Here is a 247,708-nt window from a genome sequence, read left to right on the forward strand (position 1 = left end):
GTGAACTGAGGCTGCACAGTAGTGGGAGGCTCATTTCAGAGTTTTGTAGGAGATCTGGTCACTGCACTGTCTGGAAGGCAGAGCAACCACACAAGTAAGAGTTGTCCGCAAAGCAGAACTCAGGGATGAGAGCCGGACACAGCTGCAATAAGCACCAGAACCAAGACACTAGTAAGTCTCTAGCAGCTGTAAGGGTCACATCAGAGATACTGATCTAGGCTTTGCAAATTGAACACTTTATCAAAGCGGACAGTTAAACAGCAGGGAACCAGGCCTACGTTCTTACACCACCACCATTCTCCTAACTTCCAAAGACAAAGGTCTTTCTTATTGTTTGCTTTGCAGGAAAGGTTAGAAAGCATTCCCTGCATGCCATCAGAATGATTCGGTGAGTAAGGTGAGATGAAGACTAGTTCAACTTCAAGAAGATAGGAATGAAAGATAGAAAAGAAAGGAATGATTTGAGGCCCTCTGCACTTCAAAAAAAGGAAAAAAAATATTCCACATATGTAGAGCAAAGCTTGCCTTTATTTTTTTCTTTTGTAAGGAATATCTTTTAACACTGTTTATATACAGGATAGAGCAATGACAAGCAATTCTTCTAAAATTAGTTCTCCACTGCCTAAAGATTGTAAGCAAGAAATACTTACCTGACAGATACCCATATTTCCCAAAATCAGGATTGTATATTGCCCTCAGCCCACATAATTCTGCCTCTGTTATATATTTAGACTCTGTATTCAAGAATACAAATCTAATAGCAGTAAATTGCTTAGTCAGACATACAACTTCTTATGCTATGGGCTGAGACAGTTGTTCAACGAACACTTTAAGCTAGAAAAAGCAGATAAACACAGCTAAATATCCTGTTTGATTTTCTGCATGGACTGCACAAACAGCCATTTCTGTGTCAACATAAGGTGGGGAAAGAAGGTGTAGAAAGGGGAATGAGCAACTGGGGAGGATGGCCTTTTTACTGACTCAAAAGGTTTGTCGTGCTATGACCTTAAGTAATAATGATGTAACACAAACACTTAATGGAATAATTTGTAACAAATTGCCATCAGTAATATGTTACCTGAAACAAGTACACTGTGTTGGGCAGGCAGAGGAAAAACAGTGCCAGCAGAATCTATTAAGATACAGAGAGAAAATCTATAAAACTAAAACGTGACAGTTATTTTCCAGATTTCTCCTTATCTATTAAGCTTTATAATTTGTGCTTGACCTAGGTTCTCAGCTAGATTAAAATTTTATTTATCTTGTAAGGCCTATCAAAATGCAATATGATCTCCAAGCAAAGCTGCAAATATTCTTTCTTCTTTGAGAACAGAGGTGATATATTTGGAAGACCTATTTATTTTGAAGCTGCCTGTCAACCTTGCATGAGGTGGGTAGCTCTCTAAAAATAAAGTAAGTACATTTATCTCAATGTAATTTAAGGTAAAATGGCTTTTAACCCTCGAAACACCTTCCTTTCCTCATTAACTTTCTATCCTTAAAACTGCAGAATAGTCAAACAAAAAAGAGCAGGACTGAGAAATCTAAGGTGAAAATGGACATAAATGAGAAATGTTTGAATAAAGGAGTGGAGACCTGACAAAATAAGCTCAGGTCAGAGATGGGAAAACAAGTTATGTGAAAAAAAGATAAGAAGGAATAGGGAATGGAGTAGAAGGGGAGGAAGTCTGAGTGGGAGGGAAGGTAAAACTTTTGTGCCTCTTAGCATTTCCTGGCCTTAACGTGCATTTCTCCTTTTTGGGGACTTTAAAGTTACTCAGCATTCACCGGAAATAAAACCCCAAAAACTAAAAGCCAAACCTAGCTCCTTCCCATTCTGTACACTTTCAAAAAAGTCAAAAGACTGTGGGACATGAAGAGCACTTTCTTAATTCTATTATTCAGTTGCATCTATGTTTGTTAAATTTAGGCAGAACCTCTTCCTCATGTCTGTCTTTAAGATGCTTTAGAAAGTGAAATGTCATATGAAAATATTAGTCTTCTTTCCTTTGAGGTAATCTACTCAGAGAGGCTGAGCTGTGCTACCTAATCCATATCCATAGTTAGGCTAAAGAAGTTACAGTTTTGCCAGTCCCATGCTCCCATAACAGTATATATGTAAAAGAAATTCCTACAAAATCAGCAGAATTTAGAATGACTCAACATGTTTTTCAAGACCTTAATATGTTCCAGTGCAATAACTACCTAATTATATAAAAATCAGATTCCTATCTTTTATACAGAATAAAATGAAAGGAAACTCTTATTTAATGATTTTAAATGTATCCTAAACCCCATGTTTTTTATGATAACCTATTCAATGAGAAAAATAGCATGTTAAATTGAAATCTTCCAAGCAGGTAATCAGGGTTGTTTTCAAAAATTTGCAAATAAAGCTAAATATTTTAAACTATTGTAGCTCTACCATATTTTCTAGTTGCCAGACGTTTCTGCTTTGTACAGGACCTCTTTGCAGTTGTAGATTAGCACTGACATATCTTATTATCTCTGGGTACTGAGTTTTGAAAGGAGCTTGGCAGGTTTTGAGAAATGCTTGGGTGTCAGACAAATAGAGAACTTCCTAGAAAAAGAGGAACAGGCATCCTAGCAATATCTAGAATAATTAAAATACATTAATAGATTAAGCTATAAGTGCAGTGACTCTGCATATAAGTAGTTTAGAACATGCAACTAGAGAATCTCAGAGCTTTACACTGCCCTTATATGAGTTGGTTTTGTTCATCTTAATGGATGTTTAATCCATGCTGTTTTTTTTCATTAGTATGTGTAAAGTCAAATGAAGCACTGAAGAAGAAAATGGACCAAGAAAACACTTCAATATACAGGAAAACTGGAAGAAAAAAAAAAAAAAGAGTGATCTCATTTTTTATTACTTTGTTCTCCATCCAAAATGTTTATTTTATCAATCTTCCTCTTCTTTTTTTTCCTGTAATGGAATTATAGGTACCAAACCATCTGCTTTCTGACATGCACTAGATAAACTTGATATTGACTTGGTCTTTTGGGGTGTTGACAGATCAAATCTTTCAAATCTTAGTGGTGGTTTAATAAACCCAGATGCTTGTTTCACCTGTCAGAGGAGCTCAGACTGCTGCCATAGCAAACCTGGCATAAGGGAACACATGCTCCTCTCTCAGCTGCTTACATACACAACCCAGAATCTGGGGGCCTTGACACTTATAATTCAGGCAAACAGTTGTTTGGCTTGACCTATTAGAACCCATAGCTGGCTGTCACTTCCCTTTGGCTGGTTGCTGTACAAGGTTCAGGGGAATTGAATATGCGCATGAGTACCTGTGACTTCAGTTCATTGATTGCACCTGGACTGTCATGGCTACGCCATGAGGATGTGCTCTTTTACAAAAGAGGCTACTATTCTGATTTCCCTGAGATTACCTTTCAGATTGCCTTTACTCCTAACCCACCTCATTAGCGATTTAAAATAAGATGCCAGACTCTGAACTCGAGCCACTAACATGCAAAAAGTAATTCAGTGTGCCAACACTTAAGCTAGGATGGGAGGACAGTATCATCAATCAGTACAACTAGATTGCCTGAACACAGGCAGTCTGAGTCTGCAGGTAAGGCATAAAAGAATATTTCTGTGTTCTTGGTAACATTAATGATCTGGTAGCACTTGTTTTAACAGTAGAATGGTTCTTTCTTGCTCTTTCTTCTCCATTGTCTGCAGTGTCTTTATTTAAAGGGTTGGCCATTTCTTACCTCAGAGGCAGCTTAAATTAATCAATACTCTATTCATAGGTAAAAGTTGGAATGGTACTAGTAGGCCTCTGCAATGTACTTCTGCAATGTATCTGAGGATTCTTCAAAATTAGTATGTGTTTATATTATATTTTGGCTGTTAACAGAGTTTGTATAAATTTGAATTGTTTAACTAGACTGCAGTTTAGTTCATGGTGGAGATGTATGTTAAAGTTTAGCTTGCAGGCTGCCAGTAAGACAATGACAATTCTATGTAAAACACAGAAGTACACACACAACCTCATAAAATGCTGTAGACTCACAGACCACAGCCTTCTACACTTTTGAAGAACTGTCAGCTTTATGAGAAAATCTACAGAAATTATAATTTGTCTGTATTTTTTATATTTCCCATTTAACCAATAAAGACTTTTATCTTTTCTGGTCAGATCATCAAAATGATCCTGAAGCGCTTACATTAAGTATGCACTTTTTACACCATTTTCATTTCTCTATTTCATTAAGTATTTAGACTCCAGTCACTTAAGTCCTCATTCAATTTTATAGACCTACTGCTTCCCCAATCCCTCAAAAGGTAGGCTGAATATTTTCAACCCAGTTCTCTGGATGCTTAAGGCAAGCACAAGCAAAACACTCCCTCACAGGACTCAAACAATAATGACATGAGGGTTTTCTCCACATCAGGAAATGCTGCCACTGGAAATGAAGATACTAATGCAAGCGGATTGGATTTATGCACGTTTTTTGGTTGGTTGGTTGCTTTTTTTTGGTTTTGTTTTGTTTCATTCTAGTTTAGTTTTATGTGATGGGAAACCAGCAGTGGAGTAAACGAAAAACCGACGTTTAAACAGAAAGGAGAACGCCAGGTAGCAGTTCACACCACTTCAGTTATGACAACCCAAAAGACAACTGAGGTGTTACAACTTTTCGTTTCATGTAGCCTCTAATTGAAGGAGCATTTCAGGAAGAGCTAGCACCATCAGGTCCCTTGCAAGGCATTTAGAAAAGGTGCAAAAGAAGTTTGCCACAGCTCCCTGTAATGAAAAGCTCAAAACTTTAACGAAAAGCTCAAAAGGGAATTGTCTGAATACACAGTTTATTCTAATACAGATTGAGGGGCACCATATTTGAGTGCTTCCAGGTTATTATTCAATAAGCCAAAATTGTCAGTAGAAATACACCTTTGACAAAAAAGTTTATTGCAGATGACTCAAAACCTCCTTACCAAGCCAACAGCTCATCTGCATGTTTTTGTTTGTTTTTTTTTTCCCCCTGGAGAAGCATGAGGGACAGGGAACATGATTTCGGCTACAGGCTGAGAGGAAAGGAGTGTTTGAAAACACTCATATTTCCCTCATTAAGATCCTCTTGGGCCTGACCTGCTCTAATACCTGATACGTTGTTTCCTTCACATCTGGGCGCTTCACAGACTTACTCCGAAGCTATTCAGCGCTGCTCCGGGACTAGGAGAGAGCAAAAGAGTTTTGTTGTGGCATGTATGACTGAAATGCGTGTTATTAGCTGAGTAGAAAACGGTGACAATAAGGATACAGCACAGTGCCTGCGGGACTGCCAGTTTTGGTCGAGAGCTCCCGCCGTGGAGGGCGAGGCGAACGACCGTTCCCCTCGCCCTCCACGGCGGGAGCCCTCGACCCCTCCACAGAGGCGGCATGGGTGAGGAAATGAGGGAGGCGGGCGGAACTACACTTCCCGGCAAGCCGCAGGGGCGGAGGGAGGCGAGGGCGATGCCTTGACGGCGAAGGCGGTGGAGCGGCAAAGCTCCCGCCTCACGGAGCCCGTCGCGGCCATTGGCGGGGCGCGGGTGGCGCTGTCATGGCGCTCTCGGCGGCGCCCCTGAAGGTCTGCATCGTGGGCTCGGGCAACTGGTGAGTGCGGCGGCGGCGGCACCCCCTGAGGGGGCTGATACCTCAGCGGTGGCCTCGGCGCGACCTTCCCTGCGGCTGTGCCCGCCCGGGCCTCGCTGTCGTCCCCCCGGCCCGCAGCCTGAGGGTTTCGCGCCGTGGCCGAGCTCCCCTCGGGTGGCGGTGGTGAGGGCGGCCGCGCCCCGGAGGCGACGGCCCCGGTGCTGGTGGTGGAGCACCAGCTGCCAGCGAGGCTTGGTCTGTGGTGAGCTTCGGGGCGCGCTTGTGCGGCGCGGGTGGTCTGCTCCAGCCCTCGGTCTCCCTCGGAGGCTGAGGTACTGCCCTGAGGGAAACGGAGGGGGAAGCGGCAGAAGCGAGCACCCTGTTTTGGCGTTGTGTGAAAAAGTTATTTTAGGATGTTTTTAACCTGCTGTCTGTTGTGTGGTTTGTCCGATGTCAGGTGACATAGACATTAAAAGCTACTGAACATGTTGTTTTGGTTTTTTTTTTTTCTTTTTTTTTTTCTTTTTTTTCCCTCCCAGCAGGTCATTGCTAACGAAGCATTGCCAGTGGGGCTCCTGTAACAAGTCCACTTCTTTCCGAAAGTGTTGTTCGGGGTTTCCTGTGTTAGCTGTAGCTCAAAGAAGAGTTGCGAGACGCTACGTTGTTTGAAATACCTTTTCTTTTTTAAATTGATTATGCTGAGGCGCACTGAAGGCTTCAGGCAAGGTTTTATTGCCACATCTACCACTAGCTTATAATTAGACTTAAATAAACTGACTGTTGTGTCCACTGAAAGTAATAGATTTATTGATCACTTATCCAAGAGGAGCATCGTGTTAATGATCTTTTGTCTTGCAGCTTCAGTTTCTCTGCCGTTCCTGATCACTGTTTTTATCCTGGATCCCTATTCACAATGAAAAAGTTAAGGGCACTGTGTTATATAAATGTATCTTCACAGTTTGTCACTTTAATTGTTAATGCTAAAAATACATTATTTCTGATAACATTCTGTTTTTTAAGACTAAATCTAAATTCAGAGGAGTTTGGTGTAGAGCAAAGTGCTGCAGTTTATTAAACAAAACTTAACAGCCTTTTGTGGAGGTGACCTGAGACTTGTTGCTCACCCCCTGCCCTGTCCATGCAATTGACTTTTGGTGCTGTTTTGCATAGTTAAAAATATCAACAACTGCCAAGTTTTATTTTCCTTTATGATAGCGTGTTGAGGGTGTGGCTGACATTTCCATGGAGGGTCTCTTGCTTTCCCTGCACTAGCTCATAAGATGAATGGAGAGATACTGTGCGTTGCAATGTATGTCAGAAGGAAATTATGCAGTTAGACCTATCCGTCTGTTAGCAGTATTGTTGCCATTCTTCCATACTTGAAATCTAGCAAAAAAGTTTTACAGGAAGTTTGACTGCATTCATATTTGATTCACTGTGAAACACACTTGCAGAAGCAAAAGAATTTGTAGATATTACCTTCTGGCAATAACCACGTGCATATATATTTTGTTTTCACTTCATTGGATCAGTTTAATAACAAGAAAAGCTTCTACCTCATGGGATGGATTTGTGGGTGGCAAAATGCCCGTATCTGCGATGCTGAGAGAAAGAGATAATGCTATTACTGGACATCAGCTTTTTTCTTTCTTTTGGGGATAAATGTATTCAAATAACTGATACCTTTTTTCATACGTGATAGCAGTGTGGCAGGAAAGCAGAAACCGAAGTAATCAAAAATTTTAATTTGCAAATGATTTTATGTGCAACAGCTCTCCCATCTGGCCCCCCCCTGCCCCAAATGTTTCTGAAAACAGTAATTCTTGGTGAGGTAGGTGATTCCTTCCTCAAAGTCCAAGGGATTACAGACACCAAACCCTGACTGCAAAGAGGACTGTGATTTAACAATATATGCAACCATTGAACTAAATAGGACTTAATTTGAATTGGGTGCCTGCGTGCATGTAGGTACTGTTTTGAGCTGGGGCCTGTGGTCCTAATGTGGAAGCATTTAATGCTCAAAAGGAGGTAAATAGAAATAAATTGAAGCATTTATATGCGTCTTATCATTGATATTTTGGAATTATATATTTTTGAAGCCTGGATTACAGGAGTATGTGACTGGGTTACCTGAATTGTAAGCATGTAAGTAGTTGAACTGAGTGGGGTTTGCCATCTTTAGCAGTTTGGAGACTGGGGGGGTTGGGGGTTCTGTGTGATATGATTCTGTCCCACAAATGCCGATAACTGTACAGACATTTTTACCTTATCGCAGCCCCTTAACCTATATCTGGGATGAAAAAAACACACTAAAGGATCTTGGCACGACAGTGGCCGTTTAGAAGGGTTGAACCAATTGCCTTGGATGATAAACTACTTCCAGTCAAACTTGTTTGGTCGGTTTGCTAGGGGGAAGGTCACCTTAACAATGAAGTTGACGTGGCAAGGGTCACTCAACACCTGATGGAAGATCATGGGACAGATGGCTCGCAAGGCACGGAGGAACAGAAGCTGTGGTTTTTGCTGGGCTTGCCTGTTTAGGGTTGCTCAGCTGGTGGATAAGTGATTGCATTAGCATCTTTAAGATAGGGGATAAAATAAGCTTTCTTGAATGCAAGGAGAGTACACCTTGGGAATATGCCTTGGAGCCTCAGAATTGAAGGACAGTGCCCAGATTCAGTTAAAACACTGCAAATGTTGCATCAGACATGTATTAGAGCCTGCTCTTCTGATAATGCTTCCAGGGCAGGTTAACAAGGTGTGCACAGCCAGAATTTATCGCTGTCTGTTTTGCTAGAACCAGTTGTTAATTAATCTGATTGCCCAACTTGAACAGAAATTGTAGAGTATGGGAAGTTATCGGGACAGAGGGGTTCATATAGCTAGGAACTTGCTGTAGACAAATGGGAGGTAAAACTTGTGGCTTAACTGAGGTGATTTTATAGGGACTAGTGTTAGAGCTAGAGTTAATGATATTATTTGCCCTTGCATATTGTGACTTCCACTGATGCTGGTATCTGGGGAAGTTTAGGAGTTTCTGGGTTTTGTGCTTTACTTTTAAAGTGGTGAGGGGAAAGCAGACCAACTGTGATACACTATAACGCTGAAGGGCAGGAGTCAAAGTGGGTGGTCAATACAGTACTTGAGAGATGGATTCAGTTCTTCAGAAGTGTTAAATAAGTGTATGGGATTGTATTTGGGTATACCTTTGATACTTATTGCAAGAAGGAGAACTGCTGTTTGTCATGCAACTACCTTGTATCACTTGAATAACATTAACCACCCCTCAGAGCATGTTGGGGTTAAGATTTATGAGGGAATCTTTCGCAATGTTTTCCCTTGTGTAACTGAGCTGGTGCAGGCACCAAGTCCTGCAACCTAGCTCACACTACAATTTATTGCTAGGAATAAATTGGCAAGAATTCCCATTCCTTTGCCTTGTGATGTGTCAGGAGTATACAAGATGAGCCAGACATTCCAGTATGTTATTTCAGAGTACACACTGCGGAGTATTCGGGCACAGAAGAAAATATAGGCTTGCTTGCTGGATTAACAGGTGTGGGGAGATGGTGTTTCACCTTGCATAGAGCAGTCTTAGACTCCATGTCAGTTGTTTGACCTTGCTTAATTCAGTCCTGCAACAGTTGTTGCAACATAACAGGAAATGAGGAACCGGAGGAGCCAGTCAGGAGAATTTTCTTGAGTTCATGAACTGAGATTAGGCAAATCTTCACTTTTTTTAATACTCCATTCAAACGCTGAAAAAAAAAAAAAAAGACAGCTAAGGCATTTAAGTGATAAATAGTAATGGAATTAATGTCTCGCTCAAGTAATACACACTGTCAAACATTATGCTGGCAAACTGAAAATCCCAGCCAGACAGTTACTGAACCCGTTATTTCTTTCTCTATCAACACTAAGCACACAGAACACGTAGTGAAGGTCAAAACTGAAGACAGTGATTTACCAGGATCCAGACTTTGCATATAAATCTGCAGCAGTAAATGTGCCTTTGTTCAAGGAACTCAAAGTATTTTCCGAGGAGCGCGTACATGTGTTGTGTGGAATGTGATTCAGTTTGCGTGGATCTGAAATTTGGGAGTTGAGCTGGTGAGTTGTCTACCATCGCAGTGGAAACCACTCTGTGTGCCTGCAGATCTAGAATATGAGCTCGTTAAGAGGTGGTTGACAATTGTGGCTTCTGTATCACTTCCTGAACCAAGGGGACTTTGTAGTGTATGAAGTGCAATTAAAGAAATAAATTCCAGTCTTTTAAGACATACAGTTTTATGGTTTAGCTGAAGAAGGTCTACTTAAGTTACTATAGTTTTTTCTGCCACTACTTCTACGACAAAGCTACAGCACTGGTTGACATGGGTAAAGCAACGGATGTTGTTTTCCTGGACTTGTGCAAGGCGTTTGACACTGTCCCACATGGCATCCTGGTCTCTAAAATGGAGAGACACGGATTTGACGGATGGACCACTTGGTGGATAAAGAACTGGCTGGATGGTCGCACTCAAAGAGTTGTGGTCAATGGTGTGATGTCTACATGGAGACCAGTGTCAAGCGGTGTCCCTCAAGGGTCTGTTCTGGGTCCGGTGCTGTTCAACATCTTTGTCAGCGACATGGATAACGGCATTGAGTGCACCATCAGTAAGTTTGCTGATGACACCAAGTTGTGTGGTGCCGTGGACTCACTTGAGGGAAGAGATGCCATCCAGAGGGACCTTGAGAGCCTTGAAAATTGGGCCAGTGCAAACCGCATGAGCTTCAACAAGTCAAAATGCAAGGTCCTTCACCTGGGTCGGGCCAGTCCTAGGCACAAATACAAACTGGGCACAGAGTGGGTTGAGAGTAGCCCTGAAGAGAAGGATTTGGGGGTGTTTATAGATGAGAAGCTCGACATGAGCCGGCAGCGCGCTCATGCGGCCCAGAAGGCCAACCGCATCCTGGGATGTATCAAGAGAAGCGTGATCAGCAGGTCAAGAGAGATGATTCTCCCCCTCTACTCTGCTCTTGTGAGACCCCACCTCGAATACTGTGTCCAGTTCTGGTGTCCCCATCATAAGAGAGACATAGATTTGTTGGAGTGTGTTCAGAGGAGGGCCACAAAGATGATCCAGGGGCTGGAGCACCTCTGCTACGAGGACAGGTTGCGGGAGCTGGGATTGTTCAGCCCTGAAAAGAGAAGACTTTGGGGGGACCTAATAGCTGCCTTCCAATACCTGAAAGGAACTTACAGGAAGGCTGGGGAGGGACTTTTTACAAGAGTGTCCACTGATAGGACAAGGGGAAATGGGTTTAAGTTGAAGGAGAACAGATTTAGATTAGATCGTAGGAAGAAATTCTTCAATACGAGGGTGGTAAGGCTTTGGAATAAATTGCCCAGAGAAGTTGTGGATGCCCCGTCCCTGGAGGTGTTCAAGGCCAGGTTGAATGGAGCCTTGAGTAGCCTGGTCTAGTTGAGAGGCGTCCCTGCCCATGACAGGGAGGTTGGATTAGATGATCTCTGAGGTCCCTTCCAGCCTATGCCATTCTATGATACTCAGAAAGTGACCTGAGGCCTGTGATAGCATGCATCATTAATACAGCACAATAAGTTGTGCCATATTAAAAGCTCTTGGAGCAGAATGAATCTATTTTGTTTAGTTGCCAGCTATGAGTTTATTACAAGCAATGTCCATAATAAATTTAGAGGAGTGTGTGAGTATAAATAGATTTGTAAACTTAAAGTGTTCTTACCTCCTAATAAAGCATGCAGTTTCCACACACACATATAAGCCTCAGATCAGTGACTGTATTTTTTTTTTCATCTGACTACTTTTTTTCTTTTTTTCTCTGCTTAGTAGGTTATCAGTAATTACAAAGCTGCCTTCTTCTCCCAGGAAAGGAAGTTAGGTTAACAGGCTTTATGAAATTGCACCTTTTTCTTCTGTGCAGTGTTCAGGCTAGGAATGGAAGGCAACATTGTATTTGTTCCTCTTCTTGTATATGCTTCTGTAATTCTGATTCATTTCATTGTTGCTTTCGAGATTTGACTAGTAAAATTGATCACCATCCTACAGGTTTCACTGTGTGCTGTTCTTGAGGAGAAAATGAGGCTAACAGTAATGGAATTGTCCGCCTGCAAATTCAGAGGATGCTGTTGCAATGGTTAAATTCTGTGAGGTTGGCAGCATAACCAGAAAGCTTACAACTTATGCAAGTTATAAATGCTTCTTGGTTTTAAATGCCTATCAGTATTGTACAGCAATTGATGGGTCAGTCATCTTAGCAAAGAAAGCTTCCTGTTCCTTAAAGGTGAAAATGATCCATTTTTAAAAATTGGGTATGTCACTTTTACCACTGCTTTGAAGATAGAATCCATTGGATTTGTGGAAATAGAATCCAAACACTCACTGGATAGCCAGTATGCAAACAAAATAAGTAAGGATGTTTTCAGTCAATGCTTCCATCCAAGGTACTCTAGATAGATTTGTTTGAGAGAAAGCAGCAGGTGTGAATGACTGGTGTATTTTTCCACTTGTTTTACTAGCTCAAAAATGCTGCATAGTAACTGGTCCAATAACCTTTGACTTTCTGTTTGTTCTAAAGATAATCTGTTTCTTCTAGAGCAAAATAATTTATTTTATTTTTTAGAATTTTTGTTTTCTTCCTTTCAGGGGTTCTGCAGTTGCCAAAATAGTAGGCAATAATGTGAAAAAATTGCAAAAGTTTGCTTCCACAGTGAAGATGTGGGTCTTCGAGGAGAATATTAATGGGAGAAAATTGTCAGATATCATAAATAATGAACATGAAAACATAAAATATCTCCCTGGATACAAGCTGCCAGAAAATGTGGTAAGGCTCAGAAGCTAAATTCTAGTTATGGCGCAGAGGGAATATTGCTCATGCTGTGAATGGAGGTAAAATTTGTTTTGCTAACAACTTTAGGGTTTATAATATTTCAAACTATATGCTGTTTTACTGATGAGACCAGAGATTCGAACAAGTAAGATTATGCAATTATGCAGGTAGATAAATCCAACATACTGTACTCTCTTTTTTTTTTCTTTTTTTGTTTCACTATTATCTTTATGTTACTTTAGCTTCTGTACATGGAAGCAGATGTGAAAACAAGGGCAAGATTAACAGCTCTGATTACACCCATTAAAAAAAAAAATCGTCCTCAACTTTGGAAGGGAGCTGGTTGGTCAGTGAGAATTGAAGGGATTTGGAGCACTCTGAAACTCTTAGAAAGTATTACAGGGTGAGAGCTTGAGTATTTCTCAAGCAAACTGCAAGCCGTTGGCAGTTTACGTGGTTCTCAGTTGCATTTCAACTATGTGCAGTCAGATCAGAATGTTAGGTGTAGCATTGCCAGGGCAGAACAATGGGACTCCGCATCTACTCTGTGTTGGTGTAACATCCTCATGGGTGGTCAGGTGGTGACTCTTGCCCGGAAAGCTTTAGAGACTGCAGCAGCTGACAATTCAGTAGAGATTTTGGGCAGGAAAAACATGGATTGCTGTGCATTGCAGTTTTCTCGTTAACAATAACGCTGAATCCCATTTCCCTAGCCTTCAGCATGTGTGATGTTTCTGCCATCCACTACCTGCTCATTCAAGTTTGTTCTCATCATTAATAGGTTGAGCTTAGTGCTATGTTTTAAACCTGAGTGTTATTTTAAGATGGTCATCAAGCGTTAGGAAAAGTGAACTCTGGCAAGTGACTTCAAAGTAGATCACCTTCTTAAAGGGTAAACAAAATCTAGGGGCACAGAGAAAGAGAATATAAACTAGTAGGGATAAGAGGCCTGAAGAAGAAATTTGAGTATATAAGAAACTAAGTAATTTATCAAAAATTGAGATTATTTTATCAAAGAGAAGGCAGCTTTTTATTTTACATTTTCTTACTCAAAGTACTTGTTAGAATGTTACAGAGCATTTTTGTTGCACTAACCATGCTGGTGGCTGTGAAAATGCTCCTTTTAAGACATAAAATAGCTTGTTTGAAAGCTTAAACTCTTTTGCTTTTCTGGTATTATGTTACTGCTTATTTTCAATGATGAAGCACAGTAGTTTGTAGCATTTAGTGTAAGACCAAAATGTGCTTTTACTTACCAGATAACTACTTGTGTGTAGTATCAATTTTAAGAAGTTATGTGGCCTTTCTCTCCCACGACTACACAGGTTGCTGTCCCAAACCTTAATGAAGCTGTACAGGATGCAGACTTGCTGGTTTTTGTCATTCCTCATCAGTTCATTCATAAAGTCTGCGATGAAATCACAGGACGAGTACCCAAGAAAGCGCTCGGTATAACTCTCATAAAGGTATGAAAAATACTGTACATTAATAACTGAGAATGTGTCATGGAATCTTCTAAAACAAGATGGCTTGATGTTTTCATATCAAAAGTCTTTTTGCATTATTCACTTGATTGTTTCATTAAACCTTTCAAGATGGAAGATTGAAATTTGTCTCAGTCATTAGTGGATTGTTATGCAGTGTTTTATTTTAGGCTAGGGCTTGCAGGACAAGTAAAACAAAGCTTTTCACAAGACTTGAAAGAAAAGAGTGAATATGTTTTGCAACACCAAGCTTTGCAATCTTATATTTGTTTCCAAACACATCATTATATGAAGAACAGAGCACAAACATAATGCTTTGATTGTTAACACACATCCCACACACTGAGTTGATCATTTTAAGAACTCCTGAGAGAATTTCACTGCCTGAGAGGACAGTGCACTTGTTCGTGTTAAATATTATGTTGCAACAAGAGAGTCTGTTCTTCATGGCCCCAAAAAACAGTTTGATCATAGGAAATAGGAGGAGGCAGAGGTGCAGGAAATGTTTCACTGGAATGTTTGTAGTTTTGATGGCAGGACAATTTTTAAATGGATGGGTTTCCCCCCTGCACCCCCCACCCTGTGTATTTAGCTGCAAAGAATAAGCTGTTCCCAGAAGATTTGGAAGATTCTGGTGTGTTGTTCCTTTGTACTTAGTTGAGAGTAGGCCATTTTTTCAGTGCACATTCTCTTGTTTACTGTCATTTCTGGAAAGTGGTACATTTATGGATCCATGCTTAAAAGAACAAAAATCCCCTATCACTACTTACTGCAAGCTTGTCTCTGTAGCTTGGCTAACTAAGCCCATCTGCATTGTTTTGTCAGTGCTGACCTGATATATTGCCGAGATGTATGAAAAAGTAGTGCTTCCCAAGTGCACTTGCTGCATTTTATAGAAAAACTTTTCATATTGTAGAAGGAAAAAACAAGGCAGTGTTAAGAGCTGAACGCATAGCGTCAAAACCACACAACTGACCTAGATGCCTTTGAGTTTAATGCTTTGTATTTATCCGTTTATACTTCTTTCTTCTGTAAGCTCAACGTAAACATTATTCTGCTTTAATTTGCTAAACGTGATTTATGTTCTCATGTCCTTAGTGATAGGAATAAGTGTGATGAAATCAGTGGAGTAAATGAGGATTTATGTCAGCATATCTGAAGTCAGAGTCTGGGCCTATGTTCCTTTGAGGTTATTGCTCTGAGTATTGCTTACCAGTGCTTCAATGGGGTATTGATTAGTGGCTATGTTTTAAAAAAAAGAAAAAGGGAGGTTGGTACTTAGCTTAAAAAAGAAAAATAATCCAAACCCCAAAAAAACAAACAAACAAAACCAAATAACAACAAAAAAGTCGGTACCTGGTGTAGTGTAAGTAAAATAGTGGCACCTGGCATGCAAAGCAGAGTTGACAACTAAGCAGCTTTCTGCTGTCACCTTGCAACACTGCATCAGTAGGTGGTCTTTGAAAGAAATGATGTGAGACCCCTTTGAATTTTTTTGCGGGAGAATGCAAAGTACAGGTTAGCTTTCAACGAAAAGGCCTAACTGTGCATCATTAAAAGCATCACTTAAGAAAGGGCAGAGATTTAATACAATAACGAAACTTAACTAGTAGAGGCAGGAATGCATTCTTTCCTCCACTTCTGCAGCTTCTCTATGCATGCTGTTTTCATCAGTCATGTTTTTGGTGGTCTCATTATGCTCAACACTAATGCTGTTTAAGTGGCTTGTTTTAACTTTGGCAGTTAAAGTGCCATTTAAATTTTCTGCTCTGAAAAATATCATTAGTAGAACGTCGTGTTTCTGTGCTTTCTAAACTGCTGGGCAAGTTAGCAGTGTGTCATCTTCTAGTCTTTTATTTCTTTTTTTTTCTTTTTTTGACAGTCTAATCTTCAAGCAGAGCCTAACGACTGATAATAAAGCTGAGTCTTTGGGAAATAAAGACGTTTGTCTGCTGGTTAATCTGTATTCCCATTGAAACATTTGCAGCTGTTGCTTTGCATAAGTTTGATCACTGGTGTCTATGAAAACCAACAAATCATTGTGTGGGTGCTGGGGGAGGAACCATATACAACTTACCATACGTACAGCAGTGAGCACATGGAAGCAGGATAGGTGGAGGTCACTCAAAATACTCTTCAGGCAGCATCAACATCAATCTCATTTTCATCTACCTATGTAATAGGCCACAGAGATTGCTCTGGCAGGCATGCTAGCACACAAGTGACAAGACCACAGAATTGAACTTCCATTGCCTGGAGATCATTGCTACCCAGTGGCAATTCCTATATTGGAGCCTTGGTTTTTGAGGGAGGGAGGAGTGTTTGTTTTTTCTCCTGTCACCTTGTCATTCAGTATTTGGTTTAACTCTACAAGAAACAGTGCTCCTTGACTTTGTCAGAAGTCGCATCTGTTTCATAGAAGGGCTTAATTTGGCGCTTAAGCCTCTCTGATCTCCTTTCACTTGGATGAATAATTGTTGTGTAAGTATTCACAGTTTTGGAGTTGTTCCCAATGTGTGCATGCTTTTCTGTTTATTAATTGCCTGCTTAGGAGCAGGGGCCTTACAGTTTTTTTGTGGGGATATTTTTGACACCGTGAGGGAAAATATAACGTGTATGTGTGCTTGCTTTCTGATTCTTTCTATGTGGCTCTTTAAAGATAAGAAAGCAGAGCTGTGCATTAAGTGATACAGTTTGAAAAACAATGCAGAAGTGCAAGCACTGTTGTCTGTAGTTTAACTGGCTGGTTTTACACAGGCATTTCTGCATGTCTCTTGATTGCACCATGGTATTTAAGGAATCTCACCTCTGATCTGTGGAAGTGCAAATTACTGCCTGCCTGAAATGTCACTACTAGCAACATACAAGTGTGTGTATATGTGTATCTGGAAGCAGTAGAGGATCACACTGTCTTTTTGCCTTTAAATCATAATTCAAAATTACCAATCCTCAAAAGTACCAAATCCCCAACACTGAAAAATAGTACTGTGTAAAAGGTGGTATACTGTGGGAAAGAAAGACCATTTCAGTACCTTGTCTGCCATGCCCCTGTTTTAAAAACTCAAAAGGAGTCTGTGTTGAGCAGGCTGGGAGAAAAGGGTTTTGTGAGAAGAAAGTGGTCTCTTTTGAAGTTCTTGATTAGGCAAGGTTAGTTCTGGGTACCAGACTCTCTTCTCCATTGCAGCATTCATCTCTGGGGTGTTCTTTTCTAAGGTCCTATTTCTGCCTCTACTTTAATGCTTTGTAAAGAGTGCATTATAAATACAAATTACAAATATCCTCAGAAGTTAAACTATTCTCAGTTGTTCAGCTTTCTACATATCCGTGAATGGCTTTTCCATTTTTAGTAGTATTCAGAATGATTAAACTGGATTTCTACTAGTAAACTGTTGTTGGTCTTGTACACAAGGGAATCTCTCTGATACTTCAGTTCAGATACCTCTTCACAAATCAAGTTAGTGGGATGCCATTTTGGGAGTTTTGGTGCAATTTCAAATCCAAGTGCAGGCCTGATCCACAAGTATCACTGGATTGGTGATGTTTCACTGATTTTAGTAAGGATACACTGATAATAAGCAGCTGAGATTCTGAACTCACACAGCTGAATATTCAGCACTTACTAGAATCAGGTCTTTGAGCATGGAATAAAGACTGTTACCATCATCTAGAGTTTAGTCCTAGTTCTTAAGGTGCTACCTCCTATGAAAAGAAGACAGCTAGGAGAGATCACAACATTAGAAGTTTCACAGGTAGCAAGTCTGTCATATTTAGTCTCTACCTGAATAGGCCGCCTTGGAGTTCTCACCCGTGGACAAGACTACTTGTGATGTGCTTTCTTCTCTACTGTGTCTAATGAATGACTTTTTAGTAATTCCGTTTAATGTTGGCTGCAGGGAATAGATGAAGGCCCGGAGGGACTCAAACTGATCTCTGACATTATTCGAGAGAAGATGGGAATAGACATCAGTGTGCTGATGGGAGCTAACATTGCTAATGAGGTGGCAGCAGAGAAATTCTGTGAAACCACAATAGGTACTGTTCCAAGTTATAAGAATGTTTAAAAAGTGCTCCTGTCCTCACAGTTGCACACCAAATAGCTCAAATTTTATCATTTTCAACGTTAGCTGGCTGTTATCAGAAACCGTTGTCGTCTTCTTATTTTAATTTTGAATTTCCTAGAATGTTTACAGTTCCAAAAGTACTAGGACAATACCGGGAATAGACAGAGAGAGGGAGGAGTGCGATTTTACTGAATCTCACTAGGGTTGTGACCTTAGGAGGTGAAATACTAAGCATGCTTTTTATTACCCTTCACATAACAAACTGCTGTATTGCATTACTATGCTAAAGATTTGTCTTGGGTCTGCATGGCTTTGTATGGATAAATGATTATATATTCTGTACTCTAGGTCAGGTGTAATGGTCACAGATGGTACCTTTATACGTGTTTGGGTTGGTTGTTTTTTGGTTTTTTTTTTTAAGGTATACTTCTTTTATTTTCTCAAAATAATTAGTTACCCCAAAAGCTAGACATGGTTTTAGTTCTATGTTGATGTCTTCACACCTTTGCAGCACAGAGATGTAAAGATGTGCCTAGTCTTGGTTTCCACAGTGTCTAGATGGGCATATGTGTGTGTGTATATATATACAGGTAGTCATACATAATATCACAGAGTTCACGTTATTTTTTTACAGTGTTAATTTTTACAGTTTTGTGCATTTTTAGCTTTGTAACCTCTCATTAACAGCTTTTTGCATTGAACTTATTTTTGAAGGGTTGAATTACCTCTTAGTGCTTAGAAACATTTGTCAGTGGCAGCATGCTCAATTAATAAAACATTCTTGACATGCCTTTATCGGTAGGTATTTTTCTGGAATGCAGGCCTTAAAAATAATTGGTAGAATTGCACCTGCTATATTTTTAATTCACCTTTGTTATATTATTAACTGTTCTTTTTAGAGAGAATGATCAAAAAAAGATAGTATAGAGAATTAATGGATATTTTATTTAGAATCTGTTGCTGAGAAGATAATTATTAAGAAGTCCAGAGTAACTCAGTGCAGAGCTTTCAAGTGCAATGTAGACATGTCCTTAGTCACTTAAAACAGGAGTCTGTTTAGGATGAAAATAGAACAACCTTATCTCTGCTTTTAAGTATTTTGGCTTGCACAGAAAAGGCTAAATGACAACCAAATAAATTACTCATTTTTTAGCCTTCCTTTCTCTCTGTCAACAGGCAGCAAAATCATGGAAAACGGTCTTCTCTTCAAAGAACTCCTGCAAACTCCAAACTTCCGAATAACTGTAGTAGATGATGCAGATACTGTTGAGCTCTGTGGTGCTCTGAAGGTAAGATTAACTGGCTACAGCTGGTACACAGATGGAACGGTGATCCTTGTAGAAAAAAGAGGGTATTTTCATTTAAATAATTAAGCTTATTGTGCTTTATATAACATATAAAACTGCTACATAACATTCCAGAAAAAACATGTAGGAACCTGGGGAGCAACATGTTCTAAGAGTTGCCTTTTAGGCGCTTGCCTCACCATCTCCCCAGTTCTCTTTCTACATCTTTCACTTGGCTTACACACAGCCATGAAACAAGCGTTGACTTCACCTAACTAACTGATCAACATATTTCTAAATCCATTTTAGTTCCTTTTTTCTTTTTGCAACAGTGTGTTCACAAAAAGAGAGAAGGAAGTTAGCATTAATCCTTTGTGTCTGTTGACAAAACTATTCCCCTCTCCATTGTCTTAGTGTGAGCACTCTCACATTTTGTGGACATACACTGCATGAGGTTTGTGTGGATGACCACATACAGAAGTCGCCTGAATAGGAAAAGTTATTTCAGACAGTTACCCATCTGGAATTTTTTTGGTAACAAAATTGATGCTGACAGGACGCAAAGGCTAGCTTAAACATATTCTTATTGCTATTTTTTTCATGTTAATTTACAGGCTGTTTGTGAAAGGAAGATGTTGGTCGCTTGGCACTCTGGCTAATAGTACTATAGTTCACATTATCTGATATCTATCATGGAAGCATTTCTGATGAGTGTAGTGGTTTAGTAGATAATTTGGCTTATCTTTTTATTTTTTATGTTTTGGATAATTGTTTTCTATTGCTTAGTTTTCCCTGTTGAATTTATGTGTAAGCTACACCATTCACTTAGAAAGCTACCAAGCCAATGAATGATGTCTTTAAGCTAAGGAGTTCTGATTGCTGCTCAGCAGGAAGTAGATGGATAGCTCTAACATCATAATTTTTGGCATATTGGTTTTCTTGATAATTTTGTCTTGAGAACTGTCCTGTGTCCGGAGGAGGATGTCATGGGTCTGTGCACTGGGCTAATGGGATACACTTTGGTGTAACATGCTTTGGAGTTACTGTATTTATAGCAATTTCTCAAGATTATGGAGTTCATAGTTTGGCTCCACAAAGCCATTGCTTTAAAATGTGTGGTGATGTGGGAGGTTAGCAAGAAAGCAATCCCTGTGTATAGACCCATGAAATTAGTCAAAATGGTTTACAGATTTATTTTTCTTTGAAATCTGTTCAGCCTGATGTTTTCTGGCTAGCTTAAATTCTTGCTTTATAGAGTTCTGTACCAGGTAATCTTTATTCCAGACAAATCTCGTGAAAGGGCGCTAGAGATGAGCGTGCCCATCAAACTGAGCAGCTAGTCAGCAGACACTCAAGCTCCACTGTAAAGGTCCAAGTCAGGCAAGATACCAGTATCTGTTTGGAAGTGCAGAAGAATTTAAGTAAGTTGTTGTTCTTGACCTGGAAATATACTGAGGTGAAACTTGTGTCTTTTCTTTGTAGCCTTATTTTGTTCTTCCCTCCTGCTTCATTATTCATCCTGCAGACTGAACTCTTTAGTTGCATTTCTAAAGAGCTGTATATGTTCTATGTACTCTGGTCATTTGGTTTTGATTGCGGTATGTTTTGTGAACTGAGTTGAGACTTCCAAAGAAATGCATGGTATGAGCTCTAAACAAAAACCCAATTAAGGGTAGATTAACTTGTTTAAAAATACTATGGATTTCTTGCCTGATACAAGGCATGAACTGGTGGTATAAAGTGGCATAGATAGTCATGCTGGTGTAAGTGATATGTCCTTCATCTCAAAGAAAATGTTATTGAAATAATATTTTTTAAAGTAATTTTTCATTTAAACTCCTTTCTAGTTTAATCCTAAATCTTGTGCTGACAGCATGTAAATAATTTCCTGAGCTGTTTTTAACTGAACGTTGCAAAATTTTATTAACGCATTGGGAAAATGTATGCCTGTGAAAGAAAATGGAGAAGCTAAAATTAAACAGATGGGTATGTTTTTATTGCCTGTGCAAAGCAAAATGCAAAGCTTGGATACGAATAATGAAATGTAAACTTGAGCTTGTTTTCTTATAAATTGTACATTCTTACTATTAGGAGAATTGTTTACTAAGGGTGACAACAAACACTTCGCTTTTTTATGATTCATCTGATAATCTTTGTAATAAAAATGTGAAAAATAAGCATCATTTCACGATTGTTTTTAGGGAAAAATCTAAAGTGTAGCTTCTGTCACCTGAAAGTTACTTTATTAAACTTGGAAAGTTACTTCATGAAAAATAGTAAAAATCAGCCTTATTTAACTTGCTGGAAGGAGGAAATTCCTATTACAGAAGATGACAGTGTCGTGTTGTGTGAAGAGCCAGGTTTAAAAAGAGAGGTCCTACTCCCTTCCTATAGCAGCGCCCATTCAAAATGTCAGCAGCGCCACTGTAAACTGCAGCTTAGAGGACAGAAGTAAGGAGGCACACATGCCTGTCCAGACTGTCTTTTGGGATGTGGAAATAGTAAAAGCAACTCCTGTATTGGTATTTAAAGGATGAGAAATAGTACACTGTGAGAAATAGTATATTCTCTCAGCTTCTGCATTTTTCTATAAATACCAGCTTGGGAAACGGAGACTTTCCTGGTATTTCTGGCAATATAGACTAGATCCTGTTACTTACCTCGCTCTTTATTTCTGCAAGCCTTTCTAAACAGAGATTTTCAATGTGGATGGTTGCCTTAAGGTTGGGAAAGAATGCAGAAGGGTAACAGAGAGTGCTCTGAGCTCAGCTTTCCCATACAGTAGTGCTAATTTTAGGTTTGAAATTTGTTTTTTGAAGCAATTTGAATTCAGCCTGTAATAATAGGTATTGCAGCTGGATGATCATGAAAGAATATGTGCTTGATTGCTATTTATATACATGTATATGCATATATATAGATTATCTTTTTCATTTACAGTATTTGTTTTCTGTGACAGTGGGGTGATGGAGATATACTGAATTATAGAAATCAGCGCAGTGAAAATGCAGTCTTGCATCACCTCGGAGACTGGCTGAATAGGCAATGGCAGTCACTTTACAAAATCTGATGATATTGAGGAGGAAAAGCTGTCTACAGTAACTTGGCTGTGGGAACAAAAAGTGCTTAGCACGTTCTTCTCTATCAGTTTTTTTTTCTTTTGAGGACTGGAGCTCATTTCACATTTATTTGTTGACCCTTTCTAAGGGTTGAGGTCAGAAATTAACAAACTTCAAATTTGGATAGTTCAGTTTCAAGGTGCCCAGTTAGCTTTACAGGCAGCCTGACTGAAGGCCTCCTACAAATTCCAGCAGCCATTTGCCAGACAATGAAGGGATCTTCCTAGGAAGTGCTTAAAGGTTATGACACCACTATAAGAGTAGTTTGTGCAGCTATGCATACATATGGATGTGCTCCTGGATGCTGATGGATGTGATACTGCAGAGTGGCACAGACCCAAGGTTATCACCTCTGAGGTGTCCTTGGAGTCCTTAGTGCCTGTGCCAGTGTGTGGTCTTACAATCAAACAGTGCAGATGTTTGAGGAAGATGAGGAAGGACTGAGCTGGTGTATAAACCTAGCAGCATACTTGAGAGGCAGTATAAACATTGGCAGCTGCATTCTTGGGCATAAACTGTACTGGAATCACTTACTCAGTACAGCGGTGACAGGGGCAAGTGTGAGGGAAGAAGTGAGAATCTGGATATGGCAAAATGCCCACGCACCAGCTGCCTGATATGTATTTGTTCAGGGATCCAGAGAGTTAAACTTCCTCAAGTGGCAGCAGCCAAGGACGAAGACAGAGGTGACAGTTACTGTAGGAAGGAGAAGGAGCAGCAGCTGTGGTTGCCTTTCAGGTTGCTTCAGGCCCATCTCTAAATCTTATGGCTCCAGCTTCGCCAAAGAAGTAACAAGTACAACAATGATTTATTGTTTGTCAGGTTATGTAACCCAGCATTATTACTGACCAGGGTGGTCCTGCAAAGTGTATTTATGGCAGTCACTGTTGGATGATCAATCTAGGTACTGTAGAAGTTGATTGTGGTAACTGCTCTTTCCTGAGATTCAGTGGAAATGAAATCCATTATTTACATTCAAGTTTGCCAGGAGCAAGCAAGCAGTTTATGCTTAACCTCTCTGAGAGCCCTGTTGATACTGTCTTTGATTTGTTGAGTCTTCGTTTGACTTCTCTCAGCCATGATGTGAAGCAAGGAGCTTCTCTGGGTTCATGTGTAAGCAGGTGGGAAAGCAGGCTGTGCTGAGCTGTGAGACTACCTCAAGTGAGGCTGTATGTCACAGGTAAATTAACATTTCTGCTTAGATCTCTAATGATCCATTTAACTATGGAGAGGTAATGGTTGCCTCAGAAATGGCCTCTGAAGCTGTCTTCATGAGCACTCCACAGACTTACTGTGAACAGAGTAGGGCTGTCAACTGGGTATTTCTGAGCACTGACTGTGTTAGAGAACAATCTGTCAGCAAAGTCTGCAAACTTGTTAGGCTTGGTTCCTTGGTCATCTATTGACCTTGCGTTTGTGACCTCGGGCATGTTTGCAGCAGGTCCTGTGCAAGTAAAAAACACTTTTTCGCATTTGCTGTGACACATACTGTGAGCACTGCCTGGCATCAACGTTTCTTTTCTGGAATGTAGCTTCAGTATCTTAGTGACAAAATAAGAGTCCAATCCTTGCTTGTGTTCCTGAATAACTAGGACTAGGACTAATGCCAGCTTCTGGATACCAGACCAGCTAAAGACTTCCCTGTTAGTGCAAAGTGTTTTGGTATCTTAAAACCATATGCAATATAAGACCACCCTGTGCATCGTGCTTAGAGGATGCATGCTTTAATGTAAAAAGCTGTTACTGCCAAGTTGGGGGAAATGTGTTTGTTCAAGCGTGCGGTGAGTTTTGAGAGCTCTGAATCCCTCAGGCCAAGAGGAACTCTGTGTTGCAGTCATTTTGGGGTTGTTGTGATGGTATTTTTGAGCCTTTGGAACAACAGGTTTGTCTGTAAGCTAAAGTCATCCTTACTTATTGGGTCCTCAGACCCCCATGTTGTGTAGGTAAATACAGTCAGACTTTGAGCTCATGGAAATGTGGGCTCTCCCCTCTCGCACAAATGTATACCCATTGCATTTGCAGGAACTCTTGTAACTTCAAGTGTAGGCTTTGGCGGTGGCAGCATTCGTATTAGATGTTTTGGCCAGATAGGTACACAATTCTCCTCCCACCCCAGTCTCCTTCTTGGAGGATCACTACAGTGCTAGTGCCATTAGGCTCTTTTGTGTTAATTTGTGTTTTGCTTACACATCTTCCAGAAACAAACTTGACTTAGTGCCTGCACCCAGAGATTTCAAGGACCAAGGTGCCTGTTTTGGTCTTGTTTTGGACAGAAAGATGACTCAGTCTCAAGTTTTGTGAGATTTTTTTGTTGTTTTGTTTTTAAAAGACTGGTTCATCTTTCAGTAAGGTGTGATTTTCAGTGTGGTATAATTCAGTTCTCTACAGTGTATTACACGAGAGAGAGAGAGAGAGAGATATCCTTCAAGGATTTAAATGAAACCAGATGGTGGAGCTTGTAGATTCATAGTTGTGCCTTAGGATTATGTCGACCAGGATATAACAGTCTTCTAGGTGTGGGTGAGTGTTCTAGACCATCATCAATTTTCTTGTTTCCTCGTTATTTGCAAGCTATGTGTAAGAACATACAATGGGGACATTGTACAAACAAGGAACTTAGTGTTTCAGAGTTAGATCACAACTTCCCTTCTTCCCTGCCTCCTTTCCTCAGAAGTAACCAGTCTTGGTATGACTTGCTTAAACCAATGTTTCTGTTGCTCCAAAGACAAACATTGCAAAAGGTAGAAGTAGACAACAGAATACCATAGCCCAAATCATACTCTAAATTGTGATCAGATAGGCTGCTTCAAAGTGGAAAGGAAGGTCAAAGCAGGCAAAGTTGGAGGGAAGGGGAAGCTTCAGGATTGAGGTGTTCAAGAAGTACATGGAAAAAGCCCAGAGGTTGTTCAAAAATGTTTTTGTTTTTAGCTGAGTGCTAAACGCTTGCAGACTTCACACAGGTGTAAATTCCAGTTAGATGGGTTATCTCATCTGAAAACTTCTTAAATACCTGTTTGACTTCCTCTTGTTTTGCCACCAAATGAAGAAATATTGGAGGATGCTCTGGGAGAGGCACCTGATGAAAACATACCTTGACTGAACGATCACAGCCAAGATTTAAGCCAAGATGATCTAAAGTAACAGCTTTGAAAGTCTGATCATCTTTTGTTGCTCCAGGTCTGATATTGAGATAGCTGTCTGCAATTTTTAAGGTCACCTTTAGACCTCAGCTAGCTGCTCAAAAAGCAATGACTCATCTTCTGACCTCATTTGATTGAGAGTAACCTAGCCACAATTGGCCACACAGTACTGCAACTGCCTGCAGTTTTTGGTTCTTACAGTCCAAAAAAACCAAACCAAAACTGGCATAAATGAAAGCTCGTTCCTTTCATTAGCAACTTCTGACTGTTGCTGTTCCTTCAGCAACAGTTAAAGTTGGTTTGGTTGGTTGGTTTTTTTTCCCCTGCACCAGATGCTACATTAGGTGCCATAATGTTGGTTCTCCTGTGATTTCTGTTGAGGTCACTGCTGCTATTGTTGCATGCAGAAAGGTATTACCACATCTGTTACTTCTTTTTTTATCAGTATGTCAGAGTGCCATCTCTTTTGGAGTGTTTTGGGTTTTGGTAGGTTTAGGGGTTTTTTTTTGGTAGGGGCAAACTAACCATGGTTAGTCTCTGACTCCCAGGCCAGAAAATAGCTTTTGTAGTCACTTCACTCAAAAGTGTCTCAACTAGTCTCTGTTTGTAAAGCAAAGACAGGACTGTATAGCTGACTGTTCACAAAGAAATAGTACATTCTTTGTAGAAGACTGTCACCAGGTCTAAGGGAAAAAAAAAACAAACACATTTTTTCCTTAGGAAAGGTCTTCCTGTGTCATGAACCGTCTAGGAACCCTTGACTAACTATTATTATTATAGGAACTCTGCATACTTAAAAGGGCTGAACACAATTAGCTTAGCTGAATTTGATCCCTTAACATATCAGCATTGAAGTCAATAAATGTTTCTTAGATTCAGTATTACTTTAATGATAAAGAAAACATGGATAAAAGGGCTGTGGGCTGTCAGTCTAGCTTTACGCCTACCTCAGGGCAGGAACAGCTCCATCTAGATAAAACCTTGTTTGGGTGTAGTGTAACCTGTTTGTGGTTGAAGATAGTCAATAATAATAGCTCCACAGCCTCCAGGGCAGCTTATTCTAGAGCTTTAACTACACTTTTATCCTTGGAAACACTTAGTAATGTAAGACTTGCCATCCTCTTTTTTTTTTTTTTAAGGTCATCCCATAAACTCCAAAATGAAAAACAAAACAAAAAAAAAGAAAAAAACCCAAACCAACTACCTAGTCTTACATTAATAAAGTATTTGCCGTTCTTAAGAACATCTGCACTTTGTCTTTTGATGTCTTCTAGGATGCTGTAAGCAATAATTGACTCATTTCCTTTTTTTTTTTTTCTCATTAGAATATCGTGGCAGTAGGAGCTGGGTTCTGTGATGGCCTTTGCTGCGGTGACAATACCAAAGCTGCCGTTATTCGCCTTGGCCTGATGGAGATGATTGCCTTTGCTAGAATTTTTTGCAAAGGCCAGGTGTCTACTGCCACTTTCCTGGAGAGCTGTGGAGTTGCTGATCTCATCACAACGTGTTACGGTGGCCGGAATCGACGTGTAGCAGAAGCGTTCGTTAAAACTGGAAAGGTACCGTATTCACTGGGTGAAATCCATCGTTGCAAGTCCTACACTCCTGGTTTGCTGGAGTAATAGTACGGTTATCTGAGACATGCTAGCTGTACTGAGAGAGTACCCTTCTCTTTCTTCTAATTTTTGAGTGTTAGGAGGCTATAATGAGTGTAAAGGTGTTAAAAAGAAGGGGTGATTAAAAAAAAAGCTGGAAGGATAATATGTTGGAAGATGGAGATTTAAGAAGGAGAATATTTACAAACAAGAATATAGGAGAATATTATATATGCTTACTCACGTACACTTTTGAGAAAGGGAAAACTCTCAGTAACATCTTTTTTTTTTCCTTTCAGATGATGTTGTCAGGCTTATGAAAACTTTATCATAGCTCTCCTTTTCTTCCCCCCCCACCCCCCCTCTGTTGTTTAGTCTATTGAACAATTGGAGCAAGAAATGTTGAATGGTCAGAAACTGCAAGGACCACAGACTTCTGCAGAAGTGTATCGCATTCTCAAACAGAAAGGAATGCTGGAAAAGTAAGTAAGAACAGATAAAGCAAGTTCTGCATACCCTTTTTTTATCTCCATAACTCTTTTTGCATTTTAATCTCAATACCTTCTTTAAGGTAATAGCCAAAAAGAATATCACTGTAATAAGAGTGCCTTAATCCCCAGTTAAAAATCACAGAGAGAAGTAAATAAAACCTGAAACTAGTATTACTGTAGATAGAGCTAATAGTGTGACGATAAATTTGTGGATGCCCTTCTGTTTACAGAATGTATTATTGCCTTCTGCTATCATAGAAAAGCATAGCAGAGTGTTATAACATGTGAAAAGAATAAAATACATGAAAATAGAAACTGAGCTTCCTAAAGAGACTTCTGAAGAGACTCTACAGCTCGTTTCATAGTAGTAAATTCATTGCTTATCTCGCAGGAGAGGATCTTTGTTATTAAGGATCTGTATAGCTGATCAGCTGAATAGAGCATCTGCTTCTGTCCACATGGATTCTTGCTTAGATACCACAGTTGCTTTTCCTAATGCGGCTTCCAGTTTGCTGTAGGATAAAACCTGCCACTTGCTTGTGTAGGTCAGGTTCTTTTTGTGGTACGAAATTAAGCAGGTCGTCCTGGCTTGTTCATTTGTATTCAAGTCAGAACATGTACGATTCCTAAAGCCACACACACAGTTGTCTCCTTATGAGATTAAGGGATGCATTATCTCTATCTGTTCCTGTTTTCAGAGGAGGCGAAATCAGAAAATAATTGACTGCCAGTCAGAAGAGCAAGGCTTGCTGTTTTTTTTCCCAAAGCAGTTTTTAAAGTCTAGTTTTAATAGATCAGCTGCATTAAGTTGCTTATTTTTTAACATTATCTTTGGGAGTATGGCACGTAAGTCTGTCTCTGCAGTGTACAATAATTAAGCTAACTGCAGAAAAAAAACTAATTAAAATGTTGGCTTCAGTCTTTCCTGTTTATGATTCCCTAAAGGAGACAGGATGCTGTGTTTGGGGTCTTTTTGGTTGGTTGATTTTTCCCCTGTTCTATCTTGCAACAACTAGAAGACTGGGTTGTGTTTTTAACGGGAGATATGAAAACGGAGAGTTGCTAATTTCTGTTTGGTATCCCAGCATATATGTTCTTCATAAAAGGTCTCATTCAACAAGACTTTTGAAAGTAACTTTGAAAGTGTTTTTGAAAACTCTCTTGCTACTGCTTTAAAACACAAAACATAGTAAACCAGCCATGGTTACAAAGTGAAGAGGTAAGAGTAAAATTTCCTACTCTTATCCGACAAAAAGAGTTCCAAGGCTACGTAGAATTATGCAAAAGTCAAAGTTCAGTAGAAGAGCCTTGATAGCAGGGTTGCTACCTATTGATACTTACAGTGCAACTCATTTTTTCAAGAGTTGTAGAACTAACAACCCTCTTAACGTGCTCAGGCGTAAGATGCATTTGGAGTTTGCTGGCTGTGAGCCTGCAGTCAGCAGCCTTGATTCTGCTTTCCCCATATGAAGTGTGGCAGACCTGGGCACAGCAGAGTAATGTTCTCTGTGATAAACAGCAAGACTCACATATCAAGATGTGGTTTGTAGTAGTGGTACTTCTTCACTGAGAAGTAACTACAAGTTTTGTATCTAAAGCTGTGTGAAACTTGCTTTTGCTTCGGAAGGTTCACGTGTTTTGTGGCCACCTCTAGCAAAATCTCACATGGGCATAACAGATTTTATTTTAGTGCCTACATTTAATTTTTACAGTAAAAACAAATTCAGCCCCCGCTCCAGCCCAATATATTATACAAAATGAGTGATAAGTGAGGCATGTTAAACATTTGCTTTTTTTTTTTCCCCTGCGTATTTCTGAGTAAGGGTTTTGCAACCTAAACAGCGTAGCATTGGATTTGAAAGAGCAGATATGTGGCTATGTGCTAATTTTGGTTCCATCAATGAAATAAAACCAAAAATCAAGTCAGTTGGATTGACCTGAAATAGTTTTTGCTATTGCTGCTATTTTTGTCTTACTCTCCAGAAAAATAAACCAAAAGAAATGGACATGCATTCCTAGCAGGACATTAAAACGTTTCAGGTAGTTCAAAATGTAGTGTTTCATTTTTGAGCGCTTGTAATAAAAGCCATAGAAACAACAGACTAAATTCACAACCGCGTCCATTGACCCACTTTTTTTGCCCCTAGTAACACAAAGTATTGCATCCAGCCAAGTGCAAATCTTGTATCTGCCCCTGAGAATGCAGTAGTTGCCATGCTGTAAGGGCACTCCCGAATGCCTCATGGCTTCTCTGGTCATGTGTGGTTCACTTTGAGGAGTCTCGTTCAGAGCTCTGTGGTGATACCAGAGTTACCTCAGTGTAATGCTTGCAGCAGAGTGTATGGGCAAGCATACATGGTGCTCAAGACTGGCTGGGAGTTCTGCTCAGTGCTGCATATGTGCATTACAGATAAAGCTTTAGTGACTGATGGGAATGCTTTCCTGAGGAGAAAGTCCTAGTCCAGATGTATTCTGAATCACTCAGAAATTAACTATTTCACCACCTCCAATGCTCCTTATTTTTTATTTCTGTCAAAATAACACAGTGTGTTTGGTCAAAATCTAAATAAAAAGGCCATACTGAAATGGCATATTTATTCTGGTGAACAGGTAATTAATCCCTAAAATTCCACCAGGCTCTGTATGGAAATGGGACTTGTCTGGCTGTCACTGTCCAGGACGGACAGAAAGCAAATATAAATTTCAGTAAAGCATCTTGGCCGTAACAAGCGTTCGGATTATCAGAGAAGCCTGAATAATTTGAGGGTTGCTGGAAATGTGGCCAATTTGAAAAAGAAAAAACAGAAGAGAGAGAATTCAGTGTTTCAAAATCCATGTTTTATTTTGGACTCTTAGTAAAACCTTGACCTTCAATTTCTCCTTGGGTCTGTGTCATATTCTGCAATTATATTATCAAATTGTTGCTCAGAGATAATGCATAACTGATGTGCCAGTTATCCTTTTTAACCGTAGATGAGTACTGCTGTAAGAATGTCAAGAAAAGATGCGAGTGTTTTTAGGCTTTTAATTATTTTAGATCACTTAATGGTTATGCCATACATAATGAATGTTGCAGGCTCCATTATAGCTAGCTAGGCTTCTGAGAGTGACTCATTTTAGAGGTGCATGTAGGTTCTGTGTTTACCCAGTGCTTTTCAGCCTGGCATTAGCGCTTGACAAATAGTAGAAGAAATTGATTTTTTCAGTCTCTCTCTTTCCTCTCTCTCTCTCTCCTCACCCCATTTTATTTCTTTCATTTAAGAAAATGTTGCAGAATAAACTTAGGCTGCGTTTGCTTTCCCCACTCTGTTTCCTCAGGTTTCCACTATTTACGGCTGTGTATCAAATCTGCTATGAAGGGAAGCCTGTCCGAGAGATGATATCCTGCCTTCAAAGTCATCCAGAGCACATATAAAATCAATCAGGCCTTTGTACTAATGCAGCTTTCTGCCTTTCAAATTTATATGTGGGTTCAAGTGGATGTACCGTTAAGCTCCGTTCAAAGCTGCTCACTAGGCAACAGTAACAACATGAATGTCTTTGGGTATTGTTTTTTTACAGCCCAGTTTGACATAGCATGCGGTGTTGGCTTGGTGATTGTCATTTTACTGTCTAAAATACAACTAGTTGTAAGATACGCAGTGCAAAAGGTGCACTACATATCTAGTGTGTATACACAAGTGTACTTTATGTGTTCTTACACCATAAAACACAATGTTTTGTTGTCTCTTATTAAGGTCTAGTCCAAAATCCACTGGACGCCGTGGGAGGAATCCCACTAGTTTCGATGGAGACTGAATCAAGCCTGTAACCTTGAAATATTAGGAGTCTTTCTATTAGAACTTGGTTTTATTCTGCATACACATTGAAATTTTAACATTTTGCATGGTTATGGTTATATTAATTTAAGCAATATTAATGCAAAACAAGAGGTAGCAGTTATTCAGGGGGCTACAGGGATATTTTAATGAACTCTAGTGAAGAATATTTTAATTTTTGAAAGTCTTTAAAACTGTCAGACTATTTTGAAACCAATTTCTAAGTGAATTTAAAGTTTTTAATTACACTATTTTAAAGGGAATATGCTAGAAGGGGATCATTACTTCCCCTTCTGTTTTTTAATCCTTGCATTTTTGTATTTCTCTGTTTCTCCCTTGCTATTCCCAGGAGTTAGGCTCTTCTAGAATCCCATTCCCCCAAACAAGCGGGAGATGTTGACCCCAGGGATTCTGAGCCCTGGAGCCTAGGGTTTGTTTTAGTGTTGTACCTGTGGTCATTCTTCACTGGTATTGTTTGGTGGATGGGGAAGGATACTCTTGGGTATCCACTGCTCAAAATTGTCATATTGTGTTTCTAGCTTAACCGTCAGCTACAAAGTGTGGCACTCCACACAACACTCCAAGGAATGTTAAGGGAATTCCCTGGTAGATCATGCTCGTGTTGTCAAAAAGGTTATGCACCACTACGCTGACTGCAGTCATTTCTGTGCCTGCCAGTGACTGACACGTCAACTGGACTGTAGACCTGAACCAGCCCCCACAGAGAAATGATGAATTCTGAAATTATCTTTCACTGGACAAAACTTTAATGGGTGCTGGATCAAGTCCTTTATGACCAATCTCCCAGAAAGCTTCTCAAAGGCATCTGTGTCTTTTATTTGCCAGGTATCTCAACGAGATTTTTTTCAGGCACCTTTGCTTTATCAGGGAGGTTAATTTTATTTATTATTGGAAAATTTATGATTTTGTGGAGTTTGGGGGTGGGGTTGACTTGGATGGGGTTTTTTGTAGTTTTTTTTAAGAAGGTTGATGCAAGAGAAGATACATAAATGAAATCTCTTGTTTTTCTTGTGTAGTAAACTAGTTTTTTTGGTAAAACATATGCTAGGTACACAAAGAGTGGACTCATTCTTGCAGCTGGGAGACAACAGTTAGCATTGAGATTTACAGGGCTCAAAAAGAATGTCCATCCGCTCTGAATATCCACTCCAACCCTCTGAGCAGTATCAGAACTGTTGTTCGCTGATCTCAGTGATGTTTTTAGACCAGAAATCATGAGCACAAACCCATCCTGAAGCTTTAAGTTGTCATTCGAAACTTGCTAAAACAAAGGGACTGCCTGGGAATAATTGTCCTACTCACTTAAGTAGCCTGGATTACTCTGAAATAGACGAGCATTGGGGCAGCTTTGTGTAGATGCTTCAGCTCAGGAGTACCATTTCTTGTGCTCCTATAATGTTTTGCATTAATTTTTGGAAGATCTTGTGAATGTTATCAGATATTCATTGTTTGAGAAAAGTTATTTTGCCTTATTTCTGATTTAGTGCTAAATATAACAGATGGCTAGAAGTTATGTAACACGAATGTTTGTGGCAACTGAGGAAGTAATTGGTAGAGCTGACTTGGAGTAAAGCGCTCTGCTTAAACAATTAGAAGGATGTGTTAAGACTGAAAGCACTGTTACATTAACGCACACGTGGAACGTACACTCCTCATTGCTGCATAACCTTCAGCGTCTCTGCTTATGCTTCGTGTTGTGGGTTTTTTCAATACCAAGCTGATTGGCTTTGCCTTTATATGTGTGTATATACATATATATATATAAACTTTTTTTTACATGCAGTACATAGAACAGTAGCATTTTGTAAGATACATAAAGGGCTATACGAGCTAAATGTGGTAAATTAATATATATTTTAAGATTATTTCTTTATTATTCCAGTACTACTTCTACCACTGACCCCAAAATCTTGATTGTTCCTGTTTTGTACAGAAGCCTATTCTAAGGCAAATCCAGAGAAAAGGTTTTTATGGAATTCTTTTCTCCAGTCTGCAATGATATTCTTGTTCTTTTCAGACAAAAAGTGAGGTTTCAGTAACTAAAATAATTTATTTAAATTTCTATAGTTACTTCACCATTTGTATTTGCTTTTCAGTGCTTGAGAACATTGAGCTTGGCTTTAGATATTTTCCCCCCACTAATATTTACTGCTCATTAAAAAACTGTGATACGATCCTGGAACTGTGATAGGATCCTGTTCTACAAACACTCTGTTTTGCCTAGTACCGGGATAGTCTTACCGAAATCGTTAACCCTTGTGTAGGTTTTTTGCGTACAAGGTCATAAATTTGTAACTAATTCTTGATTTATGAACATTAATTACTAAGGAAAGCATTATCTTCTAATGATGCATACTCACCTTGCCCTAGACATGTGTACTGATTTTTGTTTTAAGATTGTGAATGTATACCCATTTGAAGAGTTAGTACAAATAAACATTTTTGTCTTGGGAATCACTTTGGTTTCTTATGTCTCATTTTACAAGGCTCGTGATTAATATTTCATTCACTTGATGGAATGTGGGTTTCTATGGATATGCTGTGTCATGATAGCAGATATGAGATTGCCATGCAAGAACTGAAATTTTAAAAAGAGCTATTTGATATCCAGATGCCAGCAGTTTTATTTCTGTCCTTTAGTGAAACAATTTCAATGAAATGGTGTCTTTGACCTCTGAAACAGATTCTCGTCTACATTTCCTTGAGTTGCTGTGTGAGCCACTGGAGGGCACTGGTGGGTAAGTGACCAATTCTGCCCGCTCCGCGGTTACCTTCCTTCCCGTGTACTTCCGAATTTCCTTAGGTTCCTGTATGACTGCAGCGCCTTGTACTTGGAGATGGTTATAGTTCAGCACCAAATACGTGTGTTGTAGATCCACTGGAAGTGAGAGAAAGAGCTCGCTATAAACCACCCAGCACCTCATTACCTCCGCCCAAGGCCCTGTCTTGCCTGTTGTCTATGACCCTCCCAGTACAGGGCAGCAGCCACCACCTCAGCTCTTGGACAGTATGGTCTGTGAGATCTTTCAGCATCACTTGGCTTCCTGTAAGGTGCATCCAGCAACACTTGTTTCTGTTGCATCTTGAAGTTGCAAGAGCCTGGAAAATTATGAGAGCATGTTGTGCTCAGTTTGTGAGGATTTTACATCAGGAAAAGGAGTGGGAGATGTCACAAGTGTTTAACCAGGGAAAGGAAAGTCTACTACTTAGTTGCAGGGCACGGTACTGTAAAAGAAGTTGGTTGGGGTTTTTTTGCGAACAGTATAACGCACTGTCTACTTGAAAGCCTCAAAGTATTTCACAAAATGAGAGCAATGTCCTAATTCCTCACTTACAAATAGGGATACTGAGACAGGTAAAGGTGGTTGCCCAGCAAACCTATGACTAAATGCATTCTATTCCTAATTTTAAGCCAGAGTTTCAGACGTCAGGTCATTTCTTGTCATACTCCTTGCTCAAAATTCTATTTATTTTAAGGGTGCATGAAATCAACTAGTAGAATAAATAGGTAGGTATCTAAAACGTACCATCCAAAGGGCCTTTAATTCTAATAAGTCTGAATCAACAGGAAAGTAAAAACCATCACAAAAGAATTAGGATGGATATGTTTCTTTCATATGGGCATTATCTTCTGAAGAGGTGGTGCTTTCTCACTAAATCAGTGCTCACAGGCAGGGTGTCTTTGATCATCTGACTGTAACTAACACCCAGGCTGGCCCCCAGATGCAGGAATTTGGCAGACAAGAAGTCAGTTTCCAATGGCCTGTGCTGATGCTTCTTCGCAATGCCCCCACCCTGGACTTCACTGTAAGGCTGGAGGTGTATGAATGAAGTACGTATGCATCACAGGGGCTGGTCAATGCTGAAATAAAATGTCCCAGAACACATAGCACTTCATATTGTTAGAAAGTGTAAAACTGTTTTATCTTCTGCCTGTCTCCTGGTCGCATGGAGTTTTCTCCTGTGATTTGCCATGAACTGATAGAAATCTGAGCACTAAAGAACACTTATATTTTGAATAATGAATGAGAAGAGTATCTGCCTTCAATTCCAGCGTGTGCAAGGGAGATATCTGGCATTCAGATTAAATGAAACCTAGTTCTCCTACCAGTCTTTTCCAACTGGATTTCAGATTCCTGCCAATATGCTTTGGGTAGGGACTTTCAGACACTCTCGATCTATCAGTCAGTTCTGCTCTTACTGAAAGCAACTGCAGAACTGGATTGCAAGAGGAGAACAGCAGGGTGACGTCCAGCAGAATGGTATCTCTGTCGGAGCTCCCCATGTCTAAATTGAATTCACCTGTTTGTTGTATTTACCTATTACCTATGGTATCTGTTTTAGAGAGACATTGTGAGGGGTAATTGTTGGGAGCATTGGAAACCAGATGTTGATTAATTCAGTGAGTTACCAGAAACAGCATGAATTACTGCTTTTAAATGTATATCCTGCTTGTAACTCATGCTGAAGGAATTAGTGAATAATAAATTAAGCGCAGCTCTGGCCTGTGAGCAGTCTTGATTGTTCAGGCAGGGGTAACTGCCAAAGTCTGCTCAGTATAATCCATATTGCACTCCATGATGTTGGTGCTCCTTGTTGTCACTACACTGTATGTTTTGTTTTCTCAGCTGGATGGGAGTCATTTAGTGTCTTTCATCCTAGAGCTTTTCTTCATATCTGCTCCAGCTTCCCTCTTGTCTTTATGGAGCTGCACCTATATGTGCTATTTTATAGTGAACCTTAGGAAGGGTTCTTCATATGCAAAGGTGTAGGTGTGTACCTGCACAAGCATATGCTCACCTATACAGGTAAACCCCTACCTACCTTTTATTGAATGTTTATGTGTACAAGTAAGCCTTGTGAGGGGCTGGGAATTTTGCACAGGCTTTTAGCAAGACTACCAGGAGGACTGATGTCCAGCTGCTTTTCCATCCATTCATTTAAAGCTGCTTGGTTGTGAAGATACCACATAGATTTGCATAGATCTCTTCCAGACCATCCTTTGGTCTCTGGAATGGCAGTAAGTCAGCTTGGGTTAACTGAAAACATTGCTACTCTTTTAGGTGAACAGTATCACATCTATGCTACCAGTCATTGAAGCTCTGAAATGCCATGTTTGTAAAAAAAAAAAAAGTGCATATTCTGTGTTTAAGTGAAAATATAATATTAATTGAACCAGTTTGCCCTTTCTTACTCCAAATCCATGTTCTTTATAAACCCCATTTCAAAAATTGCAAACTACCACATCACATTCTTGTCACAGAGACATACTTCAGCTCTTGGTGTGATAAATTCTTTCTGAATTTGTTTCGAGGACTTAGCGAATATCCTTCAGTTTGATGACTACTGAGCACAGGGCATATGGAGGGCTCAGAAAGTACAGCCTTTGGGGATTTTAGTTTGCTTTTTTGCTTTTTGAAGGCTGGTGAGAACTGGAAAGCAAGCCAAATCTGTTAGCAAGCACTAGCTGGGTTCCCGATCTATGTAAATAGTAATATAGAGGTGTTTATGAAGCATTAGCTAGTATTTAAAATGCGAACTTCAAACACAAAACACTTGCATCGCAACGTAAGCCATTTTTTTAACATGCTGTTCTTTTTGTGGTATTATTCCCCATTTTGTTGCATCAAGGATAAACCAACATGTATTGTGACGCATGTTTTTGAAGGCTCAATATACTGACTTGAAAGCATTTTAGCAAAGTGAGCTCAAAGCAAGCTGCTCTGTATTGTGATAGCTGAGCACAGACAGCCTTGGCTGTGCCTGGGCTTTGGGATAAAGCCTGGGTTTTGTGTAAGTGTTTTTCGCGATGTATTTAAACCCAATGTAGGGATTTTTCTAATTGCCACTTACTGTGCAGAGTTGCATTTGAATGTGACAGAGAAACTTCAGTTTTGGTTTTGTTTTTTTTAATGTAGACTTCATCAGTATAATTTTCTCCAAGCTTCAAGTTAGGTGGTAATTGCAGTAGCACTCAGTAACGGCAGTCATCTCTTGTCCGTGTTTAGTCTTATCCTCTGGTTTTCTTCATCTGCATTTTTTTCAGGCTGTAGGCTACTACAGAGACAGAACTCCTACAGCTTTAGCCAGCACGGCAAAAAAAGCTCAGTGTGCGGTCATCTGCATTGAGTCTTGTCTCACGTTTGTTGCCCAGTAGAGAGGTTAAGTGTGGAATGCATCTTCCAAAGTTTTATGCTGTTGGGTTTGATTCTTCTGCCACTTGCATATTTATTCATACGTTCACTGTTTTAAAATAGCAGAAGCTGAAGTGTTTTCTTAGGGGTATTCCCTAAGCTATATTCCCTATTGCTCAGGCTGCTGGAAGTCTCTAGAATATGGGATCACACCAAAATCTTGGTAGCCAGAGGGCTTTAACTGTAACAAAAGTTGCTTAGTTTGATTCCAGTGTATTCCTACTTGAGAGCTGTAGTACCCTACACTTAATGTTTACTGAGTTACCGAACTCACTCAAGTAATTTATTTTTCTTTTTCCTAAGAGATTTTGTCTTCAACTTATCCCTGACTATACATTATTCACAGATACATCCTAAAACTTGCAATTCAGCTGCTTATAACCATTAGGCAGAGGAATATGCGGTTGTCTTGAAAGTGCTGGGCACTGTAGAGCAGCAGAGGTGTTTTCCAGCAGGGACAACTGGCTTTCTGAAAGCAGTCAGATCAGGATCTGAATTGAGAGAAGACAATGAAGTAGAGTTAGACTGCCTGCCCTACAGGTAAATTGTTTCAAGCGTAGCTTGTATGTACAGTGTGTGGAAAAGAGAGGGAACAGAATTCAGAATATTGAGAAATTCAGAAATGGAGAATTCAGAATTAGAGAATAAGGAATGAGACCAAATGAAAGTTTTAACCAGCACCTGAGCTGGTAATGCAACAACAAGTACTAATTAATATACAGGAGGAGAGAAGACAAAGCTGTTGAGAGTCGATTCAAGCCCCGTTTGACCTGTCGTTCTGTACCAGGCATGGCTTCAGGGTAACAGCTTAGTGCAGCAATGTTTTCTTCCAAACTAAAACCTGGGAAATGTCTCCTCAGAGAACTTAGCAGTTGCTCAAGGGCAAGAGAGATTTCACAAGCACACTTGGTATTATCAAAATGCATTGAGATATAACAACTGCTGTTGAAGTTCCTCCTCCCTTCCATGTGTCACTCTCCAAGAAAGATACGGGAAACTCGAGATGAGAAAAATATGCTGTTCATGCACTCCAGACAGGTTATACAGAGAAAATATGGACTCTAGTCACTTTGCATTGGGATCCTGAGGGTTCAGAAAAATGCAGTGATAGTCATGAGAAAGCCTGGCAAGAGGCGGTCTGAGAAATAATTGCAACCTCCTCGCTGTAAAGACCTCCATTCTTTCTTGCACACACTGCATTTAACAAATGAGAAATAATCCGAAGTGTTGGCTACCTTTTCATTAGTTCATGATTTTCCTCAGATCTAAACTAAGCAGTTTTTAGGTCCAACCAAGTAGTCAGAGATACGGCCTTAAAGCAAAGCTCCTCAAAATGTTCTTCCTGAAATTCTGAGGAAATTTTCTTCCTTCTTTCTTGCAATCGCAGACTCAGAGCAAGAAGTGGGAGCCCTAGTAATAGCAAGGTACCCATAACTCTGGCTATTAAGGTTTTTTATGTGATCTTAACAACCAAATAATAATAACGGTAATAGCAGCTGTAGCCTGGTGTTACCAGAGGTTGAGGTTAAATGATAGAAATTGAGCAAGAACACTCCAGGGACACTCCTGATGCATTTTTATCCATCTAAAATACCCCCAAGTGGGCTGGAAATCTTGCTGGTTCCTTCCACCTGAGAACTCGCGTGCTGTGTGCAAGCTCTCCCCTAGCACAAGGCCAGCTCACTGGTTTTCTCATTGCTACTGTAATCCATCCTGAAGTGAAGCGTAGGGGACGTGGTTACATGTTTGGTGAATTATCGGACATTATGGTGATGAGGGCACGAGAGGCACTCCTGTGAATGATTGCGTTTAGACAGAAGCTGTCATGTCAGCATGTGGGCTGAGTCAGGGGAGCGTCCAAGGAGTGATAAGCAGATACTGGGAGGTTTAAACATCTGTGCTTTTCTAATGTTGGGACAGTAATCAGGTCCAGATTGGATGGACAGATGTTTTTTAGGAAATAGAGTGGAAAGGCCTGGTATGGGAAAAATTGAGAAGCACAGCTCCACATACCTTGTTTTAATTGGTGAGTTGGAATTGACTGGTTTAAAACTCATTATGTTACAATGACTGAGAACTCTGCACCAGGCAATCAGGCCTTGGATGAGTCCCTCTTGAATGCATCGCTAAAAATGACAATGTGGTTTATTGGTGCAGAAGCTATAGGGTAAATAAGCAGGGAATGTAAACTATTCAAGGCAGCCTGCCTGAGTCAGGATGCAAGCATTTCAGCTGGGCTGTTATAAGGAAGTGCCTGGGATGGCTGATTGTGCTGAACTTGTCCCAAAGAACAGGTGACTTCGTTCCCCAGAACTGCTTGCTGTCTACCTGCCTCTGTGTTAAATTTGCTTTTTAAAAAAGGAATTGCATGCACAAAGACAACACGTAAACAGGGAAAATGCTTCATTTTCAAGTCTGCTTTCAGTTCTGAAGTATTACAGTGTTAACATACGGTTTATATCTATTCAATGCAGTTTTCTGGGGCTTACCCAGTCACGAGTCTTTGCACAGCTAGATAGAGTTTTGGAAATACTACTTTGCTTTCAAAAGCATTATCTGGCTTGAGATGATTCGTAAAATATATTGAAATCCAGTAGGCAGATCTGAAGAAACAGCTGATCTTCATACGCATTTTAGTACAGATTTGGAGTGTTGGGAGTTGGTGGTGTTTAGGGTTGGCATATTTTTTATTTTCTATACTGCCTTTGAGTAAACAAAGCCGAGTGCATGTGCTTTAGTCTAGTATTGTTGACTGATTATAATGCATCAGTGGCTTTTTTTAGCACAACTTATGTCAAGGGATTCACTACCACACATACAGGGTAAAGGCAGCTTCTCTGTGTAGTGCTACTGGAGGGACTATACCTCTCGTTGTCACTCATCTTATGGCTGATGCTTGCTAAAAGTTATTTTCAATCACGTTAATGAAATACTGTGAAATAATGGTTCCTTTTTCAAGGCAGGGATACATACAGAGCAAGGATGTGGGGGATGTAGTCCTTCAAGTCCTGCCTCTTCTTCACTTCCCCAGATTTGGAGGTGAGCTTCAACTATGTCACTCACACTCAGATAAGGTGGACCATGGATCTGGTATCCCTTCATTGCCCTCTGCTAGAGAGGCAGTTGCCATGCGTCCTTGCAGTTCCTGTTTTGTGCTCTTGTAAGAAGACAAGACTGAATATTTGTCTTTGCAGTGCAGGTGCCTTCCCCAGCATCTGTTTGTTTTTTTTTTTTTTCCCTTTTCTGTATGTGTTTTTTTTTTCTTGCAGCTGGTTGCCTTACATGCAGTTGCTTTACAGATAGGAGTACTTTTTCAGGTTGGAGGACTTCACCTATGACTCATCTTCCAATTAGACAGACACCTTGAAACATCCTTTAAAATATCACAGTGTTGTTCACTGCTATTTATGAAGATCACTTATTAAATTCTGCATTTTAGCACTGATGAACTTACGTAATCCCTTTACTCGTATTTCCTTACTTGTGGATTACATCAAGAAATCCTTCACTAGTGAATTCAGGCAGTCCATAAAAGTAGGCTTCTAGCATAGGAGGGACTCTTGTATGCAAGGAATAATCTCAGATTTCATCAAAGTAACACCTGGTTTGTATACATCCTTGCTAACTTTGACATTTTTCCTTGTACTGCCTGCTTGAACAATGAATTACGAAAATATGACCTCCCTGATTAGTACTTCACTGAAATAGTAATCATAACATCACTTAAGAAGACAGCACAGCAGCTTGGTGCATGACCTTCATTTGCACACACTTACAGCTTGTTTCCTTGGCCTCTGACTGAGTCTTTCTGCAGAAGGCAAGAAAGGAATTAATTGATTGGCGTATTCAGAGAACCACATTGCTTTTGTAAGATCATATATTTAGTGACTAATATTTTTTTTTAATAATTTTCTGGGTCTAAGGAGACATTCCTTTAATTATATGGATATGTCTGTGTATGTGTATGCGTGTATATATACAGACACACACACACACATATATCTATATATGTAAAACCAGTTTTCTGATGTGCTGAGAAGATGAAGGTTAAGCTGTCACACTACCTGTCCTCATCCTCCTTCTTAGTCTTTTAACCTATTGATCAATTCCAGCTGAACATAACAAATTCAAAGAGTACTAAAAGATGTCAAATTCTTATAAATGCCAAGAAAACATGGTAACTTTTTAGTAGAGAAAAAGGTACAAGGAGTAGATTGACCTTACATAAATACTGCCACTGCAGCAAGCACTTCCAATGGAGTCCGAACATTCTTGAACATTAAGGTGAGCCAATCTCAAAAGTTATAGGAAAGTAAGCTGCTTAATTTTGAGGCTCAAGGGGATGTCTATCTTATAATAAATCTAATGTCAGAATTGTCTCATAGTTAATAAGTTAATATTAAGCCAGACATTCACAAATATATGATGGACTTAACTCACCTCAATGTTAGTAATTAGAGCCACATCTATCTCAGAGCATCCTCTACATACTCAAAATCTAATACTGCAGTCCACAGGGCTGTGCCAATTCACATAATTTAAATACCTAGGTAATCAGGTTGCCCTCAAAAGAAAGGCTGTATTTTAGCTACACTATGAGCATTTAGTAAAATCCTTCTTGGTATGTTTTTCTCATGGTTCAAAGAGCTTAGATAGCCCAACTCCTATCAGCTCTTCTCCCAATCTCCTAAAATCCCCAAATGAAAACCTTCCTTTCTTCTGAAATTCTCTTTTCCCTCACTGATCTAGCAAAGAAGCATTATCCATGCTCAGTAGCTAGTTAGTAGGGTGATGAATGACTTGACAGGATAAGCTTTCTCAAGACATGTCATAAATGGGATAAGCCTTTGTTCTGAGGAAATCCCAGTCCCTCCAAAAGGCAGCCCATCATCCATCCCCTGACTGCTCTATAGTCTGATATCATGCATCATTCTCACACAGCCCAAAGCCTGCAATTTTCAAAGCAGATTGAGTGAATCGAGAAATTTAACAAAATTTGGCTTTCCGATTCATTTAAAAATCCCAGCAGGTTTTGCTAGACCAGCAACAGACAGCACACTCTGTTCCCCAAAAATACAGGCAGCCATAATAGAAAAATCATTCTCTCTTCGATTTATCTCCCGTTTCTCCAGGCTCCTATTTCTCTTGCAATAGCTGTTTTCAGGAGCCTTGAACCGAAGAACGCACCAAGTGCCTTGCATCACTGCAGCTATTTTTCACGCACTGACGCAAGACTTACCAGGTATCACTGCACCTTTGCATGCTGGTTTGTGCGAATCTATGCTATGAAAGCATCTAGTAATTATTTGTAGTCATGAGCAGTGTTCTGTATGTGCTAAAACACTGGTGCCTGCGCCTCTGTGTCCTGCTTTGAGTTGCACTTGCCTGTGTTTTGTGCTAGGGAGATTTGTTTCTTTGTTTTTGCTTTGTTTCAGGGCTAAGCCTGTTCTGTGAGTACAAATAATAGGGTCATTTTGTTCTTTGTGTTCATAGAAATCTTTTGGCACTGGTCTACTTGCAAAGATAAGTTGCTGATTTGAAAATACTGATATCGTATCGCTTGGTCGCTTGGGGATTTCAGACTATTACAGGGTCTAACGTGTTCCTCTGCTCACATTTTGCTCTCCTCCTGTTAACGGATAGATGTCAAATGTCTTTATCCCATACTAACAGAACACCTGTGCAAACCAGTATGAAGAGCAGTAACACATCTGCCTTCATTTCTCTGCCTTCTCCTTGCACTGTTGTGTTCTCCAAGACTTAGGTCAGTGCCCTGCCAGGCTCCCAGTTCCCCTCCCTTGCACTTCAGCCTCCTACGACAGGACATGCATGCTCTGCTACCTCACCCCAGCCAGCGGCCGCCTTTCTCAGCAGATCCTGCGGTCAGCCCACTCGCCTTTTTTCTTTCTCCGGATGAGGATTTTCCACCCCTAAGCCTTGCATACCACCGGCACAAAACTGATTCTCACCACACAGCACTTTCATTACCCAACTATTGGCCAGGCATAGTCCAGCCAGCAAAATTTGTGAAATTCTTTATTCTGCTGCTGCTTCAGGACAAGCAGGTGATGTGTCAGGCATTGGTGCTGCACGTGTATTATACAGCTGGCTGACTAGGGCATTAACAAGACTGTAGCTTTATGGAATTAATGGGAATTAATTTATGTGTTTTTTCAAATCACTCATCTCTTGTGCACGGTACAATACAGACCACAAAATTTGTCAATATAATCTTGGTAAAGAGTATATTTTAAATAAATCCATAGCTTTGAATTATAGATTTAAAATGATGGAGAGTCTACTGCCTTACTTAAAAAATTACTCAGATAGCTAATTATGCTGTATTAAAAAGATAAGTTAAAAAAAAAAAAGAACAAAACCAACAAAGATGCTTTATTTTCAGTCTGAATTTGTCTGACTTCAGCTCCTAGCCATGGTATCTGGTTAGGTTTTTGCCTGCCAGCTACTGGATGTCTTCTCTCTGTATATCTGCACACAGCAAGCTCACCACTTCCTGATAATTCAGCATAATATAAGGCGCACTTTAGGTCTCAGGCATGTTTCAGGGTGTTTTTCCAACCACAGCAGAGCAAGATAGCTGTCTGTTGATAAAGCCTGCAGGCAAGCTGATGCCAGGAGTTACGAGGTAGATATAAACTTTCTCCCTAAACATGGATGATGCTGTGATGAAAGTATGGTGGAAATGTTTGGTTTTTTCGTTAATTATCTAAAAACAAATATGGCATTGACAATTGTTAAAGGTGATCTTTTCCTCCAGCTGTTTTGCACTGGGCTTGGGTGCTGTATGACCACTACCTGCTGTGATTTACATAAACACTCAGGCAAGCACCATCCTCAGTGAGTAGAAATCATGCATGTCTTCAGTGGAAATGTTTATATTCTTGAGTAACGTAATCACTAGTACGTGTTTGTACTATAGTAATATTTAAAGGTCTATGGAGGGCTGGTGACCCCAATGAAAGTATTTATGAGTGTGCCTCAGGGACAGCCTGTCTGGACATGCTCAGGGGCAGACTAAGCTGCTTCCTCACATAACATGACACCGGACACTCTTCAGTATTCAGGTGACTCATGATTTGTAGGTGTGAGAAAGCATGGCCACCAGCTGCGCTTGGAGCGGTGCTTGCAGGCTCCCTGTAGAGAAAGACAGCTGAGGAGCAGGCTGTGAAATACAATATGGGCATACTTTTACAGGTGCCTTACAGGTTTGAGGTCTCTGACCCTGAAATCCAAAACCCACAACTCCCATTCTGAGAAGATTTGTACACAGCCTTCATGGTTCTCACTACGAACACTTAATTCGAGTAGATGTACTCTCTGACCTGAAGTTAAGCGTGTGTGTATAGCATCACAGGACAGTATTCTAAGTACAAATCTGCTCTGGAGGAAGTGAGCAATTTTTCCTCAGCACAGTATCTAAGACACATTTGCGTTTCAAGGCTGGATTTTTACATTCCCAGAGCAGACAAAACAGCTGGTGAAAGGCTAATGCACAGAAAATACACGGCTTATGTACTCTGTGCTTTCTTTTCGTAGCACAGTCTCTATCATCAAACAGTTTACTTAGTGTCACGATAATAGCTTTCAAAAATAAAAGAAATAATAAAAAAAAAATCTTAAAGTCAGTATGTTATTGTTCACAGCATGGAGTTAATTCTCTGTATGGCAGTGCAGATCTTCTAATGCAGCTTTTTGGCAGGTAAAATGTCTGTGTGTCTACAAACGGGCCTTTGTCCATATAATTCAAGTAAACTTCAAGTAAATAAATATTTGTAAGAAAAGGAGTATAGAACGTAAACAGCTAAAGTTACCAGCATTAGACTGGTAACTTACGTATCTGACAACCAAATCCCATGTGCTGTCATTACTCAGACTGCAGTTTCCATTGGTATTGACTTTACGTTTGTTAATTTTGGGGTGCCCAAGCTGCCAAACCAAACAAGCCTCATGTTCAGTAACCCCACATACAAACACAGATCTACAGATTTGCTGAATAATAGCCATTTTGAAAATACAGGCATCTCATCTATTGTCTCTCTGCTGCAGCAACATCAGAAGATCCAAGCATCTCAATCATGAAAACCATCTTTATTTTGCAAAATACCAGTTCATACACAGAGTAATTTGCCTTGATTGATCATTAGGTGTGCCTATAGCACATGTCACTACCAAACTACAAATCAAGTGTTTCTGGTTTGGGTTAGTATAAATCAGCTTTTCTATATGAAGAGTAGTATGTGTTATTCATTATTTACTTAAATACGTTTGTAGCTCAAAGCCTACACTTTGCTGATTCCGAAAAGCCATTAGGAAATATTCCAAGCATTTCTTGATTTAATGCTAACTGAAAATATCTCATCCTCAGATAAGCACAGCAGGATGTCAAGGGTGAGAATATTTGTCCTGGACATCCGACTTGAATCCATATCCCTTACATATGACCTGGGTTCCACACGAAGTACAATTCCTTTTGTGCCTTCTTCAGAATAAGTTCCCTTAGTTTTCTTAAATCGCTCCTAGGTGGTTTAAAAACAGTAAGTTTTGTTGTTGACTGAAATCTGCTGATGGCCAGTGAAAAATCTCCATCACTTTTCCTTTTGTATGTTTACTTGTTCTACATACCTAAAAAAAGTCTGAATAACTTTTACATTTGAAAATTCTAGGATTTGGGAGGGGGAAAGGGAAGCTGTATTTCAAAACAGAAAACCAGTTCAGGAAATTCCAGTCAGCTCCACTCCTTGGGCCTGTGAGTCTACTTTAATTAGCACTTCCAGTTGGCCAGATTGCTGCTAAGAAGGTAGTTCTAGAGAGCTCGATCAGTAATCTCAAAAATGTTGATACCTCAGGATTTGAGCACTAAACCAGCTTAAATGGAAGAATCTGTTAGTTAGATATCGAGACACTCAGAAGTAAGCCCTTTATTTAGAAACCCGATAATACTTGCATCAGCTATTTTGCTTTTACTAAAACATTTACATTGAAAGGCTTCACCAAATTACATATTTTTTTCTAAACCCAGTTTACTTCATGATAGTAGTTGAAAAACAGAGGTAACAATCTTGACTGGTGTTTAAAAGCCTCACCAATCCTTCCCTTGAAAGGTTAATTTAAAATACAGAAAATGGGCCACCTTCTTCTCCCTTGGTAGTTCTCTAATAAAAGGTTGATTGTTCAAGCAGAAGCATTCAATTATTTGCTTCTGATGCTATCTATATGTAAAAAAATCTGGCTAAGCTCAGATGGTCCCTGCAGGCTTTCTGGTTCTAGCCTTCAGTGCAAGGATGCAAAACAAAAAATTAGAGCTCTAGTTAACATTCAAAATGTAAAGTAGTATTCTGTCAAGTTAAACAACGGAATTTGCTTCCTGGAATATCAGTGGTATAGAAAAGCTTCTAGAGTGTTTGCCCTTCTTTCAGTGTGTTGTGGTTTAACACAGCAGGCAACTAAACTCACAGAGCTGCTCGCTCACTCTCCCCTGCTCCTGGGGGAATTGGGAGAATTAAAAGGAGTAAAGGGAAGGAGACTTGTGGGTTGAGATAAGAACAATTTAATAATAATAACAATAATAATAATAGAAAAGCAATAATGATAATAATAATATATGAAAGTATATACAATTATAATAATATACAGAAACAAGTGTTGCATAGTGTAATTGCTCACCATCTGGTGACCAACACCTCTCCTGTCCTGGCAAGTGATCCTGAAACAGATAAGTCCTGACACTGTAATCATGGACGAGAGAGGTGCCTGAAAAGAGAGAGAGAGAACTCTGGGTGTCTGGAAGAGAATCCCAAACTTCCCAGTCCACCCTCATCTGTATACTGGGCATGACGTTGCATGATATGGAATACTCCGTTGGCGAATTTGGCCCTCAATCCGAAATCTAAGTTCAAAACATAAGAGGAGCTGTGGGCCCTTTGTTCCCTAGCCTGTTGTGCTCCTGCACACTGGCAAAACACAAGAAGCTGAGACGTCCTTGAAGTCTCAGTACCAACTAAAAACATCAGCGTGCTATAAATATTCTTCTCGTAACAAATCGCATACTAAACCCAAAACACAGTGCTATTCTAGCTGCTAGGAATCAAAACTAACTCTGTCCTAGCTACAACCAGGACATACTGAAACTCATTCTCCAAATATGTTTGCTGGAGAAAAACATGCTAACTAAGGACATCAGAGCAGCAGCCAGTGTTCAGAGAAGTTGCCCAGAAATGTAGCCCTCCAGTTCTTGTTGAATTAGTTACAACACTAGACCTCTACAACAGACATTGAAAGCTTGTGCTATATTAACAGATTTAATATAGTTGAAACAGAAAACAAATCTTTCCCTATCTGTGTTTTTGGTTTACTTTTTTTGCCAGGGGACCTGAGATGCTCAAATGATAGACATGCAGACCAGAAGCAATGAAATTTATTGCTCTAATTGTGATGGTTGAAAGAGAAACAACACTGACCTCCAGAAGTTTAGGGACCAAAATAAAAACAGAGCTCTGGCATTATGCATCAAAGCTGAGCCCACTGAGTAACATCCTGGAAACATGGCGAGAATATACATCCAGCGTAACATAAATCAACTCTGAAAGGGAAAATGATGTGAATGACTCAAACCATTTTGAAATTTGTGTTGATTTTGCTATCGGCATGAATTTTAGCACCACGTTTACTCACTAATCTAATAGGTGCGAAACTCAGTAAGTCTTTCAGAGGAGAAAATCAATGCTGTTACAGTGGATCCTCACTAACAGCAACCAGGCATCTCAAAGCAGCTCTGGCATTGCAAGGAAGCTTGAACAATCAGATAAAGCACTTTTTATTTGCAAGCCAGTTGAAGCAGGTCTCTAAACAGACCAGTGCACAGATGTGTTCTTTTCTGTTAAAATCTGAGCTCTTGTTCAAGAGAAAGGGATAAAATAGGAATGCAACCAACACAGAAATGCTGATAACTCCACAAAAAATTATGGTTTTGCCAGAATGTGTAAAACTCCTTGCTCGCAATTGAGATGTTGTGTTTGAGTGTGTGGTTTGCTAACGGTCTCTTTTCTTTTCCTCACAAAGAAAGATATTTGTAAATCATATCATCCTCAGTGACTGGCATCTCACTCTGATGACCTGCAGCTCATGTTTGCAAAACTCTGCCACATTTCTTCTGCTGTCTTAAAAAAGTCACCAGTGCCTATGAGTATATGGGAGCTCCACAGAGCCCAAGCCAAGACACACATTCCAAGAAGCCCATGGAGCCTGTGCTGTGACACGCTTACACTGTGAGCAGAGGCACAATCATGCTCCAGAACCAATTCCTTTCGGTAATTCCCATTTCCCGTATTTTGGAGAGAAACTTTGCCATCCTCTCCTCCCTCCCCAGCAGATTGAATCTCTTGCTGAAAAGATTACCTTTCAGCAAAATCCATCCTTTGTTAGCCAGTAGAAGAGTGGCAGTAAACAATTCGAGGACAATAGCCACCAGACATATGGAAAACACTTCATTTTTACTGAGCTGCCATACACAAATGCTTTGCTAACGAGAATTCTTTAATGTTGAAAAAAACCCCTATGACCTGCTAGCTTGTTGTTGAAACACCATACTTACTGTGGAATGGAAAATCACTTTAGAAGCTCTTCAATGACCCGAAAATGATTGTTTTTAAAAGGCAACACTTTAGACAGGAAAAGTACTAAAAAACCTAAGTTAAGGAACAGTTCAACACTGTCAGGTAGTAGGCCAGTAAGGACCTCATACTTTCAATTTCCAGTGACTTTCATGGCTTTTAAAGTCTTTTGCATCATGGAGACTGATAGTGGTTTGGTAGATCCCCATTTCCAGCTCTGAGAGGGCTGTGGCATCTCCTAGCCTCTTGTTACTTGCCTGTGGCACTTCGTGGTGGTTCCTCTCCCAAGTGTGCCACTAATGAGTGATGGCAGCCAGCGGGGATGACAACCTGCAGTGCCAGGACGTCTCCTGTCAATGTTTGCTGCCCATGGAGCTGGAGGCAACACTCTAGGTGGACGCCAATGGCAGGCAGCTGGGGTTGGAACCCCCAAACCGTGCTCACCCAGGGGGCTATGGCACGGTTTCCGGCGAGGTGTTTTTCCAGAGAACGGCTGACTCTGCTTGGCTCCTCGGCTGCGCTGGACGCAGACGTGCTCCCAAGGCCTCTGCCTGTATAAAAGTCCGGGAAGTCAGGAGATGGTGCCGGAGGAGCCCCACGTTGCCCCCTTCCTAGCGCTGGTAATCCCCCCTACCACCAACCCCGGGCCGCGGTCCCCCCCACAGGCCCTGGCGGCCGCCCCCACCGCCCCACCTCAGCAGCCTTCCGCCCGCCCTGACGCCTCAGCCCCGCTCCCGCCCCGGGGGCCGCGGCGGGACTGGCCGGCCGGGCTCCTGGGCGGGCGGCACGCCGCCGGACCCGCCTCTCCGCCCGGGGCCGGCCGCCGAGCACCCTCCCCCCGCGCTGAGGCGAGGGGCTGCCGGCGGCCCCGGGGCCACACAAAGCGGCGCGCGGGGCGCCTTTCCCGCCGCCCATCAGGCGGCCGCCGCCCCTGCCCGCGCCCCGCCGCCGGGTCGGCGCTGGCCGGGAGGCGCGGGGCAGCCCCGCGGCGCCGACGATGGAGCCGCCGGTGCCGTCGCCTGAGGAGCAGCCGCCGCGCCCGCGTTCTCACACGGTCACCACCACCAGCAGCTCCTTCACCGCCAACCTGTCGGCCAGCTCCAGCACCCTCGCCTACGACAGGGAGTTCCTGCGGACCCTGCCCGGGCTCCTCATGGTGATCGAGATCGTGAGTGACCCCGGGCAGGCGGCGGCCGTGGAGTGGCCGGGCGCGGGGGGTGCGCGGAGGGGCGGGGGGGGGGCGTCGGCCCGGCACGGGGTGCTCCGCTGTGGTCTGGAGCTGCGGTTGGGCTGTTTCCCCTCAGTTCATCACCGGATGCGGCTTCCATGGGTGTCCGTGCCGGCAGGTGAAGCGGAGGGGAGGAACGGCGTGGAAACAAGGGCGGCTTTGCTGGGGGGCGCAACGCTCCCGCCTCGAAACTATCGACAAACCCAAAAGTAATACAGGGCATGTGCAGTCTTTTTAGTCTGCCACAGTCTTTGTGGTATCATCACCTCTCATAGCAGAAAAATGAGTTTTGGCAGATCGGGAGCTGAGTTTTGGAGGCTTTTCTTTAGCTCCATTAGTCGTATGCGCTTTCCACTTTGTAGTGCACAGATAACTGTGACGTGAGAGTTAATTAGGCAACTTATCTTCATTTTGTAGGTCAAAAAGACTATTTCCTTATGCTCTACTGATTAGATACACCTGTGCAGAGAGGTATACAAACTAACACCTTTTGGTTTTGGTAGCGATTTTACTTTTTGCAGGTACTTTGTAAGGTGTAAACGAACTTAGAGTCGGCCAGGCAGTGTGGGCTTTGGTCACTTGTCTTAGTGATGGTGAACAACACGACACGGGTCCCTCTGCAGGCCTTGCCTACTCTCGGTGTGTTAAGCAATAGATATGCAGCATCTCTGCTTAAAAATAGTACATTTCTTTTAAGTCTGCTCATCTACACTGTTAATAGTTAAAGAGCTACAAAAGCTGGTTGCCCCAACTAATTTTTTGAGTTTCCTTTGATGATGCTGAAAAGATTAACTTATTTGACCAGATTCATTTTCAAGGCTTGAAAACATTTTGCTTCACCAGAGCAGTGGAATGACTGTTGTTTTTGCTGACTTCCAAGTTAAAAAAAACAAGCAAATCTTTCGGCAAACATGCTGTGTAGGACCTCTAGCAGGAACAGTGCAGTCAGAGAGAGGATGGCTGCTGTGAAGGCAAGAAGTGGTGAAGGTATGAAGTCGGAGCCTGCTGCCAGCTGGGACCTTGTATGCTGGCATGGTTGGGTATTCTGGCAATTTTCAGGTGGCCGTAGCTTGTTTCAGTTGTTCAATACAGGAGATGCTTCACTGTCAGGTTTGTGGTAAATCTGTGAATAAAGTAGTCTTAGTTTTTGAAAGAAAAGATGGTTTTTTTTTTTCCATTATTTTCAGTTACTAATTATGACAGAATTATGAACTTTCTTGTACTTTATCTGAAGAGTGATCCTACTGAGGTTGTTAGGTGCCCAAGGCTTTTCCCAGCCCCTGCTGGAATGTAGTATATTCAGCATGGCTGTGAAATACTGCATCAGCTGTGCTTACCTTGAGCTACATGGCCACAGGGCATGGACAGGCTCTTGCTAACTCTTTGTTAGAAGTGTGCTTTCTGGTTTGTGTTGGCCCGTGGTAGTATTTTTGTAGCTTTCCTTTCTAAACAGAGTGTTTTAGGGGGACTTTGTTTCCTATCAGCCATTCCGGACTCCTGGAATAATTATAAGATGATTCTTCAGCCACCATTTTGAGATACTTGAGTCCCTTAATATTGACATTTAGAGCCATCTTTGATTTAAGTTTCCGAAGTACTTAAGTGAGAACACCTTTACCAGCTTCAGAAAGAATCTCAATGCTACCTCACTTTGTAGACTAGTGTAGAGTTGTGTCTGTGTTACAGGTTTCTACATACATATTTTTATTGATCAGCAGTGTGAAAACGTGCAGTTCCTGCCAACTCAGAGTTGCTGACAGAAGTTTCTAATGTAGATGAACTTATACTGACTTGTGATGATGTATTTGAGAGAATGGAGGACAGTTGTAATACAAAGTTGAAAGGTCCTACCGAAGTAGAATATTGCTAGACATTGCCTTTGAGGAAATACTTCTGGTTCTTAACTCCACTTATTTTAAAGCAGGTAGAGTAGCTGTTCTTCTGTGAAATTAAAAGATAAGAAAAACATATTAGTGAATATCTTGGTATGGAATTAACTGAAATATACACGCACATATATAAACTCGCTTATTTCACTTTAATAATTGGGTTTATGTTTGGCATTGATTTTTGGTCAAACCTTTTCCACCAGTTCTGTATGTTCTTTTTTTTCCTGAGAGAAAATGTGCTTTAAGAGAGCATGACTAGCTTTACACAAGATCTGTTTCAAAATTGGCTGTGCGTTTTCAGCGATAGTGGAGTTGTATACCTGAAATTGGTCAGTTCCTGCCTGTTCCGGTCATCCTATTATATACATAAAAGTTGTGGCTTGCCTGCACAGATTGACTCTTCAGGATGTTTCTGACCCTCAGTACTGATCCCCCAGCTCACAGAACGATCCTTCTGCTAAGAATTTGCAAACCTGTAAATGGAACAAACTTGAATGTGTGTCTGTATTTCAATCTCAGGAGTTTGCAGCCTGATGGATCATTCTCAGTCTAAGCACCAAGCTCTGAAATGCAGCTGCTGTGGTAAGAGCACGCCTTTGTTTCTGCTGCCCCTGCTCTGGAGACACCTGTGAGACGGGCAGGGAAGACAGCTGTTTTTAGTAATACCCACTATTGCTGCAGCTACTCATGTGCCAAACCTCGTGTTCGTTAGGATGCTATGTTAAAGCTAAGCTAGAGTGTTAAACAACAGTGCTAAATGCTCTGAGAGTTTGCTGCATAAATATTTGATTATTGCTGCTGTCAGTCAGCGGTGTGCATGCAGCAAGAGGAGTGCAGTCTGTGACTCCTGGCTCTGAAACTGGAGCTCTCTTTTTCTCTCTAGGTAAAGGGGCAAATCTGTGTTATTCTTCAACCAAAGAGAAAGGAAAAACACGAAGTTACCTCAAATTAAATCTTCTAGTCCCTTAAATGAAAGGATCTTGATCAGGTTTTGCTTCTACCTCCCTAATTTGGGTGCTGTGAAGATGAATTAACTGCTGTGTGGATTTCCACCTGCACTGGTAACCAGCCTACTTCTGCACTGAGGCTGTGGTTTAATGGCACAGTAAATTGAGCTTAACGGCTCCTACTGAGATTCTTTGCAGTGCTGCAAAAGACAGGTCTGCTATTAACTCAGTCTGCTGTTTCAAATTTGCTCAGAATGAATTAGCTTTATAAAGACAGGTTTTATGATGGATCAGGTATTATCTGTCCTTTACATAGCTTCTTTAAAGCCAGCGTAAATCTAGGGTGCAGTTGGCTGTGCATATTCAGCAGTAATAGTCATGTTCCCAAAACTAGTTCAGCTTAAGCTGGTAATGCCGTTTGGTCTGGCACTGCACACATCTAGTCTGAACGAGCACAGGACTGCAGCCTGAAGCGTAGGCTACATTACCTGATGCTGACAGATTTCTGTTCCCTTCTACATTTGCCTCCGTGACCAGGGAGCCTGCAAGGTTTCCTGCCTCTTGCTATGAAAGAACTGGGATCAGTTTATTTCAGTGCAAAGAGCAGTAGAAAATGCCACTGGATTTCTGAGAGACCTTTGGGAACTGGCATAAAACACAACTGTGGTGTGTGGGAGCTTATCCAAATTACTTATATACAGAAGTAGTAATGCTTTCTGAATGGGTCAGGGGCTTCTGACTCGGAGTCTTGAATTCCCTGGCTTTAGTTGGCCAGGTCACTACTGACAGTGAATTTATCTGCACTTTTCTAACTTCTCTCAGTGGCTTATCTGTTCATGAAATACAGATGCAAATGTTTGTAAGGCACACAGAGATGTATTGGTGAAAAGCAGTAAATAAGACATAAGCAATGTTACATCTTTAATTCAGATGTCGATTGCCTGAGCTAACACTGCAGTAAAAGATGCTATAGAAGATAATGGATACTTACTCCTATAGTGTGCATCCCCCTGCAGGATTTATATTTTCAAAAGAAGGAAGTATAGTTATGTCCAGAGATATCTTTTGAGTGTTTCTTTACTCTACAACGATGGCCCAGAAAGACTATATATTTGTCTTCCTGGGAATTTTATGGCCAAGATAAATGATGGCTAGTGATACCTCCTCAGAGCTTTAAATCAGCTTAGCAAGTCAAACGTTATGGATCACTTTGGAGAAGTGGAGAGTTTTGTGGTTGCTATGGATGTGGTTATAAAAATATTTACTTTCTAGCATGATGACATTGATTCCTTAAGATTGTTACCTCACACCAGTGAGTTACTAGATACAGTCTTTCATTAAAGTGCCCTGCTAATTTTACGGCTTGTTATGGCTATTTGTCCTTAACAAAAACAAATACGACAGAGCTTGGAAAAGTTTGGCAGGTGGTTATGCTAACACTGCAAGTGGGATCTTGTGATGGTGTAAACTTTAGTAAATTCTAATTATAGTTGCTTTTCTTTACGCTGTTCTACACAGACTATTCTTTGAGTGAAATGCCCAGAATAAGATATATATATATATATATATATATAGTTGAAATAGAAGCCTCATAGGAGGTCATTTGCATTATTGGCACCTCATAAAAATTATATTTTGAATTTATATTTCTAGACAATAAAAATAATTTTGGTCACTGTTTCTTTATTCTTCAAAGGTAATGCAGGCTTAATTCAGAATTCTTGTTGAATTTGTTTATTCCAGTAGAGTGGTGAGGCTCAGAATATTAAATAGATATTGAAAGTCATATCAGATTTAAAATATTGAGGTTACCAAAACTGCAACAACTGGACATGTCCAAATGTTTGTTCAATAGGCTTTTTCCCCCCATTTTTTCTAATAGGTGCATCAATATCTTCTACAGATATTCAGGTTTTGAATTAAGTTAGCAATAAAATAATATGAATCTTAAGAAAACCAGAAGTAATACCATGGGACTGTCTACTGTGAAAAGGCTACAAGACAAAAATTGTACTTAATTTTTTAAAGCTCTCCTTGTGTTTAGCTTTTTCTTCTTGGTCTTATGCCCTCTGACTGCAGTTCAGAGTTTTGTGTATAGGTCCTATGCTTCTCCTGCATCCCCAGTTCTTGGAATAGCCCTCAGAAACACAGATGGAGTTGTATAAAGCCCCTTTCCTCACCTGACTAGCAGCAAGACTTTCTCTTCTATCAGGAACTGTAGAGATTTTTTGGTGTTCTTTTTCCTTCATATAATGCAATTTTTACTCCAGTCATAGTGCGTCTGCTTGCATGTAGTTGGCAACACTGAAGCACCTTCTGATGCGTTGAACAAGTGCTTTGCCTAGAGGAGGTGTACATAAGCATAGCCTTAAAACGATTCACTCTGAATTACTGAGTGAAAAAAAAGTGTCCTATACTAGTCAGTCGCTTCATCTTCCTGTGCATGAGTAAGAAAACACACAATGTAAAGTCTAAGCACTCTCCTTTGCTCTTGGTCAGACAAAGCTCTCACTACAGTCAGATTTCAGTTCTTCCTTTTTAGATGCTGTTGTTCCATTGCTAACCCTTTAGTTAGTGTAACTCTCCTTAGTGGATATACACATCTATATGATTTCCATCTTCCTCTAGGATCGTATCGTTGTTCAAAGTTCTGTTTACTTAAAGGTCTTTGGTTTCCTGGACAAGATCAGGGTGTTTCCTTGGGAAGAGAGAACCGTTTGGGGGACGCAAGAAAACAGAAGCTTTGGAAAGTGGTGTCTGGGACGTGCTCCCAAGTGCAGATTGAAACAGTGTTAGGATTGACATGGTAAGAGGGTGAAAACATCTCTCAAACTGAATGCAGATATTTTACAAAAGGTCAAAAATGCAAAATATTCTCAATACCTCAAGGTTAAGGTGGAATATGTATGAAATGTCATTATCTCTACATGAGAAGAATGCTTTAAAGACATACTTAAACATCAGCTTTATTCTTGGATGGACAGTGAATAGAATATAATTGCTTCTCCCTACCCCTCCCAAACTCTAGAAAACTATTTCTTTCGTACCTACAAAAGTTCTTTATGCAACTTAAAGCTATTTTTAAATAATTTTTTTTTGCCTCCAGTAGCCTGTTTCTGTATGTAGGTCAAATGTGCACTCCTGTTATTCCTAATGGAATAGGTACAGCTTCCTAGGCACCTAGCTTTAGCATGGTGCTGCGGCTGGGTGTATGAGAATGAGTGCTGAGGCTAAGATCATTGTGGTCTGAAGACAAAGGTTGATGACATAGTTGGAAAGAGATTGGGACTGCATCCCTGAGAACTGCCTTTTTCCAGCTATGCCAACTTGTCCGATAAAAATTATTATGGAAGCTATGGAAGATATTTTTATTTTTTTTACCCCAGAAGACTCCCATCCCTGGATAATTGCACTATGGGAACTGAGTTACTTGTGAAGACAGTGGTATTGTCAGATACAGCAAATGATGGCAATACTTAATGCTGTGTTTTGTCCTAAAATGAATACAAATCTGGAACTCGTCAGTGCCCCTTTTCTCTCTGATTATTGTTTTGTTTGCGTTTTTTTTTTTTCCTCCCCTCCTGTTATATTCTTCCGAACTCTGGGATTTCAGCCTTCTCCTTGGAAGGGTTTATTACATACTGTTAAGACAACAAATTAGAGGATCTTAAAGTAATGTATGCCTATCTGAAAAAAAACCACAAACCCAAATCCAAACATTTTCCATGCCATTTATGATTAAGAGATATATTTGCTAGCAGTGTAGTAAGAATGTGAGAAGGGAAAGAACGAAGGCAAAAAGGTTAACTGAGTCACACAGGACGCTTGTAAAATCATAAATGGCGCCCAAATTTCTGACTTCTAGTCTTAACTGTTAACGAAGTGCTTCTACAGCAAGAGCAGATACCTTTCACTCCCTGCCCTAGGATGCTGGGAGCACTCCTGCGTGCCTGGGGAGCTTGTGGATGTGTCTGCTCTGCCCTATGTTCTGCACCGACTGTGTACAAGCAACAGGCAGGGTTAGAGCAGCAGTGGCTCAAGGATCCTTCTTAAAAAAATGTATTCTCATAACCAAAGAAAAATTCTCACAGGGACTCTTGAGCCCTTCTGAATAGGAAGCGTAGCAGGAATTACGATGTGCTGCCCTTGGTTGTTAAGTGCCTTCTCATTCAGCCTGCTGTTCTTTCCTGTTCTCTCCTGGGAATAATAGTGCCATATAGTCAAGTTTCTAATGGTCTTGCTTTTTAAAATATATATAGGTATGTATATATGTATTTTTGGCTTCATTTTTATTTTAGATAAAGCACATATTGTAACAGTGTGATATCTCTGCACTTGTTTCTGTTTCTATTCCAGAAAAGCAGTAGAAAGTTCATCCTTGCAGAGAGGACCAAGCCCTCTTCTCTAGGGTCAAACAGCAAATAGATTTTAGCGTCCATCAGACCTTTGGCAAGGTAGTTCTGCTCAGGTGGCCTGAGCCAGTTCCCATGAAAGCCCCTGGCACCGATTCACCTGCCTCGGAAAGGAGTGGCTCAGGTGTAGGACTCCAGTGAAGGAGGGACTGAGTAAGGAAAGAATCAAGTCACTGCTTTCAGTGGAAGCTGGGTCTGGTCCAAGGAAGGTTTGGTGTTAAGCTTATGTTAGTGAACTGAAAGAGGCTGGGGTCTTGGTTCCGCATTCATTAATACTGGATTCGGGCTTTGCTGAATCACTTCACTACACAGACTGGGATCAGTCCTGGGTGTGACTGCGTTTTTGCCGAGTTAGGACACAATATTGAGTGTTTACACAGTTTGTTTTTGCAAGCTATGGGCGTGCAGATGATTTTGATGCAACTAGAAGTTTGCTGAGACAGAAATCTTCAAAGCAAACCAAAACCAATTTCAACAAATTGATATCATTAGAGGGATGCTATCCCAGCAGTTTGTTCTGGGCAACCACAATGTTTCTGGTCTAATATGAGATGTGCTAAAACCAGATTTTATAGAACTGAGGTGAATTAAGTAAGCATGGTAATAATCAGCAAGATGTTGTCAGTCTTTGGATATATCATAATCTAGTTAAAAAGAATAAATATATTGAAAAATGCCAGGTAGGACTGGTAAGAGGCCATGTGGGGAAAGCAGCTTCTCTGATCATACTTGGGTAATTGCTGCCTGTGTTTAGTGATGGCCTGATGTGCACAACTTGAAAGGAAACTTGTCAAGAGCCTCTTCTTCATACCTGAAAACAAGACTGGTTTGTATCACCAGCTTTAAATGTAACTGCTACGTCCAGACCTGGATTTAAATATATTAAAGATGACACTATTTTGCACAGACTCAATTTATTTAGCCTGTGTCCTGGTTTTAGCTGGGACAGAGTTAGCCCTTCTTTTTAGCAGCTAGAAGAGCTCTCTGTTTTGGTTTTACTCAGAGGCTCGCTCTGAGAAGAATGTTGATAGCACACTGATGTTTGTAGTTGGCACTGAGGTCTCAAGGACTTTTCAGCTTGCCGTGTTCTTGCCAGTGTGCAGGAGCACAACAGGATAAGGGGGGAGCATAGCTGGGACAAGGGGTCCATGACTGTCCTTACGATTTGGACTTGGATTTAGGATTGAGGCCAAACTGGCCAATTAGTATTCCATATCATGCAGCGTCATGCCCAGTATAAGAGTGAGGGTCAGTCGGAAAGAAGGGCTTTTGCCCTTCCGGGACTCTCACTTTCGGACTCTCAGAGTGCTTTCTCTCTCTCTCTTGCTCTCTGTCTCGGGCCTCCCGTTCATCCGGGATTGCAGTATTGAGTTTTATCCGTTTTGGGATTGCAGCTTTGGAACGAGATGGGCCTCAGTCAAGGGGTGGTGAGAAATTACACGGTACATCACTTGTTTGTATATGTTTATCCTTGTACATATCTGTATATATATACATTGGTAGCAGTAGTAGTAAATTGTTCTTATCTCAACCCACGGGTCTCTTTTCTTTTTCCTCTTGGATTCTCTCCCTCGTCCCTGGGGGTGGGGGAGGGTGAGAGAGGGACTGTGTAGGATTTGGTTGCCAGAGCGGCCCAAGCACGACAGCCTGGAAGCTGTACAGCTGCTAACAGGGCCTCCTTTTTTTTTTTCCTTTGTATGTGTGTATAGTGATTATGTGAAAGTGTCTCTTTTAATATGTGTTTTAGCTGTGGTTCTCTTCATTCAACAGTAGTGCTATTCCCAAGGCTGCAGCTCCTGCAGCAGGTAATAACTGAATGTAGTAGCACAGTTTTGAGGAGAGTATGAGGAACTGAAGGAGAAATTTAAAAATGGAGGCATGGAGAGTGTTGCGGGCAGGAATTGAGCATTGAGGGGCAGGGGAACAGGCAAAAAAGCCTCCAACAAAAGGAAAACCTCTGCAATGTGTCTTTAAAATGACTCTTCAACTGATAAGATTAACTTTGGTTGTCTCCAACTGGAGACAGCTACTGCAGGGCAGACTCTGACAAGAATCAGGTGAGGGGAGGGTGGATCTGTGGTTGGATGCATGCTGCTACTGCTGTAGATTGGAAAGCATAAATAAATGCACAAGTGTCCTCTACAGGCTCAGAGCACAACTGTGATACGTGCTGGGGAGGGAAGTGCTTTTATTCAATCCTTACGGGGGGGGAACCACCCAAATATGACAGCATCTGCACTGATTTGAATTTGGTTTAATTTCTAAACTGTGATGTACCCTGCTGCCATTAATATCATACGCTGTTTCAAAGAGCTTGCAGGTGTACAGGCACATACAAAACCATTAAAGATGTAGTATAGCTGAAGGCCTTGGAAATTAAGAAGCACCAGAATTGATGTTCACGCTGGCGGTGTTGGCTTGGTGTTGGATTGTGTGCAACACTGCAATTCAGTCAAAACCTGCGTGATCACGTCATTTTTATCGAGAAACTTCTGTCATGGTCATTGCACAGGAGAGTCTTTCTGGGAGTTACTGGAATATTGTGCATACAGCATTGGAGGAAGGCATGTCATGAATAAGGAAAGGGATTATTTGAAGAGAAAGGATGGTCTCCTGGCTAATTGCTTCCTTGGAACATCTGATTTTTATCTTCTGCTTACACTACACTGTTCCAATGAGTTGCTAGATGGTCAAGTAAGGCTGGCATTTCAATGTGCTCTCTTTTCTCCCTGTTTTCTGGATCCCCGATTTTGGGTCCGAGATGCAAAGGAAGTGATTATTCACAGCTGAAGTTGGTAGGAGCTATGTTCTGAAGAGGCAGAATGCAGTGCCACGTTAAGTGCTATGGGGGGGAAAAAGAGTTTTCCAGTGAAATCTGGTAAGAAGTACTTTTGACCTTAATTTTAGTACACTGTCTGTAAAATTGGGATACCATACTTTATCTGAGAGTTGTGTTTAATAGGTTATTAATCACCTGTGAGGTAATGCAGATAACAATGTATTTTTAAAGAACCCATGTGGATACCAAGCTGCACACTGAGAACAAGTTTGCAGGCCACACAAGTAAACAAGAAGAAAGGGAGATATTGGAAGGCATTAGTCCTGAAGAAGGCTCTCCCTTCTGTTGCTGCACACAGGTGATGTTGTGGAGAAGGGGAAAGTATGGGGTCATGTAATTACAGGCTATACCATAATGTGTACTTAACTAATGATGGAATTAAGATGTGTGAAGAACTTTATTTCCAGCATCGTTGCATACTTAATGGAAAGTATTTCAACATATGTTTGTGCCTGTCTCTCTCTTGCACGCTCTTCTACCTGTTTTTTGTCCATTCATTCCTTCAAGCCTTCCTTGCCCAGCAGCTCACGGCAGCTTGCTGAAGACTTTTTGCATGGTCTTCATCCAGACTACTCTTCTTCAGGCTTGACACAGATAATCAACATAGAAGAGTGAGAATTTGACAAAATAGGGTCTTATGAGAACGAGGTATGAGGCACCTGAAAGAATGTGCACTGCTCAGTATGAGATATCCGTCTTTAATTGTGTCATAAAGCTGTAGGTAGACAAAACTATGGAAAAAAAAAGTAGTATTTTGGAAGAATATTAGAAATACTTATAGTGATACAGTGATTTCAGAGTTTATTGGTGAATATATTGTGACATGTTTGGTTCTTGCGTTGCAGCAGGTGCTTTCTTTTAAATAAACAAATGCTTTTGCCTAAGCCATAGGCATAGAGCAGGTTAGACGAACTTTTTTTTTGTCAGACCTACCACTATCTTGTGATGACCTCAATGAAAGGTTTTAGAAAAAGGCTGAAAAATTCTTCAATATCAGAAATTCAATATACATGGAAAAGCAGGATCTCTGTTGGGATTTCTGATTTATATTTTGAAGCCTCGCTGTGTGCATAAACCATGTTCATTGGACTGTGCAGTAGTGTTACAACAGTTACTTACTATTGTGGATTGCCAGTTGACCTCCAAGATGAAAATATTTCTTCTTCCCAGTGGTATCACCAAGATATAGCACAGTACAAATGAATACCAGTATTGGTGTTCTTTTTTCCTCTCCAAATGCATAGGAGTTTAGCTAATGTCAGTCTGGATGCCATATAAAATTCCTGCTGGACAGAAAGACAGTAGTTGTTGAGAAGCTACTATATTTAGTTTCAGAAAACCACAATCCTTGTTTTACTGGTTTCAGTATATTCTTGCATGAATGAGACTTGACTTTAAAAGGCAGTGTGCAAGAGGAAAGGTAATGATCTTGAAGAGATTGGTTCTCTTGTAGTGTTTTCTGTTTGAATTATGACCTCCATCTCAAGATGTATAAAACCAGTTTTGAACATATTACACAGGCCTATTGAAAGACGAGGCTTACCAAAAGTGGAATAATAATAAACAACTTTTTATGTTACTAATTACATTTGCGTTGTTCTGTTCAATATATTTAAAGAATTTTCCTTGTTTATCTTCTCAGCAAAAAGGGTAGGAATCTTAGCCAGGAGAATAAGGTTTCCAAATATTTTGTTCAAACTTTGGTATTTCTTTCTAGACCTTAGCAATCATGAAACATGACCAGACACTTGTACAAAGAACTTGACATTCTTTTTATGCAGTAACAGAGGACTATCTAGGAAATGTTTGCTTGAAGTAAGCAAGTCAAGATAATGTGTTAAAGGTGAGATGGGGTCTCTTAGAAACTGTTTTTACCAAGTCAAGTTAAAATTAAACAGAGTACACAGCAATAAATGAAATGGAATTCTCTAAGCTTGGTTACGTCTAATTTTTACTTTCTTACTAAGCTGTACAGTGGAATGCTAGCCTCAAAAAAAACCCCAAAACCCAAACCAACCCCATCCGAGGTAATTTTCACTTTAAAAACTGAGCTTTATTTCAAAATGCTTCTTCAATTTAGGTCTCAGTTTAAAAAAAAAAATGGTGGAGAAGTGCATTTTAAAAGAGCACATAATCTTGCCTTGTGGTGGTTGCTATTTCTGTAAGATTACATAGACAATGCGCACAAACAAGGTGATGATCCTTGAGAAGGGGTGCAAATAGAGTCCAGATGAGTTGATGAGAACGAATCAGACTAAGATCTAATGTACACAAATGGTATTGTTATGAAGAGAAGGTAATAACCCATCAGTTTTTGATGCTGTTAAAACCTGTTGCAAATTTCTGCGTTGACTTCAGTCATGCCGAAATATCCGCACATGAAATAGAACATAAAAGCCAACCTACCGCCAAGGCTATACACGCTAATCAGCACTTGTGTTGTTTGTTGAGCTCTTAAAGATCGGCAGCTCCTTTCCGATAGTCATTTCCTATCCGCTTGTTAGGACTTTGTAAAGAGATGGCTCTGTTATTCCAAAGTAAAGCGCATGCCCAGAAACTTTCCCCGCTTGTTTCTTTTGCCAACTTCATGGATTAGTCTAATAAGAGATCACCTCCCTTAAGGCCTTTCCTCTCCTGTAGCCCAGTGTGGAATACTTACTGTCAAATTGGATTGAGATTAGGAGGAGCCTAATTAACATTCTACCTTTTTTTGTGTTGACCTACTGTGCTAAAACTGCCTTTGGGAAAATGAAAGGCACAGTTAACCCGCTTGTTACCAAGATTCCTCCCAAAATTCCTACAAAACACTGTTAGTGCTACCAATTTATTTACTTGTTTTGTATGCGCAGTTTCTTTGGCTTGAACAGAGTAGCTGATAGATGATAAAAGAAGAAGCTTTTCTGATCCACTTCTCGGACACGCCCTTTTATAACCAAAATGTCTAATTTACGTAGTTCTTTAAAGATCCTTATAGTCATGTATCCCACAGTACAAGTAGAAATCTTATTTTGTGGTGAAGCATTAGTCATTTTGTTACATCCATATCATTGTAACCTCATGATACTATTAAATCCTAGACGTCAAAACAGCTCAACATCAGAAATGTCAATCTAAACATGTTCAGTCCAACAGATGGTTGTGTCCCATGGCTTTCCTGCCTTATCACTGGATTATCAAATGTCATACGCCTTCTCGTGTATCAAAGGCAAATCACTATGCATGCTGTGTGCTTCCTTTTCCCTTTGTGTGAACTAGCAAAGCTCCCAGCTAGTGATGTCTTTCAGTGGCCTAATTCCTTTCCGCTTTCTTGGTTTATATTTGCTAAGACTTGTAATATTATCAACAGTAAGGGCTTGCATTACATGCCTCTAGCTTTGTGCACAGTTCATGATAGTGGACCAAGTTTTCAATGTGTGTGGATTTGAGCATCTTGATATAGCAGTACTTGGTAGCTTGAAGAAAGGTCCCTGCAAAATACTGATTTTGTAGTCAGATTGGTTTTTTTTTTTTTTGAGTTATCTTAAGAGTTTTCCCTCTTTGATTTTAATTTTACCTCTTTGATTTGAACCTAAAAATATCATGGCGGGGGGGGGGGGGGGGGGCGGAACGTGCTAAATATCTCTGACTGGACACAGCTTTTTAAACAAAAAGCCACCATATCATTCTACAGGCTTACAGCCTTCCCCTCCCCCCTCAGTGGGAAAACAGGAACCTCTGAGCAGGAGGTAAATAGCTGAAATACTCAACAAAGAGTATTTGAACAAAGACTGGTAACACCTCTTTATTGTATCTGCACTATTGTCGTTCTAGGGAAGAAAATACTGGGCAGAAGAAAGCTGTGATCCAAATCTGAGGAAAGAGAAAGGGAAAAGGTGTGGAAGTTAGCTAAGTAAATATAATTTAGTTGGTTGTGTATATTGAGGATGGTGTAATATAAACAGAACTGCAGGAAAAGGCTTGGGTATTTCAGAAGAACCACTGGGGCGGGAAGGGAGCCTGCTGCTAGAGCAGAGCATACCCTCAGCCTGTAAGCCCTTGGCTCCTTGGCTTTTATTACCTTACCTAGAGCTCTCCTCCTTGTAACTTTGGTGTGCGTGTGCTGCACCACTGGCTACTAACAAATTGCGGGTCAGATGCAGATAGCCTTTGACAGAGTCAGTTGCTATATTTTTGGATATCAGTTCTGCCAGCTGCCTGATGGGTCAGGTCGTGGCCACCTCCACTGAACCAGCAGCTGACCCAGTCACAGTTCCATCACCTTAAACCATGATGAACTGTGACCTGAGTGCTGCAGAGGTGGTTGACTGGTAAGCAGTTGCAAATTTAGCGCTGAAGGCTGACAAGTGACTGCCCTCTGGTTATCTGCCTTACTCATCTGCCCCTGGTTGATGGTGGAGTAGCCTTGTCCTCTCTTTTCACGGTTTAGTCTGTGCCTATGCATGAGACTGTGCCCTGAGATGGAGCCAGTGTCCTGATCTGCTGACTCAGCTTCTGTAATGCAGGGAATGGAGGGAGGTTGGATGGGATGAAGAGCAGGCAGTACTTGTATTTTTAGACCACCAGTTTGATCTCATGCTGAAGACATTTGTCTGAATTTTGGGACAAAATTCTAGCCTGTGCTAGGACTGTGGGCACACTTTGCTAGATAAGGGGCCTATTGCAATAGGAAAAGGGGCAATGGTTTTAAACTAGAAGAAGGTAGATTTAGACTAGATACAAGGAAGAATTTTTTTACAATGAGAGTGGTGAAACACTGGAACAAGTTGCACAGAGAGGTAGTAGATGCCCCATCCCTGGAAACATTGAAGGTCAGGTTGGGCGAGGCTCTGAGCAACCTGATCTTGTTGAAGATGTGCCTGCTTATTGCAAGGGGAGGTTGGACTAGATGACCTTTCAAGGTCTCTTCCGACCCAAACGATTCCATGATATGTTTTGGGGTTGTACCAGTTTTCAGGCTTACAACATGCTCATCTCCAAGAGGAAAGTGCTACACCTGCAGAGGAGCTAGAAAGAGAATGTATGGGGAATACCTTTCTACTGTGAAGTGTAATTGCTGTAGACGCTTCTCTTTCAGGCATGGGAGATCCACTAATCTATAGTAATCCCTGTAGTTTGTGAATGTTCTGACATCTGTGGACTGTATTGGAAAAATCAGATTTAGAGAGAAATGGAATTGAGTATGCTTGAAAACCCAAAATCTATTAGCTGTATTGTGGGGACAGTGAGGCGTAAGGAGAAGCACGCGGCGAGAGCAGCAGTTGAAAAGGACTTGTTCCTGCTTGTTTCTTTTCTGTGTTCATGTATTATAGGAGGCAAATACAGAATTTCTGATTTCAGGCTGGCAGCTTTTAAATGCAGACATCTGAACAGGTCTCCGTGCCTTGCTGTTCACTGCAGTTCACAGTTCAGCATATGGCGATAACCCAAACTGGTGATTTGTTCACCGCGGATACGCTGGGCGGTAGAGTGTGGTAATTCAGGAGCAGCTTTGCATGCAGTCACTCTCACAGGACAGCAACCTCTGGCAGAAAAGCAGAGGGACATTGAATCATTTCTGCTCACTTATTTAAATCTGAGTAAGCCAATGTCTTCAGGCCCTAAAATATTTTTTCTTGAGTGGAGACTTTTTTTCCTTGCACTAGAAAGCTAATAGTTGTAGCCAGTTGTTCTGTTCTTTGTTTGCACAAGGCCCATTGAGACAGCTGGAGAACATAATACTCTGCTTCACACACAAGCATGTATACTTAATTTATGACTTTCGTAGTTTGAATTTGAAGTGTCAGGTATCCCACGGAGCTTTTTACTTTGTTCTCTTACCCTGCATGCACCACCTGAGTACTTACTATGGAGAGCAGATGGGCTGTGGGAAGTCTTTCAGGCTTATGGACTTTTTTTGTTTTTTCAGAACCTTGAAAATAAAGTTATGGAGCACAGTAACAAGGATTTGTTTAAAAGCATGACTGATCCACAGTGTCTTTTTACATGTTTATCCAATTAATTTTCTTCTGTTGGCATTAATATTTTCATTTGCATATAACTCTCAATCTTAAAGTTGCTTTTGTACCCTAAACTTCTCTGCAAATGTTAATTGTGGGACAGTGGTAACAACTCTTAAATAGATCTCTATTGAAAATGTAATTCTGGTTTTACCCTGTGCCTGATTCCTTTAAAGTAAACTCTTTCTACTACTATTGTGAAAAGAAAAGAGAGAAAGAAAAAAAAAAAGGGGGGGAGGGCATGGGGGATGGGAAGCATAGCTTGTTATCAGAAGCAATGTTAGTATTTGTGATTATCTCTTGTTCAGTTGAGTCTTGTCAACAATTTAACTTTATACCAAGAGCTATATTTATCTTTGATATATTGGTGACAGATGGAAATTTCAGAAAAGGACATACCTAGAAACTGACTTCAGACAAATTCACATGAGAAGCAGGGCTGAGGTTTTTCAATAATGAGGGTAAATAGGCATTGTGGCAGCTTATTTAGAGACAAGATGAATCTTACCACTGCAATGCCTGTGCCAAGACATCATCTCTTTCCAAAACTCATGTTGTAGGTTGAAATCTCTATACCATTGCACGCGTGGCCAAAATGGGCCTTTCTGACAGTGAAGTCTGTGAACACAAATGCCTCCAGAAAAGCATATGCGAATGTTAAATGTTTCTAGGTATGCTGCTCTTCTATGTTGTTAATGTAAAACGTATTCACGAAAGAAAACAACTTTGCTATAGAAGGAAAAAGACTTTTCGAGGAGGCACTTCTACAACATGTGGATCAGTCTTTGTAATATCTATAATCTTTGCCCAAAAACATGGATAATGGCTCCTGGGGTTGGACCTTTGTATTTGGGATTCAATACAGAAATAGTCAAGAGGTACAATAAGCTTCTAAATAGGCAGACAACAACTGATCTGGATGCAGACTTGTTTTCTCATGTCTTCTGTTTGTCAGGCAAGGGAAACTATTACAAGTTCCAGTGACTAGAGGATTTTGTCTCACAGTAAGCAAAAATTCTGTATTCTACAACACCAGTTTCTGTGGTGTTCAGCTGGAATTTAAAAGATACTTTCATTCTAAAAATTAAAAAAAAATTTGAATGAGCAGTTAATATTTTCCTCGTGTTTAAATGGATATAGAATGCATCAATAGCCTTTCTTAGCAGATACTCTTTGATTTTTTTTTTCTTCCTTTTTTTTTTTTTTTTCCCATTGCATCATATCTGGCTTTATGACTGTGTATCCTAACTATAGGGCAAAATAAAAGTTATTCCCAAAGAAGTAATAAGCTTTCTATTTTAATATAGCAGCTAAGATTTGTGAACAATGCTGTGCGTCCGCTAATTATAGGCATCTCTATTTACATGGCCTAACAGGAAGATGGAGATGTAAAAATAGCAACAAAGAGCCAGTGACATTATTAATAAAGCAGCTGTATACGGCATTGTTCTCTTGAAGAATGTAGGCATCATTTAGACAAAGTGGACTACATAAATAATCAGTCATAATTCATAAGTAACCATTGTTAGGAATTCTCTTTTAAAAATAGTTCACCGTACTAACATACAAACGATGGCAGAATGACTTTCTTTGTGAGTGCATGTATTTTACATGTACACATGAACAAAATATTAAAAGTAACTTACAGAATCATTGCTGTTATTGAGGAGCTGGTATTTTTCTACCCTCAGGAACTGTATCCCTTCAGGGAAGGTGGGAGAAAGGAAGACAGAGTGCTATAAGACTTCTTCCAAAGGAAAAGTTTTTATGTAGATAGAAGAGGCAAGATCAAGGTAGAACAACACATAGGTAACTGAAACCTCTTTTCGTTTATATTAATTTATTAGAACAAAAGAGCAAACCCTTCCTACCATCATGTTCCATTAAGAAACAATGGTAGTTGTAGTAATAAAATTAAGTAGTCACATTGGGGAAGACACATTCAGCTAGACCCATATCACCCTGTATCTTTTGAGGTCAGAATCCACAATCTGTGCGCTCACAGTTTGTATGTGAGCTTTATAAAGGACAAATTGTATTTGGAGCACAAGGGCTGTGCTGTGATCTTTACCTCCAGAAAAAGGTCTCTATTCCTTGAGTTGAAAGCCTGTGGCCCTTCTCAGAAAAACATCCGTATATTTGTGAACCAGTCCCTACGTTTGCACAAAAGGTTGTATCTTAAGCTTGTCATCTGCCTCACCCAAGAAATGCCCCCAAAAATCCTAACCCAAAAACTAGGAGGGGGCAGACCCTACCACACAGTTAAATTGCAGCTGCGCTCCTGAAACCTATTCTGTCTTGAGAAGAAATACAACATTCATCATCCACTGAAATTCTTGTTAAATATGAGGAAAGGAAATTTCTTCCTTTGTCCAAATCTCAGCTTCAGATCTCAAAATAAGAATTCAAAAAGCCTGTCAGTATGTTTTTTCTTTGGTGTCTTTTTTTTAGATTTAAATTGCGGCAAAGAAGCACTGCGAGTCCTTGCAAGTCTTTTCACCGAGTAGCTGATGCTCCCTATTAACATGAGCTCTCAAATCTGCACGTAATTTTGTAGTATGAAAATCTCTTGAAGTGAAAATCAATGAAATAGTGCAACATCGTATGAATTTGATCATAGGACTTACTACAAACCGACTCAAGGAATTACTACTGCATCTCATGTGAGTCATATAGGATGCATTTTTGCTTCTGTACTGCCTGTACAAGGACAGGAGTGTTCAAAGGACCAATTTGTGAGTATTACTTCTCAAAGAAATCAGCTCCAACTTTTACTCAGAGTTCCAAAATACATCGATATTTGAATGTTAAGTACAGAAACATTTGACCTTGTAGTTTTGCTTATCTTGATGATTTATAACCAGGGCTTTAAAAAGGAAAAAATTATCATCGTATGAAATTTATATGCTACTTTTTAAACTGAAGGTGTTTGTACCAAACCTTCAAGTTTTTCTGAAACAGCCCTGCCTGTAGAGGCTGTGCAAAAGCAACCACTAGGAATCAGAGAAATATGTATCCTGTGCCATGTCTGTCTCTGTGTGACTATTTTGCTTTGTAATTGTCTCCTTTATAGTTCATATTCGAAAAGAGCATTAAGTGAAAATTTCCTCAGAAACTAAATGAAAAGATGGATTATTTTGTGTTTGGATCTAATATGCTATTAGTTTACGTTTTCCTTTCTCTGCTGCTGAAGAGCAAAGCATAGCAGGAGTTCCAGTGAGTAATTCCCAACTCCATGATACCACTGTGTTTGCCATAGCACTACCACTTCTCCCAACTCTGTCAGGAGATTGTGAATTTGTCAGGAGACAGTGAATTTGGCATCAACAGCATTGCTGCACAATAGCAAAGTGTTACTTTTGGGGAAATGCTAGGTGATGGGAGCAATCCCTGCCACAGCCAGGCCTTGCTGAAGTGGAAGGAAAGGGAGCAGCAGCATTCCTTTTATTTGCATCCGTCGTGATTGCTAGATAAGAGGCCAGGCAGTCTCCTTGCATTGAGGTCACCTTTAGAGATTAAGCACTGTGGAGGTCATTGCCTTCCAGCTGTTTCACCAGGTGCCCTTTTAGAGAGGTAAGTAAGTGCTTTTTAGGACAGGCTGTTTGTCTTTGGTGGCATTTTGCACCACCCCTCTTTATTTTCACATTAAACTGTGGCCCCGATGGAGCCACTGATAGCAGTAACCAGTGTGTCCTGGTCAGCTGCAGCAGCTCTGGGCTGGTTGCAGGTCTCTTTCCTGACTGATCTGGGACTGACCCGTTGCACTGTATTCTGCATAAAGGCACTTTCGTCAGACAGTAGAACATTATGGGCAAAGATGAGGCTGTCTCTTCTGCTGCGGCTATGTAGATAAACGATGAGTGGCACTGTGTTAGCACGGGTGCAAAAGCTGACACATGCTCAATGCACAGTAACCTGTAAAAATGTCTGTGTGTGTGCAGATCCTCAGGCAAAACACAAGCATTAAGTTAGAATTTACAGGCATCAGTAAACAGTAGTGTGCTCCTGAATGCAGCCCTCAAACCTTAAAGCATTTAATGTGGAAAGTGCCCTGGGAGGAGGACCAATCTTTATGCTTTGTACATATTTAATGACCTGTTAATGATCAACTACTGCTCTGCTGAGAAGATAGATTTTATGATGATATAATTCAAGCCAGTTTCTTCACCATTGCTTGAGATTATTTCTTGTAATTCTACTTCAGAAACAAACGGTATGTCGATGTGGCATATAGTCATCCCATCCTATTCTGTTGTTAACGCTTTTGCAGCTTCCAGTACTCAGTTGCCAGGATCTCCTGCAGGAAAGTAAGGCAAATTAACACCTGAAGTTAGTAACGGTGGTTGTAATGGATCTGGTCGGTGGTCTGTTTAGTCCAGTATTCAGTCTCATATGGCAGAATATGGCAAGATCCTTCTCTGCTGTAGTTTTCTAGCTTCTAGCAAATGGCATGTTAGGAATTTCCAGAGCTGAAGGCTGCATCTTGACTATCATCTATGTCAGCAATGTATAGAGATAGGACTGAGCTGTCTTCCAGAAGTGTGTATGATGTTTCCTATGGCAATGAATTCTGTAATCTGGTTAGGTATTGGGGTTTTTTTTATTATTTTTTGGTGAGTTTTTTTTTAAACATCAGTTCCTTCTATTTGTTTTTCAGCTTTCTGCCTGATAATGTAGCTGGATGCTTCTTGTGCTGCAAGTCCTAATCCAGTCCTTGTTCCCTTCTTTATGCCACTGCCATTCTGCAGCTTTCTGTTATATCGTCCTTCAGCCTTCCACAGAAAATTGAACTCATCTTTTTTTCCAACCTTAACTGTCTTTTCTTGCAGGAGCCGTTCTCTGTGCCTTGAACAATCCAACTGAATCATTTTAGAAATGTGAGAGAGGAGTGAACAGAACATACTCAATGCGTGGGTACGCCATTGATTTATAAAGCACTGTGATATTTTCTGTTTGGTGGAGTTTCTTATTCTTTTATTCCTTTCCAAACAGTTTCTAATCTTCTGTTATGTTTTTTGATCACATGGAACAAAATTTACAACCCAAGTACAGTCTTATTTCTTGTTTACCTTCTGAATATCCACTATCCTACCTTTAGTTATTTTTCCAGACAAAACTTCCTGAGAAACTGTAAGAAACAAACTCTTTTGTAGTGATTTCACTGTTTTAATAGGAAATGGGGTAGTCTGTGTTTTCCAGAAAACATCTCTTGCTTTTTTTAATTTAAGCTACCTCATTTTGGTCTGTTATTGATGTTAGCTCTATTCTCATACATTCCATGCATATTTCTCAGGTGAAGCAACATTTGAGCATTGTAATACGCTGTTGAGATAGACAATACAGTCTCGTTACTCTCTCCCACCCAAGTTATTTTTTCTCAGCTGTCACTTGCAGTGAGCCAGAGCACCATATTGCAGAAAACTCCTCACGTGTGAGTTGCAGTGCAGTCAGTGGAGTCAACAGTGGAGCCCAGAGAAAGGGTACCTTTGATTTATTCATTTTTGTAGGCAGTAGACTCATTAAGGTGACATGGAATTGGGGTGTGCCACTGCGTTTTGCTCAGGTACTGTTGTCTTTATGCCTAGGCAGCACTGCAGTATTGCGATACCCATTCTGATCAGAAAAACAAAATTTCCTGCTTGCGTGCCACCCACTAACTGCCTCCCTCTCTCTGCTCTCCCCAAGGAGACTTAGAGTTTCTCGGGCGCTTCTGCTAGCTGGCTCTGCCTCTCAGTGTGAATCATTCTGCATGAGTGCAAGCTGATACCCTTATTTACACGTGCCATGGCCAGTTCCGTACATACTCACTGCATGGCTGATCCGGATAATGAGCATCACAGTCTGAACATCAAGATTAGCCCTTCTTCACTGGCTCAGGTGTGGAGAGGTCTGGTCCCCAATTTGCTTGACGAAAGCACTCTTGGACTCCTTCTTGGGAAAGTGGGTAGGTGTGGGAGGACTTCACTGCTCTGTGGAGCTGTGGGAAAGGTGCAGGAGGTCCATCAGCTGTTGAAGGGCTTGATCTGAATTCTCACTCTGGAATAGGCGTGCTCCCTATTGAATGAAACGTCTGCCAGTGAGCCTTGACCCATATCAAGCCTGGGTCAGGAGGTTTTTCTGTGTGGCTTGTAATATGATTTGGACTAAACTCTTGAGTAAGAGAGTTCAGTCTTTAGTAAAGACATACTTCTGGAGCATATTTTGGCATGTGCTGCTTCCAGTAGTTTTCTTTCTTAGGAGATCTATCCTAAAAAACAACCCTGTGGAGGAGTTCTCTCAAGTGATGGTAACTGTTGTACCAGTATTTCAAGCTGTTGATCTGTAGTGAGGGGTGCTCGCTGGTGCTGCCACGGAGCCAAGAGCATGACAGAAAGTTTGAAGACTTGTGGGAAGAGTCAACGCTGAAACTAGTTGCCTGGAAATAATTTAAAAGGTATTCAGACAATTTTTAGAAATTCTGCGAAAGTACAAGAGACTGTATTTTGCACAGTTTTATTACAAATAGAAATGTTTTCAAAATTAGGAGAGACTTGAGACTTGTAGCTGCTACTCAGTTTGACACTGAGAGTTGTGCTGTATAAACGATAAAATACTTCATTGGTATGTCCATTATGACCACTGGCATGTTTCTGCGAGCACTATGGATTTTTTAAAATTTTGCTAGACAGGCAGAGTCCTGAAAAGTCTCAGCAAAAACTCTAGCCTTTTCTTTATTTGGTGTACAGCCTGCAAAAACATGCAGAATTCAAATAAATTTTTTTTTTCTTCCTTGCTTGTATGTAGAACCTGAGTTCCCTTCTGTGGGACTGTCCCACCAGAAGGCAGTCTGGGTGAATCACAAAGCTTTCCTCCAACTGCTGTTAACACTGAATGGTTATGGAAGAAAAGTGGTACACAGCGTGGTTGGTAGTGAGGAGTGGGATGGTAGTGATGGGCTGATGAAAACTCATTGCAATGTTTTGTGTTAAAAAAGATGTTTGAGGCTGGGAAAGAGAAGCAGTAGGTAAAACAATGTATTGGTTAGATTATTACACAGTAAATTAACATGGTCCTTGAAATTTTGGACAAGCAAGGATTTTATGTCTAAAAAATGTAGCTGAAAGATGTTTTTGAATTTCCTTGTCTTTGCATCTTTACTCAGTGTTAATAGAAATCTTATTTGAATCCTTTCAGTTTTAAGAGCTAAGTTAAAAAAAAAGGTGTATCACCTTTTCTCTGGCTGCAGCACAAACAAGATTTTTATATTTTGTATTTTAGCCTGGATTGATATTTGATTGATTTATTAAGTACTTGAAGGCTTGCACCGTATTTTTTCTTAGACATTTTTCCCTCCATGGACATTAAAATAGTTTTCTAAATATTGGGGAAGAGTTTTGTGGGTTTGGGTTTTTTATTGTGAGTTTGGGATTTAGTTTGTTTTTTGAGCAAACAAACAAATTATCCTTATTTTGAGTAGTTTGTGGGTAAACCAGCATATTTGGTGATAATGTTGTGCCCGGTATGGAAGTGAACCCATCAAAGTTGCTTTGTGCAGATGCTCTAACCCCAAGGCATAACCCTTGTGAAAGATTTCAGTATATACATCGCTTGTTTCGAGCGTTCCCTTTCCATCTGCAGGGATTTGGCACTGTGCGAAAATTGCCCCTTTGATGTTTCTGCTGGGCATCTGAAGCCTGCCTAGTGTCCCCTTCCAAAGCGTTTTTCTAAAAAAAAAAAAAGTGATGATTGTGCTCCCTTCAGTGGCAGAAGGTGGAATTGTTGATTGTTGTATGTCACCTCATAGGTCGTGTATGAGAGCACAAAACCTCCGATTTAAAGACATTTTTTAAGTGTAATGCAAACTCTTAGTCCGTTTAGCCTTAGCTGGAAGGAAAAAAAAAATCATTCTGTATCTGTCAAATATAAGACAATTAAATCTGGCTGTTCTTATGACAGACTGTCCTGGGCATGTTGTATAGGAACAATTGAGGAGGAGTGCCCTTTTTTTCCTTCTGTTTTTATCTTCAAATACAGCGCCCCCCCGCCCCGGGTCCCCACTCCCCCCATCCCACCCTGGATATTTTGATTCGCAATCTAAGATCCTGTGTTTTGGTGTGTGTTCCATGTCATGACAGGTTTGGAAGAATGTCTCTTAATCTTACCAAATTCTTATGAACACCCTAAGGCTGGTTAACTAGTCAACATCAAACAAGGGGAGCCCCTATAGTGCTGAACTGCTGCTGGTCTGGCTGCCCTTAGGGATCCTTGCTTTACCCTCTAGTGCCTGATGAACCGACCTTGTCTTTCCAAGGGCCAGGAAAGGTGGAATAAGAAACCAGGGAGCAGGCAGGAGAAATGTTCGTGTTCTCTCTGCCTACAGGAGATTCCCTGGGGCTTTTTTGCCTGGAGAGAGTAGCCAAGGGAAGAAAAGGATGGAGATTGAGACATTCATAGACTACTTGTGCTGCTGCTGAGGTAGCTCCTAACTTCTGATTTAGTAGTGAAATAATGATGTGCAATAATTTAGAATGGTCTCTCTTTCCTCTAGTCGTAAATCTCCTTTCTTGGGAAGGAGAGGAAAGATGTCTTGCTTTCTGCTTGCTGAATTCTGTCCATGTTTAGGTGGCTTGAATGCAGGAGACAACTGTTGCTGCAAAGGCACAACTCTTCTAGTCTCCTTCTACCATAATTTCCATCTATACCAGTAGCAACTCTGCATAAATCTTATGATACTTATGCATACAGAGAACTAAAATGGTCCTGGGAAGCATCTCTAGGATAAAGAATAGGAAAAGCTTCAGGCAAACATTCTAAATAGTTTTGTTGTGTTTTTTTTTTTCATGAAACTAGATGAGCCTTGGGTTTTTCTCCCTGTCAGTTCTGCCACAATGAGACGACTACTTCCTTTGAAAAGGATGCATAAACATTTTTAACTGTGTTGCTGAGTTAACCAGTCGAGATGAATGCTGCAGAATTTGTAATGCTAGCATCACTGGAGAGGAGTCACTACATCACAGGCTTTTTAAATACAGTTTGTAAGTATGAAGTTCTGCAGTTTCTAAGCTGCTTCAAAAAGCAAAACTGGATACACAGATTCAAGCTCGCACCTGCTTTCATACCTGCTGATTTGTACCAGCAACATGAGACAAGATATGTCTCATCTACTAGGTAACAAAGCCTTTTTTTTTTTTTAAAGTGACTAAATAACCTAATACTTTTGAATTTCTCAGCACTGTGGAAGAATTGTGGCACTTATTTAAGGCTTTGAATATGCAATTAAGTATCTAATTTTAAACCTGCACACTCAATAATATTGGACTTTGCTACAGAGTTGTTTCCTTTTTATGGTATCTGCCAACTGCTGAAGTATGCATTAGTACATTTGACATATTTAATGCATTCTGGTAATGGAGGTACCTGATCACGCAGCAGCCAAATGATCACAAAATAGATGTCTAAGGTGAAATCAGAGACTGCAATAAACATGGGAAAACTGCTTGCCTTTATCACGTGCTGAAAAGCGAAATCCAAATCTCCCATCTGACTTGAAAAACTGGACCCAGTTGGTGGAGCCCTTGATAGTCTTAGGACACAGCAGCCGCTCTTGTCAACTACCACATGCATTATTTGCTTTGGTCTTCTTGATGCTTTTTACTCCCTTTATCGGAGTCATTTTCGACAGGATTGTAGTATGTTTCTGTGATTCTAAATAAGCATATTCTGACTTGCTCATAAATGAAAATAAAATACTTAGCTATTACTGATATGTTCTAGCACACCTTGTTACAGTGGGATAGAGGCCTTTCCCAGTTACTGAGTGCAGCTTTCTCCCTTGTCTTTCAGCTGATCTGAAGCAGTGAAGGTAGCCGTGTACTGTCTGTGCACACTGAATTACTGTGGGCGCTCCCCAGGTATTGCAGTTGCTGGTCTTTGCTTTACGGTATCGCCTACCTATCACTCACTTGCCAGATTCTGTACACTAGATGCTCATTGAGACAGCATTTGAATATAGTCCAGTTATTCCCAGTGGGGAGATATGGTATCAAATCAGCAGGAAAAGTGGCATTCTCAGCTCCAGCAGATGCACAAGTGTCATCCAGTTTGTACTGATCTGTTGAACAGCAAATGCGTAATGTAAGGGGCAGTCAGAATATTACGAGACAGGCTTTTAACACCGCAGAAGCCATTTCAGTATTTAACATGCTGAGAAGACAAGCTAATCACGAAAGGCTTGTCTAAATGTCTGTGTTCCTTTGACTCCTTAAGTATTTTGTAGATGCTGACAGCCAGTGTGAACTTTAAATCAATTTATTGCGTATGTTTACATATGCAATAAAACCATTTGCTATATCATCTAACGACACACAGAGTGAATTGTTGACCATGAGCTGATCTGACCTTTTCAGGTCTAATCAAGAAATCTGAAATATTATTTCAGCCTGTCAGCTCCAGTAATATTCAGTAAGAGTATCTGTATCTAACTGAAAATGTCAGACGCGCTCTTAATATGCAACTCATCAAAGTTACGATGCGGATGAACCAAGAACTGGTTAAGAATATAAATCTTTTAACATCTGTGGTGCATCTCAATTGCTTAGGTAAGTTGTTCTGCCATTGATACAGGCTAGCTAAAAACATGCATTAAAATAAGCAATTCTTTAGAATACATGTGAGATGTACAGCGCTTAAATATTGAAATGATTGTGAAAGAGAGGCGATAACACCAGTTTATAATATTACTGAAAAAAACAGTGACCAGTGAGAATACCAGTGCACTAGTTAATGTCCTGCTAGCTTCATTGAGTGGTAATGTAAGATTAGTGGTCTCACATTAACCTCAATATTTTCCTTTTTAATAATTTGCGACTTGTAAGGTTTTTACTCTTTCCAGAGGTAATCGATTATATAAGCTGAGGTGTCCTTATCAATCTGACTTGTGTTGAATTTAGTATTAAACATTTTCCATCGTCTGGTGCTTTTTATGAAAAAGTCTATTTCAATTTTTAAAAGCTTTCTAAAAACCAACACTTATCAGTAGGTTATGTGGTTTAATGTTATTTAATTTCTTTGTTTTCTTTGTCTCATCTTCGAAGTTTCTGTTCTTGGTATTTTACTAGTCAGATCTAGGGTAATTCTGTCTTTTAATAATTATTTATCAAGCATGAGAACAATTATTTGTTAGTGTAATTTCTGGATGATGAATTTAAATTTGGATTAAAGTCGATGGGCCCAATGAAAAGCAACTTTGTATCCTAAGAAAATGGTATTTTATTAGCTAAACAGTCTATCAAGATTGTTTTATCTTAAAGCAATTGTTAATGAAATTGAGTTGGTTTTTAAACTAATCATGGGTAGTTGGTGCAATTTAAGGCGTTATTAACTGAATTGCTGCTATTAGTAAAACGTTGCTGGAACTAGAATTAAAATGAACTATGGGAAGCATTACTGAACTGATAACCTTGCATTAAAGAAGAGCGTGTATTTTAAGCTACCCAGTTAATGCTGTTTGAACTGTTCTTGTGAGGCAATGCTGCCCTCCCCTGGTGTGCTGTGGAAAGTAGAAATTTTTATCCCAGTCCAAGCAAGTTCCAGGGCTTCCTATTAAAAAAGAAACGCTGAATTCGTGAAAACGGTGAAAAAAATGCTCTTAAAAAGACAATTATGTACCTTCTCTTATTACAAGACCAAAAAAAAAGGGGAACAGACGTTTATAGGATGCTTTTATGTATGATGGTGCAGATGTAGATGAACGCGCAAATAACATATAGGAGTATACACAGGACAACAAACTGAGGGTTGAATTAAGTTTGGGTGGCAATTTGGAAGATGAATTGAAGACAAAATAAGCAGATACCAGGTAGCTGCTGAAAGTTAGTGGGACTGATTACAATAAACTCTTGTTTAACAGTATAGTTTTGTCTTTTGTGTAACGTTTAAAGATTTATCATTATAGATTACGTGTTTAGTTCTGCAATAGAAAAGTAAATGGGACCATAACCAACAACTTACATGGGAATAGGATTAGGTCTTGTGCAAATGAAGCTATAGCAAAACTGTCATCTTCTGTCAAAGGCAATTGATAACAAACATACCACCGTAGGCTCAGGAAGTCCCTCCACTGCGCATTCCTGAGAGCTGAGGCAGGTAGTCCAAGGAAATATTATTGTTGCATGGTCTATTCTTAATATATTTCTTCAGACATCTGTTATTAACCACTGCTGGATACAGGATATTGGGATAGAAGGTTCTTTAGATTGTCCATCTGTGGCTGTTGTCTGTTAAGTAAGTGTGTTGCTATTTGCTTTCATTTTGTCTTCCATTTCTCACTGCTGGGCAGTTTCAGCATAGTCCAGACAGCAGAAAGAGATGAGCCTTGTTTCAAATATAAGAATTTTAGTTCCTACTACTGACTCCAGTAAAATGTATGTTGTGGGGTTTGTTTGTTTTTAAGGTATAAAATATCCCTTTCTTTTTATAATTAAGATTTTTCTAATTGCTGGACAACTTCCAAAGCACACAACTTTTCTTTCTGTGACGTGTGACTTGACTTCTGTTTTGTTTGCTCCTCATCCTCCTTAATGCATCGGAGATCATCTAACACTAGAGAAAACTGGAGAGAGCATGTTAAAATCTGTGATTCGTGTATTTCTTCCTGTCTTAAATGGAACAGATTACCAGATTCAGGATCAGGAGAGAGTTTTTTTCCCCAGACTGGTTTGTCTGGGGAGTTTGCTTGAGTGAGAGTTCTTGTCTACTACTTGGGGTCAGGTCATTTGAGGGATATTCTAAGAACTGTGGAATATAATGACATTCCCAACCTGACCTGCTCTGGTCCAGCAGCACGTTATAGTGGTGGTGGCTGTTGATATTTCACTACCTTTTATAATAAGGTCCTAGGAGTTATTTTGTGTCTGTAGTGCCTACAGGTCCACAGAGCAGATGTGGACCATTTTGAACTAGACCCCAACTACTCTGTTACCTGTGACTGTGGCAGATGGGACCTGTAGATCCCAGTGGTCCTTCACAGGCTTCTGTTTCTGAAGTGACTTCTCAGACTGCAAAATGATAGTATTTACCTTCATGTGCATAAGCTAGTAGTCTATAATAAGCAATCCTTTTGAGAGCTAGATGTAAAACCACTGCAGGTATGGCTCCATAATAGTTAAAAGGTGAGCTAAATCAACACCGAGGCTCCTCATTCTGCCTTTCCCTTTGTGACGTCCTGCAACAGCAAAACCAGTTTTATGTTCTTCCCTTTTGTTAGGTTAGTATTCTGTCAGTGTAGCATCCCTCAGCTCATCAAATGGTTATGTGAATGGCAGTGGTGTCGTTCCTTGACCTAGAACAAATGTATGAGGTCTAAGATTGTGTAACAGTTTTCTTTCTTCTCCATAACTTTTGCAGGTATTAGGGCTGCTGGTGTGGACCCTGATTGCTGGAACGGAATACTTTCTATATCCGGCCTTTGGCTGGGTGATGTTTGTAGCTGTGTTTTACTGGGTTCTCACCGTCTTCTTTCTGATCATCTACATGACAATGACCTACACCAGGATCCCCCAGGTGCCATGGACCACGGTGGTAAATACATCCTTTCTTTCTTGTTTTAAGCTTGCTGAGTTAGGAAAAGAATAAAATATTGATGTGTTCTACGGGTATAGTTAAACAACTGTATTTAGGCTTTTTGCGGATTTTTCCCTAATTAGTGTGTGGCTGTGTACCTGCAGTGTTGAACCTTCATACTACCCAGACGCTTTTAAAACGCTTTTCCTATGATGTTTCACCATTTTGTTCAGCAGTTGATGTAGTGACTTGATTTTTAATAATGTGCGTGTGACTGATATTTATGCACAGTAGCCTCTTTCTCCCTGTAGTGGTTACATCCCATGAAGAATGAGTCAGTTGCTGCCTCTGAGCTAACAGACCTGGCCATATGGCTTAAACAGCAGAAATCCCTGCTGGAATCAACACCATGAATTGGAAGTGAGACCTTGGCTCTTAAAACATGAGTCTTCCTCTGTTAAAGTAAAAGCAAAGGTGGTTCAGAGGTAGCAACAGTCTGACAATCCACATATGGCCTGCTGTGAAAATGATGCTGAAAATTAGTGTAATATATATGTAAAATACATGCCGTATAATCCTTTGCTTTTAGCTCAAGACTTCATGAAAATCAGATAAATAGCTAATGCAATTACAGAAAAAATTTACAGGCGCTTAAAATTCAGATCCAGTTTTTGTGGTTTGAACAAACCTGACTAGCTGCACCTCTCAACAATGTATCTTTACATGATTTTCATAACAGGCTGGTGTTCAGGGTAATAGATCCTAAAAGTCATTGTCACTTCAGCCAACTGTATATGACTCATCCAAGAATTTAGCTTTGCATTTGTCTGATTGTCATGGTTTGATGATACAGTGAGATACTGTTCGTTCTTCTTTTATTCTCCTAGCTAAAGGTTATTGACTATAATCCTGTTATTTTTATGATTAAAAAAAAATTGACTTCTGTGTTGCAAACAGCTTATTATCAGCTATATTGTGTACATGACTAAAATTGGATACTCTTCACCTTCCCATTTGCTGCTGTAATCAATAGCCAGCTATAGCAATTACTAACGAGAACAACAAGGATGATGTTCAGATAGCTTCTCTGTTTTCAAGTTTCCTGACCAGCAATTACCATTAAGGCTATAACACTGCTATAGAAATATTGGATTATTTCAATTACAGCAGTAATGTGTCTGGGTACATTTAAAGGTGTGAAGTTTGTTGGGTTTTTTTTTTGCCATTGCATTAGATGTCAGTAAAGTACGTTCAAAGAGAAGGTGTATCCAAACGGATACAAAGATGCCTTTAGTCATTACCCCTCTTTCATCAGTTTAACGCTACTGTCAGACAACAGCTGCACATGAATGAGTTGTCCCTTATCTATGTGATAGACAAGATGGAGTATTTGATTTGTTTCTACTTCATATTGAGTGTATTTCTTGCTCTGAGTTCCAAACGTATTGTAGATAAGATCACATAAATGTAGGTTCAAAAGGTAATCTCCTTGTATAGGAAAGGGTAATATGAAGAGAAAATAAATGCAAAATAAATAAAAGATGCTTGCATTCCAGCTTGTTTTGCCCTAAGGTATTAAAAGAGCTGTTAAATTGCCAGCCTTTGAATTGGACCTCTGCCACTCCTGGCTGGCTGAGAGCAATGTTGGGTCTCTTTTCAGAGAGGTGTTGTTAATGTCTTCATTCAAGAGAGCATGACACACCTTTTTGAGTGAGTGAGGTTATGCCTGTCTTCCCCTAGTCTCTGAAATATCCTGAATTTTATTCTTTGCTAGTTACTCCTCTGCCTTCTTGGGCAACATTTAGCTCAAACTGTGCCTATTGTATGCAGTATCCAAAATTACATCTGGACTTCTCTGTCATAAATCCACTTTTTGCAGGTTAAGCACATTACCAAATTGCTTAAGATGCAGTTACTTTTACTGCAAATTAACCCAAAGGACGTGCTTCAAAACTGACTCTCCTTAATAGTGCAAGTTCTTTGCTAAAACAATCAATGGAAGCTTTTAAAATCTGGTAAATTTGAATTTAAGAAGCAGATGGTAATTTAGCATGAACCATTTGGTTTGAGTAATATATTGGCAGTAAAGGCCCAGTCAGCTTGCATTGCATTCCATCTTCCCCAACAGTGTTATTTCCCAGAGCAGCACTTCTCAAAAATTATGTGCTTTTTTCTTTTCTGCATGACAAGATATTGCAGGGATTTGTAGCTTTCCAGGGTAATTGAGTCTTTTTGGAACGGGAAATCTAAAAATAACAACAACAAATACTCTAGGCAATCAAGTGTGGAGTTTGAAAATCAGTGCTTTACAGAAGTTCACCTGAACCTGCCAATTGTTGCCATCTTATCCTGAAATTGACAGTTTGATATTTTATTACTGTAATGCCCAGATAAAACAAGAGAGGTGAGATCTGTGGACAGAGATAATATCTTTATTAGACAGTGAGATAAACCCCACTCATTTATAAGTGTTTGAATCAAACCTCAAGTGCCAGACCTTGGACTCCTGCTGAGTGCTGCAGCGCTGTCCATGGTTCCCTGGGGAAAGGTGGATAAGTGACTCTTTTCCAGATGCCCTGAAGTTGCAAGGACTTAGGAACCACAGGAGGATGTACATGCCTGTCTGCCTGCTCTGAAAACTGTAAGAAGGCTTTTTGCATGGGCATAGCACATCATATAGGCAGTAGTGACCTGAAGACTGGCACGTTGACATATGACAGCAGACTATGCTGCTCTCCGGAGGGGCCTGCAGTTGAGAGAACGCGTTTTTGGGGAATGGCTTCCTTTCAGAAAGTTTTGAATTCTGTGTGTCATGGGAGCATGCAGCAGTGGGCCAGACTCCACTGAATCTGAAGTAAACTCTGCCAGAACCAAATGTCCTGGAGATGGATGTGAGGAGCTTCCGTATCAACAACTTCCAGCTGTTGATCTACGCTTTGGTTCACTAAGGGAATTGCTGATGTGGGTACAGCTGTTGTTGCTGCCTTCCAAATTTCTTCTCTTGGGCTGCAGCAGTCAATAATGTGCATATATATTCCTAGCATCCACTGGCTCACACCGTGGAAATTAGTAAGTTGGAGCTGCACCAGTATGGCGACATTTAGAGGCAACTGGGGCAACAGAGTTAAGGGTTATGATATTTGTGTAACACTCGAGCGTAAACATGGAGCCTGAAGCTGAAGGGAGCGGATTGTGTACAACATTAGGACCTGGTCTAAACTGAGTTACTAATTCCTGCAGTTGTAAATAGGTGCAAAGCATGTCACGGGTATTCACTTAAACATGGCACAAGTGAGCTAGAAGTGTATTTTGTGGCCAAATTAATATTTCATATGCCTTAAACAAGTAGCAGGGTGGAGTTTGGGTGTTTGGGGTTTTTTTTTCAAATAAGAATGAGCTTCCTATAGCCATGATCAATTAGTATGTAAGTAAAGGAAAAAGCATTAAAATTACATACTTTAAAAAAAACTCTCACAGCTTTTTCTCTCTTTCATCTTCTTACATCTGTTCTCCCTTCCCTTCCTGTTTTTTCTCACATGCAAAGCCTGAAGAAACTGTTCTTGTTTATTCTCTATAGTGTTATATGAGATCAATGTTATCGGCTTTGTGGCTTTCTTAGTAATGAACATGGGTACCCTGAGACACAAACTCTGCTTGGAAGAGAAAATGCAGCATCTGCCATGGATTAATCTTGATGACCCATGTAGTCCATTCAGGCTGTTTTTCTCCTTGTTATCTGTTGCTTTCTCTTCTCAAAACAGGCAGAAGGAAAAGGTACTGAAGGGTGTAAGAATGCAACTGAAAAAATTACACCCTCTTTATCTCCTTCAGAAGTGGAGAAAACAAAGTTTTGGAATTCTATAAATATTCTTCATATGCCATGAGTTATTGATTCCTGCAGTGTATCTTTGTGTAGATTAGAAATGCAATCAGATCACAGTTTTGTTTTGTTTTTCATGTAGTGTCATATTCTTAACGTCTAACACTTAGATTGTGATAAGCAAACTGCATCCTTATTTTCACTTTTGGAAACTTGCAGTACATCAGCTTTAAGGCTCTTCTGGATTTAGTGCAATGGAGAGAACAGTTTGTCCAAAATGTGCTTTAATGTTTATGAATCTTCAAAATAAGCAGTTAAATTTTAATTTTACGGGTAGAAACTTGGTGGACAGTAAAAATAGTTAAGAACCGCATTTCTTGTGTACGTTGCATGTGTACATTATGTTTTAGAGGAGAGTTTTGTAATGTTGGAATAGAAAATGGTAACAAATGCATGTGTATATTAATTACATTGTTTGGTTTTTCAACAGGGTCTGTGTTTTAATGGAAGTGCCTTCATTTTGTACCTCATTGCTGCCATTGTAGATGCATCTTCAGTTACCAAAGAACTGGACAGTCACAATTACAACAGCTGGGCAGCTTCTTCAGTGAGTTCACTTTCTGTTTAAACCAATTTTATGTCCAATGAAGTTCACGCATTCTGGATTTTGAAACGCTGCAGATGTATATAGAAGCTCACACACAAAACCTATAGGTAGCTGTGATTTAGCTCATAGTTTTTGGAGGTGACTAGAAATTCCACCAGGAGATGACAGTCACATAGAAAAGGCTGTAATCTTTTTAAGATAATACTGCTTTTCCCCTCTCCTGCCCCCATTTATTACTAGCTGTCTGGCAGAGGTTATAGCCTGCGCATCACAGTGGACAAAACAGATTGGGTGAGCAGCAAATCACCTCAATGCACTTGGAAAACTTCAAAAGCAGTTTAAACTAACAGCTAACTTTGCATGCATGTGGATAAGGTGCATTCAGCTTTTTGTGGGCTGAGGCATATACACAGCACCTTTGGGAAGGTCCTGAAGTGGCAGTATTGCTGTTTCTACTGTGATCTTCTGTTACAGCCTCAACTTTTGATAAACTTTCTTCTGAATTCGGTGGGCAATACCTGAAAAATCATGCAACGTACCAGTGTTTTAAAGTGGATGCAACTCATTAATTAGTCTGACATAACTGTCTTGCTACTTAGATTTGGAAGATCCAAAGCAGTGAGTCAATGTGGGTGAAAAACAACTTTTTTTTTTAAAGAGCCTTGTCATTTTCTGAGTAGGTGAACATATTGTCTAGCTGAGTTGAGGGAGTTGTAAGAGGACATTTTGCATGTTGTGGCAACAGTAGTCAAATTCAATTGTATAGAGTAATTCCAAATTACAGCTACTTTGCTGACTGTTCATGCTTCTGCAGTTGTCCTCTCTGGACTATTCACAAATCCTGTCTTCTGACTGAAGCTTATTTTATACGGCCATGAACACAGAGACTTGAACACCTGCTCTGTTTTTTGTCTTGGGAATTGGATAACTACGTGCCTGTCACTTCAGTGGTGTTCGGGGTCTTGTCCTCTTGGCAGTTCATAACTATTGATCTGTTACTCAGCCACTGCTGTTAACAGGAATTTGCATGCTGCTATATAAGCTTCCGTACTGGTTCAGGTTTTATGCAAAATACATGAATCCTCAGTGTCTCATGGGATGTTTGGAATCTCTTCTAATACCTCCTAATAGTGTTTATCTAATGCTCTGTCTAAATAAACTATTAAATGTAGATTCTTGTTTTCTGAACCCATTAAGGGTTTCACGGATGGATGTTTGTGAGAATTTAGCAAATCATCTATCCCCAACAGTCATTCTCTGTTAGAAAGATTTTACATAGAGCTTTTATTTCATAAGAAACAAAATTATTGGAAAAGAACAATGCTACAGTTTTCTACTGTAATAATATTTTACATCATCGTCTACAGTTTTTGGTGCACAGATTAAGTTTACATTAGACACGGCTCACCAAGAGCCCTCTGTTGGAGGCCTTGAAGTTACTGCCTGTATGCACGCTTAGTAGTGCCCTGCTCTCAGAGATGAAGTGCTTACCCGGGCCAACGGTGGTATATAAGCAAGAAACATTGGTAGAATCATAAAATGGTTTTAGGCTGGAAGGGACTTCTGGAGATCATCTAGTCCAGCTCTCTCCCTGCTTAAAGCAGGGCTAACTCATATCAAGCTATGAGGGCCTTGTCGACTTGAGTTTTGAGTGTTTCCAAGGGTGGCTGTTTCACAGTGCCTCTGGGCCTCTGCTGCCGTATTTGATTACTCTCATTGTGATATTTTTTTTAACCCCTAATATCTGATTGAAATTTCCCTTCTTGTAACTTGCTTTTGTTCTCTCTGTCCTATCAGTGCTCACCTCCAAGAAAAGTAGTGTTAATCCTATTTGCAGTGTCAGCTTTATTTGGTTCAGTTACCAGCACAAAACATTCTGGTCATATCATGAGACTGTTTTGAACGTTGTCTATTTTGAACAGCATGCAGTGATTAACAGGAAGTTAACCACTGGCACTGAATTGGACTTTATCAGTACAACTGAAATAGTTCACAGCTGTTCTTTGGCTTCTGTGTGCCTGTGCTGCAAGGACTGCAGAAGCAGCACCACTGATACTGTGTCGTTTTAATCTTTTGAACATAAAATAAATCTAGCATGCTACAGAAGGCTTTCTCTGTAACCAGTTTCCGACAAAGTAGTAATATCTCAGCGTGGTTGCTGTCACTGTTATTTACACTGAGGAAAACCTTTATTCATCAGTAGAGGACCTCTGAATTCGGTAACCTACTGCTGTTTGAGAACGTGTCTGGGCCTGCGTTTGAATCCAAGTTTTCTCTGTAAATGAACCTGTTTTGATGCACAGCATGCCATAGTGAGGTACAGGTGGACTGTAGGCAATTCCTGGAACACAGCAGCAATGCTGGCGTGTTAGCTTGAGCTCACACTTCCCATGGACTATCTCTCAGCCTTTATCAGCAATTGGTGTTAGAAGCAGCAAGTATGGGATTGGTGGGAGTCCAGTCTCCAAGATCCTTACTGAGGCAGTGTAATGGGGAAATATGAGTTGAAATATGCCGTGGTTTGTCTGCTTCTAGGCCCATATTTCTACACATAATACAAGCTTACTTACACAGTGTTGACAGGGATGGCCACACAAGTACAAGGAGATGAAAGAATGCCATTTTTGTCAGCCTGCTGTTTCTCCCATTTCTAAACCCAGTAACTATTTTTTTTTTTGTAAAAATGACAGTGCTCTCAAATATTTTTTTTTTCCTAATATGGTTTTTTTTCTCTCCTCTCTCTACAGTTCTTTGCCTTCGTGGTTACCTCCTGCTATGCTGGAAATACATATTTTAGCTTTATATCTTGGCGATCACAAACTTTGCAGTAAATATTTTGTTAAAATTAATTCTGTAGTATAAAATACCTTGAGGATTATACTCTGACAAAAGCTAGGAAGAGGGATGAGGTATTTTTTAACACTTCTGTTAGAATTGACACAATATATCTTAAGATGAGATTAAAATTATTATTTATAATGCAATATCATCTGTAGAGACATCTAACACCAACTTTGTACTGTATAATAAAATTTCATACTGCTTCTTTAAAATTAACTTTTTTCTAGACGTTGTATAGATGTTGTTACTAAACTTTTAATAAATCTTACTCGGATGATGTGCCAATTTTGTAAATGTAAGTTTAAATGTTACAAGTGTACTTTTGATACTGAATGCTACAAATGAAAAGTAAGATTGATACTGTCTCATTACTATGTATAAAAAGTGACATTGTGGGGGGAAAAAAAAAACGACAAAAAAAACAAACACACCCAAAACTTTATAAATAAATAAATAAATGACCCAACTGTGCATGTTTTATAAACTGGGAGTAGAAGGTTGCTTTTTAAAATCTTTTTCAGAGTTTCAGATGATCCTGTCAGTTTGCATATTCTAACAGCTTGTCACAATCATGAGATTGCTTTTGGAACCTGTTACTGTAGGTTGGAAGCTCACAGAAGGAATGTTGCACCCGACACGTTATCTTAACAGGTCTCTCAAATCCAGCAGGCTCCAAGGCATAAGTCTAGACAACAGTCCCTTAGTGCTCAGTGTTTAGCCTACTGAGAATATCACAAAACACACCTAAGGTAATACGTTTTGTTTCTCAGGGGACTGGTTTTGTCTTTTCTTCTTCGATTAGGCTATTAATCTGTCCTAATTAAAATCTAGGCTTCTAAATCCTATTAAATTATAGAAAGATTAAATCCATAGAGGAATTATCAAGATGCCAGTGCTAGAAACAGTTTCTTCCCTCCTTTCCTGTCTGCTGGCATCATCTATGAGTTGTTAGTTTAACAAATGAAGTTTTTTATTTGACACTCATTTAAATGTTTTCGAGTCAAGCAGAAGTATGACACATTATGACTTTCAAAACAGATAAGTTTGAAAATGACTTTCAAGTACAACTTACCTAAGGAATTTTTTCCAGGAATTATGTGGAGAATGTAAGGTCGTGATTATTTTGTGATATTAACGTTTTCCTCATTTAAAACTACTGGTAAATCTTCTTTTCCTGGATTAAGAAGAATTGGACTCTTCCAGTCTTCTAAAACTTAGGTGGGCGATTACATATGGTAGTAGAGAAGTCTTACTGCTCCAAAAACTTCTTTATTTCTCCCTATAACTAAATGTTGTGTACTTACTTAACGTGCGTGCCCTGCAGCAAAGAAGATTTATCAGCAGCCAGCTAATTCTGTTCTTGATCACATTGGTTTGTTGTTAATTATCTGTTGGAGTCACAGGATGTCAGTGTAAGGGAAGGCAAGATGAAATTTGCAGACAAATATAGGTTTTTGAATTACATCTGGCCTGTACAACAAAGGTCAGGCTGTCTGCTGCTTGCTAAAATTATCCAGTTGTGAGAAGGAAGAAGGGCTACCAACTATGCATTTTATCTACACAGATAAAATGGGTCATTAAAATGCCGTATGCTCTTCCATTGCTGGAAAAAAATCAAAGGCATAAAAGTGATCCAAATGTCAACTGATAAAATGTATAAGTGTAGCCAGAATTAAAATCTCATCACTAAAAATGCTTTTGCAGTAATAGAAATTCTTTCTTAAATGATATTTGATGTACCTATCTTAAGTCCAAAGAACGTGACTATGTTTGCACAAATGTTTCATTATTTTTGTGGTAACTGTGATGGTCTGATCTAAAGTTGTAATCCAGACGTTTGTGGATAAAGGAAGTAAAGCTAAGAGAGAGTAATGTGTCTCATCCAGTTCACCAAAAACCGTCATGGAAACTGTGTGTTACGTGTCAGAATAAACCCATTACTGAAGGACAAAACCATGCTATTACCAGATAAGGAATGATTATGGCAAAGTATCTACTACCTCTCTGAGTCTTCAGTGCTGATCCTCAAGGGAAGATGTGTAGAATGTCTTCCAAAGGCAAATCTGTGAGTTGAATCCTTAATTCTTAATTTTAAGCAAATTTCTGCCTAGTACATATTTTTTTTATGCTTGGCCTTGCTTTTTCTTCCCAAACCGTAACTTATCTGCCTTGCTCTTTCCTTTTAGAAAGATAATTATTTTACTTCTCATGCTCGCTCTTATCTGTCTGATTTCTCCCAGGGTACCAACTGTCTATTCTTCAAGTGTTCTGTATAGCTAGTTAAAATGGGAGGAATCAGTACAAGCTGAGAATTACTTATGAAGTTTGCTCCTCCTATGTCAGGCCTGAAGGAAAGGCATAAGCACCCAAAAGGTTATCTGTTTCTTCCAGTGCATTAGTCTTAAATACCAATTTGCAAACTGACTTATATTCTTTTGTATATACTAATATTGATAAAGAAGATAAGCTAACTGTGGTTTATCATGTAACAATTAAAACAAGATTTGTCGCTGCAGGCATTGCTTAGTGTGCATAAGATTGAAAGAAATGTTATTTAAAAGAACAACTGGTAAGTGATGAAGTCATTAGTGAAATTCTTAATACAGATCTTTAGAAGAATAAACAAAATGCTAATCAACTTGCAAAATGACGGTACTTGACGACATAGATTTTTTCCGAGAGACTGTTTGTCTGAAACAAGTCACCCACATACATAAAGGGTACTTGATGTCAACTTATGGCCATCAAATTTCATTTATTAAGGAGTTGTCAGTACCTCTTATCGTCATCATACATGATGCACTTAACAAGATGCAGGTAAATATCATGAGAACTGTAACAACACCTTCAAATTCAGCAGTGTTTTAGACTGAGTGTGTGCCAGGGCTTTATGGAAGATGCCTGTATTTCTGAATAGAAAATATGACTGTTACTCTAATTGTATTAATTTGAAGGGATTTCTGTTTCACTGGGCTGAACTCGGATCAGCAGGGCCCCAGTCATATACATACTTTCAAAAGAAATTAAGAACTAAAGAAGCTGAATCAGCAGGTAAGAAAAATATTTATTAATAGGAAGTACAGAAGTTACTAGAACCTTCTTCCACAGGGCTTACAAGAAACCCATGAATGTGCATGCTTCTGAACTTGAACTGTAAGGAGAAGAGGGGGGGAAAAACCAATCTGTTTACAAACAAACAACACAAGCAGCTCTTTCTCAGCAGGTAGCATTTTACTCTTGTATAGACTGGCAATGTTGCAGCTTTGATATCTAATGACATGAGAGAAAATTTGTAGGGACGGGTAATACCTCTTGCTGCAACTATTAGCTGGCTTAATAGAAGCCCAAAACTACGTACTGCTTGGTATTACAGATCGTTGCCCACACTGGCAAACCCTGCCTTGCTCATGTAAATTACTTATGCCAAGCCCCTTATTTGTGTTGGAGATCATCTGAACTTACCTGTCTTCCCTCCTAAGACAATTTTTGTTGCTGAAGGAGCTATTAAATGCTAAATAGGAACAGAACAGCAGAAGATGGCATTGCTGCTCTCATAAGAGCTCAGAGGCCTGCTATTACCTCACTTGTCAGAAATCAAAACAAGTTATTTTTAAATTTAAGGAAATACATAGCTTCCTTTGCTGAGTTTTGCTAGTATCTCTGCATAATTTAATTCAGACAAGGGGGTCGGGACATTTAGACAGTCATTACGCTTTCACCTAACGCTGCCCATTTAATGCAAATGTTTTATCTTTTACGAGATCATGAATCAGAAGGTTTGGGGATTTTTTTGGCGATGATAAATGTCCTGTAGGAAGACGCTGTTTGCAGTTGTACCTCTTCTGCGAAGCACCAGAGCGGCTCCCCTCCAAGAACAACTTTTGACAGGCCGGGCATCTTTTATTGTTCGAGTAAAGCTGCCAGCCGCTGTGGTGGCCGGTTCAGGGCGGAGCTCCTCTCCTGGGACCCCACAGCGTACAGCGAGGCGTCCCCTCTCCCTGCTCGGGAATGTTCGCTTCGGCGTCTATTTTCCTGCAACCCAGCTGCGAAACTCACCCGGCCGGGCGTCCCGCCGCGGCTGCCGCCCCGGGAGGGTGCTGCGGGGAGCGGCGGGTGGGAGCCGCGGCACGGCCACCCTGCGGCTGCCCGAGCGGTCCTGCCGCGCCTTGTCCCGGTCCTGCCGCGCCCCGTCCCGGGCCCTGCCGCGCGCCCCGCTCGGCGCCCCGCGCGGGCGCGGCGGCAGCGGGGAAACCCCCGCGGCTTCTCCGCCGCCCCCGCCCCGCGGCCGCGCCAGCCGCCGAGGGACGGAGCGGGTGAGGGCGGGCGGGGCGGCGCCGCGCTCCGCCCGGCCGCGGGCAGCCCCGGGGCGCCGCCGCCCTCCCCTCGCCGCCCCGCCCCGTCCCGTCCCGTCCCGTAAGCCTGTCCCGGGCCGGGAGGCGAGGGGAGCGCAGTAAGGAGCCATGTCTCACGGGGCGCGAGTGATCCGCACCGGGGTGAGCAGCGGGGGGCCCGCGGCCCCGCCGGCCGCCGCCTCCTCTTCCTCGGCGGGCTCGGACGCGGAGCTCATGGACGGCGCCTATTTCCGCTCCTGCGCCGGCATGCTGAAGGTGGCCCAGATGGTAAGGGGAGAGCGGGCGGGGGGCGGCCGCTGGGGCCCGCCCTGGCGCCTCGGCAGTGCCTGCTGGGCGCTTCTGTTGGCGGCGGGTCTGGAGAGTGCCGTCGGGGGGTGCCGGGCTCGCAGCTCGTTGCCGTTTTGGCCGCTGCGGTTTTACTCCTCGGCTCTCCGGAGGAAGAAGAGCCCCGGTCCCGCTGGCAGAGCGAAGCGTTGAGGTCTGGCAGAAGCTGCCTCTGCGTTTTCCGAAGGCAGCGACGCGCGCTTCTGCTCAGGCGGAGGTGCCGGAGCCCGGAGTAGCGCTACTTGCTGGAAGTGCTGCATGGTGGTGTCTTGGTAGCGGTAGCTGATGGTAGTGATTAGTATTCACAACTTTTTGCCATTAATAATAACGGTGACACCGTGATGCGAATGCGGATCGTGCTCCAGTGGAACACCTCGTTACTTGGCATGGGTAAGTTTCTGGGAGAAAGCAGGGCCAGGTGCCAGCGGCAAGAGTGGACTGGTATGGGTGGGCACCATGGCCGAGACTGCAAGTCCAGCTGGCTCCATGCCCTGGCTGTCCGAGACCTCCAGGCAGTGACCTAGTGACTGGGGGAGGCATCTGGAAGATGTATGGCTGAAAATCAGAAATTCAAAATTAATCGACAGTGGAGCGCTGCCAGGATTTGAGCTGGAGTCTCAGTGCAGGAAATTTTGCTCCGTCTAGATGCAGAGAGGGGTAACAAATAGATAAGCTCTTTCTCATTTCTGTGGCACATAGTTTTTTGTGGAGTCATTTGTCAGCTTAATACCAGAACTGGCAATGATAATGATGGATGGCTAGGAAAGAGCACAGAAGGCAACATGTAGCGATACCTCCTCACATACAGTCTCATCCCACAAAAACTTGTACCTTGACAACCGTTTATGGTGGAATTGTTGCCTTCATTTTTGATAGCCTCCAATGCCTTTTTTTTCCTCTCTGCATTTATTTGTCTAGTCATTTTTTTTAACCTGTGTAAGTTATTAGCATCTACAAAGTCCTAAGTTGACATTAGAAGTTAGAAATCGTTTTGTTCTAGGTTACAGTAGAGTCATATCAGGTCCTAAAGCTTCTATTTGAAAGGCACCAAATTTCTTCTAGTTCATTAATAGCCATCAGCTGTCTTTAGAAATGAGCCTCGATACCAAGAGATGTAGTTGAATGTGACTGGGCATAGCTACCTGCACCTACTGAGCATTCGTACCACACTCGTGAAACCACAGAGTTGTCCCTCACTAGGAATTCAGTTTGGTAGGAATACAAACAGTTGTCTGCTGCCTTCTCTTGGCTTGGGTTGTTCCAAACCGTTGCGTGGATCTAGAGTATCTTTTCAAGAGACAAACGATGTTCTTTTGAGCGTGTCTACGTTGCAAATGAACTTGTAGTCCTAAAAAAGTAGACTTGTGCTTTGCTGATTAGCTAAAAGTCTGTCTATGCTTTTGCTTTCACCAGTGGTGGAAAGAACAGTTCCTTTTATGGACTAGAAATACCTAGTCTTCTCTGCCCTCTATCCTGCTGTGGTGTCACTGCAGCTATGATGTGTGACTTACAGCTAGCACAGGCATGCTTATTTGTGCTGAAGTTTCAGGTTTTGGTGCTCCTATAAAGTGTGCGTGCATGCTTTACATAATTTTATGTAGTATTATGTAACTATGTAATTTTATATAATGCTTCACATACTTTACATAGAGTAATATTTTATCAATGCTGTTCAATATCAAATTTATCAGAATTTAAGCTAGTGGTTTTCTGTGGTGACTTTAACAGAAGTTAAAGTAACGTAAATTAGTTCTCCTCAATACTCTTTCAGCTTCACCTTCTCACATTTTTTCTGCTTTCCAGCTTCCCTGTAAATAACATCAGTAGGAGTTACCTCAGGTATCCAAGGAACTTTGAGCAAATGAACTTCCTTTAATGTGGTATCATGATAGTGTCATCCTCTCAAATAATTCCTTCAGAAAACTAAATGTTTGTGCTGCAGTGTGTAGGTAACCAGGATAGGTTAGTTCTAGATCAACTCCTGCACTCAATAAAACACGGAAAGTTAAATATTTTTGCAGCTCTCCTTTATCTCTTCTCAGACAGTATTTTCCGCTTTATCTATGAATCCATTTGTATTAGCATTCGATTCTTCTAGTTAGAAGTGTTTGCAGTATCCTTCTTTGGAAATAATTCTTTGTGTTAAATCTATGAACGTTCCTGGATTAGTGTTAATGTGGCTGGTGGGACTGCAGTCTTGCTAAGAAGGAGAACCATTATGCTGGCAGAGGACAAAAGTAAGGTCTTTTGGGTTAGATGTATATCATTGCATACTGGGCCTCTGAACGGTTGTGGTTGTGAAGAGGGAACATTACTGTTTCTTTTTTCTCTTTCTTCCTCAATTCCTTTTTCCAAGAAGTAATCGATATGAGAGAGAACGAGGAAGAAACGTTTTGTCATTTACTGTAATGTTAAGGGCTGTTTGCAATGCTTGCAAGCTAAAAAAAAAATTGTGTGTGCATGAAAGAATTCTAATAGATGACAACAATATGCTATAGAAATTATACAAAGGAAATAGAAAATAATGTTACAACTGTTCTTCTGTAAGAGAGATCATAACGCGAGGACTAAAACTCAGCAGTCTTGGACAAGATTAGGAGATTGTGCAGCAATCTGATAATTACTGAATTGTCGCAAATGTCTAAATGTTACCAGTGCTTTCTCTTCAAATCCTGGGTGCTGTGGTGTCTAGCATAGAATGAAATTAGGAAGTAAAAAGCATGTTTCTTTCCTGTAAGCCTACATTAATTCCTTTACTTTTTTTGCTAGAGAATTTCTTTAACCTTGCAGAATGATTATAGCTTTGAAAAGATAACGTGTTTTATGCATTGAGTTCCTGGCTTTCTAATGTTTAGGGAACGGTATGTAAATATTTTGAAAATAAAATGGAGGAGAAAACATAGTTCTATGATTTGTGTATTTTACATGGCAGTAACACAGTTTGAAAGCAGTTTTTCATGCATATTACTAACGTTAGTAGGGGCTCCATTTTCAAAATCCAGTCTGAATTGACATTCTGATTTCAACAGGACGTTGCAAAGTATCTTCAACGTCTAACCCACTTCAACTGGTTTAACTTGACAGTGGTTAATATAGATTTTTCTCTTTCTTTTAGTGTTTCCCCCCCCCTTTTTTTTTTTTTGTATTTGCAGTTTTGCCAAGATCTCTTCTGTTCACAGGGATGCATGCAGGATCCCATTGTGGCCACCTTGGTTCTACGGCTGCAGTGTACTATATAAGTGTGCGAGTGGGTGTGTATAAATGTGCACAATACACTTTTACCAGAGAAGCTAAATAACTTGAATTTTAGCAAGCTTGGCAAAATCAACACACATGGCAGTCTTCAGTATGCCACGCTAACTGTGCTGATTTGTTTGAAACACGTTTGCTCTGCGTCTGTGCTGCCGCTGGCTTGTTTTATTGTAAGACTTTCTAGGAACCTATGTTACTTAGCTTGGCCCGTTCTCAATAGATGGGTTCTTGGAAGCCTTTTGAGGCATCTTGTGCCTTTATAGGCAGCAGTATGAATTTGCATCCGTATTGTCACTGGAGTGGCTCAAGTGGCAGTGTTCATAGATTGAAACAAGTCTGATTCAGCTGAATGTCTTGTGGAGCCCTTATGTGCCTTTTAGTATTTTTACATACTGAAGTCTGTAGGATGCCACAGACACTGCTTTCAGCACAGCTCATGTTTGACAGTCGAGCCTATGTAGGTGTCCCACCATCCTGGGCAGCTGGCTGGCAGGAATGGCTGTGATTGTACCACCTGTCCAAAGTGTCCGATGCAGAGATTTGCAAGAGTGTGCCCAGTACAGACCCAAGAGAGAAAAGAAGTGTTGAGACCTCACATGCAGAAGGAGAGCCGTCATGGCACAGCACGTGTTTGTGTAGGTCTCTCAAGCTTCTCAAACAGTTCTTGGACTGTTCCTTCTTTCAGGCCTCTCAGCAGTACAGAGGCCCCTGGCCTTTTTCGCTTCTCTTTCCTCACCTTCAGGTTGGGCCAAGCTAATGTTGACCACAGTTCAGACTGAAGGCGATTGTTCCCATGATAATGCTGTTGTTACTGAGTGGACAATGGTTCTGGCACAAAACAGTGCTGATTCTTTCAGCTCAGTCTGAACCAGGAAAAAGCAGAAAATCAGAATTATCTTCTCAAGGCTGGGGAAAAAATTTGCAAACAATTGCAAGGTAAAAATGGATAAAATCAATAAAAGTTGACTTAACAACATCATTTTAACTTGTTAAAAATGCTAAGGGAGTAGTTAAAGCTTTTCTACTGAGCATCTATTGAATTCCAAAGTGTGTCTTGACAAAACCAGATACATGCTTGATATGGGAATGGCCAACAAGACAGTCAGTAATTCTGAGTAACTTTGAAGTGTGCTGAAACCTCTCTGGGTTATTTGTGCACTAGCATACGGCTGAGTATTAGTATTCAAGAGAATATTCATACATCAAGAGAATATTAATACGTCTAACACCGAAAGCTAAAAAATGCTGGTAGTTAGGTTGCTGGAGCCGAGATCAATTTCTGAATGTGTTGAATGATATCAGACAAATTTACTTGGAAGCTAAATTCAGAAGAAGTTGAAATATGAAAAGAAAGCAAAATCTGTTAGTGGAAGAAAACAATTCTTAATCAAAACCATTGATACAGGAGAAGGAAATTCACAAAAGCAAATGATTCTTGGTGTGATTTGAAAGCTACTCAATCTTCTAACTTGATCTTGAGCCTGAAATGTCTTTGTGTCTATGGAGGTGATTGAAATAAAACATCTAATTCTTTGGAGCAGCTTGTCAATGCTCTATGATTTTGCCTGTATGATAATAATGCTGGTCAGTCAGAAGAGAGGGGTTCTGGTGATATGCAGAGATGCTGAAGTTTTAAACCCGTCTCTGGGTGCTCTGTAGACTGCACTTTCAACTTTCCTCTAACATCACTCTGTCTATAGTTCTTCCAAAGGAAAATAACAGCCAGAAGTAACAAGTTTGGTGAAAGTTGCTGGATGCTAACCTACAAAGCTTAGGTTCAAACAGTTCCATGTTCTGCTTGAGTTTTTATCCGGCTGATAACAGAAAACGTGAAAAATAATGCTGTAATAGCTATCACTGATGTCATGACCTATTATACAAAAGGCTTATTTTGAGGCAAGCAGGAGGCATTTTATGTTTGTGAAGAAAATAATAATTGAGGAAAACCACCCCAAGAATCTGCAGGTGTCTTCAGTCTGCAACTATGTGATGAACTACTGGCTAAGCAATAAGAAATAGGACATGTTTTTTAGCAGCAAAGTTTTTCTCTTCAGGCCAATGTCAGAGGTATGTGTTGTAGCTGCTAATTATTTTTGTTGTTCTACTAGAAGCTGCAGTAAAAGGACATTGCCTGGCATGCTGGGTAAAGAGGGGAAAAAATTATCTATGTCTTAGATGGTTCCAAAGTAAGCAGGAGCACTTGAGTGAGGAATGTCCAAGCCTAGTAATTAAAACCAATAGGTCTGGGAAGTCCTGTTAATTCCTCTCTGTGATCACTGAAACAGGCAGGCTCAGCCAGTTGTATTTTTCCGTACCTCTGCTCTGGGTGGCTATTTTACAATTTCTGCCCAGGTATTTGCATAAGAGCTGGGAGCAAACAGTGTGTTCCCTATGTGTTAACCAAGGAGTGCTTGGTGGTAAGCTGACATGGTTTAATTTGATGAGAAAAAAATAACAGGCAACACCAGTTTAAGGAATTTTCCATTTCTGTCTCCCTTCCATGCAGCCATTCTCAGCTGTAGTGATGCAACTGTTCAAAAAGTTTACGCAGTAAACCTAGCCAGGGAACTGATGTAGCTTTACTTCAGCTCTCCTTACAGAATCATGGAATGGTTAGAGTTGGAAGGGACCTCAAAGATCATCTAGGTCCAATCCCCCTGCCTTGGGCAGGGAAACCCTCCACTACACCAGGTTGCTCAAAGCCTCATCCAACCTGGCCTTGAACACTTCCAGGGATGGGGCATCTACAACTCCTCTGGGCAACCTGGTCCAGTGTTTCACCACCCTCATTGTAAAAAAACTCTCCCTCATATCTAATCTAAATCTCCCCTCTTTCAGTTTAAAGGCATTGCCCCTTGTCCCATCACTACACGTCCTTGTAAAAAGTCCCTCACCAGCTTTCTTGTAGGTGCCCTTCAGGTACCAGAAAGCTGCTATAAGATCACCCCAGAGCTTTCTCTTCTCCAGGCTGAACAGCCCCAACTCTGTCAGTCTGTCTTCACAGGAGAGGTGCTCCAGCCCTCGGGTCATCTTCGTGGTCCTCCTCTGGACTCACTCCAGCAGCTCCATGTCCTTCTTGTGTTGGGGACCCCAGCGCTGAGCACAGTACTCCAGATGGGGTCTCATGAGAGCAGAGTAGAGGGGCAGAATTGCCTCCTTCATTTTTCTTTTGTCGGTAAGAGTTTTTAGGCAACAGTGCAGCCATAGAGTCTACTGGCAGCAAGAGCAAGTGTCTGACTTATAAGGGCAGGAACTATGTAAGCCTGAAGTGATTCCATGTGCTTCAAACCACAAGCTGAGAATTTAGTCCTTTTTCTCTTGGGCAGGGGAAGGTTTTGCACCATCTGTTTTAATTTCTGTTTCTCTTATTTAATTTAATTTCTCTTATTTAATTTAGTTTCTCTTTAGCAAAAAAGAAACTAGAAATTTTTCTGATGTTGAAACTGCTCTAGAAGACTAAAAAATCCACTCCAGTACATTTTGTAAAAAGACAATTGTAGTCATTGTTAAACACGAGGGAATCTGTTCTGAATGTGTCAGTGAATGTTTGATTTGTATCTTAGAAGAGGCTTCCAAAAAGCACAAAGTTGGAGCTACCTTTCATTGCTCATTTGATCCATCCAGTAGGATTCGTTGCAATACATTCATTAGCGACCTTAATGCATGCAGTGCTTTTAGTACAGAAGTGGTTGAACACGGGTTAGCAAATTCATTTTCTGAAACGAAAAGAAAAGGAAGTGAAGCCTAGAAATTTGCCACATCACCTGAGATGTGTTTAGTATGCTTGAAAGAGCGGAGTGAGGTATTGGCAGTGGTTTCCTGACACATTTGTTTTACAGGAAGCTACATTTGCAAATGCCATTTAAAAATCTTAATCAGGTGTACACAGAGTCCATGGATAAGAAGGTGTGGTGAAAAGCATGGATTCTTACTGCTCTGTCACCTTCCTTTAAGACATGCAAGGGTGATGTATTCCCTCTCTTCCCTCTCTTTGGAGATCGTGTCCCTTTGAACATCCTCCTTTCCTGCTACACAGAAGCAGAAGCCAGGGGATCAGTTCTTTCCAAGCGCAGACTCCATCAGCTCGGAGTCTATAAATGATAAAGAGCATCTTGCCAAGCATCCTTCACTGCATTCCAGGGATGTAGGTGCTGGAACAATTTGTTGTGTCTTGTTGTGACCCAGCAGAGCCGTGGCCGTACCGCAGTGAGGGCAGCGTTCCTGACCGTGACGCTCTGTTAGGTACCTGCTCTGCATTGCTGGGGTAATGGAGTATCGTTCCCCAAAGCCAGACAGTCTGTGCTTACTATGAGTAAGTATTTCCTCCGCTCCCCTCCCTGGAGGGGAGTCCTTGTGAGGTACTCACTCAGTGCTGCGGCTGAGTTGTCTCCTCTGGCTGTTGTCACATTGGGCGCACTGTGGCCTCGTCCTCCCATTTTGTGGTGAGATGTAAAGTATACAGCAGCCAGAAATTGCTACTTTCTGTACACAGAGATCAAACTCTAAAATTGCTGTGATTTCTTTTCACCCACCTGTGAGCTTCCTCTTTTTTGCGTAGCTCAGATTCTTAAGGGATCATCACGGCTGAAACAACTGCCGGCACTGCGCTGCGGGTGATGCGATGAACGTAATGGCGAGTACAGGTGCGTCTGGCTGGTCGGAGCTAGGTGACTGCGGCTTTCAAAGCCAAAGCACGCTTGGCTGCTGTTCTTGCAACAGTAGCAACAGCTGCAAGGCTCACGGCTTCCTCTCCTGCTCACAGCTTCCCTGAAGGGAAATGGAAATGCGGTGGTGACGAGATGGAGAAGCTGCTTCAAGGGGGAGTTTTCTTAGAGTGTTTTTGGTGTGTGTTTTTAAAAAAAATGCCATTAGTGAGTTCAAGAAAGAAGTACTGACTGCTGGGAGAGAAGTATGCTGTTAACCTGAAATGACCAGCAGCAGCTACAGAAGTACAGACGGACTTAGCATACTTTCCTGCAAGTCTGTAATTATGCCCTGGAAAGGCCACTTTAAGAGCTCTTTCATCTGTTTGGGAAGAACACAGTCCCCAGTTGCTGCTTGTCACCTGTTAGCTAACTGAGCCTTTTGTAGATTGCTCGAGTGAACCTTCCTAGTAGACACAGGAGTGCTGTCCCAGTGTGTTTGAGAGCCCTGCCAGGCTCCAGGTGGTCACTGAAAGCTGTCAGCTGCGGCAGTGCCACTGGAGAATCTCATCTTGTCTCTTCTCGTTTTTCCCCCTCAGTCATTGCCCTTCAGTTCTGTAGCATCTTAGAATCATAGCATGGTTTGGGTTGGAAGGGACCTCAAAGATCATCTAGTTCCAACCCCCCTGCCTTGGGCAGGGACACCTTCCACTAGATCAGGTTGCTCAAAGCCCCATCCAGCTTGGCCTTGAACGCTTCCAGGGATGGGGCATCCACAACTTCTCTGGGCAACCTGGTCCAGTGTTTCACCACCCTCATTGTAAAAAAATCTCTCCCTCATATCTAATCTAAATCTCCCCTCTTTCAGTTTAAAGGCATTGCCCCTTGTCCTATCACTACACACCCTTGTCAAAAATCCCTCTCCATTTTTCTTGTAGGTGCCCTTCAGGTACTGGAAGGCTGCTGTAAGATCTCCCCAGAGCCTTCTCTTCTCCAGGCTGAACAACCCCAACTCTGACAGTCTGTCTTCATAGGAGAGGTGCTCCAGCCCTCAAACCATCTTCATGGCCCTCCTTGCCAAGCATCAAGTGTTTGCACTTGGAGAAGGTTCTTCTTTTGTGTGCTAAGGCCTGGTTTGATCTAGCAGCCAGGCTGTGATGATGCCAGTTGGTCTGGAAATTGTCACGATGTTAGCATTTTCGGGAACTCTCACCTGTTTTTTTCCTAATAAGAATTATAATGCACCAGCACGGCTAACAACATGGACTTCAGTGATGTAAACAAGTCTTCCTCTTATTCGAGGAGGCCTTGCTCAAGGCTTCGTTGCCATGGCTAACAAAGCCTTTGCTAGAGATGGCAGATACGAACTTTTAAACTGCTGTTTGTGCAACTGCCAGCTGTCAGCACGGTGTTCTCTGGGGCAGGGAGAGATATGGCAGGTGTTAACTGAAGATTTGAATCAGTCAAGCAGTAAATGCCTCAGACAATGACAACGGGCCGTGTTGTGAGCGGCATCTGTAAGGGCAAGTGATGAACAGATTGCATGCTGAGGCTTAGCAGGCACAGGCACTGAGACTTCACTGAGCGGTTCGCAAGGTATCCCTTATCTCAGTAACCAATTCCAGGAAGATGAGATTGGATAGCGTATGCTTTCTATTTTTTGTGCATCTCGTTTCATAGGTTATTAGAATGATCGTTGCCATGAGGTACTGGTTTCGTGTTATATGTTCCTATTTGAGTTTTAAGTAGCTATATGCTGTTAGATATGTATTGGATATCCAGGTCCAGGGGGGAAACTTCGCAGCTTGCTGTGCAGAGCTTGTGGATGTTTGTTAAACACTGTGTACCCTGAGCTTCAAGCAGCCAGCCAGTCTGAGCCAGGCTTGGCTGGTCAGCAAACGTGGGCTCCTTCTCTGTAGGTGGTATTGCCATGCATGGTTGGTGAATCCATTTTTAGACAGCCGTGAACTTTACGTACAAGAGCTCTATAGCTCACGAGTAAGGATTAAGCTCTGTGTTGTATATTGCTGACAATATGGGACTTTATTGACTAGTTAAAGGGCAAACAACACAAACATATGTGCTGAGAATGGTTCAGAGTAGTGGCTTCAAAGGTGCCTTACTCCTACAAGGAGCTCTTCTTCCCAGCCAACTGAAAGGAAGTATGGCAGGTGAGGTGGACAATCTCCTGCCCCAAAGGAGGGCTCCTTCTCCGGACTCAGGTGCTTTTGCAGCAACAGCCTCAAAGGACAAAGTTCTCCAGCAATGTTTGTATACCTTAGGTGTCTTTATGCCTCCATGAACATGTATATTCCTGTACATCATCATTGGATTCCGTTCTCTGCCATCGAAAGCCACGTTTCTGCCATTCCTTAAGACAGCTCAAACCTCTTAATTTCTAGTTTCTACCAAACCCACTTTTGTTGGCCTGCGGTTCGCAGGCAGTAAGCAGGCCAGGCTTAATTGTAACTAGTCATTACAAAGAATTGTCTCTTTAATGATCATGGCTAACACCCTGTAAGAAGGGCTCTTTAATAGTGTCATTCATATGCTGGTTCTGTGATTGCCCCACATCCTTTTCTACCACTGAGGTCTGTGCCTAAGCAGGTAGATAACTTCTTATTAATAAGTAAAGAATACCACTTGCTTGTATTTAGGATTGTCCTCTTATCTGAGTCATAGAGGGTCTGAATAAGATTATTTTGCCTTTTCTCACCTTCCCACGATTTTTATCTTCAGTAAATAGCCTGTGGATGGTGGTACATGAGAGAAGTCACTTATCAGAGGCCAGGCAGCCTCCTTATTTTAGCAAAGCAGCCAGACAAGAAGGAAATCTGCCCAGACACAGGGGCTGAGAGGTTATTGTGCAACTGAAGACTGAGTGCTTCACAGAACCATGCACTTGAAGGCAGCTGATTTCATCTGTCATTAGTGAAGTTTTAAATGGTCAGGGTTTTTAATCTTCTCTTTCTAATAGAGGTTTGACTGTTACAGCTCACATTTCCAACACCTCCCTGGAAGAAGGAAATCTTGATTACAGCAGTAGTCAACTTGTTGCTTAAATTAGCTGAACCAGTCTTGCATGAACTACAATTGTAACCTTGGCCTGCACTGCGCTTATGTTTCTGTTTTGGGAAGCTGTTCAAAATACGTGTTTTATTCTGTCCAGAAATATGTACTTAATAATATATGGGTGTTGCTTCACTATATTGAGGTGTAACATCGGAAATGTACAGCTGCAGTCAGGGGCATTTCTCCAGGGCATAGTTATCCTGATTGGCTCGCTTTGGGATGGAAAATTCCCCTTACTGTCTTGGCTGGTGTTGCAAGCTGGAAACTGACTTTTTTTCTTTCAAATGCAAAAAATATGTAGATCTTATTATATTGTTTTTTAAAAGAGGCTGTGATAAAACTGGATATGAGTCAGTGCTGCCCCTTGCTCCAAATCTTTAGACAGACAGTTTCTGTACTATTGCTTCCGCTAGAACTTGGTTAAGTCTTAAGAGAGTGGAAATCAAACAGTTTTTATCAATTTCATGGATAGTTCTCAGGGTATTTATCTTTTCAGATTCAGGAGGAGGGACTTTAAGCAGTATAAAGGTTCATCAGTGCCTGAGCAAGTGCAGTGGAGAAGCTCTTTTCTTAATGCTGTTTTCCAGCATTCCGGGTGCGGGGGTGGGGGGGAGGTGTATGGAAGCTGGTTCTGTCTTCTTGAGGGTTAAATTGTCAGAGAAGGATGGAAAGGAAAAGCACTTTCAGGTGTTGCCAACTACCGACTGGAGACTGGTGAACCAGAGCAGCTGCTTACAGTCTTTTTGCAGGTGTAGTATATGCTGAATCCTGTCCCCTGACCTTTTTCCCCTCAATGGTGCTAATTTTTACTTAGCCAATTGCAATGCATGTCCTGATGCAAGGGAGTGGGGAAGATAGCTAGGAACCATTAAAGGGGAAGTTATGGTGTGTTCGTATGTATAGAGGGAAATTTGGATGGGAGAGAATGAGAGCTATAAAGGAGAAGAAATATGGAGTGTAATGTAGGGAAAGAAGAGGAAGGGAGAATAAAGAGCAGAAGAGAAGGAAAGAAAACACTGGAGACAACAAGTCATAGTACAACTTCATATGGGAAAGTGTAGCAGAGGGGAGTATAGTCAAGAAAGAAAAAATGTTCTGAAAAAAGCAAGAAAGTGGTTGTACATTGCAAGGCAAAATAATTCAATGAAAAGATAATGCAGTGTTGTGTGGCTTGTAGATGACAACGTGTGTGTCACAGTATTATGGTAAATCTTTGAGATAAGAGTTACAGTTATGGCCAACTTGAGCCAATTTTGCTTCCTATCAACACTATCTTCTTGCCCTGCAGTTTAGCTGGCATTTCACATCTTATTTCTATATAGAAAAAGAAAATTATTATCCATAGTTAAAAGTTACACACTAAGACAGCAGTTTCAGCAGTCAGTTCAGGATATTATCTTAGGATTTGCAAAAACCAATATTCAGTTCCTTTCTACAATGAAGATTTTTAATATCATTTTTTGTACTACTGCAGCATCTAGAAGTCCCAGGCAAGGAGTAGGCCACCTGCTGAGGGTTAACCCCAGCAGCCACACACCCATCCAGCCTCTCACTCCTTTCTCCTGCAGGGTGAGGAGAAAACAGAAGGAAGGCAAAAAGACCCATAGATTGAGATAATGACAGTTTTATAAGGAAAGCAAAAAGTACACATGCAAGCAAAGCAAAAAAGAGGAATTCATTCACTACTTCCCATCGGAGGGCAGGTGTTTAGCCAATTCCTGAAAAGCAGGACCTCAGCATGTGTAATGGTTGCTTGGAAAGACAAATGCTATAACCTTGAACTTTTCCCCTTATACCTCCTTTTCTTGAGCTTTCATCGCTGAACACGACATCATATGGTCTGCAGTATCCCTTTGGTCAGTTGGAGCCAGCTGTCCTGGCTGTGTCCCTTCCCAACGTCTTGCCCACTCGTAAGCCTACTTGCTTTGGGGTGAGGGGAAGGAGATAAGAGTATGAAAGCCTTGCTGCTCTGAAAGCACTGTTCAGCAGCAGCCAAAAGACTGGTATGTTTTCAAGACTGCTCTAACCACAAATGGAAAGCACAGGGCCTTACGAGCGAAGGCAGATAAGTTTATCCCATCATCATTGTATGGGGTGTTGTACAGGCACAGTGGGAAAGGGTAACCCTTACTTCACAGTCCTTAGTAGAATTGTGAAAGAGCAGCCGGATACAGGCAAATGATAGCGTGCAATAGGGAACAGTCAGGAATGGTCAAGAGGATGAACAGTAAAGTAGCCGTAGCGTTAAAGATTACACTTCCAGTTAGAAAGCAGTTTATTTGCAGGTCATTTTTTTGCGACACATAATAACAGAGTTTATTGTAAGTAAATAAGTGACAGTCAGGGAATAAACACCAATTCCTATTTCACAGTGAGCTAGAACTCTCATTTTTGTTATTTTGTGTGGTGTAACAGCAACAAATCAACCAAAACGCAACTCCCAAAAGACCAGCCTTTTCCTGCTGCTTTACTTATTCTGTCGCTTCCTCCTTGGATATTTTAGAGTCATTCCCACACGTATTTTCACCCATGCATGTCTGTTACGTCTGTCATCTGTTGATTGTTGATTTGGGCTTTTTTTGGAGGATGAGTTGTGAGTTTCGTCTTTTTTTAGTGGGCGTGCATTCTCACTCACGCTCTAGAGGAAAACCAGTCATCTTGACCTGGAGGTTTATTAGCGGTGCTCAACGTTTGTTGCTCACCAGCCTGGCTGCAGCACCAAGGACGCTGTTGCATCTTCCGCAGCCAGGAGGAAATGGCCTGCCTCTTGTAGGCAGGATCGGTACCTTGAGTTAGTTAATTAGTTCATTATCTTTAACTCAGTCCAGCTGGCTAATAATGCGGTACCTTGAGTTGATTAGTAATTAGTTCATTATCTCAACTCAGTCCAGCTGGGTAATAATGATTGGTTGCCATAAACGTTTTTGCCTTATTTTACACATCTGAAGTGTTTTGAAGGTGAAAAACTAGCACAATGCATGTGAAGTCTTTATTAGCCCTCATCTGGCGAATGAGGGAGCTGAAGTAGCAAAATACATGGTTTGTTAAAGTTCAGACAGTAAGATGGTTACAGTACTGGGGTCAGAATTCAAGAGCTAGTGACATTCAATTCCTCCCTTGTTATGTCAGTGTTTGTCTTTGAAAGTGTGTCTCTGCTCAGAACATTGGGCTGTCCTTTAGAGTAGGTTGTTGTCAGTATCGGAGATCATACTGGATTTACGTTTGTGCAGGTAGCTGTGTCTGAGACAAATTTAGTTCTCTCTGAATGTTACAAAAGAATTAAGTATTGGCAGTAAAGCCAGAGCTTTATTTATTACATCCATTCAGCAGAAATGGATCAGCAGAAATGGACAGCAGGAAAAGATCATAGAAAGCACTTGCACAGATTGATTCTTGGGTTATAAAACTGTTCTGTGGTCAGACAAACTACAGTCTTCTACCACCCGGTCAGAAAATGCTTAGTGGTGCCAGCTGCCCTATGGGTACATGGAGGGCAAAACAAGTCCTTTCTTATGTTATTGTTTCTTCATTACCCTCAGGGCACTATTGAGGAAAATTGTATCTGTAACCTCTTCTGCCTGCCTGTTCCTCGGAGCAGCTGATTCTCTAGTGAGGTGCTTTGAACTTGCCATCTGGGTTGAGGTTCTTCCATCTTTGCTGGTACACTCCAGCAGGATTGCGTTAGTGAAGGGGAGTCCAGCCTGTTAGTCCCGAGATGCAGGCAGCTCTTAGGCAGTTTCACGGTGGCCCATGTGATTGATTCCGGGATTCCAGTCCTGTCACTGGAAAACGCAGAAGGATCTAACCACCAGAGAGGCTGAGGATTGTGTTGCTGGCTTGGTCTTGGTCCGAGCATCATGCCCGGTGTGCTCCTGCGAAGCTAGGAAGTTTGGAGCCGAGCTTTCTCTGTAAACAGATTGCATCTGCAGGACTACAGCCAGCCAAGAGCAAGTGCAGGGAGTTAGGTGGAATTCAAACCATCTGAAATTAGGAGTACAATGACATCTGGGCCTGATGCCAGGGGCCTTTTTTCCAGTGTGCATTTGCCTTAGGAGTAATTGGAAGTTGGATCTTCCTCCTGTATACAATCTCTTCATAGTACAAAGGCATGATTCCTCTCCTTTCCTTAGGAAGGTGTTGAATTTTCCTGCAGTGGAAGATTGACTTCCTTGAAGTCTTTGTACACATTTTCCTTGTTTTACTAAGTGTAATCAGTGTCCAATGGGCTTCAGATGCTTTGACAAGGACAAGAAGAAGCAGGGAGGAAAACAGCTGATTTTCAAAAAGGAACAGCATTTCTAGGGAACACTTAAAGTAGTATTTTATAGCACAGGGAAAGAATTTATCACTCTTGTCCAGTCCTTCCCTATCCTCTCTAGCTTGAACAGATTGATGTCATCTCTATGGCCTGGAAGGAAGATCCAGGGAACTACAGGCTGGTCAGCCTCACCTCATTTCCAAAGTGACGAAGAAAATCATCCTGGAAAACATCTCCAAACACATGAAGGACAAGAAGGTGATCAGAAGTAGTTAGCATGGATTTACAAAGGGGAAGTCAGGCTTCACCAGCCTTACTGTCTTCTGTAATGAAGTGACTAACTTGGTGGACAAGGAGAGAGCAGCGGATGTTGTTTACCTTGACCTTAATAAGGTTATGGTCTCCTATAATAACTTTATAGACAAACTGACAGGGTATGGCTTAGCTAAGTGGGCAGTGAGGTGGGTTAAAAACTGTCCAAATGGCCAGGCCCAGAGGATTGCGGTCAGTGGTACAAGGCTCAGTTGGAGGCCAGTCACTAGTGGCGTACCCCAGGGGTCAATACTGGGGCCAGTGCTATTCAGCATCATTAATGACCTGGGTGATGGGGCAAAGTGCACTTTCAGCAAGTTTGTAGATGATAAAAAATCTGGGAGGAGTGGCTGATGAGCCAGAGAGTTGTGCTGCCATTGAGAGGGACCTTGACAGTCTGGGCGGAGAGGAATCTCATCAAGTTCAGCACAGGCAAATGCAGAGTCCCACATCCAGAGATATCTAGGTTATAAACCTCTCTGCATCAGTGCAGGTTGGGGGCCTATTGCCTGGAAAGCAGTTCTGCAGAGAAGACCTTGGGGTCCTGGTGGACAACAAGCTGGCCATGAGCCAGCAAGGCACTCTTGTGGCAAAGAAGGCCAAGGACATCCTGGGCTGTTTTAGGAAGAGTGTTGCCCATGGGTCAGGACCCTTCCCCTCTACTTGACACAAGTGAGGCCACATCTGCAGTGCTGTGTGCAGCTCTGGGGTCCCCAGTGCAAGAGCACCATGAACTTAACTGGAGTTAAGCACAGGTCCACAAAGATTATGAAGGTTCTGGAGCATCCTTCATAAGAGGAGAAACTGAGAGAGCTGGGATTGTTCAGCCTGGAGGAGGGAAGGTTCAGGGAAGCTCACCAACATGTATAAATACCTTATGGGAGGGAGCGAAGAACAAGGAGCCAGCTTCTTTTCGGTAGTGCCCAGTGACAGGACAAGAGGTGATGGGCACATGAAAGTCAATCTGAACATCAGAAAATGCTTTTCTCACTGTGAAGATGATCAAACACTGGTACAGGTTTCCCAGAGAGGTCGTGGAGTCTCCATCCTTGGAGATATTCAAAACCTAGCTGGACTCGGTCCTTGCCAACAGGTTCTAGGTGTCCCTGCTTGAGCAGGGGGTTTGGGGAAGATGACCTCCAGAGGCCCTTTCCAACCTCAACCATTCTCTGATTCAGTGATCCTTGCTGTGAGCATGAGAGACATAACTGAATCACATTTTACATTTCCTTCACAGCTGGGACATACATGCTGCTGCAGTCTTTCTCTCACACCCGAGCCCTGAGTGTGGCTGGTTGGCCTGGCCCATGCCTGACACGTTGAGCGAGTGGTGTCATAGTGCAGGGGAAAAAGGGTCTTGAGCCTTGCCCTCATCACTTGAAGTCAACAGCAGCGTAACCCTTGGCTCTTCTTTGCTGTGAAGATCAGATCATGATCCCACCAGCCCATGTCCCATCTTCCATTAACATCCTTGAAAGATCTGTGCTTGTTCACCCTTTTTTAGGGGCCATGGATATGCTTTTGAAGGAAGACCATATCAGGAAGGAGAAAATTGTTTCATTTTTGATAGAGCTGTGCTCGCTTCAAATCAGAACGGAGTTTAGGCGTGGCAGCTTATGTCAGTGCTATTCAAGAACCAACATTTTCTGCGGGCACATTGCAGAGGATGTGGTTGCCTCATCTCTAGCTCAAAATAGAGATGAGAATGCAGACTCTTACCATCTTTTTTTATGATGTCTGTTCTGTCTAGTAAGGTGTTGAGTGCCTCCTGGCAATTACTGGCTGCCTTTAGTTCTTGTTGACTTCACTGCCAGATAGTTCCTGATACATACCAGGGTTCCTAAACATGCTTCATGACTCACTGCAAATATCTGGTCCTATGGAAAGTCAAGAAGTGGATTAGTTTAAGCTGATCAACTTCTGTGAAACAGAGTAAATATGGAACTTCATTTAAATCAAAAAATCCCTCCTTGGAGTTGATTGATGCATATGTTCTTTGTTTTGCTTTTCAGAAACCAGAAAGCACTTAAATTGTAGTGTCCTGCCATGTGTCCCCCACCCTTTTTGTAATGCAGGTCTGAAGCCTGGATATGTTTTGTGGAGCATATTGAAATCTTCTAATGAGACTGACCATCATTTGACCCATTCTTCTGGTCTGACTGGCTTGCTGGCTATGGGTTACATGTCTGCTGCTCTCACAATCTGTGAAATCCTATATTGAAATGGAAGTGCTTTAATTTTTTTGTGCCTCTACTTTTTCTCTTCAAGATGTATTAACCTACTGCCCTGCGCAGAGATGCATAAAGAACACTTATAACATTTGATCATTTTATTGCTTTGCTGTTCATTTCTCTCTCTCTCTGTGCCACAGAGAGACTTCTAAGATATATGTTGAACTGTATCCTGGACTGTTACTTATTAATCATTTTATCGCTCATTTTCAAGTTCTCTGGAAACAGGAATTACAGAGGGGGGAAAAAGATGCAGTCATCACCTGGTATATCATGATAAACTTGCTATCTCCTGAAGGAACTTTGGTATTTGTCACTTTTAAAGGAAAAATAGTATTACGTGGCTCTATTTCCTACATTTGTTAGCGTTCTTTTTCAACAGGTGAGTTTTAAACTCTGACTGTACCTGCTATCCATGCAGACAATACCGTGTGGCAAACATGGTATGGCTCTATATAAAGCTGTTGATATCGTCCCCTTTGCACCTGTCCTGTGAAATAGCATGATGTCCCTCCAATTAGAGAACCCTCTTTAGAAGCTGCATGTAAATCTCATGTTGTGAAATTCATGCTAAGAAAGGAAATCTTTGAAAGAAATACCTCTTGTCACACAGTGATTTCTTCCTACCCATATGCCGAGGCACATCTAAAATCAAAGAAGGGAGAATCTTTACTAATTGTTTTTGGAATTGTTTTAATGGTAAAGTACATTTGAAATGAAAAGCATGTTTGTTCAGTTTCATATTTCTACCCTGTTCTTAGGAGCTGAGCAGATTCTTCACTGACTGGTTGGTACCTTCTGTCTTCTTATTTCTGAGAAATATAACACCTCAGATGAATTTCCTCACCTTGTCCTTGCATGGCTCATATTCTTATTTATGCTTCTCAAATTTTTATGCCTCCTAACTGAAAAAAAAAAAAATTATGCTCCCATGAAGTTGAAAGAACTAGTTCTGGTTTAAACTAAGTTTTTTTTTACCAGTGTCTTATTGTCTGGATGATGATACTTCAAGAATGCAGTCTCTTTGGGGCCACCTTTCTGAGGTGGTTCACTGCCATAACATTGATCTGGCTATTTGGATGAAGTTTGGCTAAGGTGCAAGTTCTTGTGAACTTCTTGTGAAGTTCTTATGTGTGTATAGAGCTTTGATTCACTTGAGAATGTATGTGTTTAGCCTGTCTGCCTAGAACTGAGCAGGTGAAACTCAGTTAACACTAGAGCAGGAAGAATCTAAGCTATGTTGTTTGGGTGTTGTTTGTTTGGTTTTTTTTTCCTTTTAACCTTAAGGAAATTATTTGGATAATGGATGCAGTTGGTTAGGAGTTTGGAAGATGAGTGTGCAGGAAAGGATGTTGCAGTCCTGAAGTGGTGGCTTCCTGTGATAGTTTTAGTGTTTTGGAGAGACACTTAAAATGTGAATCACTACTGCTCCTGGCTGACTTTGGATGAACCAAAAATCACAGTGTCTGAAAGCATGCATTGGCAAAGTCTGTAATAAGAAAATATTCGAGTATATCCTGGGTAGATTTATTTTTCTCACCCAGGCTAGTCAGACTGGTAGAAGCAGCAAGATTAGTAAAATAAACAAGTAGCTTTAAATTAAAAAAATACAATAGCTTTTGTCCTTTGCAAGCCTACAACTAAAACAAGTTGTACAATAGTGCTTCATAGTTTTATGTGACAATGTTAACTTATTAAAGCTTTATAACTATTGTATTGAGAGTGAGGTGAATTAATCAGTTCCTCCAAATGTTTATATTATTTGCTGTGATACCACCATATAGTCTGCTAATACTCCTGCTCTGTAGGTGGCAGAAAAGGAAGAGTAAAACTGTTAGTTCAGTTGCAGCCAAGTCCTCCGATTTTGCGTGTGAGAACTCTCGCTAAATGGAAGTAAAGGCACACGTGTTCATGGGCACCTTTATTTTTACAGCTTTCCGTAATTTCCTTCTGAAAGTCGGTGGAGTTTAGTTGCTTCAGTTGCTGGTGCAACTCCAGGCGTTCAGTGTCTCTTCTCTATTTGAGACCTCTTGTATTGTACATAAACACTTCTTTAAGTTGAATTCTTCATGCTGAAACTGCTGCTTTCCTTCTAGCAGTTGGCTCTTTTCCCACTCTTCATTGGTTTTTTTAGCTCATTTAAGAGCAAATTTTAAAACGTTTTTACCATGCTCGTTACTTTGCTCTCCATTTTGTTGAGACCATCCAATTTACATCAGATATTTGTCTTCTGTTTGTAAGTGCCATTTTGTTGTGTTTAAAATCATCTCCACAGCCCTCTGAACACCATTGTAAAAATCTTTAACGTTCCTTTTGTCTTTCAGATCTCACTGCTGATTGGATTCATCAGTGTAAATAGTTCTCCGTGGACAAGTTACAGTGCATACAGCTACTTTCAGATTGTCACCATGTGCGACTTGGTTATGATTTTGTTCTTCTACATTATCCACATTTTCAGAATCTACAGGAAGCTCACTTGTGTTAGCTGGCCGCTTGCGGTAAGTCTGGGTTCCTTGCTGTCGTGGTGCCTCTCTTGTGGGATGATGTCTCGATTACTTAGTCCATTTTCTTGTGCTATCACGCAATGATAGGCTGTCTTTCACATAATTCTTTTTTTGCCTTGCATACAAATCCTTTTGTTGCTTTTGTTATTAGTATTCAGTTCAGCAGATGCTGTTATTTGTAAGTTTTTTAGATGATTCAGATCTGATCCTGCCCTCCTTTACACAGATAAAGATCCAGATTTACTCCAGGGAAGGCAATAGAGTCGTTCTGAAACAATTCAAAAGAAGCTACTGATTATCAACCCTTCAGCAGATGGGTCCTAGCTCAGGTCATTCATAGCAACTAAGGGATTGCTAGAGTACCAAATCATAGCATTAGGAATCATGTACTACATCCTGTCCCAAAATAACATCTGTGAGTACTATTGAAGTCAAACGTGTCTCTTTTTAGTATGGTTTTAGGTAACTTAAACAATAGCAAGAAATAGGAGCCTCAACCTGATTGCCATAGCCTGGCCTTTCCTGGGATATCCTGCAGGATGTTCCTGCCTCATTCCCACATTTCCCCTTCACATCCATCTCTCATATCCTATCAGAGAACTAACAAGTGGCACAGAAAATGCGGGACCTGAACTTCCTTAGTAGCTTTGGGTCAGGTCAGCTAGCAGAAGAGTCCGCGTCCTAGTGCAGGATGATGGATTTTAATAACTGCTTAGAATGTGTCTCACTTACACATAGTGACATGTTAGTTCCATGGAGGAAGGACCAAAGGGGTGGGGAAAACCAACTGGAGAGATGAAGAGGGATTTTGAAATCCAAGAAGTGGTCGGATGGTTTTTAATGGAAGCTATGTAAGTAGTTTACAGATCGAAAATAACCATTTGTCCATACATGCACTTCTCACTAGAGAGAAAAATTTAATTTTCTTTTTAAGTGAAGAATACGGTTAGGCTTGCACCTCTTTTTATTTTTTTAAACGTGTACCACCACTACCGGTCTCTAAAAAGTAATTATTTATCTAGAGATAATACAGATGCAGGGATTGAAATAAGCTAGTAAATGACAGTTTTGCAAAGCAGCATCTAATGTGTGCATTGCTGTAACAGGACTATGCCATTTTGATCTCTGCATGGGCTGCTTTGGGTTTTTATTGTGTGTGCTTAATCATTCCTAAATGTTCCAGAGTCACTAGTGAGTTTAAGGCACTACAGTTTGTGGCTGTTCAGCTTCAGGTATCTTTATGGGATGTAATGCTTGAACATTGCTGCTCTTTTACAACCAACCTTCTTTTCAGTCACATATTTAAGTATCTTTAGAACAGAACAGGAAGGTCTGTAAGGGACTTTGAGAAACCACAGCTAGTGTCTGGCTGAGTTTCCTGGCAGGATCTCTGCATTGCAATCAGGGGTGTGATTTGCAGTTAGTAAAGTTGCAGTGGTTCAAGAGGCTGTTCAGCACTACTTTTAAAGCTGGGAAGTATTTCCCCAGAGGGGCACTCTCCCAGCCCTGCTGGGGCTTGGTTCTCCACCTAATTTTGCCTTTGATGATTCTTTTGCACCTTTGCCCATCCCTCACATTCCTCTAAAGTAGTGGCCTGTGTATGCTGCTTGATTTGGTGTCTCTAAGGAGGCAATGGCATGCATAATTCACCTGCTGCATCATGGACTAGCCAGAGAAGCCTCCTTATGAAAATAATTTATTGTAGCAAAAGCAAGGGTGGAGAGCTTGATTACCTGGAACAAGGTTACAAATGAGGAAAGTAAGTCGTAGTCTCTGAGCCTACTTTATGGTAACGATCCTCCTCAGCCGTTGTTTATAAACACCTGAGCAGAAGGAAACCGTGGTGTGGTATGACAGGCTATTTTTCCTCTGGGATTTCCTGGAACAATTTCCTTTTGGGGACTATATTCTCTCTCCTTTGGTTTGAGATGGAATACCTCCTCTCCCTTTTGGAAGACATTTGCTTGGCTCATGCTGGTAGTGCAATGCAAATAAAGTAAGCAGATACCCTCCTGCCCACCCCACCATGCAAAAGAAACAACCCATGTTCAGCTTGCAAACACCCGTGTTGATTGCGCTAACCTTTGGGAAGATTCGAAATCTAAATCCACAGATAACCCCTGCTTGTGCAAGATAAAATCAACTCCTGGACTGATACTTGTCACACTAGAAAAGAACTTAAATGTGGTGCCTCAGTGATCTCTCAGAAAAACACGTGATGTCATGTTTTACCACAGGACAGCTGCAGCCCCCCTTGCAGATGTAGGAGCCTGGTCCTTGCTTATGAGTGTCTGCGTAGTTTTGCTCTTTGTGACTTCCCTCCTGTTTCCAGTCTTAGAATCATAGAGCAGTTGGAGTTGAAAGAGACCTTTAAAGGTCATCTCGTCCAACACCTCCTGCAATGAGCAGGGACATCTTCAAATAGATCAGGTTGCTCAGAGCTATGCCCAACCTGACCGTCAATGTTTACAGAAATGGGACATCTACCATCTCTCTGGGAAACTTGTTCCAGTGCCTCATGACCCTCATTGTAAGAAATTTCTTGTATCTAGTCTAAATCTACCTTATTTTAGTTTAAAACCATTACCCCTTGTCCTATCACAACAGGCCCCTTATCAAGCAAAAGTTTGTCCCCATCTTTCTTACAGGCCCCCTTTAAGTACTGAAAGGCCACAATAAGGTCTCCCCAGAGCCTTCTCTTCTCCAGGCTGAACAGCCCCATCTCTCTCAGCCTGTCTTCATAGCAGAGGTGCTCCAGCCCTCAGATCATTTTTGTGGTCCTGCTCTGGACTTGCACCAACAGTTCCATGTCCTTCTTGTGTTGGGGACTCCAGAGCTGAACGCAGTATTCCAGGTGGGGTCTCACACGAGCAGAGTAGAGGGTCAGAATCACCTCCCTTGACCTGCTGGCCACACTGCTTTGGATGCAGCCCAGGGGACAGTTGGCTTTCTGGGCTGCGAGTGCACATTGTGGGCTCATGCCCAGCTTTTCATCCACCCGTACCCCCAAGTCCTTCTCCTCAGGGCTGTTCTCAATCCCTTCATCCCCCGGCTTATATTGATACCAGGGGTTGCTCTGACCCAGGTGCAGGACCTTGCACTTGGCCTTGTTGAACCTCATGAGGTTCACACAGGCCCACTTCTCGAACTTGTCTAGGTCCCTCTGGATGACATCCTATCCCTCAGGCCCATCAACAGCAGCACTCAGTTTGGTGTCATCTGCAAACTTGCAGAGGATGTACTCAATGCCAATGTCTACTTCATTGATGAAGATGTTAAACAGTACTGCTCTGAGTACAGATCCCTGAGGGACACCACTTGTCACTGATCTCCATCTGGACATGGAGCTGTTGATCACTACCCTCTGGATGTGACCATCCAACCAATTCATCTTCCTCTGAACAGTCTACATGTCAAATCCACATCTCTCCAATTTATAGAGAAGGATGTTGTGGGGAACTGTGTGTCAAAGGCCTTACAGAAGTCCAGATAGATGACATCCGTATCTCTTCCCTTGCCCACTGATGTAGTCACTCCATCATAGAAGGCCACTTGGTTGGTCAGGCAGGATTTGCCCTTGGTGAAGCCATGTTGGCTGTCTTGAATCACCTCCCTGTCCTCCGTGTGCCTTAGCATAGCTTCTAGGAGGATCTGTTCCATGATCTTCCCAGGCGCAGAGGTGAGGCTAACAAGTCAGTAGTTCCCAGGATCCTCCTTTCTACCCTTTTAAAAATGAGTGCAATGTTTCCCTTTTTCCAGTCACCAGGGGCTTCACCTGACTGCCATGACTTTTCAATGTTATGGAGAGTGGCTTGGCAACTACATCAGCCAATTCCCTCAGGACTCTGGGATGCATCTCGTCAGGTCCCATAGACTTGTGTATGTTCAGGTTCCTCAGGTGGTCCACAACCTGATCTTCTCTTACAGTGGCAGGGACTTTGCTCCCGCAGTCCCTGCCTTGAGAGGTGTGGGAAGAGAGCTTGTCAGTGAATACTGAGGCAAAAAAGTTGTTGAGTACCTCAGCCTTCTCCTTGCCATTGTTAAATTTGCCAGTCTTGCTCATCAGAAGGGGTGCACTTTCTTTGACCTTCCTTTTCTGGCTGACATAGCTGTAGAAGCCCTTCTTATTATTCTTTGCATCCCTTGACAAGTTCAGCTCCATCTGTGCCTTGGCCTTCCTGATCTGATCCCCACACAACTGGGTAGCATCCCTGTACTCTTCCCAGGGTACTTGTCCCTGCTTCCACTGCCTGTGTCTTGGTTGATGTAAGTTGTTAGTAAATCCAGCAGTAGATCCACTGCTTACTTTCTAAGATTATCAGAAGTAGGAACATTTGGTTTTCCATTTATGCCATTTACTTCCATTTCATATAGGCTAGAGAAATATGCCCTTAAGGCTTCCTCCTTCCTCCAGAACTGTCTCTTGAAGTAAGGTGCATACTTGATGCAGGAAAGATATATGTTTCACCCTCAGTAATGTCCCAGTAATTGAAAGGGTTGTGTCTGTAGCCAGTAAGTAGGTCTTCTTCCAGTGACACTAGTAGACCTGGAGATTTGCCCTCTCTCCCTTTTTGAACAGAAGGTCAGGTATGGTACAAAACCCACTCACTAGGTGGGTTTTTATCTTTTTTTTTCCGTTTTTTTAAGCTTTTTTTTCTTTTTCTTTTCACTGGTGTTTTGTCCTCTGGATTTGAGTAGCCTCTGCCAACTTGTTTTTGTTCTGAGGCACATCGAAATGCTTTCCTGATAAGTTTCCCTTCTGACGCAGGCTGTGCTTGTCTTTACAGGAGTTTCTTCATTATTTAATCGGTACAATTCTGCTTCTCATTGCATCGATTGTAGCAGCATCCAAGAGTTACAATTTGACGGGACTTGTGGCTGGAGCGGTAAGACTATGTTTATTAGTCTTGACACTTTTTAAATTGCAATATATATAAAGTAGGGCATTGGAAATCAGTTAGTTGTAATTTTATTTTCTTTCCTTTCTGACTTGTCTTGGTTGGGTGAACTACCTTCTAGCTCATGTCAGTGAATGTGCTGTAACACAATGCCAACAAAAATATTTTGTCGTGAGACTCCAGACTCACCACTGCAGTGGGTATTTGTCCTGTCAGAGAGTTGAAACCCAAGGCTCCTGCTTTAACTCATAGGAAGTAACACGTTTAGGGGAAGAATTAAGACAATTCGGTTTCGACAAATGGCTGTTGTAGCAGCTCGAAGTTACCTAAAGGATTTCACCTCAGTCTTTGACTTTTGACGCCTCCTGCCCCTGAACAGAGGCCTGTTGAAGAGAATTTCTCCTGAGCTAAACCCCGCTGGGTTCCTGGGCTGACTCACTGGAAGATACTCTCTGCCTCTGTTGGCTGGAGGGCTTTATAGAGAGAGGCATGATTTCTGAATGTGGGCAACAGTGTTTTCACAGCAGCAGGACCTGAAATACAACTCCTCCAAAATAAAGAATCGCTTTCAGAAACTTAGTCCTGATGATGCAAACAGACTAGAAGACCTACCTGACGTGTTTATTTGGCAGATGGCAGGGAAAGACTTGTTCGAATCAGGCAGTAAAAGAGCAGTAATCAGAGGCGTTAGAAAAAGTCTTCTCTTTGTTGCAGAATCCTAGTGAACAGTCTAGAAGATGAGACTCTATGCTGCTCTTCAGCTTTTTCTCCCTCCTTGCATATGACTCTCAGTCTTATCTTTCAGCCACTGTTTTGACAAGACATAAGCTGCTATTATACTATGGAAACTTTTTTTTTTTTGTCTATTGGCAGAATGGAGTAAAAACTCACTTTTTGGTTCTGTTAATGTCATAAAATATGTAGCTGGATATACAAAAGCGTCCATATGTTCATGGAATATGTGTCACCTAATATTCTGTAAGTTTTTGTGGTTTATTTGTTTTCTCATCCAGACTTTCGGGTTCCTAGCTACGATCCTTTGTGTTTTAAGCATATGGTCATCCTACAAGGTTTCATGCATCACGCAGTCCACAAGTAAGTATCATGCTTAGTAACTGCCAGAACGTTTCCCAAAATGAATATTTATATTTTCTGCCACAGGGCAGTGTCTACCTGGGAGGATTTATTAACCTCCTGTTCCTTGTTACTCAAAATTACTCACAAAGCAATAATTCCCTATTTTCTGACAGCACAGACGTATCACAGCTACTGACAACTGTTAACAACCGACTACTAGAGCAAAATAACTTGCTTCTAGCAAGTAGTGAATGTATCAGTGCTTTCTCTTCTACCTCCCCCAACCCCTACTAAAAGAAGGTTTCCTGCATGTTCCTTAATCAAGTAGATGAATTTGTTTGTGGCATCACAAGTGACACTGTCTTCCTTTTCAAAGATGCATCTGTATGACTCCTTCACCTCCACAAGACGTCTGCCTTCCTTACAAAATCGGATACCAAAGAGGAACATCCACTACTGAGTAGAGAGCATGGGTATTTTGTTACTAGCCTGGACAGCCGGCAGCTTTTGAACATCTACTTGAATGTCTGTGCAAAACAATGTTATGAACCAAAGTTTTTTTCTCCCCCTACTTCTTCTTCCCTCAAAGAAGTTTATAATGGAGAACCTGCTTTTTTGAGCTTTACAGAGAAAGACAACTTCTGTCTCACAAGCTGGGCTGTGGTCATTTCCAGCTATTTGAAATAAGTGCATTTAAAACTTATTTGGAGAGTCATTTGGTTCTCCTCTCAGAAGGATGGAAAAAATCCTTCTGATTTCCTCCATCTGTTTACAGAAGGGAAATCCTGCAAATTCCTACCTGATTCTTAATTTCCAAGGATTATTTGTTTAATGAAGGAACTGTTACAAACTGGTTCGTGCCTGGATAAGCTGACTCAAGTCTTTGTCACCTCTTTCTATCAGAACCGTGGACTTTTTCTAACATCAGCTCAGCCAGCGTCAAAAATTATGAAATGCAACTTGAATGCATCACTGCAAACACTCCCTCCTAGCCCTAACAGTACCTGATGAAATCAAGCTTTTTCTCCATGAATTTTTACAGGTTATTAACAATCAAAGATTATTCTTAAAAGCTTCCCTCTGCCAAGTGCAGGAAAACATATACCCAAGAATGTGTTTAATGTTTCGTTGGCTTTCTTTTTTTTTTGTTTTCACTAATACTCATTTGTGACATGGGTATTTGTAAGACTCGTTCTGTAGAAAATTTCTATGCATTTCCTATAAATTATTCTCTTTGGAATCTAACAGTGTTTATGGAAAGCCCATTGTGAATGGAGCGATGTGCTGCTTTCTCTCTCTTACATGCAGTTTGTCTCTTGCTCTGCTGGGATCCATGCAATGTGCACTTGCAGCCCAGAAAGCCCCATATCCTGGGCTGCATCAAAAGCAGCGTGGCCAGCAGGTCGAGGGAGGTGATTCTGCCCCTCTACTCCGCTCTCATGAGACCCCACCTGGAATACTGCATTCAGCTCTGGAGTCCCCAACACAAGAAAGACATGGAGCAGGTCCAGAGGAGGGCCACGAAGATGATCCAAGGGCTGGAGCACCTCTGCTATGAAGACAGGATGAGAGAGTTGGGGTTGTTCAGCCTGGAGAAGAAAAGGCTCTGGGGAGACCTTCTAGCAGCCTTCCAATACTTAAACGGGGCCTATAAGAAAGCTGCAGGGGGACTTTTTACAAGGGTGTGTAGTGATAGAACAAGGGGAAATGGCTTTAAACTGAAAGAGAGTAGGTTTAGATTAGATACAAGGTAGAAATTCTTCACTCTGGGGGTGGTCAGGCACTGGAACAGGTTGCCCAGAGAAGTTGTAGATGCCCCATCCCTGGAAGCATTCAAGGCCAGGTTGGATGAGACTTTGAGCAACCTAGTGTAGTGGAAGGTGTCCCTGCCCATGACAGGGGATTTGGAACTAGATGATCTTTAAGGTTACTTCCAACCCAAACCATTCTGTGATCCTATGATTCTGTGCTTTTGCAGACTCTGCCCAGAGCCTGGACAGGTAGAACAGTTCAGTTTGTCCAACCTGGTCTTGTCATGAAGTTCTCTGTAACTTTGAGGCTGAGACAATGCCTTCTTGGCACCTCTGTCTTTCTGCCCTTTTGCTGTCCATCTCTGGTGAGCTGGAAATTCTTTGCAGGAAAAAGAGAAGCACAGGCCCCTCCTCTTTGGTGCTGTCCTCTTTTGTGTCTAGCTGTGAAGTAGAACTTGTTGGTCTCTTCTGTCAAGACAATTGAATGATGGTGTATCAGGTTTCTGCAAAAAGTAGGATTTAATACAGTTTACCAGGTCCAATGTGGGGGTAAAAAAGCATTTTCTGGCCTGCTATGCATTTTTCTATTTGTCTGAAATTCTGCATCAAGACTGCTAAATAATTTAATAGTCCTCTCAGAAAATTATTTTTGTTCCTCATAGCAGGTCATCATACATTGCCATTTGATGCCACCTTGTTTTTTTCTCTCACCCTATATGTGTCTTTATTTTGTGGGGGTTTTTTTCCTCCACTCTTTGACAAGAGAAATTAGCCAACTGCTAAAGTCAAAAATTTTGAGTAAGTAAATGAAAATAACTGAGCAGCTAACCTGGAAAGGTAGATATTCCCCTCCTCACGGTGCACAGTTTCTGTGATTCTTTTTGCTGTTCCTTTTCATAAATGCCATATTTCCTAGAGTCATAGAGCAGGAAACAATTTGAAAGCACAAAAGTCTACTGTTTGTCGATGAAAATACATATATTCACTCCCAGAGAAACTGCTTTGACATTAATATAGAGGATTATTCAAATAAAACTGTATAACAGACAGTTACAATGTTATTAATTTCATATTGACTATTTTTTTTTACTTTACAATGTCCAACTTTGGCCTCATTTTCTGCCCCGTACCTTCAGATGACATTTTTTGCATTTGGTCAGAAATGGGTCACTTTTTTCTTTTTAACAACCTGAACTGAGCATGCCTCAAAGGGCTCTCTGGCTTAGGAGAACAGACATCCTTCTCAGCTAGAAATCCACTGTCAGCAGAGTTAGTGATGGTTCAGGCTTCTTTGCCCTGCTAGCACAGGAACAGTCCAAAGGACATACACCAGAAGGGACTTCATTCTGGGCAGCGGAAGGTATGTGTGTGTGTACACACGTACATATATACATACACTCACTTTTTTGCAACAAGGGTGCTTCATCATCAGTTCTCCTGCCAAGACTGAGCTAACCACAGTTTTTGGAAACCAGCATTCTGACTTTAATTTGGGCTGACATGGTAGATATTTAAGGATACGATCTCTTCTGTTCCCCTGGAGGAAAGTGAAGTGCTCTGTTTCTGTTGGTGTTTCCTTCACCTCCTGAGGTATCACTTCAGATAGAGAGAAGGCACCTTCCTACAAGCTTTAACTCCTCTTGACAATCCTGTGGGAAACGGATGTTCTGCTGCACGTAGCATGAGCACAGCTGAGCCCTCAGCACTGCGGTAGAGGTGGGAGAAGCATCTGCTAAGGATTGGGGCTGGGGCTGGGGCCTGAGCTGAAGAAAAGGCTGTTTCTACTCTCTGCTGGAACGGTATCCCATCTCCTGGTACTATACTGGCATCTTTTTTTTAGCCTCCCACATCACTTGTCACCATGTGGAGGGAAAAAAAAAAACCTTAGGGGGAATTTCAAGCAGTCTGACAACCAAAGAGCTGTGCCCTGTGATAGTCCAAAGAATATGTTTTGTTGCAAGTGCACTTGTTTATACTGGATTGAGTATAATTGAGAGAAGTAAATTACAAGTTCCCTTTTGGGTTTTGTGCCTGTTGACAGGTCTAAGGTATGCCTGCAAGCTTTTGCTCTTATGACAGTGCTGGGTCCATAGACCCACCAGATGCTCTCAATGCAGGATGCTTTCAGGCTGGAAAACTGACATCTCTGCTGCCAAAGCTTCTTTGCTTCCTCCAAATCCTCGTGAAACATGTCTACCAAGAAAAGCACAGGTTTCGCAGGTGTCACCAGCTCTACCAGGGGTCTTTGAATGATGGCTTTGTCTGGCAGGGACTTTGGCACCTCACTACTGTAGCTCTGCCAGCAAAAATGTTTTAAATTTCCTTCAGTGTCAACCTGGTTCTGAAAGCTCCATCTGTCTGCAACTTTGTCAAATATGGGATTCCAGCTGTTTTAAAAATAAACTATATTCACTATTTGGGTGATGTAACGGCTTTGAGAATCAGATTGTTGTCTTGCTCATTTTTTTCCTTCCTCTACTAGAGCAGTGACTTTCTCTCTGAGGAGTGCCAGAATACATCCTGCAACTGAGGGATAAGAAGTAGGAGCTGCAGAAAAAACTGTTCCCCTGCCCTAGTGTTTGGATGTGCTGGTCTCTGACTATCCCACCCAAAAGTTGTACATCCTCTTCAGCTCCAAGATGAGTGTAGTATATCCTTTGAGCCAACATAGGTAGAGTTTGGAGTTCAGTTTTACTGCAAATTAAAATCTAAATGTTGGTAGAAGAGATTAGGTAGTACAAACTGTTTCGTGCTCAAAAAAAAAAACAACCACACCCTCATGTTTGAGCTATGGAGGCTTGAAATAAGTTAGAGACTGAATAGTGCTTTTGTTGGGTAGAAACTGGGAAGATGAGAAGGGGAAACGAAACTTTTTAAAAAAGAGGAAGGGTGGCTTTGAAAAGCTCGAGGACCGCAGTGCTTGGTGAAGACACTGTAGGTTGTGACAGCTTGCACACTGTTTCTGTTGCTCTGAAATGGTTGTGTTTTGCATTGTGTGAACTATGAAGGAATGGGTTCTTTGCTCCTAATAGGCTTTGGGAGCAAATCACTATGTGGCATATGGAGGGGATGGCAGGACATTAGGATAATAACAACTTAGTTTTACGGTTTTAATGAAGTGCGGGGGGTGGGGGTGTTGAATGGTGCTTCAGGGAAGAGGACTAGGAGCTTATTAGGAGAAAAAGGAGCAGGGCACAAGGAAGAGCAGGTGCAAACATCAGTAGAAAGCTGATGAGGGAAGGAACTGATATGAATACATTATGTACTAATAGAAATGCAGAAATGCTGGCAGATATCAACAGTTTCTGGCTGTATTAGTACTTAAAGGGCAGATGTGATAAAAGGCCTGGAGTGATAAAAAAGTCTCTCTTTTCTGCTTGTCTGCTGTGTAGACTTCATACCCTGCACCTGGGATTTTTATGTTCGGCTACAGCTGTGGGAGGATGCACTAAACCTGACCCAGAGGCTGTGGAATGTGGCATCGAGTTGCCACATGTTCTGCCCTGTTTAACTTAAAATTGCACAGGGCTCCGCTCTTCTGAGAGACAGCACGGAGCAAAACGCTGCTGCTGAGCGTGAGAGGCCGTGTGCTGGCCAGTGGCCTTGGCCATCCCTCTGGCTAGGAGCTAAGTACAGAGCTGCTTTTAGGCTGAGTGTCACCTGAAAGCCAGGGAAAGCTGGAGCTGTGTCTGGCTGGGCGCTATGGATGAGCTTGACACTGGGCTGGCATCCAGGGGTGCTGCTGGTTCTGTGAGATGGGGAGAAGCAGGTACCAGAGAAAGGGGCTGTGGGAGACCCATGTCCCGTTCTTTCTGCCTGCAGCTGGCAGGACCCCTCACCACAAAGCTCTAGGGGATTGTTAAGCACCTCTCCAGTTCAGTCCATTTCAGTTCTCGGACTGGCGCACAGGTGCGGGCGCCGTGCCCTCAGCTCACCTTTCGCTCCTCTGCAGATGCACGCAGCCGCGCGCTCGCAAGGCCATCCCGTTGGGAACGGGCAGCTCCTGAGTTCAGTCTCTGGCCCCAGGGCTCGTTTAACCCTGCTACGTGGAAGCGGGTCGGAAAGTCTCACTGGTGCTTGTCATCTTCCTCTCCTGGAGAAGGACGAACCTTTTTTTCCAGCACAACGGCAGCTGGAAAACAGGAAAAGCAGTAAGTGCTGTTGGCTACTCCTTCCTATGCCTGTCCCTTCTAGAGGTCACTGATTACCCACTACTGGCTTCTCCAGAGTTGTTTCTATACTGCCTGTCCCTGAGCCCAGAGTCATAGCCTTGGCTATTCCCCTGGGCCAGTACTCTGGTTTCTCACGGCCAGTATGGTAGGTGTGTGCTGTTGTTTATTACTAGGACACAGTGGGTTCCTACCATCCAGGAGCTTGCATCAAAAAAAAAAAACAAACCCATATTTATAAGCAACTGGTGAAGTGTCTTATTCTCTTATTATCTCATATCTGCACTGGTTTACTGGATTAATGGCTTGCCAATTTATTAAGTATCAAACAAGCTCTCAGCACCTGCCCGGACCAGCCCTTCTGCCTTGGGGCAGTTGGCAAAAAAAATCTGCTTTTTGCCCTCTGCCAAACTTCTGTCTGAGCTGCTCTTACAGTGAAATTGAAGCTGTCTGGCCATGCCCAGAAGCAGCACTTCACACAGGTAGGAAGCTTGAAAGTAAAAAAAAAAAAAAAGAAAAGAAAAAAAAAAAAGAACTAAAAAGAAAAAAAGAGTTGCAAAACCACAGGAGTTTCCTGCCGCAAGGGTGAGGTGGCTGCCAAGGCAAGCTTTCAGTTTTATGTGGAGGCTGAAGTTAAGATACCAAAATCTTTGGCATTGTTTGGGCTTAGTGCTGTGAAAGCTTGGCTTTGAGAAACCAGTGCTGGGTAGCCAAAGGCATGGTATTGTGACTGCCTGTAGGGGACAGTAGTATGATGGGGAGGGCTCATAACAAGGAGGCTGAGAGGAACCTTGCCTTTTGGGGTAATGGTAGTGGGGAACACGGAGGGCAGAGCTAGAAAAGAAAGTGCAGATGAAGAAGTTAAAATCAAGAGGCCACTGCAGAGTAGCAGCACTGCCTGACATTTCCTGAGCGAGCAGCTCAGAACGGTGCTGTTACTCCGGTTAATGTTTTCATAGCGCTTCCTGAACATGACATCACCTCCAGCAGCATCTGTTTTTTGCATCTTGCTGAACTACAGCTTTAAAGAAAGGCAAGTAAGATAAATATTTTCAAAAGCATTGTCACTGGGTAGGTACAAACCGGCTCTCAGGTGAGAGCTGTGTTTGAGCAGAGTGTGTCCTTTAGAGCACTAGCCAGCCATGAAGGCCAGAGCTTTTGAAGCAGAAGAAAGGATTAGGTTGTAGATAAAATGACTTCAATTAAAATGCATTTTTTTCGATCCTGGCTTGAAAGGAGTTAAATTCAAAATGCCCAAGGTGGTGTAGGTTTCATATATTGCTCTTTAGATGCTTACAGACCCAGAATAACAGCAATACACAGAGCAACCGTTTGAAAGGAATAAACTGCAACCTCTAAAGCCTTATCAAAAGAGCAGCAATCCTGCCCTCCTCACTGGGACAGGAAATACAGCTAGCAGCATGGAGTAAAAAAGCCATGTGAAGTGGTGAAGGAAACTCTTATGGGTTTCTGTAGCTGATGAAGGGACTACCAGAAAGACAAGAAGAGTATGCCAGTGTTTGAAGCGGAGCTGGGGGGCGTGTGTGTGGTGCAGTAGGCCAAGCAGAATGGTGGGACATTTCTCCCCACAGAATATCCCCAAGCCACTAACATAGAGTCATTGCTAAATTAAGTATGTCGAACCGCTTGTTCTTTTCTTATATGTTTGCACTTGTGCAGGAAGAGCAACAGCAGACAAGCAGCTTTCTTGGCCTAGGAGGAATTTTAGCAAGGCTCTAGAAACCTTCGGGAAAAAAAACATAACCCACAAGTGTAGACTTAGAGGCCCCTAACCTTTAGGCATATAAGGACAGACTAGGAAATTAGAGACAGCGCTCATCCAGCACGTATTTTTGCAGCCCAAAGAGTGTAAATGCCATGCTCCCAGGGAAAAGCAGTGTTTCTTGGAGGCTGTTTGCATGGGACTAGTCTTAACATCCAGCCATTCCCCTTTGCGTATTCAATGAAGAAAGAGAAGGGCAAGAGTGAATCATGGCAGCAGTGGCTCAGAGTGCCAGAGTTACCCTTCCCCTCTGATTCACCCTGTAGATGTGCCTCTTTCTTCATCAGCTACCAGGAGAGCTTGGCCTCACAGCTGGAGCAGCGCAGGGTAGGGCTGAGTGGATAGTCCTTTTACTTTCCCATGTGGAACTGGGGCAACACCCACCCAAGTCCATCTTAATTGCATCTCAGCACTTAACAGAGCTAATGCGATAGCTGGGTAGATGGGAAGAGACCAGGCTAGGCATTGTGTATCACCTCATAGCCCATAGCTAGCCAAAAGCATCCATTTACAGCTTCATTTTATTACATCTGCTAGCCAGCTGTGATGATAGAGTGTGATTTCCTCCCTCCCCCAGTACAGCCTTGCCAGCACACACAATTCCTCTAACACAACTTTCTTTTATTGCGATTATTGGGGGTTGTATGAGGTGGACCAGCGCTGGTGGCTTCGTACCACCAGGAGTATGTATCACAGCTCTGCTTGTATAATAGCTCCTTTTAAACCAGAAGTGCTTTGTCCATCTAGCACAGTCTACTGTTATTTCTAGATCTGTAAATCACTCCTAACATAAAACTTAATGATCTGCATCCCCCCTTTTTCATGAACCCCAGCCAAACAAGAGCACAATGCTGCAGCTGGAGCTATTAAGCTATGGTGGCAGCAAAGCACTCCATTAATACCTCATGCTCAGCAGTTTGTGATGCATGAGAGCTGAATAATTATGCCCTTGTTACCCTCAAATGAGAGGCACAGTTGCCAGAAACAAGCATTTACAATTAAAAGACTGTATCGAGTCAAGAACAACATTTGTTCATTCATAAAACAAGCCTTTCGTAGCAAGAGGACTATGAGGCAGCAAACAGACAGGCTTATGTTAACGAGACAGTTGTTTCTAGGCCTGTATTGTACCCCCTCAGATAGATCTCCATAGCCACTTTATCCCAGCTGGTTTGAGAAACTAGCGGGCAGAGCTTTAGCCAAAGCTCTTGTTGCCACGAATTGCACTGATAGCAAGGTTTAGTTTAGATTTGAGGGACAGGAACGGGAAGCCAGGCTTTAACAACGTGAGTATCAATAGCCAATGATCTGCAGCCTTTGAAACAGAGCAGAGAGGCACAGGAGAGTGAAAACAGGCATTGTGTTAATAGCAAAAATAGAAGGGGTGAGAGTCTGTCCTCCCTTCTGAGGATACCTTGTTGCTTACACCAGGGTAGCACCTCCATGTCTTTGGTTAGTGGCATGCAGAGACTGCAGAACAATTAACTCTTCCTTCCTCACCTACAGCCCAACACAAAGAGAGATTTCAAAACAGTGTCTGCACTTACATTTTTGGAAGAGTGACAGCTGGTGAAAAGGAGGGCTGTAGTGCAGACAGACTTGCATTATTTTGAGCAACATTCCACCACTCTCTAAGCAAGGGTAGGGTATGTGGTAATAACTTGTCATGGTTTTGTCTTACAACATTGAGCTTTCCGTAAGTTCAAGTGAGGACTGAAAATAGAGTTCTGAAGTACACCCCAGACTTGGCACTACAGAGCACTACAGGCTTTCACACAGCACATCTGGCAACAGATACCTGACTGGCTATTTGCTGTCCTCATCTGGCCACACATGAGTCATGCTACAGAAGAATGTGCTTATGCTGTCACCTCCTTGTGAAGCCCTGAGTCTCACCTCAGGACTTGCCAACTTCAAAGCAGGCAAGTCTGCTTTATTTTCCCAGTCCTGTTCTGATACTCAACCAAGAGATAATAGGTCATAAGAAACAAACTGAATGAGTGATTAGGACACACGGGCTGGGCAAAGCAAGTTTCGCTGGGGTGCCTGGAGAGGACCGGAATTGCAAGAAGCCCTGTCTGGCATACATTACAGTTATGTTTGCCAACATTTCTGTTTGTGGACCACAGAATTTTTCTAGCATGCATAATTTGCATTTTTTTTTAATAATAAGCTTCTCTTATTTAACTTCCTGAGAATCCAGGAAATGCTCAGGTACTCGCTATTCCTTTCTTCTCCCACCTATGATCCACAGGCCTTTCATTGAAAACCACAGCATAGTACAGTCCACAACGATCTTCCAAGCCGCAGTGCACTGTTATAGGTGCAGGTATAGTCATGCAGCCAAAGCTCGACTTTGTAATAAAAAGGAATTTTCAAAAACATCTCGACATGTTACGAACCAAAAGGAATAAAAGTAAAACTCAAACTGTTCAGGGAAAGTATCTTCTTGAGACGATATTGATCTGGTTATATTATCTAAAAACCTTCAGGTTACTTTTTAAAAAATAAGCAAACGATTTGAAACAGTATCACTAAAACACACAGTTCAATTTATAGCCACACTGACAAAAGAAGAGGGCAAGGGGGCTTCAACTCCACTGAAAATACAGGTGGAAAGAGGGCGAAGTCCTCCGGAATAAATAATTTCAATAACAGGATCATCTTTGCCCTCTTGTGGGCAAACTTCTCTCCTGCAGCTTCTCAGCAGATTCCTGTTGCAGACGGTGGGAACACAACGCAAAAACCATCTCTGACCTTCCTTGTGCTTCCTTTAGCAGGCAAAGAACAGCTGTTCTGAATACAAAGAGAAGTCAAACCCAAAACCCCGCCAAGCAGTTAACCTCACTTGGTTCCTGCACAACAGCACCAAGGAGGCTGTGTGATAAAGCAGGTGGCTGGTCGTGCTTCTCACTGGAAGGAGAAGGCTCACCCAAAAGCAAGGACAGACATACATGCCTGGAACAATGGATGCACGGACAGCAATGACCAGGCAGTACCTGTGCACTCACAAAGGAAAGCTGCAGATTACCAGCCTGTACTCTGCCCTGCTGTGCTATTTTGAGAATTTACAGTAAACTAACTTGGATTACGCTCCTGAGAAAGAAGTTGTCTCAATTCTAGCAGTAACAGAACTTAAACTCTGTGGTCATGCTCCAAATTATTAAATATTTATTAGTCTTTCTTAGGACTTCAGAGTTATTTTCCTCATGCTGCGTAAATCCACCACTGACGTAACCTTTTAATATAACGTTTTGCTTCAATTGTTTTCTTGCTTCTAGTTTTCAAATGTAATTAAAAGCATTAGAGACTTTTTTCCCTTATGAATCCTTAGGGTTACACTCATCTCTGGCACCTTCATCAAAAAGACAATTTCACCTTTAATGTTACAATATAAAGAAAAACATACTGTGGCGTTCCAATTTCAGCGCCAACAATGCAAAGAGTGCCAATCCGCTCCTGTTTACGAGATCACCACCAGGTAATAAGCAATCTATAGGACTATAAAACAAAACAGGTACCCTGCCAGAAAGCATGCAGGTTTATTTCCTTTTCGCCCTCCCTCTACCACTCACAACGAGACAAACTTTTTTAAAGGATCCAGCTGCTCCCCCTCAAACAAGTAACTTGGTCACCCACATTTTTCTACACCAGAAAAGATTATTTATTCTTAACACCTTTTGCTAGTTTGTGCTCCTTCCTTTAACAAGTCTGCCACTTCATTATTTTCAGCTCCAACTGATCAAGACAATAGGAAAACAGCTCTTGAATTACACTTGTCACAGTAACGTATACACCATGGTAGGTGTAAAGGCTACTGCAAACTTGTTTGGTTGGACTCTGTGGTAGGAGGCAATACTGACCTTATGAGAGACATTTCCTCCTGGCAACTTGCAGTGAGAATATCCAGCTTTGCAAGTCGGACCCTCCTCCCCAGTAACAGGCAAACACAATGCAAACTTTTTCCTCCAAATGAGGAAAAAAGGATGATGTTATTTCCTATGATTTGGTCTGGGAGAACTACATAGCAACACCAAATCATAGCAGCAGAAACAAGAAACACAAGTTATTTACTAAAGTTTTATTTAAAAAATTATTACAAAATATTTTAGAAAGTTTTAAAGACATTATACATTAAAGACGACCACAGGTTTAGAATAGAAAAAATATTTAAGCCTTTCAAAATTATTTGAATGGAAATTCAAGGCAACACTGGCAACAAAACTATTTTTTTTATTATTTTATATATATAAACTACTGTATTTTCATCCTGATTTAATATTTATTAGAAGTCACTTAAATTCTCAAAGGTGTTAAAAGTTATAGATAGTTCTGAACAGCATAAATTTTAATATCTAGAAAACTGCTTATGTTTACAGCAATAGACTAAAACAAAGATGAATTTCCATCTTAAAGGCACTACCAGCATCTTGATTCGCTACAATTTTATATAACTTTTCACAAATTTCACAAGGTATTTCCCTTCAGTGTAGAAACCTTGGTATTTTTATTGCACAAATTTGAACAAGGATCACCCTGATGGCCATTATGCAAAAACATCTTGTGCAGAGCTCTGAGATTTGTGTGTGATAGCTCACTGCTTTTCCAAGTTGGAGGGTGCAAAGGTAGAACTTAATTGTAACAGACCACAACCCTTCCCTGCTCTTTTTAAGCACAGAGTGCAAGCAGTAAGGAACAATTCACATGTGTAGAACCTGAAGGGCAGTGGTAGCATTGTGATTTTAATGTGGACTATACGGAAAACAAAAATGAACATTCACAATCTATGCAATGCCTGTGCAGATTTTCAGAGCAGAAACTCGCAGTCCAGCCACTTAACACCAAGTCCTCACATGTCCTGGAGAATCCTCTCCACTGATTGTCAATGCGCTGTACACAAAGCCTGAAAGTGGATGCAGAGTCTTTAAATATTTTTGGACAGGCTCAGCTGGAAAAGACAAAAGCTTTTAATGTGTCTGAGCAGGCTCGCAACACCACTGCCAAGCACGGTGGTGAAGAAGGGAGAAGACAATCCCCAGCTAGATGTATTGGCCAGGTTCTTCTACCGGTTAAGATTGTACAGAGATGGTTACTTTGCAAACAGAAGAAGAAACGTAGTACAGTTGCTTGTAACACCACTTCTGCCAGTGCTCCCACCACTCTCCTGAACAATCCCTAGTCCACTTCAGTCAAAATCAGCCACCTTAACATAAGCAATTTCAATAGCTGGTTTAAATAAATTAGGCTGACTTAATCAGAAGCAAGCAGTAAAACAAGCAGACCGCTTTGCTGACAGAGCATGGGAGGGGTAAGAGACATCCAGCCACATGCACAGAGCTCCTGCAAAACCAGATGTTTAATCCAGCTCCAATGCCATTCTCTGGGATCAGTCTAATTAAAAGACAGACACTCAAAGCCTGGATCTGACACCAGAAGCATCAAAAGGGGCATGTCAAGACTGCAGGAGACCAGTCTGCTCAGCCACCACAGCAAGGAAGTCTCTCCCCCACCTAGCCTGTGAGAGGAAAAGAGCTCTCGGAGGGACACACACCTGCACTGTTATCTTAGGAAGCTGATAAAGCAGTTAAGCAAATGACCTCGCAGAAGCAGAGAACAGCATACACACTAGCAAACCTGCTTCTCAACTATTTCAGAACAGAACAAAAAAATGACCTCATACTTACAAGCCTAGGATTAATAGTACCACCATGGAGAAACTGCTTTGTTAGCCAACAACTGGTTTGGAAGCAACAATTTAGCAAGTACCTTAAACCTATAACCAATAGGTGACTTGATTGTAGTATTTAACTGCTATGTGACAGATTAATGCCAGCTAAACACTATCTAGATTGGAGCACTATATATTGTAAAGAATAGCAGGACTCTTCCCATGAGTAAGCTCCTGTGATGTACAGGAAAACAACTAACCAGTTTCCCAAAAACTACTGTTTGTTATTGTTATTAGCTGATGGCAACGCTTGCATCTGTTTTAGTAAGAGAAGGACTCTGATCCTCAAATCTATACATGGATCAGTCAGTTGGTGAGAGAACAGGTGTAAACTGCCTACTTGGAACAGCTAAAATGAAAACAAAAAACATGCCAAAACCCCCTCACTCTAACAACCCAAAACATGCCAGGGACACCAGCAGGTATGCAGCAGGAGGATCCATCAAACCATTCTGCTAAGGTTGGCATTATTTGTTTCAAAAGGCCTAATGGTCAAATCACGGGAGTCAGGAGATCTCAGAGTCACTTCTTCTAACACCAGCTCTTTGTGGCACCTTTTCATAACAATATCTTATTCTGTATTTCAGCTTCTCTGTGAAGTATCACCAGTAAGTATCATAGATAGGGAGGCCAAGTCAGAGAGATGATTTTACAGATTCCTTTCGGTACCACTATCTCCAAATTCAGGAACAGGCACCAATAACAAAGCACTTAGGTGGGAAAAAGTCTATAGAAAAAGCAACCAAAATCCAGAACTCTATTCACATGTTTTTAAGCTGAGAAAAGTTACATGAAAAAATATCTGAAGATAAAAGTCCTGTTACAGTGCTGCATTGCTCAATAAATATAAGCAGCACAGTGTTATTCTTACACTATATTTACAGCTTTTAATTGTAGATCAAGGTTTAGAGACTATAGACATTCTGATGTAAAACCAAATTCAGTAGAATTCTGGGCAATAATAAAAAAAAACAACCTTAGAGTGTTAATCATAGATATGGATACAATCCTCAAAGTAAGACATTGTAAATCATAGCAATTTCTCATTATGGCAAGTTTTGTATCACCAGTAACATTGCTTGTAAGCAAAACATCTCTAATCTACCCAGTTTTCAGCAACAGCTACAGCAAGCTCTGTACACCTAGAATGAGATCAGGTTTTAGTGCAAATGGACACTAATAAATACAAGGGGGAAACATTCAGTCCAAAGAGCATTTCTTCTTCACAAAGCAGGAAATTCTGTGAAAGAAATTATGTCCTTTAAATGTCTGAAACCAAGCTACAGCTTAAACGTGATGCTTCACACAACCTGTCAAAATTTTACATCCTCCAAGCAAAGTGTAGTGTTAGGCTTAGGTCTCAGAGCTTATAGAGAGAACATCACAAACTCACATTCATCAGAAAGTGGCAGAACTGGAAGAAAAAAAAAAAACAAACCAAAAAACACCAACTTTGACCTTCTTTTACAGTCCTTTGTCTTAAAACAGCTTCCTCATCCTTTTACAAATACAGCTTGCTCAGCCAATTTCTGGAGGCCTTGGTCTCAGTGCTGCCACAACAGGTTACAGGACTATAAAATTGTCATTGTAGGGTATTGATGAAACGGACTTAATGCCTGGAAGGCACAGCAAATGTCACGAGCACTCCAACAAGAATTGTTTTTGCATAATCAGCTTTTTCTCATTTGCTTTGGTATTTTGGAACATCTCCTGGCTTAGAGCAATTTGCTGTACTTTTGAAGGCTTTCCTCTTAAGTGAAGTCTTGCAGTCTTGCTTCTACCTCAGACATCTGAAAAACGCCTTTTCACCACTTCACTTTTTACAGCCATACATACCACTGGTCTGGTATGTCCACCACTTGTCTGATATGTGTTGCATCAGTAGTGTTTCTTGGCAGTCCTACAGCCTGTCACTTTTAAGACAAATCAAGGGTACAAGTGCTTATTTACCTGTTTACCAACTGACCTAGTCAGTAGCAAGAAGTGTCAAGCTAGTGCCTTATTTATAAACAAAGAAAACCATGGGGTCCATAACCATCCTGGCAAAACTTGCCATTGACTACGCATAAACAGGCTGTGTATGGTATTAACTTTGAAAGTTATATTCACCAGGATAGTACCAATGTGCTGTAACATTTTTCCCATTGATGTTCACATTGCTACTTTTGGAGTTACTTTGTGAAAGTACTAGTGCTTCATCTTTTTCTCCTCACAGCTGGCTTTTCAAGTTTCTTCCTGCAACTTTTAGAGCTTTTGACACAATCTGAAGGAAGATTCTGGCATTTAATTCCAAACTGAAATCATGGGGTGCAAAATTGTCTCCTTAATATACCATTATGTTACCCTCCCCGTAAAACTCCTACACTCGCTATTCCGTAAGCTGATTTCCACAGACAGAACTTGAGATGTATGAATAGTAAAACCAAAACCAAATCCCTTACGTAAGGATAAGGATTTCTGTAAGGCTTCAATTAGGTATCCCTTTTACATTCATAGTTTGACCAGTAAGTACAAGAATGAATTCTGCTGTACTAATTTATAACTGGTAACAGGAATATCTGGTCCATTTATGCAGAAAATATCTTTAAGGTATAGCTCAGAATTTATACATCGCACATTAATCTTTACTAGTCACCTCTGCCAAAATCAAATCAGCACACTGTTGTCCTTAAGTTATTCTACGTAGACACAAGATTTTTTCAGTGTATGTCACCTGGACAGGTGGCAGGACCAGTTGTTAAGCAGGACCCATTACCTAAGAACATGACACTCAAAATGCCATTACTTGACCCAAGGATCTATAAAAATTTGTGATGAGCAATGCGTATGAAATCAATTAGAGGGAAGAAACAGGAGTTGTTACCTAGACTGCACTAAAAGTTCATTTTAGTTTGCTCCATTCAAAAAAAAAAAAAAAAAGGAAAGAATTCCAGAAAGTTAGCTTTGTTTATTCAGTGGCTGATTTTCTGTGGCAGTGAGAGTGTTGCCAGGATTTTCAGAGCATCTGTTGATGTTTTGTTTCTGACAGGCAAACTTCTCTGTAAGAACTTCACCTAAAAACACACCACTTGCAAGAAGTCCAAGTACCTGTGAAAGTGAAAGAAACATATGATTTTAAAACATACAAACATTAACAATATTCTGACATTGTTTGGAGAGATTTGCTGGACTATTTATATATATTAATAATGCTTCCATATTAATATTACAGTCCTCTGTAAACTGGTAGTTCCATTGAAATTCACAACAGATCAGACATCATCATTCTACCACATTTAATGCAGAAGTTTTACAGTTCTCGTTCTCTTAATCAAGTGTGAACCTTAGAACACATTCTAAACAGCCCTTCATAGCAAAAGTGTATTAATTTTATTGCAAAAGTTAGTTATTAAAGAAGCATGGCATTGGTGGTATAGAGGTTATCTAAGCGATGGCTTCTGATTAAAGGGAGTAAGTGAAGAAGAGTAACACATGGAAGGTGAAGGAAGATAAGATCCGGGGAGCCTAAGCAAGTCCTTACTGGGTCAGCAAGGGGAGATGAAATGACGTTTTTTTAATGACATTTCATTGTTAGTCATGGCAAGATAGTGCTAAGGAGAAGGCTGGTTTTAGCAGTTTCTTTCAAACAAGGAAACACACATATGCATTATCCTAACTTCTACCTAAATTTTACATAACTGACTTGCTCCAAAGCAATTTGACACTAGTAAGTCTTAAATCACGACAGTTTTTGTTTTTCCAGCTCCAGAAAAAAACTTGAAAGACTTTATACTGAAACCATTAGATCTGAATATATCAACATCACAGAAGATGACTATACAAAAGCATGTACCTCTAATAGCTCATGCTGCCTGTCGGACAGAATTATTATTTTTCTTTCTTTTCTAACTCATTTTTTCTTATTCAAGAGTAAAACCAAAATTTGATCTTTTTAACTCACATATTCACAATTCCAAGGTTATTCAAAAGAAGTGTCAAATGAGTAATTATGACATCCACAGCATCCCAAAGCATCTTCAGTGCCTTGCCCTGAGCCTCTTCAGCGTTCCTCGGGAGATGCATGCCCTGTTGCTCTTCTAACTATTTCTGTCACTGAGGAAACTGCTGCTCTTTTTGCAGCCTTTGCTAGTCAGCATTCTCCACATATGCTTTATAATGCCTGGCAAAAGACATGGTTTCATGCTGACTTTGTGAGGGAGTGGCATTATGGAAAATTGAGGGAAAAAGCAGCCATTTCAGAGATGAGGATATCAGAGAACTGGGGAAGCTGAGAGAAATGGCAATGTAGAAACAGTGACAGATGACAGGGAATAATACGGAGACGTGAAGTCTGAGGAATCCAGAAGCAAGCTGCAAACACTAGGGAGCTGCAAGTGCACAAAGAAGCTTTCCAGCCATGCTGAGGAATGGCTGCTCTTTGGATTTCCTACGGTAAGTTTCTGGAAGGTCTGAAATAGCTAATTCCTCTCAAAACATTGTGCTGCACTGAGTTCTGTTCCCTGCCCAGTTTCTTCCCTGCAAATTGAGTGAAGTTTAGAGGGCAGAGAAATGAACGTATGTCCTGGGTTTGACTGGGATAGAGTTAACTTTTCACAGGAAGCTGGGAGGGGACACAGCTAAGGCATCTGACCCAAACTAGACGGGGCCATTCCCTACTATATGATGTCATGCTCAGAATATATACTGGGGGAGCTAGCCAGGGGAGGGGCATCACGGGCTGGGATCCAGGGTCTGGGTTCCACATGGTGAGCAATCGTTTTGTAGTGTTCTTTTATTAGTATTATTGTGGTTATTATCCCTTCTTGTGTGTTTTTTTTTTGTGCGTGTGTGTTTGTTTTTTTTTTTTGTACTGTCCTATTTAAATTGTCCTTATTCCAACCCACGAGTTTTACCCTTTTCTTCCAATTTTCTCTTCCCCACCTCACTGAGGGGGAGGAGTGAGTGAGTGGCGGTGTGGTAGCTTAGCTGCTGGCTGGGCTAAACCATGGCAACACACAAGATAAATACAAAGTAAATCATGCAATTTTAAGACTTACATATGCAGCAGTTTCAACAGGAGACCCAGAGCTGGTCGCAGCAAACACTATTGACGCTAACAGAAAACAGACACCTATGGCCAGCATGGCCCAGAAATTCTGCAAATGTAAAAACATGAATGTTATAGAATTGTAGATATACTACCTGAAAAAGAACAAGCACTGTAACAGAAGCTGAGTTACTCTGCTAGTGAATTTATGCTTTGAAACTTTGACGCTAATGGGAGCTTCAGAAAATATATTTTACAGCTATATTCCAAACAACATTCAACATTATCAACTATTTAAAAGAGTCTGCAGTACATACTCCCCTGTTTTTGTCTTAAGTGTTTCATTCATTTCATCTAACTTCTTTCACAATCCAATTCAGGCTCAGGTGAACCATGCTAGCATTATTCCCTACGTAAAACATCTAAGAAACCAGAAACCTGTAAGTAAATGTGCTCATTCAAATCTCTTACTACACTCCCTTATCTGTACCTTCACAGGAAAAAAAAAAAAAAAAAAAAGTCGTTTCCTCTGAAGACAAATAGGAAGGGATGCTCATAAGACACTGAAATATTCTTACTGACTTTACACAGGAACTTTGTACCACTGCTTTATCTTCTGAAATATAAAAGCATAAACTGTAACAAATACTATTATTACCAAAAACGAGGCAGGCTACACCCAGAAGGAAAATAGATAGGGTAAACAGGCAAGTTACAAGTATCATGCTGGCAGTAAACTGTGTTCTGAGTATTTGCGTGTATGCGAGGACTACACAGCAGCATTAGTCTGCGTGAAAGAGTTTCACACAAATCCTAAAATCCCGCAGAAAACCAACATGATCGTTTTGGAACAGTTGTCAATATACAAAGGAGACTCTCAAAGTTGACTCATTTTTTAACTATAAACTACTTTAATCTACCCTTTAAATAAAGACCAAAAGGAGATTCATTCTGCATAGCCTTTTTACTCCACAGTAGTCTTTAAGCACTTACACGAAATGGTTTTATTTAAAAAAAAAAAAATCCTTACCACTCTCCGTACTTTATCTTCACCAAATGTCGGATATAAATCAGTGCAATACACACACAGGATCAGGAGGCTCCAAAGACAGGCACTGCAGCTTGTGAATTCAAAGAAATAAAGTCCACCACACTTCATACAATTCTTCACAATTTCTTCACAAATAACAGCCACAAGAGAGAGAATCTGCAAACAAATAACGTACTTGAGTTGGATCAACTCTCTACTATCTTCGAACAGATGTCTCTGTTATGAACGTTATAATAAAGACAGCTGTAAGGAAAATCCTCAATCTACAAAGAATTCCATAAAATTCTGCACTATTTTGTTACAGGCAGAAATAATTATATATTGACACGGTTTACACTTGCTGATAAAGTCAGCCAATAAACTACACTCAGGTAAGCTGAGCACACCCTGCCAAACAGAGGCTTCTTGATTAGACAGACAAGATTCCCGATTTGTGGTTTTGTACAATTGGCAGTTGGAAGCAGACAAGGCAGGCGGCGTGGAGAGCATGCATCCTGCTCAGAACAAACAAAAATGCTATTGCTTACTGCTTACAACTGCACTTCATTTTAAATGCGTTTGGGTTCAGGGCGGAGGGGGAAATTGGACAGCATTGGCACAGTCAGCTACCTCCCTGAGGACTTAGAGCCAACATTACCTCCCTTGACAAACTTCAGAGAAAGTACATGTAGCTAATAGCTCACGTGCTTATGATCCAGTAACGACAGAAGCTCAGCTGTACTTGTAGGAACCAAAACTTAAAACTATGTTTAAGCTATGTTGGACAGTGTTTAATCTATGCAGAAGCTTATGTTCACCTTCCTGCCACAGTATGTTTTGAGGAAAGAACTCGTGTTAATTGCTGTACGGTCACCACACATCTACTGCTGGATTTTCTACTATTTAATTGATCAAGAAAGCATATTGCTTTATTTAAATGTTCTCTCATTTTGGCCATTTCTTGCCAGTTTCCTTCATCCCATAAAGTTGATGCAGGATTATATATCCTTGTAGTAAGGAGTTCACTAAATTAAAACAAAACCATTACTAGTAATCAGACTCGGTCATAAAATTGAGACTGACGATCCCATTTTTAATAAGAGTATATGGGCAATAATGTGGTTGACAGTTCTTCTTAAAAAAAAAATAAATCGGATTCTAAAATTCAGAATTGTTCTTGGAAAATAACCACCAGACTTTGGTTTCAGTTTTCTGACAGTAAAACCAAGAACAGCAATTTAGCACATGGGAACTGTAAATTCCCTCTGCTAAGCCAGACCTCAGAAGGGCACTTCAAAGCATCGTGTTTTGAAAACACTGGAATCACATAGAGTAAACAGGATCTCAGAAAGAACCCGAGCTGGGAAACTAATATTACTATCAGACCTCCACATATTTCCTTTCTCTCTCCCCAGTGGCTGGCAAGGCAAACTTCTCAGCAGCCCTCACACCTAAAACGGTGACTACACAGGTGTCCAAGGCATGTTTTGAACTCCAAGTTTTCAATTTTTATGTTTGGGTTTGGTTTTTTTTTCATTTCAAAAGATTTGCTTACAGCTGTGTCCAATGACTCAATTTTGCATTTTTCACAAGGTCAGCTAAAGTGCGAGATATGTTTTCATGCATAGTTCTAGGTCTATCAGCACTGAAAACTGAATGCCATCACTTTCACCTGGGATGAAACAGAACAGAAAGGAAATAATTCTGCCCTTAAAAAGAATTTATAAGCCCAGATAACCATAATTATGATGTAAATAACTGAAAAAAAACCACTCTCCACTGAGTGTACAAACAAGTGGAAGAAAATCCCACCTAAAGAGTACCTATAAAGGATTCAGTGTCAAACAAATTATATTTACCAAGTGGAGTCCTATGTGGGACTTGTCCAAGTCAATATTCATTTTTTTATTAATAAGCTGAATAACAAAATAGAGTACATCATTAAAAAAGCTTTGGCTTGAATAACTTTGGTTAAAGCAGTGTATCAACAGCACATTTATAAGCTGCCAGAGAGCTCTGCTTGGGTTTCTTAACTTGCTTCTTGATACCACTATGAGAAAACAAAAGAGATTAAAACTATTTTTTTTTTTTGTAGTAGGAAAACAGAGTAAACACCACTAAAAGAGTAGTTCCTAACTTTGATTTATACAGTTACAGCTATATAACATAGAAAGAAGCTTTTTCTAGTATTAGCCAGAAGATTATATCCTCTATTGTTCATCTGCCTTTTAGTAACATCCCACTATTAGATACAGTATAAATATGTGAGCTGCTTTAAACAAGCCAGGAGATTCTACATTTCATTTAGTTTCCCAAGAACTGTTCTGCCAGAGATCCACCTTCGTCCTTCAGCATTAGTCCTGAGACAAGCACAGACCTCTACAGGCTTATGTGAAGCAGCCAAAGCTCTGTTTTGGTTTTGTATCTGCTTCTCCACACCGATCCCATGGAGAATCCCTAGCAGCCGATGCCTAGAATATCACTACTGCTTTTCTTTGAGCCGTCAATAACGAGTGAAGAAGGGCAGCTCAGTAGTTCTTCATTTTCTTGAGACCTAAACCTTCCAGGTAGATTTTCTTCCACCCTGAAGCCCAGCGCAACACCTGAAGACAAAAGCAGGCAGCCACCGTGGGCCACCTTCCTTCCCTCTCTCCCAGAGCCCTGCACTGCTGCAGATGCAGTGCCAGCGTTGGTGGGGAGGCAGAAGTTACCCAGCAGATAGGTCAGGGCACAGCTGAGAGCGTGCATGGGCTGCAGAGGTGCATGGGGACACAGACAGGCTAGCACCAGGCTCCCTGGTTCCTGCAGGAAATCCACACCTTGCCATGTGCATGCACTGCTTGCCTTCCTGGTCACTGTAAAGGGAAAAGCATCATTGGAGATGCGATTTCTAAATTTTGCTTTTTTTTTTTTTCTAATTATCAGTCCTCTCTGTCTGTATGTACGCCAGAATTTAAACATCTTTGCCTGTCCCTTACCAGCCAGAAGTTATTAATTGATACTGACATTACTGTTGGAAGTTTCTACACAAGTGTCAATTTTCTACATTTAGTAAGCGAAAAGCCACAAAAGAATGCTATGAAAATAAAGGAGATGAATGAACTTTCCAACAGGGTTGTGAAAATGCTCGGCAGTGGTATTGCCAGCACAAAATCTTCTAGTTCAGGTGGGTGCATATATTAATTCCGTAAGTCTCCACAATCAGGGCTGCTATAGGAAGTGAATAGCTCAGAAAAAGAACAGAAATTATTTAAGACTGAATTACTATTTTCCTTTCCAGTTAGGGCATTTTTGTTAACCAATAGTTGATGACAAGTATTTCTGCTTTAGATAAGAATTTGTTTCTGCCTCAATATCTTGGCACAATACGCGCTGTACCACCTACCTTTATGCAGAATTTGAACCAGTCATGGAGTAACACAAACATTCCACCTATATAAAAAAATAACAAATAATCTAGAAAACCTTGCAATAAGCACGCCTCCCAGCATCCTTTTGGCAGTTACACTTTCCTTATTTCATCTGCCCAAAATGCTTTAATAAGGCAGGCTAAGATGACAACGTTCTTTTTCTTCTTATTGAAGGTCAGGTACAGGCCATAAACTGCTAATTCTTTAGAACTATATCAAACAATCCCCCATCCTGTTAAGGGTAATAACAATTTTCCTTTTTCCTATCTAGAAAGCTTTTAAAATAATTCCTCTGTTCCGGTAAACAGTTTAAGACTTTGGTACACCAGTAAATTTGTGTATGTAATAGTTTATTTTAGTTGGTGAAACTACTTATATGTGATCTGCTTATCTGGGAGCAACAGTCAGCAGATCTTACTTTATTCATCTCCAGTAGATGAATTATAAGTTTATGTTCTATTATATTTATTTAAAGTATTCTTGGGTGTGATTTTTTTAAATACAAACATTATTTTTGGCAGCATTACTGTTACCTTTACCAGCACTCAAGAATCTTACATTTCTGGTTGAGAGTTTTGACTGTGTGCAAGACAAGGTTTAAAACGCAAATGTCCTCTTTTCTGCAATGGTGAAACAACGAGAAAGGGTTGGAAATCACCTACAATTCCCATAAGCATGAGACATCTGACTAAAAAGCCACTTTGTTGGCTGGAAAACATACCCTGACACATATTTACAGTCAGCTGCCCTTTCCCACTGTTGGTTTCACTACTTCCCTGCCTTCTTAAGAATGATGCTCCTCGCATCTTATCAGCAGTCACACTGGCACGTTTTGGAAGAGCCCATCGCAGAGCCCAGAACAAACATGAGTCTGAATCACGCACCCAACTGCTGAATGCATTCAGGAATAAGGTTACATGTATCAAAAAGCAAGCAGAACATAAGCCTTTTATTTCCTGCTAGGCACAGGACTGCCCAACACGAAGTGATGCGTTGTGATGTTTCGTACAATAGGCCATCATCAACACTGCACGTTTGTGATGCAATTTGCTACCATGAATCATGGGAGAAACAAGCACAGACAGTGCAGCGCGATAAGCTTACAAATGGGCTGCAGCAACTGCAGGAAAGGGGGATCTGGATCTGATGACCCAGCCAGCCCTTCCCAGTTCTACTGCCCTACCCTGAGGTTCAACCGAAGGCTTCTACCTCCTGTTTTCATCCAGCGTGGCCCTCAGAAGAAAACACTAAGTTTCCCGTGAGGGTTCCCTCCCATTTTAAACCACAACGACAGCAGCCCACCGACCCACGCCGGCTGCAGCACCGAAGCCTGGCTGCACCACGCACGCAGCCGTCAGATGTCAGCACCTGCTCCTGTAGCCAGAACACGAAAAGGGAACAAGCCTGTTACTTCCCCACCACAAAATAACCTGGAACCATAGAGACGGTGGCGTTATAAGACACCATTCCCGCTTTCCATCTGCGTTACCAGCCTGCACAGCCTTAGTGGCCAACCAACGGCAAAGGCAGTTGGTTGCAAAGCCCGGCTTTCCGGCGGAGCGAGCCCTTCCTGACCCGCAGGAGCAGCTCCCCCGAAGCCCGCGTACGGCCACCACCCCCCGCACGTGCGCTGCGCCACTGAAGTTGAATTTTCCAGATCCAAGGGGCTGCCCTAAAGCCGGAGGTCACCGCAGCACGCTCGCTTCTGCCCCGAAGGGGCACGTGCCCCGAGCAGGGCCGCGTGCCCCGAGCAGGGCCGCCTGCACCGCGCGCGGGCGGCGGCGCGGCGGGAGCGGGACCGGCCAGCGGCGCGGCTCACCCCCGCCCGCCCGCGGCCACCTCGGTGAGGCTTTGGGCCTCTCCCTCGACTCCAGGCAGCCATTCTGCCACGAGGGGCTCGCTCCGCGCAAGGCCCGGCACGACCCCGGCCACGGGGGTGCGGGGAGACACGACCGCCGCCGGTGGAGGCGGGGGCCCCGCTCCCCGCCGCGCTGAGGAGAGGAGAAGAGGAGACTCACCGCTTGGAGAACTTTGACCGGCAGCCGCCATCCCCGCAGGTGCCGCAGCGTACAGCCGAAGGGGCGGTGGGGCGCCTTGGCCTGCGGCTCGGTGGTCTCGTTGTAGACGGCGCCGTTGTCCATGGCCGCGCCGCCAGCAGGGGCAAAGCGAAAGCAAAAGGGAAGAGGGCGGTGGCAGGAAGGGCGGGGAAGGAGAAGAGGAAGGAGAAGAGGAAGGAGAAGGCGGCAGCGCGGCGGCACAAAGGCGCCTCCTGCAGCGCGGGGCTGCGGGCGGAGGGGTCTGCGTGGGGGCGGGGGCCGTCTCAGGCCTGGGCCTGTTCGCAGTTTCGAAGGGGCGCTAATTAAGAAGAGTTTACAAGGTAATTTACTTCCCGTTGTCGCACAAGGTTACGACACGAGAAGGATTTTTTGAGGCAAAGCTGTCCCTGCTTACCTGCCTTGTTGTCAATGAGAGAAAACATTGGTGGGCAAATGGGCAGGGCAAGTCCCGTAACTCCCAAGGCATGGGAGTTCCCACTAAAATAAGCACGGAACCGCCACGGGCGTGCCCTTCGCTTCTGCCTGGCGTGGGGGTGAGCCCACGGTGGCTCTGCTGGCACCATCCCAGTGCAGGGCTGGGCAGGCAGGTGCGGTCAGTAACATTTACTGTTGCCGCTTGTGAGCCCCTCAGTGCCTTCGTTACTTTGTGGGTTTTTTTTTTTACATTAGTACGTTATAAATAAGATTACGTTACAGAGTCTGGCATCTCTCTTCTGAAGGAAATTCCCTTTTTGTTTTGTTTCCTTCCTTGAAAATATCTCAAAACTGGCTGAGTAATTGCAAAGCCACCAAGCGTGTGTCTAGGCTACGTGTGGTCTGAGGGAGACACGACTTAAGGGAGACAGAAGCAATTGTCCGTTCTCCTTTTAAGGTGCTCGGTAGCATCTAAGGCCATTTCGCAGTTAATCTCTTTTGAATCTTTACCAATGTCTTAAGGCAGCATTGCTCGATCATGAACACAGGTGTTAGCATTAAAAGACAACCATCTTGAGAAGAGACTGCTTTTCAAGGAGTCACAGGACTCCTGCACAAGACAAGCCTACAAAAGATAAAATACGTGGCAACGTCCTTCTAGTTACTGCTGTCTTTGAGAGTTGTTTTTCCTGTTCAGGCCTTCTCCAGGAAATACATATCAGTGAAGCATGAATTATAAAGGCTAGCTTACCATTTATATTTTAAGTGGCAAGCTAGCCTTTATGATTCTATGATAAAGACTAGCTTGCCATTTAAAACCTAACTTATTTAGGCCACTTAATATATCTATTTATAATAGAGGAGGTGCAGGAAAAGCAAAACATCAGCAAAGCTACAGGTACAGTAAGATTATGTGACAGAGAAGGAATGAAAACTGGACAACAGCATAGGACCTGATAGCTTAAAAATACTTCAAGCATTATGTTAAAACATACCAATGCTACTATTCACACAAACTGCAGGTGCTCTTTACCCTTTTCATCAGAACTGTCTTTCAAGTACAGTATCTTTTCTTTAAAGAGGGAATGTAAAGCAAAACAACAGTTATGATAAATAACAAGCCTGTTTAATGCAAATAACTGTAATTAGCTGGCTGTGATGTAATGGAAATCCCATTCCAGATGTATGCCTGTTCGTTTCCTTCTGCTTAATGTGCTACACCTGATGGAGTTTTCCAAAAAGAAAAGTCTTTCTTACCCCCACCACGGCCTCTGCTGGAACAGCAGGACCAGAGCTGAAGGCAGAGAAGCAGCCCTGGAGTTAGATCCTGAGCTATGGTAACATCTCCAGCCAGGCAGAGAGTGGGAGATGGGTGGCAGTAGATTAGTGATGAGTGACCTAGTTTTCTCCCTCATTACACCTTCTCCAAAGATACCCACCATAGTGACCAAAAAGCAGTACCAATCCAGTTGGGAAAGCCACCTCATTAGAGGGGATGAGAGTGTGCGCAGTATAGCTGTACGGCACAATTACCCCTCCTTGCCACTGATGTCGAAATAATTTACAAAAAAGCGTGACTGGAGCTCCTTGCAGCCGTTGAGTAAATGCCAGCCACTGCAATAAGGTGGATACAGGCCAGGGCTGCATCACGGTTTTCATCAGGCGATGCTACGGTGGCTCTTCGGCACTGGCTTTGTGCTGTGTTATGGTACAACGCGAAAGGCGAAATCCCTCAAGCTCGGAGTCAGTGGCAGAGCACCACGGATCTGACTTGTCCCGAATAAACATTCTCCTTTTCCCACGTTCATAAATGCAGTTGTGGGGTTTTTTGCTTTTCTTCTCAGAGGGCGCAGGAGAAGGAAGTAAAGGAATAGGAAAGCAGCTGAAGATCTCAAACCTCTGAAGGAGGCAGACTCGTTTTCATTTAAAGGGTGGTGAGGTTTATTGCTGCGGCATAATTTGGGGACCTCCACTGGTCAGCTGGTTGGAGGCATGGCTCTCCCTGTTCTCAGTTCTGGTGTTCCCACATGGGCATCTCAACAGCTTCTCTTCATGACTCTAGCCCTGTGTATTACATGGAGTAAATACAGGATGACTAGCTAACAAATGGAATACACCAAGTACTGTGACAAAGAGCTCAGAAAAGACTTAAACATGTCACATCTGCTGAAGCTTCTTCAGCTGCTGAGGCTCTATTTTTGGGCTCAGTATGGCAACTGAACTTCACAAAGCCCAATCACCATACTAACATGCTAGAATGTGTGATTTCTAAACAGCTGAAGATGAAGAATTAGCAGTTTTAACAGCTATTTCTGAGTATCCCGTATGGCACAAGAAAAAAACCACTCTCAACTCTCCTCCCCATTTCCCAAACGCAGGGTTAGGCCAGCTCTTGCCAGTGGTTTTCTGCACGTTTCTGCATGGCGCAGAGAAGCATACAGCTGTGAGGTACTTGATAGGCAATGGTTCTGCAGCTGCAGGTATCCTACTGCAAATTAAGTTTGCTCCCCAAAAAGAGACTGCAGCCCAACAGGCTGGTACTTTTATTTCAGGTGCATCACTAGAACTTTAAGGGTAGTATAGTATGGTGGCTAGTCCACAGAACCTGAAAGTCACATGCACATTTCAGAGACTGCCATTTTCAGCTGAAAAATATGAACTGTCTGGAAATAAAGTGGCCATTTACTCAAAAACTTTCAAGCTTAAAATCTGCAGAACAGCTTTATTACAACCAGTATACTCAAAGAACCAACGTAGGAACATGGTATAGAGAAGAGGAAGAGGAGATTTGTAAAATTCCCCTGAAATAGTTTAGCTTGAAGCTAATCAGCTCTTTGTCTACACAGAACTAGCCCTGAAAGTCTAAAGGAATTTATCTGGTTTATTTTGTCATGGTTTTGCAGTATTCATACTGCAAAGCGTTTAAAAAGTATTAATTGTTCTTCATCAAAAATGATTTCCTGCAGTTCTTGTAGTACCTCTTCAATCTCTGCCTCTTGTGCCCTACGCTGAAACTTTGTACCAAATGACACTGAAGTATTAAAGGCACACAAGAGTGATTAGAAGCAAATTTAAAGTTATTTATGCTGTTATTCTTTTTAAAATTGGGGTTATCACAAACCTAACCCATCTACAGCTTAGGGCATGAAAGCACAATAACAGATTATGCAGAAGTATCGTTGCCAAATTACCTTCATTGTTTTACCCAATTTATTTCTTTCTTAGTTTTGGTGCCTGACGTGATGGTGAAGGAAGGAGGAACAGGGAGATGATTCACTGGCACTGCCATTTGTGAAAAGGGCCTTCTGTCACCGAGACTCGTTTTGCATGATAGTTCTGGTAAATCCCACCTTGTCTCCTCTCATCAAAGCAGTAGTCAGGGGAATTGCAACTCGGGAGGACAAAGCAACCAGCCCAGTAGCCTTGGTCTCATCAGAGGGAAACAAGAAGCCAAAGCCATCAGGTTACACAGAAACACGTTGTTCTCAGCTGTTTTCCTTTTGTGGTAAAAATACCTTAAAGTCTTCCCCCCCCCCCCCCCCCCCCAAACAGCATGAGCAGGCTGTAGATAGACAGTGACAGCAGCATTAAGAGAATCTGAACCTTAAGGAGGGAAGCAGGCTACTTCAGTCTTACAGAAGGAAATAGCATTGTAGGGAGACAGCCTTTTTGTAAATAATAATAATTGAAACAAAACAAAGCAAAACCAAAGAGCTATCACTTTAGGGAAGAAATACATTTAGAAGCTTTAAATATACAGAGTGGTATTTTGCCAACTTTGCTTTAAGAAGTGAAATTATAATGAGTCATTAGTAAGGTTTTCCCCTGTCCCAGCCTCCACAAAAAAGGGCATCTAGTGCAACAGCTCTTAATGTATCACACACCTATTTTCCAGCTTCAGAAAGGGTGTTGTGCTTTGACAGATGCTCAAATGAACTAAATTAAAGATTGCAGGAGCTAAAGTTTTCTTTCAAAGACCTGGACAGTACCAACTAGTTTAAGATGTTGCCCTAAAATCCAAAGTTTCACCCTACCAACACATACCACTGCAGTTGTACGAGGAGGCGTACTGGTGATGATAGAAGCAGAATCCATTCTCTCAAGCACATTTCAAATTCTGTTTCAAGAAGCATACATACAGAACCTAGAGAACTGTTCTGATACTGATGCATTCCATGCATCCATGATTGGAAGCTTAATTTGATTTCAAGACGTAATTTATTCTATACAGTTGTTCATCAGCAGGTCATGCATTTCCCCATGTGCCACCTTTTCTGAATCACTGCCATCAGCAAAATTTTAAGGACTCCAGTTTGAAAAACCGATCCACAGTTAAGAACCTCTACTGAAACTTGTCAGTCCACAATTCAATATTTCGAATCAATTTTAACAAGTATGCTTAACTTCAGGGAGTTCAACATGCAACAAAACGTATGTTGTTCTTCAGTAAATTTAGGTATTTTGAAAATACAGAGGTAATTCAGTAGAATGACTACAGAATGCAGGAAATGGAGAAGTGTACCAACATGTTCAAAATAAAGAGGATTTACCTTCTCCTCTTCAGTGTTTCAGAAGTTTTCTAAGTAACTAGAGAAATCAATGTAAGACTTGTTGATATAAAAAAAACCTAGAAAACCTGAGCTCATTGAAGAAGTCTCTTGGCAATCATTTGATCAGGATATACTTTTTATGCTTCTTATTCTGAGCCTATCAGTAGAAAGCAACCACAAACTTCACACAGACAGTAAAGCGACAGTCAATGTCTGTGTACTGAAAGCTTACATCAAGCCCTAACCGTGGTCAGCTACTTCTTATACAATACACTGGAGTCATCAGCAGGATCCCTGGTGTAACTTGTGTGCTTTTGAAACACGTTACAGCAGAAACCACCCAAGTCCAGTACGGTAGTTTTACTCGGAGGAACAAACACCACTTCCTTCCAGAAACAATGTTTCAAGGTAGTTTAAATATCTACCAGCCATATTATTCACTGAGAGGTAAAATATAAAAGTGTGTTTTAAGACATTTTACACCACATCCGTAGATTTAACTGTACATAAACAAGAACACCATGGCTTCGATGAAAGTTATTTAGATTTGAATGCAGAGAATACTTTATTAACTGATTACAGTTTTGATGACCAATTTTAAACAGTAACTAATGTGGGAAACATAGTGGGGGACGTTAAGGCTGAGCCATATACATATAGACAAATCTGGATACTGATAATCTGTACATTTAACCTCTGCTTTTGCTTTATACATCTTTTATTCAGTGTCTGAAATTAATCAAAGAGAAAAAAAACCAAAAAAAAACCCCTAGCCACTAATTTAGTCTTATATTTGGAATGAATTTTTGCATGTTTTTTTGAATGCAGTGTAAATCTCAGTGGAGATCAAACAGATTTTTTTAACCATACTCCAAATGAAGTGTTCAAGTATAATTGGAGTTTGTTGGTTTTGTTACAGCTTTGTGCAATTCATTTTCTCTTTCAAAAACTAGTATTTGTTCTCTCCTGTAGAAGTTAATCTATTTAAGATAGTATTAAACTTGCCTAACAGGTTGGGAAATCAATATAAATTAAGTGCCTGTGGTGTGTATCAGTTTTCCTGTTCTAAGCAACCCCTATCACTTAAGTGGACATACTTGCAATTTTACAGCATTACACTGACTTTTCAACAAAACCCAGAAAAAAAAAATTACTTTACTATTCTTGCACTGTGAACAGTACTCCTACATGATGTGATAACTGTTTTCCATCTGTACAGCTCCCTTTTGTAAAGCTGGGCAACACATACGAAAGAAAGACAGACATCAATTGTGTTCTGAAAGATATTTCAGTTCTTTAGTTCCAGTCACTGAAGGAAGAGGCAGAGGCAAGTTTGAATTATCCCAGAAAACTCAACAATTGGTTTTATTTGGTGTCTTCAAGATGCTTCACCTTCTGTGGGAGATGTAGGTGTTGTAGGAGAGACCATTTCAGGTTTTCGTGAAATTCTGTCCAATTCTGCCTGAACGTCTGTTAAAACTGGCTTCTGACCTACAAAATAAATGCATATCATTGAATCATGTCTATGGGAAAGCCTACAGTCTCTTTAATTCTCAAATCAGGTAAATGCTAAAAATTGTTACTGCACACTGAGTGCAGAATAAAGGCATAAGGCCAAAATCCAAAAGAAATAGAAAGGAAACAGTAGAGAGAAAGTCACATCCTTCTATATTTCTGATTTCTCAAAGAAACTTCTATAATTTTATATTAACTGTCAGTAAACGAAGAGTTAAGGTGAAGTATAAAATACAGAAAAGTCTATTAAGGCTAGCAGTGTGAATACTTCTACACAATTTTCTGCATCATATGTATTTTAAATAATTCTGAAAGTAAATCAGGAGTTTCACCACAGACCAGTGAAGTCAGTTCTACATAGTTGGTCAGCATAAACCTGACACCACTGCTCATGGGTGCATGCAGACCTACAGATGGCAAATCCCTTTCTCTCCTCACCCGCTTGTCTCCTCCCTAACTTGGAATGGCACAAATGTTTGTGCAGTCACACTTAGACCTGATCCAAGCTTAAAACGTACCATTTTCCTCACCATTTTACTTTTACTCCCCTGTTTAGGCTTCTATCCTGCCACATTCTATCACAAGAACGGAGACGACATTATGGGAAAAGGCGGTGCAGAACATGAGAGTCTAACGCCATGACAAGTGTGCAGAGTATCTCAGGCTGTAAAGGAAAATTCTGACACACGTGTAGTTCTAGCAATGTCCCAGCATCCTTTCTAAAGATGCAAACTAATAGGAGCTATCCACAAAGCTAATTTTTGCAAGATGTGCTGCTGCTCTTTGAATCATTTAAAGCAAGCTTCTACCACACCCGAATCAAAGCAGCTAATATTGCAACTAATAAGCAAAAGAATTTCTCATAGGCACTGTGGGGAAAACTAATTCTCAAATCCCAAAGTACTATCTTAACAGCTGCTTTTTAGATTTGAAAAGTGAGTTTTATAGATAACACTAAACAGAAGGCAGGAAATACTGAGGAAGGTGAAGAGGCCACATCTAAGCCAAACATTTTTATTTATAGCAATTCCTTGAAAACCTAGTCCTTTGCCGTGTTAAACTGGCTACACTCTAACCCTTCATTTGTTGCACAGTAGGAAATTTCTGAGAACGTTCTTCTCTCCTTAGTAGCCATATTCTGTTCTTGAAGTTTCTGCCACAGCCTCGGACACACCACTTTTCTGGTGCCCTGCCTCTGTCTGCCTGGCATCAGTCAAACCCGCTGGCAGCCACTCCCCACAAGATTTTTCAGGGCTGGTCTCTGCATCTCATACTGCATCAGCTGCATTTGAACAATCTCCAGGTGCTGTTCAGACTAGCACTGCTGACTTTGCCTGCGGCAGATTAGGAAGTACTCATAAACTTTGCTCAGCCAACTGAGCTTTGCATTTAAAAAAGGGAAGTGCGCACATGTAAAAAAAATTTCCAGGTCAGTCTACACAAAACGTTACTGGGAAGGGAGGTGTTTTTTCTCCTACTTTGATCCTCTGAAAGACATAAAAAGGTAGTACTAAACTACTGTGAAAACAGAAGCAAAAACCATATCCAATAAAACATTCAGCTAAATATAGTAGTGTTCATACTTCTGATAAACTATACCAATAGGAATGATCACCCACTCACAACTTAGATTGAGTTGATCTTTTATCATTAATCATACCTGACTTTTTTGCTGATGGTGGTAAGTTGCTGCCAGCACCTCCAGTGCCACCTCCTCCTGGACTGCCACCAACACCACCAGGGCCACCAGGGGAACCAGTTTTCTTGCTCAGGAGACTATTGAAGAAGTTAGCCAGGACTCCTTCGCTAGTAGCTCCAGCTACAAGGGGAGGGAGAAGAAAAAAAAAAAAAAAACAACACAAAATGAAAACAAACATTTGCTAAATAAATACTGATTTTATGTGCTAGTGATCTAAATAAGCATATTAAAGAAAGCAGGCATAAAGAAAGCAGCTATTTTACATCCCAAACTGTGTTTGTGCCCTCATAAGAAAAGGTACCTTTCATATTGGGATCAATTTTTTTTGACCCAGTAGGGATAGGTGTAACACTGGCAACGTTTGATGTTACAGATCTATTTGGTGTTCTAGGAGAACCTCCAGGAACTCTTGGAGAGGCATCCTATGCAAAAAAAGAAAAAAAAAAAGATTTCCAAAGCTGAAATAGTCAATCTTCTACAGAACTAAATCATGCAGTGTAAGAATATGTGAAATGAAGCATTTTGTGCTTGCAGCTCCTAATATTATTTTTTTTTTAAATAATGAAATAACCCATACAATTGAAATGATACAGGATTAGATTTTGATGATTGTGTGCAAGTTTTTTGGGGCTTTTTTTTTTTACACTTCAACATTCTTAGAAATATTAACTTCAGTGCAACTAAAGCAGTAGTGAAGCTTTTAATTTTATGTCAATGAGAAACTCGAAAATCCATCTGTTACTCAGTAGTGCCTCTGATCACAAGGAAAACTGCACTGATTAGATCACAGAGGAACACCACCAAATTTCTTGGAAAGACACCACATAGCACCAATACTGTGGAAAGGACTAAATACAGCCCAGCAGAAAAAGCATTACTCATTACTTCAAGGATAACAAGTCATGTTTCCACAAAATCGCAGTTCATCCAAAAAGGTAAAACTACCTTTACAAGATCACATGCTATCCACTGAATTCGTGTTAACTTTTAGTTATATTATTTGTATTTTAAATGTAGATGATGTCACAGTTTTCATTTGACCTTAATTTTAGGCCAGAGTCTTAACATTCCTAGAGAGAGAGTGTCAAATTTAGGATATAAAACTCACCAAGGCAATTTGGCCAACATAGTTTGCTCCCTGGCACACTCTTGGGACAGAAAGAGGAGTCGACTAACTGCTTAGATGCATTCTAACATATGGACAGCAAAGCCATGACATTTAGTCTTTGCTATCAAGATAGGTTGTCATGACTAGCTGTGAAGAAGTGTCATAATTTTAGAGCAGTATATGATGTAGACTTTAAAACTATGTAGTTTAAAAAAAGTTAGATCAAGGAATATTTGATAGTGCAATTAAAACAAGCAACTCTCTAAATACATCAAAGTGAATAATTTTCATGTGATGACATTTAAAATTTTTATTACTAACCACTGGCCTTCCTGCAGCAGTAGGTAGTTGTTTCGCCAGCTGTGACTGCAAAAAACAAACAAACCCATGTAGTGTTAGATATTACAGTAACTAAGAATACAAACCCAAGTTTGTATTGAGAATGTTGTTAAATGAAACACTGGCTGCTTGTTTTATAGACAGAAAATTACCTGCTGCTTCATAAGAAATACTTGATCATCTTCTGCTACAATTTCTTTTTCGTGAACAAACTGCAATACAAAAATATTAACAGGATTTTGACTAAGAGAGAAATGTATTTCCTTTTATACTTAACTCATGAATATGACCAAGGCATTCAACAGTGAAGTAAATGTGTAAAGTCCTATGTTGACTGCAGACCACATTTTCTATGTTTAAGACTGCTACCTCCTGATTCCATTTAAGCTAATTTAATCAGAAGTGAAATAGATCTCAGGATCTGTAAGAAATGTTCACAGATGTACAAACTAAGCAGCATGCTCACATCTCTGTTAACTTATCAAGGCCCAACCTTGGTATTATTTTATACATAACTATGGCAGAATGATTCTCTGCCTGCATTGCATCAGACTTGCATATGAACTGGACAGAGGCATCTTAGATCCCAGGCCTATGGATGAAATTGCAAGCACTCTCCCTCCAAATAAGCTCACCACAAAAACTTTGCCAAAACAAGCATGGCAAATATCAAAGTTTATAATCCAGGCCTGAAGTTTATAAGCACACAGAAAAAATTGTCAGTTATATTTTACTTGGACACTTAGAATTTAACATACTACTATATATATCTCTCTTGATTTTTTCCCTAAAGGGACATAGTATTAGTTTTCTCAGCTAAAATAATTCACACTTGGAAATATAATCAGTCCCAAATTCTTAGCTTTGTTAGAAAAAGCCATAGGAATATTTGCCTTCAATAACTTCTGCGTGCATGGGGCTCGCTGCTGTTGGCATTTTGTTCAGCAGTCCCACATGTGTTTTTAGATAGTTCTGGAAAAGCCTTTTGTTAAATAGTATATAGAGAAAATATACTGAATAAATGTAGAACCCGTTTTCACATGCTTATTTTACACCATCTCAAGTTTTCTTATTTTAAATATTCCAATAGAAACAGAAAGCATTATGAAGTTATGAGCAATCTGGAGCAAAATGGAGTGTTCTTAAAAAAAATACTAACTCAACCTGACCAACAGTTCAGTGACACTTAGATTTTTCACTATCAAATAGGTATTAAAAGCAAAACAAGTATATTTGTAGTCTTGAGCAATGTAACAGCAGCAGGAAGAAAAACAGTGTAAGCTGGAGAAGAGCTACACAGAACAGAAACATAATGATTTTTTGGTAACTAAAGAACTTTAAGAACAAAATAAAAAGACAAAATAAGAAAAAACCTCACACGGTTTATCACACACTTATGATAAAACTGGAAGCAACGTCTCAAAGAATGAGAAAGTTGAATGCCAAAACATCTCAATTTACCTTTCTGACTGGTGGTTTTGTGATGATATCTTCAAAGCTGTCTTCTGCTTTTAGTGTCTGAAAGTTCTCGTGCAATATTCCTATCTTCTTGTCATTATCCCAACCTGCAGGACTAGATAAAGGGTTATTTGGCTTTAAATTCTATTGTTACTTCAGGTTATTCTCGTATGCGATCCTGAACTGTGCAGAACTGAAAGCCAGGAAAGTTGTCAGCGCTTCTGTTCTCCTGTGCAAGCTAGTTATTGATTGGTACAACTAGTTAGATTGGTTCACCATAACAGAGAAGAGCAAAATCTCTGGGTTTAACATTTCTCTTTGGGGCAGCGAGTATTTGTAATCTCAGTCCACTGGCACTCGCCAACTCTAACTTGTGAGAATGTTCAACGGAACTTTAAAAATCATAAGCAAAAAAGGCTCTAAATGCTGTTTAGGGTCTTACACAAATACATTTTGTAGCCATATACACATAATAATGCAGATAACTTACATAAATACTGCATCTTTTTCCACGACAACAGCTGGAACATTGAAAGGAAACCCATACAACTTCTGGACTATATATTTATACACTAAATCAATGTTTTTGTTCTCCTTTACTGAGGTGTAAATAAGTGCTGCCCCATCTGAATAAACTTGTTAAAGAAAACTCAGTTTAGTGGCTAGTAAGAGATATTAAAGTGACCCTCTTCTGTTAAAGATTATCTACTTTGTAGAATTTAGAGGGGAAATACAAAATCAAATAGGCCAAACAATTTCCAACATTTAATTTCTGAAATAAGCTACTTAGTAATTTAAATCTTTCTTTCTGCACTTGTTCTGGGCCAACTCAGCTATTGCTTTTAGAGTAAAGTACAGGCTCTTCTCCCTTTCAAAGCCCACAATCCCAACAGTTTCATTATGATGCCTTCAAAACTGTCTTCAGCTTTTAGTGAACAAAGATTTTCAAGCCATATCCTTATATCTTGTCATTATCCCATCCTGTATCACAGACACTACAGCATTAACACTAGTAGCTTCAAAAACACCAAAGATCTTCCACTTCCCCACTCGGGTTTTTAAATTAGGGGAGCAAGTTCTTACATTACACAGTGATCTGCTTTTGAAAAAAAATGAAGGCAAATGAGTCGTGCTCATTACAAAAAGACCAAGACAGTGCTTAGTTTATCAGCATGGTCTGTTATCAAATTGACACAGCCAAATGCCCTAATCAAATTGACAATGCCAAATGCCCTGATTTATTTCTACATGCATGCAATTCAAATTCTAGAAGTTATATAATGGGATCCAATTCCCATTCAGTGAAGTTTAGAATAGAGTTCCAAGTTGTACATGGCATATGCAATCACAGACTAATTCCTACTAATATTTTGTATTCTTCCTCTATCCACAAGACTTATTACAATTACCCATAATTCAATTTTGAAAAATTAGGTCTTGAAAGCCCTTGGAAGGAAGTGCCTTCTTGGTACTCAGCTGAAGTCTCAGGTTCTTGAGCTATTTTTTCCATCTGTTAACTGCTGTCTCTCCAATAACATTTCAGTTTCCCTTTACCACAGCACAAATGATGATGACACAATGTAGGCATGTTACAGACATCTAAAAACTAGATCTTAGCACGTCTAGCTGACTAAACAACACTAAAGAGTATTTTATACGCTTCTTTTAGGAAAAAAAAGAAGCTAAAAAATAATAATAGCATAGCAACAGCTTATGTGTGTTGTCTCTGTACCAACACAAAAGCCAGTGGATCTTTCCTACAGCAATTCACACTTTCCTTCCCTCATCACCTCATCCTGTGGAATTACTGAACAAAGAGACTGCATATTTGGGTCAAAAAGAATAACATGCGCTATGTGCTCTGAAGCAAAATCATACTTAAGTGCATTATCTTGTTATTTTAGGGAGCTTGTCAGCTAAGATGTGCTGATTTATGAACTGACTCCTAAATATGGAAATGAAGGCAAGTAAGGAAATCCATGGTAAGGGGACATGCTAGACTCTTGCAGCTCTGTGAAAAAAAAAGAAAGAAAGTAAAACAGAAAAGTTTAATTCAACATTGCCTGTAGAGGTAGCTGAAGCAGACTGCCAGCTACAGTAAAGGAGTTGCATCCTACTTTGGTACAGATGCAAGTATTCTCTTAAGCTTGTCATAATTCATGGGCAATGGCTTTAAACTGAAAGAGGGGAGATTTAGATTAGATATAAGGAAGAAATTTTTCACTGTGAGGGTAGTGAGGCAGTGGAACAGGTTGCCCAGAGAAGTTGTACATGCCCCATCCCTAGAAGTGTTCAAGGCCAGGCTGAATGAGGCTTAAGGCAACCTGGTGTAGTGGATGGTTTCTCTGCCCATGACAGGGGGGTTGGAACTAGATGATCTTTGAGGTCCCTTCCAACCCTAACCATTCTATGATTTAATTAAGTCATTATCATCTTTACAATGTGTTAAAGGATACACTGTAAGCAAAACCGTCTGATATGTGACTGAATGAAGTCGAAGTGTTCATCTCTGTAGTCATGCTCTTTTTCCAGGACACTGATGGCATCACACTGTCAAAATAAACACAAAATTAATATACCACTTCTAGTTATCTACTGAAATAGCAGTGCTGCTACACATCCAGTTCACAACTGGGCAAGGGAGAAGGGAGTGGGGTGGGTGGTGCAGAGAGAAACAAAAACCTGCTAAGATAGTTCTAAGCATAATCGAGCCTTTTTTTAAATGGTATCTAATTTGATGCACATGTACTGTGGTCAGCACTAACTTGGGCATTAACGTGATTGCTATTTTTCATTTACCTCCCCTCGCCCCCAATGCAGTAACTCAAAGTCTCTGTTGAAGACTGACTCATTGAATGACCACCATTTTCTGCCCAATGTGTTTTTTATCCAGTTACTGACTCACCCTTTGCAAAGGAAGGCAAAAGCAAGAAATGTGGAAGCAAAAAAAAAAACCAAAAAACGAGGAGAGGAAGAAGGGGGAGAGAATAACAGGGAGCTAGCAGATGAGGGAAAAGATGCGTTTGAAATGAGAGGGTTAGCCTTCCAGCAAAGGAACAGCATATGCATCAAAAGTTTATTCTTTTCCTGTGGGCCAACAGAAGCTACAGATACAGTATGCTTAATGCCAATGAGAACTGAAGAGCTGTGGGGGGTGGTGGGGAGCAAAACAAAAAAAAACAGCTGCAAGAGAACCACACCATTTTTTCTTTAGACTCAGAATATGGTTACGTATGTAACAGAAACCAAAACAGATCACAGAAACACCCTAAGAACTGAGGAAAGTTAATAGAGCAGCACTTTACTAACTAGAACGCTCAGATATATTCATCTTCAGAAAAAGATCAGAAACAAAAAATACCCACCCTACCAAAACACTAATTGTGGAATAAGGAGGACCGTGGAGATCAAGGGGAATTCTAGTGAAATCAGACTAGCTCTGTGAGACTTCTGTGAGCAAAACCAGGTCTGAGGTATTCCTCAATTCCTTGAAAACTGGTAGAACTAAAGGAAAAACTAATCCCAAAATAACATGCAATGAGAGCTTCCAGAATATAACCAATCTTCAGCATTAAAGATTTTAAAAGAATTCTTACGCAAGCTATTCAAAATGACCACATGCTTCCCACCCCAATTCCAGAATTGACAAAGTTGCTTAAATAAAATATGCAAAAAACCTAAATGTGAAACAAACCTTTGTACAAACTACTACTACTGGAATGCCTAAGTTACATGTTAGTGTATCTGCACCCAGGGGTAAAATCACACTGTCATCTTTGTCTTCCTGTAATGAAGTATTTCTTCTCTGTGGAGAAGCTGGAAAATCCTCGCCTGGTTCTATATATTCCTGGAAGTCTCTTACCACTGAAAATAAAAGAAGTTGTATTAAAAGATCAGCTACTTTTTTATTTCAACAATGATTTCCACTGCCATTGATCTCTAGCCCTGTTGATTGTATAATATTTCTGTTTCTTTATGTTGAAAAAATTGAACATGCACCAAGTGCTGACTATTTGTTTGCTCTATGCAGCACAAGAGAGAACTAGTTAAGTCTGAGACCTGCTTGACTGGCAGCCAGAAGAACATGACCAGATAAAGCCATCCGTAAGGACAACATTAAACCATTTTTATTTTATCATTGTGGAACCATCAGGCAGTTGCTATTAACTATTATTGCTTGATATGTTTCCTAAAGGACATAAGTTTCCTTGCATTATTCTTCGCAAAATTAATGAAACAGTTTGTTAGAATAAACAGAATTAAGCCTTACACATATTGCTTAGCTGCTACCATATACTATGTTTTACCTAAAAACCCTTTGTCCACACTTCTGTCTCTCTCTGTACCATGAATCTACAGTAGTAACGAGCAAAAATAATAGAATACACAAACATTAGTTATTAACTAGCTTTTTGATTAGTTGATACCATATTAAATATTTGGTATGCTTTTACAATAGATCAGATACTACTTTAAAATTTAGCAAGGAGGGTAAGACAGAATATAAGAATTAGAAAAAAGATAAAGTTACGAACATAACTCTTGTCAGTTTCTGATACATACACCCAAGCCTCTAATTACAGTCACTTCCTATCCTACAGTCAGGGATGCAACATTAGGCATAAAATATCTGTACCTTTCACATCACATGTCCTGTTCCACACAGCAGAAACAGGATTCTACCAAATCCCCCACCACTAATTACTTTCCCCATGAGCAGCACATCCTGATTCAGCTAAAAAAAAAAAATAAATCAGACAGCAAGACAATTCAGCTGCATAATGCACACAAGCAGCTAACTAAAGTACATTCTCACTGCTTTGCCCTTATTTATGTTAATCCACCACAACCTTCACTAAACTGATTGAAGCTCTCCAAGTTCAGTTCTAGAGAAGCATTAGTTCAATTAACAGAGCAAGACTTGTTTCAACACCCTAGAGAAAAACATGTATTAGGCCAAGATTATTCAATTTTTCTACAGATCTTCGAGGTCACAATAACAAAAAGCATATGCTCAGACTATCATCTCTACTTAAGCAGTCAACTCCGGCTTTTATTCAGGGAATGCTGCTACTTCAGTCTGGTCTGAAAGTTTCCGAGAGCTTCCCAAATTGACTGAGTTTTAAACCCAGAGTTCCCAAGATATGCCAGCCACTCAAGGGAGTATTTCCTACACAGCATCCTGTCTGTTCTGGGATAATTGCATGCTAAAATAAAAATCGCACTACTCCAGTGCTAGAAGTCCTCCAGTGGCTTCCTAAAATTCCCATTGTACAATCACAACATAATAATCTTTATACAAGTACAGAGAACAGTAAGAAGGAGAACTGATGTAGTGTATCACAGCTCAAAGACTGTGGAATACAATCTCAGGTCTCCCTTAGAGACACAATTAAAGTGACCAGGCCACAAGGCTTCATGAGACACAGCTGAATCCAGTAACAGGAAGAGGTATTCCAACCCTTCACACACAGCTGCTGTGTATCCCCTAATGCCTTCCCATACCAGTTTTAGTCCTCACAGGGTCTGTCTTTGAGTGGAGTTCAGTTGCTAGAACTGGAAGACAAACACAGCAGCACACCTGCAGAAAACTACACATGCAAGCCCTCAGTAGATTCCAGTCCTGTTAGCAAGTTAAATCAGCTGGCAGGAGCCTCTCAGGAGCAAAGCCTGACACAAAAAATGAAGACCATGTAGCCAAAAGTCAGGCTAGGTTCCTCCCTCCTCCTTTTGGCAGTGTCACGCCGCTGCCCGCCTAGCAACGCATGAAGCCACATCACAAGAGCTTCAAAACAAAAACAGCTTCCAGTCACATCCAGTCATATCTGGACTGCGTCCAGGGCTTCTATTATATCCAACATGGAGACCATCAATATCTATAAGAATTAGACCAGCTGATAAAAGACAAGGAGAGCAGATAAAATTTTTAATGAGTAGTCATTTTTAAATGACTCATTTAATCATTAAAATTTACTGGATTTTGTAGAGTTTCGCTAACCAAACCAAAAAGCCACACCCAAAAGAGCTCAGCTCCTGCCTCCTAAACAAGTTCTTGTGGAAGATATGATTCTCAAGGATGATACTTCCCTTAGAAGAATCAATCTCTTAAAAGAATAAACAAAACAACCAACTTCCCCCTCCCTCCATTCCAGAGTATCTACAACTCTCACCTAATGGGCTATGTTATCACAGCATGGCTACAGCTTGCATTTCTGAAAAAGCTATTCAGCAATCTGGCAGTCAGTTGCTTAAGAACATACCAGTTCCAGAGAGCAATTTCACACTTATAAACAAAGTTTAATCATGCTATTTTATCTTAACATACAGCTTCCTCACATGCTCTTCCTTGTAGTAATTCACTGAGAGATGAACTGGAAAGACTCATGTTTTAGTACTGCAAGGGAAATACAGTGGCTACCCAAAAGTAATAGAGAGCTATGATGTTAGTGAGTTCAGTCAGTTTGATGAAGCCTGCAAAAATCTTTATGTTCTGCATGTTTAAAACTAAAAAGACAAGACACTGATAGAGCTATAGCTATATCATATGCGTGCCAAAACAAACATATAACTGCATTAGCATCAATAATAATTATGATAAAACTCTTCAAGTCAAGTAGAAAGGGCCCAGAATTCACGAATTCTTTCAGCATTTACACCTTTGGTAGGCAGGAAACAGGTCGCAGATTCTCTAGACTGACTAATTACAGGAACAGTTAAGAAGCTGATGCAGTGATTTGCCTTTAAAATAAATAAGTAAAATAAAAAATTGGAAGCTAAGAAGTTTTTTCACTTGGAGAATCTTATCTAGAAAAATGTGTAAAAATCAAGATTGTAAATTCAACTAGCTGTGTTCATTCTGAAAGCTTCCCTGCCCCCCAGATTAAGGTACTTTTGTTAGAAAGAAATATTGGTATTTTTCATATAGCTACTTGAGACTTATCTGAAGCTTGACTTGCTTGATAGCTCCTAATTTTAAGTAACATTTCCAAAAAATGAAAAAGACTGCAATGGAGAGATTAAATGGTGCAGAAAGCATTAAGCATATATGATTTAAATGGATTCCTGTGTATTGACAGAATACTCACACTTTTGTTCCATGTCTTTCATTTCTTCAGGAGGAATTTTTAACTTGTCAATATGTTCTCTTACAACACTTGCCCATTTTTGTAAAGAATCCAGTGCAGTCCAAGGTCTAGACATGTCTACTACCAACATAATTAGAGTGTCCTTTAGAGTGCTTGCCTCCATCGCAAATTTAAGAAGACCTTTGTGATACAAGTCACCATCCAAAATCCATACATTACATCTTGTTTGGTCTACAAAACGAGGAAAAGCATTTTATGAGACTTACTTGAAACAGTCTGCTACATAATGGCTATTAAATCTTCTTTAGTCATGTAAAATTCAAGGAAGAAAGCAGATGACAGGTTTTATCAGTCAATTGAACATATGTAACAACACAGCAAACTGCTGCTTGTGGAGATGCCCCCTCCTTTTCCAAACCCTGACGTTTAATGGCTGATAATTGATGGTCTTAAATACGTTATCTGAAAGTGAGAATCTAGAGATAGTACTCAATTTCCAAAATTAATGTTCACCATTTTAGAGAGGGAAAATATTTTCTTCAAGATGCAACTTATAAGGGAGGAATTGGGTGAATTCAGCCATCCCTTCTCAGCCCTTGGTCTGCTCAGCTCTTAAGGACTGCCATCTCCCCTTCAAAACTCCAATGTGATATTCCTATATAACTCTTAAAGAACAGAATGTATCTTGGCCCTTCAGAAAACTGGAGCAGAACTGCAAGTTTTTAATTATTTAGATGGACTTAGCAGGGAAGAAAGTTATTCTTCACATTTCCAAAAGGACAATCACCATACAAATAGATCATCCCACTGTTTTTTTTCTCCCCAAAACATTATACTCTAATATTCAGAGACACTTCTGCAGTAAATGAAGAGCTGAATGATTCAAAATTAGATAGCTTAATATAATTGCACTTTGCCTTCAGTTAAGATTTTATTACTTGGTACAGAAGTTCTGAGGAAGACATATAGATCAAACTCCCAATCCTCTTAACTCTGGTCAAGTTATCTTTGAGACCAATAGCCAGACACTGAAGTCAGAAAAGCAGGTGATTTCAGAATAAAAGAGGCCAGCTTCTTCTGGTTCTCCTTCTACCTATATTAGCCCTTATAGTATAGACATGAGTTCCTGTTTTTCCCCACAGCTCCCAGTATGTCCTTACTCACAGTCCACTACCCCCAAGTATTGCCTCCAGATAATCCATCGCACCTCTGCAGTGCCTGGTCATACTCCTTCCCTTGTTCCTCCATGTACAAGCATCAATTATTCATTTCATAACTGCAGGTATTTGGGGTCTAGATCTTAAACATCTTTTTTACCTTCTAGCCATAAGCCAACTCAAGCCAGTTGAACCACAGGTTCTACTTTATTTCTCTTTCCTTCAAATTTTTTGGGTTAGTGGTTTTGTTCTTTTTGTTATTCTTCATTCATTTTTAAAATCTTTTAGCATCGTGCACACCAATACATGATGTGTAGTCTTGCAGATTCTGATACCACCAAGGCAAAGGTTTCTCTGTGTGTTCAAAGAGATAAACACTTGCTACAGGAATGGAGATGCAAGATAAGAGCCTAGGCACCTTTTCCTCTAGGCTTGAGGAATGCACTTTTGCCTACCATCCATTCAAAATGTTGCAGCTAAGACTGCTTTCCTGGGCTTTTATTTTCGGCCTTTTCTTTTGACTGGTTCCTCTCCTCCTCCACCACCTAAGTGGTCACTAATGGTATCTACTAAAGGAATTACACTGAGAAACTTCCTCATGATACAAATCACTCATGGCCTAAGCTGGACTCCTGCAAATTATAAAGACAGGAAAACATCCCATTGTCATTCCAAATATCACACTACTGAACCATTGTTTTCAAATTGATTTAAGATATTACAATACAAACTTACCATCTCGATCTTCATCATGCACATTTAAATACAAATACTCCATTCCTCTTCCTTTTTTGTATTCCTCTATTCCTTGAATTTTTCCTATTAAGCTAGTTTTACCTGCTCCATCTTCACCTGGAGAGACAGAAGTTAGATACCATTCAATCTTTTATCACAGTTACTTATTAAAAACCACCTGAGACAAGAAGGAAACCATATATGAACAGGGTGATTTAGCTCACTGAAGTTTTGAAGTATAGCAGGCATTGACCAACTCATCCATCTGTTCAAAGTGCATGCCTAAGCTTCACATCTTATTTCTAATTATTGATAAATGCAATTATGCCACTAACTATCCTATCTGAAATAGGCTCTTACATGCATCTTTAAAAAGATATCTTTAGGAGGAGTTAAACCTTCAAACAATCTCAGTGTTTCAACTGCAATCGAAGTGTTAAAGTGGAATTCAAGTCACAGCAAGCTCATCTTACAATCAGAAGAATACAATTTAGAATTCTCTCATATCAAGCAGCACACACCACCAAGCTCAGTAAGGCAAAACTGTTTCCTTAGCTTTTGCGGGTTGGTTTCATCGAATCTCTTCTGTTACAGGTCTAAAGAAACCTTAAAAAGAGGTGACAAACAGTACATCTGTATTTGGGTACACGCACAGTGACGAGCCTGCAGTCCAGATCCACTCACTCTTGTTCTCTCCCCTCCAAAGGGAGCTAGGATATAACCAGTGAACCTTCACAGCATATGCACTGTGTAAACCTCAACTATTGCCAGACTCTGGTTGAAAACTTTCAATTTCTAACCATATGTCTCACGTGCAGTTTTTTGAGTTCAAAAGAGCAGGCAAGCTGAGTTTGGACATGAAGCAGGGTTTTGCCACTCTAATTTGGCAGTATGATGGGCACGTAACAGCCAGACATTAGAAAATTCTTGGAATTCACTCTCAGGTCATAAAATTAAGATTAAAATCGGGTTCCTAAGAAGTATCTTATCAGTTTTATGCCAAACAGAACTTGTTTTGGTTTTTGTTTTGTTTTGTTCCATGCCGCCGCCGCCCCCCTCCCCCAAGTCTCTCCTATACAGGGAGAGTATAAATGCTTGCTTTTAACTACATAACAAAGAGAAGAGTTCAAGGACAGTAATTTTCACTGCTAAACATAACAAAGTTTTCCCTTTAAAGGGAACTGACCATGATCTTATAGACAATATTATGGCTACATTAAAAAGACTACAGTTATAACCACAGATAAGAGCAGAAAAATTATATTCTGATAGACTGATTTTGAATTTACTCAACATATCATTCCCAAGATTACTGCATGAAGTCTTCAATTTAGAGTCAGCTTTATTTTCAGATTTCACCAATAGTCTAGAAGCTACCAGAAAGCATAAGACTATTTACTCTAAGTAGCCAGGGGATTTAACTCAATGGAATGAAAAGGCATTAAAAAAAAAAAAAAAAAAAAAAAGAAAAAAATAGAGAGGAAAGAAAAAATAATACCAGAACTGAAATTTAAGATCTGATTAAGTATAGAGAAGTTAAACTGATACAACTTAATTTTTCACTTAGCTTTTTCAACATTTTTGCCAGTTCCTTAACTATATTAAACCAAGATGCACCTCAGAAAACAATTATAGCTAATTTTAAATAAACATTGAAAAGCACAGCTATTTTCTATTCATACACCAAGCTTTTCCTCCTCTTCTCATGAGAATATTCTTTTAAATAAAAATTCTGCCCAAGAAGTGAAGAGTTCAAGGTTTGTCACCAGAGATGAATTACAATTCCTTCTCTGCCCTCACAACAGTACTTACCTGAGCTTCTTAAATTTGTCATCTAGAAGTAACTGAGGAGACTTTATTAAGAGCTGCTGTGCTGACATGTTACTCTGCTGAAGTTGCTATTACTTTTGTGAATGATTTCTGTATGATTCATTCTGTTATTTTACCTTTTTGAACAGGCAGCTTCAATTAATTTGTGCCAAGAGAAGGCTCAAAAGGTAAGACAAAACAAAACTTTTTATTCCTTTTAAAGAGGGGTTGCACTTAACAGCTTTCCTAGTTTCTCAGAACAGTTGACCTCTAGCTAAGTTCTCTTGCATACTGGTTTGTTTCACATAGGTGGCAATAAAGACTACAGTTTGTTTGCACTGGGAAAGTTTAGCATCTTCTGCAAAGCACATCTAGCAGTTCTTAATGAAAGTGACTGCAACTTGAGTCTAAGAAACAGGTGTGGTTATGAAAAGCTCTAAATATGACAAAAGATACACTTAAGCAGTCTAAGCTAAAACATACTTACATAAACACTATTATCTACACAACTTTATTGTTTAAGTGCTCAAGCTAAACAATATAGGCAAACTTGAAATATACATCCCACAAGCCCCTTACTTATCACAGCTGTGTTGTGCGATTTCCTCCCCATCCCCATATTTTCAAATGCCTGAAGTAAACTCAAGTGCAATACTGTTAAGTTAGTATTTTATGGCAAAATAAGAGCTGGAACTTTATTTTCCCTCCTCAAGTTTTCCAGTAATTATCTTCAGATCCTATTACAGAAAGCAATTTTATCAGTACAGCATAAGACAAGTTGATTTGAGGTAAAATTAGTACCTTTGGACATATATGCACATACAGCAGTCATTCCAGCCTTCTATCGTAGAATTACTGAAATTTAATCTGTGCTGTGAAGAAGGTTCTTTACTCTCTTCTCCTTTGCAAATATCCACCCATTTCAAAACACCAATATCAGGTAGGTGGATCACTGACATACAAAACTGTGTCACACAAGTTACTGCATGCAGAAAGCAGTGCTCATCATTCACCAGGAAGCCAGAATGATGCATCAGTGAAGTTTGAAAGGACTGGTACTACTTTCATTAATTACTCAGGTAAACGAAGAGAATAGTACAGTTTGCAGATGACATAAGAGAAACCAAAAGATCTGTGGATTTTTAGTATGTTACATATACCTTTTAAAATTGTGACAGCTGCAAATGTATTTATATCCTTGTTATTAATTTATTTTTTCCAACCTAAAGTCTTCAGTATAAACACCTGAAAAGTCAACACACTGAATACATCAAGTTATGCTGGGAAAGAGCAGCAGTATAATTTTGCTTTGTAGTTAACTCTTCAGCAAGAATATCAAAATACAAATCCATCTTAAACCAGTGCTTATCTAAAACTCCTGAATAGTTATTACAAATCTCGTTAGCAAATTAATCCTAAGTGCATGCAATGCAGAAGTGATGCCTCTATACACCAAAGACGAACACAAGTTAGAAGGACAACAGATTTAACTTTGCAGAAAAGTCAGGCTAGGAAGCAGTTGAAATGAAGCCAAACCAATCTGCTTACACACAGTATTTCACCATCTTGTTAACAAAATGGGAAGTCTTACACTTAACTAAACAAAAGCCGTTTCATTTTTATCCCCACACTGCTACGCTTCACTCCTCTGATGAGCTCAAGTTTGGGGTTGTGCTCACCAAAGCTTCTCTGTCCAAGGTGCTTCTCCATCTACAAAACAGAGTTGGACGACATCCTTCGTGTTGCTGTTCTCAAAGAGGTAAGAAGTCATAATATAAACCCTGCCCAGCCTCCTTCCTTGCTCACCACTCCAGGCAAAAAGTATGTTTACTGAGCAGAAAATGGAGTATCACTGACTGTTCTGCTACAATGGAGAACCTGGCAGAACGGTCACCTGCACAGGGGCAGGACGGGCAATGAGGTGAGCGAATCGCCTCTGTGAATGCGGGCAAGCGGGCTCTTACCTATGAACTGCTACTTCAACTGTTCAACCGTAAACTATCACACCAGAGAGAACTTAGGCTCACCTTTACAGGCCTTCTCTAAACTTTCAATTACAAATTTAATTTTAAGAATATTTACTACTCATGCTATTTCCACATTTCTTTCAGTTTAGAAAATGAAAATGGAAGTAGATTTCCACTTGTCTTAAAACAAGACATTTCTTACTTCTCGCAGAAGTCTGCAATCAATGTGTTATCTCCAGGACAGACATGAGTTTTGACTTTCTATTTAAATTGTTTCTCCACTGTAAAGCCTCAAGTGCATTTAAAATACAGCAAGGCAAAGAAGCAAGAGGTGAATATTTCTTCTGTGTCACCAGTACTGTTGGTGTGCTCCTCTTCCATCCGGGGCTCTGATTTTTTTTCACCAGCCCTTTGAAAAGCCCTGGATACACTTAAACACGTGTAGTCTATAATCCTACTGGTTCCTTGATTGAGTTTTTTGTTTGCTTTTTAAAACCATCGATTAAAATTTGGCTTGATATGGGAATTATACAACTCATCTCTAAGAAATATGTTCAAGCAAGGCCAAGCAAAACTAGAGATAATGGTCCTAATTAACTCCTCCTGGGTCTTGCAAAAGGCATATTTTTGTGAACTAGCTTTATCCTTTTTACAAAACAAAAGACAGCTTCTGGGTAGAACAATTCACAACATCCAATATTTCTAACATAAAATATTGAATATTTTTATTAATAGGAAAAAAAAACCACTTAAGTATGATAGAACAAAGTCATCGAACCCAAACCTGAGTTCTCAAACAGGGCAAAGATGCCTTCCCAGAATCACAGAGTGATCTCTAATCCACATCATGTGGAATGTCTGAATCCTAAAACAGCGGAGTGGAAACATAACAGTCGTCTTCCCACTAGAACCAAGTACATGTGTACTATAGCTATTTTCAAGATAAAGTACTTCTCACAAGCTAATAACTGCCTTTTCACATAATAGTGAAAGACTCGTTTACACACACTATACTAATTGAAGAATGCCTTTTGCAGAACAAGATCAAAATAATCAGAGTAAGCCAAATTTAGTTTGCTTTCAGAGAAGTGAAGAACAAAATTAATTATGCTGATGAGATCCTTCTCTAGAATCCGTCAAAACAACACGGAAGTTCACAGTAAGTAGGTCATATGAACTCTTCAAATAACTTGCCACTAAATTATGATTTACTCATCGGACAAAAAATAACTTCTCCTCTAAGTTTGTTGTACTCCACTAGATAAGTCTTTCCCCTCATATATGATTCATTTGGTGTCTTTGTGACACTGAAAAATTAAATACCTTTTCTGGAAGCGCCTTAGTTGCACTTTTGCGTTACAACGTGATAGAAAGCACACTGCAGACAACTGTGCCAGTGTGCCTTTTTTCAGGTCCTGTAGCACAAGAACACAGCCTGACTGTGGAAACAGGTACAGCAGTAACAGTGTTACTTACGCTTGGAGAAACTCACCCTCAGAGGAAGCCAAATACTGCAGAGAATTCTACAGTGAATATGAACAGCATACATCTCTAATGCAAGCCTTGTCCTTTAACACAGCAATAAGTCATCTAATGTATTTTACCCAGGTTCACTACCACATTAGAATAATCCTGTGTTACTATCAAAGGGACATCTTTATTGGTACTCCTGCCACTAACCTGCCTGGAGAATACAGAAGCACAATTCCTTTCACTGTTCCTCATCTTCGGAGCTATTTCAGAGATAGATCCAGTAATCAGCAACACCTCTGGCAAAGCTAAGACGAATTAAAAAAAATGCAATTCATGAATTTCAGAACTTCCTGTGCTGTTTGTAAGTAAGTTCTACTACACAGCAGCCAGGTAATTCTGGCTTTTTGGAAAGGTATTATAGCAGGAAGGACACTATGAAGTACTACTTAGTTCTAAAAAAATAAAAAAAAATGTAGATGCAAAACAAGCAATTAGAATTTTATCTAGGTCAATGCCCCATCAAAACAATTGACACTTTAGAAGCATAACTCTGCTGAATTAAACAAAACTTGGCCACATTTGGAAGGCTTTCATAGCCTGTAGAAGGTGAAGTTGCAAGAAGAGGAGGAAAAGAAGCTATCTGACTTAACTTCTGCAGTACTAGAAGATTAATAAACATTTGAGATGAACAATAAGGACAGTATCAACATCAGTATTTAATCACCTGTAATGATAAAATAATCACAGCAAAACTTTCAGCTATTTGAATAGGAAAAAATAAAATGGAAAAAGTAATTCTTGTAGTGTTGAGTACAAATTTAAGTAAGCAGATTTTATATTAATTTTATATACTCTCATGACAATTTGCTGTATCAGAACTTAATTCTGAAGTTCACTATATTCCACGGGTCCATTAAAAGAAATTCACAAGTTAAAACTGCTCTTCAAGATGTACCATTTTCTACAATACCAGCCATTCCCAATACATGTACACACAGAAAAGTGTACCTGTAAGTTAACTGTAGACTGTGGAAACTTCTTCTCAAGCATCCTGACAGCCACTGGACAGGTGCAGAGCTCAAAAATTCTAACAAACAGGCCTGGCCCTGAAAAGTGAGATGTCTGGGGTAGAAAGAAAATGTGGACACAAGGCAGTTGAACACTCACTGCCTGCTAAGCTCAAAGCCTTTATCGCCAAGTGGGATAAAACACATTAAAAAAACCCAAAAGCAAAACGCTAGTGATTTAGTAGAAGCTTTAAGTGTGCAATACAGACATCTGGAGTCAGGTGTACTTGTGTCACTAGATGGTTTGACATCATTAGCATTGCAGGCAAAGAATCTACTGTGCTTCAGGGACAGAGGAATATATGAAATACAAAGCCAGATAAAAAGCAGCACTGGTGGAGACCAGTAACAAGTGGTGTTCCTCAGGGGTCAGTACTGGGGCTGTGCTGTTTAACATCTTTGTTGGAGACATGGACAGTAGGATCAAGTGCGCCCTCAGCAAGTTTGTTGATGACACCAACCTGTGTGGTGTTGTGGACACGCTGGAGGGAAGGGATGCCATCTAGAGGGACCTTGACAGGCTGGAGAGGTGGGTCTGTGTGAATCTCATGAAGTTTAACAAGGCCAAGTGCAAGGTTCTGCCCATGGGTGGAGGCAATCCCAAAGCACAAGTACGGGCTGGGCGGAGAATGGATTGAGAGTAGCCCTGAGGAAAAGGACTTGGGAGTGCTGGTGGATGAGAAGCTCAACATGAGCCAGCAATGTGCGCTGGCAGCCCAGAAAGCCAACCGTGTCCTGGGCTGTATCAAAAGAAACATGGCCAGCAGGTTGAGGGAGGTGATTCTGCCCCTCTACTCTGCTCTTGTGAGACCCCACCTGGAATACCACATTCAGCTCTGAGGATCTCAACATAAGAAGGACATAGAACTGTTAGAGCAGGTCCAGAGGAGGGCCACAAAGGTGATGAGCAGTCTGGAGCACCTCTCCTATGAAGACAGGCTGAGAGAGTGGGGGTTGTTCGGCCTGGAGAAAAGAAGGCTCTGGGGAGACGTTCTAGCAGCGTTCCAGTACCTGAAGGGGACCTACAAGAAAGCTGGAGAGGGACTTTTTACAAGGGCATGTAGTGACAGAACAAGGGGCAATAGCTTTAAACTGAAAGAGGGTAGATTTAGATTAGATCTAAAGAAAAAAATTTTTACAGTGAGGGTGGTGAAGCAATGGAACAGGTTGCCCAGAGAAGTTGTGGATGCCCCATCCCTGGAAATGTTCAAGGCCAGGTTGGATGAGGCTTTGGGCAACTCGATCTAATAGAAGGTGTCCCTATTCATGGCAGGGGGGTTGGAACTAGATGATCTTTAAAGTCCCTTCCCAACCCAAACCATTTTATGATTCTATGATCCAGTTCACTTGCAAGCTGGGAGCCTGTTTTCTCACACATCCTGGAATGACTTTGCCTGAATGCATGCTGCAATTTACTGGATAACTGCTTAATTTGAGTTTCTGAATCCAAGCCTTCAAACATTCTATAGCACTATGGATTCCATCCGTAACCTGCAATGGTGACTTTTTAGCTGCTCCGTCTATTGCCCTTGCTGGTTCATTTATGATTCTAGAAGGAATGGAATGAACAAGAGAGCTCCCAGTTATAAGCATGTTTTTTCATCACACTCAACAAAAAGCATCAATCTCCTCTGATCAGCTACTTTTATTCTACAAGTAAGCAGAAGAGACAGTTCAGGAAGGAACGAGAAAAGAAAAAAAAAAAAAAGAAAAAAATCAGCACCACCACACTGCTCTGGCTACCTGTAAAAAATTGCTAGAAATGTCACTAAAAGCACCCAATTTCCTCAAGAAAGCAGGGACATCTCAAGTTTTCTGCTGGTATAGTTTGCTAAATGAGGTAGCTGTAGTCACTATGACAGAACTGCCTAGGAATCACAGAATACGTGCCTTACAGAAATGTTTAGAAGAGCTTGTATCTTTATTATCTGTTCGTATAGGAACAGAAAAATGCTTTTATACTACATGCAGTGCCAATCAAAGTTTAAAAGTCTTCACAGAAAAACAGTTATTGAAAAAATGTCTATAAGTGAAACAATTTTGAAGAAGTAAACCTATGAGTTAATCTATTTTTTTTGCCAATTTTGAGCAGAGAATTACCAGTATTATATGTTAACCTTCACTTCCCAAAACCATGTGCCACATCCAGAGATTAACATTTGGCGTTCCAGGTTCCTTTAGTTATTTCTGCGATGTCTTGAACTTCTTTCCAGGTTCTTAAAAATGAGATGTTAACATAGCTAAAAATAAATATCGAAATAGCAGAATTAGTATGCCAAACACTGCCAGGTTCCCAGAACAACTAGGCACACAAGTACATACAGTGTTTGAAAAGTATAAATGCTGCAGGGAAATTAGAATACTTGTTTTAGCAAACAAAAGAACACCACATTCTTTTTTTTTTTCTGGTGGTGTTTTCTTCGAGGGCAAGGGCGGGTGGGTTGGAGGCTAAGGGGATGGTTTTTTGTTTTTTAAATGCAGTTTGTATTGAAAATAAGCATTCGTTTGTCACCACATATCATGTGTCAGGTAGGAAGTTTTGAGCAGTATACTGTTTGTTCTGCAAGCATCTGCCTACCACAAAATGAGTGAAACCCGTCAAGACCCTGATTGGCTTTACAACTCCTGTCTGTAAAAGCATTCAAAGAGTGATGAAACTAAAATAGTCATGGCAAGAAGTGATCTGTATTAACAACCAAAGCTAGTTCAAAACCATTTAAAGAAAAAAGCTTAAAAAGAGGGGAAATGTGAGATAACAGAAAAATTGCAAACACATAGCTCAAGAACCTGAAGAGAGAGAACTTCACATACAGAACCTGCCCAATACAGCATACGTAAGACCTCTCCTTTTCCTGTGCCAGTGTGCTTCAGGAGTAGCATCATGACTTGCAAGTGAACTGCAAAGCGTAATAAATGGACTACGTATTCTCACAAAGAACATGGCCATGGTCCTCATTGGCCACTCCTCAGATCGGATGCTCTTTTTCCTAAATACATGCCAAACTTTTTTCCCTTGGACCATGGCCTTCTAGAACACACAATTCCTAAGAAAGAACTAGAATTTATTCTACAAATCTGCACATCTTTTTAAAAAAATGCATCAGTTAAAAAGAAAAGTGTTACATTAAGTCATCCTATAAGATCTACATAAACAGGAAAAAAGAAAATTTCTATATAACAGATTAAACATCACAATCTAAATCAGCATTTGGAAAAATTTTCTGGTGCCCTCTCTAGTTTTGAAGGAAGCACAGTCTCCAGCTATTGAGTACTAAGGATTGCCTTGCTACAAAGTAAGAGAAAAACCAAGAGTGTAATCTTCTTGGCAAGGATCACAGCTGGAAGAAAAATCTTCCAACTTCAACAAGGACGGTCAACCAATTTAGCTTTTTATCACATAAAAAGCCTCAACCATTATCAAATCTTTCCTTTCTTTAATGTCAATAGAAATTCCAATCTCAATATCCTACTTAACTACATAGCATAAAAAGCAACAAATTAACAGGTACTAAGTCCTGTAACAGGTTTGCTAGACCATTCCATCATCCTTGCACAATTTTCTCCTTCGTGGTCAGTTATAAACCACCATTCAGCTTATCAAAACAGGAAGAAAAGAGTCACAGTGATTGCTTTACAATTACGGAAAAAAAAAACTAACTTGAAAAAACATCATTAGTAGGCATGGAGTCCACATGAATATCTTTACTGGGTTTTAACCATGTTTCCAAATACTAACGCACAGCTCTTTCTAGGGGCAGGGAGGTTGGCAAAGGAAGGCAGGGAGGTTGGAAGAAACAGTTAGTTAACAGATCTATCCACTGAGATTCATTAAATTGTCTACTGGTAATAGTATTTAATAGTCTTTCTGCAAAAAAAACCCCAAACTATTAATAGTAAGAATAATATATATACACACACACATTTGAAAGCATCCATTTCTCCCCCATGAAGCTTTCAGTTTTGCTTGACATAGCATTTTTCTTCTTTCCCTCAACACTGAGTAATAGCTGGGTCCCTCGTTATCACCCTGTCAAAATCCCATTCCGTAACTCCTAATCCTGAGCAAAGCGCCAGGCTGTACGAACACGCTGGGTGGAGGTGACCGAACACAATGAAAGCCGGCAGCAGCGAACGGTGCCGCTCTCGCTGCCCAACTTGCCGATGGCATCGCTGCTGCCGACAAGCTGGGCGCGTGTGGGCAGGACACGACCAACACGCCCATACAACCTACCCCGCCCTCCGGCCCGCAGGGAGCAGCCGTCATCGATACCGCACGGGCCGCGGAAGCAATTTTTCGGGCTCGTGTGACACACCGAGAGGACCAGCAAGCAGCACTGGCTGCCTGAGCGAGGGAGGTTTCAGAAAAGGCTGAAGGACCCGCACGCGTCCTGAAGCCAACGCTCGTCGGGGTAGAAAGACAATAAAAACCGCCCTCCCAAGCCATCTCCACCTAAGGAACTAGGCTGGGGGAAGGGTATTATGGCGAGGCACCTACGAGGAGGAGGATATCTAAAGCATCTCTGGATACTGGATATCCAAAATGAAGCAAAAACGTGCAAAGGAAGAAGCGAGAGGGTTAAGCCAGCACCTTGCCACCACCAACACCCCCCACCGCCCACCTTCCTCCCTTGGGCACTAAACAAGAGAAGGTTCAGACGCCCAGGAGAGGGTTAAGGCAGGGAAGGGAAAGGGATCGGGATGCTCTTCTCACCCAGCAGGAGGACGTTCTTCCCCGAAGGCAGCTTAGAGCGGGAGCGCGTGGACACCTCGCTGAGGATGCAGGACCTGGCGCGGAGAGACGACACAGCTTAGGAGGGAGGTCGCGCTTCCTGCCGGCCCCCTACCCTCGCCACCGCCTGGGGGGGGGAAGGCGTGGGGGACGGGGGGCAGGGCAGGAGCTGCCACCACCACGGGGAGGATCCCCGCTTCCCTCCTCCCTTAGCTGGCTGACTGAGAGGGAGCGAAGGCCAGGAGGGGGGATTAGCCAGCCCTCCCCCCCGTCTCGCCCCCCCCACCGGGCTGGAGTCGCTGCGAGGGCGGTAACGGTCAGTGCGCGCCCAGGTCCCCGGCCGCGGGGCGGGGCAGGCGATTACCAGAGGTTCTGCCCGTCGTCCTCATCGCCGCCTGCCCGCAGCTCCGCATTGTTGTTGGTCGTGGCCGTAGCGGCGGAAGAAGGAGAAGAAAAACCGGCAGCCGAACCGAGCCCGGACGAAGAGGAACCGAAGGAACCACCTCTCCCCACCGCTGCCGCCGCCATCTTCACTGCCTCCTCCCCGCCCCGCCGCCTCCCCGAGACACGGAGCGGGCGGCGGCGCCGCGGCGGCTGACAGGAACCCGGATGTTGGGAGGTCGGGGGGCGGGGCTCGGGGCGGCGGCGTGAGGCGGCGGCGGCGGCGGTCGGGGTCCCGTGCGCGAGCGCTTCCCCTCAGCCGCTGGGTGTGAGGGCGTCGCGCCTGCCTCCTCGCAGCGGAGGCCTGGCGGTACCGAGTCTCCCGCCGTCCTCCCAGGCCTTCATCCGCCGCCCCGGGAGAGGAGAGGGACACCGTGAGTTGGGGGGCAGACGCCTTTCGTTCGGACTGCCCCCATTGCGGGTGCCGGCCCTGCAAGCAGGGCCACCCCGGTGAAGGTGAGGCGAAGCGGCCGGCCATGGCGTGCCTTTAGGCCGGTTGCTGCTGCGAGGTGTTGCGGTGGGGCGGGGAGCTCGCCGCTGAGTGCCGTGTGCTCCCCGGGCAGCCCTCGCCCTGAAGGAAGCACCTCGCACCCAAGGAAAGCGAGTGTGGTTAGGGATGAGATGTGCCTTTTTGGGAGGACTCGGTGGTCTTATCCTCTCCAAGAGGCCTACCCGTTACTTGTTCTGCTCTCATAAGTGTTGCTTTAGAGTTGGAAAAAAATGGGTCAAATCGCCATCATTTTCACAACTCAACTCTTGCTAAAAGTCCCAGAAGAAGAAAGCAAGCGTGTCAGCTCTTCCCTCGCTTTACAGAGGTAATGTGTTTGCTAGGGTAATGTATGAACGACTTTAAATTCCATAAAAATTTAATGGATGGATGTTATGTATCTGATTCAGGAAAAACTTAACACAGGATGTTTCTCTTTCAAACAAAGGATGCATGTTTGAGCCTCTGGATGTACAGAAAGGTAGTGGCAGTATTAGTGACTTTTGTATGCCGGCAGTTTGTACTGAAGTTTTTTCTTGCTACTGTGTGTTTTTCCCAGAAAAAGTAGTAGTAAGTAGTATTTTAAAATATTTTAATTTAATTTAAGTAGTATTTTAAAATAGGAAAGAAATGATCCTTTTCTTTTTAATCCATGTGTTTCTCTCAGAGGCTTTCTGTTGCTTTGCAAGCCAAACTGTGGACATTTCTTTCATATTTTGTTTTAGTAGCGATCAGGTGTTGGAACTTGTAGCTCACCATTCATGAAAGTGAATTTCAGTAAGGTCCTTTAGGTATAAAATAGCTGAAACAACGGTAGCTGTGTTCTACATTACAGGTACATAACAGATGCATAGTTAATGGTCAGAAGTATTTTGTTGTGGACAGAATGCAGATGCAGAAAACTGGCAAAGTTTTAGTGGAGATGTGTCATCCGGTAAACAATGACCACCAAATACAGAAATGCTGCTCAAAAGCCCCCCAGAAAAACAACTTGCTGCATGACTGAGTTTTCCCAAGACAGCAGACAAAATTCACTTCCCACAATTGAAGGAAGGAGTTTCTGCCCCCATCTCTTCCTCTCTCTCCGTGTGACCTGCTATGAATTTCTTTCTGTTATCTCTGGTTTTCATCACTGTTGGGTCAATGGATTTTAATCACTAAAATAGCAGAAAATTGATTACTAGAATGGCAGAAGAATTCTTCCAGTTTAGTGAGTTGAATCAGCTTGTGGAAAGGGTTTGAGGAGTGGCAGAGCTAGAGCAAAGGGTAGGGAACAGAACTGACCAGAAAGTTAAGGAGAGGAGGAAGAAGGAACTTGAATTTGGAAAGCGGTGAGATGAGAATGCCTTTTCAGTGACAGTGAACAGTTAGGTCAGCCTAGCTGCAGGTCAAGTTGCGGTTCTAAGAGAAAGGGAAAAAGCAAATGAAAAACCTCAACAGATTCTATAGTACATTTCCTAACTGAAACAACTTCTAAGAGTCCAAACTTTAGCTAACTACTTCAATCAAAAGTGATAACGTTGGTTTTAACATAATTGGACAGATTGCTATTTAGCCAAGAGTGTGGTCTTGAGATTTTTGTGAAGCTTTACTAAAAAATGGAAAATCACTAAAATTCAATGGGTTAGCTTTTAACACCTCACTCACAAAGGCACTGAAAATAACTAGTGTTTTAAGCTACTTCCTGTTACATTGTTATTTTATCGTTTGCGTGTGAACTATATTAGAGGTATGTAAATTATATTCCCCTAGGACTTTTTTGAAACCAAAATGTGTATGACAGCAAGTAATATTTAAATATGTGAAAGTAGTAGAAAATAAAAGGCTATGTGGAAGAATGATAATAAGAGCTTATTGCTTTGTGCTGAGTAGGGAACATACTGATGTTGAGAAAAGACAGTACAATTTTCCTGTGCTTCTGCTTTTATAGAGGCTAATGTTGCTAGCTGAAAAAAAAAATAAAAATCTGGTGATTGTAAGTCTACCAAAGATTATTCACAGAGAAAGAGAGGCCACCTCTTTTCTTTCTCCCCTCCTCCTTCCCCTGACATCCATTCACTCTGGAGTCTTTTTAAGGTGGCTTTCACTGTCTCATCCTCTTGCAATGGAGGATTTTGCTGCGTGCCTTTGAAAGAGATCTGTGTGTACAATCAAAATGCTCTGAGGATTCATTTACCAGGTTGCATACCCGACAGTTCTGATGGTGGTTGTGTGGTGTATTTGCTGCCTTTACCAGAAGCAAGCTCTCCCTCCTGTTCTACCTCCTCTCCATTTTATTTCTCTCTCGGGCGCTGCAGAGGAGAAGGTGAAAATGGAAATGCTTGGTCATCATACTCTCAGGTTGGGTTAAAAAAAAAATCAAGATGGAAACAAAATTGTTGAGAGAATCAAGTCTTCATCAACGGTGCAGTATGCTAATGCAGTATCACAATTAAATTATTCATAGAGTTTAGCTGTGCAGCATGATAGGAAGATGAAATTTAGGAAAAGCCTGTAATGAAGATGAAGTAATTGTACAAAAGGGGAAAAAAAAAATCAAAAAGACATTATTTCCTTTCCTCCCCTGTAAAAAACGTTTCTGTCTGGCAAAATGATCTTGTGAATGTATGGGAACAACCATTCCATGCAGCGTTTTCTGAAAGGTAACTGTGAACAGGAACTGATGTTAATGATGCCCAGCAAACAGAAAAGCCTCATTTTCCCCCACCTCACCCAACCTATAGCTATTTTCCAGGCACATTAAATATAAGGTCTTCTCTGACTATCAAATTTTAAGTTTTAAAGTTGAAGTTTTATTGTTTTCTTACTTAAAACTACCATTCTTATTTGATAATATCTTATATCCAGTCACTCTTACACTTGCAGAGGTAGGTATGACTGTACAAGGTGAACTCATTGAAGAATCAGGTCCATCAACTTATGATGAGAAATAACATTGTTTCAGCTGTTGATTGTTAGCAACAGTTTTAACTTGAAAAAGCCTTGCCAATGTCTTAACTACATGGGTACCTAAGAGTAAAGTACAACAACATCTCATTGGCAAAATAACATCATTTCCTAACACGCGTGATCTGCATCCCTCTGTGAGCTGCCCTGGGGCGATGCCAAAGTTGAGACCCTGAGAGGGAGTTGTGTAGCTGTAAGCTAGCTGTGCCGTGCTGACCAAGGAGGGACCAACGGGGGAAGACACCTCCTGTGCACAGCTGGTTAGCGATTGCAGGAATGGAGTCTTGGTTTCTCTCGTATTCTGTGCCTTTTCGGTTTCTGATGTGCTTTCATTATTCTGTACCCCTCTGCTTGTTCTTAATATAGGGCTCTCTGTTGGCTGTCTCCTTTCATGTAAAAACTTTCGTCTGAGTGTGCTGGTTTTGGCTGGGACAGAGTTAATTTTGTTCATAGTAGCTGGTATGGGGCTGTGTTTTGAATTTGTGCTGAAAACAGTGTTGGTAATGCAGAGATGTTTTCGTTACTGCCGAGTAGAGCTTTCACGGAGTCAAGGCCTTTGCTGCTTCTCATCCCACCCCACCGGCGAGTAGTCTGGGGGTGCACAAGAAGTTGGGAGGGGACACAGCCAGGACATACCGTATGACGTTATGCTCTGCATATAAAGCTGGGGGAAGAAGAAGGAAGGGGGGAATGTTTGGAGTGATGGCGTTTGTCTTCCCAAGTAACCACTACATGTGATGGAGCCCTGCTTTCCTGGAGATGGTTGAACATCTGCCTGTCCATGGGAAGCAGTGAATGAATTCCTTGATTACATGTGTGGTTTTTGCTTTACCTATTGAACTGTCTTTATCTCAACCCACGAGTTTTCTCACTTTTACTCTTCTGATTCTCTCCCCATCCCACTGGGGTGGAGTGAGTGAGCGGCTGTGTGGGGCTTAGTTGCTGGCTGGGGTTAAACCACGATGCTGAGTTAGCATCATATGAAATCCCAAAAGTAATGGGCCAGCTTCTCTGTCTGTGTATTGTCAGTGGCCAAATGCTATAAAATTGGTTGTGAATTTAGAAGGCATATTTTTCATAAGCCTATGGAATTGAATTGTTATAGTTCAATTACATTTAAAAGATCTGTTTTGGGTTGTTAAAGAAATTTTGCCTTTAAGGCAAAACTGGCTTCTTAGCAATGTTGACCTCGTTGTTTAAACCAAAATCATAAAGGTCATAGTGCTCAATACATGCTGCTAGTTCGCTGTGCAGAAAGCATCTCTTTGAAAAGGCAGCAATGAAGAAGCAGAATACGTAGAGTTCCCAACAAGATGTTTTGTTGCCTTTGGCTGTAGTTTGTTAAAAAGTACAAAACTAAACCTTAAAAAGAGAAAGGCAAGTGTTATTGCCATTATTTGTTGATCTGAATTTGCGTGCAGTTAATATTCAGAAAGCATTCACGAAGATGGTGATGATTTTTGAAAGTGCCTTTTTTGTAGTATTAACAGCTAGTCATCTGAAACTTAATCTTGAAAGTGAATTTCTGATTATTTTCTGGTTTACAATGCTCAAGTTATTATGTCAGGAAAAAATTCAATGACAGCTGAATAGTTGACAATAGCACAAATTGCAAATGGATAACATCGACACAACTAATATTTCAATCTGCATGTTGAAATTTGTTAATATAAACTGTACAGTTAATACTTGGGAATAACAAACATGTCTCAGGAGATTTAATGAGATGAATCCATAAGAAAAGTTAGACTATGGCCAGTTTTATACATCACATTTCTGGTTTTCATTTGACCAAGTATAGGTCTTGTTATTCATCCAATGTTTTTTGCTGGTTGACAATACAAGCTCTTCAGACCATGCAGCAACGTGCCACCTACTTCTAAATTTATTTTTTGCGTACTGCACTGTAAATTTTCAAGAATGTGCAGGGCTAACTAATTTTCTGAAGCAGAGTGTTATGGCCTACTGCAAAGGAGACAGACTGTTTTATTTCACAGAGAGAATATTTTGTTTCTTTAATCTAAATTTCTTACCATTCTGCAGCAGATACAGCAATGCACCTTAAACATATGTTTAAGTACACCCTTAAATTTGCTTGGAATCAATGGGATTTAAAATGTGCTTTACATGTCTGGCTGATGATTAAAAATATATGCTTGCTATGCATTTTTAGAAGATAACTATGTAGGATCTGATCATCCAAGAGCTGCATGCCCTTACTTTCCATTGGGAGACCGGGGCCACACGATATAAGTATCATTGTTCCTTTGATCTGAGCAGGATCATCTCTTCAAAGAGAGAAATGTCTGTCTTTTTTTTTTTTTAAATGCAATACTGTTTATTCAGAAAAAAATATATGCAAATGAATAATTTCTCTAATTACTGTAGAGACAGTCAGCAGCAGGCACTTCCTTGTGCATTATTTACAATTCTGCTCTTTTAGTCAGTTCTTTACCTCAGGGGGATGAGTGACTGGTTCTCAAGTTGCTGGGTTGCTTTATACTGGCTTTTTGGTTGTCAGATGGCGTGGCTACTTGGACAGGTTACTATAAAACAAGGAAGGATGCGTGTTCGTGGTGTGGTGGTAGCTACTTCATGCATGTTCTTTCGAGGCATCTGTGAAGAAATTTGTATTTGTTCTGACTTCAGTAGAAATAGGTAAGATATCTTCTGTTTACTGCAAAATAAGAGTGTTCATAGAGACAATTACTGTAGAGTAGCTAAAAAAGTGTAAACCTGTACTCAGGCTACCTTCCAATAATTTATGTAAACAGGCTCTTCTAAGCAGAGATTGCCAAATGGTCACCTGGTGGCTCTGTTGTGTGGTCTGCGAATCTTTCATCTACAGGACTTAGTTTCTAATTGATAGTTTCTCTCTAGCCCAGTCGTTGGGTGGCATTTCCAAAAATATTTATAAAAACCTTAAAATAGGCTAATATTTTAAAATTTGGAGTCCTCCTTTGAAGACACAGAGCACTTTTAACTGCCACCTAAGTGAGCATTCTAGAGTGCTTAGCTTAGAAGGGAATATTGTAGTTATCTAAGTATTGTATTAAATATATTTGGGTTAGATTTTCATCATCTCAGGGGTTTAATGATCTTGAGACCTGCTCCCATTTTATCCTGCCTCTGCACGGGAGAGATTATTTGTTTTGTTACAGATTGCATTACTTGCCAAAGGACATCTCTATTTTCAGTTTGCTATCCGTTAAAAAGGGAAAACTTTGGAAAATGTTTTATTTATTTACACAAACTGACGTGATTCCCTCTTTAAAAGTTTAGTCATTGAAGGTCTACAGAGTTCAGAAATATATCTATATATACTTCCTTAAACTACTGAGTTAGAAATTGCTGTTTTAACGAAGTGATGTGTTGTTTCATATGTTGGAGGGAGATAATCTTTTCCATATTTCTCTTTCTGTGAATTGTGAATAATATGTCTGGTAAGGATGATGTCCTTTTCAATAAAACTGCCTGTGAAAATCATCCTCAGAACTGTGTAAATGGATGACTTTGGTTAGTACAATCAAGTTATGAATTAAAGACCAACCTGTACTCTACTCTCTGTGAATTGATAGAAAAATGTAGCCCAAATAGAAAATAACAAAAAATTTGCAATATGGAGTTGCCTTAGAATAGCCTCACAGTGTCTTAAGATGTTTAATTTTTTTGTTATTGTTTAGAAAAGTTATTAATGTGATGAAAGGGAGAATAGTGGCAGTAAGAGTTCTCACTTGAAAGCAAACCTTAAAACATAATATATTCAATGAACAGAGTGATAAAGGTTCTTTAGAGTGGTATGAGGCCTGGTTGTTTTGGGTGTTTTTTTTGGCTTTTATTTAAGTCCTGAAGAAACCTATCCTCATGTTGGTTTTGTGCATAACATCACTTAATACAGTCAGCAGAACTGCACGCAGAGTGCCAAAAAGATGTATTGTCCAGGTACCTTTTTAAGATATAAGACAACATGTAAAAAGTAAGGAGGGAGGGAAAGGGAGATCAGGTAGTGAGTGGAGAAAATCAAATCTCAGCACCAGGCATTTGTAGCTGTCGTGACATAAACAGAGTAATGGGACAGGGCCATGTGACGGCCCTTTTCTTGACCTGCTGAAAATTAACACTGTGCATGTTATGTATGTGTCTGTCCCTTTCATGTGTGGGAGGACAAAAAAAACCTGCACAGGAACAGATGCTCTGCTCTTGTCCCTTTTGCAGCATCATTCCATGTTCTTATCCCTGCCCTTCACTCAGTGAAGCTATACTCAAGTGAACGGCCTCGATCGGAGTGGGTCTATGGATGTAGGTGAGGATTAACTGGTCTTTTAAATTAATGTTAATTTTATCTGCATTTAAAAGTATGTGATTCATGCTTTTATATAAAAATAAAATAAATTAAAAAAACAAACCAGAATATTTTATATATTTATTTACTCACAATAAAAGAATAAATCTTGCACGTCATGGCTAATAAAAATTTCTCATTACTTTGGTAAGAATCTTGCCAGTGTAAAGAAAAAGGATCAAATCTTACTTCAGGCAAGTACTGTGCTATGAAACTGATTCACAGCAAGAATACCTGATTGAGAAGGAGTATCAAAGAAAATAAAGGAGGGAAAGATTCTTGTTTTATTCAACATGGCATATTTTATAAGAAATACAGATTTCTCTGTCAAAGTGTTTATCGATAGTTGTCCAGCATTCTGTTTCTCATTGGGGGCTGCTGGGCTTGGTTGAATTGTTTTATCCAAATTCTTTGCAAACTGCCAATGTAGCATCTGTCTTTAAGATGATGATTTATAGCGGAAACTTGCTGACCCTTGCCTGTTGGAATACAGTAGAAGTACTTTAGCTAGGTGCTCTGAAGGCTTTGAAATGAGTATTGATGTTTATTAGTGCAGTGTTCTGTGTTTGGAAAGAGATTAACAGTGGCACTTCAGATGGCATCTGAAATCTCTGATTGCTTTGTTTCGCCGTTGGAACAACATTCAAAATGCTGGTCAGGAAGGTTAAGGGCTTGTTGCACGGCTATATGGGCTCAGTGGTGGTGAGGCACATCGTGGGGATAATTCTTCTCTTGACTCGAACTAAATCAAGTGAAATCTCTCTTAAGCCAGAGGTACTGCAGCAACGCAAAATGAGCGTGAAAGGATAGTCAAGCACAGGGAATTTCTCCAGGCTGTTTCCTCTCATTCATTCATTGTTTCAACATATGAGGAACACAGAAGCCAGGTGCAGTGCCAATAGGACATCTGTCACGATGACAGAAAGGGAATGAAAGTACCACTGCCCTGCTTCCTCTGCTAAGCAAATATAGATCTCTCTGTAATTACATAGTCTGATTTCAGATATGTATTATAGATTTCCTAATATATGTTAAAGACTGCAAGTTGTAACCATTATAAATTACTTTCAAATAAACATTGTGGTAAATACATGTAGTCTGCATGTTCAACTTTAGTAATATTTTGCCTTGCTTTCATAAGAAATATGCATATACAGTTGTTACTGTTATGTGGTTATATTCAATAACTAAATTTAAATTTGTGCAGAAGGTCACACGTTTTTTAAAAATCTCCATTTTGAATGTTTTTCAGCATGTCCATTCTCCTAATCCACTGTCTTTCACAGCCCTTTTCCTCTCACCATTTCTAATTCATCTGTAAAACATGAATACCCTTCATCCTCTCATCCACTAGATCACTCTGGGCCGTTGAGGTCCTGGAGCTTCTCATGGTTTCTTTCCTTTGTGACAAAGCTCTTCTATGTCCTTGTGTTTTGGAGCCCCTTTCTGCCCTCAAATAGTTTTTGAAGATTTATGTTGGTCTTTGTGCTGGTCTTCCCTTCATGCGTGTATCAAGGTAGAGTCCACTGTCCAAGCAGTTGCTCTCATTCCTACGCCGAGACCGCTGCCCTTCCTCAGTTCACAAGAAGTGCTAACCCATACGGCAGTGAAGCGTTCAGTCAGATAAGTGGTAGACTTCCCGAAACCGCGCTCTCTGCGCAGTGTCTCTTAGTAAGAGTGACTCGCAGGAACAAATCTGCAGCGTGGAACAGGGCCAGAGAAACCGTGAAGAATGAAAGATGTCCAGGCTAGCTAAGCGAATTGGATTGTACATGGGAATGATTGGAATGTGTGAGAAATTAAGATAGACTGTTCTCAAAAAGAAAAACAAAAATGCAGAACCATTGTCAAGTGTTCTGTCAATCTTCATTTCCTACTGTTTTACTTGTATTTCTTCCCTTCTGAGGCATCTCTTAGGAACTTGGTGATGATGATACCAGTTATCTGCCACTGCTATATTAAGGAGATGTTTCTTCCAAAATGATAAGAAATGATGTCATTCACATAATAGTCGTCACTAAGCTTCAGAGTTATTGTGGTGACTCAAAGGGCTAAACATTCCAGCAAAGCTGTCAGTGCAGCCAGCCTCTGAAAATCTTTTCAGTTTGCATGTCAAAGACTGTCGTAGACTGTGATATTTATGAAAGAATTAAGAGTCTGTTCCATGGAAATTCTGCATTCCAGAATGGCAAATCAGTAGAGAGTCAGTGAGGAAAAAGGGTATGGTGATCCATGGGATTAGAAGTGTACAATGTGAGATTAGAAGCATAATTACACTACACAGTGAAGTATGGTATAGAAATAGTTGATCTAACCACCACTAAACTATTTCCAGAAGTCAGTTAGTACAGCCACAGTAGTTTGGCATTGAATACGTGTGGAGGAAGGCTGACTGTCTTGACAGGACACATCGGCTTGAAAGGAATGTGCTAACATGTCTATACAGCTCTTAGAACCAGGGTTGTGTGGTACCGAGTGTCTGCAGTGCCGTGCAGTGCACTGACTGGCATGGTGTCCCAGTCAGCTTGAACCCCTTCACATTGCGTACCATTTTGTAAGATAAATGTGCTGTAAAAGAGCTTGACTTGATTAGCCAGGCAAAATGAGTATTAACAGAAGAAATGATTTTTCTTTTTCTCTGAATGTACCACCAGAGAGGTAAAGCTCTGTTTCAACTAAGGGACAGTCTTAGTAGAAAAGGAGAAGTCATTGACTGACTAGGAATACACTGAGTCTAAAAATCAAAAAGAATTTTCTGCCAGAGCAGAGATGCTTTGAGACTGCCATCTGATCGAGCAGTTCTAAAAGGGAATTTGGTCAGTTTCTGAAAGGGATTGAGTGATACGACTGCAAGTGTAAGAGTGGATCATTTACAGTAATCCAGGAGTTCCGTTCTAGTCCTGTGTCCCTGTGTGTCACAATTCTGTTCAAGTGGCAGTCAATAATAAATTCCACTATCAAATAATCTGGGAAGGGCAGGTTCCTAACTATAACCTTGTGGAGTAATAATCTGCTCTTATCTTTGTGTGTATGTTTCAACTATTGTATGTATATATTTCAGTTAACAGAGTTGAGGGGGGAAAGGAGTGGGCTGTCTGGTAGCCAGAGTATAACCTTAAAAATGTCTAGGGAACTAGGCTTCTTCAGTTGTACAGATAATGAAACAATTTTGTTTGATCTTGATTCTTTTTGAATCAGAGTGATAGAACAAGGGAGGTTTACAATTTCTTGTAAAAATATGCCAAACAATATACATCATGATTTCAGTCGTTCTAGTCATGAGGACTTGAGAACTGCTGGACTCAGCCAGATGAGAAGTCCACCGAGCCCAGTATCTTTTCTTAGTAAGTAGATACTTATGGAAAAACTGTACGGAGGCAGTCATGCTTACAGTGGTTTTTCCATCATACTCTTCTAGCCTTCAGTGGCTAGGAGACTCTTTTGTTTAACAGTTACTGGTGACCTACTGAATGAAACTGCTGAATTCATGAAGTCATGATTTTTTTGATCCATGTACAGTTTGGGCCTCACAATATCTAATGAAAATTAGTTCAGTTGATTATTACCAAAAAATGTGCATGCCTTCTGATATTATATTATGAAAAATAGTGAATAACTGTTCCCAGCTCTTCTTTTTCATAAAATTCATGACTTAATACATCTCTATCATATCCTTATTCAGCTATTTTTCTAACTCTTCCATAACCTTTTTGATAATGGAATGATTAAAACTGCATATAGTGTTCATAATGTGTCTGTGGCCTGAATGCACGCCGGGCAGACTTTTCGTGTTTGTTCTCTGTTAATATTTAAATAATTCCTGAGGTTCTGTTTGCTTTTTTAAGCACCGGATGTTTATAGATTTCTTTCCTGGTGATACTGACTTACACTCCATGTATATATGTATATGCATATTTTCCTTTCCTCTCTTGATGTGCATTACGCTTAGTGACACCAAATAGCCTCTGGCATTTTATCACCCGTTCAGTATTGAACCATCCTCTGAAGCTTTTCATAGTCAGTTTTAGATTTCCTCAGCCTAATAATTTTGTGTCATCTGATTATTTTTTTTGATTGTCTTATTAGGTGTGCACTTTCCCACATCATTTATGAATATACTGAGGGGCCCAGATCTCTCAGTTGAGCCTATGTCAGTGACCCCTGATAGTTTCTTAGTGTGAATATTTCTTTATGAAGAAAAGAATACAAACAATATAAAATCTGACCTATAAAAATCACTCATCCTTTTTTTTCTTCTTCCTAAAATGAACTTTTACAACTTTAGTTTTGTTGTTTATTTATTGCATAAGTAGATGCATTTTTGATTCATTTTCATGATGTAGTTCTGCTTTTCAAAGGATTCATACAGTAATGGGAAAACAAGATAACAGAAATCCACTGCTATTTGATGATTTAATTATCACACATGTAGAGTTTAATGGCTCTAATTAACATTTTTATTTCATCAAAGTATGGGATTCTGGCACATAACAACAATTGAGAGAGATTGTCAGGAAAAAGTATATAAAAGAGACTGTTCTTTTTATTTTTTGAATGTTAGCAAGTAAAGGTTGTCTTTGACTGTCTACAATCTTCTGTTGGCTTAATCCATATGCTTACTTATTAAGCTATGAATACCTGCAAATCCTTTAAAGGATTAACTGTATCTGTCTGCTAAGCTTTCCAAGGCAGTTAAAAATAACTACAGGCTGATTCTACTGACACACTAAAAATTGGACCTACTCTACATTTTATGTTGTATTTGCTTCTGCTTTGACAGATGTAATACAGTCTGGAGGTGCTTAAACCTTCTATGAAGATTCAGGTTGACCAAGTGCTCTTGAAACCCCCATTATAACTAGCAGCTGTTTTCCCTTACAGCCTATATAGCATCAGCATTTGCTTTGCAACATGAAAAATGCCAATGACCCAGGACATACAAACTGGAAAAAGAAATTCAGCTTAATACCAATGCATGAAATAAAGGTATCCTTCTCTGTAGAAAAGGCCACGACTTACACAAGGTGATCTGACCAGTTCCTGCAGAGCAGTCCTTTGTGTATGATATGGCTTTTGCTAGCTGCAGTCATTGACTTCAGAAAGTCAATGATGTGGATCTCTTCCACATTTACAGTTATTGTTATGTTCTAATACAGTACGAGCATGTATGCTGGATGCTGCTAGATATAATTAGGAAGGGAGATTCACTAGAGTGGAAGCAGTTCTCTCTTGGTGCTCCAGAGTGCGTGAGGCAGCAGTACATTAAAATAGGTACTGACTACCTTTATGCTCTGTTATTCCTGCTGGCTGTTAGGGAAGAGTTGGCCTTCACCTTCTTCCTTGGTCAAAGAAGTTAAATTGTGGAATATACAAAATAGAAACTTTGAGACAAGGCTTTTCTCTCTGAAGTCTGGTCCTGGTACAACAGAAATTCCAGGTTGCAGAAGGGTATCGTACATGCTGGTATTTTCTTGTTGGCAAAGGACAGAATACCTGATGTGGATCCTTCTTTGCTACAGTGATTCCTACCTTCCTTAACAGATTGTTTAGGTTCCTGCAAAAAAGCAGAAGTCAGAGTGTACATAACAGCTGGAACTGATTCTAGCAGTAGCATAAAGCTGCTAGAAGGAGCAGGAGTGTGGCATAAACCTACTTTGCTTTCAAGTGATAGGCCTCAAGGTAGGTGCATGAATCCTGCATTTGTTATGAGATGATGAAGGAGGAATACTGAAAACCAAATGCAGTGAGATGTCGGTACTCACAGGGGCCAACTCTGTCAGCATTCCTTATAATGAACTGCTGACTGTTAAGCAACACATACTCGGGTCATGGCTTGCCAGCCACCTGGTCAGGATGTAAAGCGTTGACACAAGTGCAGAAGGAAAGTTGGATTCATCGGCATGGATTCAGTCCCAAAATAATGTTTTACAGAGAAAGGCTGCTAAACTCCTTTAGAGTTTAGCTACTCCAAGAGATAAGTAGTTATTACTTAATTATTATACTGTTTGGCAATGGAAGGGCTGTAGATTTTCCTGCTCTTTTAAATATATAAGCAAACTCTGCACAATCCGAACTGAAGGTTCTAGCTTGGGTACAGTAAGCAATATAACTCCATTAAAGTATGTGCTACTTTGTCTGAAATACTTTTGGAAAGTTGAAAGTTCGTGCTGAAGCACAAAGTTCAGCTTCATACTGAGCTAAATCAGATCACGTTATCCTTTTTACTAGTTCTAACTAAGGGAAGTCAACAAAAACTTGGGAGAGCGATAACATTTTAAACCATTTTTATAGTCAATGTCTGCCCATGCATGGCCCTAGCCTCCCTGAGGAGGAAGTGTCACAGTTAAGCAGATACATCGCTTGTGATATTTCAGCAATGTCTCTTACAACTTGTAGTATTTCTACAATGCACTGTATTGCACTAAGCAGGCAATAGGTGACATGAACTTAGCAGGTAGGTTATTTCAATGCTAATTTTTCTAATTAGGCATATGTTGCTTAATGTGTGCGGGTTTTTATCTGAACTTCATGAAGAACTTGTCAGGTTAAATTTTTCTCGACATATATTTTGGAGGGAGAAAATGGATTTTTACAAAACACACTTCCTAATATAAACTATTTAGTACTTTGGCATGAATAGAAACTAGCATTCTTACATTTTAAATAAGAAATCTTGCGGAACCCAAGCTTGTCAGATTTTTGCCAGAAGCTTGCTGATTCCCTGCCAGCTCATCTACCCATCCGCTTGGCAGGTTGCCCAGTCTTCCGAAAGCTGCAGCCGTCTCTGTTCAAGGATGGCAGCACTTCCAGGGCTGTGGGCTCCAGAGTAGGTGGACAGATGGACTTCCTCTCAGGTACCACCCAACGCGTCCCCATCATCGTGGGGTGATGTGTTGTGCAGACAGCCTCCTGGCAGGGTGGTAGGCTAAGGAACTTTCAGGTCTGGAGATGTTTTATCTTGTGCCAGTTTTTAGTAGTTTTGTAAGAAATTGTTTTATAAGTGGATATCCTATTCCTGTCGCTAAGGAAGACCTTGTATCTGAAAAGAGATGTATGTGTTGAACACGTCATTTTGTCGCAGTCCTGCTTCCAAGCTTCATGTAGATATGACACAAAACGCAACAGCATGTCTAGAGGAATGTTGCGTTTTAAGTTGGAATTTGGCTTCTGACAGAGCATTAGGTTTTGCTGGAGTTTTGGGCTTTCTTTTTATCTTAGCAGATGTTCTTGTTTCTCCTACAAATATCTAATCTTGTTTTAGATTCGACTAGACCTCAGCAATATTTTGTGGACTAACATGCAATTTTTAAGTCAGTTAGATGTTCATGCTAGTTAATACACCCTTGATATTAATAATGTATTGTGGAAAGACTGTAGTAATAAATAAAAGCTGATAAGCTTTATCTTGATGTGTACATGGTTGTTGACCTTAACAGTTTTTCCCTTATCTTTTTAGTGCTGAGAATAGTACAATTTAGTAGCACAGAGCAATGCTAGTGAAATTTTGGGGATTGTAACTCTTCATGTTTGTATAAAAGTAACTGCTAACCATTACTCAAACAGGTTAATAAATAATAAAAACATACAAAGCAAATTTTGCTTTCTTTTTCTGGTTATTCTTTAATAGTCCTCTGCATATTAAATAGCTTCTTAGAAAACTTATCTTTCCTAACAGAGGTCTACTCCAAAAATAAATCAATTCCACAATAGTAGGCATGGTTGGAGAAGAACTTCTTTTTCCTGCTCCAGCTATCGCTTGTAGGTTGCTAATAGATGCCATATAAATAAAAAAAATAAATCTCTTATTTTACTGAAGTTAAATAATTATATTGACAGAGACATATTAATGTAATGAAACAACTGTGATACACCGAATATTTTATAGACTGTTGCCAGGAGATGGTACTTTTTTTTATAATTATCCTCAAGGAAATTTAGCAAAGAATTTTTAATTATCATAATACACTAGAGCATAAGATAATTAATGCTTCTTATCATTAATTTGTCAAATAGAAACAATGATACTATAACTTAGTAACTTTTTCAGCAACTTGGTAACTTTATTTCCTATCTTGTCACACTAAAGTTCTAAGTCCATTCCTGAAGTTCCTGGTTGGGTAGAATAGTGGTTTCAGAATCTAGGTTGATAATCTTTTTTGTTTACACAGTGTTATCTAGCAGTACAAGAACTGAAGAACCAAATATTGCCTTCTTTGATTGGACCAATGGTTCAAAAATCAGTATGAAGGATGAAAACACTATAATTAAAAAAAAAAAAAAGTCCTCTCGTTTCACAGCTAATACAATATGTTAGGGTGAAGAAGTTTGGCCTTGTAGTGCATTTAGCACATGCTTCCAATGACCTGTCCAAAATGAAACCAAGCTCAATTGATTTGCCTCTATGCCACGCCAGCTTTATGTGTATTGAAAGCACTGGAGCTATGCTAATAATAAAATCAGAATGAAATAGAGATAAATCATGCACAGTTTTTTGCTGCAATGATGACAAGTAGTTTCTCTTTGGTTTTGTTATTCTTTTGCACCAGTCAATATAAAAATTTTGCTAACGTGTTTTTCAAAACATTTACAGATTATAAGTAGTCACTTAACATCATTTCTGCTTACAAACTTAGTAACGACATGTTTATATAAACTAGACTGTGATGGTCATGTCTTCAGCTATGTACTGGCATAGCTCCAACTGTATAGCTGTTGACTTTGTGAGGATTTAGATACAATCTTAAAGTTAAGCCTGTGCTTAACTGCTTTGTCAGTCTGCCTCTCCTTCTCTTGTTGCTTTTAATATCATATAAAATCTATGAAATTTAGCTTATTCCAACATATGAATGAATGTTCAGCTATTTCTATAAGTTCTTTTTACCCCAAAATGTGGTTGATTTACTGTTGTTCCAAGCCCGCAGAAAAGGCTGATATAATGACTGACTGTATCCACTGTGACTTCCGTAGTGGTATGCTCTGGGTGGGAGCGTGTATGTGTGTGTGTATCTGTTCTCAAAGGTGAGGTACGGGCTTCTTGTCTAACCAAAACTTCTGTGGTCAGATAGAGTGTTTTTCAGAACAAATCCTTTCTGTTCCCGAACTCGTGCTTTTTTGCAGTAGATGTAAATGAAGTCCTCCTCTTTTGTGGCTTTTCATTTAAATCACCTAATGTTTATAATTGTTATTGATACCTGTTTTTCATTGTATTTAAAAGCATTTACAGCAAAATATTACATTAGTAATAGTAGCAAAGATTTAGAAAGTGAATTGCACTGGAGCTATTTTATAGCCTGAGACTGTCATCTCATGAACAAAACATAAAAGTTATTACACAAAGGAAAGTGTAATAAAATCATGGCTGCAGGCAGTGACTTTAATAAACAATATAGGTTTTTCTAATACTTAGTAAACAATGAGATTTTACCAGAAGTGTAACTTCATAATTCTATGGTTAATGTGCAATCTTCCCCAAAATAGCATTCATCTACAATAAGATTTAGTTGGGAATATATGCCTGACCAAACTAATGAGTATGATATTAGACTGTCTAGAGAGCTATGGGTGTGTTTAAAGAAAAAGATTTGTAAGTGCTCCAATTATCTCCATAGATCAGGAGCTAAGTGACAATATTGGCATAGATTAGAATAAAAAAATGTATGTTTTAAGCACACATTTCCTTAAATTTTAGTTCCTAAAAATCACATCCATGTATCTCTTCATATTTTTAATATCTGCTAGATGTACTGTAGTTTCCCCTGGCATACGTGTCCTGTAAGGCAAGGGACAACAGAATCAAGAAATAAACATCTGACCACGTCACAAATCCAATTAACTCTGACAAGGCTAGTAAAGTCAAGTGAATAACAAAGCAATGCTGTCTGGAAGCAGCTTTGTATTTTAGATGGTACTGGAGATGGTAGGACACCAGCTGGACGAGGCAAAAATACTCTGGGCAGCTGCATTTTCTGCATCCGCTAAGACCATCTTATACGCTGACAAGGTCACAGCACTACAGCGTTTTCAAGTGTCAGATCTCATCTCTTCACTGTTTCCAAGTGGCAGAGAGGAGGAGGGACACGGTCCCCTCGCAGAATGTGAAATATGTGCTGATGTCATTACAGGGTAAGGCAGCGAAGCAGAAACTGTAGTTAACATCACACAGCCTCTCCTCAACCACCACCACCATGTTTGGTTATGGATAATAACCTTCAGCAGATTTAAGGGCAACAATCCTTGGGCAGAAATTCGGCTGATTGTCTAATCCCAGGACCCGTGCATGTTAAAAGTAACTTTCCTTTTTCTGGCTCTTGACACATGTAGTTATCCTGTGTCCCATTTAATAAAACCAAACGATTAAATGGGCACTTCACTGGTCTACTGTGTTCATTCATGCTTCAGACTCAAAAATGCGAGTCAATTTCTCATCTTGAGAATAGCAGTGTCAATCTAGTGACACTCCTTTGGCACAATTATTTTAGATTTGTCTTGAGAGGAGAATCCATTCCCTGACCTGACTAGAAATCTAAATTTTTCACTATGTGTTTCTGCATAGAAAGGAAATACATACTCCATTTACTTTATTTATGTAACTCGAAACCCACTGTATTACACTTGGAATTACACTGCACCTTCTGAATTACACTCTCTTCTCACTCAAACCTATTCACAATCATGCAGTACCCTCAAGTAAAATGCTCGCTTTCCTTTTACACTTGAGTAATGGAAGAAATTTTAGACCCATCAAGTATTACACAATACTCACTGCTATTACTGTTAATTGTTGATGTTATTTGCAGCTCATAATAACTTACTTTTCTAGTTGCCAGAGTAGTCCAAGATATGTTTTGTCAGCTCTGATATGAGCCCTAAAACTGGAACAAAGAGCTGTCCTCAACTTTGGAGTGGAAGAAGGAATGCTTCTTTGGGAAGCATGAGAATTGGGGTTAGCTCATATCCTGCAGCTAGTTTGCATCTGGCTAGAGTTGGAAATTTCCCAGCACTTTTCTTATATTTCTATTTAATTGAAACTAAAATTGTATCAATTTCAGCAAAATTTTCCAAAGGGAGATTTCTCAGATTTAGAGTGGGATTTCTGGTCTAGAAACCAGAAACAAATACATATACAATGACTCAGTGGTTAAGTCATTAAAGATTAGGTCTGGAGTAGGGAGCTGAAACTGTTTCCCCTCAATAATTCCACATGTTTGTATACACTGCATCTTTTGAATATTTTCCCAACTTGAAAAAATAGGAGTTTTGTTCTCACATAGAGGCCAAAAAAAGTAAACACTTCAGAAAGTCTGTAGTGCCTACAGTTGATCTTTGTGTTGGTCCCATCTTTCCTGACACTGAGAATTTAACATGGGGTGAGATGAGTGAATCTGTTTTAACTGTCAGGATGGCCTCTGAGGTCAGGGAAAGGAGCAAGGAAAGAGTAACTAATATGCAAGATTGCTTCTACAGAAAATTAAAAATTAAACATATTGTCATGCTTCTATGTTTTTCTGACTGCACTGAAACTTGATCTCCTTGCTACAACTTTGGACACAAATAGAATTTAGCAAATGGATATACGCTGTAGATGCAGCACAGGCATATGCTGACATACGATTACCGTATGTCAGTCCACAGTGATTTTCATCACAGATATTTTCATTATGCTGCTTTTCTCCCTCCTTTGAAGCCACATGCATTTACAACTGACTTGGATTAGGCAGAAAGGACTGATAGAAAGAAGCTAAAATAGCTTTCAGAGATTACTACTACAGTCAAACATATTTGGAACTTGAAGAGCCAATATGAACTATTGGAACAGACTAAAATCTACATTGATCTTTATAAGTAAAGAAAACATCACATGGATTGGGATTTTTATCCTGGATTCATCCAGGATCATATACAATATTTTACTCCTGTCATGTAGCACAGCAAATTAAAATTTAATACAAAACAGAAAAGAAAAAACCTTTGTATTTAACAATGTATCATTAAATACAGGGGTTTTAACTTGAGCTGGAGACTGCCTGAGTCAGAACCTGTCCTGGTTTTGACTGGGACAGAGTTAGTTTCTCTTTTTAGCAGCTAGAAGAGCTCTGTGTTTTGGATTTAGTATGGAATTTGTTAGAAGAATGTTGATAGTGCACTGGTATTTATAGTTGATACTGAGGCCTCAAGGACCTTTCAGACTCCCACATTTTTTCCAGTGTGCAGGAGCACAACAGCACAACAGGCTGTGGGGGAGCACAGCTGGGACAAAGGGCCCACAACTGCCCTTGTGATTTGAACTTAGATTTGGAATTGAGGGCCAAATTGGCCAATGGAGTATTCCATATCATGCAGCGTCATGCCCAGTGTATAGATGAGGGTTGGCTGTGGAAGCTTGGAACTCTCCTTCTGAGGGTGCTCTCAGACTCAAGTCTCTTGGAGTTCTCTCTCACTCTCTCTTTTTGGGCCTCTCACTTGTCCGGGGTTGCAGTGTTGGGACTTAACTGTTTTGGGATCATTTGCTGGGACGGGACATTGGTCACCAGGTGGTGAGCAATTATACCGTGCATCACTTGTTCATATACGTTATTTTTAATATATATAAAAATATAATTATTATTACTTTATCATTATATTTTAAATTACTATTAAGTTGTTCTTATCTCAACCCACAAGTCTCCTTCCGTTTTCCTCTTTACTTCTCTTCGCCATTCTCCGGTGGTGGGGGAGGGAGAGTGAGGGGCTCTGTGTCTAGGGTAAACCACAACAGAACCTCACAGTCTGGCACAGAGAACAATGGTAGCTGCCAACAGGATATTTCCTGTTGGTTTTCACAACAAACAAAAAAATTGGATATCTTCATATGATCTGCAGATGTGCAGTATGAAAGCATTTAAATGCAAGTTTTACGGAGGCCTACTATTTTAGACAACTAATAGATAAACCAACCTCTTATCTCTTAAGAAAACGACTCCATCAGAATAGTCTTAACACCTTTCAGCAAATTGTGACACATAAAATACACTCAATCTCATATTCTTAAGTTCCTAAAAATTTTGGAGGAAAACATACTTTAAATTTACTTAAATGCCTGTAAGAACTTGAAAAAAAGGAAGCATAATGAGAACACACATAAAGATTCTACTGTACCATGTCAAGGTAGAAAAACTGTACGGAACACATTCTTTGACTTTTACAACATCTCATACAGTCTTTATCAATGAAAAACTTTATTTGTATCTTTAGTGAAAAAATAATTGCTTTATACTTCTGAAGAGAGAAACCATCTCTTTCTGAATGTCTGGAGAAATGCTGAGAATAATAACTACCATAAACAATTAATTAGTAATAATTCACTTACATTTTCTTTTCTGATTTATAGATTATTCCTTCCTGGAGACATAACATAATTTCTCAACAAACTCCAGCTTCCTAACTGTTGAAATACCAAGGACACCAAGTGTTAGACTTCCCTACAAAGCGTATGTGTCAGCTTAGGCCAGCACAGGAAGAATTCTTAAGACTGGCCTTAAAGAACCAACGTTTACTCAAAGCCTCCGATTCAGCACAGGTACTTGTGCTTTGTAGTTCTGGGTCTTAGAAAGGGTCAAAGCACTCTGCAGTGTAGAAGGGCATAAAGTAGTGCTTGACACGTTGGACATAAACACAGATGTCATGCAGACGTCCTGCTGTTATGAATAAATCGGTTCCTGCGTGTGCTAAAAGGCACTGATGTAATCACAAAATGTTTTAGAGACCTGATCCTTTTGCTCTTAAACTGTGTAACACTGGAAATTTTGCCCCTCTGTAAATTAAGTATTGGGCCTTAGTATAATTCTGTTGAAATAAAGGCTTTTCTGTCAGTTTGTTTAAGTGGAAACCAAAGTTCCATAAGCTTTAGGCTAGCCTTCTCTACAGGAAAATAAACAACCCAAAATGTATGGTGATACGTGTATAGTTTTCCTTCCGCAACCACCTTTATTTCCAGAGTAATTGTAATTGGGTGTGCAAATTTCTGCTGGATGACACTGGAAGAGAAAAATGACAAAGATGATATAAAACCATTTTTGTTTCTTATCCTAGGAAAGCCTGACATGGCACAATTTGGGTGATCCCTGGATTTAAACCCATTAAGAGAGAAAGATAATGGTGCTATTATGAGAGCCAGATGGAGCGAAAATAGTTAACAATACCACACACAAGCAAAACCAAAGCAGATCTAGAATGAGGGAAGGGGGAGGTAAGTGATGCCATAAAGGAGTTACTTATCAGGTACTACACTTTGAGGAAAAGACAAGCACCTCTTTTCAAAAAGGGAATCACAGAAATTTATGGAGGATATTGTGGCATCATTCCTCTAAATCCCTTATGCTCCATTGTTCTCCATGTTTCTCAGGGGTACCCCTCTGCTCTCAGAAGTTTTGCACCCGCTTGTTCTCTTTCCATATCCCAATGTTGCTGAGGTCCTGTCTGTGTAAGCTTGTCTCCCAAGACTCAGCATCTCTATTTGACTGTAAGCAATGCTGTCACAGTGGTAGGCACTGCCAGAAAGATGTTCTGCCCCTCCTTTTTGTCTGTGAAAGCAAGGTGTAAGAAGGCCTTACTCAAGGTATTTTCCTGGCACTGCTGCTGTGGCTGCAGGGTGGAGGCTAATATTCCTCCCCTGCGCCACCAAGCAATGCGTGTTCCAGCATCAGAGAGAAGAGCAGGATCTGAAACAAGTAGAACAGTGTCACTCAGAAACTGCAGGAGTGAGGGAAATTTGAGGGCTTCCTTCCACCTGTGAAGTTTTCTGTAGGCAGTGGAGGCTGGTGTGAAACATAGCTGTGTGAGACAGGTGAAAGGGGAACTTGCTGCTTCCTAGAAGTCCTGTGGTTGAGGAAGTTTTGCGAGGTAGCTTTACTTCAGGGAGTTTCAACAGTGTTTAATGGAGATGTGTGGTACTGGGCCAGTTCCCACCTGATGCAAAATAACCTCTGTGTGAGGATATACTGGAGATGTGAAGAACCTCAGCCCCAGCTGTGAACAGCTGTCAATCTACTCTGCTCCAAGTGAATTGCTAAAACACAGCCTAGGCTGGTTTATCCACTGCTCACAGACAGAACAAAAACTGTAATCGTTTGTGGTGCACCATAATTTTCCAGGAAAATATATTCCATAGCACTCTGAAAGCAAAAATAATATATTTAAATGAGATTCACAGCAGTATATTTTATTGACTTTGAGAGACAGATCCAGAAAAAGAGGATTACCAAGCTGAGACTAATAGCTGCATTCAGCATTCTCAAATTTACACTAGTTTACATTTGGAATAAGAACTCCATCTGTAGCGGGGAAACAGTACTTAAACACGCCTTACTTTATTGTGTGGTGCCACCTAGGGGTTAAAAGCTTTTAAACTGCAGAGTAGCAAAGGATAGGAAGCCCTATTAATAGCAGAGAAAGTATTTCTTAGACTAAATAATTTGCATTTTGGAATTTACTAGGCAAAAGGCTGCTGAGATTTCTATACTGTTGTATCTGGAATTGTAACTTTCCCAGTGCTCTTTGAAGCTCGTCATAGTCTCTCTTCTGTAGTCTGGCAGTGATTGGGGATGTCGCAAATCCTGATTTTCCCCTCTACTAGCCAGGTCTTGCTCATATGATCAGTGGGGAGATTATCTACATCTACTGCTGCAAGGCTGGGAAGGAGACTGCTGTCTTGCTGGTTTTGAGTCTACAAGAACTTAAAATAGAGCCTTGAAAAGTTTGCTTTGTGAGGCCAAAACCAGAGAGGAAACTCTGGACTACTACTGCTTAATCTAGTCTGCTGTACAAGAGAGGAATGAGATGCTGGGACTGCTCTCTGTGAGCAGATATGCTTCATTCCTCCTGAAACTTCCCCCTCCGCCTTTGCACCTCACAATAAGAGCTGGAACCTTTGGCTTCTTTTGATGTAGCCTAGAAATGGGCTAAAGAAACCTAGGAAAATCTACCCTTCTCTGTATCACGTTTGATTTTTCAAACTGAGTTTTGGGCTAGAAGCCTGAATTGTGGTAATTTATTTCCTGAAAAACAAAATCTCCAGGAGAGGTAATATTTTAGCAGAAGTGTTGGTGTTTTTTTTTTACATGCTTTTTTTTATTCTCTCGAATGGTATTTTATTTTATTTGGTATCTTCTGCAGCAGATGGCGTACCTGCCGAGTGAGCAGATCACAGAAAGAGCCTCTGGGCTCAGTGAGGCAAGATCTACTATGTCTCAGGCAGAATGTAAATTATACATACATGTAGTCAAGAAACTTCCTCCTATGTCCTTAGAGGAAGGTGGTGATGCTATCACAATCTTTTTCAAGGACGAACGTCAGTAACATTTTTGATTGGATGACTGCATGCTTGAACTGCAATGCTAACGAAGGGCATGTGTCTCTTCTCTTCCCTTAGTACTCTCCACAAACATAAGTAATTAAGATTTGGTTTTTAATAAGAGAAGACCTGATTTTATTAATGTTAAGTTCCTTTTTAAAATCATCCGTACTGAAAAAAAGAAAAAAAGGCCAGCTGACAAAAATTGATTTGTCTGTGCCTTAGAAATGGGAAAAAAAAAAAAAATGGAACTACAAGCCCCCAGCATGGCAAAACAGTGCTGGAAGGTATACTAAAGATTGCTGTAAGTATCCCTCAGGTAAACAAGCCCTGCGGTAAAATCATAGCACCATGGATAAAGCAAACTCTTCTGACTGTCCTCTGTATGTCATGATGCAGAAGAGATGAGAAGCTGGATACCAGGGCTGCCATACTTGAAGCTGAACAAGCTTTGACAAGATTGTTAAAGAAAAGCTAAGCTACAGGAGGGAACAGCAAATCCATCGTGGTGCCCATCTTGATGTGGCATGCTCGGGAATCAGCAGGCTGCTGCTTAGATACTGGTGACAAACATCATACCAAGCCTAAGAGAGAGGGAGACGTACGTTCAGGTCAGGTCCACATTAGACATTCTTGCTGTGTCACTCAGGGTGGGTTTTTGGTGACTTTCTTGTTTTGATAAAAGTCAGAGAGAATATGAAGTTACACTAGCAGCACAGTGCTTTTGCCTTTATAGGTCCTATTGCATACCAAAACAGCACGGGTTTTACATCTGTAGATGTGTGTATGTGTATAAAAACACACCGATAAATAAACAAAATGCCAGCGTAAAGAAATGATTACACTAGTAAGTACATACACATTAGGAGGGCTTTATTGGCAGATACTCGCCAATACAGATACAGCCTAATGGTCTGGGCCAGCAGCTATTTCTTACAAAAGAAGATACAACAAATTCAGACACTTGGAATAAGATACGTATGAATAGGGATTGCAGGATTCTCTTTGATATATATATGTCTAAAACAAAGTCTGAAGATCAGAGTTTAGTAAAGAGGAATTGGAGAAGTGATGATTAATAGAAGTCATTAAACATAATTTGGACTATTCAGAATTTCAATTACAAAATAAAAAGAATCATCCTGCTCTTGACATTCCTGAAATAATGTTTTCAGAATCTTTCATTTTACAGGACCTGGCTCATTAAAAGCTGTGATGGTTTAAGGGTGTTCGGAGCCGGTGTGTCTGAAAGTGTGTTTCTTTCTTTCCAACTGTATCCCTCTTGTGAAACAAAGTATCACCTGTCCTTACAAATCTTCCCTACTCTTACAGTAGAATTAGGGGAAAATCGTAGCTGGAGGCCTACTGAAGAAGACAAGCAAGAAGAAATCCTGCTTCCACTAAATCACTTTTGCCATTGACTTCCTCAAGGACAAATTTCATCCTCAAATCTTTATCTAATGCACAAGAGGCGTGCAACAAGTGCAGTGTGCTTGAGATAGTCTGGTCTTTCCTGACAAATGTCTGCTGGCAACAAGGTCAAAATCATATAAAGTCTCTTCATCAGAATCAGGTGTATCCACGCTTACTGTCACAAGTAGAAAACAAGTCAATGTTTAACAGGAATAAATGAGGAAGGGGGAAAGTCTTGGAGAACCGCATCTGGAGAAATAATACAAGAAAGCGTTCCCATATCAACAGATGACAAAATTATGGAAACTACATAATCGTCTTACAGGAACCCCACTGCGACACAGAGGAAGCACACAGAGAGCACAGTGATGGAAACTCACATTCACAGAATGGCAATGGAGGGTAACTGTCCCTGTGACTCCAAGGGACAGAAACGCAGGGAGCCTCTTGGTGCCTGTGACCCTTTCTCCTAATCTCATCCCGCCTCCCACTGTGTATAACGACGGGCATTCAAACGAGAAGGCAGCTCCTCTGGACTCATCCACAGAGTCCTTCGCTCCAGAGTCAGAACACCACACGGCTGCTGAGCCTACAAAGACAGGTCTTGGCAAAGGCAAACGCTTCAATACTGTCCATAGTCTACCCGAGTCTTTATAGGAAACGTTTAAGAATCTTTAATATTTATGACGCTGCCGATGTCATTCATCCCATGTCTGGCACTTGGATGACAGAGATAAGGACAACAATAACAAACGCTAATTGGAGTCTCCAGTCTGATAAGGGTTGCTTTGCCCCCCAGCGCGCTGCGTTCCAAGGTCACTTCCAAGGGGCGGTGTGAAACTGGGCTTCCCCGGGTCTCCCGGGGGGACTGAGATGGTGCTCCAGCATCCATTTAGGAAGGGATTTAGGATGCAGACGGGGGGCCGCCTTATCTGCCTTCATGGCTATGGTGATGAGCACCTTAACACCACTTCCGACCGCCAGGCTGATAACCGGCCCGCACGCCGGCTCCCAACGGGCCGCCCGGCAGCCAGCCGGCAACATGGCGCCCCCGCGCCGACGGCCTCCGGGGCAGGACGCCACGCCACGCCACGTGCACGAACCACGCGCACGAGCCGCGCCACCCTCACGGCTCCCCCCCCTGCCCCAGGCCCGGCGGGACGCGCTGCGGCGTCTTGACGTCAGCGGCGCGGTCCCCCGGCAACGGCCGGATGTCGCGAGGCCGCCGGGAACCCGGAAGCGGCGGGCGAATAGGAGCGAGAGGCGCAGTCGGCGGGGCGGGCTCGGCGCGCGGAGGGCGGCGGCGGCAAAGTAGTCCCGGGGGGCAGCGGAGGGCGGCGGCGCCGCGGTCAGCGCTCGGCGCGGCGGAGGGAGCCTCGGCCCGATCGGCGCGCTCGGACTGCGCAGCTGCACCGCGCAGCAGCAGAGATGGCGGCGGACAAGGCTGCGGGTGAGTGCGGGGAGAGCCGCCGCGGTTCGCCGTGTCCGCCTCGGCCCTGGGCCGCCTGGTGCGGAGTGATACAGTCCCGCGCGGGGGGCGGTGAGTGCCGGTACGTCCCGGGCGGAAGGAGAGGCGGTTGCGTGGCCTGCCCTGTGCTGTTTCCTTCCGCGGAGGAAGTAGTTCCCTCGCGGTGGCGGGACTGCCAGTCACCGGTGGCCGGTGCGAGGTGCCGGCGAGCTCTGCCGCCTGTGGGCCTGTGTCCTGGCGGGTCACCGGCAGGGCCGTGTGAGAACGGGGTCCTCTGTGCCCGCGGCGAGGGGGGCCGGGGCGATGCACCCCCCTGGCCTGGAAGGGCTCTGTGAGGGGAGCGTTAGGGACGTGTTGGCGGGGATGGGTGTCTCCCAGAGCGTAATAACCGCTGCAGAAGTTGAGCTTCTGGGTTAATTCGTTAAACTGGGGCGTCCGGAGGGTGCTGGGAAGATGGGAACGCTTTCTGTTGCTGCTTAATCTCTGGAGTTCAGTCCGGCTCCCTCTGAGTTGCCGCTTTGGTTTCAGGGGATGAGTGAATCTTTCCTTAACTTGAGCCTGAAAAGACACTGTAGAGAGAAATCGCTGAGATTAATAAATAAATCATCTTCTGGTAAACACCAGAAATAAATCTGAAGTACTGTTGCTGTGTAACTCATTAGCCTCGAGAAGCCACTGCTCGTCCATCTCCCGTAAGGATACCCTTCATGCAGGAAGGATCCTTCCTTCAGATGGCAGCTCAATGGGGACGGAGAAGAGGGCGATGGGGAGGAAAGCCAAAGGGATCTGCTTGTGTTCTTTGCGTTTTTGTTTGGATTGTTTTTTTTTTTTTCATCTGGTTTTACGTCACGGCAGCATTATTTAAAATCCTCTTAATCACTTTTTCCTCTGGATGCTAAATGTGAAACTCCTGAGAATCTGAAAATGACTGTGGGAAAAGTTACTGTACTATACTGAGTGATGTGTACTAAACTATCCTGTGTTTATTTATAAGCACTGTGTATCCTAAACTCCAAGAAAAAAATAGCGTTAAGTTTTTTTATCTTTTTGTTGTTCTTGGAAGTGTTGAAGGAACTTTTCAGTTGTACTTGCTTAAAAGTGAAGTATGTGCCCAAATGAATCAAAGATGTGACCTGTGGCAAGATATTCTACGTACTGTACTTGTTCACAGCAGTGAGCTACAAATAACTTTCCACTGAAAAGTGTTTGCTTTTTATTGTACAGCATTGAAGAAGTCTCTTATATTTATAGTAGTAGTGCAGTGCTTCATAGAAAAAGATAGTCTTGGTGCAACAAACTGTCATTATCTTATAAAGCCTGAACACTCTGGCTGGTCTTCATACCCTTCAAAGTGCTTTTGGAGCAAGAGTCGTGTGATAGATCCCTCCCCTTTCAGGCAAGACGTTATCCCGCTGCCAGTAGAGTTTGGAAATAAGAAATAATTCCAGACATGCTCTGGTATTCAACTGCCCGGTTCATGCAAGGTGTAATTTACAGGGTCTAGGAACAAGAGAGCTCAGGAACAGCAGTCCCTGGGAGATATGGAGAACAGGTGTGAGGATGATTGCAGTCACTCTCCAGGTGTCTTCGGGTATAGGTGTGTGGGAGATGCGGCTTCTCGTTGCTTATATGATGTGGCAGCAAGCCGATGAGGAGAGCAATCTTGCTTTTCAGGTGGCAGTCTCATGCTTTTCCTTCTCCTCTAGTAGAACCAGTTTTCCCAAAGTTCTGCTGTCCACCATGATGTAGCTTCTCCAGTAGGAACAAGTGCCTGCTCGTGCAGAGCAAACAAGCCTCCGTGACATAGCGTTTTCTGCTGCTCAGCCCCAGCATTGCTAACTGGGAAGGTAATTTCCTGACTTGTTTCTTTAACTTCAAATTCAGTGCAGCAGCTTCCTCTGGATCAAAATCTGAGCAGATGATTTTTGCATCCTTTTCCAGGTTGCCTTTTTTGCCCCTCATCACTAGTCTGACAAGTATTAGAGTTGCTTGGTACTTGTGAAAGTTGGACAAAATGAAAAGTTAAACAAACAGGTCCATATGTAAATACAATTTACAGAGATAAATCGAGTCCTGTCATTTATAAAGCGGAGAATCCGCTCTGTTTTCAGATATTTCAGCTTATAATTGTAGTTACTGCATGGATAGGAACATATCAGTAGTGACTGGTGTGCTGTGTGTTACCCACACCACATGCTTGTGCAAGAATGCCAAAGATCACTACATCTGAGTAAGCAAGTGGCATGCCATGTGTTTTGCCAGGAAACAATGCACCTACCTGTTTAATTTTCAAATGCCTCAAAAAATATGGAAATAATAGTTTTATTTGTGAGCACTTGATAGCAAGAGTACTTTTTTTTCTCCTCCCGTTTAAGTGGAATTAGAAGGTTCTTTTCAGAATCTTATACCAGCCAGCTTCTAGGTGACTCCTGTCTGTGAGATCTCTCAATAATAAAGATCAGCTGAAGCAGTAGGTCCTGGTCTAAACAAGAGTGGCAGGATTACAGTAGATTAGAAGGCCCTTTAGCTCTTCAACAGGTTTCAAGTGTGTTTGGGCAAAAAGGGTAGAGAGTAGCCAAAGTGTGGTGTGTTTGGTTTTTGTTTTTTTTTTTTTCAAAGGAAGTATTGGGTTTGTGTGGCAAGGTTTTGGTAGCAAGGAGACTACAGGGACGGCTTCTGTGAGAAGCTGCTAGAAGCTTCCCCCATGTCTAACAGAGCCGATGCCATCTGGCTCCAAGATGGACCTGCTGCTGGCAAAGGCTAAGCCCATCAGCAATGGTGATACCACCTCTGGGATAATATATATAAGAAGAGGAAAAAAACCTGGGCGTGGGCAATTGCAGCTGGAAAGAGGAGTGAGAATATGTGATAGGGACAAATCTGCATGCCCCAAGGTCAGGGAAGAAGGAGGGGGAGGAGGTTCTCCAGGCAGCAGAGCAGAGATTCCTCTGCAGCCTGTGGTGAAGACCATGATGAGGCAGGCTGTCCCCTGCAGCCCATGGAGGTCCACAGTGGAGCAGATAGCTGCCTGCAGCCCATGGAAGACTCCATGCTGGAAGAAGTGGATGCCTAAAGGAGGCTGTGAGCCCGTCGGATGCCTGTGCTGGAGCAGGCTTCTGGCAGGACCTGTGGACCCGTTGAGAGAGGAGCCCATGCTGGAGCAGGTTTGCTGGCAGGACTTGTGACCCTGCGGGGTACCCATGCTGGAGCAGTTCATGAAGAACTGTAGCCTGTGGGAAGGAGGTTGGAGAAGTTTGTGGAGGACTGTCTCCCATGGGTGGGACCTCGCACTGGGGCAGTGGAAGAGTGTGAGGAGGAAGGAGCAGCAGAAACAATGTGTGATGAACTGATTGCAACCCCTGTTCCCCGTCCCCCTGCGCTGCTGCGGGAGAAGAGGTAGAGAAATCGGGAGTGAAGTTAAGCCCAGGAAGAAGGGAGAGGTGGGAGGAAGGTGGTTTTTAAGATTTAGTTTTAGTTCTCATTACTCCAATTTAATTGGTAATAAATTAAGCTAATTTCTCTGAGTCGAGCCGTTTTTGCCTGTGGTGGTAATTGATGAGTGATCTCTCCCTCTCCTTATCTCAGCCCACAAGCCTTTCATTATATTTTCTCTCCCCCTGTCCAGCTGTGGAGGGGGAGTGATGGAGTGACTTTGGTGGGCACCTGGTGTCCAGCCAGAGTCAACCCACCACAGCTGTGAACTATGTCAGGTGGACTTTAGTTTTATTCTTCCTTGATAAGCTTCCAGTTCAGGTTTCGCAGACCTGCTTTGTTTACTCAGTCGCGGTAGGTGCAGTCGATCAGATTACAGCCATAAAACTGACTTTATAGGAGAAGAGACAGCTCTGTTTTTGCTTAAAGCAGTCCTCTGTTTCATTTCGTTTTTTATTTAATGTGCCAGCGGACTTAGAGACATAGTAAAATCATAGACCTGTCCCGATTTTTCCCTAGGAAATATGTCAAACAGCTATATAAGTGTTGCTTTTATTATGCAACTTAGACAACAGTCTCTGGTTTATCTTTCACTTAACTGAAGACATTCTGCTTCGAGATTTGGACTTTGGTAAGCCCACCTTCGTTTGAGGTGCTTGTTTTACGATGGCACTCTGCTAGGTAAACCTGTGTGAGGAACCTCTTGCCCAGATCAAGTGTTATCAACTTCAAAATTTTAGTCTCCAGTCTCTGCACTGTGATTGCTTTTACTAGCATAACCTGAAAGGCATGCTGAGCAATAACTGTTAGCATGGAAGTTTGAGGGAAAACGTGTTTGCTTATTCACTGCTGTTCCAGAGATCCTTGAAGGGTGGTAGCTTTCTGTTCAGCTGTACAATCACAGGATTTAGAGCAGGAATCAGATCTATTCTATATTTAGCTTGAAAGAGAAGTGCTTCTTGTTCTTTTTCTCTTTTGCTGCGGAAAACCTTGGTGCATCAAAAATTCTCTGAGCTTTTTTGTATTTTAATTTTCTCTCTTGCCTTTCCCTTTCAAGGAAAAGGCAGTGCAAGTGGCGTTGATTGTGCCTTATGCACAGCCAGGTTTTCGAGCAGGTGCATACAGTTCTGTAGCCCTCCGATGATCCATCCCTCCAAAGTGCTGAAACTGCTGAATCCTGTCTAAGTCACAGTGGGTTACTTTGTAACTTGTGGGAGTTAGATTGTTGACATTTTAAATGTCAACTTCCTTGGCATCTTGATGCAGGATGAAAGTCACAACCAAATATTTACGGTTCTTGCTCAAATGTGTTATTGCATGGGGCAATGGAAGGGATCTCACTATCTTCCCAGCAACAAGCACAAACTATAAATAGATTACTAAACGTGCTTTATTCCTACTGTGGGTATTAATTGATAAATCTTGTGAGATCTGTTTGCCCCTTACTGTTGTTGTTTTATATTTGTAAATTTTCATAGTCAGTGGCAGATGATCTACATATATTGGTGATGATAGGGAATGGATTTTGTGGTGGAGCTCACAGATAAGTGTTTTCATTTGTTCAAAGTGGAAACAAAATTAGTAGAGTTCGCATTACATCTGCAAACCTAGGGAAGAGAAAGAAGACACTGAAGTTACAAAGCCTACCTGGCCTATTAAAATAGCAAAAGGTAGGTTTCAGCAAAGCTTCCACTTTGAAACTTAGGAAGTAATTTTCTGCAAAAGTAGTTTATAAAGTCTTTGTTTCAAAAACATTAAATGATTTTTGTACGTTCTAGCACATGAGTTAATGCTTCTAGAAATAAGCTGTCTGGTGTGGTGATTGTGTCGTGTTTTCAGTTGGGTTTTTTTCCTCCATTAGTTTGTGCTCAGTACAAGGAAGGGTTTGGTGTTTTTTTCAGCTTCTTTGACATGGAATGTCTGTACTGTGGTTTTTAATGCAGCTTCACTGAATTCTTAATTACCTGATGACAAATGTGTTCAGTAGATTCCTTTCTGGAAAATATGCTCAACAGTGACCGAAAGGTAAAATGTTAGGAATTCTATGTAAAAAAAGTTGAAGACAGTTAAAACCTCATTTTATTGCTATATAAATGCTCAAAGGGGCCACCATCATAATTGCTACATTGTCCTTGTTTCAGCTGGGACAGTGTTACATGCTAGAACCAGGGAAGATGATGGGAAAAACGTGAGGAAGATGCAGAATAAACTGTGCCTGTTTACCTCAGAAAAGAGGTGATTCAAAGAAAGATCTGTAAGATCCGGAGTGAGGCTGAAAATGTGGATAGGCAGCATTTGCTCATCGCTTGAGTGTAATCACTAGATACTGTTTGATGGAGTATATTGAAGAGTACAAAAGTATAGAGAGTTTAAAAAAATACATCAGATCTGTCAGTGATTATTAACAATGATGGTTTGATTGCAGCCTCTTATTTAGGGAGACATACTCTTCCAAAGCAGGGAGCTGGGTGGAAGTTCCAGTGTTTGCTCTGGTTTTTTTTTTGTGTGGCTCCCTAAAGCATTCTTTGCTTGCTGTTTAGGAAATAGCATACAGGATGCATGGGTTGTTCATCTAACCCAGTGTGGTACTTGTTTTATGGTGTGTGGCCTTCACTGCTATTTTTTTGTGTAAATAAAGACAATCCTAGAGTGTGGTTGCAGCTTCAAAGAGAAATCTAAAATTTGTGCATTGCCGGTTAACTCGCAGGACTGGTTATTGATTGAGGACAGTAATTTAGCTAGGATTATTATATTTACATTTTATGGAGAAGAATTCACTAGGAGTATTGGATAACTTGAGATTACTGTAGTAGGGAGACAGTGCTGCAGTTATCTGGAATGTTACTTGATCTTGAGGTGGATCTTGAGAGGTGGAAGAAACAAAATTTTTAAGCTGAATAGCTGTCATCACATTTGCAAACTTCCTTGTAATCTTCTCTTCACTTTACAGATCAAGGTACCGAGAAACATGAAGGAGCGGGTGCTTCTGGGATTACTGATCAGGAAAAGGAATTGTCGAGCAGTGCGTTACAAGCTTTTCTGGTAAGACAAAGCCAAATGGGCTTATATAATTATTTTTCCTGTTTTCTTAGTGCAGTGGCAAGTGTATTAACAGGATATTATATCAAAAGTAGCACTAGTTGTGTTATAAGGCCAGCACATCCATTTTCTGTCTGCTATGATGTGAGAAGACTGAAGGGGATACTTGAATGAAGTGTGCAAGACCACATTAATCTCAGTTCTCAAAACTTAGTAGCCTTAAAAGCTGTATAATGAGGTAATTAGAAGCAGCAGGCTGCTATGTTGTATCAGTGTTGGAAATACATGATTTCCTGAAGAATTAATCACTTCAAGTTAAGAATGTTATGTTTAACGGTTTAAAAGAGCCATGTGTATTAAAAAACAGGAACCAAACAAACCTTTTTCATTTTAGCATCTGCTATGTTCTTTCACAAAAAGCATTGTATACTATTCTGCCACTTTGCATTAAAACATTCTTCAACACATAACGCCTACAGGCTGTATTAGCTACCTATTTTGTGTTTCTTAGAAGATATTTTTTCGTGTGTGTGTGTGTGTTAGAAGTTCAGGTACCAGGTCTTTCGGTTTACTTCTTTCCTTGTATTGTCTCCTAATTTTATTTAGTGTAGGAAATGACAGGAAGTATAATTGTTTTTCCTTTCAATTGCTGCGTCTCTATCTCCACAATGCCTTGCATAATTCAGTTTTGAATGTGTTAAATGTGTCAGGGGAAGAACTTAGATACTGTCTTTTGAGATTCCTGTTTGTGTGTTTCACTCATTACTTTTATTTTGTCTGGAATGTTGCTACATGAAGTGTGTGTAGTTGGTCCTTCTTGAGTGCTTCCTATCACTTTCAATTATTCTTTTTCAATAGCTTTTTGCTCATTGACGTTTGATCCTGAGAACTGAAGGCACAGGAAAGAGTTGCCTGTTTTCCACCTTGCTCACAAATCTACGTGCCTAAAATACTTTTGCCTGTTGACAACTTACCCTGGACCAGTATAAAACAATTAAAGATTATCTTGTTCATATTTTTTTTTTTTTTTTAAGAACTCTCTTAAGTTTATGATGTTGTGAGGTGGTGACATGTCATCAGAAATAGTCTGGTGTCCTTGTTTGCTGATCTTTGCTTGTTATTGAGTTGCTTTAAATAGCTTTGTGGACTGCTTTGCATGCTGCAATCATATTGCACTTCCAATTTCTGTCTAGATAGAGTTACTGTAAAATTGTATGTTATGTTCTAGATCTTGTCTAGTAGAGTGAAGGACTGTTGGCTGAGGAAAAACATCACAAAATAAGTAGAACATTTAAGGGTTTGAGGTTTTCAGTCCAACTATGGTTAGAAGCTTTGTTGCTGTGATCTGAAATCTACTCCTGTTGAAGAGAAGCTTGGAGTGGGAAACTCATGAAGAAAATCATTGGGAGATGAACTGTCTCAGTTAAAGAGTATGCCAGCAGTTGAGTTGCAAGTCCCTGTGTTTATGCACATGATCACTAGTCGATCCATGATGTTGATACTTAGAGTTGTGGAAATACTGCGTGTCAATGTCGTGCTACATCTCTGTAAATTGTGTAACTGTGCTTTCACAGGAGACTGAAAGAACTGGGATGGTTCTGTTGAAAGTAGCCACAGAATGGCAGCTTTCTCAGGAAGAGCAGGACCACAGAGCCTTTCTCTGTTGGAAGTTAGGCAGGAGCCCAGGAGAAGCTCCATGGAACAGCATTTAAAAAGAAGGAGGAAGTGGAGAGTGGTTGTGGTACTCCAGAGCATAGCTTTTGATTGTGGAGCGTTGACAGAGATGGAAACAAATCTGCTTATCTGACTGACCAGATTGGAAGTAACCCTGATACGGAAGAGGTGAAGGTGATTATTCCTGTACAGGAATTAAAGAGTAAAGGATCATTTAGACTTAACATAGTTGAAGGAGTCTGGAATTTTCTTTCATTCCTCAATGCCACTAAATACCTCCTGCACACACACAGAAAAGACTAAAACTGAAAGCAGAAAGAGGTGAGCCATTCTGAAGTTCTTGATTATTCCTGACGTCAAAGAAAGGGATTTCTTGATGAAATCACACCTCAAAGGAGCGTTATGCTTGGGTTCTAGTTTCTGTTTAGGTGTGCCTAGATGATCGAATACTTCACTTAACAGCTAAAACTTGTAAAAGTATTATTTAAACCTGTACTGGGAAAGTGACACCCTCTTTTTCCAACCTGCCTTAAGCTGACTTCCACAGACTAAATTGTAACTCACAGTCTTTCCAGGTGAAGTGAAGAATGAACATAAAATGATGGGGTGGACTTAAGTAAGCAACTGCAGCCATTCAGTGTACATGTGCTGGGGAAAGAGTATGAGAACTGAGAAAACGAAGAATCTCGAAACTCAAAATAATTACGATGAGGAGAAATCAGGATGACACTTTTTGTGGAAACATCTGTTTATAATAATCAACTACTCCATTTGTCCTTCCTCCACAAAATTCTTTTTGAAGTTTATGACCTCAACTTTAAGACTTACTTCTCATACTTCTTTTTTTTATGCAGATTAATGTGTGTAGTGCGTAGACGTTTGGTTAGCTTAGCTTGATGCTGCTAAAGGAAATACTACTTTGCTCTCTGAACTTACTGAGGATACTTTCATTAAAATTAGTAGCCTGGTAATTTAAACTTTGTATCTTCTAATGCACGTTTCTGGTATGTGTGCAATTTCCAGGCTGGAAACTATGATGCTTGTTTACAACACCTAAATACCCTTCAAGACATAAACAAAGATGACTACAAAATAACTTTGAATACTGCTGTTGCGGAGTTCTGTAAAAGTAACCAGACTACAACAGACAATTTGAGACAAACTCTTAACCAGCTGAAGAACCAGGTAATGCAGACATGTTGGCAAGGTACTTCATTTGGAGTGGTATTAATGGTGGTGAGATCTTCCAGTGAAAAAGGAATAAAATTTCTGCCCCTTGTCCCCCAGATTTAATAAAGGAATAAGAAAGTGATATTGCTTTTAAGCCTCTGAGTCTGTTAAATCATTTAGGACACTGTTTTTATAGTTGTGGATTTAGTTATAGTTGAAGTTGATCTGAAGCTGAAACGTTTCAGAGATTATAACCATAGAAAGATCTGCTATATTCTTTCAATAGAGATTTCCTTAACCTGTAATAGTTTGTTTAATAATAATAGTAGTGAAGTAACATTTTCACTTTCAGTTGACAGCTTTCTATTTAATTCTGAATTTTTTTCCTGGATTTATGTTGAACAATAATAAAGTTTATTAACTTATAAGTTTACTGACCTATCTTTAGACAGATTAATACCTTTGGATTATTTTTTAGAAATACTTGACACTTTTTAAAATCATAGGTATTGAAAGTTAATTGAAACAAGTGGAGTTTTTTTTCAGGTTCACTCTGCTGTTGAAGAAATGGATGGTTTAGATGATGTTGAAAATAGTATGTTGTACTACAATCAAGCTGTTATTTTGTATCATCTGCGTCAGTATACTGAAGCTATATCAGTCGGGGAGAAACTGTACCAGTTTATAGAGCCTTTCGGTATGTACACAGGAAGAAGAGTTTTATTCATGCAATAATCCTAATCATAGAATCATTAAGGTCTGAAAGGACCTCTAAGATCATCAAGTCCAACCGTCAGCCCAGTACCACCATGCCCACTAAACCATTACCTGAAGTGCTACATCTACACGCTTTTTGAACACTTCCAGGCATGGTGACTTCACCACTTCCCTGGGCAACCTGTTCCAAATTTTGACCACTCTTTCAGAAAATAAATTTTTCCAAATATCTAATCTAAACCTCCTCTGGCACAAATTGAGGCCATTTCCTCTCTTCGTATTGCTAGCTACTTGGGAGAAGGAACCAACACCGACCTCGCTACATCTGCCTGAGAGCGATAAGGTCTCCCCTGAGCCCCCTTTTCTCCAGGCTACAGAATAACTACAGGAAGATTGTTCTGTCGCTCTCAGACAAGTGATTTGTAAATTGCCTAATATGGTTCTAAAAAAAGTAGATAGGCTTCAGAATGAAGAATATGATTTACTTAAATCAAGAACAACAGTTGAATTTCAGGGGAAGGTATTTCAGAGTCATTTGGCAGACAAGTATAATGAAACTGCAATGGATTTTTGAGTTTAAAAGGTATTTATGTAAATAATATGTAAAAGCTAATTAAATGATTTAAAATCTAGTATTTTGAGTCATCATACAACTTCATGGGTGGATGTGTGCATTTGTCAGGGCACTCACATTTTTAGATACCTACGTTAGGTCATACGTAATTTTACATGCTCATATCTGAATATAAAGCCTCCAGCTTTTATGAGCTATGGCACCCTGTGTAGTGGAATTGCCATACTTGAACGAAATAACTTCATAATCCATGTTGAATTTTAGAGGTGACAAGGCCAAAGGATGCATGTGTGTGTAGCTCAATAAATTAAGTAAATGTTAAGGTGTTTCTCCTTCAGTTCCTCCCAGTTTTCAGTATGCCTATTTAGGACTTACTCTGTGAAGCCGGCCAAGCGGAGGTGTGTTTGTGCAGAATCCTTTCAAGTTCTGTGGGATTCTACATATGCATATGGCTCCATCTGTCTATTTAGACACTGGATCTTTGATGCTGATCTGCTTAGACCAATTCTCAGAATCTATAAACATGAAATACACATTAAGCTGTCTTTAGTCTATGCTTTTATGCTGATGCCATTTGAATGAATTACTTTTTTTTTCCCAGTACATGTGCTTATCTACATTACGTAGATGTCTGTGTTTTTTTTCTTATGTAATATATTGATTTTTCTCATAATGTTGCATAGATGCACTTTATAGTCTTTTTTTTTTTTTTCTTCAGTCATGTTTGGAAGGATTGGTATTAGAGCTGTAAAATCATTCTTACTACTTTGCTTTATACAGAAGAGAAGTTTGCCCAGGCTGTGTGCTTCTTGCTTGTAGACTTATACCTGTTAACTTACCAAGCTGAGAAAGCTTTGCATCTGCTTGCTGTTCTGGAAAAAATGATTTCACAGGGCAACAATAACAGCAAGAATGGAAAAAATGAGGTAAGCTTAAAATCGTATGAATGCCACTAAGTCTTTACCAGAAGTATGCTTTAACTCAATTCAAAATTACTCTTTTAAAATACTTTTAATTCATAAAACTATGTTAGATAACCTGCAACTTCAGACAGAAACTTATACATGTTAGTAACTGAGTTAATTGTATACAGCAGCTGTTTATTCCCTCTCTTACTCCCAGGGAGCTAAGAAGTGTTTCTTAAGTCAGAGACTTGCACTGGAAAGACAGCTGTCTTCAGGGTCAAATATACGTAGTTTTCCTTGTTTGTCTTGGATTATGACCATATAAGACCCTAAGTTTGAAAGGAAAGTTAGTGTCAGAGAGGAATTGTGATTGCATACTATAGTATGGGAAATCAAACATCTTTTGTACATAGTGTCTGAAAGGATGAGGCATACTTCCAAATGAAGTCTTTTGTGTGTGTCTTTTGGAAAAAACAGTAGAACGAATAGTGGCTTGGAATTGGAAAGAGGGCATTTCAGTTTTTTCCTGACGATGGAATGTCATGCTTAAGATAAAACATTTTCTCTTTAAGTATATAGTAGTTCTACTGAAGAAAATATTAAAGAGAGAGACTCTAGAATGTGCATATCACCCTTGTGGATAAGAGAATTCTGAAAATACCTCAACTGCAGAGCAACTTAGCGCTAATGTTAATATAGAATTCTGCTCTTTGTAGGCTGGTGTGATTGTTCTTGGGCTTTGATTGTTAAGGTCAAGTTACAGTGTTTGGTGGGATGTGTATTTTTTGACTACGAAGTACTAGTTTTTCTTCATGTGAGATTGATAAAAATAGCTTATGAAAGAATCTGTAAACTGAATTTAAAAGGTGACTAATAGTAATACTTCCTTTTTTTGTTTGACGCTCAGTCAGGTAATAATACAAATAAAGATTCCTCGAATCAAAAAGCTGAAAGTGGAGCTTTAATAGAAGTTGCTAAATCTAAGATACATCAGGTAAGTGCCTGCATGTTATTTGTACAAGATCAGCTCAAGTTTTTCTTAAAACTGAGTGCCATCTTCTTCAAATCTATTTCAGCATGAATTATGATACTCTGTCTCCTTGAATTTCGTGTTGTGAAACGAAAGAATGAATTTTATCTAACTCCTCCTTTTTGTAAGATGCATGTACAGGAAAAACTGACCTAACACAAAAAAAAACAACAAAACAATTTCAATCCCTGCAGTTTATTGTAATTTTTTTTTTTTTAACTGCAGTTAGCTGCACTGATGTTATATCTGCTAGTTCTTCAATAGTCTAAATCAGCTGAGTTTTTTTTTCACTGTACTGTTCTGTGGAAAAAATATGTGAAGAAACAAAATGCTTCTCTATCAGCATTCACTTATTGGTGTTCTCAGTTTGGTAGGTTAGATTGTTTTGATTAGTTTGTCATTTTAAGTGCTGGTATCTGTGTTTGAATATAGGGTAGCTGTTGACCACTGAAACAAAGTGTGCATCTGCTTACTGTAAATACGAAGCTTATAAATTTGTTGTTGAAAGACTGAATGGAATTTCTTTTTTAGGAAGAGATTTCGAACAGCTTTTTACTACCTATTTTGAAAATACATATAAAATATTCTGCAATAAATCTCTAGATATGGTTCATCTTGCAAACCTGCACAAGTTATTGTTTTTTATTTAACAAATTTACTTTTTTAACAGTATAAGGTGAGAGCCTATATCCAGATGAAGTCACTAAAAGCATGTAAAAGGGAGATCAAGTCTGTTATGAATACAGCTGGGAATGTAAGTATTCTTCAGGCTATTGTTTTTCTAATCGAGATCAGTTCTCTATCTTGAAACTGAATTTGCTAACTTTCTTTACAAGGAAAGGTCTTTGAGGATGGATGTCTGAAATAATGCTCTATGCAATCAGTTGGGTTTGTAATCTCTTTTCTGCAAGTGTAATTAATGTAGAATTTTCTTGTTTGTGCTGTTTTCAGTTGCTCAGAAAAATGCACTTTATTGTTAACGATACCAAAATAACAGCAAAACACTGTGTCATAAACTGGCTGTTTGCTTTATAATCTAAGCAGTGCAAAACAAGTTTTAGTTTACTATAAATGTTACAGGTATTACAAACTTCTGATGTCATTGGTGGTTTAAACCAGTTCATAAAAGATTAATTCTGCACTATGCAGGTTTTGGTTTTTCTTTTCGTGTTTGTTGAAGTTTTTTGGAGGCCTACCTTTTGCTAGAAAGCAGTTTCTTTTTTTATATAGGGGTTCTATAAGGGCCCAAAGAGTGGTGGTAAATGGGGCTAAATCCGGCTGGAGGCCGGTCACCAGTGGGGTTCCCCAGGGCTCAGTGCTGGGTCCAGTTCTGTTTAACATCTTTATCAATGACCTGGATGAGGGGATTGAATGTACCCTCAGTAAATTCGCGGACGACACCAAGCTGGGAGGCTGTGTCGATCTGCTCGAGGGTAGGGAGGCCCTTCAGAGGGATTTGAACAGACTGGATCGTTGGGCTGAGGCCAATGGCATGAGCTTTAATAAGGCCAAGTGCAGGGTCCTTCACTTGGGGTATAAAAACCCCAAGCATCGCTATAGGCTCGGGGAGGAGTGGCTGGAGAGCTGCCTGGCGGAGAAGGACCTGGGGGTGTTGGTTGACTACCGGCTTGATATGAGCCAGCAGTGTGCCCAGGTGGCCAAAAAGGCCAATGGGATACTGGCATGTATCAAGAATAGTGTGACCAGCAGGAGCAGGGAAGTGATCCTGCCCCTGTACTCGGCACTGGTGAGGCCGCACCTGGAATATTGTGTCCAGTTTTGGGCCCCTCGCTTTAAGAGAGATATTGAGCTCCTGGAGCGAGTCCAAAGAAGGGCGACCAAACTGGTCAAGGGGCTGGAAAATAAAACTTATGAGGAGCGGCTGAGGGAGTTGGGGCTGTTTAGCCTGGAGAAGAGGAGGCTGAGGGGAGACCTGATTACGGCCTATAAATACTTGAGAAAAGATGGTGGGGAGGTAGGGGAAGGGCTCTTTACATTAGTGATGGGTGATAGAACAAGAGGAAATGGGCATAAGCTTAGTCAGGGGAGATTCAGGTTGGATGTTAGGAAGTATTTCTTCTCTGAAAGGGTTGTCAGCCACTGGAATAAGCTGCCCAGGGAGGTGGTTGAGTCCCCATCCCTGGATGTGTTTAAGAATAGGGTGGATGAGCTACTTGAGGATATGGTTTAATGGGGATTAGGGATGGTTGGACTCGATGATCTCTAAGGTCTTTTCCAACCTAGAAATCTATGAATCTATGAATCTCAACTCAGAATTACGTCCACCATCCCAGATAAATTCTGTGTTAACTGAGGAGCAGGGAATGGGAGGAGAGCACTTCCCTTTTGTTGCTAGTCTCAACAGCTGCCAGTTTGACAGAAATCCTTCTGGATGATGAGGTCTCTGTTGGGAGACCAGGAAGATCACAGCCCAGGAGGAGGTTGTTGAACTCTGCAGGAGGGAAGCATGGGGAGGAGTATACTAGAAGACAGATTGGAGAAAAATCCTCTTAAACAAAAAGGAGATCTTAGTTTAGCCATTGCCGTGACAGAGTTCTCAAGAATAATGTTGGGTTTGAGAGCAGTAACAAATGTATAGTTTTGTCGTTTGGAGGAGGTGAGTGTTAAACACGTGCTCAACAAAGCAATGCTACTTCTTGAAAGTATTAAGGCCTAAGATGGCAGCAGGGCCAAACTGTTTGTGGAGTGATTTGACACTAGCAGTGGAAAACATAAAACAAGAGATAATTAACTATTGTTTTCTTCTTCACAGTCAGCTCCTTCTCTCTTTCTTAAAAGCAATTTTGAATATTTGCGGGGCAATTATCGTAAAGCAGTGAAACTTCTAAACAGTGCAAACATTGCTGAACATCCAGGCTTCATGAAAACAGGTAAAATGGAAAACCTTCATCTTGCAAGTACATACACGTGTAGTATAATAGGACTACAAATTGATAATTTGTTTTAAGCATATTAATGATTACTTAAGGAAGTAGGCCCTGAATATAATGGGTTTATATGCTGGATATTTTCATCTTTCTTGTGCTCCTTCATGTAACACTTGTGTTTTTCATTGGACATTCCTCTAGACAATGTAGTGGTTGTCTAAGAAAATGTTTTTGTGAAGGTATGAATGTTATATTTGGAAGGTTTATATTTGGGTCTCTAAATCAAGACATGAAACAAAAGGCTACATACTAGATCTAGAAATGGGATTTCAGATTGTACTCGGAGAGGATACTAGCAGTTGTAATGATTATTGTGGTGGAAATGCAAATACTTCATGAAGTGTTAAGGTTTTACTTCTATTGTATGCCGTTTTAAGTTATGTTTATATCTAGAAAGTATGTATGTGTACACATGCACAGAGATATAACAGCACATAAATGTGTATACCTTTTTAGATATAAAAGTTATTTATATACTGTATATACACTGTGTGTATATATATGCTCACTGTATACAGTATTATTTAAATATATTTGAGATTTTAGTTGACTGTTTAAAACATCAATTGAAAAATACGGAGAGGAAGCTGTGTCTTGTCAGTAGAGAGTTAGGATTTAAAAAAATCCTTGCACTTGTAAAACTACTGAATTTCTTTACTACTTTGTTCAATGCTGGTTTTGTGATAGTACTCTTAGTTTCTTGTGCTGTAAGATCTTTTATCTAGTAGATATTGCTGCATAGATTGTGATTAGGTGATAGAAGTCGCAGAGTTGGCCCTGGGAATCACAAGACTGAATTTTGTAAACTTCTGTATTTACAGATCAATTTCATGGGAAAACATTAAAAATATTTGCCATAATGCCTGTTCTGGCATATTTTGACACTGCTTTTGAAGTTACTGTAACATCTTTTTGACGGTTTTTATGTTTTAAGTTCTTTTTATAACAACATATTATGGAATGTTTTATTTTCATATAACTTTTTTGCACAGTAGAATGTTCACTTAATAGTCTTCCTAGGCTATGATTAAAATAATGTCTGGTTAATTTGTTAACGGTCTGTTTCTTGGTTGTTTAGATTTTTAGGGTGTTTTTTTCCTTTTTTCTTTTTTTTATCCATGGTGACCCTGTAAAACTTCAATTACCAGCACATAAGTAAAAAGTTTAATTTTCTGTTCTTTATTGTTTAGAAGGAGCTTCTTACAGTGTTACCCAAACATGATATATTTAGGAAGGAGAGTGCATTTCCTGCCTGTATGGTTAGGTTGACATATTGTTTATTTTATAAAACTTAGACAGGTAACATAATTTGAGAATTTCCTTTTTCACAAGAGCCATCTGTTAGAAAACTTGAAGTGCTTCCTTGCTAAAAGCTATGAAGACTTCCAGGTGAACTTACTTCAACTTGCAGTCTATCAAATTTGCTTTATACCTGGCTCTCCTAGAATATCGTGCATAAGATCTGGAAATCTGTGACTGCTTATATATAGGTCATTTCAGGTCAACTTTCCAAGAGAATAGAATGGTATACAGAAATGTAGGTTATTAAAATGCTTGTGAGACAGGGATGTAACTGCATAATCCGTGAATATCTTGCTGAAGATCATGTTCAATAAACTACCATAATATGTTGACCTATGAGAGAGTGGTGGGAGCATTTTATGAGCTCAGTGATTTTTTTTCAGTTTAGGAAAATGGTCTTTTGCTGTTTTCTCAGGTGAATGCTTAAGGTGTATGTTCTGGAACAATCTTGGCTGCATCCACTTTGCAATGGGAAAGCACAATTTAGGGATTTTTTACTTTAAAAAAGCCTTGCAAGAAAACGATAATGCGTGTGCGCAGCTAGGAACAGGCAGCTTGGATCCAGGTAAGACTTTTAAGAGATGAAAAGAGATGATGGAAGAGGGGTGAGTGAATCAAGAAAACAGAGGATAGAAACTTTCAGTAATGATCAGCAAAATCTCTGTCCCATCTCTGCAGAGGACAGGACAGGATAAAGAGAATTTTGATTGTATGAGGTATAGTTGCTGTTGCCAGAAATAGATGATTATGAAGTATGTTCTTTTTTTGCTGTTTTCTTTGATGTGCCATGGGCCTGAGGCAATTACTTCTCTCTCGTTTATAGTCTTTGACCATCAGTCAGGGAGATATGACAAAATAAAGTTTCTGTGACCTGTTGTTCATCATTAAAGATGTTATTTATAGTCCTGCTACCTACCTGACAGTAGGTAGAGTCATCAAGACTTGAAGGATGTGTGGGTTTGAGATTTATTTGTGGGTGGTTTTTGTGTTGGTGTTTTTTTTTTTTTTTTGAGTGTCTTGTGGTTGTTTTTTTTTTAAAAACTTGGAAGATATAGAATATGTGGAGTGCAATACTGTTAAATTAGCATTTGGAAGATGGTGTATTTCTCAGACTTTCTTACTTAACAAGTCCCAGACTAGTATGAGAAATGTTCACCTACTGGTTAGTTTTATCCATCTACTTTTGTTGTAAGTATGCAAAAGACAAGGAAACAAGCACTATAATGTTTTCTTGCTTCGATTAATAATCCTTAAGGTTTTTTTCTCTTCCAAGTAAATTATTTCATGATGATGTAATAATTTTTTCTTCATGTTTTCTTTAAAATCTAGTTAATGTATTGTATTGTTTTTCCTGTTCCTCCCTGGCCCTGTACCTAAGTGCAGTCTTGGGTACAAGTGTGAAGGTAGAAAATGTTTTATGCTTGTTAACAGCAAAGTGGTTTTCTTCTGGAATTTATATGAGTAATAAAGTTGTGTATTCTCACAAACCTGTAGTTCAATATTATTATATGACATTTAGCTTCAGTGATGAGGAACATAAGTGGTTAGCATTTATGTACTTCAGCCTTTACTAAGAATACAATTAATTTGTCTTTGGTATCACTTTTGATATGGAAGGAATTTATTTACAGAGGGAGGCTAGTGAATTTCTGCAATGAAGGGTTTTTTTGGTAGTTTTTGGGTGTTTCCCACAGCTTCCCTTCTCCTCCCAGAGTTATATTTTCTGCACTCCTGAGCTGCACATCCAATATGATGTAATCCTTTTCTGCAGGTAAAAAATTTTCAGGAAGACCCATGTGTACGCTACTGACTAACAAACGGTATGAGTTGCTCTACAATTGTGGAATTCAGCTCTTGCATATTGGGAGGCCCTTAGCTGCCTTTGAATGCCTGATTGAGGCAGTTCAGGTTTATCACTCAAACCCTCGTCTTTGGCTAAGAATAGCAGAATGCTGCATTGCTGCCAATAAAGGGGTAAGTAGATCTGCACATTCCTTATTTTGATTGTAGTTATGAAATACATGTGATCACAGAAAGGGAGAAATAATACCTTGAGTTGAACTATGCATTTTAAAGGCCTAATGTTGCAACACTTCTGTGTAAGTCCAGATTATTTTTATGTACATGTGTGTTTGCATGTTTAATCTGAAGCTGCAACAGGTGGAGGAAAACCACCATAGAAACAGTGTCTTGAGTCCCAGTGTTTAATTGGCTTTTCTAAGATCAGAAGAATTTGAGTAGGCTGTTCGAAAGATTGGTGTGAGATGAAACAAAAGCATGTAAGTGGCTGTTAGAGCTGCTGTCCTATAAAGTTAAAAGTTTTTTGCTGGAGAGACTCGTTAAGCATGATTTTGTTTTGGCAATTTACCATTGCACCCCTTTGGCATTGAAACTCATACCCTGAATGGGTAATCCTGAACTGATTTGAAACACATTAGATTTCTCCAAGTCATCTGATGGTTTACCTTACTTCATCTTAAAATAATTCTAGAGATAATCATAAAGATATTATTTAGAAATAAATTTGTATTATTCTCTAATGAGGCATCACTTTATAATAAGAAGCAATATGTTCTTTCTGTAGTGAATGCTCTCTACTTAAAATGTAGATACCAACATTAATAGTTTGGCTTACTATTTACGGCTATTTTATGATGCCTCAGATTTCCACACTCATTTCATAGAATCATAGAAGTTTGGTTCATGTGAGTACAGAAGCATGATACATAAAGCTTTTTTAAAATTACATTTCAAAGGCAACTGTCAACAGCACTCAAAAAATATAAACAGCAGCACCATCGTACATTGTACACAGCTGAGTGTTGACCTGAGAGGACAAACCCTTTGGTATAACGCAGCACAATGCTGTAAGATAAAGACAGAACTTTGACTCTAACTTGAATGAAATCAAGCAGGATTTTCTTCAGTCTGATTCCTTAACCCATAAAAAGGCACTTAACTTTTAGAAACAAAAAGACTTTGACATAGTGAAAATCCAAGATTATATTAGTTTTCTTCTTAGTGAGAGCAATAATTACATTATTATCAGTAATCATGATTTTATGTCGTGATTTTACTTCATGATTTTATGATTTTGCCATTTCATGCCTTCATCACTTGATTTCATGATCCTAGAATCATAAAACAGTTTGGATTGGAAGGGACCTCAAAGATCATCTAGTTCCAACCCCCCTGCCATGGGCAGAGACACCTTCCACTAGATCAGGTTGCTCAAAGCCTCATCTAACCTGGCCTTGAACACTTCCAGGGATGGGGCATCCACAATTTCTCTGGGCAACCTGTTTCAGTGCTTCACCACCCTCATATTGGTATTTCAAATTGCTTGCAAAGCAAACAACAACAAAACAACCCCACAAGTAACTCTGTCTTTTTTTGTGTGTGAATGGAAGAATTTAACTTGCTCAAGATCTTTTCTCTTTAGTAAGTTCTGTACTTCCAAGGGTTTGTGTTCCTGGATTGCAGAAATGACAAGGTGAGATTGGAATCAGTGACCATTGTAATATCTAAGGAAGGAAAAATTTTGTGGCTGCTCTTGGAGGTTTGTTATTGACTTCGAGGCTTGATGCACAGAAAGAACTTTAACTTTTGTTGCTGATACTTTGAGGTGGAAGAGGGTTTTTTCTTTTTTTTTTTTTAATTTTTGACTGAAACATCTCGAATTTTTATGTTTAGACTCTAGGAATTGCATTACATCTTCTGAAACGATGAGGTTCTAGCTTAAATTTTAGCTGGAGTAGTAGGAGCAAACATACATTTATCCAGTAGATACCCTTTGTCTATGTTAAGGCTAGATACTATGGTGTAAAAGATATGACTGAATGTACGTTGCTACTGTTTCAGCAGGCAGGAAGGCTGGGTTTTTGATGTTTTAATGAATATGGTTATTGGCTCAGACTGGTGAATAATCCTGTTTAAAAATAAAATATCACACTATGTCCTAGAACTGTATTGGAAAATGCAAAGACTCCTGTAGAGTACTACTAAAAGTATTTGGTTGCAGAGAAGCTTCCTTCCTGGGATGTTCTTAATTAATTATTTACAGTTTTCATATTGTACAAGTGATATAAACTCCTTAAACTCCTTTTTTTTTTTCATTTCTGTCTACTGTAAATCCACTATCCAAATTCAGATGTGGCTTCATTTTATAGGACTAAACTGGATGAAGATAACAAGATGTGCTCTGATTTCCACTGAAATCTTTGTATATCATCTCCCTTCTCTTCACGCAGCCAAAACTCATCTAAAGTTTCATTATTTCCTCACTCAATTGCCACTAGACATTGAGAGGGGTGAGGCTAGTTTGGCTAGCCTAAAAGTGCTATAGGCTGAGGAAGCAAAGATCAGCTTTCTCCATCTTGATGCTGTCGTGATCACAGCCATTGGGGAACAGAATCCCTAACTGCTGAGACTTGTCGCTCCTCTGCTGGCAAAGTTTGTGGAAACCTGCTGACAGCAGACGTATTGCATGTCCTCTGGGGCATCTGGGTTTCAACCTGTTGATCCATGTCGGTTTAGAATAAGCTCGTATGTTAAAATTCAGAAAGATGGGGACAGGATCGTTCATTCCTAGAACGGAAAACTGCATCAAAATAGTGTATCTGTGAAGTTAAGAGGTACTGTACTTGATTCCCTGTGAAACTGTAATTCACCCCTCGTCTGTGGGCATGATGATGTAATCTATAATTGCATGATCCCATGCAGTTATTTTAACAGTATGCCCATTTCACTCAGTGCACGGGATGGGTGGGATTAATTGAACGTATGGCTATATTAATTCTGTTTTTGCCCTCCTCTGGATTCTCTGTTTTCCCTCTCTGGGTGTCCTCTGCACCTTTATTTACTGCACACTATGCAAATCCTTCCAAGTACAAAATTCTTAACTTTTCCCTTGGGAATTTCAATGGGGCTTGTCATTTTGGTATCTCTATTTCAGAAAATTCAGGAAAGATACCACAGCTTTATAGCTTTATAGGAGAGGTTTGCATGTATCCCCACTTTGCAGGCACAGCATTGAAGTTTCAGGAGTGCTGGCTCAAAGCCAGACTGACTTTGATTTGCGTATGTGCTAGCTGTTGTCAGGTAGTTCTGAGTCCTTAGTTTTATAAAGCACAGCGAATGCCGGAAGAACAGCTTTCTTCCTACTCATTTTGTGGCTTTCTGTGTCCATCCTACTGGTTACAAGTAACACATAGATAAAGAAGAGGCAGCTGGTTGTCTCTAGTAGAAAGCCAGTACGAGAGACTGGATTAGTATAGGTTTTGTGGCAAAAAACAAAGCTAAGATTCTGTTTACAAGGTCGGTGTTCAGCAGCGTAGCAGACTAGCCGAAGCAGTAGTTTGTGCCAGGCTCCTGAAGCTTGGCTTTCTTCCTGTTAGAGCTGTGATGTTGTGTGTTGTACCAGAGAGCTTGAATTCGTGTCACAAAATCAGCTTGCTGGTTCCTGAATTTGTAATCTTACACACACACACAAAAAAACTAACTTTGGATTCTGTTAGTATTGAAGGCAAAGGGGAAGTGTCTTTAAATTATAAGATGATTTGTAACATGACAACTGAGGCCCTAAAATCAATAGTGTGTTTAGTTTGACCTTGTAATCCAATTTGCAGTAACATTCGTTGATTTCAAAGTATAGATTCATGTTTACGCTCCGAACACCATACAGAAAAGTAGTTTCACTGAAGCTGATTTTCACCCACTTTAGTACATCAGTTTATAAAACATAGACGGAAGATGATTCTCTTTCTGCAGGTTTTTAACACCTTTTCTGAAATGCGTGTTTCATATCCGAACTCATTATATGTGGGTTTTTTGTGACAATAAATGCCATTGTAACATTAATATTCTTCTTCACAATAGCTTCTGATAAGTTTTCTGAGAAGTCATAGCTATTAAACACAGATTTAGGATAAGTTTTTTCTTACAGCTGTGACTCTTCATCACTAACTTTACTTACCAACAAAGTTGTTAAGATGACTCATGGTAGAACAAACAAACCTCAGTAAATATGGTGTAGAGAGAGATAACTCTTGGGACTGACAATTAGCATGCTTTAAGTTCGTTTCACCCTCAGAATGTCTGCATACTCAAAATCTGTTAAACAAGTTAATTTAATGTAACTTTTCATATGTTGTAGTTCAGTTTCATGCTCCCCGTGGAATAGTTTGAGCAGCTTTTTCAGAGTGTTTTGAATGCTGTGTAAGCAGGGAGAGAAGACAGCAAGTGTTATGGTGCCAATTCTGAATATTATTTGGCTGATGATATGATTTCTTTTTAGACATCCTAGCAGTTCTTTTAGTACTACTTGGTTCATTGCTCTTTTGCTTTCAAAACAAAGGAGAAACTAGGTCAGTAGGTTATCAGACAAGCTGTCAGAACTAATCTGTGATTAGACTGTGTGCAGTAAAATCCCTCTGCAACACAAAGACAATAGAAGGTGCCTGATCCTTCATGGTACTTAAGATTTAAAACTGTACCTATATAAACTATTAATTCTTAAATTTTAGCAGGGTTCAAAGTCTTCTTCCAACTTTTCTTGTTTTGTCAAGCTCTCATTCAACAGCCTTGATATTTTAGTCATCCTTTTTTTTTTTTCCCCCCTTTTAGACATCAGAACAAGAGACTAAAGGTCTTCCTAGCAAAAAGGGAATTGTGCAATCTATAGTAGGTCAAGGCTACCACCGTAAGATAGTCCTAGCATCCCAGTCAATACAGAATGTTGTTTACAAGTAAGTATGTTTTCCACGGGCTCTTTATTTTATTATGATAGCTTTGTTAAGGGTACGTATCTGTTTATCAGGAGTTTTAAAAACTGTCATGGAGTAACTGTTCATCTTGGCATTATTAATGTAGTGAAGAGGGAGGCATGCTAAAATACTTGATGAGTCCTACTTAAACTTATCATTTGAATGCCTCCTCTGTGATGGCCAGCAGAGGGCTTAACTGTGTATTCATTGTAACTAAAAAGGCCATTAAAGCTTAAAATTAATTTCTCTGAAATCTGTATTTCTGGTTATCTAAATCTTTCCTCTCTTTCTCACTTAAAAACCCCATGTTTTCAGTAATTCACTCTTGTAAAAGCATGGGAAGAATCTAGTTGCTCTGTCATAAAACTTCAGGAAGTTAAGTCAAGAAAAACAAGGGAACTTATTGTAATTATTTGGTTGAATGTGCCCACCCTGTTTGGGCATCAGGGTGTACTTTCTGTGTATAAGGAATATCAAGATACAGAAGTCTTCATAAATTGAATGTGTTACATTAAAACATGGTTTAACTTTTTTAGGGTGAAGTTTTCACTGCATTCAGATCTTTCTGTAGCTCGACTTTATTTTTAAATTTAGTAGGATTGCTACTCACTGGCTAACTTCTGTGTTTCTTTAAGTGATGGGCAGTCCTCAGCAATACCTGTAGCCAGTATGGAATTTGCAGCGATTTGTCTAAGAAATGCCTTGCTGCTACTGCCAGAAGATCAGCAGGAGCCAAAGCAGGAAAATGGATCTAAAACTAGTAATCAGCTGGGGGGAAACACAGAAAACAGTGAAAGCAGTGAAGCATGCAGGTAAACAGAATTGCATGTAAACATTTCTTTTTGTCCAAAGTAACTCTGGGCTGCCAGCCTGTGTCTGCTACCTGTTCTATTTGGCCAGCAGAAAAAGTAACGTATTTGTAAATTCTCTTAGCAGTGTTGGGATATCCAAGGAAATGTGCTAGCTACTCATTGTTTCAATTGCTGGTATGCTAATTTAAGAATAAAATGCTGAGTTGATTCCTACCATTCCTAACAACTTTAATAAACTAGACAGTGAAATTATTTTTTTTCACTGGCTGTCTTATTTTCTGTGCAGCAAATGTGATGTTTTCGCACACCCTCCTGCAGTGCATATTGGTATTTCTTTAATTGTAAGTGAAGTTTCAGATGTTACAGTGATTTTGTGTGTGCATGTGCACCGTGTACTCGATTCAATCTACCAATGTCTCGCAACTCAGTTGTAAGCAACTCAGTTGTAAGCAATTCCCCATGATCAGATTTGATATTTGTCAGCCCTAGTACGCTTCATTGTGTTTGGTTTTAGACTAGGAATAGGAAACTAGATTTAGAAGATAAGTAGGAAAGCTATTGCTTAATAAATAGCATTTTACAAAAAAGAGTTTAAGAAAAACCTCTTTTGAGGTTGTGAACTAACTTCCCCTGGCAAACTGTGTGCAGCCCATTGAGATGGAGCTTCTCTGGTTTAAATGAGGCTTCAATTTTGAGCTTATGGGGCCCACTAAGGGGCAAAATGGTGGCCCTTACTCAGACAAGACCTGCTTTTTTTGTGTTTTGGGGGGAGGGTTTTTTTTTGGTTTTTTTTGTCAGAGTGAGGAAAGGACAACATGCTCTGTACAGGAAAATCCTTTACCACCTTCTGCTTTCAAAACCGGATGCTTTTTCATCTTAAAAAAAAAAGTTAAAAAAAGGAGACTTCTTCATATCTCCCAGTGGTCATTGCCAATTTTAAAATATCCAGCAACAAATTGGGCTGTTCTTGAGTTTGTGTGTCACGTTCTGAAAGGTTCTCTAAGGATTTGTTCCTTCTGACAAGGGACCCTCTGTGAGAGAACAGTAAAACATATAAGGCATTTGAAGAAAATCACACTAATTGAACAGGATGGTTTTGAAGCAAATCCCACTAATTGAGCAGGCTGACTCTGAGGCAGATTCCTCTCTTATTCACAAGAGAAAAGTGCATACTTTCAGGGCTTAAGGGTATTTTTTTAATCTAATTTTTGGCAAAGGCATGAAGTATATACACTACAACAGTATTGAGTACAGGTTTTGGAGTCTGTTGTATCTGTTTTGAAGGTCTAAGTTGGAGTTAGCTTACCTGTTTATAATAAACAGATATAAAACTACATTAATTAAAAAGTTCTTGTTAAGTGGACAGACTCAGTTTCAATTCTGATTTTTTTTTTCTTTAAATCTGTATCTAAACCTTAGTGTCTCTTTCTGTCACGGTGCAACTGTTAGCCTTCTCTTCAATTCTCATTCCAAAAGGAGATCCTAGTGGCTTATTGGAGAGCAAAGTTGCATACTTTTCAAATAGGGCAAATAATTGCTCCTCCAAAAAGCCAAGTGTAATTTTAAGAAAGTGGAATTTTATTTTTTATTTTTTTTTAAAAGATACTTTGAAATAATGAGCAGCTACAAGTCTAAAGGAAGCTGTAGTACTTCGTGGGCTATCTTTCTAGAATATTAATGTAATTAGTTTTTAAGATGTCTAAGGAGAGTACTAGTCTACTGCTTTTCCTACAGGCTAAAAGAAGAGAGGCTACAAATGCAGCGAGTTCTGCATCTCTCCACTTTAAAGTTCTTGTCCTACACTGAATTTCAAAAATAGCTCAAGGCTGTGGAGGATGGTGTGGGTTGTTTGGTCTGTTGGTCAAATCTTTCCTGGCAAATGTTCCTCTTCTTCCTTCTCAAATAGGACAGTTAGGACAAGAGCACGTGCCTCAATTTCTCCATAGCTTCATTTCCCTGCTTTTTAGACTAGACAATTTTTGCTGTCCTTTTAAATGGAGTGAATAAATATCAATGCTTACTACACTGAGAATTTTTTAAATAAATTATTTACAGTCACTCCTTATAATTAATACATTGTTTTTATTCTAGCAATAAAAGTCATGAAGGGGATAACTTCATTGCAGCTCCACCTTCTTCACCTTTGAAGAAACAGGAATTAGAAAATTTAAGGCAAGTAAATAATATAATATTCACCACTGAATGAGCCCCCTCTTAAATTGTGCTATGATTCTGGAGTCATTCCTAGCTTTTTTATTTTTTAAGCACTTGCAATGTCGAATGGTAGCTGTTAATCTAAGGATGCCTTTTTGCAAATGCATGTGCTTTCTTTCTCCTGGGCTTTGAGTCTGAAGAGATAGAAAACATCCAGAATTTCAATTGGAAAGGTAGATCAGTCTGTCTGATCTCACTATTACATTAGGCTTGGCATTATATATTGGGCAAAACTAAAAAAAAAAAAAAAATCAAGTCCCATAAACTACAAAGCTAGAAATTTGACAACAGTTGTGATTGGTGGAAGGGATGGAGATTACTCTATGGTACCTTTTCCCTTTAAGGCCTTGATAAAGCTAGTTTGGAATTCAGCCCCCACAACATTATATGCTCTTTGGATGTTAAAAAGAAAGAAAAAAAGGAAGTGTTAAAAGCAGCAATCTGGCTTTCAAATGAGAATGGTGCTTCTTTCAGGAGGAGTAAATCCCTAGTTTGCATAGAATAAAAAGAAAATTTGCCTCTGTCCAGGCATTTGACTTCTTTACCATGGAAGAACATAGGTAAAATTTGACTGTAGATTTTCTCGTGTTCTCAAAGATCCTTCAACTACTTTTTCAGCAGTCTGAGTGCTCTCCAAATAGAATAGCTCCCATGTGTCTAAATAAATATCATGTTATCTGGAACGTCTTTACTTTTCCCCAACAAGATTATCATTTGCTGGCAATATTAATTATTTCAGGTGGCTGCCAGCCTGTTGAAAATCTCTCTTACTATAAAGCTTGCACCTGTTTAGAAAAAAAGAAATCTGTTTTAAGTTCCCATTTTGGACAAAGCATACAGTAATTTCCCACTTAAACTCTTGGGTAAACACTATGTTCCAGCCTAACCCTAGGTAACCTGCGTTTTATAATGGCCAGCTTAACCTTTACTTTGCTCCACTACGTGTAGCAAATCTACTTGTATTTGTTTAAAAGCAATCTAGCAGGAATCTGTGAGGAGACATTACTGAGACCTTGATTATTTATTCTGAAGTGGTACAAGAGTAAGCTACTCGAAATAGAAAGCACTGGATTAAAAACAGTGATGTGAGTTTGTTGTGGTTTGTATTCTTTTTTCCTCCTGAAAATGTGGTTGTCACATGTCAAAATTACATGGTGTCACTTTTTTTTTCCTTTCACAATCAGCTGTTGTTATCTGCTGATGAAACCTGACAACGTGTCAGAAAAAACTTATCAGTTTAGCAAGAATTACACAGCTTCTGGTAAAAAACATCATGTAAGGAAAGGAAAAGCATTGATTTATTTTTTTGCAATACTTGCTTTAGTGGTTAAATCCAGAGGACTAGACATCCCTAGAGAATGGTTCTACTGAAACCATTTTTAGGTTTCTGCAGATAGCTACGAAAAGCAAAATACCTTACACTTAAATGTTAGTAGATTCCTGTAGTCTTGCTCACTAGGGACCTAAACAAGAAAATTAAAATTCTTGTCTAGTCAGGGAAAAGTAAGAAAAAAATACTGAATGTTGGCAAGGATTATCCTGAGGTGTTTATTCAATTCAGTTTTTCCCTGTTAAGTCAATGGATTGAAAAACCTCTATTGCTAGAACTGAAACGAGGAATTTAAATGCCTTTTTTGCATGGTTTTGTACAGTTGCACATCCTAGTGAGAGTTTAAAATGACTGACTGACTTTGCCCTAAATAGTTCTTAAAAATACCATCTAGAAGAGGCTTGTGTCATATGTATTGTTCGGTACTTGCGCACAGATTAGTTGAACAGACTCTTCTCATAAGCAGCAATTCAATTGCAAGCTTTTAAAAGCAACAAGCAGAAGTCTGAGGACACCAAACATAGCTGAGAATCTATGCATAGGAAGTAGAAACTCCACACTTTTCTGAGTTTCTTCTAAACAATTCTTCTCCTTGTTTCTTCTCATCCTCTGAGAAGGCAATTCCTTTGCTCTGCTCTCAGCCTGTGGTGTGTTTCATTGCACTGGAACAACCCAACACTGTTAGGATACATCAAGAGTAAAGGAGTTCTGGTAGACCACAGTGCTACATTTGGAAAATTTTGTGGATTTTATTGTAAAAGTTGAGGTGGATAGCACCAGACCTTGTAGCCTTTTTCTCCCTCGATTGAACAAGTTTGTGTGAAAATGTTAATTTTCCCCTTCAAAGCAGCTAAAGGAATAGTTTGATCAGTCACTTTGTCCTCAATAGATTTGAACTACATGCCCTTGCTATAAGGCATGTGATCTAATTTTTACCATTTCTACTTTCTTTTGACTCTTCCATCAGCCCTCTCCAGCCCATCATTATGCTTTATTTATTTTATTTATTTACGCAATTTTGAAGTGTACATATTCTAGTATTTCCAGGAGCGTCACTGACACTGCTAGTAATTTCACAGGTGGTACTGTAAGGACCACTGTTGCCCATCATATACCTTGTACCTTCTCCACACCTACCTAGTATTGCCTCGTTTGTCCATTCAAAGATTGCAGTGGTCTGCTTGGCCCTGTCACGATAGTGCAGGCTTACAATGATTATCACCCGTAGCTGTTTCACTCTCTCCTTCCTTGCTGTCAGCCATAGTTCTCCCCCACCTCCCCTTCGCTGGTGCTGAACTTCCCCATTGAGTGAGCACAGTCTGCATTCTGTATTTCTTAGTATCTTGGATTGTTTTGTCTGTGTTGGAACATGAGAAGTAGATGGCTTATATCCACTGTTGCACTTAGCTATTTTAAATCATTTCAGGTTAGTGACGTTCTCTCAATGGTTCAGAAGTGCCATTTTTGGTGTCTTGGTAGAAGTTTTGAACAACCGGATTCGCTCTGGCTCGCCCTTTGCCTGAGAAATAAGCCAAGTCAGATGCAGAGTTTGGGTTCTGTAAACTTGCAGTCAGTGTGGGCTGACAAGTCTTGTTGCCGAGACCTACACAAGAGGCTGTTTGACATAATCTGGCGGTTTAAAAAAAACATTTTTCTTTTTCCTAGTGCAAAGGCAGTTTTATTTGGGGAATGCAGAGGCTCAGTGATGCTGGAAGTCTGCTGTGCTCAAAGGCAACCTGTGGAGTTTTGTCAGAATCCTGACCGGGGTGAAAAACTAGTTTGTCTTTTCCCTTGTGGTGCAATTCTTCTGCTCCGGTTAGCTGTCAGCTCTCTGCAGTGTTTGGTTTAGCCAGCTCAACAATGGATCCAAGCGCGCAAGAATGGTTCTGCAGGGAAGAAAATTGGAATCTTTTCCTCTTCTTTAAATGACTGTTGCTGAAGAATCTTGCCAGCTCTTACGTGCTTAAACAGTGGCCAGTCCTTAGAGCAGAGAAGTAGGTTTCAGTTTTGCTGGACTTACCTGTTGTGTGATTGGAGTGCGCCTTGTGTTTGAATTTACGCTTTCAGAACAAAAATAGGCTTTAAAAAAGTTGTGGGAAATAGAAGACACATCAACAGAAAGGGCAGTAGCGACTGACTCTGCTGGCCTTGACCTGCGTCTAAGGGTATTTAGCTGGTGACACTTAGCATCTCTGCTGGTTTAGAAGCTGCACTTCTTTGAGGCAGAGATGAAAAGAGGCTAGTTAGAACCAGGCTGTTATTACAGAGATTCTTTTTTTTTTTTTTTTCCTCCCATTCCCTCCCCCTCCCCAGTCGCAACCCTTCAGAAATATTTTAGGTTTGGGACTTGAGCTGGGGAAGCTTTCCTCTCCCTTTCTCAAGCTTTTGTGTGTGTTCAGATTTGATGTGACATCTGGGCACGGTGGAGAGGAAGTGGGGGGTAGGGAGAAACACTGGAGAAATTTCTTATCCTGCTTGTGCATAATTAAGGAGCATGCCTCCTTGGGAAAGGGGAATAAAGGCACCCCAGGTCCTGCCACGAATTACATGATTTACTGCGGGACTGAAAGTGGGCTTGACAGTTGCCCAAAGGTTGGTGCAGTAACAGCCCACCGACCGGCAGGAGAGTCGAAGGCTCTCCTCCCATCGCTCCCAACGTGAGACCCCACTAAATGGATCTGCTCTTCCTCCCTGGAGAAGGACAGAGTCCATGCTCGCAGCAAGACGTCGCAGGCAGAGGCTTGTGCCCAGAGGACAAGGCAGCCTGCACTGAATGATGTCTTACAGAGTGGAAAATATCCTGAGTGCTGTGTTCGGAGACGGGGGGAAGTTATTACAAAGTGTGAAGCTTGGCCTAATGATGGCATCCTGACGTGGGGTTATTGTTTGAAGATGGGAAATGCGAGTAGTTCAGATTTCATTACAGGAACTGTCAGATTTTGTGGTTTTGGAAAGATAAGGAAGTCTGTGACAGCAACAAAATGCCACACATCAATCAGAGTCTTGGCAGCGGATTACAGCTCTCAACTGAACACAAACTGGAAATGCCAAGTTCTCCAGCGTTTATCGTCTCCCTGTGTGCAAACATTGTACAATATAAGTATGAAATGTGTTACAACTTAATTGACTGCTACTAAGTGTTTGTACCTGGTCCATTATAGAAAGCTACACATCTGCAACCCTTTGCTGCCACAGAAGGGGAGGGCAGGGAAGTACAAATGGGAGTACCAGGCAAAAAGCATAAAAAAAGGGTGAGAAAGGGAGACTGTCCATGAGAAAATGACACATGCGGTGAGGTCCATCTTTTTTTAATCTGTTAAATGGTCAAAATTGCAAAGTTTTACTGAGCGTACTGTAGTGCTCCTTGGTTTATACTGGTAGAACAAAACGTGTGTGTCTCCTAATTCAGAGAATTCGATCGACACTGTAGATAATGAAACACTAGCGTCTTTACTTCAAGTTTGACAAAAAGACATTATTGAAACTTTGTGATTTATCTCTTCAGCACTTCACAAGAAAGACATTTAACAGCTGCATTTGAAATCACTGAATTCTCCATTTAACATATTTGCTTTCCGCCCCCTCCCTTTTTTTTTTTCTTTTTCTCTCCAGGTGCTCAATACTTGCGTGTAGTGCTTACGTCGCTCTGGCTTTGGGTGATAACCTTATGGCATTGAATCATGCAGATAAACTTCTTCAGCAACCAAAGCTGTCAGGGTCTCTTAAGTAAGTCTGATGTGGTGATTTCTTCTTTCTCAGCCCTGCTTTTTGCTGGAGCGTTCTCAGTTGAAGCTTCCAATGTCTGTAGCTGCTTGCCAATTCTGTATCTGATGCAAAGAATTGCTTGGCCCGCTCCTGTTCTTGTTGAAGCCCTGACTAAATGTTCATTGACACGCAGGAACGTGAGTCCCCTCATTTATGTATGAATTCCATGTAATTTGGAATCTATTGCTGCTTTTTTTGCTATTTGTTAATCTCTGGCCATGGGTCCCGTGCAGTGACAGGCCTGATTGACTGTGGGGCTGCACATGCTGTGCTGGCACAGCGGAAGGACAGGAATGAGCAGCGGGGGGCGGACAACATCAGCCCAAGCCAGCACGCTGCTGAAAGCTCACTTATGAAGCTACAGCCTCGGAGAGGAAGGTTTGCGCAGTCAGTAGGGTACCAGATCTTGGGAGTGCAGGACTGTATTTTTTGGAAAGAGATTCAAAGCTCATTCTGTTTCTACCTACCAGTTCTCATACATCTCTGCAAATTCAAAAAAGGCAGCTTTAGCCCCATCCTTCTGACCTTGTTTGTGCATTTAATTCCTACATCATACACAGGATAAAATATAGCAGAGGTTTTTATGGTAGTAATGGTAGTTTTCAAAACTGATAACGTACTTGCGGAAAGCAAGGTAACTTGTGCTTATTTTCATATGCTGGCAGAACACTCTGAAATGATCCATGTGCCAATTAAATTCTTTGGCTCCCATGCTTCCAACTACTGCAGAAGCTCATCTTTTTGCACAGTCATTGTATAAGCAAGACTTTAGAGGAGTTTGCAAGGTAACACATAATTTTGTGAAGGCAGTGTTACCGTTATGTAATGCAGATGAGGGTTCTGCAAAGGCAGAGCACCATCTATCTTGGTCCCAGGAAACTAGGCTTTTGTGCAGATTGGGAGTATTGGACTGTTAACTGTTTTCTTAAGTGAAATAAATCACATGTAGAAAGTTCCGTTTGCTCTATCAGATCTAAATTGCAGAAGTTATTTTGGATGATTGACTGATATTTACCTGATTTTTGTAATTCATTACAACCAACTGTATAGTCAGTTTGAAATGTACTGTATACAGCTGCATAGAACTCTTTTTGCTCAACTTTTGTTTCAGATTAAATATTTGCAAACTAACTACGCTTTCGATCGACAGGGTTCCTTCTGTTCCAACGTTGGAAAGGAAAGCTGCTGATTAGCTGAGCTGAACTAGAAGTGTCAAACTTGCTTAATTCTTTTGCAAAACCTGCAGTTGGAAAGATGTTTGTGCCCATGGACAGGCCTGTACAGTTGCTGTCCTTAGAGATGCAGCTATCTTACAGAATTAGTTTGATTTTTATTGAATGTAAAGTCAATTTTAACACCTTGAATTACAGATGTACCCATATCCTGGGGTGTTTTTGTAAGGATTCCTTTTTTAATTCTCTAAGATAAAGCCATTCCAAGGTACTGTCTTTCTGGAATGGCAATTCCTGTGCACGAATGAATTGTTGTTACTCAAGTGCGGATTTTTTCACAGCATTAATGCCTAAAAGCAGTGAATGGCAGAACTGACAATACTTTATAAGCAAGCTAACTTCTGTACAAGTGTTTCAAGTAATAGGTTTCATGTGGTCATGTTAAAAACTACATTCAGTTTGTCTCACATAACAAACTGTGAGGATGATTACGCTGACATTTGTACCTAACCCTTTGCTGTTGTAGGTTTCTTGGGCATTTGTATGCAGCAGAAGCTCTCATCTCTCTAGACAGAATATCTGATGCCATCACTCACTTGAACCCCGAGAACGTCACTGATGTTTCCCTCGGGATCTCTTCAAATGAGCAGGATCAAGGTTAATGAATCCACACTTCATTAGAATGGTTATGCTCTCAGCTGCCTTCCTGCTGTAAATTTCTATATACAAACATAATGATGATTAAGACATCATCTTTTAAGACTTAGGTTGTTTGAGGTATTTTGGTGGTGGTGGTGGTGTGCTTTTGTTTTCCTGGCTTTAGTTCCTACTTTGTGTTTCGTTTGTCTTTTGCATGTTTGTCATTCCTTTGAAGTGGCTAAATCTGTAACATAAATAGGACTGTTATTTTGTAGTGTTCTGGTTTGTTTGGAGGTAGCTTTTGAAAGCTGATTTTGTTAAATGTACAATTATGGTTACCTTGGGGCTTCATACCTTCTCTTCCACCTTTTTAGTCTCTAAACCAGTTTTGGAATATAAGTGAAGTCTACTTAACTGCATTTAGTGAGAGATAGGAGAGGGGAGAACTTAATCTGTACCTTAATCTTCTTGCAGTGGGAGTGTGTATTCTGTAACAGAAAAATACTTGAGAGCCATCTGCATAGTTAAGTCTACAGCAGCTCTGATTTCAGTGATGTGTCTGCAGTTTAAACTTCACTGTAGTCATCTGCAAATCTAAAAGGAAAACATGAAAGACAGGAAGTCTTAAGTGGTGTAACCTCTTGATGAAACTGCTGTTTTCCCTCTTTAATGTCAGGCTATGAAGAAAGAAGTAAATTTTTATCTTTTAAAACTTATTTCAAAATTAGTACAAAAAGCTCATGAATCACAATGGGGTTTGTGTTTTTTTTCTTTGTAGGGTCTGACAAAGGAGAAAATGAGGCAATGGAATCTTGTAAGTACCACTCACCATATTCAGCAGAGTACAGGAACTTACTTGGCCAATGTGGAATAAAAGTGTAAGAAAGAAAAAGAATTTTTTTTTTTTTTTTTAAATTGCAGCTGGCAAGCAAACCCCACAGTGTTATCCTAGCTCGGTCACATCTGCACGAACAATGATGTTGTTTAACCTTGGAAGTGCTTACTGCTTGAGGAGTGAATATGACAAAGCTCGGAAGTGTCTTCATCAGGTATGAAAAACAAATTTCAAGACAGCTTTAGGGACAAAGGCACTTCCTTCAAAGTGCCATTTAGATCATAGCAAATCCTGGTGATTTCATAGTCCAGATTTATTTGTGGATTTTGCTGAGATGGCATCTCTCTTCTTTTATTTTACTAATATTGATTGGTTCATAAATAAAGGAATTTCAAATTTCTTTCTTGTGTAAACAGTTCAGTACCACTATAGGAAGCATTTTTCTTCCTAGATTGTATCAAAACAGTGGAATATGACTAGGAAGCCTTTTCACTTTTTCTAACTGCTTTTATTTTTTAACTGATCCAATAGTAATTGTTACATTTCAGAGGGGAAAGTTCTTGACGACCTTGAGTTTACTTCTCTCTAATCAGTTAATAACTCACCACCTAAGCTATTAACTTAAGGGCTGTGAGAACAAACTGCAGTTCTGCTAGAGGTATGTTCCTTGCCTGCCTCTTGTCCCAAGAATTCTCAAGTATTGCTCCGTCTTTACTTAGCCTGCGTCATTTGGTCTTTCTTACGGTGGGACCCATCTCTTTCAATGACAATATGTTTGTCTCTTTTTGCAGCCATTCCTGTCTGTCAGGAAGACTACTCAAATGCATTTTTGAGTTGCAAACTGAAACAGCAGTCTTCCAAATTACTTCGTAGTAGTTGTGTAGGTGAACAGGTTCAAATTCTTTGAAGTTCTCAACTGCTTAACGCAGTTGTCTTGCTCTTTTCCCTCCTGAGGCTTCTTAGGGTTGGGCAGGTGTCTGTGCTTGGGCTCTGTAGCATATGTGTAAAGCCCAAAGAAGTGTAAGGCCATCTGTGGATGTAAAGTATAATAGGTCTCTGTACCTACAATAAATTCATTGACTTCATAGCCAAAAGAAAATGTGTATATGGAAAGCTAATGAACGATCCTTGTTAAGTTTGTTTTCTGAACTTTGGAGCAGGGGAGGTTACCCTCTTCACCTGTCATCTCACCAGGAGACCACAGTAGATTGGCCCAAGAATTACAGACTCGATATATTAACATAAGCATACAGCAGATGGTGCTGCTAATTAGTGTGAAACAGTCTTGCAAAGCTCTTTCAGACTCTCCTTGCATGCATAAACCTGATGGAGTGTATTAGTTCAAAAAAAAAAAAAATCTTATCTTCATTTATGGATTGTTACTTAGTTTTGTTAGCTAAGATGATGGTAACAGTCTTGTCAAGGGGCACTTTCTTCGAGCTGGATATTTCTCTTAAACACTTTTTCTCCCCACCCCTTCTTCTTTTTCAATAAGGCTGCTTCGCTGATCCACCCCAAAGAGATCCCTCCAGAGGCAATTCTGCTGGCTGTATATCTTGAATTACAGAATGGTAAGGAAATGAATATTTTTCACAACATTAAAAACTCGAATTTACCATGTAGGCTGCAGTGTTGAATGTAAATCGGGTATTGTTACTATTTTAGATTTTTTTCCTTGATGTTTACATCTAACCCTCATGAGCAAAATGTTAGAACAAATTCTTAAGTTTTGAAATGTTCTGTCACCCAGATTTGGGGTATAAGGTGAGGAGGGTCGTAGTCATCTATCCTAGTCTTTTACAGAGTTGTGCCAATATTTTGATGACACCCTTTAGGCTCTGTCTCCATTTTACACTGCTATGGATCCACGTATCCACACCTTCACTTCCATTGTTTATCACCATCCTGTTCTTACACACTCCAGACTTCCTAAACATTCATCATCATAGTTGAAATCTTCTATATTTTGTGTAGAAATCAGCAGTCTTGGGTAGGCTCAGTAAAATCCTTGATGAGGTTTATACTACAAAGAGGGATTAGAAGGCTTTTAATTAAAAGACAACCACAATCCAGGTTTCCCAAAGAAGCCATGTCAAGCCCTATGTAGCAAGTACTGTAACAAAGCTTGTAATATTGATAACTCTTCCAAAATCCTTCCTTTTGAAGGTTCACTGTGTTGGCATGGAAAAAATGCTCTACATACATAATGGGAAACTGGAAAGATTGCACTTGAATTCTGCAGGGTGAGCAGAGTGGTACAGCTGCACCATTGTGGCTGTCATGGCTGCAGACCTGTGCCCCTTGGGGCTTAATATCCAAGTGTTTGGAAATCTTCAGTGTGCTCGTTCCCCTTCAGTTGTTGTGCATTGCAGGCAGGCAGAGGACGTGAGCGTTTGTTTTCAGAATTGAGGCTTCTATAAAGCTTTTCACAGAAATATGTTTAAGTTGGAATTTTTCTGCAAAAAAGTAGTACAGAGCAGAAGAGAGCAGAAAGTGGGATTTATGTCTCTCACCTCCTTCTACCTATATAACCAAAAGTAGCTAAAAACATTTTGTTTTGGCAACAAAAGAAAAATGTCAACATAAAGGTGCATCTCTTCTGAAAGTAAAACTTTCATGAAAGAAAAGCATTTGTGCTAAGAGGGAGAAATGTTCTTTTCAGAACTTAGCCGGTTTTCTCCTACAATTGTATATGTTTACTTTTTAAAAAGAAGAATTTTTCCTTTTACATTGGTATTTATTTGATGGGCCATACATACAGTTGAAAATCAGATTTCTTCTTTTAAAAACGTGTTCTGTGTAACCCTTGACGTTTGCATTACTGTTTGTAACGTCACACTGTGAGGGCATTTTGTATGGGATCTAGTCTCATGATGCAGATAGGAGCGAGAAGAGGTGCCCTTCAGGTGCGCTGCCATCTTGAAGCTCTGAGGTGAAAGCTTGATGTCTTCAGCTAAGAATAGGTAGAATCAAGCAATACTGTTGTTTCAAGTGTACTTTTGTCCAGTACTTTTCGTGTCCATGTCAGCCTTTCACCAAAGAGGAAGACCGCTGATGTATGTGGCCTCGGCACAGGTGGGCTTGTCAGCTCTGTGTGGAGAACAGTCATTCCCAAGTCATACACAGGTACTTCTTTTTTAAAAGGAAGTTTTCTTGTAGGTAACACACAGCTGGCACTGCAGATCATCAAGAGAAACCAGCTTCTCCCTTCTGTGAAAACACTCTCCGACATGCGGAAGAAGCCCGTGTTCCAGCCAGTCCACTCAATCCAGCCCATTCAGATGCCAGCTTTCACCACTGTTCAAAGGAAGTGAGGGCGTGCTTCAACCTGCTGCTGCCCTGCCCAGGAGGGCTTGGGATTTTGTATATTTTTTTTTAACCTAGAACACCTGCATACCCCAATCGCTGGAGTGTGTTCATTTATGTAAATTTTTAATAAAACATGTAAACAAAAAAGGTGTGGTTAGAGGTCTTTTGAAATAACCTTTACAAAGGGAAGAGAGGTTGGTATCTGTTTTGAATGTGAGTGGCAGTTTACTTCCTGAAACGAGGTGGTTAACCAAGTGTGTAATTCTACTTTTTTTGAAGAGAATAGCTGGGAGGGAAGTGACTGGAAGGAGAGCATCACCTACCCGAACTAAAGTCCTGCTGAAACAGCGACTGAGCTGTTGTTGGCTACTGTGTTCTGACACATACGAGCTCTGGTTCCTGGAAGAAAAGGCTTTTGCCCAACTTTGCTATGTTGATGTGGCTACAGTCTGCTACCCTGCAGCAGCTGGAGTTTGGTCCTTGCTGGAGTTGAAGCTGCTGCACCTTCAGGCATTGGAAAAGGGAGGTATGTGTATGTATGGGCCTATGCAGCTCTGGGGCCCCAGCTGCAAGGAAATGAGTTTTTTTCCTGCAGGTCATAGCCAAGGGTGGGAGAGGTTTGCCCCTTCCCACCCCTGAGGCTACTTTATTAAGATTCTTTTAAGTGCAAATACCACAGTTCCAGCATTAACAGGGCAAGGGCCTAGTGCCAGTGTTAGCAGCTCTCCTCCTTAAAACTAGCAGCTGTATTGCTGGCCTGAAAGTGTTATCAAGTCCCAGGAGCGAAGTGGTGGTGGCGTAAAGACACACTAAGGCCGTTTGCAGCCCTCACCATTGCACTGCAGTACACGGCCCAGCACCATGACTTAATTATCGTTGAGGTTGTATCTCGTTAGTACAAGCCACCCTTGCAGAAAGCCAGTCTATGTCCCTTTCTCGTGTGTGGTTGAGATGGCAGAGTCTGGGTGTGAGAGTGAGCGAGCTGGGGCACGTGTGGCTGTGTAAGGTGCTGGGTGGGTGTGACTGAGCCAGGTGGTACATGGCCTCTTCTTGCAGCTAGGAGAAACTAGAGGGACTTTGCTGCTGCGTTCTGCCTCATGAGCTCAACAAGTGGCAGTTTGCCAAAACAGGAAAGGTGTAAGAGCTGACTGGTCAGCAAGGACAAAACCCAGTACAGCTGCTAAACCTTTGTTGGTGCAGCAGGTGTGGGGGTGAGGGTGTAGGGCAATGGCTGCAACAGGCAGTGGGTGCCCTGAAGGGACCAGTGCTGGGGAACACTCCTGCTTTAGCTGCATGGGGGTTGTTTGTGCCGGTGTGGGTTTTTTTGGTGTTTTTTTTTTTTCTTCTCCCTGGTTTTCCTTTGTCCCCTATAGAAAAGTGTAATAGTGCCAGTACAGTGGAAGAGTGCCTGATGGTAAGAATAATGATTTTTTTAAAAATATATTTTCTAAATGCAATTTCCACCTTAGAGTAAAAATTATAATTCTTTCAGTCAGAAAACTTTCTGTGTTTTGCTCAAACCGGGAGGCTGAAAGAGAGCAGCATAAGCAAGGACTCTATTAACCTATTGTGAGCAGAGAAGAGATGAGCCATCCCACCTTGGGACTTTATCTTATGCCTGGATTATCATAGCCCAGCACATAGCATCTCTCCTCACTTCCCCTCCCTGGCTGTTTTGTGTCATTTCAGCTATTCTGAGACTTTGCCCGGATAATCTTTAGGGTAGAGCTGGAATAACACCTTATCTCCCTGTGCTGCTGGCACTGTACTTTGCCTCCAGCCTCCACCATGAAGGGCCAACTTAGAAGCAGCAGCCAGCTGAGATGCAGGTCCTGCAAGTTCTGCTCTCAGTAACTTGAGCATTAGGGAGCACAGATGTCCTGGGTTTGCCCCTGAGCTCTTCAACAAACAAGCCACAACTGACAGAAGAAGAATAGTAAGTGTATTAACAATGTGCAAGTTGTAGAATGAGTACAAGTGTGGGTCCCCTCAGCAGGAAGCAGCCCTCATGAAGGAGTACAGCAGAAAGCCTGGGAAATGTTACCACCCCTCTTCTGCTAGGGAACTGGCTTCACTACTTTTCAAGGCTTTCAAAGAAATGACCCAGTAGCTGACTTTTTCAATAGCTTTTCTATCACTGTCAGAGGTGGCACCCACTCTGTCCTCAGGAAGGGGCAAGCATTTAGAAGTATTAGGAATTTAAAAAAAAAAAAAAAAAAATCAGGAAAGAGAGCATCGAGATCACCTTTCTGAAAGGAGGGAGCAAGGGAGCCGATACATCCATCAAGTCAAAGTAGATTGACTGATTAAACACAAAAAGGTTACAGCTGCTCGCTGGGTGGTCCTAGGCCCTCAATAGAGAAGATTCTTCTCTGCCCTTCCCGCCCCCCAAGGAATGCGGGGCATTCACATGCAAAAGATGCTAATGCCTTGCTCCAGCAGTGCCCGGCTCCACCCGGAGGCACCCAACGCTCCCCTCGGGGCGCCATGAAGGATGCAGTTGTTGTTCCCCAGATACTGCACATCTTATCACAGCGGCATTTGCATGTGAGCAGAAGCATCCAGCCCCAGCTCCCGGTAACACTGACTGCTTCTCTGCCCTAAGGCGGCTCCATGACCACAGCAGCTGTTTTACCAGTAGCAGAGGGAAAAAATAGGGAGGAAGCAGTCAAGGACTGTCTTGCTCTGGCATTGCCATAGAGTCACAGTCCACTTTTGCCTTTTCCCTCAGTTACTTTTAGGCTCTGATAGTGGTGAAGAAGTGAAGGTCAAGTAAAACTGGGAAAGTCGATAATGTCAATAATATAATAAAGTCATTAATGCTTATTATTCTGGTTTCGGCCACTTCCTGAAGGAAAGGCTGCCTGTGCCCTCCCAGTGCCTCCAGGATCTCACCCCTGCAGTGATGCACTGGCTCATATCCCCACAGCAGGAGAAAGGAGTTGCACTCTCATTTTCCCACCAAGCACCAAAACCTCTGTTGCTATCTCAGCCTCCTTGCCTACATGCTGTCACAGGCTCGGAGCTAAAGCTTTTGTCAAGAAAGTGGAGTGACCATGGCCATGGTGCAGCACTTAGTGATGTCCAGAGCCATCTGATGGTGCTCAATGAGCTTCCAGGTTCTGGTTTTCTTCAGGGAGAGAGCACAGGAGCCAAGGGAATACAGACAGAATAGCACACAAAGCTAGCCAGGGTTGGTAATCCTGAAACTCACCTGAGCAGCTTGTTCCCCCTCCTTTGTAGAGTCTTCTCCCTCCCTCCTTTCAACTTGAAGTGATCTCTGTACTGCTGCCATATTATCAGCTGCTCCAGCAGGAAGAAAGAATGATGGTCTGGGTCAAGGATTTTGATGGATAAAGCACACAGCAGGGTGCTGAGCAGTCCTACAGCTGTACACAGCTGGGGCCAGAAAGCATCTCAGTTTTGAAGAGCTAGTGCAGTCAGCACTTTCAGAGAATGGAATCCACCTCTGCTGCTACCCATATGCTGGGAATTCAAGTCAGTGGCCCAAATCCTCAAACCTTTGTTGCTGAAGAGCATCTTCCCATGCTCACCATTTCTTTTCAAACCTTTTCTAAAGTAGTAAGGAAAAGGAGTATCTTTTCTGCTTCCTCAACTTATGTTGGCAGTCACTCTGCAAGACGCTGGATACACTGTTCATAATGTTCTGGCTTTGCTTTACACCATCACTCAGAAAATGCACTATTACTTTCACAGTTGCAAAGGTGCAGAAATGGACCTAACGAGGAAGTTAAACCAGGAACTTTCTGGCAAAACTGGAAAACACACATGGAATACAGGTGGCAAGTTCAGTATCAAAGCCATTTCTTCCACTCATGAAGATGAGGCTGGTTTTTAATAGACCAGCCAACTAAGAGTTTGACACTGCATCAAAACTTTTTTTAATAAAAAACCAAGCAAACAAATCTGCATTTCTCTCCACAGCACCCCACCGTTTCTCCTCTCTTCTTTCAAAGCAGGTGCCTCTGGTTAAAGTTTTCAGTAGTCATCACCTGGAGGCAGCTAGATTCAAATTCAGGCAAATGCATTTTCTTTTTTGCACCCTGACAGAAGAGGTGGCTTTGGCTGGGTAATACAAACACACATACACAGATTTGCCATGAAAAAAACTCCTCACATTTATTTGATTAAACAAAAATAAAATAAACTGCATAGGAACATTTTAAAGTCCAGAGAGACACTGACTTTGTTTTAAGGCTGCCAGTAGCTGATACATCATCTCCTTGCTACATCCTTCAGCCTTCCCTATGGACCACAAAGATACATTCAGAAGCCTCCATTAACACAAGGGTTCTAACATTTTGCTCACTTATTCTACGTAAAAGTTTGCACATAACCTGTCATGCTTTCTTTGCGGTGCTCAACATCTGACATCTGAAAATGTCACTTTTTGTCCAAGTAGAAATGTGATGCCCTTTTTGGAGCATGGAAGTTCTTGTCACAGCCTGTTTCATTACCAATTAGATATAAAAGCTCTGAGCAGCTCATTAAAAGCAGAGCACTGTCAGTCCTGCTGAGACATTTTTATTATTATTAGGAGAGCAGCATGATTAATCACTAAAGTAGAAAAGAAGCAACTGCAACAGAAGAGGAAACTACAAAACCAATCAACTCAAGATGCCCAGCATCCAAGGACTGACAAAATCATTCTGGATCCCCACGCCAAACTGCACCAAGGCAACGCTACTTATACACTGGTAATGAAGTTTTACAAGATGGGGCCATACATCTACAGTCAATTAAACGAGGGCAGGAAAATGCCAGTTTGTGACACTGGTTTCATGTGGATGACCTCCATTTTGTTCAAGGCTTCCAATTTCTACTTGACTTAAATTGCAGGTGTGTGTTCAACACTCTCACTCCTCCAACAAATTGTGCACGAGCCAAGCAGCACATGACAGGTAATGCACAGTACAAACAAGAATCACATACAGCAAGAAACCCCCACCAACTCAGGTGACTAAGCACACCTTACAAACTAGTTAAAAACCTTTTAGTCGTTTTAGAAAAGAAACTAAAAACAAAACCCAGAAACAGACATCTCTCCCTCTGAAGGAAAAACTACTACATTGTCTGAAAAGTACTCTACAAACCTATAAAAGGATTTTTTTTTTTCTCCAAACTAGTCTGGTAGTTCAAAAGGAAGTTACTTAACTACATCACTACACAGACACTTAACATTCAGTCAGTAAGGCTCTACGCAAAGAGCTTAAAAAATTATCTACCTGAGTTTGTAAGTTGATACAATCATTAATAGGAGGTCTAAGACCATGCAGGTACACAAAGCATTTTTAGAACCATTATTGGTTAAACAATGATGGAAAAGATGCCAGTCTGGCTTGTTAACCCGTAAGATCACTTAGAGACATCAATGTACATTTTCCACCATAACATTTACCAAACCCAACACAGCCTATCATTACTAGGGGTCGCCTGTACCCACCTGTCACCCCTAAATATGAGGAGGGGAGGAAAAAAGATTTTTCAATATAGTAATCTGAAAATGTGCTTCCGCAACTTTACTCCACAGGTAAAACAAGGGGCATGTTGCACGTCACTATCAAAGTTGCATAAAACCCCAACATACTGGTTTTAAACTGCCTCTCCTGAGAATGTCTGAACCTAAACTGCCCTCTGGGAATAGCAATGTGGTTGCTTTGTCATGGTGGAAAAAATCCCATTGAGTCAAGAAAGCTATTAATACAATCACCAAGTCAAAAAAAAAATCAGGATCTTATTCCCTTCTTCAAGCATTTGGTATAGCGTTGTCTTTACAGCAATTGTAACACTAGTCTTTCCAAACAGGACATATTTGTAGGTGTGCATAAAAGCTTTTCTCTTGTAGAGAGAAGACCTAAAGGTCTTATGGACATAAGAACACTGCAAATGAACATGAAGTATGTCATGTCAGCTAGTAGTGTCATAATACTGAAAAAAGGTTACATTTCCATACTTCCTAGTGAAAACAGAACAAATTCCAAAGTGTTTCAGGTGTCTCAGTCCAGTTTGTCTGAACATAAGAACATCTGGTTGTATTTATAGATTCTCTAGCAAGGGCAGCTTAGTATTTCCATGAGCAGGCAGCAAAAACAAAAGCAAACAAAAGCAAGAAGTCACCACATTGTACAAACTTAGTATCTCCGTTTCAACTAAAATGCTCGTCCAACAGGCAGGATGAATCCTTCGCCCAGGCAGATTCTCAGTTGTTTCTCAAACCTGTCTGATTGAGGTAGATGATTTACTTCTGCAAAGTGAGGTAGAACTTCAAGAAAAAAATAGTGGCATCTCTAGTTGTGCATTTTGTACCACAGCAAACTGGGTTTCAAACTCCCAAGGACTCAAAGACCAAAGGTACAATATTTGTCTAACGCAAGTACCAGTGTTCATTTTTTATACAGCTCCAAACTGTTTGTCTAAATATCTCTATCTTTAAATACCCTATTACCTTTTGGCACCATTTGGCTTACACTCCTTAAAAAAACAAACACCAAAACAAAACACAATACACTTTGGCACAATATTTTTTTTTAAACCACAACTGAACAAAGAAATCTTATAATCAAAGTTATGGCAAGATAAGCCTATAAAGCCTGCTCTCTTCGGAAATTAATTTTGGTTTAACTGCAACATAACAGACTGGGCCCATTTTCCTGCAATTCCAAGGGAAGGCCACATCCAAGTGCCTTGTTCTTCTTTCTCTCAACTTGGTTATGTTTGGCCCCAATACGTATTAGATTTCAGGTGTTGTCATCTTTCCCTTGCTTTCTTTACAAGTTTAAGGTTCATGGGCTTCCTTAAAGAAGTTATATTTAAAAGCTACTGAATAGAAAGGAGTGAATTATCGGAAGGACCTGCATTATCAAGTACTGAGTCTGCTTCAGCTTGCTGCTGAAGCTCCTGCTTAGATAGCTCTGAGAAAGGACAAGATTGCCTTGTAGGCTGAACCCAAACCAGCCGTACTGACTGCTGACAGCGTTTTGTCAAGCAAAAGGTTTACTGAGCGCCACTGGTGTAACCTGGCACAGTGAAATTCCTTTGGGAGTTCTAGTAGACAGGTCTGTCACCCACATCCATTGTTCCCAATGTCAGAGCTGAGAGAAAGAGGCACAAGCTCACCTCACCCATCTCCAGGCTGCTTCTACTAGTTCAGGAGATTACTCCAAACACTTGTTCAGTTTGCAATCCAGCTTCAAAGCCTTGCTTTTTCTCTCTGCAAACATGTATGTCATGATACTGGGGCATTAACCTGAGAACACGCATAGCCTGAGAACATGCATGGAAAAAACAGAGCAAGGTTTGAATCTCATTTAAGTATTACTTTTTAAAAGCCCCTAAGGGGAATTTGATGTTGGCATTGTATATTACCGCTACTTATTTTCATTGCATATAAAACACTCCATTTTATAAGCTACACTACCACTTTTCAATGAGACCAAGTGTGCTTAGCACTATCTATGACAACGATAGGGAATTATTTTGGGTAGCTAAATAGCAGTGTTTTTAAAACGAAAAAGCTCCCCAATACATGAGGTCAAACACTTGAGGTTTGGTTTGTAAGCAAATCCCACTGAATTAGACAGGAACTTAGAAAGAGTTAAAGTCGTTCCTCTTCCTGACAGAGCTGGACTGGGGTTGTGCAATGGCTCCATACAAAATAGCAAAGGGCAACTTCAGTGTCCGGCACCTTCTACATGGTGCAGGCTGGAGAGGGGCGAAAAGGTTTCTGCAGTTCAACGCAATCCTGAACGCACACTTAATATTTTTTAATGCCTGGAAGACAACTCCTTTCTAGTCCTAGAGAAGGAGGAAACCCAATGAGCATTAAAGCACAGGAGCATTTCTAGCATACTCCAACACTGTCAGCCACTCTGGTCAAGATATTGGAGACCTGGCGTTTTTAAGACATGATAGCATAAATGCAAGGACACTGCAAACTAAACATTAAAGCTTTTTAAACCAGTTTTCTTTGGTATCTAGAGGTCTTGCAAGCTCTCAGTTTTCACAGCCCAAGTTGCAAATAATTCTTGGACTGAACAGTACAAGACAATATGGACATCTGTCACAACTGTTAGGCCACTCCCAAGAAGGGAAGCATATCCACAAGCAAAACTTTTAAAAGTCAAAGGTAAACTAGCTTTCTCATCCCCATATTTTGAGTGGCCACACAAATTTAATGACAGACATCTGTATAAAAGATTATCCTTTACAGACTATTTTTAAACCATGCTATCCTAA

The 247,708-nt window shown here is 40.7% G+C and overlaps 6 protein-coding genes across 10 annotated transcripts; 4 read left to right on the top strand and 2 right to left on the bottom strand.

Annotated features, from left to right (window-relative positions):
• Positions 1–5,565: 5,565 nt before the first annotated feature.
• GPD1L (glycerol-3-phosphate dehydrogenase 1 like) lies at positions 5,566–32,824 on the top strand. Of its 2 annotated transcripts, none has more exons than XM_086614390.1 (8): positions 5,566–5,630; positions 12,275–12,452; positions 13,784–13,924; positions 17,836–17,974; positions 19,180–19,292; positions 26,874–27,107; positions 27,519–27,625; positions 30,953–32,824. In XM_086614390.1, exons 1-8 carry the CDS (start codon positions 5,578–5,580, stop codon positions 31,047–31,049), a joined length of 1,062 nt encoding a protein of 353 aa, XP_086470516.1. In that variant the 5' UTR covers positions 5,566–5,577; the 3' UTR covers positions 31,050–32,824. The 2 variants fall into 2 exon arrangements, with proteins under 2 accessions (XP_086470516.1, XP_086470515.1); XM_086614389.1 differs by having other exon boundaries at positions 5,578–5,630; positions 13,853–13,924.
• A 17,470-nt stretch (positions 32,825–50,294) lies between these two features.
• CMTM8 (CKLF like MARVEL transmembrane domain containing 8) lies at positions 50,295–87,405 on the top strand. Its single transcript, XM_086615021.1, has 4 exons — positions 50,295–50,465; positions 79,992–80,165; positions 84,458–84,574; positions 87,322–87,405. The coding sequence occupies exons 1-4, from the start codon at positions 50,295–50,297 to the stop codon at positions 87,403–87,405; spliced, it is 546 nt and encodes a 181-aa protein (XP_086471147.1).
• A 4,470-nt stretch (positions 87,406–91,875) lies between these two features.
• CMTM7 (CKLF like MARVEL transmembrane domain containing 7) lies at positions 91,876–118,832 on the top strand. Its single transcript, XM_086614980.1, has 5 exons — positions 91,876–92,034; positions 112,184–112,357; positions 117,151–117,249; positions 118,275–118,356; positions 118,715–118,832. The coding sequence occupies exons 1-5, from the start codon at positions 91,876–91,878 to the stop codon at positions 118,726–118,728; spliced, it is 528 nt and encodes a 175-aa protein (XP_086471106.1). The 3' UTR covers positions 118,729–118,832.
• Positions 118,833–134,696: 15,864 nt separating this feature from the next.
• CMTM6 (CKLF like MARVEL transmembrane domain containing 6) lies at positions 134,697–143,384 on the bottom strand. Its single transcript, XM_086614214.1, has 4 exons — positions 143,254–143,384; positions 137,826–138,002; positions 136,806–136,904; positions 134,697–134,856 (listed from the first exon to the last, which is right to left on the bottom strand). The coding sequence occupies exons 1-4, from the start codon at positions 143,374–143,376 to the stop codon at positions 134,707–134,709; spliced, it is 549 nt and encodes a 182-aa protein (XP_086470340.1). The 5' UTR covers positions 143,377–143,384; the 3' UTR covers positions 134,697–134,706.
• A 5,433-nt stretch (positions 143,385–148,817) lies between these two features.
• On the bottom strand, positions 148,818–174,925 carry DYNC1LI1 (dynein cytoplasmic 1 light intermediate chain 1). The gene is made up of 13 exons (XM_086614213.1): positions 174,762–174,925; positions 174,380–174,453; positions 163,353–163,469; positions 161,461–161,691; positions 158,070–158,239; positions 156,832–156,925; positions 154,866–155,001; positions 154,379–154,490; positions 153,070–153,129; positions 152,900–152,944; positions 151,772–151,892; positions 151,432–151,590; positions 148,818–149,747 (listed from the first exon to the last, which is right to left on the bottom strand). The coding sequence occupies exons 1-13, from the start codon at positions 174,923–174,925 to the stop codon at positions 149,635–149,637; spliced, it is 1,596 nt and encodes a 531-aa protein (XP_086470339.1). The 3' UTR covers positions 148,818–149,634.
• A 26,809-nt stretch (positions 174,926–201,734) lies between these two features.
• Positions 201,735–239,579, top strand: CNOT10 (CCR4-NOT transcription complex subunit 10). Of its 4 annotated transcripts, XM_086614354.1 has the most exons (19): positions 201,735–201,803; positions 208,204–208,295; positions 210,990–211,151; positions 211,683–211,833; positions 213,208–213,353; positions 214,240–214,326; positions 215,033–215,116; positions 217,136–217,253; positions 219,028–219,177; positions 220,384–220,586; positions 225,237–225,358; positions 226,012–226,188; positions 228,280–228,360; positions 233,345–233,458; positions 235,196–235,326; positions 236,087–236,122; positions 236,230–236,357; positions 237,639–237,714; positions 239,303–239,579. In XM_086614354.1, the coding sequence occupies exons 1-19, from the start codon at positions 201,782–201,784 to the stop codon at positions 239,455–239,457; spliced, it is 2,235 nt and encodes a 744-aa protein (XP_086470480.1). In that variant the 5' UTR covers positions 201,735–201,781; the 3' UTR covers positions 239,458–239,579. The 4 variants fall into 4 exon arrangements, with proteins under 4 accessions (XP_086470480.1, XP_086470481.1, XP_086470482.1 ...); XM_086614355.1 differs by lacking the exon at positions 236,087–236,122; XM_086614356.1 differs by lacking the exon at positions 228,280–228,360.
• Positions 239,580–247,708: the final 8,129 nt, after the last annotated feature.

The sequence above is a fragment of the Tauraco erythrolophus genome, chromosome 7 (assembly GCF_009769465.1).
Source record: "Tauraco erythrolophus isolate bTauEry1 chromosome 7, bTauEry1.pri, whole genome shotgun sequence".
In the NCBI taxonomy this organism is placed as follows: Eukaryota; Metazoa; Chordata; class Aves; order Musophagiformes; family Musophagidae; genus Tauraco; species Tauraco erythrolophus.

Coding starts and splice junctions, on each gene's coding strand:
- GPD1L (XM_086614390.1), top strand. CDS start 5,578: ATGGCGCTCTCGGCGGCGCCCCTGAAGGTCTGCATCGTGGGCTCGGGC. Junction 5,631..12,274: donor ATCGTGGGCTCGGGCAACTG/GTGAGTGCGGCG, acceptor TCTTCCTTTCAG/GGGTTCTGCAGTTGCCAAAA. Junction 13,925..17,835: donor TCGGTATAACTCTCATAAAG/GTATGAAAAATA, acceptor TGTTGGCTGCAG/GGAATAGATGAAGGCCCGGA.
- CMTM8 (XM_086615021.1), top strand. CDS start 50,295: ATGGAGCCGCCGGTGCCGTCGCCTGAGGAGCAGCCGCCGCGCCCGCGT. Junction 80,166..84,457: donor AGGTGCCATGGACCACGGTG/GTAAATACATCC, acceptor GTTTTTCAACAG/GGTCTGTGTTTTAATGGAAG. Junction 84,575..87,321: donor ACAGCTGGGCAGCTTCTTCA/GTGAGTTCACTT, acceptor CTCTCTCTACAG/TTCTTTGCCTTCGTGGTTAC.
- CMTM7 (XM_086614980.1), top strand. CDS start 91,876: ATGTCTCACGGGGCGCGAGTGATCCGCACCGGGGTGAGCAGCGGGGGG. Junction 112,358..117,150: donor GTGTTAGCTGGCCGCTTGCG/GTAAGTCTGGGT, acceptor TTGTCTTTACAG/GAGTTTCTTCATTATTTAAT. Junction 117,250..118,274: donor CGGGACTTGTGGCTGGAGCG/GTAAGACTATGT, acceptor TTTCTCATCCAG/ACTTTCGGGTTCCTAGCTAC.
- CMTM6 (XM_086614214.1), bottom strand. CDS start 143,376: ATGGACAACGGCGCCGTCTACAACGAGACCACCGAGCCGCAGGCCAAG. Junction 138,003..143,253: donor CGGTCAAAGTTCTCCAAGCG/GTGAGTCTCCTC, acceptor ATTTGTTTGCAG/ATTCTCTCTCTTGTGGCTGT. Junction 136,905..137,825: donor AAGATAAAGTACGGAGAGTG/GTAAGGATTTTT, acceptor TTACATTTGCAG/AATTTCTGGGCCATGCTGGC.
- DYNC1LI1 (XM_086614213.1), bottom strand. CDS start 174,925: ATGGCGGCGGCAGCGGTGGGGAGAGGTGGTTCCTTCGGTTCCTCTTCG. Junction 161,692..163,352: donor GCATGATGAAGATCGAGATG/GTAAGTTTGTAT, acceptor CTCGTTTTGTAG/ACCAAACAAGATGTAATGTA. Junction 151,893..152,899: donor CTGCTGCAGGAAGGCCAGTG/GTTAGTAATAAA, acceptor TTTTTTGCATAG/GATGCCTCTCCAAGAGTTCC.
- CNOT10 (XM_086614354.1), top strand. CDS start 201,782: ATGGCGGCGGACAAGGCTGCGG. Junction 211,834..213,207: donor CCAGTTTATAGAGCCTTTCG/GTATGTACACAG, acceptor TGCTTTATACAG/AAGAGAAGTTTGCCCAGGCT. Junction 215,117..217,135: donor TTATGAATACAGCTGGGAAT/GTAAGTATTCTT, acceptor TCTTCTTCACAG/TCAGCTCCTTCTCTCTTTCT.